Genomic DNA, 243,793 nt, shown 5'->3' with positions numbered 1-243,793 from the left:
GTGTGAACAATGCTGCCTCTGTTAAGTGCTGCATTTTTGCCTTTACAGATGCAACCTTGAGATCTCAGCCATCCATGTTATCACTGGTTGAGAGGCTGTAAAGAATCAGGAGGCCACGAAGAAGCAAAGAGGACATGCTGCATAAAGTCATGAGGCACTCCCTTAATGAAAATTAAAAAGTGCAGGAGTGGCGGGAGAGTGAAAGGAGGGTCTGCCAGCAGAATGTGGGTCGCTAGCATCAAAGCACAGAGCGGCTGATAAGCATCATGGAGTGCCAAGCGGACTCGATCCAGGAGCTCGTAGCCATGCAGGTGGAGCACTATCGTGTTTCCCAAGCAGTTGTGTTTCTTTTCATTAAATGGATTTTTTTTTGCTTTGAAAATGTTCTTTATTATTGCATAATGTAAAAGATACCTTGGCCTAGGAAAGCAACAGGCACTGCAAGTCAGTGTATCATACGTAGCAAACACAGATTCCTACTAACATTGGAACCACTACACTACACTTCACTCCCGTGCAGGGCACCAGACATTACTGGTGGCTTTCAGCCTCAAATTGCTCCCTCAAGGCATCCCTAATCCTTGCAGCCCCGTGCTGAGCCCCTGTAATAACCCTGCTCTCTGGCTGTTCAAATTTAGCCTCCTGGTGTTGAACCTCCGAGTTCCATGCCTGAGTGAATCTTTCACCCTTCCCTTCACAAATGTTATGGAGGGTACAGCACATGGATATAACCGCGGGGATGCTGTTATTGGCCAGGTCCAGCTTTCCATACAGAGAATGCCAGCGGCCCTTTAAATGGCCCAAAGCACACTCCACAGTCATTCTGCACCGGCTCAGCCTGTTGTTGAACCGGTCCTTGCTGCTGTCAAGGCTCCCTGTGTAGGGTTTCATGAGCCACCGCATTAAAGGGTAAGCGGGATCTCCAAGGATCACAATAGGCATTTCGATTTCCCTACGGCGATCTTCTGGTTTGGGGAAAAAAGTCCCGGCTTGCAGCTTCCTTGCAGTGTTCCGAAAGATGCATGCGTCATGCACCTTTCCAGACCAGCCTGCATTAATGTCAATGAAACGCCCACGGTGATCCACAAGCTCCTGGAGAACCATAGAGAAATACCCCTTCCGATTAACGTACTCAGAGGCGAGGTGGGCTGGTGCCAGAATTGGAATATGCGTTCCATCTATCACCCCTCCGCAGTTAAGGAAACCCATTTGTGCAAAGCCGGCCACAATGTCATGCACGTTACCCGGAGTCACGGTTCTTCTGAGCAGGATGCGATTAATAGCCCTGCAAACTTGCATCAACACAATTCCAATGGTCAACTTCCCCCCCTCCAAACTGGTTAGCAACCGATCGGTAGCTGTCTGGAGTTCCCAGCTTCCAGATTGCAATAGCCACCCGCTTTTCCACCATCAGGGCAGCTCTTAATCTCGTGTCCTTACACCACAGGGTGGGGGCGAGCTCTTCACACAGTCCTGTGAAAGTGGCTTTTCTCATCCGAAAGTTCTGCAGCCACTGCTCGTCATCCCAGACTTCCATGATGATGTGATCCCACCACTCAGTACTTGTTTCCCAAGCCCAAAAGTGCCGTTCCACGGTGGTGAGCAGGTCCATGAATGCCACAAGCAATCTCGTGTCGTATGCGTTACTCGTGTCGATATCATTGGAGTCCTCACTGTCACTTTGGATCTTAAGGAGTAACTCGACTGACAAATGTGATGTGCTGGCGAGACTTGTCAGCATATTCCTCAGCAGTTTGAGCTCCATTCCTGCGGACCCAAAGGGAAGACAGCGCGCGCAATACAAAAAACGTTGAAAGATGGCGCCAATTGTGGACGGAAGCAGAGGGATTGCTGGGATGCAAACCGATGTATCACAGGGCATTGGAACAGGACCCAGAATGTCCCATTACCCTTGCATCCTCCCCACAAGCCACAGTGCCAGAATGGGAAGAGGTGCTCTGTGGAATAGCTGCCCACAATGCACCGCTCCCAATGCCACTGCAAGTGCTGCAAATGTGGACATGCCAGTGCGCTTGCAGCTGTCAGTGTGGACAGACTGCAGCGCTTTCCCTACTGCGCTCTACGAAGGCTGGTTTAACTCAAAGCGCTCTACATTCTCAAGTGGAGACATGCCCTGAGTAAGTGACTTGCCCAAAATCACACAGAAGACTGTGGCAAAGCAGGGACTTCAAACCAGGTCTAACAAATCCTTGGCTAGCATGCTAACAACTGAAGCATCCTTCCTCTCTATTCTAGGTTTCCTCTGTTAGGGAATGGAATTCTCAGTGGAGGAACAGAATGAGTTTCCTGCATGAGATCAGCCACCAGGCTTAATAGCTTTCCTAGCAAAGTGTGCATTAACTGAGGTCCATCTGGCATCCACTTCCCGATTTCTGAGTTGTACACTATGGTTTTTATCAGTGGTGCACCCAACTGCCCAAGCAATAATGTAGATTATTAAAAATGCCTCTCTTTTTCTAAATGTGATTGCTTGGTTTGTACACTTGGAGCCATTGATTCCCACTTTGACAAGAAAAGTGGCATTTTCATGTAAATGTTCAGTGTACTGTATTTCACATAGTAGCAAGTTACATTATTGAAGCACATTTTATGGTATACATTGCAAACAGTGTGTACATCTGCAGTGATTTAATGACATGCCATTTATTTAAAATGAGGTGGGAACAATTCGTTGCCATAGAATAAATGAATGTTGAAGATAACACATTTTCTTTTCTGGTAAATCTGCACTGCAGACTTAAGTTTTGAAGGAGAACACAAAAATCACTTCAATAGATATATCATAAATTATAAAGGGAAGGGTAAACACCTTTAAAATCCCTCCTGGCCAGAGGAAAAACCCTTTCACGTGTAAAGGGTTAAGAAGCTAGGATAACGTCGCTGGCATCTGACCAAAATGACCAATGAGGAGACAAGATACTTTCAAAAGCTGGGGGGAGGGAGAAACAAAGCCTCTCTCTCTGTCTGTGTGATGCCTTTGCTGGGGACAGAACAGGAATGGGGTCTTAGAACTTAGTAAATAATCTAGCTAGAGATGTGTTAGATTCTGTTTGTTTAAATGGCTGAGGAAATAAGCTGTGCTGAATGGAATGGATATTCCTGTTTTTGTGTCTTTTTGTAACTTAAGGTTTTGCCTAGAGGGATTCTCTATATTTTGAATCTAATTACCCTCTAAGGTATTGACCGTCCTGATTTTACAGAGGTGATTCTTTTTACTTTTTCTTCTATTAAAATTCTTCTTTTAAGAAACTGAATGCTTTTGCATTGTTCTTAAGATCCAAGGGTTTGGGTCTGTCTTCACCTATGCAAATTGGTGAGGATTTTTGTCAAACCTTCCCCAGGAAAGGGGGTGTAAGATTTGGGGGGGAGAGCCGTTTCCAAACCGACTCTTTCCTAATAATATAATACCGGTTAGACATTTGATGGTGGCAGTGAAAGTCCAAGGGCAAAAGGTAAAATAGTTTGTACCTTGGGGAAGTTTTAACCTAAGCTGGTAAAAATAAGTTTTGGAGGTTTTCATGCAGGTTCCCACATCTGTACGCTAGAGTTCAGAGTGGGGAAGGAACCCTGACAAGATACAAAGGTAACATGGTTATAGTTCAGTGTGAAAAACTGTAATGTAATACAGTATTATTCTTAGAGAGAGAAATGAAAAGTGTCCATTAACTTACTGGGCCAAATCCATCCAGCCTTCGGTTCTGTTGACTTCAGCAGGGCTGCATTTGCCACAACAGTGTCATTGCTGCTTTTTTTTTTTTTTTTCTTCAGGGGCGGGGAGGTGATGATGTTTATTTCAGAGAATTATTAGAGCAGCTTTTTAAAATCAAGTAAATGATCTTCCCTTTTTTTCAATTAACCTTGACAAACTGCTGGGCTTCAAGTCGTGCTGTGAAATCTCTTCATTGAAGTAGGAAACACAATTTGGGATTATTTCTTAAATTTCCACAGTGCCTGACTGCTGTTCAAAGGCGCTCAGATACCATGATGGTAAGTACAGTGAGAAGTCTAAGATATGAGAACTGAGAAAGTCAGGAGTCCTTGTCCTAAGGAGCTTCCAATCTGACGGCCAGATCCTTCAAACGCTTAAACAGGTGAGCAGTTACTCGATGGGTAGACCCACTCAAATCAATGGAGCTATTTACATGAGTAGAGTGACTCGTAACTATGTACAGGATCATGTCCTAGGTGCTCAAATATTGTATTTGTTAATATACTGTACAAATTTTGCCACATGTTGCATTTCTCTCTCACACACCCACCATCCTTTCCAATCAAAGAGCTACTCAGCTGGATGGGTATGTTGGCTCTATGATATTCTGATTTTTAAAAACAAACTACACCCCACAACGGTGCCATGATTTCTCTGTGGGGTTTTGCCAATGGTATATTTGACGGTGGGTGCTAAATATGACCAGAGGGATTAAGCTCCTTTTTATCTATACAAGCAAACAGTGCAGTGCACATGGTGTTTTGCTACTTAAAAAAAAAAAAAAAAAAAAAAAAAAGCAGCCCTCTACACAGGAACTGCCTGGATTAATTAGCCTGCCTCTGCCAATGCTCTTGATACTGCTGTTGCAAGTGAAGACTCAGACACTGAAGCTACTCAGGAAATGTCTCTGCCTGCTTCATTAATGCACAGACTGCCTTCTTGCCATTCTATAACTGCCTCTTAAAAGCACACAGTGTGCCAGCATGTCGGTGTTTGTTCAGCCTGCACCTGAGGTGCTGAGCAACCTCAACTCATGTGTAAGCCAAGGAGGTTGATGCTCAGCACCATGCAGGATCAAGCCTCTTACTTTTAAATAATGCTACGTTCTCCTCCTTCATAAGACAAGTCACACATAAAAAGGCAGTCTCACATTCTTGGATTTGTGCCAGTCTCTGCCAAATGTGACCTGGCCTAAGGGGGATTCCCTTGAATGTTTTCTACCGTGGGAATAAGAGAAGCGCTAAGCTATGCTCCCCTGTATCAATACACTGAAACTCAGAGTTGGCTATAATGTAACTTTTAACTGACTATAAATGTGCCAAAAAAATCCCACTTCACAACTGACATTAAGCAAGCAGGACTCTGAGCGGCTTTTAAAGTATTTTGGGCATGATCAGGAGAGTGCTTAAGTCCTACCACCCCTATTATGAAATTTGGGATGTACAATATCTCCCAGGAGTGTATCATTACAAACTAAACCATGCCAAAGTTCTCTGAGGATTATCCAAATAAAATTAAAATATGCTCTGGATTTTAGGAGACATTATAAAAATGGTTCTACACTCTAGTCCATTCAATATCAATAATCTCATCAAATAAGCTAAATATTTAACTAGATGCAAAAAGACTTATCTAGTGGGGAGTTTCCATCTGGGTCTGAAATTCACAGCTGTCTCATTGCTCTGGCTTGGGCCTGGACCAAAACCCAGCTCCAAACAACCTAAAATGTTGGGAAAGTTCACATCATAGTCCAGTCTTGGCCCATCTTTACAAAGCAAAGTCAATATCATTGGTTTGTAGGAATAAGCTTCTCTCACTCCAACTGGCAGTTTCTTTGTAATACATTATGAAGTCCTAATTCAAGGTGTGTCCAAGAACTTCACTCCACTCGTTGGGACTTGCATCTTGCCTGGTTATATTTATCAACAATTTAGAAGGTGAATTGAAAGGGGCTACTTCCCAACCTCTTCTGCGCAGGGGGAAGATAAAAAGGGAGAAAAGCAGATTCCAGAAAAATCAGAGAAGAGGAAGAATATTAAAATACCCAGGGTTAAATCCTGGCTCTGTTGAGGTCCAGAACAAAATTCTCATTGACTTTAATGGAGCCAGGATGTCCCCAAAGTAAAGGATTGTTACAGCCATGTCAGTCAGAACTTCCTTACAGAACATATGACTCCAGAGGAAGTTACCAACTCACAGGTCTCTAGTTGCATCTCATCCAGCTAGGGGGCTAGTTGTTGAAATTTGAAATGGAGGAAGAACACATACTGGCCAGATGTGAAATGGGCACTGAGGCCCAGATCCTCAAAGGTATTTTAGACACCTAACTCCCACAAACCAAGAACAATAGGTATTCAGCTGCCCAAGTGGCATGCTGGGGTCCAGGCTGTAGATGGTCTTTGAAAACATCTACAGCATCCGGCCCCTCAGGCAAGTTCGCACAAAACAGCCAGTGGGGAGGAGGATACCCTCCCTCATGATATTTAGCCTAGTCGTTAGGGAACTCACCTGGGATGTGAGAGACCCCTCAAGTCCTTTCTCCTCCTGATATTAACATTAGTGAGACCTCATAGTGAAAACATGAGACTAAGGCTATGTCTAAACTACAGAGTTAAGTCGACTTTAGTTACACCACCATTCATCTGCTGCTGTAATTAAACCACATTTGCATGTCCACACAACATGCCTTGTGACGGCAGAGTGCATCCACAGTCGGTGCTCATGCATCGACAGAGAGAGCAGTGCACTGTGGACAGCTATTCCCCTGTGCAACTCACCCCCTCCCCCCATCTGCCACTGGTGTTGTGGGAAGGGATTGCAGTCCCTCACGGGGGTGGGCTCAATGTCCCAGTTTTCTCCATCGGATCATTCCATGGGCTTCCAACAACGTTTCATGCTGCTTTTCAACAGCCTCTGTAACCTGTTCACCCGCCATCTCTGTCTGAAAGCATGGATCCTGCACTGCTCTCCAGTCTTGTGATAAGCATTATGAACACAACCAGGCTGATCTTGTGGTATTTCATGAGCTGACAATCTGATAATGACATCATGGTGTCTGCCCTGCTGTGTGCCATGGACAGAAACAATTCAAGATTGCTGTTGACATTCACGGAGCAGCTGCCCATGGTGGACTGTCATTACTGGGCTCGGGAAACAAGCACTGTGTGGTGGGATGACATCATGCTGCAGGTATAGGATGATGAGCAGTGGCTGCAGAACTTTCCTGGGACTGTGTGAGGAGCTTGCCCTTGCACTCCAGCTCAAGAACACCAAAATGAGAGCTGCCATAACAGTGGAGAAGCAAGTGGCAAATGCTGTATGGAAGCTGGCAATTCCAGACTGCTACCGATTGATCCTGCAGTGGAGCAATAGATGGCATGCATATCCCCGTTTTGGCCCCAGACCACTTTGTGATGGAGTACATCAACAGAAAGGACTACTTTTCTATGGTATTGCAAGCTCTGGTGGAGCACCAGGGTTGTTTCACTGACATCAACACAGGGTGGTCTGGGAAGGTACATGATGCATGCATCTTCAGGAACACTGCCCTATACAGAAAGTTGCAAGCAGGGACTTTCTCTCCAGACCAGAAGATTCCAATTGGGGATGTGGAAATGCCAATAGGGATCCTTGGAGACCCAGCCTACCCCTTGCTCCCATGGCTCATGAAGCCTTATACAGGCAACTTTAACTGCAGCAAGGAGCACTTCAACAACAGCCTGAGCAGGTGCAGAATGATTTTTAAATGTGCCTTTAGATGCTTAAAGGGTTGCTGGCACTGCCTTTTTGCAGGTTAGATCTCAATGAGGAAAATATTCCCATGGTCATAGCAGACTGCTGTGCTCTGCATAACATTTGTGAATCTGAGGGGGAGAAGTTTCCACAGGGGTGAAGCATTGAGGTGGATCAGCTGGCTGCTGCCTTTGAGCAGCCAGATACCAGGGCTGTTAGAGGGGCTTAACAGGTTGTTATTCAAATCAGGGAGACTTTAAAGGAGTATTTTGACAATGAGCCCCAGTAATATGGGTTTATGTAATTAATTGAGCCCGGCATTGTTTTCTTGCACTGTAGTATAAACCTTGTAATGATTGCTGTCTGTGCTTTAATTTTACAATGTAAATGTCCCCATTGCCATTGTGTATGTATGTCAGCAGCAACCACTGTATGTAGGGGACAAATAAAGATTCCTTCTCTTTCTATAAGTACATTTTTATTCAACATTGCTGCAAACATTTGTGTGTTCTGCAAGAAACATTTAAACTATGAGCAGATTTTCAAATGAGGCTCTCACAGCTGGGTGTATGTCCAGCTGTCGTGAAATATATCCCTCAGGGTGGAGTGCCTGGGCTACTATTACACAAGGCTCCCACCACCTGCTGCTCCCTGTATCCCTCCTCTCCTCCTTTCCCCACCCCGAAATCCCCCACTGCTCACCCTCTCAGCATCCCTCCTCTCTTCTATCCCCCTCCATGCGGGGGCGTAGAGGTGAGGAGCGACGCAGCAAGTGGTGGGTGAGGGGTCTCACGGGGGTCGGGGGGGTGAAGAGGGATGCAGCGAACGGCAGGCGACCTTGCAGGGGGGAAGGGACACGGTGGGCAGGCAGGGTCTTGTGGAGACGGGGGTGGAGGAGAGGAGGGACGCAGCAAGTGGTGGGGACCTCCATAGACGGGGGCTGGAGTGGAGGAGAGGAGGGACTCGCCTGGCAGCAGCGGGCTATGCGGGCCTCGGGAAGGGGCAGAACAGGGAGGGGAAGAGGCAGAGCGCAGGTGGGGCCACTACAGCCCAGCTGTCTGGCAGTGGGGTGGCAGCGGCTGCACCGGGGCAGGCTTAGCCTTCTCTGCCCTGTTATAGGAAAAGACCCCATATTTTCAATGAGACCCTTAAACCTATCTGCTAGGCAAGGGGAAAAGAAAAACAGAGCCCAGAAATAACTTGGGAAATATAAATAAAGCCATTACATAATGTACAAAAAAGTGGAGAAAAAATTACAGCTTTAAAATCCCATCAAGATGCCTCTGTTGCTCTACACAGCTGTGAACTCTTGGACATCGGAGTAGTCCCATTGACTTCAATGGAAATACTTCTGCCTGTGTTTGCAGGACTGGGCTGAAGGGCGGGATCCAAAGCCCACTGCATTCAAATCTCACTGGGGCAGATGCTGTACTGTAACAGACTCACACAGCTGCTACTCTGAAACCTGTAACTTCTATATATCTGTACAGCACCTAGCACACTTTGGGTTGCTATGGACCAATTATTTATTATTAATTATGTAGATATTAAGATCTTTGGGGGCAGAAACTGTCTTTTTGTTCAGTGTTTGACTGATGCCTAGCCCAACTGGATCATGATCTATGGCTAGGGTACCTAAGAGCTACAATAATACATGATTGATTAATAACAATAAGCAGTAGGAGATCTCTCTTTACTTTTTGTGATGGACACATTGAGTGGTACATTTCTACAGATCATTGTCAGATGCATGACAGGACACTGCCACAAACCTTCCAGTTAAACTGTAAAAGCTACATTGTGCTTTCCTGTGCTCATGTGAATTTTGAAGACCGAATCTGACCCTAATTGAGCCCTGTGGAACTCTGCACACAGCTTTTTATAGACCATATGCCTCAAAGACTAAGCTACAATACTGTGGAAGACTGACCTGTTCAGGTGGCAAAACATTGGAATGCACGACAATAGTCTTACAAACATTCGGTTCATCAGTCCTACTGTTTGTGACCATTTTGGGTGCCAGTCTGAGCAGTTTTGAAATTATTAGCAGTCTAAATAATATCATTTTGCACACTAATTCAAAGTGTGAGGCTCTGGCGAAAAGAAAGAGTGAGGCAAATTAAAGTAAATTCTCTCAAATGTTTTAGCGGAATGGTTTTATTTTCTTAGTGATGACGAGGAGCACTACACTTGAGCTGATTCAAGTAAGGGCAAGAAACGAAGGTGTAGGTCTTTTGAGCAGTCACAGCCACATGAGTTTGGTCACATCATCTCCCCACCCCCTTCCACGCTATACATATTTCAAATTTGCCATTAAACTGGCAAAGTGATTTCTAAAACAACCCAGGCCTGCAGCAGCTAAGATTGGACTGCAAGTTAAAAATGAGGTATAGCGGCAGAGCTGTGTAGGAAACCACACAAGTCTCTCATTTTCGTGGGCAGTAAATTCACTCAGATTTTCAAAAAACCCAAAACCACAGCTCTGCTTTTCACAGTTTATAAATATTCACAACCCCATTCAGGCATGGGACCTGTTTTTAATTTTGAAAACTGAATTAAAAAAGATGACTTGCTGGTCCTTTATGGTCTGAAGAGTAAAAACAACATGGTGATGCTTCTGTAACAAGGTAAACATGTAAACATGGTGAGAACAGAGTATTATTACTCTTATTGCTGCAGTGTTGACTGCTTTTTATTATAATAGTTCCCAGATTAATGCATCTTATCTGCAACACGTGGGGAATATACAAACTGGCAGAGCTGTAATAATTTCTTTTGAAAGCCCAGGGTTGGGTGAATGGGCACAAGTGTAAATAAAATAACTCGGAAAAAATAAAGCTGGCTCTGGATCAGACTTAAATAATAGCATGCCAAAACATCAAATGAAAGATAGGAGCTCTCTACATTAAAAATAATACCCTACGTAAAAATGATGCTTTATGAAGTAAAATCAGAATTTCTGCTATTATGCATATTTTTTGCTTGAAATAAAATGCTGTTTGTGAAGGTAGGACAAGGTGGATGAGGTAATATCTTTTATTGGACCAACTTCTGTTGGTGAGAGAGACATGCTTTCGAACTTACACAGAGCTCTTCCTCAGGTTTGTGAGGGTGTGCATTTTGTATAACACTTATTTGTTTGTATAACACTAACATTCCACTAGGACAGGGTGAGCAAACTATGGGCTGTGGGCTAGATCCGGCCTGCTAGCCCTTTTAAGACGGTCCTTGAGCTCCTGGAGCTTGCCCCCCTGCAGCGCTGCGGCGCTCCAGCCGGGAAGCAGGGTCAGGTGCTGCTCCACGTGGCTCCCGGAAGCCGCAGCATGATCCCCCATCTCCAGGGTCAAGCAGGGTCATGGCCACGCAACGCAGCTCCTAGAAGCCGCGGCATGGTCCCCCTCCAGCTCCTACGTGTTCCAATGGCCCTGCTCCAATGGCCCCCTCCGGCTCTCCAATGGGAGCTGCAGGGGTGGTGCCTGTGGACAGGGCAGCTTGGAGAGCCGCCCGGCCGTGCCTCCACGTAGGAGCCAGAGAAGGGACATGCTGCTGCTTCCGGGAGCCGGAGAAGGGACGTGCTGCTGTTTGAGGTAAGCGCTGCCCAGAGCCTGCATCTCTGAGTCTCCCCCCGCACCCCAACCCCCTGCCCCAGCCATGATCCCTCTCCCACCCTCTGAACCCCTCGATCCCAGCCCGGAGCACCTTCCTACACCCCAAACCCCTCAGCCCCACCTGAGCCCACACGCTCAGCCGGAGCCCTCACCCCCCCCCTGCACCCCACTTCCCAGCCCAGAGACCCCTCCCACACCCTGAACTCCTCATTTCTGGCCCCAGCCCAGAGCCCGCACCTCCAATCAGAGCCCTCACTCCCTCCTGCACCCCAACCCCAATTTTGTGAGCATTCATGGCCCACCATACAATTTCTATTCTCAGATGTGGTCCTTGGGCCAAAAAGTTTGCCCACCCCTGCACTAGGAGCATAACCGGCAGATATGAAGACAAAGGCCAAGCTCCAAAGAACTCACAATCTAACCCGCCATCGTACAGAACAAGGTGGGAAGGGGATATGATCAGCAGTGAGATTCAAGGGTGAAGTAAAGCACATGTCTTTCTACTTCCATAATTGCATGTGTGTACATAGAAATATCTTTTTCAGTCGACTGAGAAAGACTAGTCATAGAATAATTTCACTGTAGGCAGAAGGTTTGCTAGAACGGAAACACCACTTTGCTCATTACAAGACAATGAAACAACTGTGCACTTTCAATCCACAGCACTGTAACCTAGAGTTGCCCTTTTTGTGAGTAGGAGAGGCCCAGTGTAGTCATTGTGCCAGTGGGGTCAAAAATATTAGTAAACTATGTTGCAAGATTGCTTAGAGTGAAAAACAATCTGCTTTCAACACTCATCTTCATACTATCATATATTGTCATCTTGAATTGCATCAAAATATAATGCTACGGTAATCTGCCACTGGCTACAATAAAATATGATAAAGCATCAATATATCGTCTGGTCCTATCGATCTATTTGCATGCTGCAATGCTACTTCATCATATTGTGTCAACATACAGTGATGCAGTGTCACATGATTCATGGGCCTTTGTCATGCCAAAAACATAGCTAATCCCAGAAAATTATGCCAACCTACTAAGTGGTTCCTGATTTAGAAATCCACTGATAGAGTATTAGATAGAGGGATGGGTTTGTGGCGTGTGTACCACTGCCCTCTACTGGATGGAATTAGAACTTCTCAACTGTGTGTAATAACTTTGGATGGGCTATTACCAGCAGGAGAGTGAGTTTGTGGGGGGGGCGGAGGGTGAGAAAACCTGGATTTGTGCTGGAAATGGCCCAACTTGATGATCACTTTAGATAAGCTATTACCAGCAGGACAGTGGGGTGGGAGGAGGTATTGTTTCATGATCTCTGTGTGTATATAATGTCTGCTGCAGTTTCCATGGTATGCATCTGATGAAGTGAGCTGTAGCTCACGAAAGCTCATGCTCAAATAAATTGGTTAGTCGCTAAGGTGCCACAAGTACTCCTTTTCTTTTTGCGAAGACAGACTAACACGGCTGTTACTCTGAAACCTGTAATAAACCTGTTACTACAAAGAATTAATGGAGATTTTCCACTAGCACAAGTGCTACGGGCCTGTACTTTTGGATCAGGAACCAGCCGGAATTTACCCTTGTGTTAGAAAAAGTGTAGAAAGTCAGTGTTGGAAGCACAGTGATGAGTAGGGAGACCCAGATCCACAAAGGTACTTAGACGGCTGAGTCCAAATTTTAGGCTTCACTGCCATCCACAAAATTCCTTCTTGGCTGCCACCTAACCCTGTAGGTGCCTAAACTTATTTGGCACCTGAATTCCTCCCTCTGGGCATGTGCACTGCTGCCTCATATGCTCAGACACCTATGTCCTGCCTAAGTCCCAGACGGGGGAAAATAGGTGTTTGCCTGCCTATCCAGTAGGCAGCCTCTGAGCACTCCTACAGGATCAGGTCCCATTCAAAATCTGGCAAAGGGAGGAGGTGGCACTGGTGCCCACCTTGTAACTGTGAAGATGCTGTAATAAAAAGTAACTATTGAAATGGTTTGCTATTGTGTACTTAACAGTTTAAAATACTTAATTTAAAAAAATTGTTTGTTTTGTATTATACAATGTATTTGCAGGAGGCTCCTAGTAGTGTGTTTGAGATACTGATACAAAACTGATACATGCAGTTTCACTGAAAGACTCTACCTGTGTAAGTTCCAAAGGGTCAGACCTCAAGTTAATAAATATATATTTCTGGAAAACAAGCCCTATATTTAAAGGTGTAACAAATCCAGGACAACTGTGATGAGGTTAAAAGCTGTCATCATCCAATGGATGTTTGATGGGCCATATTTGCGATGACTGTGGTTGGTTTTAGCTCCCCTATTCCAAACTCACCACTGTGCTTTGCACTAATTGGAAGACTCAGTAGAGGTCAAAACCTGCACGGACCATGGAGACTGAACTACATTGAACCGAGATGCATTCCAATCATGTTCCCTGCATGGGGGTTCCACTCTGGTGAAAAACACTGCTGCAGCTCAGCTACCTCAGACTTCACATCTGGAAATTGCAGTGCCATTAGACCCCCCTGTATTCGGTGCACAGCTGGGAAACGACATTGCACCTAATAAAGTAGCTACACTGTATTCTACACAGGACTGTCCTGACATACCCTCTTTCTGTGCAATGGACTCTTGGAGGGCTGCCTAAGGACTCTACCCCTTTAAAAGCTCCTGTAGCCAACAATCACGCGGTGCTGTTAGACTCCTCCACCGCTACTCCTTCTTTGCGGCTCTGTAGTCCCCTGACAAGGGTGGCAACGTTGGTCAACCAGGCTAACGGCTGCGAAGAAAACTACAAATCCCATCGAAAGCTGCGAAACGAGATGACATAACCGACCGCTCCCGGCTGGGCCGCGCAATGCACGCCGGGAGTTGTAGTCCTATCCCCTCCTGCTGATAGGATGCGGTGCCGAAGTGGCGGCGGATTACGACTGCATTTCCCGGTGTGCTGCGCGGCGCGGGTTCCCGTCAGCGCAAGGGGGAGCCCCCCGACGTAAAGGGGGATCACTTTCCCCTTGTGTCCGCCATATTGGACGGTAACTCTGGTCAGCGGCGCTGGGGCCAAGGGAGTCCCCGTTACAGTGACAGTTCGTGCCCCCCTGCTCCTCGGTGCCCGGGGCGGCCTGTGCCCCGCCCTTACCCGCTCCCCCCTCCGGGCGCTGACGGCGGCTCCGACCTCCTCGCTGCCCCCTCGCTGCCCGGGTGTCAGACACGATGAGTCCGGCCGACGCCAAGCGAGGAGCCAAGCGCAGAAAGAACAAGCGGGGCGGCGGCCTCGGCAGTACCGGCGGCCCCGGACCCGGCGGCGGCGGCGGGGCGGGAGGCCTGAGCAAGAGCGGGGCCGCCTCGGCATCGGCCGCCCTGCGGGCTCCAGCCCAGGCGGTGGCTGCCACGCCGAGCGTGGTGGGCGGCCTGCTGACAGCGCCGGCAACGGCCACCGGCAACGGAGCCCTGAGCGGCGGCGCTGGAGGGGCCGGGGCGGGACATGGCGAGGTGAGGGGGGGGGGCGCGCTGCGTGGGGAGGCCTGGCCGCACCCACCCCCTCTCCGGGAGCAGGGGCCGCCGCCCCTGGGTGGGGAGGCGGGGAGCCTGTAGCGGGGTCCGCTCTGCGGCCGCAGTGACAGGCGTCCCGCGGCAGCGGAGCCCCGCGCACGCCCGCCCGCCCGCGGGAGGAAGCCTGGGGGAGCTGGGCAGTCATCCGCGGTGGCGGGGAGAGCCCCCTTTTGGCCCGTTCGCAGCCCCCCAGCAGCAGGGAGGCCCGGGGTGTTGCCTGCCCCCCCACCCTTGCAGCGGGGATGCAGGGCTGGGCACTGTTCCCCCCCCTTCCCCCCACAGGGGCAGGGCGCTGCAGCCTGATCCAGGCAGCGTGGTGGTGGGGAGTCTCGGGGAGCATCCCGTGCCAGGCATCCCATCTTTCTGCGCCCCCAGGGCTTGTGCTGAACCTTGTGGGAGGAGGAGTGAAAGAAGAGGTTTGAGCCTTTGACCCCTAGGGCACAGGCTCTCTCCTTAAAGTGACGTTCCCTTTTCTCCGAAAATATTTTCATTGAAAAGTTGCATGTTTGTTAGTAGTGGGTTTGCAGGCTTGTCTGTTGAGCTGTTGAAACCGTTTGGGCATGTTTGCTCAGTTTTACTAGTTGCACTTCAGTGAGGTTTATGGTAAGCATCTCATATTGTGCAGTGATACTTGTCTTAGGTGACTGACTGAGGTTCAAGCAAAAATCAGTTACAGTATTGATTTTTTTTTTTTTAGAGATGCTCTGTTGTCATAACTAGCAAGACAGCAACTGAGGTTGACCTTTTTTCACCACTTTTTCTTTAAAGGTTGAACAGATTTTTGTTGAGAAGTGCACTAAGGTTAGATTTAGGTGCTCCACTTACAGGGTGGTTAACTGTTGGCAATGTCCTTACTTGCAAGTTTCAGTGTATACCTCATTTGGCACCTTCATCTTCCTTCTCCATAAGGAAATTGTCAGATACCTGGGGGAAGAAAGAAGAAATGGTTTCTGTGGTGTGAGAGGGATCCAAAATACTTAATGATGTAACCAACTGGATTTTAGTTCTGTGTGTGGTCTTATCTCCTGTTTGTTTTGCTAGGGCAATGAGAATTCATCAGTGATAAATATAAACTTGTTTTATTTATAAATACAGTAACCTGGCCTTCCCTCCTCAAAGCCCCCCACCCAGCATCAGCTGCAACTTAGTTATGACAACCACGAAGCTATCCTGCTAATGCAGTATTTATGTCAAACATAATTTCCATTTGGGACAATAGGTGCTAACATAACTTGTTAGTCTCTAAGGTGCCACAAGTACTCCTTTTTTTTTTTTAAACATAACTTGTGAATATCTAGAAGAGGTATGGATTTTACTGCTACATTGGGAGGAGGCCGTAAAACTCTACTGTTATCCCAGAAAATATCTAGTGAGAGGCTGAAGTTCAAGTTAAAAATCTGTATAACACTTTAATAGAATGCAGGTGCTTTGGGGACAGGGTCTGCCTACTACAATGTCTAGTGCAATGGCGCCCCAATGTTGGTTGATTCCTAAGCACTGTGGTAATACATGTGATTGACATGCCAGGGGAAAATGGAGCGAACATAATACACAATATGGTAGATGGAAGTGATTCAGCCAGTGAAGGGGTTTACTGTCCCTGATAACTTGGGTTGTCTATAGATTGTGTGTCCGCGATAAGCAGAGTCCAGAAAAATATTCTGCGAGTGGCTTTCTTAAGATGGTTACTGACTAGCAGATCTCTTGCAAAAGCTCATCCACGAGGACAGAATGGGCTGGTAAACATTCCACTTAAGCGCTGCCTTTAGATTTTAGACTTAGCAGTTGTCATTTATCTGTCTCACTTCTAAGATAGACCACCATCTCTTTGAAATTTATACAGTATTTAAATAATTGTGAAAACACTTTCAGGTGTTACTGTTTGCCCTTGTTCATAGTAGAGAACTTAAAAAAAAATTTTCTGCCCTTAAATGAGAGAGTACTGTATTATACAAGTCATTATTTTGTAAGTCAGTTCCACATATAACAATTTATTTTACTTTTATACTTTTAAATATACTCACAGGTTATCAACTGTTTCCATGTTTTCACAACATTTGATGAACAGTATGTTACGAACGATTCTGCAAGCTGGTTGGCAAATATCAATTGGACCAACTAGTTAAGTTGGAAGTAAATTCATGAGACTGGATTTATATATACAAGGTAGCAAACATTACAATTGGTTTTATAATGGGAGTAAACAGATAATCCACTATGCCATGTTACTGAAAGCCACATATACTTAATACTACATTTGAACACTGATAGATGTGGATTGGCTCACTTGCCTCATGTCATATACACTGATGTTTTTCTTGACACGATAAATATTTTTTGATTGTGGTAATGCAACAAAATTGCCAATACTTTGTCATTTAATGCCACAGTTGTTTCAAGCATATAAGCTCAAATAATTTGTCATTTTCTAAATGTTGCTTGTGCTCCAGAATGTAATACTCTAAATAGTTAACCACTCTGACAGTCAATAGTACAGGTTCAAGACAAGATTTGTGATCTTCATTCACTGGGGTGATGGCTTACCATGTGTTTGCTTTCCTTCTCCTCACAACCCAGAAGCTCTGTGTACTTTTCACGAATGACCTGTAAAAATCAGGTGCATTATTTATGTTGGCTGCATGAAAAGAAAATGGCATGCTAGTATCTCTACTGTCATAATCAGATTTGCGTTACTTTCATCTTGTACAAAATGTTGCTAAGTGTCTGTGAGGTGGTATGAAAAATCAAAAGCCATTGTTCTAATTTACAAACTTTAATGGCTTCTGATCGCTCATAATATATATTTTAAAATCCTGTTACTGTTGACTGCTTAGCTGGGACTGCACCCCAGAATATAATGTAGTCAAGTTGCTAGCCCACTAATACTGCTCTGTGTCAGTTGTATCCCCCTCATGTTGGAAAGACTGTTTTTATGTTGCTGAACTATGGCACTCCCTCCCATTAGAGTTCTATTAGCGTGAACTCCCATTAGAACACATCATTAAATTTAACCTACACTTTAGAAATTTTTTTTAAGGAATGACCTCTTGTATCCTACATATTTGTTACGTGCAAATCAGTTGCTAATTATCTGGTGATATATTGATAAAAGATGTTTTATAAGCAAAGTTGGATTGAGTTTTAAAATACATAAAATTTTATACTTCCAATTAAAAAGCCCTTTTCTTAATTTTCAAATTCTAGCTATGATTTTCATAGCTAATGAACATCATAATTAAATTGAGATTTTTATGGTTCTTAGCCTAAGATTCTCATTTCCCTGAGTTTCTGCATTAAATATATGCTAAATCTTGTCCTGTGATGCAAGCAATTCTTTTTTAAAAAAAGATCATGTTGGAGGTTACTCTTTTGGCCCTATGTACGTACTTGAAAACATCAGAATTCCTGTTTTACAAATAATATTGTGCAAGTGTTCTACAGAAACTAAAGATGCTTTCCTTGGTGTTCCTCTAGTAAGGAAACTTGTTGGTGACACTAGTTTAACTGGAATTGGAAGCTACACAATTTAGGCTTGTGGGGTAGGATCATAAGACTTTACATATATCTTTGTAATGATAAAATAATGGCTACTGGGAATAGTGTTGTGGGATGGAGAATCAAGTGTCACATTAAAAATAGAATAATTTATGATCTGAAGTTTGAGCATATAGACCAGACATTTTTAAATTAAATATCTCATTTATCAGTGAAAAGAAAAGTGAGCGTTTTTAAAAAAGTGTGATTATACTGTGTTCTGTGATGATGAAATATTAAGATTTCGATTAATGGTTGAAATTTTGATTGAATCTGTGGGATATATTTGGAGTTGCTTTTTATTGTTCACTGCATAATACAGGATTCTGTGGTGCAGAAAAAAGTTGTAAAGTTGGCTTTGTGTGATAGCTTGCCTAGGTAGTTGGGTGTGAAGAACTGCTTGTCTATGACTGACCTGTTCCAGTAGACCTTACTACAGGTCTGAGTGAATTTGTGTGCTTTAACTAGAATGAACAATTTAGTAAGCCAAAGAGGGGAGAAATTGCTATCTATCTTAGAATTATTGTCTGTAGATAACGTGTACTAATGTGATCAATCTTTGTACAATTAAAAACCTTCTGACACAGACTAACTTAAAATATTTTACCAAAACTCTGTTAGATGTACTTCATTTACCTTTCTCTCATTATCAAAGGTATTGATGGATCCCCCTCCAGAATAGGCTGGTTCCTCTAATTTGATTCATTCAGCAACTGCAATCCAGTGCCCATGACATGATTACTTTCATGGTAGTGATATTGCATGCATTGGATTGTGGCATTACTGAATGATTCAAACAGGCAGAGGAAACTGATTACAGAAGAGGCAGTTTCTATTCTTATTGAAATCTAAATTTTAGCTAACACTTTTCCTTTTGTTCTGTCACTTTTTTCTTTTCTTTGTGTAAGGGTATATATTATTTTTGACCAACTTTATCTCGTATAAAGTAGACACTTTCCTATTAAAACATATAAGTATATTGGGTATTGAGACACTTCTGTAGTAGTTCACTTGTGCGCTTAACTGCAGGCACTACATTTTTATTTTGTTATTTAAATGCAGACTGTCCCTGCCCTAAAGATCTGACAGTCTGATAATAGTAGATACATTAAACAGAGTGGAATCATTAGAGTGGGTTTTTATAGCTTACATAGTTAAATAGACTTGTGAAGTTAGAAACAAAATCCGCTGTAGTTTAAATTATTTTTAACTCTCCGATCACTTAAAATTTCAAAACAAACTTAATGTCCCCTTTATACTGACATAAGAACAAAGACCAAAGGTCCATCTAGCCCAGTATCATGTCTTCCAACAGTGGTCAATGTCAGGTGCCCCAGAGGGAATGAACAGAACAGGTAATCATCAAGTGATCCATTCCCTGTCTGTCGTTCCCAGCTTCTGGCAAAAGTAGCTTTTGCTTTATTTGTTCCTTGGGCTAATTGAGATACACTCTTCCCGTGTCTCAGATTTATCTGATAAAAGGGTATGTATATATGACGTTGATGGATCTCAAATCCAGGTCTGTTGGCTGCATTTTTTCCTATTATACATGTGTTAATGTGAGCAGATATCCAGAGTAATCAGACTTGAACTGCTACATTAAACATCCAAACAGCTTGTCTAGAACAAATATTAATACGGTTGAAGTTTCACATGCGTCAGATTCTGGCTTAGCTATATCATCAGATATTTCATATAACTAAGGTATCCTATGGCTTGAAACATACAGTCAGAGGGAACATTTGTCTTTCCTTGTTGGACTTAAAAATTTTGAGAGAAAACTTAAAAACCTAATTTTAGCTACCTTCAAATATACAATGCAGCTGCCCCCAAAACTCCATTGTTTGCAAAAACTTAAATCCTATTGTAGGTCACTACATAATGATTAGATGCAAATTCACGTGAAAAAATAGTTTCTGAAAAATGAATGGGTGCAGATAGAGAGCAAGGTAAGGTATTATCCAAATCTCAGTCTAATCACAGTATAAACTAATAAGGTTGAATTTTGAACCTTTATTTTTGTTTGTGATTTTTTTTTTTGATTGATGCACTCTTTTACCTTTCCTTTGGTAACTTGGAGGAGGAATTGGGCCCTCTTATCTTTTCAATCTACAGGTAGAAGCAACCCATAGCAGTTTACAAGGAAAATGTTGGGTCCCTAAGGTAGGGGTTCTCAAACTTCATTGCACCACAACCCCCTTCTGACAACAAAAGTTACTACACGACCCCAGGAGCGGGGACCGAAGCCTGAGCTAATTTGATTCATTCCGAAGATAGTTTTAAGAGAAATGGCTTAAAAAGTTTGTTTCTACCTCATTAGAAAGACTGAAATGTAACAGAATGGGCATTTCCACACTATCATGAGGCCCAATTCAATACAGAACACTAGTGCTTTTATTTTTTAAAAAACATTGGTCCCTAAATTAGTGGTCAGTCTAAAGTAATATTCGTATCAGTTTCAGAGTAACAGCTGTGTTAGTCTGTATTCACAAAAAGAAAAGGAGTACTTGTGGCACCTTAGAGACTAACCAATTTATTAGAGCATAAGCTTTCGTGAGCTACAGCTCACTTCCTCAGATGCCTGATGACTGATAGAATAATGTTTTGAATTTTATGTATCTCGTTTACTCTAAATATTTAACCAATTTCAGACTCAGTATATTGGTCAAATATATATGTAACAGGACTGTTTGTCCTGTACTGAAACTTAGTGCGTTCTTTTTTGGTTGAAGAGAAATCAGGATCCTGAGACTCCCAGTGCCCAAGGCAAATGGGAAGAGGCCAATGCTCCAAGTCAGCAAGATTGACAGGCAGGCAGGCCAGTGGGGGAGTCGAGCCCGGGACCCATCCCCCATGTGAGCTGGGACTGCCAGTGGCAAAGTAGAGCAGAGCTAAGGAGAGTTAAGCAGCCAGAGTTGAGCTGGGGGCAAAGCAGCAACAGTAGCACTGAGGCAGAGCTGGAGCAGCACAGATCAGTTGCTCCGATGGTGAGCCAGGGTTGAGCTACAGCAGGGAGATGCAGGGCCAGAGCAGGGGAGCAGATGCCAGCTATGCCACAAGTAACACTGGAGTGAAGCACAGTGAGTGGCAGGAGGGAGCGAGGTGGGGCCTTTATCAGAGAGGGCTGAGCAGAGGGAGACCTGTCAGACATGAGGGCCTTGCAGACTGGACTGGGGGACGGGACATGAAACTGACAGCAGGGCCAATACTGGGGAGAAGGGTCCTGCCACCTGGAGCCTCAGGGCGTGCCGCCACCACCAGAGCCAGTACCGGGTTTACAATGGCACTGGGACCACACTGAAAAGGGGTCCCAGTGGGTCAACAGTGTGTCATGTGAGTCAACAGTATGCCTTGTTGCCAAGAAGGCTAACGGCATTTTGGGGTGTAAAAGTAGGAGCATTGCCAGCAGATGGAGCGATGTGATCGTTCCCCTCTATTCGGCATTGGTGGGGCCTCCTCTGGAGTGCTGTGTCCAGTTTGGGACCCCACCCTACAAGAAGGATATGGAAAGTTTGAAAAGTTGCGGAGGGCAACAAAAATGATTAGGGGGCTGGAGCACATGATTTATGAGGAGAGGCTGAGGGAACTGGGATTGTTTAGCCTGCAGAAGAGAAAAATGAGGGGCTGCTTTCAACTACCTGAAAGGGGGTTCCAAAGAGGATGGATCTAGACTGTTCTCAGTGGTAGCAGATGACAGAACGAGGAGTAATGGTCTCAAGTTGCAGTGGGGGAGGTTTAGGTTGGATATTAGGAAAAATTTTTCACTAGGAGGGTGGTGAAACACTGGAATGCATTACCTAGGGAGGTGGTGGAATCTCCTTCCTTAGATATTTTTAAGGTCAGGCTTGACAAAGCCCTGGCTGGGATGATTTAGTTGGGGATTGGTCTTTCGTCAACTTATCCAAAAAGTGTACTCATGGCATCTTTGTAAGACATGTAGCATGCATTTGTTTTTTGTTTTTTTTTTAAAGTGGAGAATGATAATTCTGGGTCCACTTTAAAACTAAAATTCCATTGATATCTTTTTTAAAATTTTGAAATAAAAAGTTTGCTAACTTAGTTCACTCCTTGTAAAAAGCCTCCAATTTTACTCTATTTTTCTGAAGTTAAGTTATGATAGTACAATCATGGGCACTTCCATGAAATCTTGCTGTTGCTAAAATCTTTTTCCTGAAGCCAGTGAAATAAGATGGGGAGGGAGTATAGATGAAGAGGTAACATGGAGTATGATTGAACTTCAAGAACTGTCTTCAAGTGCAGTATTCTGCACAATAGAGGTCCTTTAATATATAATGATCCATTGAACTAAGCTGTGATAGCTTTGTAAAACAGTTAATTTTAAAATACTTCAGAATAGTAAAGAACAAAGAAAACAAACATTTGTTAGATAATTCTATTCATTCACAAGGTACGAAATTCATAGTATTTCAGAACTGAGATCTTTGTTCTTCATTACATTTCAGATCCCTTTGGAGGGAAGGAAGGGGCATTACTCGTCTAAATTATTGAAATGTTAAATAAATAACTTGTTGCTTGTCACAGTGTGTCAGTTTTGTTCAGTTTTTCATTTTTAGAATCAATAACCATTATTTTTCACTGGAGATTAGTACTGAAATTCATATTCTTCTAAGAAGTGTACCTGATTTAGAAGGATGAAGTAAACTATTCATTACAAGTACTTTAAGCTGACTTATCTGAACAGCCCTTGTCTACAGAAAGTGAAATTTTGTCTTTTTCTGCTAGATTAATGAGATCTAATGGCCGGACCTGCAGAAGCTAGAGAAAGTCACAGTAGAAATAAGTGTCAGGTTTTTTTAAAAGTGAGGATAATAACCATTAGTATAAAGTTTTCCTGGGTCATCGCTTCTGCAGAATCAGTGTTTTTATATATATATACACACACACACACACTATCAGCAGCATGGGATGTTAAAATTAAATATTATATATACATATTAAATACACATACCCTTAATACTGTATGATTGCTAAATGTGACTAGAATGTAAATGGATCCAATTGTGGTCTGCCAGAGTTTGCAGACAGATGGCTCTAGTGTTGTGGTAGCTGGCGGTAGCTTTCCAAGCTATAACAGACTGAGAACTGACACAATTGTTTTCACTGCTTCTCTTGAAAACCCTGGGGTGGCTGCCTTTAAATTAGTTCTAAGTCAACTCAGATTTTTGGAAAATCTGTAAGCAACAGCAGATGCGAGCACACTGAAACTGTTCATTGGAAAGCATAACTCACAAACAGGTTGGGGAAAGGATTGAATGTTGGGCACATCACTCCACAGCATCCATAAGTGGGTTGTGGAGGGGGGTATTGTAGCAGAAACCCCACTCACAGTTGCAATACATAGGAGACTTCACGGAGGGGGGAACACAGAATGCTCTTGTGTTCTGGCAACCCGGGGTAGTGGGAGGGGCTTCAAAGGCAAGATGGAGCCACTGATCAGGTTCCAGGGACAGCACCCTGGCAGGAATTAATTGTAACAGAGTCCCTTTTCCCAGCAGCTGATTACTTTTCCCTGGATGAATGGGGCAGGGGGAGAGGTTACATCTTCTGTATATTATGTTTGATTTAGTCTCCTGGCTGTTTGGAGTCCGGTAAAATTTCCAAGCCCCGTCTGAGGGACTGTGTAGGTGACTGAGTATGGGGGTGGAATGGGCAGGTGAGGAAGGAGTGATGGACTAAATTGAAGAGACTCTGGGGGCAGACTAAATAGGCTATGTACCTTGATGTAGGGAGAGAGATAATTGGAGAGGGGGATGAGAATGAAAAGAGGAAACACTAACAAACCAGGAAAAGATGGATAATAATCAAAGATGATGAGATGATAGAGAGTTGATGAAACAGGAAGGGAAAGAATCTAAACAAAAGTAAAGTTTTTTTAAAAAAAATTTATATTGAAATGTGACTGACAGTATTATACAGTTAAATACTTGATTCCTTTATTACTGGGGATATGACCTGAGGGACAAGGGTGCATGTGTCATGGCATTACAGGTATTCTTTTACCTTGGCTAGTAAGATTAGCCTTTGGGTTCATAGGTGTTAAATGTTTTAAACCCTGTTATTATCTACCTCTCAGTGCCTCTGTATTATAACTAATCACAGCCATTCACTTGATAAAACTAATACAGATCCAAAATGGGTGGACGGAGTCTATTATATCATAGTCTCTGAAGAATTTTCTTTTAGTGTGAATTATGAGTTTTCATAATCTGTGCATTTCATTATTGGGATTTAGCATTCCATTACAAATAACTATTTTTTTATTTATTTGAAAATATTCAGTGTTAATGTGACATTCTGCAAAGTGTTCTGAGTCTACATTGACTTATGTTCCATTTAAAACCTCATCCTGTCAGAATGCATCTATGGCAGCACAGTGCAAATGAGAAGAGGTGGCATTGCCAGCTTTGGAATGCATACTGTCTTCAACCACTTGTTATCTTTGATGCTTTTTTGAGGCGAGGAAACTGGTGTCAAGTAGCTTTATGCTGAGGTGGTTTCTGAGCCAATAAATAAACTATAGCTGTTGTGAACTTTCACTTCTCTTACACATCAAGAACTAAGTGTTATTGCACTTAAATGGGGCACTAGTTTTTATTTGAAAATTAGATCTGCTTCATTTCCTACTTAACCAGTATGCAGAAGTAGTAGTTTTAACTCCCAAAGGTAAGCACATAAAAAGCTCTGAGGATGGCGCTAGAATCAGACAGTTGTGTGAAAACATAAACTATTTAAAAACTATCGTTTTTCTCCAGTTTTTAATTATCTTGATCCAAAAAATTAAGTGTGGATAGCCCCACCTGACTAAAATGCTTTGAGTAAATGATCTTTTTTGAGCATTTTTTATGCCTTTTATGGCTGTTAAGACAAAATATGGAAACAGAATTTTGGCACAGTAGTGTAGGTATTTAAATACTAAACTGAACAATTTAAATGACTCAAACTTTTTAGAGCTGGGGTTAGAAGGATGTGTGAAGCTTTGTGATTTTAATTAGAATGCTACCATTAAGTGTGAATTTCTGGACTTCTGTCACTGATGGAAAATTGTTATACTTAATTTTCTTTAAGAATGTATTATCATGGCATGCGTATGTGTGTAGTACATACTCTTCTGTATTCATGTAAATTTTCATTTTTGGGGTAGGAAATCACTGAAATAAAATACATTTGAGTTCTTATTAAGCAAAGGTTATGAAGTGGCTACCTGAAGCTAATGTAGTTCCTTGCTAGTCTTGCTCATTCAGTTTCATTTGTAGTATTTAGCAGCCTTTGGAAACAGAATACTTGCCTTATACAACATCCATCTTGCCACCAGCTTTTTAACCATGTCTGGACTACCATACTGCTTTGTCAGCCTTTAGTATTTATAACTTCTGTAAAGTTCGCATCCAAGTGATTGCTTAGCTTTTCTGAACTGAACTACTCCAGGCTGTTGATCCTCAGTAAGCTGCTGCCACATCAGGTCATAAGTTAATGGTTTTGTTTGGAGTTCATTGTAAGTGCTCCATGATCTTGTTGTAAGATAGCAGCGACTTGTGTAGATATAGGTAGATTGCTGCAGAAGAAAGATGTCTCATGGTGGAAGCACAAGTCTTCTTCAATTTGACTTACTGTAATATAAATCAGTTTTGAAGTTTTATTGTGTGGATGTGTGGGAAATAAAGGACTTCTTCACTTCTGAATGGGTGACGGGATGGATCACTTAATGATTCCCTGTTCTGTTCATTCCCTATGGGGCATCTGGCATTGGCCACTGTTGGAAGACAGGATACTGGGCAGATGGACCTTTGGTCTGACCTAGTATGGTCGTTCTTATGTTCTTAGAAGCTTAGGCGCCGATTCCTTGGGTGCTCTGGGGCTGGATCACCTGTGGGGAAAATTTAGTGAGCGCTCTGCACCCACAGTCAGCCAATCTCCCCTCCCCTCACCGCCGCCCTCTCCTCCCCTGAGCATGCCGTGTCCCCTCTCCTCCGCTTACCTCCCAGCGCTTCCCACCCGGCTGCCACCAGACAGTTGTTTGGCAGCTCTGGGATGGGGTGGAAGAGAAGCAGGAACATGGCGTGCTCAGGGTGGGGATTTGGGGAAGGGGTTGGAATGGGGGCAGGGCTTCATGGAAGGAGTGGAGTCAGGGCGGGGCTGGGGGCAGATGGGGTTGAGCACCCACTGGTGGGAGCAGAAGGTGGTGTCTATGCTTAGAAGATGCATTCTCTCTTCCCAGTCCCCAAGATTCTCCTTGTTGCTGCGGTTGTATGTGTGGTTGTCTTTATTCTGTGTTCTCCTCTCCCCTGGGCTGTTGTGCAGGTTTATCTCCATTACCCTATCCCTTTCCCTAACTTCAGTTTGAGGAGTCCTCTTAGTGAAGTAGCATTCATGTCTTCCTCTACTTCTGCTCATAACTATTCCAAGCAAGAGTAGAGGGAAACGGACTGATTTTTGTCGGTTTCATTGTTATCCACAGGGTTTTGAATAGCTGTGGTGAAAATGAACCTACTGATTATTACCCTACTGATACTCAAAACTTTCCCAAGTTATATTAGGCACTGGAGCTGTCTGCAGACTTAGGAAAACAAAAATATATCAGGTATACTTAGCTTTCCAAATGTGAACCATCAGCACAATCATAAGAGTTGGAAATTTTTAAAAAATGAAAACTTAGATTCTGCAGAAGTTGGTGACACTCTCAAGGAGACGTATCACTTTTTTGGGGGTAGAGAGGGTTTTTTCAAACCATGAATTTTGATTCAGTATTGAGAACTGGCTACCATACTTATTTCAAGTTCATGACTACAGAATATTATAAACTTTCTGTGGTGCAACTGTTACACCTCTTTCTCCCCCTGCCCCCAGGTAACCTAGTCCCAAAAGAATAGGTAACATAAACAAAGATGAGTTATCTATTGTATTACATATTTATATTTTGGGGGACACAGTTTCATTGGTTGCATAGTTCAGAGTTTTGTGATCCGCTGAGATGATAAACAGTAATATTCCAGGATTTCAAAATTCTAACCTTTTACTTTAGTGACAACTATGGAATAGGTTTTTAGGTCTCTTCCATCTTATCACGACTTTTTAACATGGCTGAAATTGCCTCATAGCAGTAGTGAATAGGAGCGTTCTTGGTTTATGCTTCCAGACCTATTTCTTTTTCGTCAGAGGAAAATATTAGATCACCTGTTCTTCAGCAGCTTGTTGAAACACAACTGGTAACCACCCAGTGAAGATGTGTTCCTGAAATACCTCTGGGTGCAGGTTCCCAAGAAGAAGGGGAAAAAATAAAACCCCGCATTTTTTAAAAAAGCGGTTGTCACAATTACAAGAAATCTACCCCTACCCCACCCAAAAGACTCACAACTCAGAGTGATTGGTTTGGCAATGTTCATGCTTCATCACGTGAAGCAGCCACATTTACATTCATGTAACTTCTGATTCAGTGGAGATCCACTGTCTTAGACGGCAGAGTCACATGTTAGAGACTTCAAATTCAGTAGCACAAAGCCTTAAACATCCAAAAATTGAGAGCTAAAATTATTTTGCAGCTAGACTGAGTAGATCTGTGGAGAAGGGAAAAGGAGAGGGAAGTAGAGCTGCCCAGTGAGATGTCTTGCTGCTGATCCCAGTTTCCCAATCCAATGTCTAGCCTGCTTGCCTCATTCCTTTTCCTGTGTTCACTAACAATTAAGCCTTTGTTTGGGAACAAGGAACTGGGATATGTAATTGGCGTGGGAACGACAACGTAGTGGGGGGCCATGGAGACAGCAGCGATTCTACTGCCCAGACCTGTTTCCTCCTTTGCCCTTCCTGACATAGATTAGAATGAACCCATGGCCCCCAGCTCCCTGCCCATTTCTCTCTCTCTAATATTGATAATGTCAGTGTGGTTAAATATCTGCTTTGACACCTATTTAGTAAAAACCTAGAAAATTCTCCTGCAAGATGTCACTAATTTGTACTATAGTATATTTACCTGACAGTAAATTTGACTCGTAACTGCACATTCTTTAGTGCAGTCACCAGAACTGCCAGTTCTGTCAACATTCACAACTACACTAATCTCAACTTGCATACCTTGCTATTTGAACCACATAATAGCCAAGCAGTCAAACTCAATTGTAGTCTAAAATAACCACCCACAAGCAGAATTCGCCACAATTACATTTAAATGCCCAACCTTAACTCTGGCCTTGGATAGAGTAAGATAGAGATGTTGTGGTAAAAACTTAATATTCTCTGTACATAAACGTCTATTCTGAGGTTTCACTGATTCATAGCTTAAGGTCAAACGGGACAATCATGTCTGACTTGTGTATCATAGGCCATTAATTTTCACTCTTTTCCCCTGGTATTATAGCATCATAGAAATGCAGGGCTGGAAGGGATCTCATCTAGTCTCATTCTCCCCTGCCTCCCAATGCTGAGGCAGGATAAAGTATACCTAGACCATTCCTGATGTGGGTTTGTCTAACCCAGGGCTCCCCGTCTGCCCTGGCCCTGTGCCCCGCCTCTCCTGGAAGCAGCTGCAACATGTCCCTGCGACCCCTGGGGGAGGGAGGCAGAGGGCTCCATGCACTGCCCTTGCCTGTGGGTACCTCCCCCGAACCTCCCATTGGCCACGGTTCCCTGTTCCCAGCCAATTGGGACTGAGGGGGGGCAGAGCCTGCAGGCAAGGGCAGCGCACGGAGCCCTCTGTCCCACCTCTCCCCCAGGGGCTGCAGGGATGTGGTGCTGGCTGCTTCTGGGAGTGGCGCGGGGCCGATGGTGCCATTGGGGGTGGCAATCCCATGGGCCAGATCCAAAGCCCTGTTGGGCTGGATCCGGCCCTTGGGTCGTAATTTGCCCACCCCTGGTCTAACCTGGTCTTAACTTTCAGTGATGGGGATTCCACAGCCGCCTTTGCAAGTTTATTCCAGTACTATAGCTAGATTTTCGGGGAAAAAATTTAATCTAAATCTCGCTTGCTGCAGATTAAGCCCATTACTACTTTTCCTACCTTCAGTAGACCTGGAGAGCAGTTGATCACTGTCCTCTTTATAAGAGCCCTTAACATACCTGAAGACTTATCAGATCTCCCCTTCAGTCTACTTTTTCAAGACTAAACATGCCCAGTTTTAAGCTTTCCTCATACCTCTGGGTTTCTTAACCTTTTGTCATATTGGTTGCTTTTCTCTGGACTCTCTCCAATTTGTCCACATCTTTTTAAGTATTATGCCCAGAACTGGACACAGTACTCCAGCGGAGGCCTCACCAGTGCATAGCAGAGAGAGACAGTTCTCTCCCATGTCTTATATATGATGTTCCTATTAAAACACCCTACAATATTATTTTTGCAGCTGCTTCACCTTGTAGATGTAATCAACTTATGATTAACTATAACCCCCAGCTCCTTTTCTACAGTACTACCACCTAGCCAGTTATTCCCCATTTTGTAGTTGTGCTTTTGATTTTTTTCCCTCTTCCTAATTGTAGTACATTGCACTTTACTGAATTTCATTTTGTTGATTTCAGACCAATTATCCAATTTGTCAGTCATTTTGAAGGTAATCATTTTGACTGGTAATCCCGTCTTCCAGAGTGCTTGCAACCCCTCTTAACTTGATGTAATCACAGATTTTATAACCACACTCTTCACTCCTATTATCCAAGTGATTGATTAAAACATTGAATGGTACTGGTCCCAGGACAGACTCCTGTGTGATCTGACTAGATACATCATCCCAATTTGACAGCAAACCATTGATACCTTTTCTTTGAATATGGTCTTTTAACTGGTTGTGCATCCACTTTGGAGTAATTTCATCTAGTCTGTATCTCCATAGTTTGCTTTTGAGAATGTCATGTGGGACTGGATCAAAAGGCTTTCTAAAATCAAGATCACATCTCCTGCTTTCCCCAGCCACTAGGCCAGTAACTCTGTCAAAGAAAGAAATTGGGTTGGTCTGGCATGATTTGTTTTTGACAAATAAATGTTTACTATGCCTTATAACGCTATTATTCTCTAGACTGTGGTAAATTGTTTATAATTTGTTCCAGTATCTTTCCAGATATCAAAGTTAGACAGACTGGTCTGTAATTCCCCAGGTCTTCTTTGTTCCCATTTTTAAAGATAGATGCTATGTTTGCCCTTCTTCATGTGTTCTTGAAAATAATCTCAGATGGTTCAGAGATCGCTTCTGCTAGTTTAAGTACCCTAGGATGAATTTTATTAGGCCCGTCTTGCTTGATTGCATCTAACTTGTCTAAATATTCTTTAACCTGTTCTTTTCCTATTCTGGCTTGTATTCCTTCCCCCTTGTCATTAATAGTAATTAGTGAAGACTGAAACAAAGTAGACATTGAACATCTCAGCCTTATTAATGTCATTTGCGGTTACCTCACATTACCCAATAAGTAGTGAATCTACACTTTTCTTTGTCTTTTGCTGATAATGTATTTATGGAACCTCTTCTGTACATAGGGGTTTCCCTATGTACATAACCAAAGTGCTCTCCATACCTCCCTCCATCCCCGCCTAACCCATGAATGAATGAAAAGCAGATGCCAGCTCTACCTCTGTTTGTTTGTAGCTGTAATTCTTCTTATACCAGTAAAACAATGAACTAGATACCTTTGTCTTGTTAAATTGGGGGTGGGTCAGGTGCCGTCTCTAAACGTTGTAAAGGAAAATGCATGCAGAAACGTACTTAAGTTCCCTTCCCCTTCATCAGGCTCATCTGCACTCGTTTGGCAGGACTGGCTAGACACTGGTGGAGTCTCAATCACGTCCTGGCTCATAGCCTGGCTAGAGTCCCCTGGTGCACTCCTTGCATGCACCTTCCCCCGCCATTTCCTTGTCACTGTTCATGGCAAGGGTCTCTGTCTTGGGCTCCTCCAAGATGTCCACATTGGTCTGTGGGTTGCTGGTGGGATCTTCGTCAACTATGGCAGAGCGGCACCAGATCTATTATTGACCTCCTTCATGCAGTACTGATTCCCATCATATCTCTTTGCCTGCATGCCTCCTGTGCAATTTTCTTGTAGATGCTGATTTTTCTACAGCTGGTCTGTAGCTGTGGTTGCACAGCCTGTCCTGTGCCTGTGGGGAAAGAGATCCAGTATATCCTGTCTCCTCCAGGCAGGAGTATGTCTAGTGCATGAAGCCAGCATGGTCAGTTGCTCACAACATGGGTGAGCTGCTAGATGTGGTTGCCAAGATGGACAATCAGGAAAAGGCATTTCAAAAAACATGTGAAGAGCTTCAAAAGGGGTGGTGGCTTCCAGTCTCTGTAACCCCTGGGTGGTGAAGTTTAAAACTGACCAGAGTGGTCACAATTGCAGGGAGTGTGGGGCCTTGTGGGACTGCTGCTGGAGGACTGTTGATACACAGGTCAACATGCAATCCAAGTGTCTACGCATGCCGTCCAAGTGTCTATACTTGGACTGTATAAACCTCAGTAGGTCGACCATGATTCTGTGCCATTTGGAGAGGTGCTTTTACTGCGTAGCTATAACGGGGAGTCTTACGTCAGCTGGAGACAAACTTAGGTGTGGATACACATACACAAATAAGTCAATGCAAGGTGATTTGTGGGACCTAACTTTGTAGGGTAGTCCCTTAAATTGTCATTGGGCATCTGAGTTGACATCTTAGAGCTATTTTTAGGCTTGCCGCAGACTTGCATAGACAACTGTACATCAGTTACTCTGTGCTCCCATTTTTTTTAGGTTTTCTTCAAACTGCTAGAGACTTCCTTTCTTTGTGGATGGTTTTTATTGTTTATTATTTTTTATTTTTTTATTTAAATGAAAGCATGCTGGCTTTTCCAAGGTAACAAATCAGTTTAGCCAGCCAATAGATTAAAGAAACAGAAAAGCACTTTCATTCTCAAGGAACATATCTCAACCCTCCCTGAAAACTCTTATCAAACACATAAAATAATTAACTTGATTACTTACTGATCTGTCTACTTTTGTAAGTAAAATACCTCCTTCTGTTTTTATGGCTTCATAATTTTAACTCCTGGTTCCACTTTGGGAGACCTCAGACATGTAGCTTCTTATTTCATATGTCTCACCATAACTTCTGGCAAAAATCTTCTTTTCTTGGAAGAGGGACTTAGGGATCTGCCTTAGTCTGAGATCCCTTAGTCAGAGAGTTTTCAATTACCCCATTCTCTAATAACTGTAGCCTACATTTTCTCCTACCTCAGCATCTGAAAATTAGGCAGAATGGAATACTTTCCTTTTGTCTTGCCTTATACTCTGTTACACAAGTCCTTTACGTGCTCTTCAAGTCTTGGTGGGAACTTTGTGATTTGGATGGGTTTTTTTATATTCAGGCAACTCAAGTTACAATCCAACGCACTTATCTCCCTAGTGGTTAAAATGGTTTGGCGGGCAGGGTCTTTTCTGCAGCTTATTATAATTAATATTTGGAGTTCTGTCTCAGTAGTTTAAAAAGTCTGTTTTGAGCTGTCTTATCTGGCTTTGTCTAAGGTGGGTAAGTGGGTCAATATATTTAGTTGGAGTAGGCCTTTTTTTTTTTTTTAAACTAGTGGATTTCTCTTATTACAGGGATGTTATGTATGTGTACAAGCTATTAAATTGAGAATAGTACAGTTCCATAGTTAAGTATTTGAGTCAGAAAGTGATACTTTAAAGTTGTATACATAATTTTTCTTCCTCTTATGCTGCATATGCATTGTTAATTCATATAATTTTTTCTTCTAGTGGAGATACCTAGTATCTTGTAACTTCATTTTTGCTCACTTACGTTATTTTCATTGTAAGTACAGTAGAATCTCAAAGATATGAACACCAGAGTTACGGACTGACCGATCAACTGGACACCTGGTAAAACTGGAAGTAACCAATCAGCCATAGCAGAGCCAAAATTTAAAAAAAAAAAAAGCAAATACTGTACTGTGCCTACATTGCATCTTAAAAGTAGGCACGTCTGGGCTGCTTGTCCCCACCCACTGACTAGGGAGCTTAGATGCTACTGAAGCCTGGCCTGGAGTGTCAGCTGCTGGCTCTGGAGCCTGAACTGCACTTTGTTTAGAGTTACAAACATTTCAGAGTTATGGACAACCTCCATTCCCGAGGTGTCCGTAACTGAGGTTCTACTGTACATCTGACAGACTTTGTATAGAAGTCACCTTCTTTAATGAATGTATTTTTATAATTTTAGTCCCTTGGTCTGTAAAACACATAGGAAAATATTTAAAGCACATGCCTGAATAGGGACACTTACCTGAACTGGATGTCTGTTAGCAGCCATGTAACATTTACTTACTTTTTCCTGGCAGTGCAGTCTGTCTTCACTCTTAGCCACAAGTTAAGGAAGCCTATATGCTATAAGATTTAAATTATTCTATTACTCTATGTATTATCAAATCAGTATAAGTGTAGGTCAGTATTTCATACACATGACTGTTGTGCAGTAATGCACAGTACTATAAGATGCGGCAGATGTGTTTAAGGTTGTGTGTGTGGGAAAGGGGGGAATATTGAATTGCTTAGCTAGACCAATGCATGTTCACAAGAAGGCATAATTAAGGTTGTTTAGTTAACTTTCTAACTCAGTTAGTTCTTGGCTTTTGAATTCTTTTTTAAGCTTTCCTCACTCTCTTAATGTAGTTTAATGTGATTTCCTAGACTTAAAAAATACCCTTAGAAGCTGTCCACCTGTGCTGTTTATAATATTTTACATAATCTATTCTCGGAATGATTTTTAGTTTTGCTAAACTATACTGGTACAATTTTTCGTATTTATTTAAAATTCAGCCTGAACTGAAAACATTAACAAAAATCATCTTCATCTGCATCTAATGTGCAGACACTAACAAGGCTCCCGTTCCCCAACCCACAAAGCATTAATTTCACAGGTTAGTGAAGTTTTCAAATGGCATTGCTGCAGCAGTGGTAGTGAGAGAATAAAATGTTGCAGGATGAAGTGTTTCAATCATTACAAAAATTAAACAGTAAATTTGGAATCAAAATTTCATTTAAAGTTCATGAAGTCTTAATTTATACAGGATTAAAAAACTTTCAGTAACTTTCTAAATATGATTAGACTACTGGTGTAACAGCTCTGAAGCAGTTTTGTTAGAGAACTAGCAAGGTTGGGAGCACACTAATGAGATGGTTTGGGGTCTTTTTGTAACCGACATACTTGTTTAAATATCTCTGGGGAAATATCTGTTTTTTTAACTAGATGTAAAATCTGCCCCAGTGAAGGTAAAAATGTGATCTGTAAATGTATTAGTGGCTACATACTGCTAATAGACTGCTGCTAGGTGACATCTGACTACTTCCCAAAGGGCTTAAGTGAGTTACCTCCTCAGCACTCCCAGGCCCCACCACCTCATATCTGTGTAACTGAGAGGCTCTCTCTCCCTGGCATTTTCCTTCTTTTACTTTCAGGTTAGGTAATCCTTCATTGCCTGGTGCCAGAGTTTGCGTTTTCTTGAGGCAACATTTCCTCTGTCACCAATGAACATGTATTTCCTGCAGGCTAAACATGCTGGAGAGAGTATGGCCATGTATACTGTTTACACTACAATAGATGGAGTGTGCACTGGCATGACAGCCCTGATCCTGGCATATTCAAATACGTCACACAAGGTATACATTTATATAGTAGCCGTGTCAGCATCTTGCTACAGTTACCGTAGTTGTTTCACTGGATGGTCCAGTGGTAAGAACACTAGCCTGAGCCCTGTGAGATCTGGATTCAATTCCTGGTCTCCCACAAACATCCTGTGAGACCTGGGGAAAGTCACACTGGATGTTTGAGGCAGAGCAGGAATTGCATATGACTCCATTCCCCATCTGTAAAATAGATATAATGGAACTTCCTGACCTTACGGGGTTGGTATGAGGATAAGTACATTAAAGATTGTAGAGCACTCAGATGCTATTGTGAGGGGGTGGCCATAAAAGCACCATCGATAGCTATCCTAGATGTAGAAAATAACTGCTGTATATTGGTTATCATTGTGATAACCAAAAGTGAATTTTTAGTGGCAATTGATGGAGCCATGTTTAACACTTTTTCTGACATCCAGAAGTGCGATTAAATTCTTCACTAATTTTCATTTGTCCCTTTCACCCACTGAACTTCCTTTCGTTATTTCAAACAAAGTCAGATTGGCTGCTTTTGAAAGTAATGTAGTTGTGGATGATGATGGTTTGGCTGGTAGGTGGTTAAGATAGACTTTCCACTGGTCTTCTCTAGATACAAGGGTATAATTTCCCGACAAGAGCCCTCATCTTTCCTGAACTCTGTGCTGCCTTTTTTTTAGCAAAGAATTAGAGAGCTGCTGTTGTTTCAGATCACTCTCCATAGGATAGGTCGTCTCTTTTTGTTCAGGCTTTATATTTTCATTTTCTCTGTTCAGAAGCTTAGGGTTTCGTGTATGTGATTGTTTTTTTTTAAATTGTTGGAACTTTCTCTTTCCACACACCATATGGAGTAGGTGGGTCATTACAAAACCTAAACTTAATTTCCCCAATACTAATTTCTCCCTACTGTTGTTCTCACTTTCTTGTCAACTGTCTGTAATGGGCCACTCTCTTATCACTTCAAAAGAGATTTCTCCTCCCTTGGTATCCTGCTGTTAATTGATTTAGCTCATTAGACTGACCTAACACTTGGTAAAGCAACCCATATCCTTTCATGTATTTATACCTGCTCCTGTATCTTTTACTCCATACATCTGATGAAGTGGGTTCTAGCTCATGAAAGCTTATGCCCAAATAAATTTGTTACTCTCTCTAAGGTGCCACAAGGACTCCTCGTTTTTTTGCTGATACAGACTAACACAGCTACCACTGAAACCTTTATCAATTTTTGCTGCTCAGGCTATTGAGCTAATGACCTAAATTATTTCCTTGAATCATAGTTGTGGGAACCTGGGAGGCAGTGACCATGAGATGGTCGAGTTCAGGATCCTGACACAAGGAAGAAAGGAGAGCAGCAGAATACAGACCCTGGACTTCAGAAAAGCAGACTTTGACAAACTCAGGGAACTGATGGGCAGGATCCCCTGGGAGAATAACATGAGGGGGAAAGGAGTCCAGGAGAGCTGGCTGTATTTTAAAGAATCCTTATGGAGGTTACAGGGACAAACCATCCCGATGTGTAGAAAGAATAGTAAATATGGCAGGCGACCAGCTTGGCTTAACAGTGAAATCCTTGCTGATCTTAAACACAAAAAAGAAGCTTACAAGAAGTGGAAGATTAGACAAATGACCAGGGATGAGTATAAAAATATTGCTCGGGCATGCAGGAGTGAAATCAGGAAGGCCAAATCACACCTGGAGTTGCAGCTAGCAAGAGATGTTAAGAGTAACAAGAAGGGTTTCTTCAGGTATGTTAGCAAGAAGAAGAAAGTCAAGGAAAATGTGGGCCCCTTACTAAATGAGGGAAGCAACCTAGTGACAGAGGATGTGGAAAAAGCTAATGTACTCAATGCTTTTTTTGCCTCTGTCTTCACGAACAAGGTCAGCTCCCAGACTACTGCACTGGACAGCACAGCATGGGGAGGAGGTGGCCAGCCCTCTGTGGAGAAAGAAGTTGTTTGGGACTATTTAGAAAAGCTGGACGACCACAAGTCCATGGGGCCGGATGTGCTGCATTGGAGAGTGCTAAAGGAATTGGCAGATGTGATTGCAGAGTTATTGGCCATTATCTTTGAAAACTCATGGCGATCTGGGGAGGTCCTGGATGACTGGAAAAAGGCTAATGTAGTGCCCATCTTTAAAAAAGGGAAGGAGGATGATCCTGGGAACTACAGGCCAGTCAGCCTCCCGTCAGTCCCTGGAAAAAGTCATGAAGCAGGTCCTCAAGGAATCAATTCTGAAGCACTTAGAGGAGAGGAAAGTGATCAGGAAAAGTCAGCATGGATTCACCAAGGGAAAGTCATGCCTGACTAATCTAATTGCCTTCTATGACGAGATAACTGGCTCTATGGATGAGGGGAAAGCAGTGGACGTGGTGTTCCTTGACTTTAGCAAAGCTTTTGACACAGTCTCCCACAGTATTCTTGCCAGCAAGTTATGGAAGTATGGGCTGGATGAATGGACGATAAGGTGGATAGGAAGCTGGCTAGATTGTCAGGCTCAATGGGTAGTGATCAATGGCTCCATGTCTAGTTGGCAGCCGGTATCAAGTGGAGTGCCCCAAGGGTCGGTCCTGGGGCCGCTTTTGTTCAATATCTTCATAAATGATATGGAGGATGGTGTGGATTGCACCCTCAGCAAGTTTTGCAGATGACACTAAACAGGGAGGAGAGGTAGATACGCTGGAGGGTAGGGATAGGATACAGAGGGCCCTAGACAAATTGGACGATTGGGCCAAAAGAAATCGGAGGTTAAACAAGGACAAGTGCAGGGTCCTGCACTTAGGATGGAAGAATCCCATGCACCGCTACAGACTAGGGACCGAATGGCTAGGCAGCAGTTCTGCAGAAAAGGACCTAGGGGTTACAATGGGCGAGAAGCTGGATATGAGTCAACAGTGTGCCGTTGTTGCCAAGAAGGCCAATGGCATTTTGGGGTGTATAACTAGGGGCATTGTCAGCAGATCGAGGGACATGATCATTCCCCTCTCTTCGACATTGGTGAGGCTTCATCTGGAGTACTGTGTCCAGTTTTGGGCCCCACACTACAAGAAGGATGTGGAAAAATTGGAAAATGTCCAGCAGAGGGCAACAAAAATGATTAGGGGACTGGAACACGTGAGTTATGAGGAGAGGCAGAGGGAACTGGGATTGTTTAGTCTGTGGAAAAGAAGAATGAGGGAGGATTTGGTAGCTGCTTTCAACTACCTGAAAGGGGGGTTCCAAAGAAGATGGATCTAGACTGTTCTCAGTGGTAGCAGATGACAGAATGAGGAGTAATGGTCTCAAGTTGCAGTGGGGGAGGTTTAGGTTGGATATTAAGAAAACCTTTTTCACTAGGAGGGTGGTGAAACACTGGAATGCGTTAACTAGGGAGGTCGTGGAATCTCCTTCCTTAGAGGTTTTTAAAGTCAGGCTTGACCAAGCCCTGGCTGGGATGATTTAGTTGGGGATCGGCCCTGTTTTGAGCAGGGGGTTGGACTAGATGACCTCCTGAGGTCCCTTCCAACCCTGATATTCTGTGATGGTTTAGATAATACTTAGTCCTGCCTTGAGTGCAGGGGACTGGACTAAAAGACCTCTGGAGGTCCATTCCAGTTCTATGATTCTAAGATATAAGGAATTGTTGACTTCCCTGAAAAGCATGGTTTCTTCACAAGAGATGGTCCTTAAACAGATTTGTCTCTTTCACAGCTTAATTCTTGTGGATTGATTGTTAACATTAATGCTTGGAATGAAACCTAGTCACCCTGGCACACTTCAAAATAATTAATAAATAAATTGACACTTCTTGCAATTTATATTGCTTTAAGTTTCTGCTGAAATCTTAGTGTTTTGTTTTGTAGCAGATTTCACTGACTCTTAGGAACTCTGAAATCCCTTATATAGATCAAGGAACTTTGTCATTTTATGAGATGCCTTTAGCACTCTGTCTTTTGATTGACTGTAGTCATACTTATAACATTAGCAACCAGTAAATATTCTTTTTGGGGTTTTTTTGTTTTGTTTTGCTAGTTTCTACGCTATAGTAGTGAGACACTGACGAGTATGTGTTAGCAGAAATAACTCTGCCTTCTGTTCATCGCCATCTGAGGTGAGCAATTATCACCCAGAAATGCACACCTATAGTGTCGCCTTTCTTAATTAAAACATCTACTAGTTCTCAGTCTGTTTTTTGTGGACACTTTTTTTTTACCAATAACCTACAAACAGTTTTCCAGAGCTCTTTATTTAAATATGAAGGACAAAGACCATTATTGCAACAACCAAGTATTATTGCACTACTTTGTCAACAAACTATGATAATACATGGGAGAGCTGAAGCTCTAGTTTTGATTGCCACTGCTGAAAAATTTATTTTGGGATGTTGGCCCTTCAAGGGATGCAGTCTTAAATGGGCCCCAAATTTAAATGTTCTAAAGACTTCTATATTACTGAAGAGCAAAAGAAATGTACTCACTAAAATCAAAATAAAAGACAAAGTTAAATGTTTTTAAAACTGGTTTAAGTGGTTAGAAACTATGAACCTGGCTTCACTGATTTTTTTCATTGTGCAAGCTGAGAGAACTATAAAAAAACAATGTTGTGACAAACTGGATTTCTTAGGCCTTGCACCTTTCATAATATAGGGTGTAATTGTAAAGAGATCTTCCTGTGTTCTTAACATGATTTTTTTAATATGCATCCCTACAGTTGGGCAGTTTTATGGCAGCAGTACCTCTATAAGACTTAAAAGCTTTCAGGAGCATTGCATATTAAATAATTAAATAACTGCTTATCTAACCTGAGGGCTTTAATCTGTCAACCCTCTTTTAACGCGTATGTGACATCATTAGGGGTAATGGGTGACATGAGGAGTTGTCCCTCCAGAACACAGATTAATCAACGCCTTTTTTATGTAACCTGGTTTATGCATATAGCTCACTGTCTTGTTGGGATTGTGGCATTTTCATGGGTGATTTTTAAAACAAGTATGATGCTGAATTCTTGAAAAAACTGACTTGCCCAATGAGCAGGAAGCTTTCCCAGACTGTTTTCTGCGGAGTCTAAACATTCATTTAAAACCTTCATATTTGTTATGGAATTTGGAACATTATTTTTAGAATGCCCAGCATGTGAGCCAGTGCTATGTCCTAAGTCTTCCAAGTCATAGATTTCAAGGCAAGAAGGAACCAGTATGATCATCTAGTCCAGTGGTGGGCAGCCTGAGGCTGGTGGGCCATGAGACAGTTTGTTTACATTGACTGTCCGCAGGCGTGGCCGCAGTTTGCCGCTCTCGGCTAATGGGAACTTTGGGACGCAGTGGCCAGCACGTCCCTGCAGCCTGCACCACTTCCCACAGCTCCCATTGGCTGGGAATGGCAAACCAGGGCCACTGTATAGCTTCAGCCCAGAGTTTGTTTGCATGGATACTATTGAGAACCCTGAAAGCAGAAGTGAAATCTATTCAGTTCCATTCTACTTGTGCTTCAGAATACTGAGTTGCAGCAGAGTTAGGCACTAGAGCTAGTAGCTGGGGAGAAACACTAAAAAAATAAAGCCTAGAGAAAGGGTAGAATATTGGTGCTGATTTCCTGTAAGCATTGTAACGTCCAGGGCCGTCATTACCCATATGTAAAGAACGCAGCTGTATAGGGCACCAGCAAATTTGGGTCACCAAATTTCGTGGTGCCCTGCGCAGCTCTGTGTTGCTCCAGCCCCTGCTCCGGATCTTCCCCAAAGCCCGTGCCTCTGCCCCACCCCAGCCCTGTCTCCACTCCCCTGAAGATTGCAGCCAGGCCCGACCCTGCACTCATCGCATGGTAAGTGGAGGGACCTGGCCCCAGCCTGCTCCACTCCCCTGGCTCCCAGCCATGCCACCGGCAAGTGCTGGGGGGCGGTTTGCCCCCTCCCCCTGAGCCGGGGAGCAGAGCAGCCTGAGGCCCCAGGCCTCTGTGGTCATGAGCCGGGGGGTGGGGGGGGAGGGAACTGGCCTCAGGCCTCCGTGTTGGGGCATGTTGGGCCCCAGGCCTCCGTGGGGGGGAGCAGGGAGGGGCTGGCCCCAGGTGTCCGTGGGGGACGGGGGCTGGCCACTTCCTGCAGGAAGTGGAGTGACCCAGCCCCAGCCTGCTCTGCTCCCTTGGCTCCCAGGCTTCGGGGGAGGGGGGAACTGCCCCCCAGCACTCGCCAGCAGTGTAGCTGGGAGTCGGGAGCTAGGGATGGTCCTGGTAACATCTGTGATGCTTTAAGCTGCATCTGTGGAAGATCAGATGTACAGCAGAGTACCTGTGGCATATTATTGGTACCAGAGTCCACAAGGTGACTTTACTACTTCTGGTGGTCTCAAGTGGATACTGAAGGTGGCTGTAAGTAGATGAAGAGAATCGATTGGGGACAGGGTGGAACCTTGTTACTTGGTAGGTAGGGACCCTTACTGAAGAGTAGTAGTTCAGACTAGTGCTGTCCTATGGATTCTGTTGGAAAAAGATGATTGAAGGTAATATACTGTTATCATATTTAATTAGTAACACAGCACTCATGGTGGAACAGTGTGAGCACTGAGAGCAGGCCTCTGGTTGTCAGGACTTCCTTTTTGCGCTTTTTCAGGGATATTTACTAGGCTTGCTACTCTGAAAGGAGACATTGAGTTGTTATGGTAGTGGACACAGTTGTTCAGTGTTGTCTCATCCATCCAAGAGGATGCATGGGTTTGTTGTAGGTTTTGTCTTAAATTTTCCTGAGAGGTTTTCAGGACCTCTGAAACCATGTGTGACTTGTGCTAATCTTCAGTCAGGCTGGTAAATGTCAACAGGACCAGTTGTAGATAGTGAAGTCCCTGTAGATAAAAACCCAATAAATTTCTTATTTCTAATCCAAAAATTTAAATTTCTGTTTGTACCATTCTGCAAAGTGTTAGTTAGAACTGAAGATTTAGTTCTGAAAGAAGGTTAGAGTGGAGAGAGCTCAGCCTCAAAGTAGAACTCTAATACGGTTGGTTTAAAAAGCATAGGTGGTGTAGCAAGTGGCATAAATAAAACATTCTGATTAATGGGTTCATCCGATATCTGATTTAAATCTTGTCTTTATCACAGAAAGAGGGAAAGACTCCTCTATTGTCTTAACATTTTTTTAAAAAGCTTGCTGGATATTGGTTTTACTACTTTAGTCAGAGGGAAAACAACTTTGAAATCTATTAATCCTGTGTGATATTTAGAATATCAAAATAAGCCCATATGTGGTAGTCTTACGTAATTTTCACCAGCCTGAATTTACACTTGATAGCATAACCTTTCCTCAGGGTGTGCTACCTGTCCTAATGCTATTTGATGGCAACATACTCAACTCTAACTTTTATAACTTTCTTATATCAGAACATTCATTGATTGAATAGCACACATTTTCCTCTTTTCCCAATATAGTACTCACCTCAGCACAGTGTTCGTTCATAAAGAATATATGCACTCTTAGCTACTTAAGAGTGAAATAGGCTGTTCTGATACGACTAACAGATAGGAGTCCAGTGGCCCCGCATAGTTTTTGTGGATACAGACTAACACAGCTACCCCTCTGATATGACTAACTCTGCTATTTGGCTACTGTCGCCTTAAACACTCTTTCCATAAATAGTTTTGCATTTTTTGTAATAATGTAGTACTGTTAATATTTGTAAAAAAGCTTTGCTCCAACTTTCTTAAATGTCTGTCTTCCATTGAAAAGATTTTGGAAATTGAAAGATTAACTTACAATTTTCATACAGCAGTAGACAAATGTGTAAGTTACAAAACCAAACTCTTCTATAGAACTGTTCTGGAGCTTAGTAATGAGAATGTCAGATTAAGAAGGCCTGTCTGCAAGTTTTCTATTCTCCTGTACTTCCACCAAACATGGATAAGTCACTCACTTTTCATTTTCTGGCACATCTATTTGATTCAGCATTGTTTTATCATTTTAAAATGAGCTAAGATAGAATTTCAGAATCTGTAACTTGGTGGTCAACTCACTGAAGCTCTGATAAAATCACCCGTTCATTATCGTTGATAGCAGTCAGCAAATTATGACCCATGTCTAACCTTGTATGTGCAGAATTTACTTCCCCCACAGATTTCTTTGCTTCCCTGCAGAAAAATGACTGACGGGAAAGCAAAGAGAAGCCACAAGAGCGGTCATGCGACCCTTTCCAGCGGTATGTTTTGGGGGCCCAGGGCAGCCAGCAGAGATGTAAATCACTGTGGGGCAAGAGGCAGAACTAGGGAAGACCCAGCTGATGGTTCCTACCCTGCACTGGGCTCAGCTGCTAGTCCGGGCCGACCAAAGACCCACCCGCAAATTTCTACCTCGGCTGAACGAAGCTCTGCAAAATCCCTTCTCCCCCTCACCCCAGCTTCTTGCACCTGTCGCTCCTGAGCTGCAGGGGGAGGGATCCCTATAGAGGGAGCTGTTCCCCCATCTGCCCAACCCCTCTGCATCCAGATCCCCTCATACCCAGACCCTGCCACTGAGCCTCACCTCCCACACTCAGAAACACGCCCCCTTTCCGATGAGTTCCACTCCCCATGTACCTGGACCACCCCAACAAGCCCCACTGAGCCCCAACCAGCTGCATCTGGACTCTCCACTGACACCCTACACCCATACCCCCCTGCCAAGTTCTCTCTCCCACACCCAACCCCTGCCACTGAGCTCCAACCACCTTCACCTGGACCCCCCTAGAGTCCCATTACTGTTGCACCCAGAGCTCCCCAACAAGCACCTGTGCATCCAGATCCCACCCAGCACCCAGATCCCCCACTGAGCTGCTCACACCCAGATTGCCCCACACAGAAGCCTCTTAACCTACACCTGGACCCCACACTTGAATCGTGCCTTGCTGAGCCTGCCTGCCCACACATGGTGCACCTGTCACAGAGGGGCTAGGCCCTGGTGTGTTTCTGGGGGAGACTCCGTTCTTGCACTGTGTCAGGGTTGGTTGCAGCCTCACTACTGAGTCCATGTCCCCGGAGGAGCTGCACAGTGGTCTCCTACCTTTGTGCAGTCAGTGGCCTGTGCTCCCCAATGCCGTGCTGGAGCCTCCACATTTATTTGTCAAATAAAATTCACAGAATTTTAAAATTTTGTGTGCAGAATTTTTATTATTATTTTTTTTGGCACAGAATGCCCTCAGGAGTAATGTATGTATAAATGCCAATTACCGAGTTAGTGTTCTCCAAATCCTGCAAGCTAGATTGTTACAAGCACATTGGTTGTAGTAGGGACTATCATTCTTTTATGTTCTATGTATATTGAGATTATACTATTGAATAGTTTATCCCATAACTGTGCTCTAGAAGCTAAATTTTAACAAGAAAAAGGTTAAAAGAATGCCCACTTAATCATGCTACTAAACTTGTTACAGATAGCATTAACTAATGGAAAAAGGGAAATTGTCTTTATTCCTATTTTGTACTTTTGATAGCACTTCCTGTGCACTTCGTTTCACTCTTTCCCCTCTTGTTGGGGAGTGCCTCTGTGGGCAGGCTGGCAGTACTGCCTAGTGATGGATGTCCAGGGCCGCTTTGCCTAGCTGCTGCAGTTCGTGAGAGTGTGTCCCAGCAGCCAGAGTCAAGGGCCACTCTGCCTAGCGGCTACAGTCCCCAGAGGGGGGGTAGGAAACCCAGGTCCATCCTACTCCACTGGGTTCCGACCCAGGGCCCTTCAAAGCAGTAGGACGTATACATGGCCTAAAATCCATTACCCTTACTCCCTCTCCGTGGATCACTTCTTCTTACCTGTTTCCTGTACCTCCGTTGATGTCACAGTTCAGTCTTCCTACCTTCTTCCTAGGTTCATCTCTGGAGCTCCTTCCCCTGGCAACAGCAAGTCGTTGCCCTCTGCTCCAGAAGATTGGCTAGATAGACTCAGTCCCAGCAGCTTCTTGGCAGGAGGCTGCTGCACCCAACTGCTCTCCTCCTCAGTCAGCTCAGACTGAGCTGACCTGCTCCCTTTTGAATGCTCCTGCCCCTGGGAGCATGCCAAGCAGAGACGAGGGGGTGTGGCTTCCTGTGTCTAGAGCAGCTCCTTAACCTTCGCCTCACCAGTGCAGGATTGTGACAGGGTGTATTACCTCCTCATGTGAATCTTTCTCACAACAGAGAAGAATTTTCAAATAGGTAAATCTGATTGAAAAACTAGTGAGGGACTCCTCCTTCACCAATGTAAAACCCTGCTGGGCTTTTGATATTTCAGAGGGGATGCAGAGCTTTCTTCCCCCTCCTTTTTTGGGCAAGCAACCACCTGAATGCCAAAAACTTAAGCTACCACACCTTCATGGGTGTCAAGCTTCACTTGCTCCGATTCAGCTGTTAGAGCCTCCAGATTTCCTGAGACAACTAATGCAGTTCTTCATTGTAAATACAAAAATCAGCAATACACTGAAAAAAATAAAATTTTTGACCTTGTCCAATTAAACTTCATGTCAAAATAGAGATTGCCTGTCCCCCGCTACTGTTTGAATTGGACTAGGGGACGGACAGTGCTGAATAATTTAAGTCTGTTAAGCCATATGGTCGTTGGGCCTTGTCAGTGTCACTAATAGCCTGTAACAGTAGAGTTTAACATTATCAGGGTATTGTGAAATCACTAACCTTTGCAGCATCTCTTGTGAGTAAGGCATTGAGCCACTTTTTTTACTGGTAGGAGGGAGAAGAGTTAGTAGAAATCTTTATTCAAGGCCATCCAGTGAGTAGGCATCATTGGTCAGAAATTCCTAGTTCTGTTGATGTGCAGGAATAATAGACTCTAGCTCATACTGTAAGTCCATGGTCTCTGTGGCTAGCAGGAGTAAAAGAATATTCTGTTCACTTAAGTGACCAGATCTGATACAAATACATGCTTCTCTTAAGTAAGAGGTGTCGTATTTAGTTAGCTCCTTATCATACTAATCTCACTTAATGTTACATAGTGCAGTGAGGGAAACAAAAAGGGATAAACAGAAATGGGAAAAGGGGACAGGGGGCTGATGAAAATAAAGTGAAGACCTGTCTGAAATCTCAGAGGGTGGGCAATACCCAAACAAAGAGAAGGGAATGGGGATAAGTCTCCTTCCTCTCCCCCAGTAAAAACCCACTGAAAAGAATTGACATTTGAAAGTTCCCCTCTCACCCTCCCTGCAGTGCACTTTGTTTCTCTCACAAATGAATTGAAATCTTGTTCTTAGATAATTTCATAACCAGATCATCCTCTTTCTTGAGTGTTGTCATTGACTTGTTGTGTCCTATTTTCACTTTATTTGGGTTTGGTGACATATAGTGTCACTTGTGGCTTATCAGGCAATGCTTAGTTCAGTGTGTATGGAGAGGAGGGTGGAAAATAACTTCTGGTTAAACTTGAGACTACGGGCTTAATGCAGGTATTACTGGATGAAATTCTGTGGCCTGTGTTATGCAGATTGGCCTAGATGATCCAAGTAGTTCCTTCTGCCCTTAAAATATATTATCTAATTTCAAAATGTTTTTCTGAGGGGAAGAATTTTGCTTAGCTAATATGTGAAAACCTATTTTTCTAAGCTATATTATGCAGAACCTCCAAAAAGGTGAAACTTTTGTAAATTAAGATGATAAAAATACAAAAACGAGAACAGTTAATGAAAGGCCTACATGAACCCAGAAACTTGAGCAAACAGGCAATCATATTTTTGGTCCTTATATCCATTTCACTGGGTGACTTTGCTCTATATTTGGGGTTTGAATTGCATTTGTAATAGATCCATTCAGTTCCTACTCATACTGCTGTACTTTGAAATGTCCACATTATTAACTCCTGTATCTGGAGAATTTTATCACAAGGGGAAGAAATGTCTCTGTCAAGTCCTCTCGAAAAAGGCTTGTAATGCTATAGATATAGGCTCAATTGTGGTGGTAGCAAGTGCCATTCTCTCTAAGATGCAGTAAAAAACAAAAAATACTTAGCTGTTATAATCAGTCTACTCTTGTTGTTTTCTAGGTTTCATTAAATGGTACCCAGTTTACAGTCAGTTCCGTTGGATCAGAGTTCACAGGTGTTTCTCAGGTAGGTACAGTCAAGTTTGGTTGGTCAATAGTCATTGAACGATTTATTTATGGAAGAAGTACTGAAGTGCAAATATGCGGCGGAGACCTCATTAATATAGGTTTTAGGGCTTGACTCTGTTCGCTGAAGTCCATGGTAGCCCTGGTCTACCCTAAAAAGTTATACCGACCAAGCTCCCGTTGTAGACAGTGCTATGTTGAGGGGAGGGTTCTGTCCCCTCTTGGGGAGATGGAGTACCTACGTCAACAGGAGAAGCTCTCCTGTTAGCATAGGTAGCGTCTTCACCAAGCACTACAGCGGTGCAGCTGCACTAGTGCAGCACTGTAAGGATAAACTACCTTGATGCTGAATCAAATACTAAAGTATTACAAACCCTAACAGAATTTTTATTTTCATGAAACAATGTAAAAAAATTCCTGGAAGATTTATATCCCAAATAGCAATGTGCTTATGAAACTCACTAAATGGTTTTGTTGTGCAAGCTAACAAAGTACAAAAATGACAGTATGAATGTTGAAAAGTAAACTAGATTTTAAAACAATTATTGAGCTAATAATCTTTGAGGTGGAAACATGGATAGGGAAAACTTTAAATTATTATCTCGACTTTAGCGTCATGTTAATTTTGTTCTGAAGACAAAAAGAGAATTCTTGGAAACAAACTTAAATAGATATTCCATTTAAGTAATGCTGACATTTCTGTTCTTCCAAATTTGTTAACAAATAAAATTATAAGCAAACTTCTATGGACATCAGATACTCTTCCTCATTGAAGGCTATGGCAGGTTTTGAAATTTGATTAGCAAAGTGCAAACTTTTTCCCCCCCAAGTGTACACTTTTTACCTCGAAAATGTGAAATGTACAGGTGTATGGATCTAGATTAAAGTTCATGTAATTGAAAAAGAGCTCAACTGTTATTGTGGATGCTTTCACATACAAGTATGCATGCACTCTCCACCTTTTGGGCTGCGAGAAAGCATGAGAGATTTCAGCCTCATGTTTCTGAGAAAGTTGCAAAGATATGAAAGTAGGGGTTTAGAATTGATTGATTTGCTTCAAGATATGTTTGAGACTAGTTGCAATTTTACTGTGGCAGAAGTAACAGGAAGTTGGCATCTCGGATTGCCCATAGTCAAGATGGTAAAGGTTAATTTTGTTAGAATACAAAATAGTTTAGAAACTACCACTGCGTATAATTCGCCCCACCTCTCTTTCTGAATATCAAGTGATGTTTCTTGTTTTATGAACCAAATGTTTGTAGTTCAACGTTTAAAACTGTGCTGTAAATATAAACAAAGGGAATCTTCTAGATGGCCAGCCTTTGAAATCATTGTTCCTGCTGTTTGTGGTGGTGGTTCTCCTTTAAATAGTACTGACTAGTTTTATTTTTCCTTGTACTACAATGCAACAATCTAGACTGAATCTACAAATCCTTGTATAGGAAGGTTGGAGGCCAGCTTCCCTGACATTAACCTATTTAAAAGGTTGAAGGTCAGGATGTGTTGATACATACCTTTTAATTATTGTTTGAGATCATTACACTTCTGTCTTCCTTTCTGGGGGCAAGAAACCCTGCTGCTGCTGCTGTCCATAAGGATCTACTGGTAAATAGCTCTACACAGATCCTCATGGCAGCAGCAGGGAGACAGCCTGACTTCTGAAAAAAATAATCTTGAACAAGGAGATGAGCAGCCAGGCCACCTGCTGCAAGCTTTTCAGACTGGTTCCAAGTATCCGCAAGACCCAACTGTTGCATGAAGGGGTGGGTCCAGGAACAGCCCTCCTAGAAAGAGTGTCTGACTAACTTTGCTGCGTTTGAAATCTGTTGTTTGACTGCGCAGAGCCAATGAAGGGACAAGCCAAGCCTAGCTCATAAGGAGACACAAAGGGGGCCTCTTCACTCTCAAAAGTCCCTCCAGTGGGAGTTTGCATGAGAACAATGCTTTTCTCCTTTTCCCCTAATGCAACTTACTATGGCAGGAAGTGGTGAGGTGTCTGCAGCTTGCAGGTAGGATCAAGAGGAGTCAGATGACCTTGTGGACAATTTCACAGGTAGTGAAAAAAGCTGGCTGAACACCTTAGGACAGTGGTGGGTAACCTGTGGGCCACATGTGGCCCATCAGGGTAATCTGATTGCAGGCCACAAGACATTTTGCTGACGTTGACCGTCTGCAGGCATGGCCCCCCGCAACTCCCAGTGGCCGCAGTTTGCTGTTCCTGCAATCAGATTACCCTGATGGCCCACAGGTTGCCCACCACAGGTTGCCCACCACAGGTTGCCCACCACAGGTTGCCCTTAGGACCTTCTACTTCCTGGAGAAAGTTTGTGGGTAGGTGGAGAGGATTGATGGAACATGACTATCTGAAATCACTGTGTTCTTATGAAGGTTTGGGCTTGTTAAGTCTTCCTTCACACCCACCTTCCAGAATGGCTTTAGGAAGCTTTTGATGCTAGTCTCAGCTCTGTGAATCTTCTGTTCCTGGCATTTGGGCTGCCTGATGCTGCAGTGAGGAAAATACAGGCAGATTCTCTTCAGATGGCAGCATTGGGGATGGAGGTTGTTGCTGCAGTGAGGAAGAGAGTAGGGTTAGTGGAACACAAATAAGATTGGACTACATCTTGATATGATCCTCTTGTTGTGCCGAAGTGAGTGTCAGAGATCCAGCTGTACTCTAATGTTGCAAACTTTCAACATGTTTCCAAAACAGTACTGGCTATTTGTTAATGCTGAAGTGTTGTATTTGGCGATGTGTGTTTTTTTTTAAAAAATACAAACACCTAAGGGCATTGGGAATCCCTAGTGCTTCCATGCTTTGAAGAAAGGCTTTGAAATTTGGTAGGGGATGGCCTTTATGTCAGAGATGTGCCCCTTGATCTTCCCTGGAAACACCACCCAAATCTCATTCAGTTATAAGCTTTTGAAAAATCTGAAATTACACGAGCTCAGTAGTGACTTGTTACAGTTTGGCAGCTGAATTCTTTGAAGATTTTATCTGCACCAACCCAGGGCTGCAGGGGATGAGCAGGACTATCCCTGTAGTTGTTACACTCAATGTCGCAGGCTGCTGTGGTGCCAGGAACTAGAACTGAAAGCAGGGAATGTCTGTCTCTCTCTCTCTCTCTCTCTCCAGTACTATGGGTGCCAGAGAGAGTAGATTTAGCCAAGCCGTTTGCGGGGAGACTGAGACTGGAAGCAGTGGTGCTGGGACTGATTATGAAGACTGGGAGGCGGGCAGAAACCAGCTGCTAGGGGGAGACTAAGATCAGACAGATAGCCAGTGAGGGAAGACTGGGTTTGGCTGGGCAAAGAGTGGGGAAGAGGAAGATAGACTGGGAGCTTAAGATGGGGGTGGTGCAGGGAAATGGGAGCAAGTGGGAAAATGGCAGTTGGATGAGGAGACTGGGACTGGGTGCTGGGGAGAATGGATGGCTGAGAGTCAGTGGGGTAGGAAAGGAAGACTAGCACGGACTCGATGGGCAGAAGAAGTCAGGCTTGTGAGGAAACAGGGCCTGAAGGGTGTGTGACCGCTAGAGAACACTCCCTTCCATAATCTTGACTAGAACCCAAAATTCCTGAGTGTCCTTATTCCTCCACTGTCATGAGTTCTCAGTGTGAGGCTGTGTCCAAAAGGGCTAATGTGATCCTTGGTTGCATAAACTGGAATCTTGAGTGGGAGTAGGGAGGTTTTACCTCTGTATTTGGCATTGATGTGCCTGCTGCTAAAATACTGTCTCCAGTTCTGGTGTCCACAATCCAAAAAAGGATGTTGACTAATAGGAGAGGATTCAGAGAACCACCATGAGAATGATCAAAGGATTAGAAAACATGTCTTATAGTGACACTCTAGGAATTCAATCTATTTAGTTTTATAGAGAGCAAGTTAAGGAATGACTTGATCACAGTCTGAGTATCTAGATGGGGAACAAATACTAAGCTCTTCAATCTAGCAGAGACCGGTATAATAAGATCTAATGGCTGGAAGTTTAAGCTCAACAAATTCAAAATTGAAATAAGGCACACATTTTGAACAGTCAGGGTAACTAATCAGTAGAACAGTTTTTGCCAGGGGTCCTAGTGGATTCTCCATCACTGATTTTTTTTTTTTTTTTGATCAAGATTGGATGTTTTTTCTAAAAGATACGCTCTAGGAATTTATTTTAGGAAAGTTCTATGGCCTGTGTTGTATAGGAGGTCAGGTTAGATTATCACAATGGCCCCTTCTGATCTTGGAATCTATGACCAGATAGGTAAGGGAATTGATGCTTGACTCTATAGACTGCAGCTTTGAACAATCAGTGCTCAATTTATTGGGCCTTTCTGATACTGACACATTATATACACCATTTTTGGATAGTGCACAGTAAGCATTTTATTGCTGGAAACTTGTTCCTTTTTACATCCACTGTCCAGAGGAGGGTCTGGAGGAAAGGAATAGCTTTAAAATGCTAAGATGACTTCATTCCAAAGCAGTTTGGGGCCCTCTTGTAAGCCACTTCAGATTTGCAAAAGCTAAATCCAGTCTTTATAGCCAAGTTAGTTAAGTGTTTGGGCCACAGCTGATGCTGAAGGAGCAGCTGGGCCTGTAGCAGACAGAAGGGAAGGAAGTCTAAGGAGCCATTCTATTTTCCTAATTTCTTTCCCTTTTAATACAAAAAACAATAAACATTGAAACTAGTGAAAGGAGTTCAATTTTTCCCTTCTATTTTAACTTCTACTTTGAATCATTTAATAGTAGAAAGCTATAGTGCATTCCTCCAAAAGTAAATTTTTATTTAAATGAAATGTGTAATTATGAAGCCTTATTCATAATAGCAATAAGACCTTCCAGGTTCTATGTTAATAGGATATTCAGCATTGGGGTTTCAATGCACCCAAAGCATGCATCAAGTATTAACACAGACTTTGTTGCTCCTACTGAATACTTTGTAGAATAAGAAATGTAAAGATGACTTTTTTTGTCCGTTAAGCATGGAAGTAACCAGATGTGTCTATTCAAATATTTGTTTGTAGACTCCATTTACTTTTGGCTTGGGTCAAAGGGCACCATATACAACAGGCGAGCATTGTCTTCTTTGTAGAAGTGAACGGAAAGACACCTTGCTTTCAGAGAGCGGGATTAAAAATTCTAGCAAAACAGCACTTTCTACATCTCCAAAAGCAAATAGTATGCTGCATCTTCCACTGTGGGTGTGTCCAGACTGTCGACGAACAGTCGAGAAGGAGGAGAGGCATGCCACGCTAGAGCAATCTCTTGTGGTAAGTTTCAGTGTATGAGTTGACTAAATTGAGATGATACCATGATGGACTACACGCTTGCTTTTTTTTTTTTTTAAATCCCTATAATGTATTCATTTGCCAGGGAGTTTTTTTCTAGAAATGAAACTGAATGTGTCACATGGTTCCCTAGCTTTGAAAATGAGTCTCTTAAGAACGTTTTGGGCCATAAGATAGAATTCAGTCTTGGATCCTTTTAATTGATTTTTGTTAAGCCCTTTCAACTTTTCTTTTCTACTCTTTGCCTTTTCCCTCAATTTTATTCTTTTTACCTTCTTCCATTCCTTTTTGTATGATCCTTTCCCCCAACTCTTACCTTGTTTTGTCCACTTATGCTGATCTTTGACTGTTTTGCCACCCATCTGTTCTTCAGGCTTCTCCTTTCTTTCTTCCTCTCAGGTTACTATCTTTCATTGCTACTTTTCTTCGGGTCTCTGTTTTTATCCATTCTGCTCACTTTAGAGAGGCTATTAAACATATGCCTCTTTGTAGGGTATGCAGCCAACGAACACTTGTGCCATCTGCAGACTCTCAAATTCAGTATACTAATTTGAGACTCAAGTTTGAATTCTTAAATTTTAACAACTTTTAAATTGAATTTTCCTTTTTTAAATGGTAGCTCATGTACACCAAGTAATACAGAAACAATGCATATATACCATGGAGAAAATATACTAGGACAGAGGCTTTCAATCTGTGGTCCATGGATCCCCGACGGTCCACAGACTATCTTAAGATTTCCAAAATGGGTCTGGACCTCCATTTGGCATTTTTTTTAAGGGTCTGTAAATGAAAAGAGGACGAAAAAGCATTCTGAGCAAAATTCTGCTAGATCATAGAATAGAGTTTTTATTAAAGTCCCATATTTTAGATTAGGATGGAATTCTGTAACACTTCCAACTAGCTTGATATTGAAGGACCAAGGGGCATCTATTGATAAATCAACAAGCCAGTTTTAGAACGGTGATCTGTTTTATACAAAAGGAATCTAATTCAGCTATAATGTGAGTTTTAAGTTAATAAGCTAGGCATAAGCATATTTTACCCATATTAACCATAAACAATGTTTGATGTACTTCTCATCTCATTAGCCAACTTTTAATGATAATTACCATAGACAGGCCATCTTCAGAGAGGAGGTAGCTTAATTCTAGACCTCTCCTAAAAGTTGCAGAAAACAGTGGGTTCAAAGGACAGTCTTGGCCAAGTCACAAGGCCTAGGCATTTCTTCTAAATTCAGCTTGGAAAGGAATGAGGAAGAACAAACAGTGAGCCAGACACCAGGAACACCAAATTTTGAAGAATGATAACAAAGAAGTTGAAAGCAATTGTATCAAACTACAAGTAAGTCAGGTGAAACAAAAATATATAAGCCCCTAGATTTAGCAACCATTACACTTGTCATGCTGTCTGCAGTGGCTCATAACTGTGAGTGCCACCTTCAGGGTAGAATGTCAAAAAGCTGGGGAGAAACCTCAAACTGGTTGAATTTTCTATAATTAGCTGTTACTGACTTGGTGACAAGTGTGTGAACTCCTAAAGCACTATAACAGTTTTACCATGGAGTCACAGAGAGTCCCCTTGGGCATTCCAGTCCATCTTGCAAACCAGGCAAGCTGGACGATGTGATAAATGGTCATGTTACACCCAAAATCCCAATAATATTCAGGTTACTTCCAATCCCAAAGGACCAGTCACTTACCCCAAGTCAATTGTACTCAGACCTCAAACCAAAGACAATGCCTGTAGCCAATACTGTAATAAACTAGCTAAAGATTTATTAACAAAGGAAGGAAATGAGTTATTTGCAAGGTTAGAACAGGAAACACACACACAAATGAAGTCCAGTGGCACTTCAAAGACTAACAGATTTATTTGGGCATAAGCATTCATGGGTAAAAAAAACCCACTTCTTCAGATGCATGGAGTGAAAATTACAGATACAGGCATAAATATACTGACACATGAAGAGAAGGGAGTTACCTTACAAGTGGAGAACCAGTGTTGACAAGGCTAATTCAGTCAGGGTGGATGTGGTCCACTCCCAATAATGAATGAGGAGGTGTCAATACCAAGAGAGGGAAAACTGCTTTTGTAGTGAGCCAGCCACTCCCAGTCCCTATTTGAGCTCAAATTAATGGTGTTAAATTTGCAAATGAATTTTAGCTCTGCAGTTTCTCTTTGAAGTTTGTGTTTGACGTTTTTGTTGTTGAAGTATGGCTACTTTTAAATCCGTTATTGACTGTCCAGGCAGACTGAAGTGTTCTCCTACTGGCTTTTGTATGTTACCATTTCTGATGTCTGATTTGTGTCCATTCATTCTTTTACGTAGAGACTGTCCGGTTTGGCCAATGTACGTGGCAGAGGGGCATTGCTGGCACATGATGGCATGTTTCACATTCGTAGATGTGCAAGTGAATGAGCCCCGGATGGTGTGGCTGATTGGGCCGGGTCCCGTGATGGTGTCACTAGAGTAGATATGGGGATAGAGTAGGCAATAGGGTTTGTTCCAGAAATTGGTTCCTGGGTTGGTGTGGTGTGTAATTGCTGGTGAGTATTTGCTTCAGGTTGGGGGGCTGTCTGTAAGCGAGGACTGGCCTGCCTCCCAAGGTCTGCGAGAGTGAGGGATTGTTTTCCAGGATAGATTGTAGTTCGTTGATGATATGCTTGAGAGGTTTTAACTGGGGGCTGTAGGTGATGGCCAGTGGTGTTCTGTTACTTTCCTTGTTGGGCCTGTCCTCTAGTAGGTGACTTCTGGGTACCCGTCTTGTTGTCGGTCTGTTTCCTTATTTCCCCGGGTGGGTATTGTAGTTTTAAGAATGCTTGATGAAGATCTTGTAGGTGTTTGTCTCTGTCAAGGTTCCTCCCCCACTCTGAACTCTAGGGTACAGATGTGGGGACCTGCATGAAAACCTCCTAAGCTTACTTTGACCAGCTTAGGTTAAAACTTCCCCAAGGTCCAAATTAATTTTATCCTTTGTCCTTGGAATAACCACTGCCACCCCCAAACTCTAACTGGGTTTACTGGGAAATGTAGTTTGGACACGTCTTTCCCCCAAAAATCCTCCCAACCCTTGCACCCCACTTCGTGGGAGAGGTTTGGTAAAAATCCTCACCAATTTGCATAGGTGACCACAGACCCAAACCCTTGGATCTGAGAACAATGAAAAAGCATTCAGTTTTCTTACAAGAAGACTTTTAATAGAAATAGAAGTAAATAGAAGTAAAGGAATCACCCCTGTAAAATCAGGATGGTAGGTACCTTACAGGGTAATTAGATTCAAAACATAGAGAATCCCTCTAGGCAAAACCTTAAGTTACAAAAAAGACACACAGACAGAAATAGTCATTCTATTCAGCACAGTTCTTTTCTCAGCCATTTAAAGAAATCATAATCTAACACATACCTAGCTAGATTACTTACTAAAAGTTCTAAGACTCCATTCCTGGTCTATCCCCGACAAAAGCAGCATACGAACAGACACACAGACCCTTTGTTTCTCTCCCTCCTCCCAGCTTTTGAAAGTATCTTGTCTCCTCATTGGTCGTTTTGGTCAGGTGCCAGCGAGGTTACCTTTAGCTTCTTAACCCTTTACAGGTGAGAGGATTTTTCCTCTGGCCAGGAGGGATTTTAAAGGGGTTTACCCTTCCCTTTATATTTATGACAGTCTCTGAGGGATTGGAGCAAATGCGGTTGTATCTTAGGGCTTGGCTGTAGACAATGGATCGTGTGATGTGTCCTGGATGGAAGCTGGAGACATGTAGGTAAGTATAGCGGTCAGTAAGTTTCTGGTGTAGTGTGGTGTTTGTGACCATCGCTTATTAGCACTGTAGTGTCTAGGAAGTGGATCTTTTGTGGGGACTGGTCCAGGCTGAGGTTGATGGTGGGGTAGAAATTGTTGAAGTCCAGGTGGAATTCTTCAAGGGCCTCCTTCCCGTGGGTCCATATGATGAAGATGTCATCAATGTAGCGCAAGTAGAGGAGGGGTGTTAGGGGACGACAGCTGTGGATACAGACTAACACGGCTACCCCTCTGATACTTGACACACAAATGAGTTAGTCTTAGATATAAAAGGTAATATAAGCTTCCATAATAAACAGCTCTATACTTCCTATAGGGCTGACCCATGCCAAGCATCACGGGGATCTCTTGCTTATGTTCAGGAATCTTTGCTCCTCAGAGTCTAGGCAGCATGAAGAGACCAGTTTCTCCTTGTCAGGATTTTTATGCTCCCCTCACCACAAAATCCAATCTGATTGGATGAGTTCATGTGTCGGTCCCTCTTTCCTGGAGGGGATCAGGAATACAATCACCAAAGTCTCTGTCCACTGATTTGCCTTCAGTGGGCCTTTTTGTGTGCATGGTGAATACTTTACCTTAATTAATACCTGCTGAATACCTGCTTTTCCTGTTTGGTGAGTTACACAATTATAGAGATTTACAATGCAAACACTCAATATAACTTTGTATCATGAGATACAGATACTATAAACGGGAGTAATATATGTAGCATTGTACAAGCATTCCATAAAGCATAAATACAAACACATTCTTATAACACTATCTATTTTAACTATACTAACCCCACACATAAGCCAGACTGGTTTCCAACTGCATTTATCAGTGTTCAGTGAGGCTCTGGGCCTTTGTGCCTGCCAGCATCACAGCAATGTTAAAAATGCATTTTAAAGGTAAGTGATTAAAGGAGCGTCTCAGAGTTGTCTGAATTTAACTTGAATTGATAACTTTTTAATTGAGTTTTTCATCAAACAAACTGTAGAAGGTGGCTAACAACTCCAGACTTAGGGTACTTCTACAGTACGAAATTATTTCAAAATTATTCTATTCTAATTTTCGGAAGCTATTTTATACATTCGGTCTTCTGTGTCCCCACTAAAGCACGTGAATTCAGTGGATTGCGTCCACAGTACCAAGGCTAGCATCGACTGTCTGAGTGGTGCACTGTGGGTAGCTATCCCACAGTTCCTGTAGTCCCCACCGCCCACTGGAATTCTGGGTTAAGCTTCCAGTGCAAGATGTGGCAAAAACATTCTCGTGGGTGTTTCTGGGTGTGTGTCGTCAGAAAGCTATGGCAGACAATCATTTCGCGCCTCTTTGGCATGCAGACGCCATACTGCTTTCGGCAGACTGTGCACCGCTGCTCTCCTGCTACTATGAATCCACCTCTCATTTCCTCTCATCTTCCTATGTAATCTGTACTATCTACTTTTTCTCTTCCTCATTGAACGCTTCCGCTGCCAACTCTGCTCGGCCATCGTGAACTGAGCAGCACAGCTTCCGCCGCCAACTCTGCTCTCCCGCTATTGCCACACTTCCGAGCTTCTCCATGTTGTCTGTCCTGGGCTCCCACCTCCGTGAAAGCCACAGAATTCAACCATTTTCAGCCTTAGTTCGGCTACTGTGAACCAAACAGCACAGCTTCTGCTGCCACTCTGCTGTCCTACGTTTTGCGCCCTTTTTCCAGAATTACCCATGCAGGCACCATAGCCATGGAGCCTGATCAGATCTCCGCTGCAGTTTTGACCATTGGAAATACCTCGCGCATTATCCAGCAGTATGTGCAGTACCTGCAAAACCGGGCGAGGAAGTGACGACAGCGCGATTACGATAGTGATGAGGACACGGACGGCACGGCATATGGCGATTGGGAGATCATGGTGGTATTGGGCCAGGTTGATGCTGTGCAACGCCGATTCTGGGCCCGGGAAACAAGCACAGATTGGTGGGACCACACAGTGTTGCAGGTATGGGATGATTCCCAGTGGCTGAGAAACTTTCGTGTGCGTAGGGCCACTTTCGTGGAACTTGGATTTGCTGTCCCCTGCCCTGAAGCACAAAGACACCAAAATGAGAGCAGCCCTCACAGTTGAGAAGCGAGTGGCCATAGCTCTGTGGAAGCTTGCAACGCCCAACAGCCACCGGTCAGTCAGGAATCAGTTTGGAGTGGGGAAATGGACTGTCGGGGCTGCTGTGCTGCAACTCAATCATTGACCAGCTGCTATCAAGGGTAGTGACTTTGGGAAATATGGAGACCATTGAGGATGGCTTTAATGCGCTGGGGTTCCCTAACTGCGGCGGGGCAATAGACGGAACGCATATCCCTATCTTGGCTCCGGAACACCGGAGCGGCCAGTACATAAACCGCAAGGGGTACTTTTCCATGGTGCTGCAAGCACTGGTGGATCGCAAGGGACATTTCACCGACATCAACGTGGGATGGCCAGGAAAGGTGCATGATGCTTGCTTCTTCAGGAGCTCTGGTCTGTTTGAACACGTGCAGGAAGGGACTTACTTCCCAGACCAGAAAATTACTGTTGGGGATGTTGAAATGCCTATAGTTATCCTCGGGGACCCAGCCTACCCCTTAATGCCATGGCTCATGAAGCCGTACACAGGCACCCTGGACAGTAGTAAGGAGCAGTTCAACTCTATGCTGAGCAAATGCAGAATGGTGGTTGAATGTGGCTTTGGGCGTTTGAAAGCGCGCTGGTGCAGTTTACTGACTCGGTTAGATCTCAGCACAACCAGTATTCCAATTGTAATTGCTGCTTGTTGTGTGCTCCCCAATATCTGCGAGAGTTAGGGGGAGACATTTATGGCGGGGTGGGAGGTTGAAGCAACTCTCCTGGTGGCCAGTTTTGCACAGCCAGACAACAGGGATATTAGAAGAGCAAAGCAGGGCCTGCTGCCCATCAGAGAAGCTTTGAAAGCCAGTTTCATGAGAGTTGTGTGTTTCTCTTAGTTACCCGTCCCCTCTATATATATGTGTGTGTGTATGTATATGTATATATGTATATGTGTGTATATATATATGGAAATAAAGTCACAATTGTTTAAAAAAAGTTCTTCATTATTTGTTGCACAAAACCTTGAGAGAAATAAGAAGCTAGACGGGGGGAGAGGGGGGTATTGGGTTAGGGGGGTGGAGGAGGAGGGAAGGAGAAATCCAGAAATCAAATAAAAATTTACGATATGCCAGTTTTCTACTACTTGTGCAGTCCTCTGGGGTTGACTGCGTGGGTCCCCGTAGCCTCTGTCCCCCCTCCCCCCACGTGTTCTTGGGCGTCTGGGTGAGGAGGCTGTGGAACTTGGGGAGGAGGGAGGGCAGTTATTCAGGGCCTGCAGTGGCAGTCTGTGGTCTTGCTGTCTTTCCCACATTAGATCCACCATACAGCAGAGCATGTCAGTTTGCTCCCCCATGAGCTTGACCATAGCATCCTGCCTGTTCTCATTGCGCATGTCCCTCATGTAACGCTTTACGCGACTCCACAATTGTTTCCCTCCATGCATTCAACTGGGCCCTATCAGTGCAGGAGGACTGCATGAGCTCGGCAAACATGTCGTCCCGAGTTTTTTTTCTGCTTTCTAATCTGGACCAGCCTCTGGGACAGAGTAGATAGGGGCTGCGCTGAAACATTTGCACCTGCTGCAGGAGGAGAAAAAGGGAAGGTAGTATTTTAAGATACATTTTTAGAGAACAAAGGGGAAACTGTTTCTCAGTGAAACAGGCAATTCATAGTATACAGCACATGTTCTTTCTGTACAAGGTCGCATTTTGCCTCTTCTACTGAAGTGCCTGCCACTTTGGTGTGAGTAAGCCATCACATGTGGCCAGGCAACAGAATTCAGCTTTCAGGCAGCCTGTGGGCACTCTGGGATGGTCGCTTCGCACAACAACCTGCCCCCCACACACCCACCCATTGTGGGGCTCCGATGAGGCTCTGAGCAGGGATGCGCCCTTTAAACTAAACGCAGACAGCCCAGCGTGGCTGGGTTTCCCCCCAACATGTGGCTCCAATCAAGCTCTCACTCACCAGAAGTGCCTTCTCCAGGGTCATGGTCCAGGAGCATGCCTTGGGAGTGGGGGGAAGCTATTGGCTGCAGCGTTCAGAATAGTTCCTGGCTAGGGGGGAAAACTGATTCCTCACTTACCGCCTGTGCACTGTCCTCTTCGTCCTCCAAAAACTCATCCTCCTCGCTCGGTGCTACCTCTTCCTTGCAGGTGTCCACGGACAGTGGTGGGCTAGTGGTGTCGTCACCCCCCCATATTGCATGCAGCTCACAGTAGAAGCAACACGTATGGTGCTGTGACCCAGAGCACCCGTTCACCTCCCTGGTTTTTTGGTATGCTTGCCTGAGCTTCTTGATTTTTATACAACACTGTTCTGTGTCCGTGGAGTAGCCTCTTTCCGTCATGGCACTGGAGACTTTAGCGTACGTATTTGCGTTCCTTTTTTTTGGGGGGGGGAATGTAGTTCTGCCATAACACATTCGTCTCCCCAACATGCGATGAGATCCAGTACCTCCCGTTCGGACCATGCTGGAGCTCGTCTGCAAATCCGGGACTGCATGGTCTCTTGAGATGGGGGACTCAGCATGGTTGTCTGTGATGATGGACTGTGCTGATGGTGACCAAAGAGGAAATTCAAAAGTTCCCGGGGCTTTTACTGCCTACCTGGCTAGTGCATCAGAGTTGAGTGTTGTCCAGAGCAATCACTATTGGCCTCTGGGAGCTATCCCAGAATGCTCCCTTTTGTTGAATTGCGTCCACAGTACCTGTAACCCGGAACTGCGATCTTGATTTTAGCGCTACTCCACTTTCTGAGGTGGAGTACAGAAATTGGAGTAAAGAGCCCTTTAAATCGGAAAAACTCGTTTGGACGGAACCAGTTTTATTTCGAGGTAACTTGGCTAATTCTGAAATAACCGCATACTGTAGACCAGGCCTTAGATATATCAGTCAGCGTGGGCTGGAATGTAGATGACCTCTTACAGCAGGCCCATGGTCACACTACTAACTGTTATTACCAAGCACCCGAAAACAGCATCTTTCCAACAGCACTGTCTGTAGAGTAACATCTAGTTATTGGAAACAGCAACATTTTATGCATTTAGCTAGGTTATCAAACTATAGAAAATGAGCTACAAGCTGTCAAATCCAAACCATAGATTAAATAGGTTACATGATTAATTCCAAAACACATTCTAATTAAATTTCTATCTAGCACTTTACATAAAAACCTAAGTGGCCATACTGGGTCAGACCAAAGGTTCATCTAGCCCAGTATCCTGTCTGCCAACAGTGGCCAATGCCAGATGCTCCAGAGGGAATGAACAGAACAGGTAATCGTCAAGTGATCCATGCCCTGTCTTCCATTCCCAGCTTCTGGCAAACAGGCTAGGGACATTATCCCTGCCCATCCTGGCTAATACCCATTGATGGACCTATCCTCCATGAATTTATCTAGTTCTTTTTTTAACCCTGTTCTAGTCTTGGCCTTCACAACATTCTCTGGCAAGGAGTTCCACAGGTTGACTGTGCGTTTTGTGAAAAAATATTTCTTTTTGTTTGTTTTAAACCTGAGGCCTATTAATTTCATTTGGTGGCCCCTAGTCCTTGTGTAATGAGAGTAAATAACACTTATTTATTTTTTTCTCGACACCAGTCATGATTTTATAGACATCTATCATATCCCCCCTTAGTCATCTCTTTTCCCAGCTGAAAAGTCACAGTTTTATTAAGCTCTCCTCATATGACAGCCGTTCCATACCCCTAATAATATTTGTTACCCTTTTCTGAACCTTTTCCAATTCTAATATATATTTTTTGAGGTGGGGCAACCACATCTGCATGCAGTATTCAAGATGTGCGCATACCATGGATTTATACAGAGGCAATATATTTTCTGTCTTATTATCTGTCCCTTAATGATTTCCAACACGCTGTTCGCTTTTTCGACTGCCGCTGCACGTTGAGTGGATGTTTTCAGAGAACTATCCACAATGACTCCTAGATCTTTCTTGAGTGGTCACAGCTAATTTAGACCCCATCATTTTATATGTATAGTTGGGATTATGTTTTCCAATGTGCATTACTTTGCATTTACAGCTTGTTGTAAAATATTATTTATATTCATGAGGATGTTAATAATCAACATATTTTAGGGTTAGTAGAAAAGAAATTGTTATTCCCACCTCTGGATTTCCTTGTTTGTCAATTCTTGTGCTTGTTTCTTAAACCATAAGCTCTTCAAGAAAGGGAGTGCCTTTAGTTTTGTGTTGTACAGTGTCAGCACTAAGGACTTGTCTACGCTTATAGTGCTGCAGTTGTGCTGCTGTAGTGCTTAGTGAAGATGCTACTTATGCTGATATGAGATCTTCTCCCGTTAGCATAGGTACTTCACCTCCCCGAGAGATGGTAGCTGTGTCGATGGGAGAAACTCTTCTGTTGACATAGTACTGTCTACACCGTGAGTTCAGTTGGCATATCTGTGTTGCTCAGGAGGGCTGGATATCCACACCCAAGAGCAACGTAGTTATACCAACATAAGTTTGTAGTTTAGAACAGGGCTGTATAAATAAGCTTTGAAGTAAAGTTAATTCTAGTTATTAAAGCTTTGCCTGCTTGTCTAAGGTTCATGTTTGTCTGTTTTGTAAGGTACGTTTTTTGTTTTTTTTTTTTTTTTTTTTTTTTTTTTTTAAACAGAGCCAAGATTTCCTTTTGCACATGCCTCTTGGAAACAGTGGATCACAGCAGGAATCTGTAGGAGGAGGGAGAATAACTGTTGGAGCACAGACAGTACCCTCTGCAGATCTCAGTAATTCCTCTCCTTCTGACGTAGCGTGTAACTGTGAGGCCTGTAATGAGCGCAGGTGAGGCTTGCTGCAAACTTGAGGCTGCAATCAGTAAACTTGGTAATATTGCAACTTATTCTGCTCTCATTTTGCTTATTTAAATAATTTTTGTAATTCAGTGGTAATTCTACTTTTTAATTGGTTTTCTAATCTAATTTAGTTGGTGGATAGGCACTCTGTTTTTACTGAAGTGCATCTTTGAAATAATGTGGTGGTACAATAACCTTAGTTTGTATGCTATGTTAACCTTTCTCGCATTGTTGCAGAGAAATTTCAGCAGAGACTGAACGTGAATCTCAGCAGCTTCAAAATTACTGGTCAGAAGTAAGATACATGGTCCGATGTGTATATCGCCAAGCTGGGACCCCATTGGCAGATGATCAAGACCAATCCCTGGTACCAGATAAAGAGGGAATGAAGGAGTTGGTAGATAGGTATAAAAAATTTTTATAGAATTTTCTTATGTAGATTAGAATTGTTCCTCCAGTTTAAAGGGTCTTTATTATGAAGCTGCAAATAATTCAGAATCACTGATTTCTTTAGTAGAAGTGTATTTACCCCCACTTAATCTGTGGCCATACTTGTTAAAATCATGAATCTCTTACGTGTCCAAATATTCAGAATTTGTCATTAGAATGAGGAATCAGAGCAATTTTAACCAAAACTCCTGCATAAATATGTTGAACATTGGCTTGAATGTATCATGAAATTATTAAACTCTGACATACTAGTCGGTAAGAGGGCTATTGATGCATAAATTATGCATATCTCCTAAAAATTCATCTCTTCAAAAGAATATGAGAAGTTAATATTAAGTGCTGACGTACTACTCTCAGATGACATTTCCATACATTAGACTTTGTCCTTATTTAGTGCATTGGATTAGAACGAACAGTGGTGGATTCTTATAACCCTGATGACAGCTAAAATATTACATAATTAAAAAAAAAAAGAAATTAGTACATACCAGTGGATTATTACAGTAGGAAAATTGAGATTTGTAGACACTTAAAAATTAGTTGCATATTTGGAATGGGAATCCTTTTAGTATGATGTAGAGAAGATTAGCTTAATGTGATCACTGAATATTCATGCTATTGAAGATAATATAACAATCTGAATGTCTTTAAACTTCCCCAGTATATTGGGTAACTATCTTAATTTCTTAACCTCGCTGGAAATGCGAATCCAAGAATAGCCTACTAGTGTCCTGAACGTTTAAAATATTAGTGGGTCAGCTCTCCTGGTACCTGGATGACAATAGCACTATGAGTAAGAGCTTCTGGCTGGAACTAAGGGCTTGTCTTCACTACTGCTGCAATCAATGCAGCAGGAATCGATTTAGCGGGTCTAGTGAAGACCCGCTAAATCAACAGTAGAGCGCTCTCCGGTCAACCCCAGTACTCCAGCTCTCTGAGAAGAGTAAGCGAAGTCGATCGGAGAGCATCTCCTGTTGATACAGCACAGTGAAGACACTGCGGTAGGTCGACCTACTGATGTCGACTCAAGCTATGTTCACGTAGCTGGAGTAGCGTAATTTAGGTTGACTTACCCCGGTAGTGAAGACAACGCCTAAATTCTGGCAAGATAAGTGTGATGGTGGGTAGAGAGAAATGTTTTGAAGGACTTTATCATCAATTGATACCATCCTGGGAGTGTTCAAATATCATGCAGTCTGTCTCATTCTGGAATCATAATTGCTCTGGGATTCCCAAATGATCTTTGACTATAATTGGCTGGTCAAGAGACTTCGGCTTTTACTGTTAGTTATAGCTTGCCATGATGATCCACTTGCTCATCATTCTTAATCTGTCAGTGTTTTGTTGTATCAGACTTGCTGTCAAACAATGGATTGCTGTTTCAATATCTGCTTCTATTGTGTGAGCCTATCCACTGGGTTTGAACACATTTTGTTCAATTATATTGCAAGAAAATACCACTATTAGTCTTGACTTGTTTGTCAAATACTTAATAAAAACATACATTTCAGATTTTAAACTAGAGAATGTGAAAGGTGGTGTAGTTGTGACTCACTATTTTTTTCTTTGATTAAATATGCATTATATGTGTGTTTATATAAATTTTCTTTTTAGCAGAGGACATTTAGGAATTTCAGGATGTACTATGTGACATTTCTAATGTAACTGCAGATGTTACTTCCATAAGTTTATTTTACATTTGAGGCATAGGGGTGGGGAACTAGTATTTAAAGTGGAATTATGGTTCTCAATCTGAAAGAGTTGGAAACCACTGTTCAAAACTATGATGATGCCCTAGAACTACATTATCTATATTCCCCTCTTTTTGGGACTGCTCTTAACCTTTGGCAGTGTGAGAGACAGAAGATGAGACTCAAATCTCAGGTTTTCCATAAGCCAAGTATATTGTAGTGTGAGCCCAGTAATAATCTTTTTATAGCACTGTACAAAAGCTAACTATTCAAAATGTTCGACAACATATTAGATGTAGGTATGGTAGGTAAGCATATTACCCCACTTTGTAAACACAGGAGAGGGTAGCTAAATTGCCAGAGTCCATGCAATGAGCTGAGTAGAGCCAGATTTAGGATTCAGGAATTCCTGTCTCATTGCTGCATGCTCAATCTGAGAGACCAGGATGCTGCTTAGCTAGATCTGCCTATCTTGAATACATGTATAGCCCCAATTACCATAGTTTCTGAGTACCTCATAATGTAGTTATCCTCACAAGTTAGAGAAGTACTGTTATCTTTTATCCATTTGAGGCACAGAGAGACTAAGTGGCTTGCCCAAGGTTACACAAGAAATCTGTTGCAGAGCAGGGAATCTGGACCCAGGTCTCAAAGTCCTAGGTTAGTTCCCTAACCCCTCGACCATCCTTCCTCTAGAATAATGCTCACGGTCTCCTAAATATTCCTAGGAGAGTAAACACTATTTTGATTGTCAATTTTTGGTCACAATTATTATTCCAAACATGCAGGCTTTGTGAAAGAGATCCTTATCAGCTTTATCAACGGTTGGAACAGCAAGCTAGAGAATATGTGCTTGAAATGAAGGTTCGTCTACTCAGGCACTTGTCGCTGGGATCTAAAGTTGCATCAACATTATCAATACCAGGCCCACCGCAGGCACATCAGTTCATCTCACTCCTTCTTGAGGAATACAGTGCACTCTGTCAGGCAGCATGCACAATCAGCACCTTTCTTGTCACTCTGGTAAGATACAAAAAATATTCCTGTGTGCTGTTGATCTATAGAGATAATACAAATTTGTTAAAAATATGTGCTGTGAGTTCTTTCACAGTTCTTTTGCAGATTGCAGAGTATACGCTTTTGTGTGTTTGGATGGGAGAGTGGGGAATACACTTAACTGTTTTGTTAAGGATGTCCCAGGCTAGATTTCAAAATGAGGACATAGAAGTTAAGTCACAAATGGGTGAAATTGCCAAAACTGTCCATTTGCGAGGGGCAGGGTAAGCTGCTACATCATCTGAATGATCAAGAGGAAGCTATTAAACAAGTACTGCAAATGGTTAATGGGACTGACTAGTTTCAAAACAAAACTTTTGAGTCGTCTGTTCAATATTGAAATATTTGGTGTTGCCATATTTTGAATTATTTTATTTTACGCAGCCCCATATCTAGGATGGGTAGAATATTACACTAGTCAGCTTCAGTGATGTCTTAAGAAAAGTATTATGAAAGCTTTAATGCCCTTTCAGCTACATTAATTCAGATATTCTGATTCTACATATTTTCTTTTCTCTTCCCTGATCATCAAAGATGCTTGCTTGAGAAGACTATCTCTTGCATAGGAATTAATCTGCTCCTGTTACTTATTACAACCAAAGTCGTCATCCTCTTCGATATAATCCTTTGCTACTAACCAATTCTGTTGTCACACTTCAGGTTATGTTGACAGGTAGAGAGCAAGCAGCAGGCAAAGGTCTACCAGAAGAGAAGAGAAATACAGAAAATATAAGTAGTAGAAACAGTTATTTCTAATGTTTTTTCACTTTGCTTTGCTTTGAGGACTTCAGTCTTTACAGCCTTTTTGTTATGCTGTACTCCCTTATTTCTTTTCATACTATGTACATGCTGAAGACTGCAACGGGAATATTGACAGAGTAAAGTTTGGTTTTGCTGTAGATGGGCTGGAGAGGTGTGGGACAGAGTTGTAGAAAGGAATGAAATGGGCAGTAAGTAGTGGTAGACAAAAGGGAAGAAATATAGAAGGGGATGGTGTTCAGACCTCTTGGGTGATTTTAAAAAAAAATGGTGGTGAAGAAAAGTTTCTCAAAGAGAAAAGGAGATGCATAGAATTAAATATTCAAAGAAACACAATTTATTGGTGTTCAGATATACAAAAGTATATGATAGTTGACTGTTTCCTACCCTCCTTGGTCTGAGCTCGCTATTTTCTCATCTTCTTTCCCTACCCTTAGACATGATGCACTTTTATTAGAAATAATTCATTACCTCCCATTCATTAGCATATTCCTGTAGTAAAGTCTTAAAATTTCTCTCTTGAGAGGATGGTTCTTAAGGTTACTGAGTTGCTTTACTGTTTAGAAACATACTTGACTTCAGAACAGATTTATTGCAGTATGAAAATTAAATTGATGCAACTGAAACTAGACAGTTTTTATTTTCCTCTCTGAGAATCCACTAATTTTGTACACTTTGTTGTCAAGAAGATATAGCTAATCATAAATTTGTTTTCATGTTTAGCCACTCCTTTCCTCCTTTTTCTGGTCTCTACTGTGGACCAGTAGTAGTGAAGTCGACATGTGTAAGAGATCAAATTGACAGGAAATGCTTAGCATGGACTTGAACTCTCCAACATAGCAGTTTTTGCCCTACTTAAGTGGAAAGGGTACCCCATTCTCCAAAGAGTTTGAGTGGATATGGTATTTCTATACTAACCCCTTCCTTATGTGTGATTGGTTCAGCAGTTCAGTCAGTATTGAGAACAGCCATTGTTCCGCTAATAGGCTTCAGCATTCAGAAATTGAACTAAAGCTGTAGTAGGAACATAGGATATTGTTCCTGTGGTGGCTTTTTATATAGATTTCTTGGATTGCTACATGGCCTTTTCCTTAAGCACGCTAATATTTAGAGCTTGGAAACTAAGATTTAACTGCAGAGAAAAAGCGTAAGGAAGTGGTCTCATTTAGCATTTTCAGTGCACGTGAATGCATTTTGTTAAGACTCTACTGCACTGTTTGAGATCAAGAGAAATCCTTTTAGCCTCAAACACACACGAGTGGCTAGATCATCATACTGTAAACTTTGTAATTCAGTCTTCCACTTGGCTAAGGTCCAACCTTTGTGTGTAGCCTGCAGTATGATGGCAGGAAGAGCCTTGAACCTCCATCCATGTGCACTTAATTTCTTAGTGAAATTATGACTGATTTTCCTTCCTTTCAAAGGAGTCCAGCTCTTTGGAGAGGTTCAAGAACAAGCATTAAAGCCTTTTTGCCCCACCAGGGGATGAGACACCATACCAAGATCAAGATGGAGAGACTGTGGTCAGTACAGAAAAGTCCCTCAATCCCCAATTTAGCAGTCTAAAAGAAAAACTTGCCTGATACTTTTTGTAGGCAGTACAGAACCTGATCAACTGAACTAGGGATGTAAGCCTTCTAAAGAAGTTTTCAGTTTTGTTCTTCTCAGACCTATGGAACCTACCAGAAGGCTCACTTGTTTTCAGGATAATCGGGCTAAACTTTAAGTTTTATTAGTAATGTGTAGGAACTAAAATCTTTTAAATCATTCATCATCCAAAGCAAGGGAGTACATTGCTTCATTGCACACCTCAGGAGTGGAGAGGCTATAATTATGTACAGATGAGTGTTTTCCATTGTTTTCTTCGAGCAGTGCTAGCCGGACTAGAAGTGCTTGATACTGAGGTCTGACTTGGAATACATAACTCCTATCAAAGTTTGAGATCTATAAAATAAGATGACTCTCTCCCATGTGATGCTTGTATTACTGATTACTCAGAGTCATAGTGCAGGGGATTCACTTGCTGGTGTGACAGCCAGAATGCCTTTGTTTAATTTTGCTGAGTGTGGGGTCTGATGACAAAAAACAGACACTCGTGTTTGTTCCATAAATTAAACACTTGCTGAATTGATAGTTAGGGGATCTCTCATAGGTGGTCCGTTGTTCAGCTGTCAAAACTGAATTACTATAACCATAGATGTTAACTCTTCTGTTTTAGAAGTACCTCAAGGTTGGAAATGGGTACATGGTTGATAATCCAGAAACCAAGATGCACATTTAGTATGCTAGCCAGATGAGTAAATAGATTATTGCTTGTTTGAAGAAGAACATTTCTGAGTAACCATACTTAGAAAGGACAACTTTTTCAGTTTTTTAGTTAAACTGTGTGGGAAAAGCAGAACGCTCTAGGAGAGAGGTATTGCCTGCTATACATGGTAAAGAAGAATCTAACATTGATCAGGGATGATAGCCAGAAACTTTCCAGGGGTTTTGATGTGCTAAGATGATACACTTGATGTCTATTGAGAGAGAAATTGAACTGTGAATTTGTGGAAGGCCTTTCAACAAGATAGTACCTTCTTCTGATTTCCCAACCTCCCCCCCCCCCCCCCCCGGACTATTCAGAAAGCTGAGAAAAGAAGCTAGAGTGACTTTCAGAAGTCAGTGAAGGTCCTGATTCATAGATCAGTGGCAAAATAATATATTTTATGATTGTTAATGTTAAAACTTGCTAAGGTCTAAGCTGAATAACCCATCTTCTGGGCTGGTGGGTTTAAAAGGTTACTAGCTAAAGAAATTTTCTTTCTGGCATCTGAAGAGTTCTTTTAGAAATATGTTAGATTTATAGAAAATTTAAATATTTTTAATAGGAAAATGAACACTTGAAGAAATTTCAGGTGACTTGGGAATTGCACAATAAGCATCTATTTGAAAATCTGGTATTTTCTGAGCCACTTCTGCAGAACAGCTTGCCAACACTGGTGTCACAGCTAAGGTAAAGTGTCTTTCAATATATCTGTATACACACACATTAAGTAAAGAGAATAATAGATTACATAGTATCTGTAACAAAATAGTTAGATACTTTTGATAAGACTAATGGTAAAACTATTCATTCCTTTTTTTTTTTTAAAGGATTAGATTCTGATTTATTTTTTTTCACTAAGCAAACCACTGAAATACCTCTTCACATTCCTCACAAACTACTTTAAGATGAGGTGTGATGAAAACATCTGTTCAGTTGGTGCACTTGTATGTAAATTGGGTTTTTCTTTTAATTACTGCATGTTTGTTTAGAATCTTTAGCTGGTCTGCTACTGTAGGTACACTGAAAAACACAAACCTTACAAATGTAGAGCTCAATCCTGCAAAGGTTCACCCCTGAGGATGGTACATATTACCATGATTGGATCCAAGAGTGGCTTCACAGTATATCCCTGGTGGTAAGTGTTAGCAGAATTAGGCTCTCATAAGCAACCCTCAGATAATATCTTTAGCAGTGGCCTACATGCCACTATCCTAAACACACACCAAAAAACATAAAACAAATTAATGGTCATAATATATTATTAAACAAAAGCAATCAAATGGACAAAACCCTATTAAACACAGGTTTTTAAAACATTGCTGCTGCTCCTCTGAGTTTTGCTTTCATAGAGACCTTTAAAAATGAGTTACTTTCTTAGTCTGTGCACCTGTTGTTTGTATGTGAAATTGCTGGTGCACTATAGGAAATGCAGTAGCGCGTTTGAATAATAGTTTTGATAGATTTGTAAACGGATCATGTGTTTTGACCCAAATAAGTTAGGAATATTTGCGATCTGTCTTGGATCCCATACAATTGAAAGATTAAACTCTCTCTATTTAGTAACTGTTGCCCTACATTTGTCTTAAACAAATAAATTTGTTGTAAATGTGTAAATGCCAAGTATTTTATTTCAGAGTAGCAGCCGTGTTAGTCTGTATCTGCTGAAAGAAAAGGAGGACTTGTGGCACCTTAGAGACTAACAAATTTATTCGAGCATAAGCTTTCGTGAGCTACAGCCGATGAAGTGAGCTGTAGCTCACGAAAGCTTATGCTCAAAATAAATTTGTTAGTCTCTAAGGTGCCACAAGTCCTCCTTTTCTTTTTAAGTATTTTATTATAACTTCTGATTTTATACAGGTATAAATACTGCAGTATTGCCAACGGAAAATGTTAGATCATGAGTTGGCTTCAGAAATGGAAATTTTGAAAAAATGTGTTTTGAGAGTTTTATTTGCCTTTTGGTTTTTGAACCAGTGTAGGGTTCATTGGGGTTAAATTATCATGTTCTTCTCTATAGTCGTGAAGGCTAGAAACTTGCTATTTTGTATAAGAAGGGTAACGTTGTCCAGAGTTGTCATTACTTCAGGAGCGAGGGCATTAAGAAAAAAAATTAATTTTGTGAGTCTCATGATAAAATCATGAGAATTGGCAACACTGATTGCTGGTAGAATTTTAAGCACCATTGAGCATTCCATGTAGTTAACTTATATTCTTAATGCATTTTTATGTTTTCATGATTTTTGGTATGTAGAAAGTATTGTCCTAAAAAAGCTGTAGCTGAGGTTTCCATAAAAAATAAACAACTTGAGATCTTGGGTGAAATGGAGTTAGTGGCTTTTGTTTAACAGTGGGCAATAGTTGTCTGCATTCACTTTGTTCTTAGTTATTTTAGGTTCCATTGCTGCCAGATGGTGGTAGGCAGTATTGCATAGCAGTTAGAATAGAGAACTAGGTATGAAGTCCTGGCCCCATTAAAGTCAATGGCAAAACTCTGTGAACCTGATTGTGACCAGGATTTCATCTTATGAGATGAGATGCCTGGTTCTGACAATAACTTTTTGAGAAGCTCTCGGCAAGTCACTTAACCTCTTTGCCTTAGTTCACCAATTGGTAAAATGGGGATAATACTTGACTGAGTGGCATGGCTTGGTTTATATTTGGAGGAACTCAAAGACCTTTGTAATGAAATGCACGTTAGAAGTGTGTAACGTACTATAATCTCTACCTTACTTGGTTCTGAGACCAAGGTTCAGGATGCTGACTTGGTAGTTTGCGGATGCTTGCACTGATGTTTTATGGCAGACCTCAAAGAAACAAGCAGTATAAAACTGCTGATTCCACAGTAGTAGGGGATCAGGAAAGCCTCTGTCTTCCATTCCTGAAAATTCCTCTTTTGAGGGAGAAGTCTCTTTTAACCTACCAGTCTGAGAACAAATGCTGCCTCTAGTGGGTAGGATGTGAGTTTACTCATGAGGGAATTCTGTGCCAAAAAAAAAAAAATCTGCACACACTATTTTAAAATTCTCCAAAATTCTGCAAATTTTATTTGTCAATAAATAAATGCAGAGGCTCCAGCATGGCAGTGGGGAGCACAGGCCACTGACTGCACAGAGGTGGGAGATCACCCTGCAGGCCTCCCCCCTCTCTCCCTGGACATGGACTCAGCAGTGAAGCTGCACCTGATCCTGACACAGCGCAAGGGCCAGGCCAGCCCCAGAAACACCCGGGGCCTTGCCCCTTTATGCCAAGTACACTAGATGTAGGGAGGCAGGTTCAGCCCAGCAGGATCCAAGTGTGGAGCAACTTAATGTGGAGAGATCCAGATGTGGGGTAATTGCCCCACACAGAACCCAATCTGTGTTTGGGCAGCTTTGTGGGGGGATCTGGATGAACAGGGGCTCATGGGTGGTGTGGGGGAGAGGTTCTGGATGCAGAGACAATGGGACTATGCGGGGAGGTGGGGGTCCAGGTGAAGGTAGTTGGAGTTCTGCAGGGGGGTCTGGGTGTGGAGGGCTCAACTGGAGGGGGCAGTCCAGGTTCTGGCTTTGTGTGTTGCAGATCTGGGTGCTTGCTTGGTGGTGCTCAGTGGGATGGGGATCTGGGTTTGTGGGGGCTTGTCAGTGTGGTCCAGGTGGAGGGGGGTGAGTGGAGGAGGGTAGTTTGGGTGAAGGGGTGGGGTCCGGATGCAGAGGATGAGGCTTGTTAGGGTGTGGGTTCAGGGTTCTGGGTTTAGGGCGTGAGGTTTGGTGGGGTGATCTGGGTATGAGGCAGGTCTGGATGCACAGGGGTTGGGTGGACGAGGGAAGCAGCTACCTGTAGAGTTAACCCTCCCGTATGGCTGAGGAGCGAAGGGAGCAGTGGTGCAGAGCTTCTGTAGCCGGAGAGGTTTCTGGGGGTGAGTCTGACACAGCCCTGGCCGCTCCTTGTACAGGAGAAGCAAGTCCCATCCTCCCCAGCCCAGCTGGGACAAGCAAGGTAGGAGCCAGTGGCTGAGGCATCCCCAGCCCTGCCGCACCTTCCCCCAGTGATTTACCTCTCCACTAGCTGCTCCGGGCACCTGAGACAAAGCACGTGTGCCGCTGGGGAGCGGCAGCATGACTTCTTGTGGCTTCCCTTTGCTTCCCAGTCAGAAAGTCATTTTGCTGTGGGGAAGCAAAAAAGTCGCGGGGGACATGAATTCTATCATGTGCAGTGGCACAAAATTCCCCCAGGGGTACGAGTTACTGTGTGTAACCTAGTTATGCAATAGCTTGATTTCATGTCTGTTTCCCCAAATGGAGGCCCAACAGCCCTAGCTATTAAATAATTAGTGTCATCCTTAATCATTATGCTGATTAACGCTTCACCAGACCAGGGTTTGTCTTTGCTATCCAGCCCTTTGGTAGATGGTCATCTCTACTTAACACGTATGTGGTTCAGGAAGATAAGTATATCAAGCAATAAAGCTGGGTGAATAAGTATGGCTCAGTTGCGATGACCCTAGGTTTGCTTCTTTCTTACTCACAATTATTGCTTACACGGGTTACAGAACATAAAGAGTGAGCTGTTGTCAGACCTTTATGCTTAAAAATACAAATAAACACGTTTTGGGGAACTAGTGGCCAAATAGCTTCTGTGTCAGTTACTGTAGTTACATTAAACGCCTAAAGCCATTTTTTTGGATCCTAAAACTATTTTAAGATTTAGTTGGGGTTGGCCCTGCTTTGAGCAGGGGTTTGGACTAGAAGACCTCCTGAGGTGTCTTTCAACCATAACCTTCTGTGATTCTAAGTGGTGGTGTATATCAGAAAGGTTAGTGGACATCAGTGAATCATTTTGATTATTAGGTGGATGCCTCTGCTTCTATTTCATACTCTAATAATTGCTATTTAAACTTTTAGGCTTGGAACAACACATGATTCCTGTAGTGAAGATATGTATAGTACCTTGCTACAAAGGTATCATCAATTGGAACAGGAGATGTGTCAAGTGGCTGAAGCCTGGCTTGAATGCCAGAAAAAAATAGATGATTATGTAGATGAACAGGTAAGGACCGTGTAAGCTATTGCCTGCCTTGCAGTAAATGTAAAACATACAAAGTTATATATTGCATACATATTAATTCTTAGATGTACTCCAAAAATTATGACCTTTAGTCAAGGTGGTATAACAGGTGCTGATAAAAATGAATTATTACTTAGTCTGAATTCCTATAGCATGCACCGATGTATCGTGTATTTTAATTACTACTTTTGGATAAGAAACCATAGTCTTTAAGATGAGTTTTGTTAATTAAAAACTTAATCCCCATGTTTTATGTACATTGTCAATAAAGTTACTCATTTCTGCTTAGTTAACAACTACTACAATCCACTTTGGGATGTTGCAAGTAAGTCTGTTAGCAGTCTTTGTTAATGTCTTGCATAAAATCTTTGAGGATAGCTTCAAAGTATCTGAAGAACATTCTTGTTGCCAAACTCTGCCACCTGTATAGCCTGCATGCTCTAATCCTAGGTATACTAAAAGTGAAAAATCACCATAAAGAAATCACTTTTCTTTGTTAAAGAAAAGTAGGCACAGCAAATAATGAACATTTGCTATTGTTTATAAGAATCAGACAGAAGTAACGGCTGCTACTCTGAAACCTGTCTTCACAGTAGTTGTCTATCTGATTTTACCTTATTTGAATTTCCTTGTAATATTCATGTACTAACAATGAATACAAATGGTTAAAGGCTGTGTTGCATCTTTGCTTTACAAAGTATAATTATAGGCATCACAAGAGAAGCTCTTGAGGGGGAACAGTGAAACCCATTTTTGCATATGTAAATGACAGTGTCTCTTCTAAAATTTACAGTCTTTCTGGGGCTTGAGAGGTGTAGGTCTTTGCAGGCTCAATTTGTAAGCAGGAAATAAGCACATGTTATAGTAGCCATCATCTGATATAAAGTGTTGAGCATGTGTCTGAGTGCAGACTTTGACCAGTCTCCTGCTACAGAGAAAATGCTACAGAGTTACACTGTAGTTTTGGGAACTATCCAATAGGTTGTGTAATGGAAACAGGAAGCATTCTGGACTCCAGATTTTTTCGGGGGGGCGGGGGGGAGGACCACCAATAGATGAGCCTCCTAGGAAAGAGTGGATTTTTTTCTTCTTTAAAAGAGCAGTTTATAAACAAGCCATTGCCTGCTTCAAATGGTCCTGCCATTGGGAGCATGAGTGAATGATGAGAAGATCAGTACACTGACATCACAGTCAGAGAGAACTTTGCTAACACAAGAGGCTGAGACAACGAAACTGCTGAATTGCCACCAATTATTTAGCTGTATAAAAGGAGCAAGAACCAAAAGAGAACTCCAGTAAGTGAAAACAAGCCCTTTCTTAGGGTAAAATGAGCTCTTTTTAAAATAAAAAGCTGTGATTGGGCAGAAGCTATTCTATGCTTTTATAGTTTTTGAATATATGGCGTGTTCAGAGTCCATATGTAAGGAATATCTGAGGGGAGAGGCATCACTGAGATGGTCTCTGGGAGGCAAGGCAGAAGAAATTTTGTCAATAAGGCCATTGCTCCTGTTGAAGATGCACAGAGCGCAAAAAAAAAATTTTTTTAAATCAAGAAATCTTACAAAAATTTTTCTATGCTGCAACTAGACTTTGCACCGTTGTCATCTTGGATACGTTGGTGAGAATGGTCAGAAATAGAGTTAAAGGTTTGAAACAGTCTCCCTGTAGCATGTGTACAACTTTTTTAAAATAACACTAGGAAAAATAAGAAATGTGCGTTGCCGTTGAGAAATTTAAACTGAACCAAAGTATCTAAAATCCACACTGGAGAGACAAATGCTACCTACTGTTAAGGCCTCATAGAATTTGTAGGCATGAGAAAAGCTCGGCAAACTCTTTATACAACATCTTCCAATATCTTTGTGAACAAAAACCTCTTGACAGATGTACTCAGGGTATTATACAAGCAAAGTACAATACAGGTAAAGAGTCACTAGTTAAATAATGTGAAATCAAAATAGTTTAAAAAAACCAAACAGATCTCATGTAAATAAAAGAATGTAGGGGAAACAGTGATTAAAGTAGGAGACAATTTAATTAAAAAAAAAAAAGTGGGGTGGCAGATGCAGAGAACAAGTTCCTGACACCCTAGGCGTCACTACAGCAAAAATATCCATCACCTTCTGACTTAAAGTGCAGCATTGGAAAAGTGGGCCTGTCAAAGCAGTTACTCCTTAGGAAAATGCTAACATAGACCATCTCAAATATGTCCAGGTTTCTTCCCACAAATGGATTTTAAGATGATCCTGTTGACTTCTAAAGTTAATCTGTTATGCTATCAGCAGCTAGTATAAAGAATATTTAAAAGTCCTAAAAAGGAATTACAGCCTGTGATCCACATTTATTTAATGAAGTAACATTATTCTGGAAGCGGAGCTTCTTTTTCTTTAATGATTAAATTCTCACAGAAACACTAAAAATCAGGCTATTATGGTATGAATAATTTGCATAATGAAGCCACTGAAGTATTCAAAGGCTAATGACTCTGAAGTAGCCTTTATGCCATTGCTTCAATAACATGAATATGAGAATGTCTGGTAGTACTAGTGCTAATGTGCATTTGTCATACTTTGCAGTCTTTATACATTTGAAAGATCATATTAGTTTGTGAGAGTTCCCATACTTAAAGGCCTAGATTTTGTCTTTAAGACCACAGCCCTTGTGTAGAGAGGAGTACGGAATCTAATCATGCCAGGAATAACACTGGAGAAATTATACCTGCCTGAGGCACAATCACACTGAGGCTTCTGCTTGCATATGAGGTCGTGTTGGTCTGCTCAATTCTGTATGCCAGCCCTGCTCCACAGGCTGGTGCAAAGTGAAGGGGACAGAATAATGACCGCACTCCCTTCCCACCCGTCTTCACTAGCTTGCTCCCATGGAGAGGAAAAATATAGCAATTGTTGTGAGATGCACGGGTGAGTAGGGAAGGCTTCTTGCTTGTCCCTCCACTCCTGTGTGCCTAAGTGAGGGCATCACTGTTTTGGGAAAAACTGAGAATACGGTATAAGTGAAATTACCTCTCAAATTAGTAGAGATTAAATGCATCCACTATGGTGGTGTGGTTGCTGTGTAGATCAACCATTCACATTTGTACAGTGCTTTACACCCACATTTGTACAGTGCTTTACAAGGTAGGTGAATAAATATTTTTTTAGGTGCCTAGATTTAGCAGTGATAGGCGCTACTTGAAGGGATGGATAAGTAGGTAGAATAACTGATACAGAAATTAAGTGACTGCCCATGTCCTCAAAACAGTCAGTAGCAGAGCCAGGAATAGCTCTTGAGCATTCTGTATTGCCATAAATCAGGAACATTTTAATCCCTCTGAGAAGTGGTACAAAGGAGGGTCCATAAGTGTTCATGCTTACTATTACTTTTAACCATTTAAAAACATTACGTGACTTACAGTATTGCTTTTAGTGTAAATTAACATAATTCCCTTGCTGTGAAGGGAATTCAAAATTGAATAGTAGTAATCCAAATTACATTTGATTTTTCTGATTCAGCATTAGAGAGCAAAATCATGCCAAGTAACATTCAAATTCAAGTCTTGAGGTGTAGTGGGTATAGTTCAACATAGTATTTCCAGAGTGAAACAATATTCCTATTGTAAGTGGTAATCTTTTAAACTCATGTTCATGTTTGAATTCTATGTTCATTCCTTGAAATATGAATTTAAGGTAGTACTACAAACTGAGGGTTACAACATGAGCTAATCCTAGTAAGTTCTGGCTCATTTGCTGCAAATTTTGTTCCATAAATATATAACCTCTGAAAGGTTTTGAATTTCTAGTACTTATATGCTAAATAACTAGGTAAGTGTTGAAAGAAACCTGGATAGGTGCTTTCCCTTACCTGTTGAACCAGTTCTTTCAAAATGATTTGGGAAACAGATGGAGAAACTCCATTTTTGTACTTCAATGTTAAAAAAAAATTTACTGAATGTAGTATTGTATGCGCGCTGGTCTCAGGATACTACAGAGAAGGTGTGTGAAGTATTAGTCAGATAAAAGAGAACTTCTGTTGCTGAGAGACAAGCTTTCAAGTGTACAGAGAGCTCTTCTTCAGGTCTGGGCACTCTCTCACCAACAGAAGGTGGTCCAGTAAAAGATGATATCTCACCCACCTTGTGTCTCAAAAATTTACAGATTTTTCTTTTTTTGTTTTATGTTTGTAGCATTGTTTGTTAACTCTAAAAAGTGTACTCTTCAAAGACAAAATGTAATCTGATTTTAATAGTGCTTTTCCAGTAACGTGCCCCATGGTGCTCTATAATTAAAAAGAAGTATCTTGCTGAGTTAGCTAAACCATAGGCAAGAAATACATTTTAACCTCAATCTTAAACACTAACAATCTAGACCATTACATTTGAATGGTTATAATTTTAAACTTGATCTTTTCTTTTTATATAATCTTACAAAAAAGAACAGTCCAGCTTCAGTAACCAATGTTCTTCTATGATTGAACGAAGAGCTCTAGGTCTGTGGAACACCACAAGACTTGCTCTTGACCTTGAGCGTGTATCTGAGACTTGCCATAAGTCCTGTATTGCGAGATCTTCACATTGATCAGGAGATGAGATATTGGGTATCTGATGCAGAACACTTTAAATTTTATCAACACTTTGTATATAGTATACAGTTGAACTTAATGTCAGTGTAAAGACTTAACTGTGGTGGGGAGGGTACAAGGGGGGGAAGATTGCCAAATGATTTTACATTTGCTTTAGAGTTTAAATACAGTGGCCTTGCTAATGAAATAAGAACAGCACTTGGATAAGATAAATTCTGTCTTTTTAATATAACTTGAATAACTTAACTTTGTTTTTAATTACACAAAATTCTTGTGAGTTTTTTCTGAAATAAACATGGACAGGATAAATAAAATAAAATGTGACGGTGGCATAACAAATACAGTGTAGTGTTTTCATGTTTAAACCAATGAATCTCCCTGTATTCTATTTTAGATGGCAATGAAAACAAAACAGCGCATGCTAAAAGAAGACTGGGAATTTTTTAAACAGAGGCGTTTTATTGAAGAGCAGGTAGGATTATGGTGTTTTAGCAATTTATATTAGGTAGTTTGAATATTTTCTGTATGCTATGAGAGACAGACACTTGCAGCTGAAAGAGTAATCTGTATATTATACTAACCATATGTGTTCTAATTCTTCAACCCTATGCTTAGAGCACACTTGGATAAATGGGAGTTAAGCACAGATCAGCTACAGAATTGGGCCCCCATGTTTTTTCTAAACTTTAAGGGTAATTGAGTTTGTTCCTACATGTTAGTCCCTTTGTGTATATCCATAAAAGGCGTGTAACTGCTGAAGTGAGAGAACTGTGTTGTGATCTAATAAAAATAATATACAAAACTCCAGTTATAACTGGATTAGAGAGATTGACTTAGCCTTGTGATTTCTTTAATATGGAAATACATTGTCTTTGAGCTAATGTATTTTGAATGCCAGGTGTTTACTGCTTCTAACTTTAAACTTTTGTAGGTATAAATGTTTTTGACTTTGGGTATTGTGATAGATGATCAAAAGGATACTTTTATCAAGTTATTACTTGCATTATAATTGTCTTTTTAAGTTGAGCATTATAAAAGGAAAGGATATTTTTTTGCCATTAGTTATGCTATAAACTGGTTAAAATTTTAGTGAACATATACTTGCAATACTAAACCACTGCCTTACAATTTACTTTAGTTAAATAACAAGAAAGCACTAGCTGGTGAGAACAACTTCACAGACACAATGAGGCATATGTTGTCGTCACGTTTGAGCATGCCTGACTGTCCCAACTGTAATTATAGAAGAAGGTGAGCTGATGTTTTTAATGAGTTCATAATAAAACATTAATCTCTTGGGTTAGAGAAAAGAGGATATCAAATATTGTAACTGGCACAGTGCATTTAATAAAATTGAATGCAACTTCAAACGATACCTTTTTAGAAATCTGTGACACTGATAAGTTTTATTACTATCTTAATTCTTGAGCAGATGTACTTGTGATGACTGCAGCCTTTCACACATTTTAACATGTGGCATCATGGATTCACCAATAACAGATGACATCCATATTAACCAGTTACCACTACAAATTGATTCTGCTCCGGATTATCTGTCTGAGATCCGCCCACCTAGTATGTCTTCAGCAAGCTCAGAATCAGGTTCCAGTTCTCCTATCACAATTCAGCAGCACCCAAGACTCATCCTTACAGATAATGGCTCTGCACCAACTTTGTGAGTGCTGTTTTTATTGCAAATTTTGGAATCCTAATGAAATTGAGAGAACTATGGAAGACAAGTTACGGAAAGTTTGATAGTCATTTAAAGTGAAACTGTCATTGTTTAAAGATTTAACACTTATATTTGCAGTAGTACTTAGCCACATTGGGGAACTTACTCCGAGAGGTATCAACTGCCTGAATTCATTACAATGAAGTGGTAATTCTTGAATATATGTCTTAATTTTATGCCTCCAAATGGCTGTACATTCAGGAGTTCAGGGAGACATCCACCACAGAACCCTGCATACACGTTTAGCCACTGGCAGTGGTAAGGATAAACTTTCTGGATGGTGACCTGCTAGCTAGATGACTTCCTGTTGTTCCACACATTTTTTTCACATCATCTGAGATCTTGCTTTAGACATCTACCCTAAGTGAAATCAGGGTGGATTGATTTGAATCACTGATTTTGATCATCATGTAAATCAGCAAGCAGGAAATCTTGGTTTAAATCATTGTTTTAAATCTTGTTTTGCATTTGTACTTTTTAGGTATTTTTCCAAAGAAAATTTGAATGAGTGGTTGGTAACCATTAAAACGCGTTGGTTTGCCTTTATGCTGTATATCTTGCTGCTTTTGCATACCAAAAGGTTATGCTGTGTCTATACACATTACTTTCATTGAGATTCTTAATTTTATATGAGGATGTGAGGGAGATTCCCAAACCTGAGCCAGTCTTTTTAGGTGACAAATCTGAGGAACTGTCCCAGATTGAGATGTCATTAGAGGAGGTTTTGGAACGAATTGATGAACTAAACAGTAATAAGTCACTAATGTGACGCCAATTTCTAAAAAGGGCTCCAGAGGTGACCCTGGCAATTACAGGCCAGTAAACCTGACTTCAGTGCTGGGTAAACTGGTTGAAACTATAGTAAAGAACAAAATTGTTAGACACATAGATGAACATAATTTGTTGGGGGAAGAGTCAACATGGTTTTTGTAAAGGGAAATCATGCTTCACCAATCTACTAGAATTCTTTGAGGGTCAACAAGCATGTGGACGAGGGATCTAGTGGATATACTGTATTTAGATTTTCAGAAAGCCTTTGACAAGGTTCTTCACCAAAGGCTCTGAAGCAAAGTAAGCAGTCATGGGATAAGAGGGAAGGTTCTCTCATGGATTGGTAACTGGTTAAAAGATAGGAAACAAAGGGTAGGAAAAAAATACAGTTTTCAGAACGGAGAGAGGTAAATAGTGGTGTCCCCCAGGGGTCTGTACTGAGTCCAGTCCTATTCAACATATTCATAAATGATTTGGAAAAAGAAGTAAACCGTGAGGTTGCAAATTTTGCCGATGATACAAAACTATTCAAGATAGTTAAGTCCCAGGCAGACTGCCAAGAGCTACAAAAAGTTCTCTCAAAACTGGGTGACTGGGCAACAAAATGGCAGGTGAAATTTCATGTTGATCAATGCAAAGTAATGTACATTGGAAAACATAGTCCCAACTATACGTATAAAATGATGGGGTCTAAATTAGCTGTGACCACTCAAGAAAGAGATCTTGGAGTCACTGTGGATTGTTCTCTGAAAACATCCACTCAGTGTGCAGCGGCAGTCAAAAAAGCGAACAGAATGTTGGGAAACATTAGGAAAGGGATAGCTAATAAGAAAATATCATCATATTGCTTCTATATAAATCCATGGCACACCACATCCTGAATACTGCTTGCAGATGTGGTCATCCCATCTCAAAAAAGATGTATTGGTATTGGAAAAGGTTCAGAAACGGGCAACAGAAATGATTAGGGGTATGGAATGGCTGCCATATGAGTAGAGATTAATAAGACTTGGACTTTTCATCTTAGAAAAGACACGACTAAGGGGGGATATGATTGAGGTCTATAAAACCATGAGAAAAGGAAGTATTTTTTCACACAGCGCAGTCAACCTGTGGAACTCCTTGCCAGAGAATGTTGTGAAGGCCAAGACTATAACAGGGTTCAAAAAAGAACTAGGTAAATTCATGGAGGATAGGTCCATCAATGGCTATTAGCCAGGTTGGGCAGGGATGGTGTTTGCCAGAAGCTGGGAATGGGCAACAGGGGATGGATCATTTGATGATTTTCTGTTCTGTTGATTCCCTCTGGGGCACCTGGCATTGGCCACCTGTTGGAAGACAGGATACTGGGCTAGATGGATCTTTGGTCTGACCCAGTATGGCCATTCTTATGTTCTGTATGTTATGTTAAAAATGGTGAGTAATGTATTATTTATGAGATAAAATATTTACTTGTGATTTGTGCCAAGGTTGAGTGGGAATTCAGATGTAATAAAAAATGTACAAAAGCAGCATTTAAAGGTTGGTTTTTAATTAATCTACCTTAAAATCTGTGTGATATATAAGAAAACTTATAAAAACAGGTTTTGAGTTTTAAAACTAACTGATTATTAAACAAAGGGAGTATTATCTGTAGTTAGTGAATTAAACCGATTGTTCCTGGTCACCATGTCCTTCAAGATTTTAGAAGTAGCAGACCTCGTCCTCCTACATCTACTTTTTGTTCCTAGGTTGGAAGAGGAAAACAAGCTTTCCTGCTTTTTTCAACTCTCAGTTGACTTGTTAACTTTGATCTAGTCATTGAACTGAATTAGTTAAATAAACTGAAATGAAGAAAATATTCTCTTTGCACCTACAGAAGAAGCTAGTGCTCTCAAAAGGTGGCTTAGCATTTCAACAATGTCTGGTTCCAGGTGCTTCACCAGTTCAGTGATTTGACTTCCTTTAAAACTTTGGCAGGAAACATGTATTGCGTAGTGTTTTGGGTGTGGGTTATTTTTTTTGTTTTTGTTTTTTACTTATTCTAATCTATTAAAATGATTTAGATTAAGACCTTAACATAAACTATCATAAATTCAAATTTAACTTTAAATATAAAAATCTGATTTAAACTAGAAAAATCTGATTTTTAAAGTTTTCTTTTAAAATTGGTTTTAATCCTCTGTGAATGAAATATTGTTACACGTGCACCACATGTCTAAGGAATACAACCTTACCTGTCACGTACTAACCAGAGATGACTCAGACAATCATAACTGGTGTTTTTCTGGTTTGCCTTACAAAGAATCATAGAATCCTAGAATATCAGAGTTGGAAGGGACCTCTGGAGGTCATCTAGTCCAACCCCCTGCCAAGAGCAGAACCAATCCCAATTAAATCATCCCACCCAGGGCTTTGTCAAGCCTGACCTTAAAAGCTTCTAAGGAAGGGGATTCCACCACCTCTCTAGGTAACGCATTCCAGTGTTTCACCACCCTCCTAGTGAAAAAGTTTTTTTCCTAATATCCAACCTAAATCTCCCCCACTGCAACTTGAGACCATTATTCCTTGTCCTGTCATCTGCTGTCACTGAGAATAATCTAGATCCATCCTCTTTGGATCCACCTTTCAGGTAGTTAAAAGCAGCTATCAAATCCCCCCTCATTCTTCTCTTCCATAGACTAAACAATCCCAGTTCCCTCAGCCTCTCCTCATAAGTAATGTGTTCCAGACCCCTAATCATTTTTGTTGCCCTTCACTGGATTCTCTCCAATTTTTCCACATCCTTCTTGTAGTGTGGGGCCCAAAACTGGACACAGTACTCCAGATGAGGCCTCACCAATGTCGAATAGAGGGGAACGATCACGTCCCTCATTCTGCTGGCAATGCCCCTAGTTATACACCCCAAAATGCCATTGGCCTTCTTGGCAACAAGGGCACACTGTTGACTCATATCCAGCTTCTCATCCAGTGTAATCCCTAGGTCCTTCTCTGCAGAACTGCTGCCTAGCCACTCGGTCCCTAGTCTGTAACGGTGCATTGGATTCTTCCGTCCTAAGTGCAGGACTCTGCCCTTGTCCTTGTTGAACCTCATCAGATTTCTTTTGGCCCAATCCTCTAATTTGTCTAGGGCCCTTTGTATCCTATCCCTACCCTCCAGCGTATCTACCACTCCTCCCAGTTCAGTGTCATCCACAAACTTGCTGAGGGTGCAATCCACACCATCCTCCAGATCATTAATGAAGATATTGAACAAAACCGGCCCCAGGACCGACCCTTGGGGCACTCCGCTAGATACCGGCTGCCAACTAGACATGGAGCCATTGATCACTACCCGTTGAGCCCGACAATCTAGCCAACTTTCTACCCACCTTGTAGTGCATCCATCCAGCCCATACTTCTTTAACTTGCTGGCAAGAATACTGTGAGAGATCATGTCAAAAGTTTTGCTAAAGTCAAGGAATAACACGTCCACTGCTTTCCCTTCATCCACAGAACCAGTTATCTCATCATAGAAGGCAATTAGATTAGTCAAGCATGACTTTCCCTTGGTGAATCCATGCTGACTGTTCCTGATCACTTTCCTCTCCTCTAAGTGCTTCAGAATTGATTCCTTGAGGACATGCTCCATGATTTTTCCGGGGACTGAGGGGAGGCTGACTGGCCTATAGTTCTCAGGATCTTCCTTCTTCCCTTTTTTTAAAGATGGGCACTACATTAGCCTTTTTCCAGTCGTCCAGGACCTCCCCCGATCGCCATGAGTTTTCAAAGATAATGGCCAATGGCTCTGCAATCACATCTGCCAATTCCTTTAGCACTCTCCGATGTAATGCATCCAGCCCCATGGATTTGTGCACGTCCAGTTTTTCTAAATAGTCCCGAACCACTTCTTCCTTCACAGAGGGCTGGCCACCTCCTCCCCATGCTGTGCTGCCCAGCGCAGCAGTCTGGGAGCTGACCTTGTTCGTGAAGACAAAGGCAAAAAAAGCATTGAGTACATTAGCTTTTTCCACATCCTCTGTCACTAGGTTGCCTCCCTCATTCAGTAAGGGGCCCACACTTTCCTTGACTTTCTTCTTGTTGCCAACATACCTGAAGAAACCCTTCTTGTTACTCTTAACATCTCTTGCTAGCTGCAACTCCAGGTGTGATTTTAGCCTTCCTGATTTCACTCCTGCATGCCCGAGCAATATTTTTATAGTCTTCCCTGGTCATTTGTCCGATCTTCCACTTCTTGTAAGTCTCTTTTTTGTGTTTAAGATCAGCAAGGATTTCACTGTTAAGCCAAGCTGGTCGCCTGCCATATTTACTATTCTTTCTACACGTCGGGATGGTTTGTCCCTGTAACCTCAATAAGGATTCTTTAAAATACAGCCAGCTCTCCTGGACTCCTTTCCCCCTCATGTTATTCTCCCAGGGGATCCTGCCCATCAGTTCCCGGAGGGAGTCAAAGTCTGCTTTTCTGAAGTCCAGGTCCGTATTCTGCTGCTCTCCTTTCTTCCCAGTGTCAGGATCCTGAACTCGACCATCTCATGGTCACTGCCTCCCAGGTTCCCATCCACTTTTGCTTCCCCTAGTAATTCTTCTTGTGAGCAGCAGGTCAAGAAGAGCTCTGCCCCAGTTGGTTCCTCCAGCACTTGCACCAGGAAATTGAACCCCTACACTTTCCAAAAACTTCCTGGATCGTCTGTGCACCGCTGTATTGCTCTCCCAGCAGATATCATGATGATTGAAGTCGCCCATGAGAAACAGGGCGTGCGATCTAGTAGCTTCTGGTAGTTGGCAGAAGAAAGCCTCGTCCACTTCATCCCCCTGGTCCGGTGGTCAACAGCAGACTCCCACCACGACATCACCCTTGTTGCTCACGCTTCTAAACTTAATCCAGAGACTCTCGGGTTTTTCTGTAGTTTCATATTTGAGCTCTGAGCAGTCATACTGCTCCCTTACATACAGTGCAACTCCCCCACCTTTTCTGACCTCCCTGTCCTTTCTGAACAGTTTATACCCATCCATGACAGTATTCCAGTCATGTGAGTTATCCCACCAAGTCTCTGTTATTCCAATCACATTATAATTCCCTGACTTTGCCAGGACCTCCAGTTCTCCCTGCTTGTTTCCCAGGCTTTGTGCATTTGTATATAGGCACTTGAGAGAACCTGCTGATCGCTCCTCATTCTCAGTATGAGGCAGGAGCCCTCCCCCTCACACGCTCCTGCTTGTGCTTCCTCCCAGTATCCCGCTTCCCCACCTGCCTCAGGGCTTTGGTCTCCTTCCCCCACTGAACCTAGTTTAAAGCCCTCCTCACTAGGTTAGCCAGCCTGCTCGCGAAGATGCTCTCTTCGTTAAGTGGAGCCCGTCTCTGCCTAGCACTCCTCCTTCTTGGAACACCTTCTCAGGGTCAAAGAATCCAAAGCCTTCTCTCCTACAGCACCTGCGTAGCCATTCATTGACTTCCACAATTCAATGATCCCTACCCCGGCCTTTTCCTTCCACGGGGAAGATGGACGAGAACACCACTTGCGCCTCATACTCCTTTAACCTCCTTCCCAGAGCCACGTAGTCTGCAGTGATCTGCTCAAGGTCATTCTTGGCAGTATCATTGGTTCCCACGTGGAAAAGCAGGAACGGGTAGCGGTCCGAGGGCTTGATGAGTCTCGGCAGTCTCTCCGTCACATCGCGAATCTTAGCCCCTGGCAAGCAGCAGGCTTCTCTGTTTTTTCCTGGTCAGGACGGCAGGTAGATGACTCAGTCCCCCTGAGGAGAGAGTCCCCAACCACCACCACCCGTCTCCTTTTCTTGGGAGTGGTGGTCGTGGGACCCCCAACCTCAGGACAGTGCATCTCATGCCTTTCAACTGGCGGAGTCGTCTTCTGCTCCCTTCTCCCAGACGTATCATCTGGGCCACTCCCCGCAATGGTACCTGGGGAGAGAACATGAAAACGGTTACTTACTTGTCTCTGCGTTGCTGGTACATGGACGTTCCCCCTTCTTCTGGAGGTCACATGTTGCCAAATTTCTTCACCGTCCTTCTGTCCCCGCTGCGCAGCCTGCTCTGAATCTTCAGAACCTTGTGCCCGTAGAAGCATATCCTGACATCTGTCCAGGAAATCTTCAGATTCTCTTATGCAACACAGGGTCGATATCTGTTGCTCCAGACCTTGAACCTTCTCTTCCAGTATGGAGACCAGCTTGCACTTTGTACACACAAAGTCGCTTCTGTCCTGTGGAAGAAAGACAAACATGGCACATCCAGTGCAGGTCACAACAGCTGAACACTCCCCATCCATATTACCGTCCTACTACGAGCTTCCTCAGGAGATGCAGTAATTACTCAGAGAAGCTGTCAGGGTGCAAGCCTCAGTGGGCTTACCCCAGGCGAACTCCCAGGCAAACTCCTGCTGTTTGCTGCTCTGCTGTTCCCCACTGCTCAGCTGGTTAGCGGAGCGCTGGCTTTTTTAGACAGCCAGGCTCACCTGAAACAAAACACTCCCAACTCCCGCCCTTTTCAGCCAACCGATCAAGCACTCGCTCAAACTTTCAAGCAATGATTGAGCAACGATAAACCTGAATATAAGAACTGCTTAATGATATTTTTTTTTGGCTATCTAGTGTGAGAACAGGACACTTTTTTTGAAAGGTTAGTCACCTGATTACAAGTAACTGACTTCTGAAATCTTCTATCAAGACTGTTGAGTTGACATTAATTAAGACTCCTAGCAAAGATTCATGTGCAGTGAAAAAAGTTCTTCTCTCATCTCCTTCTAATAATCATAGTGATTTTAGAAACTGAGGCATTTGATATTGCTTCCTGACCCTTCCCCAAAACCAGAAAGGGGTAGAAATGATTTTAAAATTGTGGGAGTGGATTGAATTTTTTATTCCCGACCCATCAAGCCTTCTTAGCAACTATCTAACTACTACACCCTGTTACAGTATGTGGCACATCAACAACAGTGAAGAACATTTAAGTTGATTCTGCTATGGTGATCAGTAGTGAAATAGCTAACCTCGGTATTTTAGGGAGTTGTCATTAAGATTCAACGTTAACATTTTATTGAAGTGAATGGGAATAGCACAAATATGTCAGTTATTGTTTCAAGCTAATATCACTTCATTGATTTCTACCTGGGTCTCATTTCAAATTTTCTCTTTGCATTTATTATTGCTAGACTTACTGCTTTATGTTCAAGAATCTATGCTTTCATTATAATCTTGTGCAAAGTTTATTGAAAAGGGCATTTATATGGCCATTTATGCAGTGGCGCAGTTGCATTATACTCAGTGTTTCTGATCACTGTAATTATTTTTCTGTTTGAAGCAGTTAAAGTGCCGTTCAGCTTGTTTGTTTATTTTGACACACATTTAAATCAGCATGTTTCCAAAACAACTAGCATTGTGCAAGTATTTCAATTTTCCTATCTACTTAAATACTAGCATCTATATCTCTCTCTGTTTGCTGTGTTGATACTAGCCTAATGCCTAAATGAGACCAAAACAGTTGTTTGGGTAGTTCTATGATGTTGCACTGTGGTGTTATGAAAAACATCAGTAGGTTTTCTTCTCCTGTATTTAAATTATCTGTCTTCTAGTTCTTCATCTTCGTAAAATTTTCAAAGATGAGGGTGGGCTTTTGTAATATTATGGATCTGCTTTTGCCAATATTTTACTATATTATCTCAGAAGTTCTTAAGCTAACTTCAGTTCTCCAAGAATGAAGATCAATAATATTAACTGTCTTCTGAGATACTAATTTAAACCGCACTTACTGAAGGCAGTATTATCTACAGACAGACACTAGTTCACTCTTCCTTCAGGGGAGGATCATTCTGTTTCTCAAATTAGGGCCTAAATAATCTCTTAGGTATTTCTATCCCTGTGGCACATGTGACGTATGCCTAATGGTACTGTACTGTAATTAAATCTCAGCAAAAGTCTTACTGGAATGCAAAAGGACATAATAATACACTTAAAGAGCTCTTTATATGTTTGAGTGCTATACAGATATTACTGCAACACCCTCGTGAGGTAGGTAACTAAGCTTGCATACTTTGTTCAGTTGTGGCAGGAAAAATTTCTAGTCCCCTATTCAGGAATTGTATGAATAGGCACTATAAAAAGGCCTGAAGGATGAATGCTTTTTTTTTTATTTTTTAAACATAGCTAAGCTAATATAGTGTGGTATCCAAGAATGCGTTATTAGGGGGAAATTTTAAAATGAATGATCATTAATCAAAAAATGAGATTGTTATACTTAGTAATTCATGTAGGGAATTCTGGCTTAACATGTCAGTGCTTGAAATATTTTAAACTTTTACAGTTCATACATTTTCTACCAATAAACTCATTGAAATAAGGCTTTTGTCTCATCAGAGCAAAGCTGGATTTACCCTTCATTGTGTTTTGGCATGGTGGAGTTACTGGATTTCTTGATGGCACAGTATTAGGGAAAAATTACACATAAAAATACTAGAAAATCTTTTTAGCCCAGGCTTTCTGGTGAGGAGTTAAGCTAGTACCTTAAACAGGCTAGATGGTAGGTAGTTAGCAAGTCTGTTTTAAAAAACAGCTATCTTTTAACTATTTCGAAGCAGATCAATTTAAATTGAAATACAAATTATGTATCTAAATTTTATTTCATTCCAATGTTTTGTAACTGCTTTCACAGTGGCTTAGGTTACTAATCATCATCATCATCATTTATGTAAACCTCTCTTTCCGCAGTGGTAGTGATGATGAAGATGTTGCACCATTATCAGCAAAATTTACTGATATCTATCCATTGAATAACTATGATGATGCAGAGGTCGTAGCCAACATGAATGGAATCCATAGCGAATTAAATGGTGGAGGGGAAAACATGGCATTGAAAGATGAGGTATATGGCACTTTACATAAATTTTGTCTTTAATCTGTCAAATGAAATAATCATTGGAGACTAGTTTCTTTCTTTTTTTTTTTTTTTTAAACTATGGATTTTCAGTCTCCTCAGGTGAGCAGTACTAGCAGCAGTTCTTCAGAAGCAGATGATGAAGAAGCAGATGGGGAAAGCAGTGGTGAACCACCAGGGACTCAGAAGGAGGAAATAAGTCTAGGAAAAAGAACATTAAGGAAAGATGAGGCCAAAATGGATAGTCCACCCCCATCTTATCCGAGTCAGCAGGTATAGCTCACTGAAGTCTTATATCCATTGTAAGTTACCTTTAAAATCTTGACTATTTGAGAATGAGTGAAAATAGTTTAATTAGAAGGTAAGTTGCAGATATAGGGAATCTTTTGATCTCTTAAGCTGTCATTATGAGACTTAAATTATTTTCACAACTGAATATATAACCGTTAGAAATCTAGTGTTGGCTGGCCTTCTTGAAACTGAAATCTGAGACCTTTTGTAAGGAGTTGTACTCTTTGCTGCTGCTGTCTTAAAAAGACTGCTTCCTGGTTGAAATAGTACTTCAGTCAGCATGAACTTAAACTGTTGAACTTATAACAGAAATCCAGGATGAACTTACTGTTCTGAGCTTGAATGGTGAAAAACTTTTAGTTAAGTGATGGACAGTGATTTTTTCCCCATTGTTGAAGTAATTAATGAATATTTCAATAATTGATCTAAAACTGATTTGCAAATGTAGGGGAGTCTAGGATAGTTCAGTGCTTCATACTTTCTTTATATAGATGTCTTGCATGTAGATCTGTTGTGACTCAATATTTTATTGGATTGCTGATCTGTTTACTAAAAATTCCCAAATATCATACTTGGCTCTCTGCTCAGTGTGTATTAGTTTCTATTTTAATGAGTAAATAAAAAAAATTAGTCAGTTATGTGTGAGCTAATTTTTTTAAAAGACAGTTGCTACAAATCCAAGGGAACCTGTATGTACTATTGATTAAAAACAACCATTATACTTTATTATAAATCTGCTTGCTTGCATTCATAATGCCATATTCTGACTGGATCATTTCCAGACTGGTAATCAAGCTTTTTAATAGCTTGATTGTGGAACAAAATCAGTTGCCTTCGTTAATTCCTTCCAAGCAAGAACCAAACCGCGCTCATGCTTTTGTAGCCCTGACCACAGGAACCACCATAAAAATGCTTTGAATAGCTTTACGTTGCCTTTGCTACAACTCTGGACCTGTGAACCCTGATGAATATTAACTTTGGTTTTAAACCTGTATAAATGTGTAAATTGCTCCTTACCCATTCTCCTTCATTATACAAGACTAAACAATATTTAGACTTGCTGTTTTATGACATTTAAAAGAAATAAAACTATCTGAATTCCTTGTCTGACAAAATGAGGAGAGCAACTTTTCATTCCTTACAGGCTGACCAAGGTCCAAATACTTGTGAATGCCATGTTTGCAAACAGGAAGCTTCAGGTCTGACTGCTTCAGCGCTCGCAGCCGGACGCCTTCCTGCTGGCCATCAGTTTGTGAACCCAGAAAAACCTGCACATCCTGCACTTCACCTTTACCCCCATATACATGGACATGTACCATTGCATACTATTCCTCATCTGCCTCGTCCACTTATCCACCCTACCTTATATACAGCTTCCCCCTTTACACACAATAAGGTAAGTGTGACTAAAAAAATGCTTTCTAATTTCAGGAAAACAATTGTAAATTTGTGTGCATTACAGTAATTTAACTTAAGGCCTTATTGGCACATTACATTTACTTTTTTCCTAATTTATAAAGGTAATCTACTCATACATTCTGTAAAAGGGAAATCTGAAGTTGAGAATACCCCAGTTTTGATGGAATTTGGCCATCACTGGATTAGCAGTTGCTATCGTAAGGCTAATCTTGGTAAAGATTTTGTCAGTTTCTTATCAATTGGAGTAGATGTAGGGACAAGAAAAAAGTCTTTAAAAGATCAGTGTTACATTTAGTGTAATATGGCTGTGCTAAATTTTAAATTTGTATATATTTGAGGTCAAAAGTTAATAGAAGAAAGGCAGCTGTTGTTCCTTTTCAACATTACTGTCCTGGATTTGGGTCAAAATGGTAATACTGTGAATAAGGTCAAGTGTAGAGGACTACTTGTTCAAGGTTTTTGTGCTTTTAGGAGAGAGTAAATTCAGCAAAGCACTTCTGCAAAAGAGCATGGTTAACTAGCAAGATAAGGCTATTATAATCCATGTTCATCTGGAGATGTTCAGGCACTCTGACACTTCAGTGAGTGGGGCCAGATAATTGCCTGGTTAGTTTTTCAGAAGTTGCTCTGATTTAAATTTTTGAGGGTTTTTTTGCACTTAATGAAGACTGTCAGATAAGACTGAAACAAAAATGTGATTCACCTTTGCAGTACAGGTCTGCTCTGAAAAGGGATTCTAAAAATTAGCTCTGTGGAGTTCCACATCATTTTATTCAAAATCAATTAGTTAATTTTTCATGTATAAAGTATTCTAATCAGCCCCATAAACTCAGTCTGAGCTTTGAGTGGTGCCAAACAGGGCTGGGTGGGGCAGGGAGGGAAGATTCCTTGTGCTCTCATGCATAATTACCTCTGAAATGAAAGGTTAGTGGGATTGTGTAAGTAGTGTGGAAGGCTGAACTTAGCCTGTGTCATGCTGTCTGGAGTGGCTCACAATTGTGACTGTCTATCTCAGGGCACACTGTCAGAAAACAGGGCAGACACCCCATGCTGGTGTTGTGTTCTATAATTAGATTTCACAAAGGCAATAACAAATGTGAACTTCTGAATCACTATACTAGTCTTACCATATTAGGTCACAGATAGTCCCCTTAGGCCCTCCAGTCTACCTTGCCACCTAGACAAACTGGACTTTGTGATTAAACCAAAAATCACAATACACTCAAGTTGCTTCCAATGCCAAGAGACCAGTCACTTACTCCCAATCAATTGGTATTCTAGATCTGACACCAAAGACCACTCTGGTAGCCAATTGTATAGTAAACTAACTAACGGTTTATTAGCTAAGAGAAGGAAGTGAGAGTTATTGAGAGATTAAAGCATGAGTCAGTTTGTAATTCCAAATGGTGGTAGTGATGATATAACTTGCCAGTTTCCCCAAAGTCTTTTCAGCATTCTTAAATTGTCTCTGGGGAGCTCCGTGTTGCATCTGATACACTTCCCTGTAAGAGGTCAAAACAGTCCAAACATACAGGATCTTTGCCCGAATCCATACTTATAGCTTCTTTCACAGAAAACAAGCTGACTTTGTTACTACCCACGTAGGCTTTTCATTTGATGACCAATAGTGAGGAATGCATTTTGAGTCTTTGACCGCCGATCATCTCACACAATAACCACTTGCTTTGAAATTAGCACTTTTCTGTTAAAATTCATCATTACCATTCCACAAGGCTTCTTTCTCGTTTGATTGATTATTTAGTTATAGGAGCATACACAATGTAAATGTTGGGTACTATATTATAACAGATACAAATAAGTGAAAACAATGCATGTAACATCCCATTAGTTTTCATGAAGTTTAAACACCAAATACACTCTTGTACATCTAAGAATCACTTTGATCTATATTAATATACAAATGAATTGGCCTGGGTCTCTGGCATGAGCTGGCACCTGGTCTGCCAGCGTAACAAGCTGAATCGCTTTTACTGTCAGTTATATGTGAGAGGGGGGGAAAAACACCGCTTCAGTTTCAATTTCCAAGTTGTATATGCAGAGCTGGCAATTGGAAAACTACAAATCTTTATTTGAAAATGGAGCAGACTTTATATGGAGTCAGTGACTCAGAAAATTTGGGACCCTGCAGTGCTACTTTTAGAGTGTAACTCTCCAGATTAGAGGAAACTTGCACTCACATATCTTAGTCTGATTCAGATGGAGGCTTTAATGTCTGGTCCAAAGTGAATTAAATGTGTATTTCTGTGATGAAAACAAAGATAGTTGGAATGCAAAATCTTAGTGTATCGTACAAAAAAGATCACAGAACACATCAATTGGTGTATATATTCAGATGAAAGCAAACTATACTGGTAACATCTGTAAAAGAGGTGTGAAGTGAGTATATAAAAGCTTCAGGGATAAGAAGTAAGGAAAATAAGTCAGAGTAAGGTTTAATTGGTTTTGGACTTTTTGACAGTAGGTTAGGCAGAAAGGGGGTTCTAAAATAGGGTTTTAGTATTGAGAAGGAGCTGAATAGGCACAGAGGAAAAGCTATTGCAGATAGTGGGGATGCATAAAGGAGTTTGTATTAGTCATTGGAGAGACAGCAGGAAGAGAGGGAGTAGGATGGGAAATAAGTCAGTGGAACAGGAAGTCTGAGCTGGTCGTCGTCATGGGGAGATCGACGCTGCTGCAATCGATGCAGCAGGGGTCAATGTAGCAGATCTAGTGAAGACCTGCGAAATCTACAGTAGAGCACTCTCCGGTCAAGCCTGGTACTCCACCTCTCTGAGAGGAGTAAGGGAAGTCAACCGGAGAGCGTCTCCCATCGATGCAATGCAGTGAAGACACAAGGGTAAATCGACCTAAGCTACATCATAGGTGGAGTAGCGTAATTTAGGTCTACTTATCCCGGTAGTGAAGACACAGCCCCCTGAGAGAAACTTTGGAGATTGTACAGGAAACTTTTGTGACTGGCTTTCTCTTTACTTTTGAAAGCGTTAAAGATTTGAGGAGAGGATATGGTGTGTGACCAGATACAAGTAAGCCTTTGTATAAACTGGAAGATATGAAATTAACAAAGATTATAGGAAAGAGGTTATTTCTCAAAAGAGAGAGATGATCTTTTGGTTAAGGCACTGCACTGAAGATAAGGTTTGGGTTAAATTCCCAGCTTTGATACATTTCTTATGTGAACCTGGGCAAGTTGTTAAATCTGCCACATTTCTGCATCTGTGTTTAGAAAAAAGATGGGGGGCAGGAGGAATAATAATAAAAGGGGGAGAGGCAGTAAAACTTCCCTACTTTACAGGGTTGTTGTGAGACTAAATTCATGAACGATTGTCGTGCTTATGATAATGAGACACACATTGGTATGTGTGGGTTTTGGGGAGATTACATTTGTATTACAGTAGTTCTACAGGCGTCATCCACGTCACATCCCTTTGGGAAGTGCTCACCAGGCACAGTAAATCAGAGCTTGTAATCTTTAATTCAGAGGTTTAAGAGGTTGGTGAAACTGGAGGAGAAGCGGGAACAGTGAAAAGTGTATGAACATGTCTTTTCATAGGCTAACTTTGTGCCTAGTTAGTAGGTGAGAGGTTTTTTGTTCCTGCAGACAAGTAGATCTGTAGAAGTGATCTGATCTTGCCAACTTCCTAGTCATCATCAGCTGATAGTGTTCTGTAACCATCCCAGTAAAAATGAGTTGGAAAGAGGACAGGATAGTGCTTTGTGGTTTTTTTTGTTTTGTGTTCTGTTTTGTTTTGTTTTGTTTTTGAAGGAGTCTATTCATACACAAGGTGTGGCATGAAAGAAAGCATGCTGGGTGCCTGTGGAATAAGTGGGCTTAGTTGGCTAGCATCTTTGCCAAAGAAGTGGGGAGTTGCAGATGCAGTACTGAGAGCATATTAAAAAGGGGGGCTAAATTGTGAAGACCCTTCTCAACTATGAGTGGTATTTACCTTAGCTGTTAGAAAAGTTATTGGACACGGCCAGTGATTTCAGTGTTAATATGCAGATTTCCAGTTGTATATATCTTTCCATCCCATTAATTTTGGAAGAATAAAACTGAAACACTTTTTCTAGGCTTGCTTAAAGGCCATGGTACTCAGAGGGCTTGTACAACACACTCAAACTTCATCCCTAATATTGAAAACTGAAATTACAAAATTTAAACCAGAAGAAATCCAGAACCTACTTCCATGCAACTAAAGGAGGATGCTATGTGCTTTTGACTTAATAATTCTAGGAACAAAATAGTTTACACATTTCATAGATTCCAGTTGTTAAAAAAATACTGTTAAAACTCCTGTTGAGATGACAAGAGTAGAAGATTTAGAGTACTAGAGAGAATCTATTTAGAAACACATCTGTTTAGACTAGAATATATACTTTATTTCTCTTTCTCCTGTGCTTATTTACCAACTGATATTTTCATAATCCCCTGATCCCCTGTTGTGGTAATGATTATATTGTCACAGAGGATTGTTTTCTGGTGGATAATAGGTAGTTAAAAATAATGAGTCCTTAAAGGTTCAGCTTTTATGCAAATATAATTTTTAATAAAAAGTTAAGACCAACAGAAACTCAATATGCACACAACTTTTTACAAGAGGAAAATTTTTCTGTCAGCTGGTTGTTCAAGAGCTGTATATAAGTGTGTGTATGTATGTATGTGTATATAGATATAGCAGTTAAGGTACGACCCACATATATTCCTATATAAATATAAACAAACCTGCCATAATTGTTACTTCAGGAGCAAACTTCTATTAGTTTTTAGTTTACATAATTTCTTACAGGATCATAACACTTTATTATAATGACTTGAATATTGCTGTTGGAATAACTGTGTAGGCAGACAGATTATTAATTAGAAAATACTCTTATAATTTTTGTAGGCATTACCGCCAGCACCGGTTCAGAATCATACAAACAAGCATCAGGTATTCAATGCATCGCTCCAAGATCATATTTATCCAAGCTGTTTTGGGAGCACTCCCGACTGGAATAGCTCGAAATTTATAAGTCTTTGGGAAACAGAAATGATGAATGACAAGAACTGGAATCCAGCTACATTTTTGCCTGACACACTTCCTGGTGAGGGTTTGTTATAATTTCGCACTGGATAGCGATGAAAACTACATTATGAAACTGAATATGGCACTTTCTGGCAGTGGTACATTTCATTGTCATTTTTGAGAGAGCAGTTCTGGTAAAGATTTGCATAGACAGGGAGTCATGGTAGCTATAATGGCTGAAAACATGAAAGTAAAAACTCTTTAATCTCATTGCAGGGGCAAAAGCAAAAAGAAACTGCTTCTCTTGGCCTCTGGTATAGAGAGAGATTTATAGAGATGCTTGTATCTTCAGATTCGTGCAGCTACAGAAAGATGTGGGTTTAGAGAGATACTTATAAGGAAGGGATAAGAAGTAAAAATCCTGAGTCTCCTGTCACAAGATCTTGATCTTGTTTCATAAAATTATAGGAGCACTGCTAGACTAACGCCACCACAACTGCCACAGATTCCTTCCTCTTGCCACTGTGATGGGAGAAAAGCTAGAAGAACCCAGAGTGGATGACTTAGATGCAAAACAAGCTTCAGAATATTTTCATGTTACATTATGTTGTAGAATTACTTCCTTAGATCTGTGAATTTATTTGACTTATCATACAAAGGAACAATTTATAGATCAGTTGCCACTATAGGATCAGGTATTTAGGGGCTTGTCCAAATTTGAATGTGTATAGGTATGTTTCATGTGAGTTCAGTATGTCTTGCTTCATTAAACTAGTAAGTCTGAGGGAATTCTAATTGGCATTTGGATACCGAAAAGTCTGTGCTGCTTTGCAGCAACATTCTTGAAATCTAAAATACTGTTAAGGTGAGAGAGAACAGCGGAAACTCAACCAGTAAAATAGTACCTTATAGTATACTAAAATAGTACAGTATACATGTACCTTACTTCTCTTGTTTTCATTACAAATATTGCATTTTTTTGCAAGACTTCCTTCTGTTGTAAAACATGACTCACTGAAAAACTGTCTTGTTCTGAGACTTTATTTTGCTTTTTGTTCTGATTGTCTCTTGTCTGGCCTGTTTCTAATTTGTACCCAGCTACTATAGTAGCATTAAAAAACTAACAAAATACTCCATCCAGGTCACTAGTGGAAAACAAGTGAGAGTAATCTCCGTTATGGAAAGTCACACCCCAAAAAACACCAGCACAAACTGGCACTTGGAGTCGCCAATAACTAAGTAAGCATTAAGGCTACATTTTCTTCTCACTCTGATTGAGGTGGTATGCTGTCAGTGCCTGTTGTGTTATATGGCTAAACTGGGCATTAGACTCCAGAGCTGTCAATCTTACACATTTCACAAGTGTAAATTCACTTAAAAAAATTAAAAGGTTGAACAGATATGTACAGTAATGCAGTATGCTGCTTATTACCTCTACTGATCTTTAAGAACACTTTTCAAATTTTAGTTTATATGACAAATTGGCCTGAGAATTTAAATTTAGTTACACTTACATAGACTAACATTCAGTGAGAACATATTTACTTCAGTAGTCCTACCAGGCCAGTAATAACATACATAGCTAGATATAGAAGTAAACATCAGAGTTCAGCAAATTAGAACATGCTTAAATCTGGCCAAGTGCCATAAACACAATTCTTGTAATTCTAGAAGTCTTAATTTCTGTATGTTTCACTTGAAGGGAGTGATCTATTAGCACCAGCACTCTCAGAAATAAGACCTGAAGCACTTCCTACTACATCTAGCAGTGAAGCAACAGCAGTTACAGATAGCAAAGACAAAAAAAACGCTGCAAAGAAGAAATGTCTGTACAATTTCCAGGATGCCTTTATGGAAGCTAATAAAGTTGTCATGGCAACCTCTTCTGCCACTTCTTCTGTCTCTTGCACAGCTACTACAGTGCAGTCAAGCAGCAACCAGTTTAAAGTATCATCTAAGAGACCTTCATCAATAGGTAAGAACTATAATGCATGCGAAGTAACTTGAAGTCAGTTCCTAAATTAATGAGCCACAAAGGTTTTAAGGTATTATTATTCATATTATGTATTTAAATGGTTTAAACAGCTTCTTTTACTCAAAACTGAGCTATTACTCTGGAACTATATTTTTTCTGTACTCTCTTAATTTTAGGACTCTTAAGTCCTTTTGGGTTAGGGTTGGTTTGGCCAAAATGTTGGTGTGTAAAAAGGGAAAATACATTTTAAAAATATATTCTTTAAATATGCTTGAATATCTTAATTGCTTAGTTTGTGACTAAAAAGATCACTTACCTTATTTTTAAAGGTTTCGGAGTAGCAGCCATGTTAGTCTGTATCCACAAAAAGAAAAGGAGTACTTGTGGCACCTGAGAGGCTAACAAATTTATCTGAGCATAAGCTTTCGTGAGCTACAGCTCACTTCATCGGATGCATACTGTGGAGGTGTATTTTCCACTGCCTGCATCCAGTGAAGTGAGCTGTAGCTCACGAAAGCTTATGCTCAGATAAATTTGTTAGCCTCTAAGGTGCCACAAGTACTCCTTTTCTTTTTGCTGATTTTTAAAGAGCTAGAAGTCAAGAATAGCTGGTTCAAGCTAGTGGAGATTTGTTACTTCATTTTTTGAAGGAAATTAACCTTTTCTTTTTTTTTTCTTTTTTTTCTTTTTTTCCAAATTTAGGAGAAGTCTTCCACAATATCAATAAAGAGGACCATAGACATTCTGCACCAGTTGCACCACGAAATAGCCCTACTAGTTTAGCATCCCTTCCTTCACTCTCTCCTGCTGCACTGTCTCCAGCCGCTACACCCCATATCCCAAATCTTGCTGCTCCATCTTTCCCCAAAACTGCTGCAACAGCCCCTGGATTTGTGGATCCACATTCAGGTCTTTGTCCCTCCACAGTTGCACCCCCAACTTCAACCACAAACAGCTCCGTAAGTGCGCCACCAAGTGTCTGCAGGTGAGTTTACTTTGTTCATACTTAAATTGGCATTAAAAATAGTAACAAACATGCAAAATAAATGTTCACTGTTGCAGCACCACTTTGTACACCATTATAACGTGAGAGGGAGTCTTGTCCATTTGATAGATGAGCAGGACACCTGAGTTCTGTTCCCTGGTTTGCCACTCACTAGCCGTGTGACTTTGCACAAGTCACATCAAGTGTGGTGTTACTCTCAGGAAAGTGTGGCCATGGTGTTTCTGGGGTTGCATTTTTTTTGTCACATGCAGAATCACACTTGTTCAGCTTATAAGTAAAAAGACATGTTTTCTCACTGTGTGCGCTAAAATGGGATGGAAAAGTCAAACTGTGCTTTCTGGTTCATTCATCATTCAAGTGACAACATACTTTTTGTTAGTTTAGTCAGCAGACTTCATAGATTCATAGATATTAAGGTCAGAAGGGACCATTATGATCATCTAGTCTGACCTCCTGCACAATGCAAGCCACTGAATCTTACCTACCCGCTCCTGCAATAAACCTCTCACCTATGTCTGAGTTATTGAAGTCCTCAAATCATGGTTTAAAGACTTGACTTGGAGACCATACAAGGAGCATACTTCATGTGAAAGCTACCATATTTAAACAGTGTTTTGACCATAACTGTGCTTGCAACTTCTCTGAGTATCAGTTCCCCATTTGTAAAATGAATGTAATAACTAACCTTTTTTGTGATACTTAAAATTTTAAAGATCTTTGAAAGCATTGGATGAATTGAGTACAGGACGTTATGGCAGAGTGATTTCATAGTGACACTGATTCTCTAGTGTCTGAAGAGCAGGAATGTCCTAAAGGCAAAGCAGCTGACTCATTCTTCTGAGTACTCTGACTTGTAGTACTGTGTTGATGGTTGCTATGGAGGAGATGGGAGGCCACAGCCGTAGTTATGATGGGGGATCTTGAGAACCAAGCAGAGTGATAGCTATCCACTTGAATTACTTTTCAAAAAGTTAGCTTTGTAACATCTGGCTAGCTTTGTATTACTGCTGTTTGAACTAGAGGAAATTATTGAAATATAAAAATGATTCTTTGCAATAAAAAGAGAAATGTTTCTTTGAGCGTAGGTTACCTAGTCTAGTGCAATAGAACCCAAATTTCTGTTAGCACCACTAGGTGCTGCTGCAATGCGAATAATATTAGGATGTGTAGGAAATGGGATGGAGAAAAAGACAGAAAATATCATGCTGTTATGTGAATCAATTGTACATCCTCACTGGAAAAACTTTGTTCAGTTCCGTTATCCTGTCTAAAAAGGATATAGTTCAAGTAGAGGGGGTTCAGAGACAGGTGAAGAGAATGGGGAGAGACATGGGAAAAATTCAGTATGAAGAGATAGTGAAAAGACTGGCACTGTTCACCTTGTGAAGAGATAAATAAACATAGAACATGTAGAACATGCACTACATTTTACAGTTTCTCATAATGAGACATTAATTATAAGTACTTTTTTCACACTATGCATGGTTACCTTATGGGACTGACTTTTGCTATCTTTGGGGACAATAGCTTAGCAGAAATCAAAAAGGATTGGGCACTTACATGAATTACGTGCATGTGCAAAGTTATAAGCATGAAGGTTATTTTAAATATGTAAGGATATAAATCAACCTGTGTTTCTTGGTGAATAAACTTTCCCTGGGCTAAACTATTTTATAACTGCCTCCTGCAGAACTTTACACCTTCCTCTGAGGCACCTGATACTGGACTAGTTGGATCACTGTCTGCTCCTTGTTTTCAGATGATCTTGAGAGTCTTGTTTGTAGTAAAGAGTTTGGACATCTGTAGAAGCAAGGGGGGAAACAAGGAGGAGAGCAAATACTGTGTGACCAACCAGCTCTACTGACCACCAGTGATCCATAGATCACAGTTTGTAAATCACTTTGTTTTAACAAATGAAAATAACTGGTTTCCAGATTCTGAATACAAGTATACCTTTTAGACCAGGATGGATTTCTCTAAACAGTGATTCTCCCATTTACTCATTCAGTGGACCGCTTCATGAGCATTTCATGGAGCCATCTTCCCTTTAAAATACCCTAGTCTCATTGCTTGGTTTTGAACATACAGGTCTGCAGACTGCTAGAATAGGTTTTGAGGTGATGCACGTCCCACAGTTTGAGAACTGCTGCTTCTGATTCACATACATATCTCTCTATATATACATATAATATGTTTCTTTTTTGTTATATTGTAATAAACCCTCTGTTTTCTTTAATACAGTGATCCTGACTGTGAGGGCCATCGCTGTGAGAACAGTAATACGTATGATCATCAACAGTATGATGGAGAGGAGAGCCAAGATGAAGACAGCTGTTCAGAGCATAGCTCTAGTACCTCAACATCCACAAATCAGAAAGAAGGAAAATACTGTGACTGTTGCTACTGTGAGTTCTTCGGTCATGGAGGTGTAAGTTTTGTTTAATTATTTTAATAAGAGTAACTGTTTTCAAGTGTGCCATCATCTGCTGCTTGTTATGTTATCTAATTGGCTGTAACTGTTTAGTGGCAGAAATAGTAAAAATAAATGACTGTAAATTCCTTTTTTCATTTTTAACTGTAAATTTTAATCTGGTATCTTATAATAAGCTTACTGCAAAGATAGGAGTTTTGTAGATAGAAAATGCATTCTAAAGCCTTTTCTAAGAAGCACTAAAAATAAGCTAGTGACAATAAAACTATTTCACAGCTAGATTTCCAGCACTGTGTGATCTTAGGCAAATTATTTAACCTCTGTTATATTTGTGAAATAGGGTGATTGTACTCTAGCCACCTTTGTAGTACACTAAGAACAGAGAAATAATAGAAAGGGATGGAGCTAGAGAGATCAATATAAGAGTAGAAAATAAAACGTAAACTGGGAAATTTGTGTATCTAGTATGAGCAAAGCTTAAAACCCCGTGTTTTTAAATTAAATTTAAAAAGTTTCCTAATTCTTAGTATTACAAATATACTTACAATTCTGAAAAATAATTCACTAATAAGAAAAGTACACTGAAACAGTGACTTGACCAACTTAAAAGGCGTTTTGTAGTCATAACAAAGCTTTAATACTTATTAATTGGCTATGGGATCTCTCCTTTTGTCTGCTTTTCTTCAGTGCTGAGGATTTGACTCAAGCCTGTTTAAGTCAATGGGAATCTGAAGACTTAAGTGCATACTCCTTGCATAAGCAGCAAATATGAACATTTTAAATGTTCTGTTTAATTGCAGTTTTTATAAATTGAAATAGATACTTTTTATGTGGCAATCTATTTTAGGGTTTTACACAGCCATCCATTACCATAGTAGCTAATGATCTTCCATGTAAAATCTGTAATAATAAAGCACCTAGTAGACTTCATGGAGTCTCTGGCGCTTTTCCCATTTTGGGGTAAAAACTGTGCTTATGGGGATTAAAATAAAATCAGCCAATACTACCTACATTGTATAGCAGTAAAGACAATTCAAAGTGACAACCAACCTAGCTGACTGGATTGGGCTACAGTTTTAGCCCAAAGTCAAACAAACAACTGCATGAAAGTCGTGGTGGCTTATTTTTTTTCCCTGCCACTAAATATTTACATGGAAAACAGTGGCAGCAACTCCTTACTCCTTTTTCAACTTACATTTGATAAACTGTCAACAACCATAACTAAGTCCTGACCTACCACTGGAAACTCCTCTGCTGGCATTTGGTCTCCCTCTACCGCCCCACCCACCTGCAAGATGAAAATAAACAGCTCTGGCTAATGAGACAGCCAAAAATCTGTTGTGATACTGTTGTCTGTTGCATACGTATTGCATGTGCACACAACTGGCATTGGGGGTCGGTATTTTTTATGCACTATCTGAAACTTCATATTGCAAAATTCTAAGCAGCACTGTGAAACTTTCAAGCCATTTTTTTTCTCTTATGGCCATTAGCCACCAGCTGCACCAACCAGTAGAAATTATGCAGAAATGAGGGAAAAACTTCGCTTACGTTTGACAAAGAGGAAAGAGGAGCAGCCGAAGAAACCAGACCAGATTTCTGAAAGAGAGAGTGTAGTTGACCATCGAAAAGTGGAAGACTTGCTACAATTCATAAACAGCTCTGAGACCAAACCAGTAAGCAGCTCTCGGGCAGCCAAGCGAGCGAGACATAAGCAAAGAAAGGTAAGAAACAGACCCATATTTGTCACAAATTATCTAACTTGAATTTATAAAGGCATTGTGTGTCTAGGTATTTGTGTGAAATTTTCCATAGGCATCATTTTAAATGGCACACTACTGATTGAATGTGCATTACTGATTTTAAACTGGCATTGATGTACTCTGTAGCATACAGGTATATAACACAGCTGGTTTAGTCTGGTGAGTATATTCATGGTGCTGTTTTGAAAGCTACCTGAGATTTTTTGCTCTCAGAGGATTTACCAGTATATCATAGCCCTTTTTTTTTTTTTTTTTTTTTTGTGGCAAGTAAATTACATATTAGAACTGCACATCATCAAAGGGGGTATTTCTTAGTGTCAGAATTTCAGGATCTTTAATGCACTCCAGGGTGGTTACCCAAAGTGACACAGTAATAATGGGTGGATGTCAAAATCTAGCATTCTTCACCAGGACATCAGTCAGCTCCATTAAAATGTTCCTTCAACCATGTAGCATAGGAGCAGTATGTCTGTGCTGATGTGGAGGAGAGTCAAGGTTTGTAAGTTATTTGGTCTCTACTGTGGTCTAAGTGGAATAAAAGACAGGTTGAGTGAAGAGCCATGGTCTCCCTGGTTGGCTGGAGGGTAAATATTCATAGAATCATAGAATATCAGGGTTGGAAGAGACCTCAGGAGGTCATCTAGTCCAACCCTCTGCTCAAAGCAGGACCAACCCCAACTAATTCATCAACTAAATAAATATTGGGTCAGGGAGAAGTGGCAAGTTGCAGTATGACGTCTGAACTTAACTAGCTTTCAAATGTCAGTTGGCAAAAAAAGAGAAAATATATGGAATTATGTCCTTCAAAAATTGTGACGATTTGGTTGTGAGGGGATGCAGGAAAATAGTTAAATTTTTGTCTTTTGTTGAGCTGATATCTTCACACACCAACTTCAGGATATACAGGAAAAGGTTCAAAATAAGGCTTAAGTTACTGTGTGTGTTTGAAATCTGGAAAATAAATTTTATAAGCTCCCTAAGTATTCCACATTTTAGGTGATACTTTACTTTGCACATTTGGATTTTTGTAGTTTGGGGTATTTTGTGGGGGGGCCAAAGTTGTGTTTTAACATAGGCCATACTAATGAAAAACAGACTATTTTTTTCGCAAAAAGAAAAGGAATACTTGTGGCACCTTAGAGACTAACAAATTTATTTGAGCATAAGCTTTCGTGAGCTACAGCTCACTTCATCGGATGTTCACGAAAGCTTATGCTCAGATAAATTTGTTAGTCTCTAAGGTACCACAAATACTCCTTTTCTTTTTGCAGATACAGACTAACGTGGCTGCTACTCTGAAAACTATTTTTTTCGTAAGTCCCAAAGTTAACAAGTAGTTTTTCTTTAAACTGCATGTTTTTAACATTGTCCATTAATTCATTTTAAAAACACAAATTATGCAAATACAGTGCTGTGTACTCAGAAGAAAAGAATTGGAAGATTTTATAGGATTTTTTTTTAAGAACCCTCCCCCACCCCCCCAAAACTTGCTAATCTCTTAAAAGGAATGGGTCACATATAAGCGCTTCCAAAAATTCACAAAATTTTTGCGAGATCTGGCTGTCAACTAGCAAATGGCATTGCGCAAAAAGCTACTGCTCGTAATTTAATTAAGAGGGGTAAGCAAACTTAGCACAATAAAACCTTGATTATTTTCAGTTATAACTGGGAAAACCCATTGTGAATTAGTAATCAAGTAAACCATTTTTAAAAATTAATAATGAATGACTTTCCTTTTATTTTTTACAACTTTAGTGTTCATTTGTTTCATAATGTACAAGTAAAAAGGACTGTGATTCTCATATAGTGTTACTGGATAACATTATTTTTACTGGTGGTTGTTAAAATTTAAACTACTGTGGAATTTTCCAATGAAGAGCATATTTTCCTATCAATTTGTCAAATGTTCAGTAGAATACTAGACTTTTAATATTGTAAAAACAATACTGAAAAAAGGGTGTGATCAACTTTAGTTATATGCCTAATACCTTTATCTGGGTGCATTCATTGGATTTTCAGAATAAGGGCCTGTTTGTGGTCAGGAATAACACTGTCATGTTTCTTGTATCATATTTACACCTATTAGTACTATATATGAACACCCAGCCTTTATCCACCCCAGCGACCTATTCTTGCTTGTGATAATATTCTGAAGGATATACAGTTGTGCACTCAGTTAAATATTGCCTCTTTAATGTTACAAAAATGGGCTGAAAAATGCTTTTTTCCTGCTTTCTATTGAGCACAATACAAGTTATTGTAAATGGAAAATGTGCTATAGCTTCATGGACAATATCTGTAGGTAGCTGCTAAGTGTGTTCGTTTTAAATTGCTTACCCATTCTAATACTATTCTTGAGGGGTACATTTATGTTTCATACTGTGACTTCTAAAATACCTTAACACATCCTTGTAACATGGAATGTTTAGGAATTAGCTACTGAGATGAAGATCTTTTCCCAAATGTCTAGTTCTTAGAATCTTTGTCATCCTTTATTTAATAAACTGCTGCTTTTGTAGCTAGAAGAAAAGGCTCGTCTTGAAGCAGAAGCCAAAGAGAGGGAGCATCATCAGTTGATTGAAGAGCAGAGACGGCGGGAAGAGGAGGAGGAAGAAAGACTAAAACAGGAGCTGCAACGACTTCAAGAACTTCAGCAGTTACAGGCTGTAAAGAAAAAGAAAAAAGACAGAACAAGTAAAGACTGTGAGAAGATGGAAATGCTTACTCGAGACTGCCAGGCAGTGAAGGAATCAATCCCAAAAACACCCGAAGACATTCAGAATGGCATATTTGAGCAATCAGAAAAGGTAGAAACCTCATCTAGTTCACTGTCTAGGCATGTAAATCATGTGGCACAGAGGCCAATTCCTGAGATGATCTGTGAACTATCTGATCCCACAAACACTAGAGACTCAAAGTTGCTTTTCCAGAAAGAGATGAATGTGAAACAGCATGAGCCCCTGTCTTTTCTCTTTGATATAATGCATCATCATAAAGAAGGTAATAGTAAACAAAAACTAAAGCAAATAAACAAACCCTGTGCTGAACAAGTGAAAAAGCCTGCTGAATCCCCCAAAGCAACAGAGATTCAATCTAAGACCAGAAACCAAATAGAATCCAAAGTGAAAGAAGCAGAGCTCCCACAGCTTGCAGAGCCGAAAAAAGAGGAGAAAAAAACAAGCAGTAATAATAACAAAAAGCAGCTGAATCACGTAAAGGAAGAGAAAACACCTGTAGTGAGTGAATCCCCTTCTCCAAGTGAGCAGCAACAAAACAATAAACTGATACTCGCAGAATCTCCTCAGCCAAAAGGCAAGAACAAGAAAAACAAGAAGAAGAAGGGAGACAAAGTCAACAATTCCATAGGTAAGTGCATAACTAAGAATTTTTCATATAGATTCGTTTCAAAATTTTGGGACAGCTCTCCAATCACCCATATCCGTGTAAATTGGGAGTAACTCACTGATGTTAAACGTGTGAGAGGAGAATCAGATCTCCTTCATCTGTTGAGTCAATCACTAAAATGACATTTTTAGTTAATTCTGCTATTTTTCTGTGCTCTTAGCATTGATGTTTAATCTGATGTTCAGTATTAATAATAGAGATGCAAATAGCTAACCAGTATGGAATATTAATAAGTATGGAAAAACATGTAAGAGAACATTACAACTAGTAGTGTTTTGTATCCTTTCCATACACTTTGAGTCAGCTAAACAATAAGATACAGGTAGCATCTCTTTCATAAGGCCTATATGAAGTGACAGACTTGAAATATAATTACTTGATATTTTGATGACAAAACCCATTTTGGAGAAACTCTTTAACTAGTTTTCAAAGCATGTTTTTAAAATTAATCTCTATTGTGATAGTAGGATTGAATCAGTAGGAATATAGAGTCTAAAATGCGTCACTCTCACATCACATGGTAAATCAAAGAGCACAGGATTTTGCAGACAGTGAAGAGTTATACATATATAGATTGTTTTTAACTAAAATCATTCTCCATAGAACATCTTCTCTGTACAGGAAAGGTGATTACAAAGCAAATTCAGTATTTCATTTTATTCCACTACAAACAGTTTCACTATGCATTCACAATGAGTAAATATACTGTGAAGTAACATAATTGAATGTGAAAGTTTGCCATCCAAATAACACACATCAGATAAGAATTGCTTCATACAGTTATTTTATGCATTTTTCCATGCTAAGAAGTTATTAATAGTAAGGCATGTCTCTATATTTCTCACACAAGGTGGAAAGATGTAGAATTCTTTTCATAAAGTGATTTTAGCACTTCTGAAAATGCACAGATTAACCAGGTTACTTTAATTTCCCTTTCTCACCTCAGAACAGGCATATCATGAGCAGGTGCAGTCCAGGCTTCCCCACAGTGCCCTGCCAACATGCTACCCTGAATACCACCTCCACGTGCTAGCATAGTTCAGAATGTGTCTATTTAGCCATTGATGAGACTACGAATTTAGTGATATGGACACTTGTCGACTTGGACTGAGAATATCAACTAATTTTCCATAAATCACCAAATAGCTGTGTGATAGCAGTGCTTGAACGAAGCCTCTATGGCATAATGGCACTTAATTTTAGTATTTTGTATTTCATCCCTGCAGCTCCCTTTAGTATTCTGCAGATTTAGAATTGAGAACCTTGGAGGGTGGTGTGGGCTATGTTCCAGCACTTTTACAAAACTGAATTATTGTAAGTTTCATTACCAGAGCACAGAACAAATGCATGGTGGTCATGAGTGCTGGATGGGGAGCCCAGGTTTGTTTTCAGTGGTTTTATGCTGGGATTGAATGAAACTACTTCAGATCTCTCTCAAATTCTTCCCATTCCTTGACCCTTCCCTGCACATCTAGTTGTAGTTTGTTGGGTTTTGTTTTTTCTTCACATTGTCCTCCCTACCCCAACTCCTTTATTTCCCACTCTCCTGTGCATACTATCCTTCTCAATATGCAGAGGAGAATCATAGACCATGGCACCTCTCTTCTTCCTCCTAGTTCCAGATATATTTGGTGGGAATTAATGATCACTACTGGTGAGGAACTGAAAGGTGTGGAAGGTTCTATAATAGAGCTGGGTGAATAAGTGAATTTTTTTGCTTCAGCCAGCCAAGTGAAAAATCAGGAAACATTTGGTTGGTTCCAGAAACGTTTGTGCATGTCCAAGACAAGTGCCCTAACCATTGGACTAAGTTGTGTGTCTGTAAGCTTTAGTCCAGTGGTTAGGGCACTTTCCTGGGACACCCAGCTTTGAATCCCCATCCTGGAGCAGGAATGTCAGCTCAGATATCTCTCCTCCCAGGCAGGCATCCTAACCATTAATCTACAAGGTCTTCTGGGGTGGGCTGTTCTCAGTCTCTCCTCCCTTGAAGCTATTCTACTTTGTGTACTTAAGTATTTATTTGGCCAAAGACAGAGTGACTGTGACTCTGTAGCCTCGTGATAAAGGCTCTGCCCTGGGAGGTAGGAGACATGGATTCAAATCTTCATGCTGCCTAATTGAGCACAGTGGGGTCTGGGTCCGGGTCCTGGTCCTGGACTAGGGCACCTAGGTGCTGTGATCATACAAATAATAAATAAGGAAAGTATCAGAGGGGTAGCTGTGTTAGTCTGTACCCACAAAAACAATGAGAAATCTGGTGGCACCTTAAAGACTAACCGATTTATTTGGACATAAGCTGTCATGGGTAAAAAACCCACTTCTTCAGATGCATGGGATTCTCCAGTTAGCTTTTATACAAACACAGGCTTGTTCAAAGTAGATTTAAAACAGGGACACTTTAATTTTGCACATTTTTGTAGCAGCTTCAAAAGTTGCTCTAAAAAGGAAGAGACTGGAGTAAGTTAACCATGAAAGCCCTTAGGTACCCCAGGATTCTCCAGAGTGCCAAACCCAGTAGCATCTGTAGAGACGAGTTTCATGTAATTTAACTAGCCTTCGAAGTTTACCCTTCTGTGAACCAGAAAGCCCTGTAAATACATAGCATCTCTCCTGTACTCTCATTCTGCGTGGTTTCATCATAAGAAGGAACTATTACATTATCCTACAATAAAATGATGCTTTGTTAAATGAGAAGGGATCCCTCACTGGAAGCAGCACTAGCTTCTTCCCTCAAGTTTGTCTACTGATTTTCATATTCACTTTCTACGACAATGGAGCTTGCCTATCCTTCTTCCAATTATCTCCATTTTAAAATTCACCTTTTAAGTTGAAATTATCTTTTCACCCTTCCTAATTTCATCTCATCTCCATTTTAAGGCCTGAATTGGGAGCATGTGGAATATTACAATTAGTGAACTCTTGCTTGTCTTGCTTGGTGACCACATGTTGTTCCAAATACAGTTTACAGATTTACTATTCAGTAGCTCAGAGCACCTGCTGATTATCATAGAATTATCAAAATGTAGGGCTGGAGGGGACCTCGAGAGGCTGCGTAGTCCAGGCCCCTGCACTGAGGCAGGACCAAATATGCTTTGGCCATCCCTGGCAGGTGTGTGTTTAACCTGTTCTTAAAAACCTCCAGTGACAGTACACCAAGATTTTGTAGGCATCACGACAGAGTTTTAAGGTGGGATTAGAAGGAGGAGGATGAGAGAGCATTCTTCTCAGTCCTTTTGACGGCCAGTTGTCTTGGAAGGTACAGCACAAGGATCTGTGCTAACAAGAAGACTGTAAAGGCGGCTGCTGCTGCTGTTAGTTTTTAGCATATTTACTTAGATTACATGGAGAGAGACTTTTTAGAAAAGCAAAATTAAATTGTAAAATAAAGCCATTGTATATACCCAATTCCTGTAGAAACAACTTTATAGTCAACAACAGTAGTCTCCAATTATGGTTAAGATACAATTAAATCTGGCAGGGTAGACTGGACCAAATTCTTTTAATGCCCTCTAAATCATGTTCTAAGAAAGCATATGCCATAGCATGGTTGTATAAGAAATGAAACATGTTTTTGTCCTAATGAATCTTCTCTCTGGCTGATTCAGAGGAACAATTTGAATTCATATATCCTTTCTCCCTGTTGAATATCTTACTCATTAAGCTGTAGAGTTATTCTCTCTCTAAGGCCCAGTGAATATTTAAATATCTATACAAAGAGAAACTGCTTCAGCAGGAGAGATTGTGGGGAACCCACTCTAGAATAGCTATAGTTAGTATGCTCAGCTGGGAGATCTGAGTTGAAGTCTCTGCTCCATTTGTGTATTCAAACCTGGGTTTCCCATATGCCTTAAGCACTGGGCTAAATGGCACACGTGCACATTCATGACGCTAATTAGGCTAAATTCAGGAAATAGTTTTCAGTTGACCAAAACAGCAGTGTGGTTTTTGCGGGGGGCGGGGGAGGTGAAGTATTCATCTGAAAAATTTTGTGCAGCTCTAGTCTGTACCCTGGGTGGGAAGGGACAGGAAGGGGAGGGCAGCCTCTGCATCGTATTAGCTATTTCTGTTGTTTTTCTCCTTAGATCAAGTACTACTTCCTTTTTAAATGTAAAATCACTTTCAGAAAAAGTAATTGGACATGGGCCCTGTTTTACAAAGCAGTAATTTTATTCTGTAATTATTCTTTGAAGAACCTGGACTAGTGCAGAACAAATGAGGCATCCTTTAATATTATTACAAGTATTCAGAAGCGATACCCTGATGTGCTCTTATTCTGGATTCAGCCATCCATTTCAGCACTATGAATCTCCAATTACTCATGGGCTTTGTTTAGACTGGGAGTTCTTGGTCATGTTGTTCCAAAGTTAATTGATTGCCGATTAACTGGAGTTAACTAATATAGTTTTAGTGCTACACTATGTGTTCCATAAGCACTCGTTCCAGATCATGCTTCAGCAGAGTGTAAACTGAACCATGACCAGGAACAAATGATTGTGGAGTGGGATAGATAATAAGATGGTAACTAACATAATACTGCTGTATAAATCCATGGTAATCCAACACCTTGAATGCTTTGTGCAGTTCTGGTTGTCCCATCTCAAAAAAGATACATTAAAAATGGAAAAGATACAGGGAAGGGCAGCAAAAAATGATTAAGGGTACAGAACAGCTTCCATATGAGAAGATATTAAAAAGATTGGGACTGTTCAGCTTGGAAAAGAAACAACTAAAGGGGGCTATGATAGAGGTCTATAAAATGATGAATGGTGTAGAGAAAGTGGATAAGGAAGTGTTATTTACCACTTCGCATAATACAAGAACCAGCGGTCACCTGATTGAAATTAATAGGCAGCAGGTTTAAAACAAACAAAAGGAAGTACTTCATCACACAACACCTGTGGAACTCATTGCTGGGGGATGATGTGAAGGCCAAAAGTATAACTGGGTTCAAAAAAGGAATTAGATACGTTCATGGAGGATAGGTCCATCAAAGACTATTAGACAGGCTAGTTAGGATGCAGTCCCATGTTCCCTAAGCTTCTGATGACCAGAAGCTGGGATCAGATGTCGGAGATGGATCACTTGATAATTGCCGTATTCTGTTCATTCCCTTTGAAGCATCTGGTATTAGCCACTGTTGGAAGACAGGATACTGAGCTAGATTGATCATTGGTCTGACCCAGTATGGCCATTCTTATGTTTAGATTAGCATTCAAATCACGTTCGTTAACTTGCGTTACAACCTGACCAAAAACTAGTCTAGACAAAGCCGTAATGAATTGTGGTTTTTTAAGCATTCCATCCTGGGCCAGCACTATTCTTTATATATCCTAAATAGGTCCTGAGGTCAGACTATGTTTAAGTATGGATGTTAATCATGGTAAAAGCACAGATGATCACAATCATAGCTATATCATTATTCTGGTTACATTGTGGACAGGGCCAGACACTATGACCCAGGGCCAGTATTATCAGTACTGCAAAAAACCAACTCCAAAAGTATTTTTAAATGCAAACGTGAATTAGGTATTTGCAAAAATTGCCTCTCAGGTGTTTAGATTCATCAGAGGGTGATGAGGCTAGCAAGTTCAGGACAGCCAATTATTGTATATTTTTCACTCCGAGTAACCCTTGCTGGCTGAGCAGCTCTTCAGTTTTCCAGTCTGTTCTGTAACTGAACTCTCTCTTGCATGGGCCAGTCCTGTGGAATGTTTTGTAATCAATATGAAGAGTAAATCTGCTGCTGATTCCTTTGTCTTTACTTTTGGAAATAAATTGTTTAGTTTTTTAAGCCTTCAGTCAAAAGAGGTATACAAAGGCCAAGCAGTCCTCGGAGACCTCACTTCAGTCTGTCCAAATTTTGTTTTTCTTCTAGAGTAAAACAGCCAACTGAAACTCATTTGATGTATCTTTCCATTTTGCAGATGATGTGTTTCTGCCCAAAGACATTGACCTAGACAGTGTAGAAATGGATGAGACAGAACGGGAAGTGGAGTATTTTAAAAGGTAAATAAAAGTGCTGTCAACCCTGCATGTACGCCTGTTGTGTTGCTTAATATATGTGACCAAAATGAAAATAATTAACTCTTTTTGCATAAAAGCATGTGCTTTTACTAGGACTGTCTTAAATCACCAGTCACTGCTGACACAATCTGGTTACACAATGAGCTTCAAAGCTATAGCTTTATGGGTAGAAATTATAGTCATGTGGCCTTAGCACAGAATATGGAGAACCGGACAAGAGCCAATAATATGTATTTGCCATACTGGAACAGACATTTATCCATGTCATCTGCTCTTCTACCTCCATCACTGACATTACTTATTACTTTGGAGGAAGACTAAACTTTCCCACAATGCACTTAGCTATCTGTTCAGTGCTGTCTGTTTAGTTTTTTAAACTGTTGATCACCATGGTATCTGAACACTTCGTACAATTTCTTCTGAACTCTGGCAAGTTGTCTACTTACACCAAGAAGACACATTTAATGGGCTTTATTTTCTATCATTTTTTTTAAAAATTGTTTCAGAGGTTTCCTTCATAGATATAATCAGTCAGAATTCATAGAAAATCCAGTTACAAATATTGTTATACAGTTTGCCAGTACTCTTTACAATTTCTAGCAATGAATTGTACTACAGCAATGAATGGTACAGGCTGACTAGGAGTTGTGTAACTGGTACTTTTTACTGCCTCTGTAATGTAGTTAGTGTCACTTTATCCACATTTTGGAATTTCTCTAGCAAGTTGCCTTTAAATCTCCTCCATTCCAGGTTAAATAAAAGCTTAGTACGTGCAGGGTAACTTTTGCCTTGCCCCTCTCACTCTGTTCCCTCTCTTCCGTGGACTTTAATTCTTAGGCCTGATTTACTCCTAAAACTTCAGTCAACCTAGCTACATCATGCCCTGAGCCCTGTAGTTAAGTAGACCTAATACCCACTGTAGGTTGACCAGGTCAACAGAAAGGTCTTCGGTTGACCTACCTACCACTGCTGAGGGGTGGTATCAACAGAAAACCCCCTTCCATCAATGCAAGAAGCTTCTGTAATATGGTGGTACAGCATCACAGCCATAGCAGTGTAGATGTACTTTTAGTGAAAGCAATTTAGCACACCAAAGAGGAACTAGATACTACTTTTTGTGAGTGTGTTCTCTTGAGGCTTACATGTAACTACCACAGATGCTAAGAATTGCACAATCACACTCAATAGAGAATATAGCTTGCCGTTGATACAGGACACAAATACACGTTAACAATCGTTAGAATACGTGCTTACCTGTTCTATTGAGTTGTTCTTGAAACATTGTCTTATTCATGAACTATATGTCCAATGAAACTAGGTAGATATTTTTTTGTTTTGAACTTTTATCCAGACAAATGGACTATTGTCTTTGTCCTAGTTATAGCCACTTCCTGGATACTTTCTCATGGCATTCATTTGTGTCTGAAACATAGCTTTTAAAAGTACAGATTCACTACAGTCAGGAGAGGACCACTGTATAGGAGTAATGGTGTCCTGAATACAGATGATATGTAAAGCAGAGGCACTGACAACTTAAGTTCATTAATTAGTCTATCCTGGGGGGGTGTTCTATTTTTACCAAAAAAAAAAAGTGTTGGCTCAGTGTCTAGGCAGATTCCAGTTTGGATAATAACATTTTCTTTGCCTTAGTACTTCCTATTCTTTGTTGAATGCAGTAGTCTTCACTATATCTCTTAAACGTTAGTGTTACTGCGGACTGTTAAAATGGTTGGTATATTCCACACCAGGGGTAGTTACATTTCAGTGGTGGGTGAAGTGTTTCCTCTGTGTGTGATTTTTACAGTGTTTTATGGTCCACTGGGATTAAAGATGCTATTTAAATGCAAACTAATATTTGTACCTTTTTGCTGGTAAACAGTGTAACGGTTTCACTTTATCGTTTGCTTGTTTTGTTTACAGATTCTGCTTGGACTCTGCCAGGCAGACAAGGCAGAGACTTTCCATCAACTGGTCCAATTTTAGCTTGAAAAAAACCACCTTTGCTGCTCATTGAAATGACACAGTTTGGGGAGGGAACCCTGCAGGAATCAATGAAAGACAACTCCACTTATCTGTCCTGCTGTGCTGAGAGCTTATCTGGTCTTGAGCCAGTGCTGCCTTGCCTTGTCCCCAGTGCTGTGTGGATCTGCACTGAACCCCTTGGCCTGATAGTTCTTGCAGACTGAGAAATTGCCACTTTCTACCTGAATTTGTTAGCTTGTGTGCTTGTAGTCTGTGAGTGAGACTTACTTGATTGTAGCTGTATGCTGTTGGAGTTGGAACAATAGCTTTTTTTCCAACTCCTTCTGATTGCCTTGGCCTCAGAGACTTTAAACCTGCTTCCTAGGCTTGGGTGGAGGCCAAAATCTTATTTTGCATCATCTGCAGTGGCTCCTGTCACTTCTGCATCTAGCTATGTTTTGTCATTCTGACTCCTGACAAAGGAATGGACCTAGTCAGTTGCGCTTTCATCTGCTCCAGAACTCTCCTGACACGGTTTCATGGAAAAGAGGCTCTCATGGGACAAGCATTTCCTCAGTTCTTTCACAATCTACTGTTAAAGAGTGTACAAGTTACGCTATTTGTGTTTTGATTTTTTCCTGACTTGTAGCCAGCTTGTGTAAGAATACTTGCAGAATGAGAACGTTTAAAAAAGAACAATACTCACACTATCAAATCTGTTATAGAGAGTATAATTGTATTAACACTGAAGCCTAACTGGCTACTTTTTTAACATATTGTTAAGTAATATTAAAATCATGTCTTTCTTTTTGAAAGATGGAATACATTAGTATGGCAGAAGGCTTGTGTCTTGCTTATTTCTGCTTGGGGACAGGGAGTGGAGGAACAGAAAGGGACTGGTGAGTAAGCTCTAGACTCTTCAAAATGTCTGTGAACAATTGTATTGAACCCATCCAATAGCAGTATGCACACTATCTGCTGTAAGTATGGTGTACTCTTGCGAATGCTGGAATTCATACCATGGATTATACTCTGATAAGCACTCTGATACCTCTCTTTCAATAGATATTATGTGAGGAGAGAAACTACATAAAGCTTTAATACCACTGTAGAAAATACGGTACATGGTATGGTTTCCATGCTACCACAATACAAATGTTAAATAACAATAGTACAGGTCACCAATGCCTTTTCTAGCTTGAAGGAATAACTCAAGGTTCTGATTTGATTAAAGATACTGTTATGTAAATTTAGTGCTTATGAAAGTGGCTATGGCATGATAGCTCTAGAGACTGAAATCTTCTCTTTGTCTGTAGATGAGACACAGCACAGATAGAAACAGTACAGGCTTTCCACTCTTGCTCAGCCATTATATCTCACCTTATCCTCGAGGGACTGCTTTATTGAAATGAAGACGCTCCTCATGCACACCCAGTACCTGGTTTCTCTATTAACTCTACAAACAATTCTACTAATTAATGCCAATTATTTTGGATAACTGATGGGCCATGCATGGAAAGTAGAAATCAGACTCAAACAGCAGTCAAATGGGAACAGCTTTTGGTCTGTGCCAGACTGGGCTAAATTTTACCCAGTTATGTAAAAATGAAAGGATTCTTGTCCTCATCAGCTCTTTGTGCTATATAATGCACTAAAGAATACCATTGATTTCAACCCACCATTGTAAAGATTGGCTATCAGTGTGAAATCTAAGCTCTTCAGTACCAAGGTATAACACAGGGTGGCATTGTGGATCACAACTACTTGAAATTTAAGTTTTGAATGATTTATTCAGCAGCGAACTATTAGTGTTAAATGGAATGTCTGCATCCTATCATGTGAACAGGTAATGTTCGAGATTCCAAATACTATGCAATTTTCTTCTCTTCCCTCTTCCCCACCAATAGGTGTGCTTTTAAGGGGGCAAATGTTGGGTTTTCTAAAATCTATTTAAAATACATGTAAGTCACTTCCTACACTTAGAATGTTTTAATAAAAATTACCTTTCCTCCCCATGTATTTAACATGGTGCACTCAATAAGCTGTTTATATAACATGATTTCCTTTTCTCTGTTTTGAAAATATTCATTTTATAAGACTTAACAAAAAGACTTGCCCCACACTTGAATTGTTATATGTAACTTTCATTCTTAGAAGTTGGTACCTCAATGTTCTTCACAGCTGACCAGAATATACAGATAAAGCTTATTCAGTTCCAGCCACTCCATGGAAAGCATGGAAGAATAAGTCTGAATGGATCATCTATTGCTCCTGTCTGATGAGAATTTACAGGCAAGTCGCTCCTCCACCCTACCCCCACTTCATAATTGTTTCAGTAAGGACAATCAGAGGTGTGGACAGGGCTAGGATCCAGGAACCCAGTACTAATCCTTGCTCTAATAGTTAATTTTTCTATGATCTTGGGCAAATCACTTAACCTCTCAGTCTGTTACCCTGTCTGTAAAATGGGTATGATAATACTTTCCAAGCATACAATAAGGCTTCATTTAGGTAATGTTTGAAAAGTTCTGTGAAGATGCAAAGTGGTATCTAAACACTGAGCATTATTATTAAGGTTTGTAAAACACAATATTATTGCCTGAAACATCATTGTCTTTGCTCAGAAATACAAATTTTCTGGCTTGATACATAAATATATTTAGGTCTGTTTTCTTTAACCTAAATGTAACTAATTTAAAAGTTTTCTAACATAATTGCAGTGCATGCAAAATGCAGTTTTGCATCCAGTCTGCTGTGGGGAGGCTCTCTTTTTTTTTAACTGTATTTCTTACATCATTGTCTGTCAGACTCTGTCTGTATTAGGGGTGTTTTTCAAACAATTTCCCGCTGTTGCTCATGCCAGTTCAGTGCTACCAATATTAGCAGCTTTGAAAGCCATAATGTAGACAGGCTTCCAGCTGCCACTGCTGTTCTAAGCACTGCCATCTAGCCTCCTCAGAATGGATCTAACCTGTCGTTCTTGGCCTGTCCACATGATGGCTCTTAGCACTGCTAACAGCAATTATGGTAAATTTATTAACAAGGTTGGGAAATTCTTGAAACGTTTCCCAAGTGCAGACAGGAGTTATGAACAGGGGAGTCCAAACCATAGGGGTACAGAATTGTTCAGGCCTTCATTACTCCCTAGATCCAAATAGGGTTAAATGTGGATGTTCTAAGCCTGCATCCACACTAGCAGTGATCATTAGTGACAGTCAGGGCTGGATTAATGCAGGGGCATTAGGGACTGCAGCCTGGGCCCTTGGATTTTGAGGATACCCCAAAAATATGAATCAATTACTTCATTGTTCTTCAGCTGGCAGCCTGCAGTCCAGTTCTGACTTGTGAGGGGCTTCTGTTTGGCCCACTGCTGGGTATCTGCTCTCCTTTCATGCCTCCTGGGAAGCAGCAGCCAATCACAACTGCTCCACAAGCTGCTGAGCTCAGTCCCCCTTCCCTCAGGAGCTTAGCCTCTACTCTCACAGGAAGGGAGAAGCCGTCCCTCCTCACAGGAGAGGAGGACAAAACAGAAAGAGCCCTGCAGCTCCACACCCTCTTCCCTTCTCCCCTCCAGTGAGCAGGAATGGCTTCTCTCCACTCCCTCCCTCTCTGTTATGCCCAACCTGGGAAGGGAGAAGGGGGGTAAAGAACCCCTGGCGGGGGCCATGCTGCAGCCCAGTAGAAAGCAAAGCCCCTTGGTCCTAGTGATTGCCTTTTGGCCTGCCAAGGTTTGGACATTTACATTTTCTGGAAGGCCAGATAAGGCATTGAATACCACTGCTATAAATGCTATAGGTTATTAGGTAATTAAAGCCATAGCATCACTGTGAATTACTACCAATTATGTGCCTAAATAAAAATGGTTTTATGCATTGTAATTAGGGCTGTCAATTAATCACAGTTAACTCAATTAACAAACAATTAACTCAAAACAAATTTGATTAAAAAAATCACGATTAATCGCAGTTTTAATCGCTCTGTTAAACAATAGAATACCAATTGAAATTTATTATAAATATATTTGGATGGTTTTTTCTACCTTTTTAAATATATTGATTGCAATTACAACACAGAATACAAAGTGTACAGTGCTCACTTTATATTTTTATCACAAATATTTGCACTGTAAAAAGATAAACAAAAGAAATAGTATTTTTCAGTTCACCTCATCCAAATGCAGTCTCTTTATCATGAAAGTTCAACTTACAAATGTATATTTTTTGTTGCATAACTGCACACAAAAACAAAACAATGTAAAACTTTAGAGCCTGCAGGTCCACTCAGTCCTACTTCTTGTTCAGCCAATTGCTAAGACAAACAAGTTTCGTTTACGGGAGATAATGATGACCACTTCTTATTTACAATGTCACCTTAAAGTGAGAACAGGCATTCGCATGGCACTTTTGCAGCAAGCGTTGCAAGTTATTTACGTGCCCGATATCCTAAACATTTGTATGCCCCTTTATGCTTCGACCGTTATTCCAGGGGACATGGTTCCATGCCGATGATGCTTGTTAAAAAAACAAACAAAAAAAAAGTTAATTAAATTTGTGACTCAACTCCTTGAGGCTGAATTGTAGGTCTCCTGCTCTGTGGTTTTAGCTGCATTCTGCCATATATTTTGTGTTCTGGCAGTCTCTGACGACCCAGTACATGTTGTTCAATTTAAGAATACTTTCACTACAGACTTGGCAAAATGAAAAGAAGGTACCAATGGTGAGATTTCTAAGGGCAAATCTACACGATAGCGGTACATTGGCGCAGCTTCACCGATGCAGCTGTGCTGCTGTAGCACGTTTGGTGAAGACACGCTATGCTGACGGGAGAGCACTCTACCATCAGCATAATTACTCCACCTCTGCGAGAGGCAGAAGCTATGTCGGTGGGACAGCGTCACTGTAAGTTGCATCGCTCAAGGGGGTGACTTTTTCACACTGCTGTGTAACGTACATTGACTTAAGCGGTAGTGCAAACCAGCACTTAAAATAGCTACAGCACTCGACCCAAGGTTTAAGAATCTGAAGCGCCGTCCAAAATCTGAGAGGAACTAGATGTGGAACGTGCTGTCAGAAGTCTTAAAAGAGCAACCCTCTGATGCGGAAACTACAGAACCCGAACCACCAAAAAAAGAAAATCAACCTTCTGCTGGTGGCCTCTGACTCAGGTGATGAAAATGAAGGTGCATGAGCCCGCACTGCTTTGGATCATTATTGAGTAGAACCTGGCAGCATGGAAGCATGTCCTCCAGAATGGTGGTCAAAGCGTGAAGGGGCATATGAATATTTAGCATATTTTGCAACACTGGCTACAACAGTGCCATGCGAATACCAGTTCTCACTTTCAGGTGGCATTGTAAATAAAAAGAGGGCAGCATTATCGCCCCTAAATGTAAACGAACTTGTTTGTCTTAACGTTTGGCTGAACAAGAAGTAGGACTGAGTGGGCTTGTAAATTGCACTTTCACGATAGAGATCACACTACAGTGCTTAAAAGAAATAGAATTTTCAATTCACCTCATTCCTTTTTTAGAGTGCAAACATTTGTAATAAATATAAAGTGAGCACTGTACCATTTATATTCTGTGCTGGAATTGAAAATCCGTATATTTGAAAATGTAGAAATTATCCAAAAATATTTAAATAAATAGTATTCTATTATTGTTCAACAGTGCAATTAAACCTGTGATTAATTGTGATTAACTTTTTTAATCATTTGACAGACCTAATTGTAACTCTTTCAGCTTTACAATTGGTATCTCAGATTTAAAATCTGGAACTGAAATAATCAAGGTCATTTAACAATAAAATATTTGACATCAGGCATGCGTGTTGGTAAAATAGTAAAGGGAAGGAACTGAGTATGCAAAGAGGAGGCGGCAAAACTATAACAACTCATCAAACTTAATCCAGCCCTGCTGAACATGGCAATGGTGAAAGCAGTAGTCTAGCCTGGACGCCAAAGATTTTTTTTTTATAACCTATTCAGCAGTGTCTTCAGTACAGCCACCTTTGCTGATAACACCTGTGGTAAACATTTTAGATCTTAAATTTGCTGATGTAAATGAGACCTACCACAGTGAGGACCCAAATCTCAATGTAACCCATTTTGACGACTTTCCAGTTGTAACACCAATCTCTTGTTGTGTTCATTGTTGAAGTTAGCATTATTTGCTCTAATCTGGATAGCGGCTTTATAAAAACACTTCAGTATATCACTATCTGTATTTCAGTGAAGCAAAGACAACCCTCTTTGCATCTTATTAGGTCTTTATTCATTTTAAAGTGGGCTCCTTCATATTAGAATACACAAATTAAACCCTTAAATATTACTAGTATAACTTTTATTTTGGTAGTCTCTTACAATTTCAAATATATCTCAGCACTAATTAAGTTGTGCAATTTGTAATTATAGGAACCCCACACATACAATAAGTACGCACATAATGCACGTCTGAACAGGGTGAGGCAGCATGGAGAGTACAGTATAGCTTTTTTGACTGCCTTATTTTGCATTTACACCTTCAGAAAAATCTAAGTTTAAAGATTAAGTCAATTGATAGGCCTCATACTTTAAAGGGAAACTTTCTATATTAAAAATTGTATTACAAGTAAGTGCTAATGATCGGAATCCCAGTTAGGATTATCTGCAATTCAGGAACATTCCTGTCCTGTCCTGAACATTCCTGTCCATTCTCCCCCTCCCCTCCAAAATCAAATTTTTTTTTTCTAAAATACCAATTTTCCAAATTTTACATGTTTCCAGAGCTGTCAGAATAGATGGCTTGTATTTGTTACCTTTTATCTTAATTCCTTATGTCTTAACACACAAGACTAAAAATGTTAGGTAAATTGATGTCACTATGCTGTGTTTTACTTTGGGTGTATGACTCTCTTTTGGGGGATGAAACTAGACTGGTCAGTTGTAACCTCTTCAACCATTCTCACTTTGGTCTTGTCCACACTTGGTAATAGCCAGCTCACACGTCAGAGATGAGTTATCTGCAGAAATGCACAGGCTCTTAATGTGTAGACAAGGGCATGCAGGATCTTATACCAATTGAATTAGTCCCATTTACTTCAGGAACACTGCTGAATTAGGGTTATTCCGAAGTGTAGACATGTCTCCATTTCTATGGACTACCACAGGTTCTGTTTGTAGTAGGTGGTGATGGTTACGCATTGTTCTGTGCCGATCCCTGTGGTGTCTGGATGCCATTGCATAAACTTGAAAAAACTTCAGTTCCTTCTCAGGAAAGGAATAAAACTCCTCCTCTCCCCACAGGCTAAAGCCAGTTATTTCAGAAGTTTCGCATTTCAGTAGTTTATTTCCTAGAACATGCAGCTAGACCTATTTCACAACTTGTTTCTAGGCGAAGGCAGATGAGCCAGTCCTTGTACCACACCTTAAGAATGACATGACTCAGGCTCAGGCTATCCCCATCTGTGACAAATTCCATAGGTAAGAGCCTCATAAGTGTTTCCATGTCAAATGCCGCTGCTCTGGTGGTGTGTAGTTTCAGAGGTGATCTGATAGCCCCTAGCACATTTAGGGTATGTCTACATTGCAGTGTAAGTCCAGGCTTTGAACTCGGGCTCAAGCCTAACTCCGGCTTCCATCTATACACAAATCATCCTAAGGACCACATGGGGGTGGAGTGTCTGAGGCTAAGTCAAGCTGGAGCCCAGGGTTCAAACCCTATTGCTTTGCAGTGAGTCAGCCCCACTGGACTTATGCTCTGGAAGTCCCCCAAAAATATCCCACAGCCCTATGGGCTGACTTTATTTGTCCTCCGGACAGTCAAGTTTTCCCACACTACACCACGAACAAAGGACTAGAAGGGCCACATTTTGGGATGGCGCTAGGAAGGCTGGGTTATTGGTGGTTGGACTTAAGCCTACATAATTCTGTGTAGATGGTGGAGCCCCAGGTTGGAACCCAGGGTTCAATAATTCATAACTTGGGGGTTACAAATGAGTGTAGATGCTCAAGCCCTAGGTTAACAAACCTGGGGTCAGCTAACTCGAGTTCTACTAACCCTGAGTTTACATAACATTACCTTAGGCTATGTTTACCCTGCAATTAGACCCCTGCAGCTGCTCTGTGCCAGCTGACTTGGGGTCCCGGAGCTTGGGTAAAGGGGCTGTTTAATTGCAGTGTAGCCATTCAGGCAGTTGTGAGACCCTCCAACCTTGCATGGTCCTAGAGCATTTGTGCCAATTTAAATGAACAATGTCAACTTTCATTTTTCTTAAACTGAATAACTTTTTTAAAATATAGTGTTCTGATAGAGCCCCTTTAATAGGATGGTCTGGATTGTTTTGGGGTTGTTTTTCTTAAACCTTCTAAAAAGTTGTGGTTTGTGTCTGTTTTTTTGTTGTCTGTCTTTTCCCTGTTTACCCTACTGTGTGTTAAAACTTTTTGCATGGACCTAAGAACAACATCAACCCTTTTGGGCTCCCTTTTTCTCCATCTTCCTCTTCCCTCTCGTTTCTCTGTACACACCTGCCTATGCCTCTTCATATTTAATTTCAGCTTTGCTGCTGCTTTTACCAATAAACCTCTTCTTGTAGAGTGCACATGTGACCTTCCTGCAGTTCTGTGCCTGAGAGATGGCTTCCTGTTTGGGCACAAGCCAGGAAGCACAGCTAGCATCAATGAAATGGTGACATGGAATCTACCCAAATTGCTGAATAAATGCACCAAGTAAACAAACTGGTAAAAAATTTAAGGCAAAATACACCTTTTCTGCAATCAGATTCCATTGTAATAATTGTATAGGGTTTCTAGTTGCAATAGTAGATACAACATACTTGGGGAAACATAACTTACAGGTTGGCAATCTCCCCTTTTAATCAGTGCTATTTAGAGGATGCGTATACCTTGACTTGCTGCTCTACAGATCACTGGTTTTCCTGGCTGGTTTCATTGACTTCTTTTAATTTAATAAAAATCTTTTTCAATTTGTGGGTTTAAAAAAAAACCACAACTTTTTTGCAGTCTAATTTAGGGTCGGTGCTCCTTGGCACTGCCCCTTTCAACAAGATAGAATTTCAAAGTAGAGCTCATTGTCATACATTCATTTGGCAACGTTGTCTAACCAGTAGGCTATAAATGCAGTAAACACTCCTCAGCCTTTACCCTTCTATTTAAATCTTTATTCTGTTTCCTCAGGTACTACAGAGGTGGGTGTGAGAAACAAAATCTGCACAGATGGATGGATCTATCAATGCAGGCTACTGGGCAATCTTTCCCTGGAGCTGCCAAAAGACTGTAGGCAACTAGTGATAAGAGTTGAAGTTTTCATCAGCTTGTGTTTTCTTAACCAGCATCAATCTCTGTTCTGCTTCCACTAGAAGCATCCAGAGCGAAATTGTTGTATATTTTAAGTCCTACTGTAAATCTAAATAACAAGCTAATTCATTGCTTTTAGTTAGTGGCAGAGACCGATAGAGGAAGGACTGGTCTTATGTACAGCAGTTTTATTTGTGGCCCTGTTTTCATCATCTTGAAAGATAATGTATTTTCTTGCTTGCTTCTTTGCCTCCTTCTCCAGCCCCCATCAGTTGAAAGCTCAAGCTTGTGCCAAACCTTCTCTGAGGAAGGTCTTTAAATTCTTCTTTGGTTATGTCCCCTTTTCTTCCACCCTTGGAATCCTGCCTGCTTTAATGGCTTACACCCTTTGATTTACTGGCCCATGTAATGTATTGCATGCTCAAAGAGTGGTGTCAACTATGAAATCCAAAACTGCCATTGAATTCCATAGGGCCAGGATTTCACCCCTAGTTTCCGCTCACCACATCTAACAAAGTCTAACCTTCATTTCTAGTATCATCCATACATGTGGCTTCCCACCTATGAAAAATGGGAAGTTGTAGGCATACACAATGCCATACGTTTTTCCTCTCCCAGGTCAATGCATTGAACAATAAAACAAAAAATCCACACTAGTGCAGCTTCTACCTTATCTACAGTTTATATCTCTGTAGTTACCTAAGATAAGTATGTTCTCTGAGTCAGGTAGGTCACCCAACCAGTTTACACTGGCTTGATTCTTGGAAGACGTGGGTTCCGTTCTGCACCTCAGTCCTGACTTGCTAGCTCCATTTTGATTTCTGTTAAGCAGAGAGACTGCCAGCTCAAACCAAAGGTGTAATTGTTTTTTGGTGTGTCCAAACAGTGAGGATGAGGCTGTCCAAATTCATTTTCAATTGTGACCAAACAGAATTTGAATCTAGGACTTCAATGTTGAGGCTTGTGTGTCATAATCCACTAAAACACATAAATGGTCGGAAATCTGCTGCTGTTTTAATAGACCTTGTGTTGCAGGCCACCTTTTAGGGCTCTTCTGTTGAAGCTCTCTAACATTCTGGGAATAACCTCATGAGACTGTCCTTGCTTGCCTGACTATAATCTGAGATCATGCCTTCAGTTCTGAGTAAACGAAGGGTAGGATTCTAGGAGTAACAATCTCCCAAGCATGTTTCACTGCCAGAACCTGTTTGACTGGAAGCTTCTCACTGTTAATTGGAAATATGTCAGAAGTATCTTTTACCCCAGGCTCACCCATTTCCAAAAGAAATAGCAAGAGCAAGGTCTGTCAATGCCAGATATTTTGGTCTTCAAACATCTCCACCTGCGCTCTCAATCCTCGTGTCTTTGCAAGGTGTGCGTGTGTGTAACTAAAATGTGTAGATAGGGCTACGGCATAAGAATCAAGTTAATATCTATATCTATCATATTAGAATGCATCCCTAAGAAAATTCTCATTAATTTGATTCACTGAAAGAATCTTATAGTGAAGGGACTTTCAACCTTTCTATATTGCAACCCCGTGTTAATCAGGAAAAAAATATATGGATATTCCCTCTTCCTCCTCCCTTCCCCAATCGAGCCATAAAGAAAAGAAGGGTGATCAGAGCCCCTGAAACATGTTTGAGACCCACCCTCCCAGAACTATGATCCATCAGCTAGAGTATTTGCACTATGCTCCTGGCCCTACTGTCTGTCTGCCTTACAATTTCTAAAAAGAAACACACATTTTCTCTTCTCTGCAGTTCTAGGAAGAGAAAGTTTGAGAATTATTATTTTTGGAAAGCCTTTTCAGTACTGTTGCACAGTGGTGTGATTGTATTGCGTAAAATATGGATGTTACTTTGTTGGCTGCTGTGAAGTTAAAGATTCACTGTGCTCTTTTTTTTTTCCCCCATATCACTTAAAATGATTATTTAAACAATTTAAGTGATTTATATTTTACTGGAAGTTGAGGAGAGGAACTGTTTGAACACCACTTCCTGAAGCATCCTGTCATCTCTGTGATTGCTCTTAATTACTGGGCTTCATGGATGAGGGGCTGTCTTTGTTACTTGCGTAAGGCTGAATGTATTGTCTGCCCTTAAGATATTTTCAGTTTGACCATGTGTATGGTATTCTGGGGTTCTCTCTTTAATCAAAGCTCTCTCTCCCTTTCTCCAGGACATGCAAAATTAAGTAAAGGCTTTAAACTGTAATTCCATGAAGAGCCAACTGTTGAGCGACTGTATCTAGTGTAAAGAGTGGCTATTATGGTGATGGGGCTATAGAAATATCTCAATGGATGAGTGGTCTAAAGATGAGAACCACGAAGGAAAGTAAGAGGTACACGGCATAAGATGTTACCTCATCAAAATTTCACTTTTGTTGCACATTCTCACACTAGACAAGGAAAGGAGGCATTGTTTAATAGTAAGCATGCTAGTCTTTGAACTCAGTACGGTATCCTGTTGCTGAAAGTCCCAATATACCATCTTTCAACCTCTCCGGGCTGTTTACGCATTTGTAAAATGGTAGCAATAAGGGGTGGTAAGAATAATTGGAGGTTAAGTGCTTTGAGCTCCTCTGCTGTATTTGCATTGGGAATTTTTTTGATCCTTATGTGGTTCCAAACGTTGTGGAATCCTGTGTGTTAAACTGCTGCTGAGGAAGTAATGCTGTACTCATGAGTCTGAGTTGTCCTTAGCCTTTAACAGATCTGCAGGAGGAAAGATTAAAGTGAAGCAGAACTACTGACTGGCTGCTCTAAGCAAGTGTACTCTTACCTCATAAGAAATGTTGTTCCTTTCCAAGTGTTGCTCAAGTTCAGTTCATTTGAAGAACCAGAGTTTGGAGTCATAGTGATTGCGTGTTGGGGTTTTTTGGTTTTTTTTTTTTTTTTAAATCCATGATTACTCCAGAAAATTGTGCCATGTTAATCCATGTTAATAACTGGGCAATCCAAACTGGTCATGGATGAGCCATCACAAATGCAGATGTGTTAGTGTGTTGTCCTAAATGGTCTGGTATCTTTCATTTTTGATTGAATTAGTCTTGCTGTGGTGATTCTGATTCATGATCAATTTTGGTATGTTTAGAAGCAAACAAGTGTATTAAAAATAAGTGCCTGTTTAAGACAATTGCACTGCATCATAGGTTTAAGGGGTTTTTCACCTGGAGTGCAGAAGAATTCTTGAGTCTACAGAAATTCTCCAGTATGTCATAGGGAAACGTGTACTGGACCTGTTCTGCTTGATCTAAAAATCTATGTTGGCCATAGAGAGCTAAACTGATCCACTCTGACCTGACTTCTAGCTGATAACAGTTAGGCTGTGAATGCTGAGTTGACAGTGGGAGATGGCACAGAAAGAGTGTTCTGAGTAAGGAAAACATTTTAAAGTAGAAAACAGATCAGGCTGAGAAAGAATTAAGGGACAAAAAGAATGAGTGGTAGATTTCCTGAACAAGGGAAGAAATTAAAGTAAGACCTGTCTAATTTTCCTTCAGGGCAGGAACCAGCTTCTCATTGTGTGTACAGTGCCTAGCACAAATAGCCCTGATGTCCGATGTGGGCCTCTAGGCCAGTGTTTTTCAAAGTTCAGATCACGACCCAGTACTGGATTGCAGCATATAAGGTACTGGGTCGCCTTGCTCAGCACCCAGGGACCCTAGCGGCTCTGGTTAGCACCACTGACCAGGATGTTAAAAGTCCCATCAGCGGTGCTGCCCAGCTAAGGCAGGCTAGTGCCTACCTGCTCTGACACCTGCGCTGGGCCCCAGAAGCAGCCAGCAGCAGGTCCGGCTTCTAGGCAGGGGGGTCACGGAGCTCCGCATGCTGCCCAAGCACCAGTTCTGCACTCTCATTGGTGGGTTCCCTGCTGGTGAGAGCCGCACAGAGCCGCTTGCACACTTCCGCCTAGGAGCCAGACCTGCTGCTGTCTGGTTCCGGGATGCAGCACTTGTCTGTGGCGCCAGGACAGGCAGGAAGCCTGCCTTAGCACCCCTGCTGTGACGCTAACCGGAAGCCACTGGAGGCAAGTCCGTGCCCCAGCCCTAAGCCTCCTCCAAACCTGGAGCCCCTCCTGCACCCCAAATCCCTCATCCCTGGCCCCACCGCAGAGCCTGCACCTCCCAGCCCCAGCCCGCAGCCCACACCCCAATCCTCTGCCCCAGCCCTGAGCCCCTCCTACTCCAAACCCCTCATCCCCAGCTCCGTTGGGTCACAGGCATCAACAATTTTCTTCAACTGGGTCCCCTGGAAAAAAGTTTGAAAACCACTGCTAGGCGCTACCACAATATATATCAATAGAGTGCCCACAGCATTGGAGCTCAGCGATGTGCTTAACGTACTCAATAGGTGTGTAGTGATTTTGCCTATTAAAGACAGCTCAGTATCTTTGAATTTCGCATCTCTCTAATTAGCTCTTGATAGTCTAAAATTACTCAAAAATTTACAGGGAGAAAAGGAAAACTCTTCAATGAAGTTGTTCAGTGTCTTTCAGTGGAGAGTGTGATGTTCTTTCCAGCTGGACACAGGAGTTGCAAATCAAACTTCTGTATTTGTAGCCTGGAAATGGAGAATAGATTTCACAGATGAAGACACCAGCTTATGCATAGCTTATATCTGCTCGTTGCAAACACACTTTGTTGTTGTTGTTGCTTAAATGAGTTTCAAATGCCTTGAGAATTGGGTAGTTCTGAGGTGAAGGAAAACTGGGAGAGGCTGCAAGGTCTGGAGCAAACATCTCCAACAGCTTTGCTGTAAATGGAAGAAAATATCTTATTCTTTTCTTTTTAAGCCTGCTTCATGTCATCTGAAATGCTGTCTTTGCTGTTTATCTTAGCTCTATGCGTGACTGTTGCTTTTTGACACAACACGTCTCTTGCACAGCACTGCATGTTTCTATATGCCTTGCAGTGTGTGAGTGTTAAGGATGGCTGAGCTTGAAAGAAACCTCAGATCAAGACATCCCTGCAGTCTAGACCATAGTTTTCAATCTGCCAAAGGCCCCCCCACACACACTCTTATTCATGCAGGAAATTTAAAAGACAAAACTAAGTGACTCTTCAACTGAAAGAAGTGTCTACAGGGGTTTGTCCTAACTAACTAAACCAGTTTAATTAAACTGCTGAATGTTTTGTGTAGTCAAGACCTGGGAATGCCCTGCTGCCTATTCCCTCCCACTTACACCAAAAGGATGCTTGTGATAACCGCAACTGGTGAGCTACCATATGGGGAAGAGAGGCAGCCTTGCAAGCAGCTGGGACCTAAATATTTAGCTTGCATTCTGCAGACTGTTTATCTTGCTGTGATTCTACTTAATTGCTCAATTCCTTGTAAAAAAAAAAAAAAAAAAAAAATGTGTGTTAAAAAAATTGGGCAATCCTTATGCATACTCCAGATTTGTTTTCAAAACTAGTGCTTTCATTTCCCCCTTTCAGGCACCATAACAATATTTGGTTGTAGATGAGCTAAGAAATTCTGAATGTTACTATAACACTGAGTCACCCAAGCAAAGATTAACCAAATAAGGAAACAATGCAGTGGATTGAGAAATTTTGGAAGCCATCATATTTTGACATTTTTGTTTTAAAAAAAAAAATCTAGAGCTATATTCAGTATAATATGGAATGTGTTGTTTTCTGTCAATACCCACTAATCAATGCAGCATAAACAAAACTGTATAAACAAAAACATGCCCATTACCAAGTTTTAGATCGTAGAATCATATGGACATTATGCTTTAATATGTGCACAGATTTGGATGCCACTTAAAATGCCAATGATCTGAAAATGTGGTTTTTTACCTGTAATGAAATGTGGTATAATTTCCTGTTTCTTTTTTTCCCCCTTTCAGTTGCAATTTTTGATGGAGGCAGTGACCAAAAAAAAAAAAAAATCAATCAATGGAGTCAGTTCCTGTTTATACTCCTTTTTTTGGTTGGTTTTTTTGTTTTTTTTTTAAGTTTTCATTTGTATTCATTTTCATGTTCTCAGAGTAGCAGTGGCAGAGTTTCAAACACTGCGGGGGGTAATATAGGGGATGCTGATTTGTTTCAAAGCTGCTGTCTTTGGATTTTTAATTGTGGAAACGTTTTGTACTAGTCTGAAGTTCTCTAAAATCATGTTTTTACCAACGTATTTTTAAACTTTGAGTCAAATGTAAGTTCACTCTGTGTTCCTTTAAGTTCGTCTGTTATGCCTGAATCAAAATCATGCTATGTTATTCCACTTCAGAAGATGCATTCCAAAAATTAGATTGAGGGGACTGAGTCTGATGCTCAAATTGCCATTTTTTAAATTAGAATGGCATTAAAATGTTGATTTATAAAAGATTTTGCATGAGACTCTTTGGTGCAATGGAAAGGGTTCAGGTGTCTCTTATTTATACAGTATCATAACCATGCCGAACAAATATAACACTGTCCCTGCACAGAGGTACTTGTAGTCTAAATTTGGCTATTAATTGGTGATTATACAAGAAATGATGAAAACTGGAGGAGAACTGGGGCAAATGGAAACAGGGTGGAGGCTTCTAACAGTTTGTTGAGACTTCTGAGTCCAGCTTGTTAGTGTTTTTAACAATTTATTTTATTGTATAAATTTGTAGCAGCTGTTGAAGAAATAAGATTTTTCTACACTCTGAAGTTGCTCCTCAGCCTTACTGAGGAGTATGTTTTACTCCCTTAGTGACTCTGACTTACCAGTTTCTTAATTTCTCACATAATGTGTTGCTTTTTGTTCTCTTTAAAATGTTTCTGGTTCATGCGTGTGGGTGTGCTCTCTTCCCAGTCTCAGGTCTCAGCTCAGCAGTTACTCACTAATAGCAGCATTGTCATAATGAAGCTTGTTAATTATTTATATTATGGTAGCAAGCCCCACACTGATATCAAGGTCCCATTCTAATAGACACTATCCAATTTCTGTCCCAAATCGTTTACAGTCTAAATATATAAGAAAAGAAATATTATCACCCCCATTTTACGGAGGAACCTTGAGGCCCAGAGATTAAGGTCCCAAGGTCACACTGGAAGTCTGAAGCAGAAGTGGGGAATTGAACTCAGATTTCCTGAATCTCAGTCCAATACCTTAAAATCAAGACCAGCCTTCTCTAACATTAATTTATGAATTATTACTGGATGAAAACCGCCAGAGTTCACATGGTGAGTTTCGTTTTGTTTCACAATCATTTTACTCTAACTTCTTCTTTCTGTTTACTCCCACTCCAGTGTCCAAAAAAAATGGAAATATTCTTTTTGTTTTGTGCCAGAGTCCATGCCAAGAATTTTCCAAAAGCACCTGTGTAGCAGATTGGAAATGTAAATAGTAATATTTTCTGAGGCTTCACAACACCAGTAGGGCTTGGGATTTAACTGATTATATTAGAATTTCAAGTATTAAACTATTATCTCAGACCTGTTTTAAACCACCACCACAGCTAGGTGACTTTGGGGCACACTTTGACACTTATGTGGGATAAAGCAGATGAAATGGCCTGTTGCTTGCCACATTCTGTTGTGAGCCCATCAAATCCTGCAAACTGAGCTGGATCAGAACCAAGTAAATCCTAGATGCTGCAGTAAGTAGTCTTAGTTCAGCAGAAGGAGCTCTTTCCTCTGAGACCATTCTAAACTAATGCCCCAGAAGGGTAGGATGCCGTGTGCTGTTACACCTGCAGTCATTCAGATGAACCGTAAAGGTCCTTACCAGGCTGGTCTGTCATGGCAACTTTTTCATAAAGATAGAGGCGTTAACCTCACTGTTGTGGCCAAACTACAATCCAAAACATTAATGCTCTGCAGTTTCCTACGGATGCAGTTCACCTTCACTTCTGCTCATAAATGACTCTGTAATGTTGCTGAGTTGATACTGTCAAACTGCTGCTGCTTTCCATCCCACAGGTGACTGCAGTTCACTGGGGGAGTAGGAAGTGTGAACCTCTGGGGAACGCTTAGTCACCAGTGTTCGGAAAGTAATATGAGAGTCTCGTCCAAAAGGTGCTGTGAATGTGCAGTATTACTGGTAATTATTAAGTGGATAGATGAAAAATTGTAATGTTAACTAAAGTTTGAGATCCGTGTTATGTACCACCTGATGGAGCATCACCAACCTCTGCAAGGAGAGATGATTTGACTGGCCTACAGGCTTTAACTCTTTCAAGAGTGAAAAGACACAGGATTTAATGTGGTTTAGGTTTGACATAAATGTTATCCCCACCACTGATTATCAACTGTATAGAATGACACTCATTTTCACTCACTAGATATGTGACTTCCAGGAAGGCACGTGATTTATTTTATATACCTTAGTGCCTCTGTCAGCTTAGAAACTGAGCATGTCCCGCCGAGGCAGCAGTCTTGTACAGCACCAGTCTGAATGATAAAGAGGCTTTCATTCGTAGCGGGTGTGCTGCTTTGCATGAACCACATTTTTTGCACAATTTCTTTATTTTCCAATGTCCTAACTTTTGGAAATGAGAGGAAAAAAGCATCCCTGGAAGAAGCCTTTGCACTGCCTCCTCTTAATTTTTTTCCTTCTGTAGATAAGTTGTCTTGTTAGTGCCTATCAAAATTTTGCTGTGGTTTCACCTATGCATTCAAATTGCATGCACTTAAAGAACTGACTGTAATACAGTCATGCTGTACCAGATTCCTGCAAGAATGTAATGCTTCTAATTGAGTAAAAATGACTCCTTAAAATCCAGTTGCCTCATTTGCACTGGAGATAAAGATGTGGTGTTTGTCTCCCTGTTTCAGCCCCAGAGAGGACTTGCCAGGATTGCAAGTTGTAATTTTTCCATTAAGGAGACCTGAGAAGGACCAAAGGACCCTACCTAGGCACTTATACACTCGCCTTCAAGGTGTCTAGAGATCATTCACCAGTTTCATTTTTGGACTGAGCCACTAAAATGCCTTTACTCTGGTTCTTGCCATTGGTGACTCTCAAGGCTAGTCTGAAAAGGAAAATGCCTCTCCAGGCTGAGTGTCATCGTCATTGTGGAAGTTCAGGAGGCTTGTGAGGAGGAGGTCCAGCATTTCTACTGGGCCCCGTTTCTACTTTTCTTAATCTCAGCTCTGCTCCTCCACGGCTTCCTATTTATTGCGACATAGCCTATAGAAGAGACAGAATGTTGACTGCCAATGAGTCACAGTGCTGCAGGTCCAGAGGCTCCCTCACAATCAGAAAGCAGCATATGCAACATCCCCTAATTTAAATAGTCTGAGCAGCCCTCCGAGTCATCTATGTGGCCCCTTGCTCCACCACACACCAGCTGGCATCATTCCTTTGAGAAACTCTAACAGGAAACAGATGGATTTACAGATGAATTATCCGCACTAAACTGAACAGCTGCATTTGCCAGAAGAGAAATCTCTATTGTTTTCAGGCCGCCGTTAAGCTGGTATTGCAATCTAGGGCTGTTCAAACCAAACTAAAGGCAACTGACTAGTAACGGAAAAGTGAATTTAAAATCCATTGAATTCCTAAAGCCCTCCGCTACAGAGATTCAGATGGGCAGGAATGAGAGCACAGAGGGAAATGAGTACTGTGTGTGATACATACAAGATGAGGAAGGGTGGAGGTGGAGGAAAGATTTAAAGGTTAATCTTTAATTAAAGATTATGCCATGTGATGAAACATCTAGGGAGTACATCCAACCAAAACTGGCAACCCTAATGGGATCTTATTTCTCATTGGCCCTGTTTAGACAGGAAAATGAGGTGTTTAGCATATGTTAGCTAAAACATATTAGTTAACACGTATATCCCCATTCAGCACCTAGCGTATGCTAAAGGCTAGTCTACGCTGGCTTGTGTGGTCACGGCAGAGCGCTGGGAGAGAGCTTTCCCAGCGCTCTTAAAAAAACAAAAAAAAAAAACCAAAAAAAAAAAACACCCCACCTCCACGAGGGGCATAGCACTGTCTACACTGGCACTTTACAGTGCTGAAACTTGCTGCACTCAGGGGTGTGTGTTTTCACACCCCTGAGCGAGAAAGTTGCAGCGCTGTAAATTGCCAGTGTAGACAAGCCCTAAAATAGGGCTAGTTTAAAAACACCACATTCTCGGAATAGACAAGATCTGAGAGTGTTGCACAATCCCATGAGATTGTTGCCAGCTTGAAGAGGTGGGGGAACTGTTTCCTAGACAACTTTGTAAACACTCAGCATGATGTTTAAAATCATACAATATCCGGGTTGGAAGGGACCTCAGGAGGTCATCTAGTCCAACCCCCTGCTCAAAGCAGGACTAATCCCCAATTTTTGCCCCAGATCCCTAAATGGCCCCCTCAAGGATTGAACTCACAACCCTAGGTTTAGCAGGCCAATGCTCAAACCACTGAGCTATCCCATGTTTAGAGGAAAGCTTTCGCTACAAAGACTATCTAAATCACTAGACTTGGTCATTAGGTGGCCATATCACCAAACAACATAGCTTCCCTTTCAAATTTTGGACCTGACTCAATCCTGCATGACTCACTCCACTTTCGCTCCTCAGAGAGACAATCTTGTCCCTTGTCTACACCACACATGGGAACCAGGTTGCAACACTCTTGTTCCGTAGACTGATTACAAATATGACTCCAATGTGTAGTTTGGGATTGGACCTTAATGGTGGCAGCAGTTTTTTGTAAAAATGGTCGAGGTCCTGTTCACTACAAACTGGAACCAATTTTGTAACTGAGGCCAGGAACTACAAATATATATTTCCTGACATGCTATATTTGGACAAGCCCACATGCACCTCTTTAAAACACACTTCCCCTCCAGTACTCTCCTGTCTTCCTCTTGGGATACTGGCTGCTCTGCAACAGCCATATGAGAAGCACCAGTTGGCAAAGATGATTATGAATTATGAAGCTCCTATCTCAATGAAGGGGTTTGGTGACACCATAAACTCAAAACCCAAACTCATGGTGATTAGTTTTGGCATTTCTAGAGCCCATGGAAGAAATTTCAGTACTGTGTGTCAGCAACTCTTTTTTATTTATTTTGAACATTGTGATATTTGGTGTTTTTCTAAAATACCCAGCTGCTGCAATCAGGAGATTGCCTCAGATTCCATCTTCCATTTAAAAAAAAACTAGTAAGTGTCTAGTCCTCATGGCTGCAGATAAAAGCTTGAAAACATGAAGCAAGTGCACCCTTCAGAATCCAGAAAACAAATTAAAAGAATCCCAAATTATTTAATTTATTTTAAAAAATCTGACTTTTGGGGCCTGCCTCCTGATTTTTAAAGCTTGGAATTGCTAATAGAGCTGAGTGAAATTTTTCAAACAAAATTTATTTCACCAGAAAATGCAGATCCATTGTCTACAGCCAAGCTCTACGATACAACCGCATTTGCTCCAACTCCTCAGACAGAGACAAACACCTACAAGATCTCTATCAAGCATTCTTACAACTACAATACCCACCTGCGGAAGTGAAGAAACAGATTGACAGAGCCAGAAGAGTACCCAGAAGTCACCTACTCCAGGACAGGCCCAACAAAGAAAATAACAGAACGCCACTAGCCATCACCTTCAGCCCCCAACTAAAACCTCTCCAACGCATCATCAAGGATCTACAACCTATCCTGAAGGACAACCCATCACTCTCCCAGATCTTGGGAGACAGGCCAGTCCTTGCTTACAGACAGCCCCCCAACCTGAAGCAAATACTCACCAGCAACCACACACCACACAACTGAACCACTAACCCAGGAACCTATCCTTGCAACAAAGCCCGTTGCCAACTGTGTCCACATATCTATTCAGGGGACACCATCCTAGGGCCTAATCACATCAGCCACACTATCAGAGGCTCGTTCACCTGCACATCTACCAATGTGACATATGCCATCATGTGCCAGCAATGCCCCTCTGCCATGTACATTGGTCAAACTGGACAGTCTCTATGTAAAAGAATAAATGGACACAAATCAGACGTCAAGAATTATAACATTCAAAAACCAGTTGGAGAACACTTCAATCTCTTTGGTCACTCGATTACAGACCTAAAAGTGGCAATACTTCAACAAAAAAACTTCAAAAACAAACTCCAACGGGAGACTGCTGAATTGGAATTAATTTGCGAACTGGATACAATTAACTTAGGCTTGAATAGAGACTGGGAGTAGATGGGTCATTACACAAAGTAAAACTATTTCCCTATGTTTATTCCCCCCTCGACCCTCCACTGTTCCTCAGACGTTCTTGTCAACTGCTGGAAATGGCCCACCTTGATTATCATTACGAAAGGTTCCCCCGCTCCCCTTGCTGGTAATAGCTCACCTTACCAGAGTACTCTGCTTACAGTGTGTATGGTGACACCCATTGTTTCATGTTCTGTGTGTATATAAATCTCCCCACTGTATTTTCCACTTTTATGCATCCAATGAAGTGAGCTGTAGCTCACGAAAGCTTATGCTCAAATAAATTTGTTAGTCTCTAAGGTGCCACAAGGACTCCTTTTCATTTCACACATCTGTGTCAAATTAGCCAAATTAATTTTGTTTTAAAAAAAATTCTGGAAAAAATAAAAACATTTTAGTTTTGATACTAGAGAAATGAAACTTCAATTTGAAACAATCTTTTTTTTTTTTTTTAATTTTACTTTTAAAAGGTTATAAAAACTCAAACACAAAATTCAGGTTGGTTTGACCCAAATTTTATTTTATTTTTTCAGTTTGGTCAGCACACCAAAGTATCAGTTATTGCACAGCTCTAGTTGGCAATACTGCTTTAAAATGATTGTTTCAATCATATCCCACTGATCCTCCCTTCGTCTCTGCTGCATTCCCTTCCCTCCTGGCCTCCACTACCTTTCAAACAGCTCCTATTGCCTCCTCAGCTGCCTTCCCACACTGTGATAAAACTCTGGTTCCTATGTGCTTTTCGTTCCTCCTGCCATGGCGCAACCTATGCTGTTGCTGAGTCTTTCAGGGATCAGTTCTTTGTTGCTATTGCTGGAGTCTTTGTAGAATAGGCTGGAATGTTTTTATTATAAATACTTGTATTTCTATAGCACTTTTCCCCTAAAGATCTTAAAGCATTTTACACACACGAATGAATTAATCATCACCGTATTCCTGGGAGATGGGGAAACTGAGGCACAGAGGCTGTGATGTGCCAGAACTGAGACTAGAACCCATATCTTCTGACTGCCAGTACTCTGATCACCAGACCATACAGGCACTCACCATAGCTTAGCATTTTGAAGCCAGTTTTTAACCACGGGCTCCTTTAATAGCACATCCCAGTGCCACATCTGAATGGCTATATTAGCCCATAGGCAAATGCCCATTTTACGTAACCAGACAAAGTCCAGAACTGGAAGTTCTATCAAGGTTTGAAAATTAAGCACCTGTTTTATATTGCAGTTTTCACTGAGCATTCTTGTGCCAATGCTACTACTGGATAGATGGAGTACTAATGTGAGAGGGTACAAAGAAATCTTTAAATTGCCATGATTTATTGAGGGGAGGAGTCCTTTTTTTTTTTTTTTTTTTTAGAAAAAGTGCTTCTTACCTTCAATTTCAGCATGCTTGGTTGCATGCCGTTCCCTTTCTTGCTGCACGCAAGGCAGGTTACTTCGATTGAGGAAATATTCGATAAATGGCACTGGGATTTCCCTGACTTAAATTAGCCACTAACCTTAGAGTGTCACAAACAGCATCTACCAAAAGCCCCTGTTGAGTTTCCTGGTGTGCTTTAGTCTGTAGCTGTCACCAATCTGCATTTAATGCGTTAATGTTTTGGGGGAGGGCAGGAAGGGATGGTGTGACTGTTACCCCTAGTTCTGCACAGGTTGATTATTGCTTGAATGAGTGGACTTCCGGATTTAAAAGTAGAGGATGAATGGTCTCATACTTTCAATTTTATTATTGAGAGTACTTTAGTAGCAGAGTGTCAGCTGCAGCCCCATGCGAGTGCTGCCTAGACAATCATTTCCATTTCTTGAGAAAAAGTCCATCTGACGCACCAATGGGAAGTAAAAACTTTCAGTTTACTAAAAGTGAGCAACGGGGCGGATGTCCGTGCGCAGCTGAGAATGTTTGTCTTTCTGAGCACAGTCAGAGAGACTGAGACTTAGACTTTAAAGAGCTTCCATTCCCCAAAGGCACACACTGTTCCATCTCAGTTACCTTGTGTAGCAGCATTAGAAGTGAGCCTGTAGCTGCTAGTTCATTGTTATGGCAAACTTTAAAGTTAAGAATCTATGAAAAAAAGAAAGTTACTTCCTTTGTTTGCAAAGTAGGGATGGATTTTGATTGCCTGTGAGAAACAAGCCAATTAAGGATGTTCTCAGTGAAGGGGCCTCTGGGGAGAACCGATATTAAATAAATAACCCCCCTTGTGTTTTTATCCCTTTCCATGGCCTTCATGTGTTTGGGACAAGGTCAGTCTTTCTATCTTTATGGACAGAACCTGGCCCAGATGGGACATTATTGTAATACAAGTACTTTGGGAAGGTAGCCCAATGTGCCTAGATATTTTCACTTGTTTTAGACAACTCTTTCGGAGACTCTCTCCTACAAGAGTTGTTACTACTTTTGGGTTTGTCTAGTGGGATGTGCTGACATTTAAATGGCCGTATTGCATGAATATATCACATGACTATGCAGCAGGACATTCTGTGGGTCCATGGAAAAAGTTTTTCTGACCTGGTAGCATCCCACAAACCAGATTTGCAGGATGCTGGGATGACTCAGCAAAAATGAACAATACCACAAACAGCAGGGTTGATGGCACCCTGAAACAGTGTAGGGACCTGACATACAGAAATTATTTCACTCCTATTTTAATTCTAAATGTGTTCTATTAGCTATATAGGAATTTAACCCATGGACTTCGTATTTTTTGATACTTAGATTTTATAGGATTAAATATCATGGGTTCTAGTCTGGCAACAAGTTTGATCCTAGGCTATCTGTAACAGAGGGGAGCAGTGGTGTTAGAGGTGCAATCCTCTGGATTATGTCTATGCTACAGAAATTGGTATCTCATACCTGCAATCACCTAAGCTAGTGCTCAGAACATTACTCTGCTAATGTAAATGACATCAAGGAAGTCCGGGGCCTAATGAATGAAAGTGTTTTAACCACTCAGCCGAGGTATCGCGAAAGCTTATGCTCAAATAAATTGGTTAGTCTCTAAGGTGCCACAAGTCCTCCTTTTCTTTTTACAATAGGGTGCTGTGCTTGTGTACAATAGGGTGCACTCTCAGACACAGCGGTTTGTTCAGTGTAGTCACGTCTCTGGGTAAGATGATACATTGAGGTTCCTTTTACTGTCTAATGGTTCCTGAGGTGGAAATTTTAAAAGGGCTTTTAAAAGTGAGCTTGGAAATAATCCTGGGGCCCTGGCTACTGTTCCCTATAACACAGGTTCTGACAATTAGGTTCTTCCGTGAGCTCTTGCATGGAGTGTAAGAGCTGCTTCATTTTCTTTCACAGTCAGTGCATTATTATTCACTGTGCAGAGCACATTGAGGTATACTGAATTTGCAAGATGCTATTTTTTAATAACCCTTAACAGGGAGGCAGTATGGACAAAATGAGCACAGGGTTGGGAGAAGGGGAAGTCCTGAGTTCTGAGCCTGACTCTTCCACTGAAAACATCTGTGGCCTTACGCAAGTCACCACACCTCTCTGCCTCCATTCCTAATCTTTAAAATGGACATAATGCATCCCTACCTCGTGGTATAGTGATGGTCCTAGCTTGTCACTGCAAAACAGCAGCCAAGACCTGATGGTGTCACTTCTCCCAAATAGTCCCTCTGGAGGATAGGATGTTGACAGGGGCCGATGCATCAGGCAGCGTTCAAGTGTTTACCTAGGCTCACCCCAATCCTGTTTGGGGTCGGTCCTCAGTTTACAGTTGGTCATATTGTCACTACTCTTTGCCGCCCAACCTCTCTCTTGACTCACAGTACACCATTGTTTTTGTTAAAGGTCAATGCCTGGGGGGAGTTGTTCTGAAGGAACCAGGTTCTCCATGATCATTGGCATTTCCTGCCATTTTGTTAGTGAAATTTTGGGGTAAGGGATTTTCAGAGCCAAAGCTCTTTCTGGACTTGCACCTCTTGGGTGGTGGAATGTGTCTAGGGTGGGTCTTGGATCATGCACCTGTTTTTCATCTCTCCTTTTTACTGAAAGCATCCTGCCTCGCTGATTATGGCGCAATCCATACAATTCAATATAGTGACAGTGTGGGAGTCCATTTCAAAGTGATGATACTACACGATTATATGGTGAGGATTCATTAACATTTGATACACAGCTTTAAGTGTGTAAATGTGCTAATTGCTAGCTGATTACTATTTTAACACTTCCCATTTTTCATAGCAGAATTTTTGGCCTCATCACAATTTCTGATCAGTGTCCTTAAAAAGATTTCATATTCCCTTAAGGTCTTGCCATATTATAGGCCTGGGCATCAAGCAGCTGATCTCAGAGCTGTTGGAGAGGAGATGGAAGCTGGTGAAAGTTTGTTTTTCTCCCTGCCAATGTAGGGGAGCAGTATCTGCTGGTTTTCATACTTCCTCCTCCTCCTCCTTTTTGTCAGCTGGAGCAGTAGTTCTCAACCAGTGGTCCAGGGCCTCCTGGAGGGCCGCAAGTAGGTTTTAGAGGGTCCGCCAAGCAGGACCAGTGTTAGACTTGCTGGGGCCCAGAGCAGAAAAATGAAGTCCCACTGCATGGAGCTGAAGCCTGGGGCCCTGAGCCCCACCACCTGGGGCTGAAGCAGAAGCCTGAGCAACTTAGCTTCATGGTGTCTCCTGTGGAGTGGGGCCCTGGGCAATTGCCCTGCTTGCTATCCCTTAATGCCGGCTGTCATAAATATAAAGGGAAGGGTAACAACCTTCCTGTATACAGTACTATAAAATCCCTCCTAGCTAGAAGCACAATATCCTTTTACCTATAAAGGGTTAAGAAGCTCAGGTACCCTGGCTGGCACGTGACCAAAAGGACCAATAAGGGGACAAGATACTTTCAAAACTCGGGTGGGGGGGGGGGCTTTTGTCTGTCTGTTCTGTGTGCTTGCCGGAGAGAGATCCAACTTCATTAGAATTAGTAGTACTAGCAGGGAAATGTGTTAGTTTACTTTTGTTTTGGCTTGTGATTTTTCTCTGTGCTGAGAGGAAGGTGTATTCCTGGTTTTCTTTTTGTAACTTTAAAGGTTTTGCCCAGAGGAAAATCCTCTGTGTTTTAAATCTGATTGCCGTGTGAGATTAACGTCCCTTCTAATTTTACAGAGGTGCCTTTTGCCTTTTTTCTTTCTGTAAAGTTCTGTTTCTTTTAAGAGTCTGACTGATTTCTCTGTGGCCCTAAGACCCAGGGGTTTGGGTCTGTGATCACTTTGTAACCAATTAGTTAGGATATTATTCTCAAGCCTCCCCAGGAAAGGGGGGTGTAAGGGCTTTGGGGATATTTTGGGGGAATAGGAACTCCAAGTAGTCCTTTCCCTGATTCTTTGTTAAATCACTTGGTGGTGGCAGCGTACCCTCCAAGGGCAAAAAGTTTGTGCCTTGGGGAAGTTTTACCCTAAGCTGGTAGAAATAAGCTTAGAGGGTCTTTCATGCGGGTCCCCACATCTGTACCCTAGAGTTCAGAGTGGGGAGGGAACCCTGACACCAGCCCTGGCTTTTATATGCAGAAAATCAGTTGTTGTGGCACAGGTGGGCTGTGGAGTTTTTATAACATGTTTGGGGCAGCCTCAGAAAGAAAAAGGTTGAGAACTCCTGAGCTAGAAGATTGCTGTTCCCCCCTCTCCTACATCCTCATCTCTGCCCAGATACATTCAACTACTGTTATAAGAGAATTAATTTGTGGTCTCCAGAGATCTTCAGGTGAATTCCACCCAGGCTGTGGTGGCTCCTAGTGCATGCTTTAGAAAGGTTCCTCTTCACAGAGATGTAAGGCAACTATTTCGAGCTCCATGCACACTTCCTCTCAGCACTTCTGTTTAGATGTAGAAGCTGGGTTGAGTACTTGCTTTAGTAAAGCACAATTTCAGAGTAGCAGCCGTGTTAGTCTGTATTCGCAAAAAGAAAAGGAGTATTTGTGGCACCTTAGAGATTAACACATTTATTTGAGCATAAGCTTTCGTGAGCTACAGCTCACTTCATCTGATGCATACAGATGCTATAGCTCACGAAAGCTTATGCTCAAATAAATGTGTTAGTCTCTAAGGTGCCACAAGTACTCCTTTTCTTAAAGCACTGTCGTAATTCTTCTTTGACTATGGACTTGGCTTTCTCTGCGAGTTGGTGCTGTCTAGTCTTTAAGTATAGGTTTCTCTAGAAGCAATTCCAAAAACAAAAAACTAGCCAGTCATTGCAGTTAACTGGAAAAAGTTGACTCCAGAGTCACTCATGTTCCTTCTTCCCTTATCTGTGTAAACAGATGGTCAGAAACTGAGGTCTCCGTGCCATATAAAGCATTGTGAAGTTCCACATTTGTAATTGCTGCACACACATGTGTTCCCAATGGGACATAGGCATTACCACTGGTCACATTAGGCTTGCTTCAAGTGAGTCTACCCACCATGTGATTCTATGTGGTGCCCATCTCCAGCAGGGCAGTACTGGCGTGAAATGGTGGTGTAGCTACAACAGTGCAGATAAGCCCCCCTCCTACAATCCCACAGTACGTAAACAGCGTGTCTGGTTTACCTTCTGCACTCTGCTGCACAAACGTCAAGTTGGACAGCAGTCACTTATTTCTCCAAATAGACCTGCACATACCACCTGAGCTATTTTCACAGTGACCAACATAATCGTCTCCATCTGTGACCTAACAGATTGTAATGCCATCAGGTCAAGGAGGAGACCACCCTAGGAATTTGCTGTTAGCTGGTCTCAGGCCAATGTGCTAGGTATCCAGCAGAGAAGGGGAGGAGACCCAGAGGCAGCTGAACTTGGTCAACTAAATAGTCTGATGCATGACTGTGTGTCCAAGGAGCTGGCTGCAATGAACATCATCAGGAGCAGCAAACAGCACCTCAAGAAGATGAGACTAAGGGTCTGCTATAACCAGGCCTAGGACAGCAATAATCACCCCTGCTCCAAGTGGGAAATACGTTCATTTTATAATGACTTGAACCAAATCTGTGGGATTTGCTCCTACTAGATAGAATGGAAGCACTTTGTGGAATATCATGAAAGTTGCAGACGAGCTGGAAAAAAAAATCCTCCATGTAATTAAAGACTTTATCATAATGTAATATGCACATGGAGGCTGAATTAAGGTTGTGCAAGGACCTTTTGGCATGTCCAGACTTCCAAGTGCTAGACTTTGCAACCTTAATAAAGTTCTTTTAACATAGTTTATTTTGTGTAATATATTAATATTTTACACTTGCTTGTACCTTTCATAAAACACCTCATTCTGGGGGTAGACCAGTGTTCACTAGTTTTACAGATGGTAACTAAAGTTAAATGAATTGCCAAATATTACTCAGTGATGGAGCAGAAGGCCGCCTGTCACAATCCCATGCTCTAAACAAGCGGTTTTTAACCTCTTTTTATTTGCGGACCTCTTAAAAAATTTCAAATGGAAGTGTAGAAATCTTTGGAAATCTTACATAGTTTTGCGGACGCCCAGGTATCCATGGACCACAGGTTGGAAACCACTGCTCTAAACTAAGCTCCCTTCCTTCCTAAAGCAGAATCCGTTTTAGTGCCTGGCTAAAACAAGTAGCTGTACAACTACATGATGGAAATGTTCACAAAATGGTTACATATGCCTAATAACTAGCAGCTTCAGTTTTCATTTGCAAGTTTCGGCTACAGGACTCATTCATTCAGAAGTATTTTTTGCATATGCAAAAACCTCTTTTTCCATTTCTTCCATATTTATTACTTTGCATGAGATGGGGAGACTTTATAGGCTGTACTTTACAAGGTCACTACAATACAATTGCTTAAAAAAAGTATTTTTCTTGCCATTTGAATGCAAGACATCCAATGAGTTGGAATACAAATAAGCCCTACAAAGTGGGTTGCTTGGGTCAAAACATACAATGATTACGTCAGACCTCTTTGAAAAAGTTCTGAATTTATTTTTCCTCTTGCAGCTTTCTCCTCACCAACACTTTCAAACTATTTTTCCCCCTCAGGTTGTAATTATTGTAGGGAACAATATTGCATTGGCTACCAGGTGCACTTTGACCCAACAGATTTTCATCTCTAGTGTCTGACTCTGCTGCACATAGGGCAAAAAAAATGTAATAAACTGAACACGCTCTGGGCTGCCTTTAATTAAATCGCACAATTTTGTTGCTGACAAAGTTGAAGTTCAGCCCAATGGAAGCGTAGTCCAATGTTGTTTTTCTCCACTGGAAAACACAGTCAGGCAGTGACTTCTTGTGGAGGCGAAATCATTAGTTTGAGAGGGACCAATCTGGTAAAAATCCTTTTCCTCTTCAAATTAATCAGCCTTACACATAGCCCAATGTTAAGGGTCAAAACCAGTGACCTAGATTAACTGTTTTGCATTGTTTTTGTAAACTACACATTTCTCCATCACTCAGAATATTTTAGCTGGTACAGTCGTGTAGAGGTTACCTGGAAATCCTGGACGCTCCATCATCTCAGGCATTGGCACCTTGACAGCAGGATTGTCTGGCTACGTAGACTCCTTCCTCAGGCCCTACGCTACCAGCACTCCTAGCTATCTTCGAGACATGACTGATTCCTGAGAAAACTACAATCCATCGGTGATCTTCCTGAAAACGCCATCCTAGCCACTATGGATGTAGAAGCCCTCTACACCAACATTCCACACAAAGATGGACTACACGCTGTCAGGAACAGTATCCCCGATATGTCACGGCAAACCTGCTGGCTAAACTTTGTGACTTTGTCCTCACCCATAACTATTTCACCTTCAAATCAGTGGCACTGCTATGGGTATCCACATGGCCCCACAGTATGCCAACATTTTTATGGCTGACTTAGAACAACGCTTCCTCAGCTCTCGTCCCCTAATGCCCCTACTCTACTTGCGCTACATTGATGACATCTTCGTCATCTGGACCCATGGAATTCCACCATCAACCTCAGCCTGGACCAGTCCACACAAGAGATCCACTTCCTGGATGCTACAGTGCTAATAAGCAATGGTCACATAAACACCACCCTATACCGGAAACCTACTGACCCCTATACTTATCTACATGCCTCCAGCTTTCATCCAGACCACACCACACGATCCATTGTCTACAGCCAAGCTCTACGATACAACCGCATTTGCTCCAACCTGTTAGACAAACGCCTACAAGATCTCTATCAAGCGTTCTTACAACTACAATACCCACCTGCTGAAGTGAAGAAACAGATTGACAGAGCCAGAAGAGTACCCACAAGTTACCTACCACAGAACAGGCCCAACAAAGAAAACAGAACGCTACTAGCCGTCACCTTCAGCCCCCAACTAAAACCTCTTCAGCGCATCATCAAGGATTTAGGGGGGGGAGGGATAGCTCAGTGGTTTGAGCATTGGCCTGCTAAACCTAGGGTTGTGAGTTCAATCCTTGAGGGGGCCATTTAGGGAACTGGGGCAAAAATTGGGGATTGGTCCTGCTTTCAGGAGGGGGTTGGACTAGATGACCTCCTGAGGTCCCTTCCAATCCTGATATTCTAGGATTCTATCTACAACCTATCCTGAAGGACGACCCATCACTCTCACATATCTTGGGAGATGCTTACAGACAGCCCCCCAACCAGAAGCAAATACTCACCAGCAACCACACAACAAAAACACCAACCCAGGAACCTGTCCTTGCAACAAAGCCCGTTGCCAACTGTGTCCACATATCTATTCAGGGGACACCATCATAGGGCCTAATCACATCAGCCACACTATCCAAGGCTCGTTCACCTGCACATCTACCAATGTGAATATGCCGTCATGTGCCAGCAATGCCCCTCTGCCATGTACATTGGCCAAACTAGACAGTCTCTACACAAAAGAATAAATGGACACAAATCAGACTTCAAGAATTATAACATCCAAAAACCAGTTGGAGAACACTTCAATCTCTTTGGTCACTCGATTACAGACCTAAAAGTTGCAATTCTTCAACAAAAAAACTTCAAAAACTGGGAGTGGATGTGTCATTACACAAAGTAAAACTATTTCCCCATGTTTATTCCCCCACCCCACCCACACTGTTCCTCAGATGTTCTTGTCAACTGCTGGAAATGACCCACCTTGATTATCACTACAAAAGGGTTTTTTTCTTTCTCTTTTTTTCTCTCCTGCTGGTAATAGCTCACCTTATCTGGTCACTCTTGTTACAGTGTGTATGGTAACACCCATTGTTTCATGTTCTCTGTGTATATAAAATCTCCCTACTGTATTTTCTAGTGGCATGCATCCGATGAAGTGAGCTGTAGCTCACGAAAGCTTATGCTCAAATAAATTTGTTAGTCTCTAAGGTGCAACAAGTACTCCTTTTCTATTAGTCTACATTCAGACTCCTTTCTTGAACATGAGCCTTTCAGGCCCCAATTCTGCAGTTCCAAATACAGGATAGACCGTGCTGGCTTTAGCAACTCCCTACACCTCCTGGAACCCCAATACAATAGAAATTTGATAGCCCCTAGAATAAAGGCATTATTGACATAGGACTCCCTGATGACATGCTGCTTGGGTGACTTGCTCCTGAGGTAACCCCAGCTATCTCTAGGTAATTCCAATGCCCCCATTGTTATATTGTATCTACTGTCAGATAAGGGGATTCCCAGTCAGAACATATCCATATTCCCAACTAATCTGTCTTTGTTCCTGTCTGAGAGAGTTTTAAATTCTTTGGGTGAAATCCTGGCTCCATTATGGTTAATGGCAAAACCTCCATTTGGCTTCAGTGGAGCCAGGATTTCTACCTTTATGTCAACTCCTCACCTCCAGTGCAGCACATGCTCAGCTCGGGTTTCATGCTGCGCTCTGCTCTAAGCCTCTTGGCTCCTCTCGTCTCTCCTGATGAATATATGATAGATGCACAAAAAATGTGGATTCTGCTGTTTGAGGGTGGCTTTTTTGTGTATGTGGTTTCCTGTGGAGTCTGAGCTTGGGTTTTGCTTTAATGTCTCTTTTTTTCCGTTGTGAAACTCATATGTGCTGAAGCCCCAGCCTTGCAGGAAACCATCTTCAGCCAACTCTTAGCAGCACAGCGGTGACCTGCATCCCCCACCCCAAAAGAGCCTGAAAGATCATATAAGTGTAATTCTTAGAACTGTGACTTTTGAGGAATGTACATACTGAATATTAACCCCCTAGTATTTCCAGCGTGTCTGTGCAGCTCAGGCCAGCAATTCATTTGCTCTTGTACGGTGGTGCCCTTAAAAAAGAAAAAGGGGGAAAAAATTGTTTGGGCAATACTCCTACCCCTACCGCCCTTCATCTCGAAATCGATAGGACTACTTGTGCTTAAAGTTACATGCATGTTTTAAATAAATTGGTAAGATGAATGGTTGTATGTAGGTATTTTGTTTTTACAGGACTATACATTTCGGAGACTAGTTGGGACCATTTTGAGGCTGCCGTTAATTTCAAGAACGGAATATTATAAAACAACCAAATTGGTCTCGCCATGTCTTTCGGGAATTCCAAAGAAATTAATCTCAGGCAGGACTGTCTTGTCTGAGCTTTATATTAAAACACCACCACCACAATCCAGTTAAGCAAACCTACAGACCCAGGTTATTTTTCAATGTCTCCTTAGAGAATTAAGCCTAACACCAGCAAGAAAACTAACAAATTAAAGATAATCATATTTTTCTTGCACTGTAGGCCCTTATTTTTCCCCAGGATTGTATATGTTGATAACTCCATTAGAACATGAACACGTTTATCCAAAATATAGATTCATTAAAAATATAACACCAAATTGCATATTTCCAAACATATCAACTAAAAATAATTCACTCATAAGATTAATGGTCTTCCATCATATCCTTATGTAGGAATATGCAAAGTATCCTATTTTCTATTCAATTTCACTTTGTCACCAACACGTGGTTCTACCCCCCAGCTATGCCCAGTGGTCAGCTCTATTTTGTCCACCAATAGATAATGCTGTCAATTTCTGTAGTCTTTATGGTTGCATATTATCCCCAAGAAAAGATTCTCTGCCTTGAGTAGTAAAATAACGAACACAGCAGATACTCCAAAAAGCCAAATTCTAACAAAGCAAATTGAATTTCTTTTCGGTAACGGTTAACATAATACTTGTGTTTGTACAGTGCTTCTCTGGTTTAAAAATTCTAACTAATCCTCACAGCACCACTCTGAGAAGAGTAATGGTAATCGGAGCATGGGATTAGGAGCTCGGGAGTTTGGAGTTCTAATCCTGACTCTGCTCCTACTACAGTATTGTCCCCATTTAATTGTATGGAAAATGAATTAATATTTAGCTTGTGACCTTGTCCATATTCACTGATACAGCGTCAGGGTTAGAACACAGGACACTTGATTCCCAGTCCTGTGCCAAGTCCACTAGAATTGACCATCTTTCTGAAGCTTTGTTCTCTCTCACCCAGGTATAGGAACACAGAAATGATCCCAGTCCAATACAACAATAATCTATATAATTCTACTGTTGACCAAAATACTGATCAAAACTCTGTATATTGTGACAATATGAGAAACATGGCACAACACCAACGCAAGAGTCATCTCCTTTGCTGTCTGGATCAGCTTCCACGTATCTCTTTGCCTCATGGTCTCTTCAGGCCAAGCTCTGCTGTTTCATTATATGGGTATAAATCTAGTGTCTCTGATGCGCAGTTCTCCAGACTTGCACTGTTATGGAGGACCAAATTCAGCCCTTAATCTCTTTTCAGATCACACCAGAAATATTCTTTTCTCCTTTTCTGCATTTTATCTCCTCCTCCTATTTAATTCCATTGACTAGATTTAACTCTAAGGCTTTGAGGGAATATATTGACTTTATAATTATTTGATTGACTTAAATGGTCATAGGATCAGGCTTATAGTTTCTATGAAAGGTTATGTGTAAATTGAAGTTGTGTTGTAGTGGAGTCTTAAATTAATGGTCTTTTGTTTTCACTCCAATTGTTTTTCTGTGCCTTTGTTCACATTCTCTCTGAAATGGGACTTTTGCCAGTCTATGTACTGGGACAGAAGAGATCAGGGAGTTTCTTGCCCCTTAACTCTTGAATTTTTCTTTGTATTTCGCAATCTCTCTGCACTGTAGCAGTTGCCGTGGGGCACCTCACTTCTTGTCTGAAGGTTCCTTTTCCTAGCTACTGTTATGGGATGTTGGAATGTATGCTTTTGCTATGCCAATTCAAAGGGAAAATGGAGACAAGAGTAAGGCTAATATGGTTTAAAGACCAGCTGATTAGGTGAACTGGGGATTTTTCACTTCTGAATTAGTGGTTCAAACCCAGCCAGCCAGAAGGGTAGCAAAGTCCAATGCATTGCAATGAGTGGAAGCTGTCGCATGAGAGGCTGTTGAATGTCCATTGTGAAATGTGTTTGGGGATCACCCTTTGGTTCTCCATAGGCTTTATAGTCACCACTGAAACTGGCACTTCTGGCAGCCTTAGCAGAGGAAACATGGACTTGACTAGGAACAGAGACTAAACTATTCTCTCGCACCTACAAGTCAAGTGGCTTTTCCACATCAAGATTTTGGGGTGTGTTGGCAGGTCAATGGGTGGATGCCTGCTGAACTGTTGCCCATATGACACCTGCTCTCTGGATAAACAGAGAACTTCATTTCCCCGGGCTGTCAGGCCTGCATCTTCCACAAACCACATTCAAACACACTTCCCCCCCCCCCCCGATCCCCCTGCCCCAAACAAGGCAAAGGAGCTAGAAAATGAGTGGGGGATTTACTGTCAGCAGCCCAAGTGATGGGGCCTGACGCTCAGTGAGGACATAAAGACAGAACCAGAAGTCAGAAAAGCTCAACACCCCCACAAAATAGATGCTATTAATTAATGGGCCAGATTCTACTCTGTTTCACTGGTGTAAATCTGGAGTTACTGTTTTAAACTGGGGGGTTGGGGCACAGGGGAAGAGGGAAGCAGGTACTTAGAGGAAACATGGGGCAGCATGGGGTGGAAGGCTTGTTTGGAAAAGGGGGGTGGTGGTAAGGTAAACTTGGACGTTTGTTACAGGATCTTGGAGCAGTGTCCCCCCAATCCCCATTATTCCTTCCTGTTTCCGCCCTGTCCCATTTCAGCTTCTGTCCTACATGTTGTCGGTTTTCAGCCTCTGACCCCTTCATCTCTCTTGCTGCTGGACACTTGGGTTGTCACTACTCCCATCATGCCTTTAGATCCAGCACGGAGAGCAGTGAGAGAGGCAGGTTGGCTGCCTGCAATTCCTTTGCCATAGCATCCCCTAGGAAGAGAAACTGGAGGAAGAATCCCTGCAAGATGCATGACATACTAGCAGAGCTGTGTGGAGGTGTGGCAGGGCTATTAGACACATGAGCAAGAGACAAAATTCCTGACACTTGGTAGCTCGAACCACTGGTACAGACTGCTGTAGCTGGTTGGGGAAGAGGAAAGTCCTGAAAGAATTTGTCAAAACTGGCCACAGATTGTTGGCTGTCTGGTCACTGGGGCCAGCTCTACAGTTTTTGCTGCCCAAGCAGTGAAAAAAACTGCCTCTGTGGACAGCAAAAGGAAGCAGCTGCCACCGCGGCCGGAGGAACTGCCGCCCCTTTCTAACTCCTGCCCCAAGCACCTGCTTAGAACTCTGGTGCCTGGAGCCGGCCCTGCTGGTCACACAGTAAACTAGAAACAATTTACCTATAACAGTTGAAGTAATAAGTCACCAAAGTGGCTGCATTGTGCCGTGAGAGATTATTACATACTGTACAAGTTACAAAAACTACAGTAGCTACAACAGATGAGTTAAGGATGGACTTTCCACACTGACTGTGAATTGCTTTGGTTGTCCAGGCTTATGTCAGTCCCTTGGTGTTATTTCAACCTATTTTTTGTATCTATATTAAAGGAAAAAAGCCTAGCGGCTATCTGGCCGTAATCTGCTAACATGACATCAGTGGTTTTATCTACGGAATGATTTTGGTCAGTAACATTTCCTCATTTCTATCCAGAAAATGTGAAAAATCATCTTCTGTTTTTGACAGTCCAGCCAAAGGAGGTCAACACGTGATTATTATTATAGAATTAATGAATAAAATTAATTCTAATTTAAATTAATTCTAAATATTATTGATAGTCGGATGTGAATGCTAGGGAGCATATTTGATTTAATAATCCACCCTGGAGGCATTTGCAGGTCTGGACCTGATTCCGTAAAGTTCTGAGGACTTCCTGAAAAGTTCTAAGCATCCTCAGCCCCCTACTGATGTTGACATTACTTCTGCGGCTCTGAGCACTACATAAACACAAGGGAATAGAATTGTGGTGTTAAAGTGCATCTTGAGGATATTGACACCTGAAATTATTTGCTCAAGGATAACAGGAGAGGCAGTTTAGATCTGTGGTTAGACCACAGATCCCCAATCTGCTTCTGATGCACTGGGTGAATTTCACCAAGTCACTATGGCTTAGATTTTTAATGATATTTAGATGTTGCTGTGCTCAGCTTTGTATTGCCTAACAAATTTAGGAGTCCAAGTCTCATTTTCAGAAGGGAGTTAGGCACTTGGAAGCTAAAATCCTATTGATAGTTGATGGATTTAGATACCTAGGTGCCTAAATCATTTTCAGAAATGAGATTTAGGCTCCTAAATCAGTTAAGTGTTGCAAAGCTGAGCATAGCAGCACTTAAATATCTATGAAAATCTGGGCCAAAACCTCTGTGCCTCAGTTTTCTCATCTTTAGTGGTTAGAGAAATGGGTAAATTTCATTAAATACTTGGAGACCCTTGGATGAATATCATGATACAAAAGTTAAAGTTTTATATTACAGTTTCCTAGGTCACTTAAGACAAAATTAACTTCTTTGCAGAGGGCAAGTACTATTTAAGTCTCATTCAAGACCTACTTTGAAGGTGTACGTGGTGCATGGGCATTGTGCTGACCCTCTGCATGGGGTGAATTTCACCCTAATACTCTTGTTGAATTTCTGTGCTCCGAGTGAACCACAGAGAGGTCTGCAAACCTCTGGATCAAGTCATCATTAAACTGAACATAAAACAGTGAGGGTTTTTCCGGGGGGGTTTCCTACTGCAGAAAAGTTTGTGACCTGAAAGGTTTAAATATTTGTTGCACTATGAATGGCTAAGTGCCGTTCACCCCCTGAGAGACATAGTTAAGCCAACTTAATTTTCTAGTATAGACCAGGCTTTAGTGCTGTAGTGAGGAACAGCAAAGCTCTCCTCTTAGTTTTTGTCACAAATAAGTCTAATAATAAAAAAAAAAAAACAATATTTACTGTGACTGGGATCCCAGGGAGCCATGGTGAGGTTACTCAGGGTGAACTGCAAAGAATGGGGTAGACAACCCCCAAAGTTGGTGGATAGTCCAATACTTAGATTCACCAAGCCAGCACAAAACAGCTTCTATAATACCTTACGGGTTGCCCAGAAGCCAACAACACAGTTTTCTTAAAGCAACCCAGCCTTAGGCCTCCACCCAGACACCCAAGTGAAATGTGATGAGGATTACTGAAAATCTTATTCATCATATAAAAAAGTTCTATCAATCCCAAAAGATCGGACACATTACCTCCCAGATTAATGAATATTTCAGATCTTACCCAAATATATGCTTACAGCCAATTCTTATTAACTAAACTAAAATTTATTTTTTAAAAAAGAGAGAGTATTGGTTAAAAGATCAATATTCATACAGACATGAGTACAGTTCTGAGATCAGATTCATAGTAGAGATGGTGAACTTTGTAGTTGCAAAGAGTTCTTTCAGAATTAGTCCATAGGTTATAGTCCAATGTCCATATTCAGGGTGATCCAGGTGGGACTGGAGATCTGAGCCTTACGACTTAGGCGTCCCCTGCATGAAACATCAAGCAGATCTGAGATAAAAAGGATCAGGACCCAAGGGGTTTTTTTGCAGTTCCAAGCCTTCTCTTGACAGTTCAGAGTCCCTAGGCGAACAATTGGCAATCATGGAGACTTTGAAGTAGACCTATTTCCTAAGCATCACTGGTAATTAACTATAGACATTAACATAATAAGGCAATTGCCTGTTTTCCACCATTTGCAGGTGATTTGATATACATTTCAAAGAGGGATGAATACAGTAATATCACTGTGTTTACAGTTCATTTAAATGTTAAGATTTCCTTTTGATCTCTGAATTAACAGAATACAGCATAGACAGGGACTGTTTAATTACTTTGTTAACCTCTAACAATATATATGTAAACACACAAAAACACAAACATTATCTACCAATATGTCCCCAAAGGTTGAATCTGGGTCAATTAGCCTGCAAGCTGCTTAACCCTTTCTGGCCATGTGTCACATTACTGGGCTAGGGCTACTTGCAAAACTTCTTTCCAAGTAGGCTTAGTTGAGACACGTATTGAACACCACCATACGGGAAAGTATTTCCTTTAGGATGGTCTTTTACTGTCATTAAGGAGCGTAACACTGAGCTTTCTGTTTAATGTCGTTAAGTCTTTGTAATGCACTGCATATGATGAAATCAGGGAATTTCAGAAAATCCTAGAAAGGAAGTGAATATATTGTCTTCCTGCATGGCATGTCCAGAGGGCAAAAGTACCCTGGCAAAATGGGGGGGAATTCAGGTTCAAGTCACTGTGGGAAAGCACTTTCTAGAGAACTGGGTTACTTAGTACCTGGATTTTCAAGAGTAAAAGTTTTTTGGCTGTGAAATTCTACAGAATAAGTTCCAACGTACACGTACTTTTTGGGTGTGTTTTGGTGAAGGTTAAATATGAAACATATGCCATGTTATATAGAGTGGTTAACCAAAGGGAATTTCACTTTGGCTCAGAGATGGGAAACCACAGTCAGTCTCTCTCTTCCTGCAGGTTAACCAGTGGGCATTCGAAAAAAAACCTCCAGTGTTCTAAAAATGTAAGCCCAGAGTTCCTTTATTCCATTCATGGGTTTTGTAAAAGATCTGTCAGTGTGGGTGGCGTGGGCTGGCTCAGAAATACCAAGAATATTTTTAACTAACCTTTATCTTTTGCTAGAAACATCAGGATGTGTAATTGTCAGGCTGATTTCAAGAGCATCTACTATGGATGGCTTTAAGGTAAAGGACTTTTGACCCAAGGTATCTGCCCCAAATGCATTACTCCCCAATGTACATACATTGTGGGGTATAATATACCTTCCCTAAATATGCTTCCATTTTTAAAACAACAGGGCCAGGCTAGAATTGTCAGCTGCCTGACCCAATGTTACTGAATGGAATTAATCCAACAATCAAGAAATCTCCTGCAGGACAGGCAGGCTGAAGGTGAACTGCAAAGGAAAAAAAATGGTTTTGTGACCTGTTTTGCTTGTTTATAATGTATGGAAGGCCTTGGGAGGATTTTAAAGGAAGAAGAGAGTCGTTAGTTTGTTGGCTTTTTACCTTAGAAATGTCAGGCCAAGACTCCCTGGATTTTGAGGTAATCCTTTTGGAGAGAGACTGGTGAGGAGTAAGTGGATTGGGAATTCTCTCTGCCCTTAATGTAAAGGTCAGGGTTTTGATTCCTTAACAAATAACGCATTTTTTCCTAATAGTTATGTGAAATAGGTACCCTATATCCACAAAAACACACAAACGGAGATTGTTTCAATCTGAATAAACATAACATCCCCTCTCAGTTAATGGGATTTCACTTCTTTGGTAAAAAGAAAAGGAGTCCTTGTGGCACCTTAGAGACTAACCAATTTATTTGAGCATAAGCTTTCGTGAGCTACAGCTCACTTCATCGGATGCATTCAGTGGAAAATACAGTGGGGAGATTTATATATACACAGAACATGAAACAATGGGTGTTACCATACACAATGTAACAAGAGTGATCACTTAAGGTGAGCTATTACCAGCAGGAGAGCGGGGGGGGGGGGGGGGGCGGGGTTTGTAGTGATAATCAAGGTGGGCCATTTCCAGCAGTTGACAAGAACGTCTGAGGAACAGTGGGGGGTCGAGGGGGGGAATAAACATGGGGAAATAGTTTTACTTTGTGTAATGACCCATCCACTCCCAGTCTCTATTCAAGCCTAAGTTAATTGTATCCAGTTCGCAAATTAATTCCAATTCAGCAGTCTCTCGTTGAAATCTGTTTTTGAAGTTTTTTTGTTGAAGAATTGCAACTTTTAGGTCTGTAATCGAGTGACCAAAGAGATTGAAGTGTTCTCTGACTGGTTTTTGAATGTTATAATTCTTGACATCTGATTTGTGTCCATTTATTCTTTTACGCAGAGACTGTCCAGTTTGACCAATGTACATGGCAGAGGGGCATTGCTGGCACATGATGGCATATGTCACATGATGGCATATGTCACATTGGTAGATGTGCAGGTGAATGAGCCTCTGATAGTGTGGCTGATGTGATTAGGCCCTATGATGGTGTCCCCTGAACAGATATGTGGACACAGTTGGCATTGGGCTTTGTTGCAAGGATAGGTTCCTGGGTTAGTGGTTCTGGTGTGTGGTTACTGGTGAGTATTTGCTTCAGGTTGGGGGGCTGTATGTAAGCAAGGACTGGCCTGTCTCCCAAGATCTGTGAGAGTGATGGGTCGTTCATCAGGATAGGTTGTAAATCCTTGATGATGCGTTGGAGGGGTTTTAGTTGGGGGCTGAAGGTGATGGCTAGTGGCGTTCTGTTATTTTCTTTGTTGGGCCTGTCCTGTAGTAGGTATAACAGATGTTTGGTATCGCAGATGTCACAAACCTACCTGTACTCACCCACAAAGACCAGAATTTCTAATGTATGAAAACAAGCAGAAAAAGAAATTGATTTCAGGCCTTATTTATACAGCTTGAAGAAGCAAAAGATGGTGTCAACCCATTTTTTGTTCTGGGTAAACTACTTTTAAATGGCTCGGGCGATAATATTTTCTGAATGACCCATAAAAAATGCTCCTTCCAAAAATGCCAATTCAAGTCTTCGTGGAAGAAAACACTGGCAATGAGTAGCTGAAAGGGTATGGATTAATTTTTAAAGGTCTTGGCATGTTATTTAAGAAAGATAGTCAGATGGTTTTTAGGGTTATTAGATGCAATATGAGAAGTAATTGGTCCTTTCCCCCTATGACTTAATTATTTAAAAAGAGGAAAGGAAAATAAAGTTTAAAAGTCTCCACTGGAAATATTGAGTTCTTTTTTAAAACTAAAGGGAAACTCCAAAGTAATCGTACACGAGATTCTGGCCACTAGAGTCCACCTAATTACAAAAACCAAATCACTAAAATAAATAAATAAGCTGTCTTAAATCTAAGAGGAGGAACTAACAAGTAAACAGGAAACTGAAATTTTGACTGTTTAATGCTGTGCAGGACTTAAAGAATCAAAGTTTTTCATAATACTCCCAAAATGCAGGTCAAGAGGTAGACTGGAATATTGGGTGAAATGCTGGCCCTGTTGAAGTTTATGGGAGTTTTGCCATTGCCTTTTAGTGGGGCCCAGGTTTCACCTACAGTAATTCTTTTCTTTTTTCCCCCTCCCAAGAAAATAGAACATAGATGACTGTATAGAATGTGTTTACATTAGCAGTTTCAGTGATATGCATTGATGTATTTATATCGTGGCCCCAATCCTGCAACGTTTTTGCATGTGCCTAATTTAAGCATGAAGTCTATTGGGCTAACATGCAGAAGTGTTTGGAAGACAGGCATATAAATGTGTATATAAATAAAATTAAACATTCAGAAAAGCCTGGGGAATCAAAATTGAGGGAATTACTATGTTTGGAATTTGTAAATCAACTTTTAAACTAACCAGTTATTTAAAATTTTACAACAGCTTTGAAACTCACTGATTTCCAGTGTTTTCTACTGGGAAACCTAATTAATCCACTCTTTGCTCCCATCATCAAATGAGGTCTCTTCTGCGAACAATTAGCCCCTGAGATCCAGCAGGCTGACGTCACTGTATGAAAATGCTGAACCAAAACCAGGCATGTCTAAAGACTGGTGTCAGAGCTTTGTCTGAGTAAGGGTTACATAATTTGATTTCATTTATTAAAGACTTCTGTCTGCCACACTTGCACTCCCACAGTGGGTCCATTTGTGGAGTAATGGGTTATTCAAGACCTGTAATGGTGTTTGAAACAGTAGAAACAATTACTTGTCTGATGTAAGATTAGAACTACTTAGTGCTGGTTCTATCACTCCTGTTCCACTCTGTTCTTTCCTTTTGTGGTGTATTTTATTTTGTCCACTTTTTCCTTTGTGATCTTATTCTTTGTTTTTGTCAGGTTTTTTTACACTTACTGTCCCTTGCCATTTTTTACTTTTCTCTTCTTTCTCTGCCTCCCTTTCCCCTCTTTGCTCCCCGCTACCCCTTTTCTTTCCTATGCAGGCCCCTTCTTCTGCCTCTCTGATGTGTCTGTCTTCATATTTCCCCTTCATTCATCCACTGTACACAAACCACAGATCTGAAGCTGCCTTTGTAGCAACTCTAACTGAATTCTAAGTAATCTGTGAGCTTTGAAGCTGACCTTGGCTTCATTGCTGCTGAACAGACAGCATTGCATAATGAGTGCAAAGGAACTGGTATGTTCTGCCACATACTGACCTATTTTTACTAACCAAGTGGGTGTCAGAATAGCATGACTGCACAACTAAACTATGTGGCAGTATTCTGTAGTTTGCATTCACCACCCCAGTCTGTCCCACTCTGACATAACAGTGTGCTGACAGCATGACTGCCCCCTTATACTATTCATGTTTTATTTAGTTTTCAGCCCCTAGTGAGTTTCAAAGTAATGACCCCAACCAATATACTGTGGTGTTTAAGAGCTGCTTTGGAGCTGAACTCCCACATTGACAAGGCCTTCAAAATCTAGAAGTGGTGCTTGGGGACTGGACCACAGGGTAAAGAACCCAAATGCTCTGGACTTGAAAAGCTGGCCTGGTGATGTTACTTTTCCCTGCTGTTCCAGGTTGGCTAGAGCTGTATAAATAGGGCCCTACCTAATTCATGGCCATGAAAAATGCATCACGGACCATGAAATCTGGTATTTTGTGTGGTTTTACCCTATACTATACCAATTTTACGGGGAAGGAGACCGGAGTTTCTCAAATTGGGGGTCCTGACCCAAAAGGAACTTGCAGGGGAGTCCCAAGGTTATTTTAGGGGATTGTGGTATTGCCATCCTTAGTTCTGCGCTGCAGAGGTACACTTAAATCTAACCCAGGGGAGAGGATTTCCAGCCTTCTGGAGACAATCACTTTGTTCTCCTTTGCCATTGAACTTTGCTGCTGAACTGAGAAACCAATGAAAGCTTGAGGCAGCTCTGTCCCTGTTAAGTGTTTTGTAGAGGTTGCAAAGCCAGTGAAATCTCTTGTTTTATGTCTTTTTTTCTTTCATGTAATTAAGAATTTTAACTTGGCTTGCTCACGGAAGAAAACGGATGTGGAAAAATAGAGGACTTGGGCAAGTCACTTACTTTCTGCCTCTGTTTTCCACAGGGAGAGACTACTTTCCTCTTACCCATGTGATGGATTAATTACTCATTTGTAAAGGGCTTTGAAAGTTAAAAATGCTTAAAAGGTAAGTAGAAGTGTTGTGTCCTCTAAAATGTATCATCCAGGCCCCACACATCATTTAGGTGTGAGCTGCTTTATCCTCACTGCTCTTAAATGTCCGCCTATTGACTGCAGACAAGTTGGAACTTTTGGCTCCAGAATATAGTCAACTTCCTGATTCACAGTTTTGGCACCTTTTTCTTGTCTCTTTCATGAATTAGTAGAGAACCCATGATGACGAGCTAAATTTCTAAAACAAGACCCCTGCTATTTTTATTCTAAATTTCATGAAATTTGAGGCAAATAAGGAAGTTAAATTGCTAAGAGGCCCTGAATAGTGAGATGCTGTAAATCACTGATTTCACTGTACTGTGTTCTTGGAATGAAGGAACATCCAAAGCATGCAGATGTTTCACTAGTTAATGATGTAGCTCTCCTACCTGTACTTGGTAAAACAAAACATGTACTATATCATTTCCAAATACCAGGGTTGAAGAGTACACAAAAAGGAAAGAATCATAAGCCTTTAAGGGAATTCCTGGTAGACCAGGACATTATGTACCTGTCTGGAGTTAAATCATGCTTTAAATATTGTAGATCCAGTTGAGAAAGGTAAGTACTACAAAAAGCAAATATTTTTCTCAGATATTCGCTCAGGTTTTTTTACTAACCACTGGGCTATTAGGAGAAAAAAGGGACACCATTGCCCGCTCCATTGTGTGAATGGCGTTTTCAAATTTATTTTGCAAAACAGTTAAAAATGCCTGAAATCAGAACAAAAAAATTCATTTGACCCAAAACGATCTGTGTGCGTGTGATGTAAATAATGGGTGGTGTGTGGGTGTGTTTGAGAAAACAAAAAAATAATTTTGGATCAATTTGAAACTAACAATTTTTTTTTTTTTGTTCAGCCAGCGAAAATTGATTTGGCTGATTCTGGGCAGAAAATTGCCATCCTTTGGAGCTGGCTGGCACAGTGAGTAAATGTACTAGTTTTCTTTTCCAACACTGCTACTTGCTGTATAAATCCTGGCTTAGGTTGCAAGTGAAAATTCATTCATTGATCTCATTTTAGTTCTCAGTGAACATGTGTCAACATCACAAACCATTGAGTCCCATGAGAATTTAATTCTGAGAGAACACCCTCCCATCACTTCCTGACCACTGAAAATCACTAAAGTCAGCAGGCTTTCATAAACCTATTCCTCCTCAAGTAAAGCATTTACTTCTGAGAACATGCCAAATAGGTGCAGTTTAGATGAACAGCTAAAACTGACTCATGGTATTTTAGCAGCAGTGCTATCTGCCTCCCCTCACCACAATCAATGCCTCTTTAGTGCTTATCAAACACTGAACTGTGCATAGTGACAGGTTTCAGAGTGGTAACCGTGTTAGTCTGTATCAGCAAAAACGACGAGGAGTCCTTGTAAAGTGCCACAAGGACTCCTCGTTGAACTATGCATAGTATTTTAGCAGGAGCCCTACATATGCACACTTTATGGGGACCACAGTCACCACACCTGTGGTGTTGGTGATAATTATAAAGGGACTTAATTTAACGGTTTTGGTGCCAAGAAGAATGTTGACAAATTGGAGAGGGTTCAGAGAAGAGCTATGAGAATGCTAAAAGAATTAGAAAACATGTCTTATTTTGATAGGCTCAAGGAGCTCAATCTCTTTATCTTAACAAAGAGAAGGGCCTTGTGTTAGAAGGTCACAGTGGTCCCTTCTGGCCTTACAGTCTAAGAACTGGGACTCGGGATTTGGCATTTTTGTAAAAAATTCATGACATTATAGTAAACCTGCCATGCAGCAATTATTTCCACTCTTTTCTTTTCTCTCATTTCCCCACAGTTTAGTGGGGTGGTCTTTCTGGTCAGTTCTCTTTTGTAGTTTTGCCATCTCATTTTGTACTATGCACTATTGTTTGAAGAGCATGAATCACATTGAACCACACACAACCAGTGGGCGATAGAGAAAATCCCTTTAGTTTATAGTCAATGGTGCTATGTCTCCCCCACAATCCCCCCATTCAAAATGTTGTGAGAGTCCATTACTCTCAAAAACGAAGGGCTAAGAGCACTGACTAAGACCAGGCAGACATTCTGGAAGCTTTACCCACATAGCTCTGCTACCATGTCACAATCGTGACCTGCAAAATCTGCACTTCACTAGTCTGGGATGCAAACACCTAGAAATTCCACAGCGCAGCGGTTCCCACACATAAGCATATTTACAGTTTTTAATATTTTTTTATTCAGGCACTAAGGAAAAAAAGAAACCCAAAATCCCCCCACCCCCACTCAGCTTCCCCACTCCTCCTTGCTTTTGCTCTGCCAGCCCTGTTTCTTCCTGCAGCTGGCCCTTCTCTCCCTGTGGCTGGGTTACAATCACTCCCAGGCAGCTGGCTGTCCGCTGGCTGGCTCCAGCAACTTCCTTCATGTTTTCAGTCCAGATCCTGCTCCCCACACCGCTGCCTGCTGCCCAGGGGGAATGGGAAGCACTTCCAGGGCATGTGATGGGTGTGGACAGTTTGCTGACAGTCTGCTCACTGGCTCCAGCCACTTCTTCCATATTCCTCTTGCTACCCCACTCCAGCTGCCCAGGGGAAGTTCTGTTCTGTTCATTCACTCTGAAGCATGGGATCCTGGGCTAGATGACCCATTGTTCTGACCTGTATGGCCATTCTTATGAGAGCGAGGGGAGGGGAGGGGAGAAGAGCACCTCTAGGAAATGTGCGACCTACCTAGACCCTTCCTGCGACCCAGTGGTGGGTTGGGATCCACCATTTAGTTGACACTAAATTGGGAGGAGAGGTAGATACGCTGGAGGGTAGGGATAGGATACAGAGGGACCTAGACAAATTAGAGGGTTGGGCCAAAAGAAATCTGACTAGGTTCAACAAGGACAAGGGCAGAGTCCTGCACTTAGGACAGAAGAATCCCATGCACCGCTACAGACTAAGGACCGAATGGCTAGGTAGCAGTTCTGCAGAAAAGGACCTAGGGGTTACAGTGGATGACAAGCTGGATATGAGTCAACAGTGTGCCCTTGTTGCCAAGAAGGCCAATGGCATTTTGGGCTGTATAAGTAGGGGCATTGCCAGCAGATCGAGGGACATGATCGTTCCCCTCTATTCGACATTGGTGAGGCCTCATCTGGGGTACTGTGTCCAGTTTTGGGTCCCACACTACAAGAAGGATGTGAAAAAATTGGAAAATGTCCAGCAGAGGGCAACAAAAATGATTAGGAGACTGGAACATATGACTTATGAGGAGAGGCTGATGGAACTGGGATTGTTTAGTCTGTGGAAGAGAAGAATGAGGGGGGATTTGATAGCTGCTTTCAACTACCTGAAAGGGGGTTCCAAAGAGGATGGATCTATACTGTTCTCAGTGGTAGCAGATGACAGAACGAGGAGTAATCGTCTCAAGTTGCAGTGGGGGAGGTTTAGGTTGGATATTAGGAAAAAATTTTCACTAGGAGGGTGGTGAAGCACTGGAATGCGTTACCTAGGGAGGTGGTGGAATCTCCTTCCTTTGAGGTTTTTAAGATCAGGCTTGACAAAGCCCTGGCTGGGATAATTTAGCTGGGGATTGGTCCTGCTTTGAGTAGGGGGTTGGACTAGATGACCTCTTGAGGTCCCTTCCAACCCTAATATTCTATGATTAGGGAAATGCTGTCATAGGGCTCTGTTCAACCTGTGGAATTGTTTTGAAACCACAATCAACAGACTAAAATATAAGATGGGATAGGCTTGGAAGCCTGTGAAGTCTAGCCCAGCTATCTAACTAGTAGCAGTATCCCCTAATAACCATTCTGATAGTACAGTTCTACCACCACTTCCCAGAATCCCTACCCAAGCTGATTCAGTTCTTTTTGGAATTGCTGAAATACCTTATCTTGTGTGCTTTGTGTCCATGCTGATGTATCTCGTGTGTTAGCTAGGGATCTCATGACCTCTGTGACAACTAATGCACAATCTCAGGTGGTTTCCTACTCCACTCATACAGATGCATATACTCTGATTTTATATGTATGTGATGGGAATGGACACAAATTCATAAATACAGAATTTCCTAATAAGACCCTTTCTATTTCCCCTTTATATCTAACTTTATTATAGAGAGGTGGCAGAATGTCCATGCCACCATGTTGCAACCAACTTCCATTTTACAGCCTTATTTTAGCCTCCTTATAACTTTAATTTTGAAAATAGATTTGATTTGAAAATTGTTACATTTACTCTGAAGGCAATTTAATTTGAAGAAAATTCATCTGTCTATGCTTATTTATGAGTTACAGGTCACTACAAACTTTCCATGATCTGAAATTTTGACTTTTTTTGTCTAACTTTTCATTTTCATCAAGTACAAAAAATCTTATGAAAACATAACCTTATCTCTTATTCAAAATACGTTTTGAGATTACTTTAAAATATTGAGACAAAAATCAAATATTCACAATGATCTACATAAAACAGGCTGTCTATAATTCCCCAGGTTCTCTTTGTTTTCCTTTTAAAATATAGGTACTATGTTTGCCCTTCTCTAGTCCTCTGGGACCAGACCTATCCTTCAGGAGTTCTCAAAGATCATTCTAATGGTTCCAAGATTATTTCAGCTAGTTCCTTAGGATGAATTTAATCAGGACCTGCCAACTTGAATCCATCTAAATTATCTAAATATTTTATAACCTTTTCTTTCCCTATTTTGGCTTGTGTTCCTTCCCCCTTGTTCTTAATATTAATTGTGTTGAGAATATGGTCACCATTAACCTTTTTTGGGAAGACTGGAGCAAAATTGGCATTATGCAGCCTTCTTCATGTCATCAGTTGTTAGCTCTCCTTCCCCACTAAACAGAGAACCTACCCTTTATCTTTCTCATGCTCCTAATGTATTTAATTAACCTCTTCTTATTGCCTCATGTCCCTTGCTCAGTATAACTAATTTTATGCCTTAGCCTTTTAGATTTTGTTCCTACTTGCTTGTGCTTATTCTCTTTATCTCCTCCTCAACAATTCATTTATTTTCCATTTTTTTTTATGGGGTTCCTTTTTGATTTTCAGGTCAGTAAAGAGCTCATGATGGGGCCATATTGGACTCTTCTTATCCTTCCTATCTTTCCTTCACATTGGAACAGTTTGCAGTTGCGTGTTTAATATTGTCTCCTTGAGAAACTGCCAGCTCTCCTCAATTCCTTTATCCCCTTAGATTTTCTTCCCATTGGACTTTGCCTTCCAGTTCTTTGAGTTTGTTAAAGTCTGCCTTTTTTGAAGTCTATTGTCCTTATTCGGCTGCTTTCACTCCTTCCTTTCCTTGAAATCTATCACTTCATGATTGCTTTCTACCTTCAGATTCACAATCAATTCTTCCTTATTGGTCAGAATCAAGTCTAAAATGGCTGTCTCCTTGGTCACTTCCTCCTCTTTCTGCAGTAAAAAGTTGTCCCTGTACACTCCAAGAACTTACAGGAAATTTTGTGTTTTGCTGTATTACTGTTCCCACAGATGTCTGGGTAGTTAAAGTCCCCCATTACCACCAGGTCTTGTGTTTTGGATGTTTCTGTTTGTTCTAGAAATGCCTCGTCCACCTCCTCTTCCTGATTTGGTGGTCTGTGGTAGACCCCTAACATGTCATCCCATTTTATCTTACTCGGAGACTTTAAGCTGGTTCCCCTCTCATCTCCTTCTAGATCTTAGAACAAGACTATATATTCTTCTTGTATAATGCAACACCTCCCTTGTTTTCCTTGCCTGTCCTTCCTGAACAAGCTATACCTCTTTATGTACATGAATTTTGTAAGTGATGTGAAAGTCTTTACACGTAGGCATTGTAAGAGGTGTGATTTGTCGCTTAGCAACTTTAACTGGTTTTTGCAATAATCTTCTTGGTTTCAGAATACTTTCTGTTTCTACTGCTGCTCTTATTTTTTTTTTTTTTTTAGTGACATGTTACGGAATGGAGAAAACAAGGCTCAAAGAGATCAAGTGGCTTACCCTAATGTCATCCTGCACATCAGTGTCACACTTAAGAATACTGCCTAGACAAATGTTAATCCTCAGTCCTGCAGTCCTTAATCAGAACATCCATTGTCTTCCACTGGAGCTTTCTCTGAGTAAAAACTGGCTCCATGCCTATTTCATTTTTCTGAGTGGTTAAATTCCTATCAACAGGCCACAGTATTGCATCCAGTATTTTCCTTTGTTTTCATTGTGTGTTTAAAGGGCTTTTGTATTGTTTACATTCACTTTCTAAATTATCCTTCATGGTCATGGTTTCAGATCAGTAATTTAGGACCTTTGTTTTGCTTTATGATCCTCTTTATCTATTTTATACTTCGGACCTCTTATTTAGTTATCTTGGTTATCTTAGAAATAGTTTATCTTAGAAATCCAAAGTTACAAGCATGCACAGAAGTATACAGCTTTAGATCTCCTAAATCAGCCCTGTCTGGCTGTTAATCAGCTAGCTTGCTTTACAAGGATTCTGTTTTATTTTATTTTTCTTACTTTACAAGTTGACAAGGGTTTTCACCTTGCCTCCATTGGGATTTGAACCACTGACATAGCTTCACAAGTTGCAGACTTCTAGTGACTTGCATTGATGGAACTTACTCTGGCTTCAGCTTGGAGTACATTTTCTCAGTGTACCTACATAAGGGATTTGTTCTGGTGCAGCTTCATGTCTCAGTGTAGAAGGCCTTACTTTTAGCAAAGTTTAGCCTTAATACAGGAGCAATCTCCCAGAGGAAAAGTCTTATGACCTATGATATATGTCCCAAGGAATAGCACTAACTCTCTTTGACAAAGCTTCAGTCTCTATTATTTTGGGAATCAACATGCCCATTAATTAGGGACGGTACAAACTCCTGCAGAATGACCTGCAACCACTGAAACACTAAGAACTCTAATGATAATGGGGAGAGGAAAATATACATTCTGAAGTATAGCCTTTCACATTAAATGACACTTCATAGCTCTTCCCTGTTAAGATTAGAATCTTAATTTCATTCAACTGCTGAGTTAGCAATCTCTCTTGTTCTTTGAATCGCTTAATTGTTGAATTTTTATTTTTTATGAAGATGCATGTATGGAAATACACGCTTGTAAGAAATATAGAAGTTTGATGTACAGTAATATACTTTGAGTCAAGGCATGTATCTATGAATCAAGTATTTGAATGATGCAGGGTATATTATAGAATTGATAGCTGCCCTATAGCAAGGGTTGCTTCAAACGCCTATTTTCAAAGACTTATGTCTATTTAAAAGAGAGAGCTCTGGGCAGACTAGTCACACAAGAATATTTTGTAATTTATAAAATATGCGAAAAAAAATACCACTTCTGGATAGAGCTCTAGATCGTGGGTCTTCAGCTTCTCTGAAAATCACATCTTAGATGCCTCAAGATGGGCACGCAAAACTAGTGGCCATTTTGAAAATGTGGGTGCATATGACTTATCCAGGGCCATGCCAGAAGCCAGATTTGCCAATTTCCAGTCTTGTGCTAATCGTGCTACCTCAAATGGAGAGGTGCCCAGCAAAACAGCCGAGGAAACTAAATAGACACACTCCAAAATCTTTAGAAGTACCTGCCAGAACATTCCACTCAATTATACCAAGTTCAGCAGGCTGACAAGTGCAGTTTCTTCTTCGAGTGCTGTCCCTGTGGGTGCTCCACTCTAGGTGTTGGTGTGTCCCGGCACCATTGATTGGAGATTTTCGGTAGCAGTGCCTGGTCGGGACACAGGCGCTCAGTTCGTATCTCCCGTCTTGTTGGAATCTTCCTGAGCGCCTGCGTCCCGCACCCCCCTCAGTTCCTTCTCAACCGTCCCTGGCTGCAGACGGGACTCGGGGCAGTGCTACTTCTCTTCCCTGGTCTCTGTAGGAAAAAAGTAGCAAAGAATATAGAAATAGTTATTAGTTGCATCCCAGTTGTTTCCCTTCCTTTAGTGTGATTACATAGTTAGTTAGTTAGTTAGTTAGTTAGTTAGTTAGTTAGTTAGTTAGTTAGTTAGTTAGTTAGTTAGTTAGTTAGTTAGTTAAAAAAAACAAACAAAAAAAAAACCTTTTCGCTTCAGGCTTGTCTCCCGCTGAGACACTCTCCCCTGCCATTTCAAGTTCGCAATGCCAGGGGCTTCAGGATTCAAAAACTGTGTTTCCTGTCAGGACTCCATGCCACGGTCGGATGGGCACTCACATTGTGTGAAGTGCCTCGGGGAAACCCACATTCCCGCAAAGTGCCTCCATTGTATGAGCCTCAAGTCAAGGGCTCGGCGTGACAGGAACCTGCAGCTTAAAATGCTTCTGATGGAAAAATCCCTGCAGCCGCTTTCGGAGACGGGGAAAGTTAAACCCGCTCCTACGCGCTCCCCAGCCAGATCCGAGCCAGTGGGGAGCGTTGCTTCACCCCCTTTGGAGCAGAGGCAAGAAGCACAGCAGTTTCATAGGAGGGACTCTGACAAGGGTAAAGGGTCTCCCGCGAGATCCTTACCCTCTGTGCCGACCGTGCCACAGGCGGGCGCCTCAGCTCTTTCTAAAGCCTCAGTCGCAGCGACCGCAGAGGCAGGAACCCGACCTCCCGTACCGGGAAGGTCTCCGCGGCACCGAGCACCTCAGCGCTGAAAATAGCCACGGTGCCGGCTGCGCACTCTGCCCCAGTGCCGACAAGGACGTCCTCACCGACCCCCTCTGCGCTAAAAATAGCCACGGTGCCGGGAAGTACGTCGGCACTGAGCCTGCCTCCTGCCCCGGCACCAGCAGCGGACCCCCTGCAGGGCACCTCCAACAGACCCGTGGCACCGCTGACACTTTCACTTTCACTTCTTCTTCCTAACGCACTAGAGCAGTGGTTCTCAAACTAGGGCCGCCGCTTGTTCAGGAAAAGCCCCTGGGGGGCCGGGCCGGTTTGTTTACCTGCCACGGCCACAGGTTCGGCCGATCGTGGCTCCCACTGGCTGCAGTTGGCCGTTCCAGGCCAATGGGGGCTGCGGGAAGGGCGGCCAGCACATCCCTCAGCCCGCGCCACTTCCCGTAGCCCCCATTGGCCTGGAGCAGCAAACCGCAGCCAGTGGGAGCCGCAATCGGCCGAACCTGTGGCCGTGGCAGGTAAACAAACCGGTCCGGCCCGCCAGGGGCTTTCCCTGAACAAGCGGCGGCAGCCCTAGTTTGAGAACCACTGCGCTAGAGCACAGTCCAGGCTCAGCGCAGCCCAGGGAGGAGGAGCAACAGTTCCTCACTCAGAGTGACCTCTCGGTGCCACCTGAGCCTAACTCTCCGCTCCTGGATACGCAGGGCTCACTCTTCGAACAGCCGCTCTCATCACCTGAACTGGCCACCTTCACTGACAGCAAACCCGATATACAGCAGCAGGCGGAGTTCTCCCCACCTGCCTCTCCTCCTCCACTGGAACCTCTTCCACCTCAAGTTACAGTCCACAGCCACCTGCCTCAGTTTCCCTACTTCGCCCCCCTGTGGACAGCACCTGGGTTCTCCTACCCTATGCCTGTGCCAAGGGTACCACTCATCCTCAGACCTCTTCCACGAAACCACTACTTGCTTCTGTGCCTCAATCTCCAGCTCCATCCACTTCTAGAGTCCATGAACCCCCTCCGGAGAACATGAGCTACGAACCATATCCTGACTCACCGAACCCTAATTCTCCATCTGCTCCAGACGGAGCCCTCTCATCCCTCCATCCCCCTCCTCCACAGAACGTGGACAACTGTAAACATTTTCAAGAGGAAAGGAGTAAGTTTGGCACCTTAGAGACTAACCAATTTATTTGAGCATAAGCTTTCATGAGCTACAGCTCACTTCATCGGATGCGTTCAGTGGAAAATACAGTGGTGAGATTTGTATAGATAGAGAACTGGATACAATTAACTTAGGCTTGAATAAAGACTGGGAGTGGATGGGTCATTACACAAAGTAAAACTATTTTCCCATGTTTATTCCCCCCGCAACTCCCACTGTTCCTCAGACGTTCTTGTCAGCTGCTAGAAATGGCCCACCTTGGTTATCGCTACAAAAGGTTTTCCCCCTTCCTCCCTCCCCCGCTCTCCTACTGGTAATAGCTCACCTTAAGTGATCACTCTTGTTACAGTGTGTATGGTAACACCCATTGTTTCATGTTCTCTATGTATATAAATCTCCCCAGTGTATTTTCCACTGAATGCATCCGATGAAGTGAGCTGTAGCTCATGAAAGCTTATGCTCAAATAAATTTGTTAGTCTCTAAGGTGCCACAAGTACTCCTTTTCTTTTTGTGAATACAGACTAACACGGCTGCTATTCTGAAACCTGTCATTTTCAAGAGGGCGACACTCAGTCAAGACATCCCCCTAGAAGAGGTTCAGGAGACACTACCCACTCTCCTCAGAATCCTTCAACCCTCTGCACCCTCAAAGATCACACTCCCTATAAATGAAGCACTCCTGCAACCAGCTGACACACTCTGGCAAACTCCAGCTTCTTTATTACCTACCTGCAGAAAGGCCGAACGTAAATACTATGTTCCTGCTAAGGATGCTGACTTCCTATTTTCTCACCCACAACCAATCTCTATAGTCATGGTTGCAGTCGCACAAAGGACAAAACAGCCACAATATTGTCCCACCCCGCAAGACAAGGACCTTAAATGCCTTGATGTCTTGGGTCGCAAGGTTTACACGTCCTCCACTCTACAATTCAGGATTGCAAACTACTCTGCACTCCTCGCCAGCTATGACTTTGATAACTACAATAAATTTTTTGAATTTGCTTCCTACATTCCACAGGATAGGAGAGCGAACTTTAAATCAATTCTGAGCAAAGGGCCAATTGATTTCCAGAATGGCCCTACAAGCCTCTTTAGACATGGCAGACACAGCAGCCCGTACTACTGCAACTCCTGTGGTTATGTGCAGATCTTCATGGCTTTCTGCATCTGGCCTCCCTAAAGATCTGCAGACCAAAAAGGAGGACCTCCCTTTTGATAAAGACAAACTGTTTTCCAAAAAAAAAAATGAACTACTTCACACCATGAAAGATTCTAGAGTGACACTGTGCACCCTGGGTATTCACCCATCTTTTCCCAGGAGACCATACCAACCCTACCAAAGACCGCGCACACAACAATATTATCGGCCTCAACCCAAACCATATGACATAAATAGGAATCGCGCTAGACCCCCTAAGCGCAGACAAAATCAAGCTCAAGCAACCACCTCCCACACATCCGGGAATAAACAACAATTTTGAAATGTTGGTCAAGGGTCTGCGCGACCACACCTTGATTCTCCAGCCTACTTGCCCATTTGGCCATCACCTCCAGAGTTTCCAACATGCCTGGCAGCGTATTACATAGGATCGCTGGGTCCTCGAAGTAGTTCAGTCCGGTTATTCTATCCCGTTCATATCCTATTCTCCTACCCTTCCCCATCCCTCTTCAGGGACCCCTCTCACAAGCACCTACTTCACGTAGAAGTGGCTCACCTTCTCCAGCTAGGCGCAGTGGAACCTGTACCGACTCAACATCGAGGGAAAGGGTTCTACTCCCATTACTTCCTGACCCAGAAAAAGACCGGGGGATGGAGGCCTATACTAGATCTACTCCAACTGAACAAACTCATGATGATACAAAAATTCAAGATGGTCACACTGGGTACAATAATTCCTGCACTGGATCAAGGGGACTGGTTCACAGCCCTCAACCTACAGGATGCTTATTTTCATAATAATTCATCCAGCTCACAGACGCTTCCTATGATTCACAATCGGTAATGACATTTTTAATACAGAGTTCTTCCTTTCAGCCTCTCCACAGCACCGAGAGTCTTTTCCAAAACTCTAGCCGTGGTCGTGGCTCACCTCTACGAACATGGGATCACGCTTTTCCCCTACCTGGACGATTGCCTCATCAAGGGCAACTCCTATGGCGAGACACTTCAAGCTACCCGTTTCACCATCTCCCTCTTTCACAGCCTAGGCCTCCAAATAAATGTCCAAAAGTCCACCCTGACACATACACAACAGATCGAGTTCATCAGAGCTCATCTCGACTCAGTCCGGAGCAGAGCCTTGCTCCCATATCACAGATTCCTCGCTATCACACAGCTCATACGCAAGCTCTCTATTCGTCCCAGAACACAGGCAAGAATCTGTCTACAGCTCCTTGGTCACGTGGCAGCCACCACCTTCGTGGTCCAGTATGCCAGGCTACATGATGTCTTCAGGGCTGGCTCAATTCCAATTTCAAACCCAACAGACACACCTTAGGGACGCTGCAGACTCCTCCTCCCAATGTTCTAGCTTCCCTACACTGGTGGACAAGACCAGAAAACCTCTGCATGGAGGTTTCCTTTCAGCAATGATCCCCAACACTCATGCTCACCACGGGCGCTTCCCTACTCGGTTGGGGAGTGCATCTAGGGGGGCACAAGGCAGGTGGTCCTCATCAGAGACGCACCTACTCATAACTCATAGCTCAGAGCAGTGAGGTGAGCATGTCTTCACTTTCTTCCCCTCATAAAGAACAAATCTTTTCGGGTCTTAACAGACAACATAGCATGTATGTACTACATCAACAGACAAGGTGGAGGCCGATCACATTCCCTTTGCATGGAAACCATCTGACTATGGAATTGGTGCATACAACATCAAATTCAAATCATCACTTCCGACCTACCAGGCTGCCGACGCACTCAGCAAACACTTCTCAACAGAACACAAATGGGAACTGCATCCTGTAGTACTTCAACAGCTCTTCTCCCTCTGGGGTACCCCATCAATAGACCTCTTTGCCACAACCCAGAATCAAAAATGTCAGCTATTTTGCTCCAGAGCAGGACTCAGGACCGCATCCCTAGGAGACGCGTTCATCATCCTGTGGAACAACTCTCTTCTACGCCTTCCCACCAATCCCTCTGCTACACAGGGTTCTTCGGAAGATCATAGACGACAAGGCCTGGGTCATCCTTATGGCCCTGGCTTGGCCGAGACAGACGTGGTATCCTTACCTACTTCTCATGACTCCCGTCATCCATGGGCTCTCCCCAACAGGCCAGATCTCCTTTTCCAAGACAACGGATGGGTTCTTCACCCCCAGCTCCAAAAGCTCCCCCTGACAGCCTGGTTCCTTCATGGTTCCAAACCCATGAACTAGCCTGTTCCGAGCAAATCCGATACTTCCTCCTGCACAGTACAAAAGACTCCACTCTTAAAACTTACCTGCAGAAGTGGAAGCAATTCGCCCTCTGATGCTCACGTAATCACTTAATGCCCAATATGGTGACCCTCCCTAACATTCTAGACTACCTCCTGAAACTAAAACAGGATGGACTTTTGCTCAGCTCCATCAAAGTACACCTGGCAGCGCTTACCACCTTCCACAACCTGTTAAAAGGTTATTCACTCTTTACCCACCCCACCATAAAATGATTTCTGACGGGCCTGAAAATCTCTACCCTGAAATTTACCCAACGGCAGCTACATGGAATCTTCACCTCGTTCTTCATGCTCTCATGAAACCTCCATTCGAGCCCTTGGCTACCTCCTCTCTTCTCCATATGTAGCTTTTTTAGTTGCAATAACATCAGCAAGGAGAGTAGGTGAAATAAGCACCCTGATGACCCATTCTCCCTACACAATCTTCTCCAAAGACAAAGTCACTCTGAGACCACATCCTAAATTTCTCCCTAAGGTGGTATCCACCTTCCATCTTAACCAACTGATATACTTTGCCTACTTTTTATCCCAAACCTCACAAGACTCCACACGAGGCATCCCTGCATACTCTCAATGTCAGGCGAGCAATTGCCTTTTACTTAGACAGGACTAAGCCATTTCATAAATCTCCCATGATTCAGTCTCCATTACCGAAAGATGGAAAGGTACGGCTATCTCTAAACAATGTCTGTCCAAGTGGATCTCTGACTGCATCAGATCCTCTTGCCGTATTCAAAGTATTCAACTGCCCGAAGGCATTAGAAGTCATTCCACTCGAGCTATGTCGACATCCGATGCCTTCCTACATAACGTACCCATTTCTGACATTGTAAAGCGGCTACATGGTCATCTGAACACACGTTTGCCGAATACTATGCTATCACGCAAGATATCACGGCAGACACCATAGTAGGCCATACAGTACTCTCTACAGTACTCACTGACGCATCTCCAAAGTCCCACCAACCATAGTGGGAACTGCTACACATTCACCTAGAGTGGAGCACCCTAAGGGACAGCACTCGAAGAAGAAGGGGAAGTTACTCACCTTGCAGTAACTGAAGTTCTTCGAGATGTGTGTCCCTGTGGTTGCTCCGCTCCCCACCCTCCTCCCCTCTACTTTGGAGTACTAGTATAATCGCTCCATGGTAGAGACGGAACTGAGGGGGGTGCGGGATGCAGGCACTCAGGAAGTTTCCAATGAGACGGGAGATACCCACTGAGCGCCTGCATCCCGACCAGGCACGGCTACCGAAAATCTCTGATCAACAGCGCCGGGACACACCGACACCTAGAGTGGAGCACCCACAGGGACACACATCTCGAACTTCAGTTACTGTAAGGTGAGTAACTTCCCCTTCTCAGCACCCCTTAGCAATGAGTGACTACTCAGGATGAAGTGCTCTCTCTTGTCTGAGATTAAAAATATATGCGTAAATGTATAAAGAGAAACCCAAAGGGCATGTGACAGCTGTCAGACACTATCAAGAATCTTCAACTTGATAGGATGCTAAGAGATGAAGCTTCTAGGAGACCTTTGTATTGTTGAATATGCAAATATTAAGGCTGTCAATCACAGTTAACTCATGCGATTAACTCAAAAAAATTAATCATGATTAAAAAAAATGAATCTCAATTAATCACACTTATAACAATAGAATACCAATTGAAATGTATCAAATATTTGTGGATGTTTTACTACATTTTCAATATTGATTTCAATTACAACACAGAATACAAAGTGCACAGTGCTCACTTTATATTATTTTTTATTACAAATATATGCACTGTCAAAATGATAAACAAAAGAAATAGTATTTTTCAGTTCACCTCATACAAGTACTGAAGTACAATCTCTTTATTGTGAAAGTGTAACTTATAAATGCAGATTTTTTTTGATTACATAGCTGCACTCAAAAACAAAACAATGTAAAACTTTAGCACCTACAAGTTCACTCAGTCCCACTTCTTATTCTGCAAATTGCTAAGACAAACAAGTTTGTTTACATTGACGGGAGATAATGCTGCCTGCTTCTTATTTACAATGTCATCAAAAAGTGAGAGCAGGTATTTGCATGGCACTGTTGTAGCCAGCGTTGGAAGGTATTTACATGCCAGATCTGCTAAACATTCATATGCCCCTTCACGCTTCGGCCACCGTTCCAAAGGACATGCTTCCATGCTGATGATGCTCATTAAACAAATAATGCGTCAATTAAATTTGTGATTGTACTCCTTGGGGGAGAACTGTATGTTTCCTGCTCTGTTTTATCCACTTTCTGCCATATATTTCATGCTATAGCAGTCTCGGATGATGACTCAGCACATGTTGTTCATTTTAAGAACACTTTCACAGCAGATTGACAAAAACGCAAAGAAGGTACTGATGTGAGATTTCTAAAAATAGCTGCAACGTTCAATCCAAGGTTTAAGAATCTGAAGTGCAGTCCGAAATCTGAGGGGGACAAGGTGTGGAGCATGCTTTTAGAAGTCTTAAAAGAACAACACTCTGATGTGGAAACAACAGAACCCAAACCACCAAAAAAGAAAATCAACCTTCTGCTGGTGGCATTTGACTCAGATGATGAAAATGAACATGTCGGTTGGCACTCCTTTGGATTGTTATCGAGCAGAACACATCATCAGTATGGATGCATGTCCTCTGGAATGGTGGTTGAAGCATGGAGGGACACATGAATCTTTAGTGCATCTGGCATGTAAATATCTTCTGACGCCAGCTAAAACAGTGCCATGCAAAGGCCTGTTCTCACTTTCAGGTGACAGTGTAAACAAGAAGTGGGTAGCATTATCTCCTGCAAATTGTAACCAACCTTGTTTGTCTGAGGGATTGACTGACCAGCAAGTAGGACTGAGTGGACTTGTAGGCTCTAAAGTTTTACATTGTTTTACTTTCGAATAGAGGTTTTTTCGTACATAATTCTACATTTGTAAATTCAACTTTCATGATAGAGATATTGGACTACAGTACTTGTATGAGGTGAATTGCAAATACAACTTTTTTGGTTTTTACAGTGCAAATATTTGTAATCAAAAATAAATATAAAGTGGGCACTGTACACTTTGTATTCTGTGTTGTAATTGAAATTAATATATTTGAAAATGTAGTAAACATCCACAAATATTTCAAATAAATGGTATTCTATTGTTTTACAGCGCGATTAATCGCGCAATTTTTTTAATCATGCGATTAATCATGATTCATTTTTTTAATCGATTGACAGTCCTTGCAAATATAAAAAAATATCTGGTAATGAGAACCCAGCTGGAAAGTGAGGCATTTGCTGAGCTGGGTAGCAGAAGAGGTTCTGAAAGGGATTCTCTATCATTACTGTGATCAAGTCATATGATATTTACCATGTCACATTTTTCAAAGCACTCTGCCAACTTTATCTCTGTGAGGCAGGAAACTATTTTGACAAATGGTAGAAACTGAAGCACAGAGAGAAAGTGATTTGTTCATAGCCATGCAGTGTATGTATGTCAGAGGTAACCTAGGATTACAATTAATGAGTAGCCCAGCCCTAATGTAAGTCCACAAGGTCGTATTAACTTCTCAGTTTAGCTAATTATGACAAAAACCATTACATAATTGCACTAAATGGCCTAGTGGTAGGTAGAGGGGTAAGAGAAGTCACTTACTGATGTTAACGTGGTAAATAGAAAAGTGCAGACACACCCACATGCTTCTGCAAGTGCAAGTAGTCTCAACACTTAACATATGAAAAGGAGTACTTGTGGCACCTTAGAGACTAACCAATTTATCTGAGCATAAGCTTTCGTGAGCTACAGCTCACTTCATCGGATGCATACTGTGGAAACTGCAGAAGACATTATATACACAGAGACCATGAAACAATACCTCCTCCCACCCCACTCTCCTGCTGGTAATAGCTTATCCAAAGTGACCACTCTCCCTACAATGTGCATGATAATCAAGGTGGGCCATTTCCAGCACAAATCCAGGTTTTCTCACCCCCCCCCCCGCACACACACACAAACTCACTCTCCTGCTGGCAATAGCTCATCCAAATTGACCACTCTCCTTACAATGTGTATGATAATCCAGCATAAATCCAAGTTTAACCAGAACGTTCTGGTTAAACTTGGATTTATGCTGGAAATGGCCCACCTTGATTATCATACACATTGTAGGGAGAGTGATCACTTTAGATAAGCTATTACCAGCAGGAGAGTGGGGTGGGAGGAGGTATTGTTTCATGGTCTCTGTGTATATAATGCCTTCTGCAGTTTCCAAGGTATGCATCCGATGAAGTGAGCTGTAGCTCACGAAAGCTTATGCTCAAATAAATTGGTTAGTCTCTAAGGTGCCACAAGTACTCCTTTTCTTTTTGCGAAGACAGACTAACACGGCTGTTACTCTGAAACTTAACATATGAGTCCATGGAGTTGGAGGCTGTGGAGTGCAGAAGAGCATACGCACCTACTTTAAAAGCCAAGCCGAAGCCCAAACCACCTGCTTGGTAGACAGTCGTATAACAACTTAGAATCCCAAACAGGAAATCCTCAAAAAATCCAGAAAAAGCGAAAAAGGAGCTTAACCCCCTCCCCCCGCTTATTTACAAACATCATGGTCCCTTTGTCCAGATGCTGTGAGAACCACATGCATTGCTCTACAGCTATGCTTCTTCCCCAGCAAGGAAGCCATGTTTTTTGCTTCTCTTTACTGGATGTTACTAGCTACCTGCACCGCTAGCTATTTTTACCCCTAAAGCCCCTTCTCCCCCTCCCCGACCTTTTCTGCAAGCTTCCCACATGCACGGCTTCAAAATCAAAATCCCACAGTGACCCAAACAATAAGGAGTCCCCAGATTTAAAATCTGAAGGCTGCAACCTCTAATGTAGCTGTTTACTGCAGCTGAAATTGAAAGAGCCCTCAGCACAGCCAGGGGCACAAATGCAGCAACAGAAATGAATGCAAAGGCTGGGATAACTACCACACCTCACCTTCCTAAATTGCAAAAGCCACTTTTACGGTTTAAATATTTCCCAGTCAGTTACCACATAAAACTCAATTGCCACATACATTAATGCACATGAGAAAGTACAGCCCAGGCAGGAGAAGAGTTTTTACACTGTTTTGCAACACTGCAGCTTCAAACTTCCTCAGCTGTGCTAAGAGGAAGTGGTTTTACAGTTTTGTTGCCATTTCAGGGAGGATGAAGCTCCAGTAAACTTTCCCTGAGAGAGTCATCTGGGTACCATGAAGAAAAAATGACCATTTTGTTCATTATTTGTAAAGGAGATCCAGTTGCCCTAGAAAACTGAGGCCTAGAACAAGGGTTAGGATAAATGGTGGAGTTAATAGTGAAAGTGATAGTGAGGGAAGGCCAGTGAAATGCCACTTTACATGAGGAGTTGTGTATTGCAGACACTGTTACAGGTTACTGGTTAGTCTCAGAGTTGTAACTTTTGACATTCTGTGGGAGTTGCCTCTATTGCCATTTAATAGATGTGTAGGTACCAAACAGAATGAAGTCTAAAAGTCAATCACAGAATAAGTCACGGTCCTTTCTTGGTGTGATGATGTATATGTGCAAATCAACTTTTTCCACTGAAAGTTGTAGCTCACCCAAAAGCTGTCACTGTATGGCTGGTTAGGGGATTCCATGTTCAATTTTAGATGGGTGTATCTCGTGGGAGGGGGAAGCCTGCCTTCCCTCACTAGCCTTTTTTAGTCTAAGTTACAGACTTTAGCTTAATAAATGACTTGATGCAAATAATACTAGTTTTTAAATCCTTCCCTTGACCTTCAGTCAGTCCTGACTCCACCTCTCTTCCTTCAAATGCCTTTCAAAGAAATTCCACTTATTCTCCATTGAGACCTAGTCTGCGCTCGAGAATTGTACCATTGCAGCTTGCACAAGTGTAATGTGCAGATACACAGCACTATTGCATAGGTACCCTATTTCAGGTACACACAGTATAATGGATCGACATACAACATTTCCTGTCAGCATTGTGGGTCCTGTCGTGTTGCATCTCTCCCAGAATGCCCCACCCATCTCTGTGGATAATGTGTAACATCTATGGTACATGAGGAACATTTGTGCCTGTTCAGCTGCCTGCTTTGAATATCCCTGTCTTGCACGAGGGTCCGTAGCCCATCAAAAGGGCAGACTTTTCCTTGTGACACCTTCACGCTTGCAGAATCATAGTGGAGGGCTGCTAAGCCATCGCTAGTGTTTTGGAGTGTATTTTGATGCTGCCACCTGAAGGATGGGGGAAGTAAGAGGGTAAAGAACTTAAAATTAAACAATTGTTGAATAAATGAATGAAAATAATAAAACTAGTTTTTAACTGGGTTTCTCTGTTCTTATTTTGTTGGGGTTTTCTTTTGTCTTTTCTTTTCTCTTTAGCTAAACTAACAACTTCTTTTTTCTCTAGTGGTTCTTTTTAGGATCCAAGGCTGGAAGTGGTCAGCGGAGGATATTTGCCCAGGGGTGTCTATGCAGCCCAATGAGTGTCACCTACCCTCCCCCCCCCCACTTGTTGTACTAGGGCCCCTCTGGGATGGACTATCTCTCCAGTGGCCCACAGGGTAATAGGTGAATTTACTTGGGCACATGTCCTTAAAGTAATGGTCCAGGCCAGTTTTCTCTTTGCAGCTCTCAGGAGGGTAGAAAATACTGCTGAGTCTGTACCTCCATTTCTGGGGCAAGCCCTGATAAAGTAATTGTGTGTGTCAGTGCGTCCTTCTGCTAATTAAGCACTGGTTTTTGTCTTGTGTTTTGCAGTGAATCCCCAAGGAGCAACTAAAAACTCTTCCTATGTTTTTAAACCAGGCTAGTGCTCTGAGCTGTCAAAGTTGTTCCTGAAGGGTAGACCAGAACACTTTGGGACGGCCGTGCCCCCCGCACCCAAATAAATGTACTGGTGCAGCTGCCATGCCTGCATTTTCTGCCCACACAGGCACTGTGTGGGGTACAATAGCCGCTGGGTTTTCTCCGAACAAGTGCACACACAATGTGTTGTGAACACCTGTGCACTGTTAAGACATTATGTGTGGTTTTAAAGCTGTCATGCGGGGAGTTGCCAACATTTTGAATTGTAGACAAGCCTTTGGAGATAAAAGTGCCTCAGAACTGGTGCTGCAAGGGAATAGTGAGGTAACAGTCTGTATAACTCTATTACACCACCCTTCGTGCACTGCACCGCACCTTAACTTTTTGCTGAAATATAGGCTAGAGTTCTGTCTTTTCGGAAAGCATTAGCCAGTTAAACCTCAGGGCTTTTGTATGTAATACCCTGACCAAATACAGGTTAATAGTTCCCAGTCAACTTCCAAGGGAGAGTAAAACACACAATGCTTACATAAAACTTTATAACTAGTATAAAATGTGATAAATATTTGTAATACTATGAATAACTTTAAATAAAAGCTATTAGTGCTCCTTATACAGACTTCATCCCTTTGCTGCTGTTACATATATTCAACTATAAGTTCCAACATAACATCTACCCTCCTGTACTTTTGCACACACAAAAACCCATTGCTCTCTGATGTTCTTTCAGAGATGATTTCTTGGTTTTTATAGAATGGCCATGCTATGTAATGTGTGTCGCCTGGATTCTTCAGAGTTTGAGAAATGACAGCATCTCACTCCTTTCAAAATACTGCCAAACTTAGTCCTGCATCTAGCTGCTGAGTTAATTCCTGTGTTTACAATCTTCTTCCCCCTTCACCTCCCACAGGCTAAATGGTAACTGGGTGTGACCCACCAGGAAGATTGCCCACAGTGAAAACTTACTACACGGTTTCAGAAGCGGCTACTAGAAACTGTTACACTCACACCCTATTTCTGGATGTTTCTGGGCCCTTTTAGCTGAATTGTCTTGCCCTGCCCTCCACACGTGTGCAGAGATGATATTCCAGCTACCATCCATGTCCCCTTCCCACTGCTGCTTTGCCTTTCTTTTGGGCCAAATGCTGCAGTATAAAGCATGTGGGTTACATTGGCATCTGAGAATTGTCTGTGCCACTAACTCTTTGTTCAAGGCTGAAATTGGTGCGCGTGTGTGTGATAAAAGCATACGCTCTCGCGCACACAGACAACCACTACCTCCAGAAAGCAGATACTGATTTTTGATCATGACTGATAAAAACCCAGTCATTTAATATATAGTCAATAATGAAGCAAGGGAAAATTAAATGTCTGCCTACCGGACATGGTTGGTTATGTAATTATATAGTGATACACTGCTGTGTGCATATGGAGTGCGTATAATGCACAAATACACATACACTCAGCCTTCACATGTCAAGCTGAGTGACTATTTTGTGTCCAGGCTCTGCCTATTGTTGTTGTTTATTCCATGAACTGGGAATAGCAGCGTATAAATGTATTGTGCTAGGTCATCCAGACTGACTTAAATGATGGCTCCTGAATTCACTTAAAATAAAGGAGTCGTTTGTTTAGCTGGAGGAATATCTAAACTGTAGGGGAAAGGCTGTACCCATATGGACTGGAACACATTGGCCAAAACACTGTGTGTAGAGTCCTGCTCACAAAACATTCTTCTTTCCTCAAAGAGCTGTGATGGATTTTTTTATTATTATTATTATTATTGAATACAGAATTCAACACAATAGTGGGACTGTGTAATCAGGCTTGATGAGGGCTCTTCTCAAAGCTGACTCCTGCAAAGAAGTTTAATACCCTATGGTCATTTATATAGCTAAATTTTAAACAACCCCCTGCAAACTTATGTTGCCCTCAACACACATCCTCTGCTCTCCAAACCAACCACATGATCCTGTTCTCTTCACCCTCATTGCCCATCTCTTCTCCATGTGCAGTCATCTCTTCCTGCTTGTTCTCTTCTCAACTTAGACTTGATCCTGTAACTAACTGTGCAATAGGCTCAGTTTCAAAATTAAGAACTGTTTACAGGACATTAGTCCATAATGGGAGCTATTCTTCTAGATTAGTATTTTTTGCTAATTGAATTCTCAAGTTAACGTTAAAGTGGCTATGCTGGTCATTCAAAGTAAACTTTTTCACAGCCTATTTTAATGTACTTTCAGCATCAGCAAGCTATTAACATGATTTCATAGATTCCTTGTGTACGGGCCTTGTACTTGGTTCCATTATGTAGAGTAACAGCCCTCACCCCCCGATCCCCTCCTATGACTAAGAATATCCCTAACCAGCTTAATACTGGAAATTGGGTAAGTTTCTTTTTAAATATAAGAATGGTTCATTAGAGTAGTTTACCACAGTGGGGAATCAGTCATGATTTCATATACTTACAGTAAAAGATATATTTTTAAAACTTACCTTCCCCACCACCACAGATCAATACTACTTTCAACTACATGTTAAAAAAGTATGGCAAATATAAAACAAGACCGTATGCTTTAGCCACAAAAATGCAAGGCATCAGACAAACTACAGACATCTGCTTCAGTGCTTCTATAGTATCTCTCACACACAGTGTTCATCACACTAAGATTGGTACGATGCACATTCAGTACATGTACTTCTCCCTCCTAATTACAGACTTGTTAGCATAATACCCAGGGGATTTATACTCCTGGAGAGCTGCTGTACACCCAGCATTAAGCAAAACTTCCCCAAACATACCTAATCTAGGTACATCCCTACTGATGTACCTGAGCAAGGGAAAAGATGTCCTATTTAAAGAGACAAGCATATCCATCCCACCACCCTCTTTCTTTTGTACGGATTCCATCCATGATTTAAAAATGTAGTAAATCATGTTGTTGTGTCTTAACCTGCCTTTTCCTAGTAAGAACAGGAAGTACAAATCAGATGATCTCTACTCAAAATCTCACGTGCACTTCAGTCATGTCTGTGATATTTATAATAATTTGTGTCATGATAAAGCCCAAAGTCCCCAGGGAAACTCACTGTGCTAGGCAATGTGCATATATAATGAAAAGATGGTTTCTGCCCCAAGAATTTACTGTCTAAGTATATGACAGGCAACGGGTAGATACACCAAGTAGAAGGGGAAAAGCACAAAGTAGTGGTGAGACAGTTACAAACACCAGCTTGCCTAAAGTGATTTGAAAGCATCATGAAAGAGAGGATGGGATTTGAAAGATAACAATGTAGTGGTGGCTACTTAATCTAATTAATACTCTGTATTTAGCTAGCCCATTTCATCCAAAGATCTAAAAGCACAGGAAGGCCATGCAAATTGTCATAGTAACATGGTGCTAGAATTTAGTAGTACTTTGAATTCTCACATTAAATCATTGATCTTACAGTGAAGGATTTGTTACTTCCCCTTTCTGAAATGAGAACCCTTGCGGGTATGAGTGTAACAGTGTGGCAGGTTACTTGGAATTTCCCTTGCCTTTTTTTTTTTTTAAAACAGATCTATAGAAACCACAGGAAGTGGAAGTTGTTTAACAAAAAAGTACCATAAAACATAGGTAACTGATGCCTCTTGAATCACAAGTCTTATTCTTGTAGCAAGTTTTATTCTTCTTAGACACATCTGTAAATTTTGTGTACCAAGAGAGTTTGTTTCCCAAATCCCAGTGGGGGGAGTTAAATATACATGTGAAAGGAGAACTAAAAAACTTTTTAAACTTAGTTCCAGGGTGAATGTTGCTAATAACTAAACAGTACAGGATTGTGCTTTTTAGGACCTCTCTCCTGCAAGGCAATCCACATACTTAAGGGTAGTGAGGACTAGCCGGGCACCACCATGATGCTTTGTGGTCTGACACCCTCCATGGTCAGTGAGGTTAGTGCAGGGGTCGGCAACATTTCAGAAGTGGTGTGCCAAGTCTTTATTTATTCACTTTAATTTAAGGTTTTGCATACCAGTAATACATTGTAACGTTTTTTAGAAGGTCTCTCGCTATAAATCTATATATTATATAACTAAACTATTGTCGTATGTAAAGTAAACAAGGTTTTCAAAATGTTTAGGAAGCTTCATTTAAAATTAAATTAAAATGCTGCTCTTACGCCGCCGGCCCGCTCAGCCCGCTGCCAGCCTGGGGTTCCGTTCACCTAGGCCGGCAGCAGGCTAAGCAGGGCCTGCGGCTGGGACCCCGGCTGACAAGGGGCCAGAAGCCCAGACCGGTCGCGGGCTGAGCGGGGCTGGCAGCCGGAACCCCAGATCGGCAGTGGGCTGAGCAGCTCAGCCCGCTGTTGGTCTGGGGTTCCATCCGCCGGCTCCTGCCAGCCAGGGTCCCGGCTGCCAGCCCCGCTAAGCCAGCCGCCGGTCTGGGATCCCAGCCCTGCCTACATAGTGGGTACCTACCTTCTCCCTGGTACTAGCCCCTTCTCTTCCTCTCTCTCTGCACTGAGCTGAGGGTGGGAGTGCACTGAGTACAGGGCTGGGGGAGAAGGAGCAGGCTGGGAGTTGGAGTGTAGGGTCTGGCCAGGAACTAAACTGAGGGAGGGAGCCCAGGGTTGGGGTTTGGGTGGGGAGTGCTTACCTGGGCAGCTCCCATTTGGTGCAAAGGGTGCAGGAACACCCATTTGGTGCTTGGGGGGGGGGGGTGGAAGTGTGGGGGGTGCAAGAGTCAGGACATGGGATGTGAGGGGGCTGGGTATGTGGGGGGGGTGCAGGAGTCAGGGCAGACAGCTGGGGGCATGTGAGGGGGTGCAGGAATCAGGGCATGAGGTGGGGAGAGGCTGGGTATGTCTGGGGGTCAGGGGATCAGGGCAGAGGGCTGCACGTGAGTGAGGGGGGCGCGGGAGGTCAGGGATCAGGGCAGAGGGCTGGGCGTGCGTGAGGAGGGTGCGGGGGGGTCAGGGATCAGGGCAGAGGGCTGGGCGTGTGCAAGGGGGGCGCGGGGGGGTCAGGGAACAGGGCAGAGGGCTGGGCGTGAGCGAGGGGAGCGCGGGGGGGTCAGGGATCAGGGCAGAGGGCTGGGCGTGAGCGAGGGGGACGTGGGGGGGTCAGGGATCAGGGCAGAGGGCTGGGCGTGCGTGAGGGGGGCGCGGGGGGTCAGGGCAGAGGGCTGGACGTGCGTGAGGGGGGCGCGGGGGGGTCAGGGATAAGGGCAGAGGGCTGGGCGTGTGCGAGGGGGGCGGGGGGGGTCAGGGCAGAGGGCTGGGCGTGTGCGAGGGGGGCGCGGGGGGTCAGGGAACAGGGCAGAGAGCTGGGCGTGAGCGAGGGGAGCGCGGGGGGGTCAGGGATCAGGGCAGAGGGCTGGGCGTGAGCGAGGGGGACGTGGGGGGGTCAGGGATCAGGGCAGAGGGCTGGGCGTGCGTGAGGGGGGCGCGGGGGGTCAGGGCAGAGGGCTGGGCGTGTGCGAGGGGGGCGCGGGGGGATCAGGGCAGAGGGCTGGGCGTGTGCGAGGGGGCGCGGAGGGTCAGGGATCAGGGCAGAGGGCTGGGCGTGTGCGAGGGGGGCGCGGAGGGTCAGGGATCAGGGCAGAGGGCTGGGCGTGTGCGAGGGGGGCTCGGGGGGATCAGGGCAGAGGGCTGGGCGTGTGCGAGAGGGGCGCGGGGGGATCAGGGCAGAGGGCTGGGCGTGTGCGAGGGGGGCGCGGGGGGATCAGGGCAGAGGGCTGGGCGTGTGCGAGGGGGGCGCGGGGGGATCAGGGCAGAGGGCTGGGCGTGTGCGAGGGGGGCGCGGGGGGGTCAGGGCAGAGGGCTGGGCGTGTGCGAGGGGGCCGCGGGGGGATCAGGGCAGAGGGCTGGGCGTGTGCGAGGGGGGCGCGGGGGGGTCAGGGCAGAGGGCTGGGCGTGTGCGAGGGGGGCGCGGGGGGGTCAGGGCAGAGGGCTGGGCGTGTGCGAGGGGGGCGCGGGGGGGTCAGGGCAGAGGGCTGGGCGTGTGAGGGGGGGTCAGGGCAGAGGGCTGGGCGTGTGTGCCAGGGCAGAGGGCTGGGCGTGTGCGCAGGGGGGTCAGGGGTCAGGGATCAGGGCAGAGGGCTGGGCGTGTGCGAGGGGGCCGGGGGGGGTCAGGGCAGAGGGGTGGGCGTGTGAGGGGGCGCGGGGGGGTCACGGCAGAGAGCTGGGCGTGTGAGGGGGCATGGGGGGGTCAGGGCAGAGGGCTGGGCGTGTGCGAGGGGAGATCAGGGCAGAGGGCTGGGCGTGCGTGAGGGGGGTGCAGGGGGGTCAGGGCAGAGGGCTGGGCGTGCGTGAGGAGGGCGCGGGGGGGTCAGGGATCAGGGCAGAGGGCTGGGCGTGTGCAAGGGGGGCGCGGGGGGGTCAGGGAACAGGGCAGAGGGCTGGGCGTGAGCGAGGGGAGCGCGGGGGGGTCAGGGATCAGGGCAGAGGGCTGGGCGTGAGCGAGGGGGACGTGGGGGGGTCAGGGATCAGGGCAGAGGGCTGGGCGTGCGTGAGGGGGGCGCGGGGGGTCAGGGCAGAGGGCTGGACGTGCGTGAGGGGGGCGCGGGGGGGTCAGGGATAAGGGCAGAGGGCTGGGCGTGTGCGAGGGGGGCGGGGGGGGTCAGGGCAGAGGGCTGGGCGTGTGCGAGGGGGGCGCGGGGGGGTCAGGGAACAGGGCAGAGAGCTGGGCGTGAGCGAGGGGAGCACGGGGGGGTCAGGGATCAGGGCAGAGGGCTGGGCGTGAGCGAGGGGGACGTGGGGGGGTCAGGGATCAGGGCAGAGGGCTGGGCGTGCGTGAGGGGGGCGCGGGGGGTCAGGGCAGAGGGCTGGGCGTGTGCGAGGGGGCGCGGAGGGTCAGGGATCAGGGCAGAGGGCTGGGCGTGTGCGAGGGGGGCGCGGAGGGTCAGGGATCAGGGCAGAGGGCTGGGCGTGTGCGAGGGGGGCTCGGGGGGATCAGGGCAGAGGGCTGGGCGTGTGCGAGGGGGGCGCGGGGGGATCAGGGCAGAGGGCTGGGCGTGTGCGAGGGGGGCGCGGGGGGATCAGGGCAGAGGGCTGGGCGTGTGCGAGGGGGCCGCGGGGGGATCAGGGCAGAGGGCTGGGCGTGTGCGAGGGGGGCGCGGGGGGGTCAGGGCAGAGGGCTGGGCGTGTGCGAGGGGGGCGCGGGGGGGTCAGGGCAGAGGGCTGGGCGTGTGCGAGGGGGCGCGGAGGGTCAGGGATCAGGGCAGAGGGCTGGGCGTGTGCGAGGGGGGCGCGGGGGGGGTCAGGGCAGAGGGCAGGGCGTGTGCGAGGGGGGCGCGGGGGGGTCAGGGCAGAGGGCTGGGCGTGTGTGAGGGGGGCGCGGGGGGGTCAGGGCAGAGGGGGGGGCGCGGGGGGGTCAGGGCAGAGGGCTGGACGTGTGCGAGGGGGCGCGGAGGGTCAGGGATCAGGGCAGAGGGCTGGGCGTGTGCGAGGGGGGTGCGGGGGGGTCAGGGCAGAGGGCTGGGCGTGTGCGAGGGGGGCGCGGGGGGGTCAGGGATCAGGGCAGAGGGCTGGGCGTGTGCGAGGGGGGCGCGGGGGGGTCAGGGCAGAGGGCTGGGCGTGTGCGAGGGGGGCGCGGGGGGATCAGGGCAGAGGGCTGGGCGTGTGCGAGGGGGCGCGGAGGGTCAGGGATCAGGGCAGAGGGCTGTGCGTGTGCGAGGGGGGCGCGGGGGGATCAGGGCAGAGGGCTGGGCGTGAGCGAGGGGAGCGCGGGGGGGTCAGGGATCAGGGCAGAGGGCTGGGCGTGAGCGAGGGGGACGTGGGGGGGTCAGGGATCAGGGCAGAGGGCTGGGCGTGTGCGAGGGGGGCGTGGGGGGGTCAGGGCAGAAGGCTGGGTGTGAGCGAGGGGGGCGCGGAGGGTCAGGGATCAGGGCAGAGGGCTGGGCGTGTGCGAGGGGGCGCGGAGGGTCAGGGATCAGGGCAGAGGGCTGGGCGTGTGCGAGGGGGGCGCGGGGGGGTCAGGGCAGAGGGCTGGGCGTGTGCGAGGGGGCCGCGGGGGGATCAGGGCAGAGGGCTGGGCGTGTGCGAGGGGGGCGCGGGGGGGTCAGGGCAGAGGGCTGGGCGTGTGCGAGGGGGGTGCGGGGGGATCAGGGCAGAGGGCTGGGCGTGTGCGAGCGGGGCGCGGGGGGGTCAGGGCAGAGGGCTGGGCGTGTGTGAGGGGGGCGCGGGGGGGTCAGGGCAGAGGGCTGGGCGTATGTGAGGGGGCGCGGGGGGGTCAGGGCAGAGGGCTGGGCGTGTGTGAGGGGGGCGCGGGGGGGTCAGGGCAGAGGGCTGGGCGTGTGTGAGGGGGGCGCGGAGGGTCAGGGATCAGGGCAGAGGGCTGGGCGTGTGCGAGGGGGGCGCGGGGGGGTCAGGGATCAGGGCAGAGGGCTGGGTGTGAGCGAGGGGGGCGCGGGGGGGTCAGGGATCAGGGCAGAGGGCTGGGTGTGAGCGAGGGGGGCGCGGAGGGTCAGGGATCAGGGCAGAGGGCTGGGCGTGCATGAGGGGAGCGCGGGGGGGTCAGGGCAGAGGGCTGGGCGTGCATGAGGGGGACGCGGGGGGGTCAGGGCAGAGGGCTGGGCGTGTGCGAGGGGGGCGCGGGGGGGTCAGGGCAGAGGGCTGGGAGTGCGTGAGGGGGGCGCGGGGGGATCAGGGCAGAGGGCTGGGCGTGTGCGAGGGGGGCGCGGAGGGTCAGGGATCAGGGTAGAGGGCTGGGCGTGTGCGAGGGGGGCGCGGGGGGGTCAGGGATCAGGGCAGAGGGCTGGGTGTGAGCGAGGGGGGCGCGGAGGGTCAGGGATCAGGGCAGAGGGCTGGGTGTGAGCGAGGGGGGCGCGGAGGGTCAGGGATCAGGGCAGAGGGCTGGGCGTGAGCGAGGGGGACGTGGGGGGGTCAGGGATCAGGGCAGAGGGCTGGGCGTGTGCGAGGGGGGCGTGGGGGGGTCAGGGCAGAAGGCTGGGTGTGAGCGAGGGGGGCGCGGAGGGTCAGGGATCAGGGCAGAGGGCTGGGCGTGTGCGAGGGGGCGCGGAGGGTCAGGGATCAGGGCAGAGGGCTGGGCGTGTGCGAGGGGGGCGCGGGGGGGTCAGGGCAGAGGGCTGGGCGTGTGCGAGGGGGCCGCGGGGGGATCAGGGCAGAGGGCTGGGCGTGTGCGAGGGGGGTGCGGGGGGATCAGGGCAGAGGGCTGGGCGTGTGCGAGCGGGGCGCGGGGGGGTCAGGGCAGAGGGCTGGGCGTGTGTGAGGGGGGCGCGGGGGGGTCAGGGCAGAGGGCTGGGCGTATGTGAGGGGGCGCGGGGGGGTCAGGGCAGAGGGCTGGGCGTGTGTGAGGGGGGCGCGGGGGGGTCAGGGCAGAGGGCTGGGCGTGTGTGAGGGGGGCGCGGAGGGTCAGGGATCAGGGCAGAGGGCTGGGCGTGTGCGAGGGGGGCGCGGGGGGGTCAGGGATCAGGGCAGAGGGCTGGGTGTGAGCGAGGGGGGCGCGGGGGGGTCAGGGATCAGGGCAGAGGGCTGGGTGTGAGCGAGGGGGGCGCGGAGGGTCAGGGATCAGGGCAGAGGGCTGGGCGTGCATGAGGGGAGCGCGGGGGGGTCAGGGCAGAGGGCTGGGCGTGCATGAGGGGGACGCGGGGGGGTCAGGGCAGAGGGCTGGGCGTGTGCGAGGGGGGCGCGGGGGGGTCAGGGCAGAGGGCTGGGAGTGCGTGAGGGGGGCGCGGGGGGATCAGGGCAGAGGGCTGGGCGTGTGCGAGGGGGGCGCGGAGGGTCAGGGATCAGGGTAGAGGGCTGGGCGTGTGCGAGGGGGGCGCGGGGGGGTCAGGGATCAGGGCAGAGGGCTGGGTGTGAGCGAGGGGGGCGCGGAGGGTCAGGGATCAGGGCAGAGGGCTGGGTGTGAGCGAGGGGGGCGCGGAGGGTCAGGGATCAGGGCAGAGGGCTGGGCGTGCATGAGGGGGGCGCGGGGGGTCAGGGCAGAGGGCTGGGCGTGCGTGAGGGGGGCGCGGGGGGATCAGGGCAGAGGGCTGGGCGTGTGCGAGGGGGGCGCGGGGGGGTCAGGGAACAGGGCAGAGGGCTGGGCGTGAGCGAGGGGAGCGCGGGGGGGTCAGGGATCAGGGCAGAGGGCTGGGCGTGAGCGAGGGGGACGTGGGGGGGTCAGGGATCAGGGCAGAGGGCTGGGCGTGCGTGAGGGGGGCGCGGGGGGTCAGGGCAGAGGGCTGGGCGTGTGCGAGGGGGGTGCGGAGGGTCAGGGATCAGGGCAGAGGGCTGGGCGTGTGCGAGGGGGCGCGGAGGGTCAGGGATCAGGGCAGAGGGCTGGGCGTGTGCGAGGGGGGCGCGGGGGGGTCAGGGCAGAGGGCTGGGCGTGTGCGAGGGGGGCGCGGGGGGATCAGGGCAGAGGGCTGGGCGTGTGCGAGGAGGGCGAGGGGGGGTCAGGGCAGAGGGCTGGGCGTATGTGAGGGGCCGCGGGGGGATCAGGGCAGAGGGCTGGGCGTGTGCGAGGGGGGCGCGGGGGGATCAGGGCAGAGGGCTGGGCGTGTGCGAGGGGGGCGCGGGGGGGTCAGGGCAGAGGGCTGGGCGTGTGTGAGGGGGGCGCGGGGGGTCAGGGCAGAGGGCTGGGCGTGCGCGAGGGGGGCGCAGGGGGGTCAGGGCAGAGGGCTGGGCGTGCATGAGGGGGGCGCGGGGGGATCAGGGCAGAGGGCTGGGCATGTGTGAGGGGGGCGCGGAGGGTCAGGGATCAGGGCAGAGGGCTGGGTGTGAGCGAGGGGGGCGCGGAGGGTCAGGGATCAGGGCAGAGGGCTGGGCGTGCATGAGGGGGGCGCGGGGGGGTCAGGGCAGAGGGCTGGGCGTGCGCGAGGGGGGCGCGGGGGGTCAGGGCAGAGGGCTGGGCGTGTGCGAGGGGGGCGCGGGGGGTCAGGGCAGAGGGCTGGGCGTGTGCGAGGGGGGCGCGGAGAGATCAGGGCAGAGGGCTGGGCGTGTGCGAGGGGGGCGCGGGGGGATCAGGGCAGAGGGCTGGGCGTGTGCGAGGGGGGCGCGGGGGGATCAGGGCAGAGGGCTGGGCGTGTGCGAGGGGGGCGCGGGGGGATCAGGGCAGAGGGCTGGGCGTGTGCGAGGGGGGCGCGGGGGATCAGGGCAGAGGGCTGGGCGTGTGCGAGGGGGGCTGGCGCCTGGGACCCAGCAGGCAGCAGCGTGCCATTAAAAATCAGCTCGCGTGCCGTCTTTGGCACGTGTGCCGTCAGTTGCCGACCCCTGGGTTAGTGCAATGGCTAGTTCTTCACAATGCCCGTCCCTTTGCTGAAATCTGTCATTCCTAGGTTGAACATGAGCCAACTGCTCATCATCCAACTGTTGTGAAAGGAGAGTGGTGGGCTCTGTGACGTTGCACTCCATAATATTTTATGGAAATATGCTTATGAGTGTAAATATGATGTAACTGGAATATGCTTTATACAAAAGGTCTCTTGTAAGGTATCATTACAAAGCTTATGATCTACTGAGTGTGTTCATCCTAGTTGTATGTATCTATCATTCTCGTATCTGAAGCTAGAAATATAAAGTATAACTCTGAGGTACTACTGTAATTATGCAAAGTGTGGGCCATTGATGATGGTTTAGAATCTTGATGCTCCCATTGACTGGGACAATTGCTTGTAAATGGCTCTGTTTACTTGCAAGCCTTCCTGTGTTCATGTAAGGCAGCCCAGGAAGAATGGTGGAATCCATCTTAAATCTGGTGCTTTTCTATTTAGAAGGAGGGGTGGGGATCCAGAGAGAGACAAGATTCGCACCTTGTGCCAAAGCTATAAAAGGGGGTGGAAGAGAACAAAGGAGGGGCCCAGTCATGAGAGAGCCCCTGCTTTTCACCTAAGATGCCTGCTGGAACTAACAAGGACTGTACTGGGGAAAGGATTGGGCCCAGACTAGGAACGTGTGTAGTTTGTGGAAGAAGCTTATTGGAACATCTCTGAGGGCGAGATTTACCTGTATTCAGTTTCTTAATGTATTAGGCTTTGACTTGCTTTATTTTGCTTGGTGACTGACTTTGTTCTCTCTGTTATTACTTGAAACCACTTAAATCCTACTTTTTATACATAATAAAATCACTTGTGTTTATTAATTAGCCCAGAGTAAGTGATTAATACCTGGGGGAGCAAACAGCTCTGCATATCTCTCTATCAATGTTATAGAGGGAGGACAATTTATGAGTTTACCCTGTTTGTGCTTTATACAGAGTAAAACGGATTTATTTGGGGTTTGGATCCCATTGGGAGCGGGGTGTCTGGGTGCTGGAGATAGGTGACCCACTGAGCAGTTTTTGGTTAAAGTCTGCAGCTTTGGAGGTGTGGACCAGACCTGGGTCTGTGTTGCAGCAGGCTAGCGTGTCTGGCTCAACAAGGCAGGGTGCTGGAGTCCCAAGCTGACAGGGAAAACGGGCTCAGAGGTAACTTCAGCACATCAGGTGACAGTCCCAAGGGGGTCTCTGTGACCAAACACATCACAGGCTCATCCAGTTATTCAGATGTCATGGTGAGGACAAAGGCTGCATCAGTGAAGGAGTTGTGAAACCAAGAATTATTGGCATAGTGGAGGCATGGAAGTTTGTGGCGTGTCATGATTTCTCACCCTCAGGATGACAAGGAAAAGGTGCTTATCATAACTCTGGGATCTGTTTCAGAGTAACAGCCGTGTTAGTCTGTATTCGCAAAAAGAAAAGGAGTACTTGTGGTACCTTAGAGACTAACCAATTTATTAGAGCATGAGCTTTCGTGAGCTACAGCTCACTTCATCAGATGCATATCGTGGAAACTGCAGCAGACTTTATATATACACAGAGAATATGAACCAATACCTCCTCCCACCTCACTGTCCTGCTGGTAGTATGGGGGTGGGGGGGATGTGAGAAAACCTGGATTTGTGCAGGAAATAGCCCAACTTGATTATCATGCACATTGTGTAAAGAGTTGTCACTTTGGATGGGCTATCACCAGCAGGAGAGTGAATTTGTGTGGGGGGGTGGAGGGTGAGAAAACCTGGATTTGTGCTGGAAATGGCCCACCTGATGATCACTTTAGATAAGCTATTACCAGCAGGACAGTGGGGTGGGAGGAGGTATTGGTTCATATTCTCTGTGTATATATAAAGTCTGCTGCAGTTTCCACGATATGCATCCGATGAAGTGAGCTGTAGCTCACGAAAGCTTATGCTCTAATAAATTGGTTAGTCTCTAAGGTGCCACAAGTACTCCTTTTCTTTCTGGGATCTGTGTAATAGGAGTGAGAGGATCCAGTGTAGTCCTGCCGATTTCAGCCCATAAAATCTCACAAGTGTCATCAGCATCATACATTCTGTTATCAAAGCCTGATGAGAGATCTAGTGATATCAGCACATAAGTCGGGAGAAAGTCACCCCTCAGCACTGGCAGGATCATTCCTCTGCCATGCCTTGGTGTGAAGGATCTATGCTGTTACACTGTGCCCAATAGCTGTGCAAGGGGACAAGATGCACTGTGAAAGGCTGCCTGGAGGGTTTCCACCACTACTCCATGGTGATTAAAGTTAAAAGTGTGAATGTTCTAAAACAGCTTGTGTTCTAGCTTTAAAACAATCGGACATGGGCATTCTAGAATAATGCTTGTGCATGTTCTTGTGATAATTACCTGGATTGTATTAAGCTCTTCCTGAGCTGATGATTGCTGCACATTTCTTCTTTTGATGCATTCTTCCTCCTCCAAAGGTTTGTAGGAGCATAAATGTAAGACACCCCCCTCCCCCCACACACACACACTTACTTGTCCTACAACACTCTTCTGTTCAGTTACATGACGGGGAATAATCATGCAGCACCCAGCAATGGAAAACAAGACATTAAACAAGAAACAGGAACATCAACTGGAACATTCATTTCCTCTCCCTGTCTCCCCCCACCCTTTTTTTGTTTGTTTGTTTTTGTTTTTGAGTGGAACTATAGAAAGGCTCTTGACTGAGGACTTTATATGTTGCTTGCTTCTGTAATGACGCATCCACCTGTGGAGGTTTTGACGTTGCTCATATCCCCAAGCCCTGTGTTGGAGGGCCCAAGTTGAGATGGAATGGATGGCTGTCCAGGTAGACTGTAGAAGTCTGGGAGGAGGGGCAGAGTGGGCACCTTTGCTGCAGGAGTGACTGTGTGTGTGCTGTTGGGAGAAGAGATAGATTTGTCATGGGTGGAAGGGAGGGAGAAGACAGGCAATCAGAGCTCCCTTTCAAAGATTTATAATTAGGTTGACCAGATAGTAAGTGTGAAAAATCAGGGTGGGGGGTAATAGGTGCCTATATAAGAAAAAGCCCCCAAAATCGGGACTGTCCCTATAAAATCGGGATATCTGATCACCCTACTTTTAATTGGATTTATTGCGGCATAAGCCACCCCACTCCAGTATACCCTGTGGGCATAAAACAAATAACTGCCTGGAGTTGAGAAGGCTTTGCTATGGGAAGATTTTAATTCCATACTTATCCAGGATGGAGTTTTGCACACCTTTAACTGAAATATCCATTACTGGTCACTATCATGGACAGGACCCTCGTACAAAATGGACCAGTGTTCTGATTCCAGCAGGGCTTGAGAGTAAGAAGCTTTCACAGGTGAATATCATCAACTTCAGCAGAATCTAAGCTCTAAGAAAAAGACAATACCTCTTTCAGATGTTTATAACCTTCCACACGTAAACCAAGAGGATACTGATACAGTCCCGTCTTCAGGAGTCTACAGTGAGGCAGCTCCAGTGCTTCTATACCGGCTCATAGCTTTACCTACCTGCAGCAGAGTGAAAACTGAATGCCTTGTCAATTTTTCCCTTCTGCTATTCAGAATCCCTGGGAAAGCAGTGAAACAAAAATTGTCCAGGATACGCATTGTTAGTGCTTAGGAAAGCTATGAGAAGTAGGCACTGGAGGACCCACAGATGGAGGCAGGTTGAGAGAGAGATTCCTTCTCAAAGGCTACGTCGATATTGGTACATATACATCTGCCTGTGCTGAGGGACACCATCACACCCTCCACAGTTGCTGGAAAAACACAAGGAACTATTGGCACATACTTGTGGGGCTACAGCTTTGTGAGGGTTTTCTTCCCCTTAGCCATTTGTTCCACTGCACACCATAAACACATTTGTAGCCGGGCTCCTCCACTGGGTTGGGTTTTTGTGGAGGGTAGCATCCAAGGTGTAATGCAGGCATTGGGCAATGCTTCTGTCTCACTGTTCACACTTGTTTACAAACCTATTATGGGGAGTACTCCATCTCTGTGGTCTTATCTCTATTTGCTTGGAGGGGGCAGGGGTATGCAGCCATTTCTTTTAAACCACTCTGTCAGCCCCCCTAATTGCACTTAGTGGCTGATATGGAGCACTAATCCCTACTAAGATTGAAGGGATGGTAAAAATTTTATCTTCCAAGGGAGAAGAAGTTTTCCTCAGACAACCAAAGTGTTCAGTTCCCTTCACCTTCCTGAACCTAACCCCCACCCCCACTGTTTGTAAGGGGATGGTCATATGAAGTTGGGTGGGAGGAGAAGCACTGAAACTGTAATCTTGCAAGGGACCAAAGACAGCTGCTACTAACTGTAGACAAACTGTACGTTTTCTACAACTGTCCCATCTCCAACGAGAACCTTTCTAACCCGCCCCATCCCCTCACCTCCCCCCGCTTCTTGGCCCCGGGATCATCACTGCCTGGCTAATAGTGGTTCATCAGAAATCAAAACCATTGATTTATAGTATCAGAGGGGTAGCTGCGTTAGTCTGTAACAGCAGAAACAACGAGGAGTCCGGTGGCACCTTAAAAACTAACAGACTAATCTGTTAGTCTTTACGGTGCCACCGGACTCGTTTTTTTTATTGATTTATAGCTGTCTTGCTTCTGGACCATTTTGGGGTAGGATGGAGTGAGAAAAGTTGGAGGAGTGTGGTAAGGGGATAGGGTGTGACAGTGCTTCAGCAAGGCAGTTCAAACTCAGTGAACAGAGCAGTACATGGCATTTTATTCAGGGAGGAAAAGTCAGTGCACAGGGCTTCAAATGCCCTGGATCATTGTCATAAATATAAAGGGAAGGGTAAACACCTTTAAAATCCCTCCTGGCCAGAGGAAAAACCCTTTCACCTGTAAAGGGTTAAGAAGCTAGGATAACCTCGCTCGCACTTGACCAAAATGAGGAGACAAGATACTTTCAAAGTTGGAGGGGGAGAGAAACAAAGGCTCTCTCTGTCTGTGTGAGGTTTTTGCCAGGAACAGAACAGGAATGGAGTCTTAGAACTTAGTAAGTAATCTAGCTAGATATGCGTTAGATTCTGTTTTGTTTCAATGGCGGATAAAATAAGCTGTGTTGAATGGGATGGATATTCCTGTTTTTGTGTCTTTTTGTAACTTAAGGTTTTGCCTAGAGGGATTCTCTATATTTTGAATCTGATTACCCTGTAAGGTATTTACCATCCTGATTTTACAGAGGTGATTCTTTTACTTTTTCTTTAATTAAAATTCTTCTTTTAAGAACCTGATTGCTTTTTCATTGTTCTTAAAATCCAAGGGTTTGGGTCTGTGTTCACCTATGCAAATTGGTGAGGATTTTTTATCAAGCCTTCCCCAGGAAAGGGGGTGTAGGGTTTGGGGAGGATTCTGGGAGGGAAAGACGTTTCCAAGTGGGCTCTTTCCCTGTTATATATTTGTTAGACACTTGGTGGAGGCAGCAATAAAGTCCAAGGGCAAAAGGTAAAATAGTTTGTACCTTGGGGAAGTTTTAACCTAAGCTGGTAAAAATAAGCTTAGGGGGGTTTTCATGCAGGTCCCGACATCTGTACCCTAGAGTTCGGAGTGGGGAAGGAACCTTGACATGGTGGCAGAGGTGGGATTAACTTGAAATCATTTTGAGATCAATTTGAGATTTTTTGAACCAGAAGCACAGATTTTAAAAGGAATTTTTTTTTCCTTTGGGCTGCTGGAAAGCAGGTTTTAAGCTGAAAGCAGTTAGTTTTATTTTGTTTTTGGTTTGGTTTGTCTCTGCTTTGGGGCCAGAGCAGAGACAAAAGGGAATTGTCTTTTTTGAGCTGGAGTTTTCTCTACCTAAAGGCAGGGTAGTTAACCTCCTGCAGGGAAATTCACAAGTCTTCACAGACCTGAAGTATTTTTTTTTTTTTTTTTTACCTAAGAGCAATGAGAGGGATTTTCTGTCTATTTGCCTGGAGACAAAGGTGTTAGGGTTTTTTTTTTTTTTTTTTTAAGGATTTTTCTATAGGCTGACAATCACGATCAGAGGACATAGGTATCCAGTTACAGCACAGCAAAATTTTTACAAGCCAAGTTTTTTGTTTGTTTTATTTCTAACTCTCGGGTGTAAAGTTAGTTAAAAACAGAGAGGCAAACATGACAGAAACCAAGACACAACGCAAATTGGAGTTAACCAGACTGGAGGCAGCAAAAGAGGCAGAAAAAGCCCTAGAAGCTGCCCCCAGGAGAGCTATGGAGGTAGAAAAGAACCAAGAGGCTGTCCCCAGGAGAGCTATGGAGGTAGAAAAGAACCAAGAGGCTGCCCACAGGAGAGCTATGGAGACAAGGGACAAAGAACTGGAGGAGAAGGCAAAGGCTCAGCAGAATATACCAACAAACCCTAGCAATCCTTCTCCAGGTACCACTCCCCATCCCAGAAAGTTCCCCACCTACAAGGCAGGCGATGATACTGAGGCCTTCTTAGAAAACTTTGAAAGGGCCTGCCTTGGGTACAGCATCTCTATAGACCAATACATGGTAGAGCTGAGGCTGCAGCTCAGTGGACCTTTAGCTGAGGTGGCAGATGAAATGCCTAAGGAACACATGAACAAGTATGAACTGTTTAAAACCAAGGTGAGAGTCAGAATGGGGCTAACACCCGAGCATTCCTGTCGGAGGTTCAGAGCCCTAAGGTGGAAACCAGACATGTCATTTACCTGACATGCCTACCACATTGTGAAAAATTGGGATGCCTGGATATCAGGAGCAAGTGTTAAATCTCCAGAAGATTTGCCCTTCCTAATGCAAATGGAGCAGTTCTTAGAGGGTGTTCCTGAGGAAATAGAAAGATACATCCTAGATGGGAAGCCCAAAACTGTAATCGAGGTGGGGGAGATTGGAGCCAAATGGGTGGAGGTGGCAGAGAAGAAGAAAACTGGTCGTAGTTGGACCGGATACCAGAAGGGACAACCTTAGACCACACCCTGCTACCGGGGGCAGCCCAAGGCCCCAACTACCCCCCAAGGAACCCTCCAGCCACCTTATTGTCCCACCACACCGTCCTCCAGCAACCCACCTCGCCCCAGTGACCTGTCAGCTGGACGATGTTTTAAATGTAACAAGCCGGGGCATGTAAAGGCCAACTGCCCCAAGAACCCCAACAGATTACAGTTCATTGCACCGGAATCACCCCAGAGGTCCTTAAGCCCAGATACCTCTCAGATACTCTTGGAGCGGAGGGAAACTGTGAGTGTGGGCTTGAAGAAGGTCACCGTGTGGAGGGACATGGGAGCACAAGTGTCGGCTATCCATGCTTCCTTAGTGGACCCTAATTTAATCAACCCAGAGATCCAAGTGACAATTCAACCTTTCAAGTCAAACTCTTTCAATTTGCCTACAGCCAAGTTGCCTGTCCAGTACAAGGGCTGGTCAGGAATGTGGACTTTTGCAGTCTATGATGATTATTCCATCCCCATGCTGTTGGGGGAAGACTTGGCCAATCATGTGAAGCTAGCCATGAGGGTGGGAATGGTCACCTGCAGCCAAGCTAAACAAGCCGTCATGCCTAGTTCTGTTCTGGAAACTTCTACCAGAAGCCGGTCAGAGGTGATGGACCTGGACCCCATGCCAACGTCTGCAATGGCAGTAGTGGATCCCGTCCCAGAGACCCAGACAGAGTCAGTCCCAGAACTGGAACTGGCAGCAGCTGATAACCCTACAGAAGAGGCTCAGCCAGAGTCTGAACCCCAACATAGTGCACCAGTGGAAAGCGGTTCCCAGTCAACGGAAACAGCCCCATCACCTACATCGCTTTCAGAGGGACCAAGCCTAGGTCCACAATCCAATGAGGAACTGATGTCTCCAGCATCAAGGGAACAGTTCCAGACCAAACAGGAAGCAGATGAAAGCCTCCAAAGAGATTGGACGGCAGCCTGGATCAACCCAACGCCTCTCAGCTCTTCTAATCAATCCAGGTTTGTTGTAGAAAGAGGACTTTTATACAAGGAAACTCTTTCTGGTGGACACCAGGAAGACTGGCATCCTTAGAGGCAGTTGGTAGTTCCAACTAAGTACCGGGTCAAGCTCTTGAGCTTGGCCCACGATCATCCTAGTGGCCATGCTGGGGTGAACAGGACCAAAGACCATTTGCGGAGGTCATTCCACTGGGAGGGAATGGGCAAGGATGTTTCTACCTATGTCCAGTCTTGTGAGGTATGCCAAAGAGTGGGAAAACCCCAAGACCAGGTCAAAGCCCCTCTCCAGCCACTCCCCATCATTGAAGTTCCATTTCAGCGAGTAGCTGTGGATATTCTGGGTCCTTTTCTGAAAAAGACACCCAGAGGAAAGCAGTACATACTGACTTTCATGGATTTTGCCACCCGATAAGTGGAAGCAGTAGCTCTAAGCAACACCAGGGCTAAAAGTGTGTGCCAGGCACTAGCAGACATTTTTGCCAGGGTAGGTTGGCCCTCCGACATCCTCACAGATGCAGGAACTAATTTCCTACCAGGAACTATGGAAAGCCTTTGGGAAGCTCATGGGGTAAATCACTTGGTCGCAACTTCTTACCACCATCAAACAAATGGCATGGTGGAGAAGTTTAATGGAACTTTGGGGGCCATGATACATAAATTCGTAAATGAGCACTCCAATGATTGGGACCTAGTGTTGCAGCAGGTTCCTTTTTGCCTACAGAGCTGTACCACATCCCAGTTTAGGGTTTTCACCATTTGAACTTGTATATGGCCATGAGGTTAAGGGGCCATTCCAGTTGGTGAAGCAGCAATGGGAGGGATTTACACCTTCTCCAGGAACTAACATTCTGGACTTTGTAACCAACCTACAAAACACCCTCCGAACCTCTCTAGCCCTTGCTAAAGAAAACCTACAGGATGCTCAAAAAGAGCAAAAAGCCTGGTATGATAAACACGCCAGAGAGCGTTCCTTCAAAGTAGGGAACCAGGTCATGGTCTTAAAGGCGCTCCAGGCCCATAAAATGGAAGCATCGTGGGAAGGGCCATTCATGGTCCAGGAGCGCCTGGGAGCTGTTAATTATCTCGTAGCATTCCCCACCTCCAACCGAAAGCCTAAGGTGTACCATATTAATTCTCTAAAGCCCTTTTATTCCAGAGAATTAAAGGTTTGTCAGTTTACAACCCAGGGAGGAGATGACACCTTCAGGCCACTCAGCGTCTACTACAAAGGGAAAAGTGCTGGTGGCGTGGAAGAGGTGAACCTCTACATGGCCCTTGGGCATATGCAGCGACAGCAGATCAAGGAGCTGTGCACTCGCTACGTGCTGACGTTCTCAGCCACCCCAGGACTGACTGAACGGGCATACCACTCCATTGACACAGGTAATGCTCACCCAATTAAAGTCCAACCTTACCGGGTGTCTCCTCAAGCTAAAACTGCTATAGAACAGGAGATCCAGGATATGTTACAGATGGGGGTAATCCAACCCTCTGGCAGTGCATGGGCATCTCCAGTGGTTCTAGTTCCCAAACCAGATGGGCAGATACATTTTTGCGTGGACTACCATAAGCTAAATGCTGTAACTCGCCCAGACAACTATCCAATGCCACACATAGATGATCTATTAGAGAAACTGGGACGGGCCCAGTTCATCTCTACCTTGGACTTAACCAAGGGGTACTGGCAGGTACCGCTTGATGAATCCACCAAGGAAAGGTCAGCCTTCACCACACGTCGGGCTGTATGAATTTAATGTACTCCCTTTCGGGCTGCGGAATGCACCCGCCACCTTCCAAAGACTTGTAGATGGTCTCCTAGCGGGATTAGGAGAATATGCAGTCGCCTACCTTGACGATGTGGCCATATTTTCGGATTCCTAGGCAGAACACCTGGAACATCTACTAAAAGTCTTTGAGCGCATAAGGGAGGCAGGGCTAACTGTTAAGGCTAAGGAGTATCAAATAGGCCTAAACAGAATGACTTACGTTGGACACCAGGTGGATCAAGGAACTATCAACCCCCTACAGGCCAAAGTGGATGCTATCCAAAAGTGGCCTGTCCCAAAATCAAAGAAACAGGTTCAATCCTTCTTAGGCTTGGCAGTTTATTACAGGCAATACAGCCAAATCGCTGCCCCACTGACAGACCTAACCAAAAAGAAACAGCCAAATGCCGTTCAGTGGACCAAAGAGTGTCAGAAGGCCTTTAACCAGCTTAAAGCGACACTCATGTCTGACCCTGTACTAAGGGCCCCAGACTTTGACAAACCGTTCCTAGTAACCACAGACGCGTCCGAGTGTGGTGTGGGAGCAGTTTTAATGCAGGAAGGACCGGATCAAGAATTCCACCCTGTAGTGTTTCTCAGCAAGAAGCTGTCTGAGAGGGAAAGCAACTGGTCAGTCAGTGAAAAAGAATACCATTGTCTACGCTCTGGAAAAGCTACGCCCATATGTTTGGGGACGGCATTTCCACCTGCAAACCGACCATGCTGCGCTACAGTGGCTTCATACCACCTCGGGAAATAACAAAAGACTTATTCGGTGGAGTTTAGCTCTCCAAGATTTTGATTTTGACATCCAACACATCTCAGGAGCTTCTAACAAAGTGGCTGATGCACTCTCCCGTGAAAGTTTCCCAGAATCAACTGGTTAAAATCATCCTTGAGATGTGGAAAATATTGTTAGTCTTTATGTACTTCGTAGTATATTTAGAGGTACATGTGTCTTATTAACTCTGTTTTCTCCTAGAGCTCCAGGAAGAAATCACAGCCAGCATTTCACCCTATCTGTGATTTGGGGGGCGTGTCATCAATATAAAGGGAAGGGTAAACACCTTGAAAAACCCTTTCACCTGTAAAGGGTTAAGAAGCTAGGATAACCTCGCTGGCACCTGACCAAAATGACCAATGAGGAGACAAAATACTTTCAAAGCTGGAGAAACAAAGGCTCTCTCTGTCTGTGTGAGGCTTTTGCTGGGAACAGAACAGGAATGGAGTCTTAGAACTTAGTAAGTAATCTAGCTAGATATGCGTTAGATTCTGTTTTGTTTAAATGGCGGATAAAATAAGCTGTGCTGAATGGAATGTATATTCCTGTTTTTGTGTCTTTTTGTTAAGGTTTTGCCTAGAGGGATTCTCTATGTTTTGAATCTGACTGCCTGTAAGATTATCTTCCATTCTGATCTTAGAGTTGTTCTTATCTTTTTTTGTTCTTCTAATAAAGTTCTGTTTTTTAAGACTCTGGGGTTTTTGGGTCTTAAAAATCCAAGGCTGGTTTGTGTTTATCTTGTTTATTCTCAAGCCTCCCTAGGAAAGAGGGTGTGAGGGGCTTGGGGGAATATTAGGGGGGAGTAGGAACTCCAAGTAGTCCTTTCCCTGATACTTTGTTAAATCACTTGGTGGTGGCAGCGTTTACCTAATCCAAGGGCCAAGACTTTGTGCCTTGGGGAAGTTTTAACCTAAACTGGTAGAAATAAGTTTAGGGGGTCTTTCATGCGGGTCCCCACATCTGTATCCTAAAGTTCAAAGTGGGGAAGGAAACCTAACAGAGGCACTAGCCAAAATTGTTAGAGGCAGCAGTGAAATTAACAGAGGAGTAGGTGGAGGTGGACTTGCCACAGCAAGAGCTCCATACCCCGATGACCAAGGGTGAAGGAAAGAAGCTTGAAGACCCTTATGCAGCAAAGCCTAATATTATGGGGGCCAAACAAGGGTGCCCCAGCTCTAGTCTGGTACCTGTTCCTGGGCAAAGGACACATGAAGAAACTGCCCTTACATGAACTGTGGGTACACAGAGTTCTCTAGGTGGACAGATGTAAAAGGGGGACCAGGGATCAGGACGATTCGGATTAGAGGCTGCAGAATGACAAGGAGCATTGAAGATTCAGTGGCAGCTGTTCCCTTGTACAGAGCGCCTTGGTTAGGCTGCAGTGGTGACAGAAGGGAGCAGTGATGATGATCTATTGTATACATGGGGAAAAGATCACTTAAACTGTGACCATTATCCCCTTGGAAGTAGAAGGGACGTTTAGGTGGCAGCAAGTAGTGGTAGTAACCTAGTAGTGCCCTACTCAGTAATGTTAGGAACTGACTGGACCCCATTCCCCTTATGTAAAAAGGGTAGACAGTAGGGGAAGGTCTGTGTGAAAAGCTCATGCTGTCCATAGGCTTTCCAGGGAGTCCTCCAGGTCCAGTGTGTGACAACCCTAGACATAAGGAAACAAGCTCAGAAAGAGGTTTCACACTGGAAGACTTATGGGAGAGGGAGAGAAAAATGCAAGCAGCAGTGAAGCAGGGAATGATGGAGCAGGGATACCTAGAGGATAAGGAAGATGGAAGCTCAACTGATGCCCAGGAGAAATAATCCCTGTACAAGACACAGGGTAAAGAACCAGTTGGAAGAAGAGGGAGAGAAAAAGAGGAGGGTCCTGACATGGAAGCCTTCGTGGGCAAACCCACCCTGCCAGTCCCAAACCAGGGGCAAGGTAAGTCAGAGGAGGAGAGAGATCTTGAAATTGTGGCCCGAGAGAGACAATTCAGGTAGACTTGTCGGAAGTGACTGGTGCAATGACCTATGCCTAGGGCCCTTTGTTTTCTGTTTTTATTTTAGTTAATTTTTCCTGGGAATTTATTGGTGGTGGGGTAGTAATAAGAGGTGAAAATTGGTGGAAAAAATATTAATTTTTCTCGATAAATAATCAGGGTTTATTTTGGTGGACGGAAGGACAAGAAAAAAGTATTTGGTAGATTTATGCTTTGATCAATTTAATTCAGTGGGGTTTGCTGCAGAACTAAAACAGAACTCAAAACACGTATTGTTTTCTTAAACTCAGATATCTCTGATCTCCAAATAAAACTTTTCATTTGAATAAGTTTACAGTTGTAGACTGATCTATTAGTCTATAAATATTTTCATTTAACAATCACTGCCATTGCAGCAGCCTGAAGAAGGCTGCAGGCCTAGCTGAGGCCAATTATACACTTTCTTTTGGAAGGATTGTGAGCACCTGGGTGGCAATCCCTGGTCTAACAAGGTAATTGGGAGAATATAAGGGCAGATCAAGAGGAAGCTCACAGGGTAAGCCCAGGCTGAGGAGTGAGGGCTGCAGGGAAACCTGTGCTTTCTGTAAGCCCACAGTGCATGGTATTACTATGTAAGAGAATAAATACATACCTTGGTGAAAGAAACAGCCCAGTGTGTGTTTGACTGTGAAACCACCTCACTGACTGGGTAGTGACAGGGGGGGCCCTGCACCAGCATCTCATGTGAACAGAGTCTCCTTCCCTTCAGTCTCTTATCACTAGTGGTCTACTTAGGAGATACCTAGTATTTCCAAGTGCTGCAATGGGCACATGACAGCAGTTAATAGGATGGGGGAGGGAAGGAGAGAGACAGGACCAGGGGGATAAGTATACTACAGAAAGGAGAAAATGTCAGAAAAGCTGGACCCTGACTTGTTAAAGGAAATGGGGATGAAAAGGGAGGAATGAAGTGAAGCTAGGATAAGTGATATGCAAAGTATACACTATACAGTACAGAGTGTTGTTCCTTTAATTTAGAGACAGCATGGTGGTGCAGGGTTTTTCACCTACTCACTTCGACTCCAGATTTGTCATGGTGAGGTACATTTTTTCCAAGCCTGAGCTGTATGTATCTGTTAGGTACTTATATGGCCCCCACTGCCACAGTAGTTGAGCACCTCACATTCTTTACTATTTATTCTCAAGAGCCCTGTGAGGTAGGGAAGTGCTATTTTCCCTCTTTTACAGATAGGAAGCTGAAGCACAGAGGAGGTAAGTAACTTGTGCAAGTTCCTCAGTCTGTGGCATGGCAGGAATTGAACTTGGGAGACAACCTAGTTCCTAAACTAGCACCTTATCCCCAGGCTCATCCTTCCTCTCAGTGCAATAACTTAGCACTTACTATTTGAAAATAGTATGTGATAAGGAATCTATTTCATGTAACAGCAGCTTATGTCTAAAGTAATGTGGCAACTCTTATTTGAAGCTGTAACAGTCAGCCAGAAATTGAGTCCAGCTGCATTTAGACTCTTTTTCACTGAAATATTACTAACCCCATAAAGCAACTACACCACCATTTTATTATAAAAATAACTGACAAATTTTAAATTTGTATACAATCTGTATTCACATATTTACAGTCACTTTCTAGCACAGAAGAAAAAAATAAATATAATCCCCATGCAATGTGTTTCAGTGCAAAAAGAGGGTTTTGATCAGAGTAACTAGTATCTTAACGTTTTCCTCACATTCAATGCAAGTGATTTATAAAAGCTCTGTCAGACAGACATGACTGATTTCATTCTAAGACTCAAGGTAGTGGCAAATGAGATGCCTCTATTCAACTGTACCCCAGAGACGGCAGAGTGAAGCTTTTTTCCCTCCTACCTTACCACTTTTGCCACTCTTCTCTATATGGCTATATCTATGAAAAGGAAGGTATACAGATTTCAAATCCAGTTACAATCTCTGTACTTGTGGCAATCTGAATATTTATAGAGAATCATAGACTTTTGCTTGTAAATCTGTCTGTGCTCTGAGCCCATCCACAACTTTTGTGCTCTTCAGAACTTTTGGCTTGCAGCAGATTTGCATTTGTTAACACTCCAACAAATGTGAGTGTAATTTGTATATTTCCATTCTTTGCAAAATGGCTGGATTTATGTTGAAGTCTCTTGTGCAGTCCAACAGGTGGTGGAATGAAGTAAGAGGTAGACGTTTCTTATCCTGTTGGTTCCTAACATCCCACATTATGGCCATTTAAAATGAATTATTTCATTTTTTTTGCCCTTACTTATTGTAGATTAGTAACCAATTAACTTTTCAGTAAGATGTCCTCAAATTAGAGAGATTCAATGCTGAAACTAAACACTGAATTTATGCTTAGATAAGTCAGTCCAAACATCCACACTGGATGATAAATATTAAAAATATAACCAACATTAATTGGTACTGTAGTATACATCTCAAAGTGCTGTTTTCTCAGTATCAAGTAGTGGTTGATTTGATATTTGATTGCACTTCTCAGGTCAGATTATTGACAACATTCAGCAACATGTCTGAGAAATTCATCACTGAGTTCATCATTGAAGAACCTCATGCAATGAGGACACTGAAGTTCACCCTGTCCTCTTCTCTCTGATCCTGAACTCCCACTGTCTGTGCGTGTAGCAGCTTGTTCAGATTGTGAACCTGTTCTCCTCACGCCTGACTGGACTTGGCTGTTGCCCAGTAGATGTTCAACATTTGTCTGTACATACACACGATGATTTTGGTTCCCAGTGTGAACTCTAACATGACCAGCTGTCTCTCTTGATTCCTAGGAAATTAAAATCATTTAAAAAAAAAATCAGTATCAAAAATCCAATTTTGAGCCCAAAAGGGTTAATCTAAAATGCTAGTAATGATATTTTGATAAGGCGGACCAAAGCCAATGCATACTTCACATAAAGATTTTTAGCTGAAACTCAAAGCAATCAGAGCCAGCAACTGAAAGTTGATTAAGTTCCAAACAATCATAAAACCTACATAAAATAAGTGATTGGGAGTCAAGTATAGCATGTGCAACAAATAACTGAAATTAAAAAAACAAGCGAGTTCTACCTATTCCCTGTTTGTACTGAACTGGTACAGTGTCTAAATCCATGAGAAGAAATACTATTTCCAGTTCTGCTGATTCAACGCAGAAGGGACACTGGGACTAATAGGAAGCGTTATATAAATAGAAGACAACTCCTAATTCCTCTAGAACTGAAGTTCTGAAATACAGGTATGGGATTTTTAGCAGTTACAACTTTGACACCTCTGAATTTAAGATATTGAACAAATCTGTCCATGATTTATTGGTATGTTTTGGAGTTATTCTTGTTTCCTTGGGGTGCGTCTGATTTTCAGCTTGAGTTTCCCTTATTAATGAAAACAACTTGGTTTAATATCTTGCCTTTCTAGATTTCTTTACCTGTCTCCTGATTAGCTGGTGCTGTAGACATGAAACTTCTGCCTGAAGCTCCTGTATTTTACTTTGTGCACGCTCTCGATCCGCTCTTTCAGATGTGAAATCATCCTTGTAAACAAGGACCTGAAAATGAATCATTGAAATATTTTAGCCATTTACTGAGAGTGGTGAGGTAGCAGAGGTCATAGTTGGTAAAAGAATTATACATTCTCCCATCTCTAATATTTAAATTAATACTCCGTAACATTGGTTCAGAATGCAGGTATTCTTTTCTACAGTATGTCTGCACTTAACTAGATATATGGAATTTACAAAAATCCTGATATTTTGTGTTGGAGGAAAATAAAGCTATCACAGAATTCCTCCAGTACTGCATTTTACTTGAACTTGTGTGTGCGCCCCTTTGTACTGTTGCCACCTTTGCAATCGGTACAGCCACCCTATGTCCAAGTGCCAAATCAGAAAAATCAACTGTTTAAAAAAAGTGAAAAATTCAGTGAACTTGTTTTCCCATCTTTTTCTGAGAAAATCTTAATTCCTAAATCAAGCAATTCTGATCGAAGAGTAGATTTAATGACCTGTTGCTCCAGCATTTGTACAAGTTCACTATCTCCATCTCTAGCCTTCTTCGCATCCTCTAACTCTCGCTTTACTTTAATGCATTCATTCATTTTTTCTTCCAGTAATTTGTTCAACCGAGAAATCTCCTTCTGCATCAGCTCTGAATTTCTTTTCAGTGGTATAATGCCTTGCTGTTGTTCGGGTTGAGACTTCAGTTCTTTCAGCTGCAGGTGGAGTCGTTTCACATATTCTTCTCTACTAGCATCATATGCCTGCCATTTTGTATTTAAGTCTTCCACCTGAGAAAGCAACAGAAAAGTCAAAAATAAAGTTATACACCTTAAAACAAAGTGTTGCAAGCAAAAACTTTCAGAGAAGGATTAAGGTGAGTGGTGTTAATGTGGTGTTAGGGCAGAAACAGAATTCTTAAACACGTTGCATTCTGACACTATTTCTTTGAGTCAATGGGGCAGCTAGGCTATGTATTGAGGATTTGTATTTGCCAAGGGAACAAAGATTACATGCTAGCTAATATTTTTTATGGAGACTATTCAGGGTCTGCATAAAGGTACCATTAGGGTTAAATTAAATTAGGGTTTGTTAGTGGGAATTTACTGTAGTTCAAAATGTATAATCAAATCCTATTCTACAAACTAAAAATGTACTTACATGAAACACTTTTTGTTGTAACTTCCGATTTTCCTCCTGTAGCTGGCAAATAATTGTTTGGAGTGAAGTTTTATTCTCTGAAAATTGTAGCTGTCAGACAAAGTAAGTGTTACTTTGATTAAAAAAACCGCACAAACCTGGAAGACATTCACAGCTTTATTTTAAAAATAGCACAAACATCCTCCATTTTTCTTCCCTAAGCTATTCAAACATGTTTTTAGATTAGCTCATTGTAAGATCAGTTGTTGGTAAACGTTTTTTAAGCAAAGAAATTAAATTTGCTTTAATGTAAGGGAGAATAGCCCACCTGAAAAACCATAAAACAACCAGCAGCCACAAACACTCATTCATTTTGGCTTGCTATGACTTTAAGCAAATGAGAACAAAAAATAATAAAGCTGCTTGATGAATTTTTGACCAGAAGTTTTAAACTTTTGATTTAATTACATGCCTTTGGACTTTAAGAAATGTCATCTGTTAAAAAAAAAACCCAAAAAACCCAAAGTACATGAGTAAAAAAACATTTTTGAAAAAAAATTCCCTAGAATGAACTAGGAATCATATCTGAATTTCTCTTTGACAGGGAAGTCCCCACTGTACAAGGTAAGCTAGTTATTAGACTGAAAACTTATTACTTAGAGATGGATATTTCAGTTACACATAAAACATCACATTGCTGAAAATTTCAAGTCCCATTAAACAATCTGCTTTTCTTTCCATCTAAGTCAGCCTCTGTCTATTCACGCAGTAATATTTTACATAACAAGATCATCTTTCATCCCAAAGGCTCCCAATGCACTTTACAAATTTAAACTCTGCACAGGGATCACTGAAACTCGCAGCTCTTTTAAAAGATCCAGTAACAGCAGCTCAGGACAAGAAATGAGCAGTACTTTCATCTGCTTTAAACTTCAAGAAGAATCTTCATGAACAAAATTAACGGAATGTCACCACAGTATCTGGTTTTAATACCCTATTTCTTATGGGGGTTATAATATCTTAAATTATCAAGAGTTGCCAACTCATGATACTGTCATGAAACAACAGTTGTTGTTTAAGTAGTTCCTCATTTTGGGAACAGTAGGGTTTCTCTTGCAAATTTTTACCATTATTTAATACTGCCATCTCCCAAGGCTTTCAATGAAACTGAAGTCAGCCACCCACCAGTGAGGTGCGGATTCTTGGTAGGTATTTCTTGGCTATCACCGTAGTATCTACGCACCTGCCAAACACTAAGGCATTTACCTGAACAAGGCTTTGTGGCAGGGAAATTATATTATCTCCACTTTAGGTAGAAAATAAGTCATAAATGAAATAATTTGTCCACAGCCACATAGAAGTCTGACAGAGCAAGGAATTGGATGCATTTCCTGGTTCCCTGGCCAGTGTTTTAATCCTTCCCCGAGAGAGGAATCTTCTTCCATAACCTAACAGCAAGAGTAAGGCTTACATTGTGTGTGCAGGGATGAATTTTGAATTGAAAATGATCACACACACTAAGGCTCAACAAATCAGAAAAAAAAAAAGCAAATTCTTTTAAAATCTTATGATATTTAAGCCAACTTGACTTTTGTGGTCCAAGGACACATCTACCCTGCAATTAGACACCTGCAGCTGGCCAATGGCAGCTGACCTGGGCTCACAGAGCAGAGTAAGCAATAGCGGCCTCTAGAGCTCTGAGATCCTTCCATCTTGCAACCTCCAGCTCAAGCCCAAACAAACAGCCCTTTAGCGTGCACCCCATGAGTGTCAGCTGGCATGGGCCTGCCACAGGTGCTTAATTGCACAGACCAGTGGTTCTCAAACTCTGGGTCAGGACCCCAAAGTGGGTTGCGATCCAATTGTAATGGGGTCACCACGGCTGGCGTTAGACTTGCTGGGGACTGGGGCTGAAGTCAAAGCCCAAGTCCCACTGCCCAGGACTGAAGCCAAAGCCCTACAGCTTCAGCCCTGGGTGGCAGGGCTCAGGTTACAGGCCCCCGACCTGGGGCTGAAGCCCTTGGGCTTCGGCTTCCCCGCCCAGGACAATGCGGCTCAAGCTTTGGCTTCCCTCCACAGGGCAGTGGGGCTCGAGCTTAGCGTGCACGCGCACACACACACACCCCTTGTAGTAATTTTTGTTATCAGAAGTGGGTTGTGGTGCAAGGAAGTTTGAGAACCCCTGGCATAGACATACCCCAAGGGCCTCATTTTTGTCTCTCGTCAAAGGGATGTCACCCCCAACAGCACAGCACCCTCTAGTGCTCCGCTCTAGCCGCCACTGGTTTACTGAATAATGTGTGTAAATATATAATATTCATACTTTGGGAAAGAATGCTTATGGCACCTCCTACCAAAAGAGGCTCTGACTACTAGAGATAGATGAGGGATGGCCAAGATGTACATGACATGATCAAAACCAGCTCCATCTCTCAATGAATACCAACAGTTAAGGTTTTGTGAGAAGATTCTCCTTTTCTCTTCACTGTAGCTGAAGTGATTGGGGAAAGTAAGAAATAACTTAGAGCTATTGTATTAACAGTTGCTTACAATGTAACATCCCTCCCTCCAAATTATTCACACTGACAGAAAATGTATTAAGTGTACCTGATTGGATCTTTCCATAGGAATATGCTCCTCCAAATGCCCTCTGTCTTTTCTCTTTTCTTCTAGACATTTTGCCAGCTGCTGACACATTTCTGCTGTGGATGCCAATTTACGTTGAAGTTGGTGAGTTTCATCGGTGAGTGAACGACATAGTACTTCACTTGTAGCCTGGACTCTCTCTCTCTCTGCCAAGCTTCTCTGGAGTCGTAAGATTTCTCTCTCTCTTTCATACTGTGGCTGGTTTATTATCTGCTGTATATCTCTGTCTTTGTCTTCTAACTGCCGATCCAGCTTCTGCACTTCCTAGATATTGGGGGTAAAGTTGATATATTTGAGAACATAAAATGAACTCAAAAGCCAAGAGATTTATAAAAGTGAATTTTCTCATCATTGTTTAAGAATAACTTAAGTCCACTCTTCAGGAATGTCATTAGTACCATATGTTACCACCATTAAATAAGACCACTCATATAAAGTCACTTTTCATCAAATTTCTTGAATGTGGTGTTGGTCTACAATGTCTTTTCCAGTTTTCATTTTACATTTTCATGAACATATGCTTATGCACATATCCTAGGTCAGAAAATAGTTGGTATGCAGAAAAGGACTTGCCAATACATTATCAACTGCAGATTGTTTCCAACCTCTTACTTGATATTTCAGGACAATCACTCCAGACTTTTTAAAAAAAAATATATAATTGGGGCAGTTATCCCACTTTCTCAAAAACATACTTATACAAGGATGCAATTTTATGCACTATAACTTAAGCTTCTGATGCAGGCAGCATAGCCAGCTTGTAGTGTCCTGACCACTTTTAGGGTGCAATGAAAGACCTCTGTTTGGCTTTTCTACTCCAGTGTCCCAAATTATAAGGTGGTAGAAAATAATTTCCTTAAACTATTAGGGACCATAAATTTCATCAAAGCAAATAGTATGCCTGATTCTGAGAGACAGCAAAGATAGTATCACTCTACATAGTAACTTGATCAGGAACAAACAGTAATGACAGAGAAACAAACCCCACACAGGTTTCAGAGTAACAGCCGTGTTAGTCTGTCTTTGCAAAAAGAAAAGGAGTACTTGTGGCACCTTAGAGACTAACCAATTTATTTGAGCATGAGCTTTCGTGAGCTACAGCTCACTTCATCGGATGCATACCGTGGAAACTGCAGCAGACTTTATATACACACAGAGAATATGAAACAATACCTCCTCCCACCCCACTGTCCTGCTGGTAATAGCTTATCTAAAGTGATCATCAGGTTGGGCCATTTCCAGCACAAATCCAGGTTTTCTCACCCTCCACCCCCCACACAAATTCACTCTCCTGCTGGTGAAACCCCACACAGAATGCGTAACTCTATCCTGGGGTGGTTATACCTGCCTCACAAATATCTGAGGGATCTGCATTTTCTTAACTTTGGCAATGCTTGTATATCTTGTTGTACCAATAAAGTTTCATGGAATTGGAAGCTCTGTAACATTACCTCGCTTAACAAATGGAAGCCCCTCTGTGAATGGTTTGATGGGACTGGGATTTGTTGGGGTCTAGACGGCAGCCAATCTCTGGCATCATCATGTACTCAAATTGTAAATGAAATTTGGAGTATATTAACACTGACCCAGTGACTTCTATTGTTCCCATTTAAACTGTTAGGGGGTGAAAGAGATTGGAGGACAACAGCTGTAAAGAAAGCATATGAAACATAGCTCCCCCAGAGTCTTTTAGTTTGTCTATATGGTATTTTGGAGCAAGCAGGAGTGAGCCTCCCAGCCCAGATGTGGGCCATGGGGGTGGAAATCAGGCTAGTGCTCTAAAAAAAAAAAACAGCTGCCTAGACAGTGCTTTCAAGTTGCAAGGCAGGCTCTGAAGCCTAGGGAGTGGTGTGGGCTTGGCTTCATTTCAGAGCCCAAGCCACAACTTCAAAGTGCCCTCTATGCAGCTATTTTTAAAGTGCTGGTACAAGCCCTGCTACCGGTGGACCTGGGCTGGGAGGTTCACTCCCACACACAGTACAGACATGCCCACAAGTTGCCCTGGATCCCAGGGTAGACAGGAGGTTATGGAGGCAAAAGCCACAGTCCATCTTGCAAAATCTGTCCCGTTTTTTGGAGGTGAAGGGGTGGGGAAGGTTGTAATGCAATATCCTTGCCAGTTCCTCAGGAGATCAAATCTTGGTCCTCCAATGGAAGAATACAATAGAAAAGCAGAGCATAAACTAAGTTTCCAAGCCCCCTGCGTAAAAACCTGTATAAGGGCATTATCTTGACCTTTAGCTTGTCAACAGTGACACTGGGTTACCTCGGGAGAGCCTCATAATAAATTGTGTTTAAAATGTTCATTTCTAAAAATCAAAACTTATATTGACTAGTGCAGTTTTAAAGCTGCAACAGAAAGTGCTTATTTTAAATGTTAACTACAGTAATTAGAAAATGAAATGCTGCCATGTACTTACTGTAGACTGGTGCCTTTGAGCACTTAAGAGAAAGGATACACTGTTTGGGATTCAGAACAAACCCACAACTATATCAAACCCAATACGGATACTGAATGTTTTAAAAGGATTTGACAGGCTTAAAAATCCATTTGAAGAACAAAAGGCTACTTCTAGCTATGCTTTGTTGGCTGGTATTGCACTTCCTGGGTAGTTTATGGCATAAGACATTAATCAACCTGCCTCACAAGGTAGTCAAACAGCGGAGTGCTGACAGAGGTGTAAATACCTCGACACATCCCAAGCTGCGCACTGTATAAAACAGTGAGATCATGTTTTATTACAAGTCTCAAAGCCTGAACCGGTCTAAAGAGAAGTGTTCCATTTGAGAAACATTCTTGTACCCGCATTATGTCAAGAGATTACTTTGTCACAAGACTACTTGTTTCAGTTTCCAATATTTTCTCATTTGGAACTCCCCTCACAGACACCAGACTGCTTCATTACAAAGAGAAAGATTTTAAGCAATTTAATTTCAATAAACAAACAGTAAAAACACTTCTTCCAGAGTTAGAAAGATGTTTTTAACTAGAAAGGAGGAAAATTGAGATCCCCCCCGAATTGCCAACTAGTTGCAATGGTTACAACTGAAATGCTAGGTCTGGTGTACAGATGTGCTGATGAACAGTTCAAGAAGCAGATACACAAAGGGGAAAAAGGGAAGAACTAAAAAATCCCATTTAAATGCCTTTTAATCAAGAAATATTGGCACTGTGGATTTTTGTTATGGAGTGAAAAAATAATTGCTTGCAATAAATTTATTTTAGCTCATCTTTTCCAATAATCTCTTCCACTCTACTTGTGCAAACTAGTGAGATTATATAAAGATGTATACTAGCTAGTGTGCTAGCTGTAAATCTCATCCTGATAGCATGAAAAATACCATTTAGATTACATTTAAAAATGCCAGTAGATTTCATAGTCTCTGCAACTACTTTTTAATTAACATGTTCCCACAATTCAATCACTGCCCTGAAGTGCATGGTGATTATACTTTGGTTATAATAAATAGTGCTATCTTGAAAGTATTTGAAGACAACAGGTTACCTAGTGGTTGCAGAGGGTTTGGCAAACTTGACTTCTGGGCTCTAACCAAGCCTCTTCACCAGCTTGCTGCGACACCTTGGACAAGTCACCTAAACCAAATTTTCCATACTAGAGCATCTAAAGTTAGGGTCCTAAATCAATATTTAGGCATCTAAATTAGTGACCTAAACTAAGGGGTTTATTTATTTATTTTTTTTTTTAATACCACACATCATCATGGCACCCCAGCCCCTTTCAAATAGGGTGTTTAGCTTTAGGTACTAATGGTTGAAAATCCTACCCTTCTCTTAAAAAAAAAAAAGGCTTAAAATAACACTTTTTCGTATTAAGTGGGGTTAAATGCTGTCCTGGCTCACAAGAGTGCAACTTTTTGAAGACAGACTCGAGCTCAGCCCTTTGCAAAGCACTGCCAGGGGAAGGCACTCTTCTCTGTAAATACAAGTGCTATTTTGGTACATCTGTGTTTTTACCTGGGTCAAAGTTTCAACCTTCTGCGCTGAAATTCTCTCGCTGTCTTTAAGCTGCTGCTTCATTTGGCCAACCTGATCTATTAAACTTTCCACTAGAGATTTTGCAGGTCCAACAAACTTTCCCCCAGCTGGCGGCGGCTGTTGCTCCTCTTCCTGTGCGGCTCCCAACTGGGCAGCCTGGTACTTGGCCACGCTCGCCCTCAGCTCCCCGATCATCGCCTCCTTGGCGGAGAGCTGCAGTTGAAGGTGCTTCAGCTGCTGCCCGGCCTCATGATACAGGCTGCAGAGGGCTTTGTAGCGGGGCGCTTTGCTCTTTAAGCTCTTGTTCTCCAGGTGCAGCGCCTCCACGGTCTCCTCCAGCTGCCTGCACCGGGCTACCAGCGGGTCCGTGCTGCTGTCCTCGTTCACCGAGCACATGGCGGGGGAAAGAGAGCGCCGACCACCCCGCGGCCCCGTCTCTTCCTCCAGCGCGGTGAGCCAGAACCCCGCCAGCTGCATAGAAATCCACGCGGGGCCAGGCGAGGGGCCGCGCGGCTGTCCGTGCCGCTCCCTTCAGCCTTCTCCTCGCCGCCGCCCGGGAGCAGAGACGAGCCTTTCGGCGCTGGCTGGGCCCGGCCCCCACGCCTCTTATCGGCCAGGCGGGCGGCCAGCGGCTGCTCGGCGCCGCCAGCGGGGAGGGGCCGCCCGCGGGGGGCGGGGCCCACAGCCCCGCGCGGGAGGAGGGGAACCCCCGGGCGGGGGAAGGGAGCGGAGCGAGCCCCGGCGGGGGAGGGGAGGGGAGGGGCGGGCTGAGCTGTGTCGCGGGGATCCCGCGCGGGGCTCTGGGAGCCGGGGGGAGGGGGCAGCCCGGGCTTGCGTAAGGCCCGCGGTGTCCCAGCCGGAGCTGCCCCCGGGAATTTCCTGGCGGGGCTTCCCGGCAGCAGGCGCTAGGCGGCAGCTCCCGGCCGCTCCCCGGGGACCGCTCAGCAGCCAGGCGGCGCCTCTTTCCGGCTCCGGCCTGGGGCGCAGGCGCGAGGGCGGGGCGAGTCTGCGCCGGCGCAGTGAGCGTGGCTGGGGGAGGGGGCAGCGCTCTCGGGGCTGCGCTCGTGCCCTGCCCGCGCGGGGCGGCCGGGGCTGGCTGTGCCCCGCCAGGGGGTGCTGGCCTTCGGGGACGGCGACCCTGGCCCCGCGGGAGACCGCGGCGTTGCCAGTATTCCGGGAGGTTGTACCACGTGACATAATCCATGCCCATTAGTCTTTCCTGCCCGGAGGCTCCAGGACAATCCTGGAGGGTTGGCAATCCCAGGGGAGCGTAGCCCTGTGGGGACCCGCAGTGTGCCCTGGACAGTGGCTGACACGGTGCCCCTTGGCTAGGACAGAGTACAGTGGGAGAGGGGGCGAGGCGATAGCTCAGTGGTTTCAGCATTGGCCTGATAAACCCAGGGTTGTGAGCTCGATCCTTGAGGGGGCCATTTGGGATCTGCGGCAAAAATTGGGGATTGGTCCTGCTTCGAGCAGGGGGTTGGACTAGATGACCTCCTGAGGTCCCTTCCAACCCTGATATTCTATGAGTCTATGATTCTATGTGTGAGTGTTTACTGACCCGCCCAGGCACGGTGACATGACAACTGTCTTCGGAAAGAATTGAGGACGCCAGGAGCTTGATGAAATGGCTCATCCACATGCACAAATTGCACCACTGTAACTGTACCGGTGCATCAGTGGGCCTGCTACCGGAATCAGCCTCGATCGCCCTGAAAGCAATCCGGGAGATTTTAATAGGCTGCTAAAAGTCCGGTGGGCGGGCCTAAGCAGGCTCCCTACCTGCCCTGGTATGTGATTGGCATGTCCCTCTGGCTCCTAGGCGCAGGGGTGGCCAGGGGGGTCTCTGCGTTCTGCCCCTGCCCTAAGTGCCGACTCCGCAGCCAATGGGTGTTCCCAGCCAATGGGAGCTGCAGGGGCAGTGCCTGCAGGCAGCGGCAGCACGCATTGCTGCCTGGCTGCCCTGAGCCTAGGAGCCAGACATGCTGGCTCCTTTCAGGAGCCTCTCAAGGTAAGTGCCTGGCCAGAGCCTGCACGCCTCATCCCCTCCCGCATCCCAGCTCCCTGCCCCAGCCATGAGCCCCCTTCCACACTCAAACTCCCAGAGCTCGCACCCTGCACCACCTCCTGCACCCTGCCACAACCCAGAGCCCCCTCCCACAATCTGAATCCCTTCCCCAGCCTGTTGAAAGTGAGTGAGGGTAGGGGAGAGCGAGCTGCAGAGGGAGGGAGGGAGGGAGAGAGAGAGAGGGCCTCAGAGAAGGGGCAGGGCAAGGGTGTTGGTGTTTGTGCGATTAGAAAGTTGGCAACCTTAGCCCAAACCTTTAAACTGTGCCCCCATCCCCTTAGCAGGCACTAGTCGTCCATGACAGGAGCCCCTAGCTCCACTGTAGGGCAGAAGCCCCGAACTGCCCCACTTCTGGTAGGCAAAGAATGGGGGGACGTGGGAGATTCTGCGATCCACACTTTAACTGTAAAAGAGCCACATGTGGCTGGTGAGCCACAGTTTGGCTACCCCATAGCTTATTCCCCTTCCTGTCTGGGAATAGCCATACAAGATGTAGGTAGGGCACCTTTAGATCAGTATAAATATGCCCCTGCTCAGGGGCTGCTTGATAGAACATCAGTTCAAATTAAAAAATCCACACTTTTAACTGAAATAGTTATGCCAATAAACAAACTGTATGGACCAGGTCTGATAAATCTAATGCAAGCCAAAAAAGCAGCCTATCTAGTCCTTTGTCAAACACCGAGAAACTCCAACCTTAACCGTAAAGCCATGACTGCATGGCTCCATAATCCTGACAATGTGCCAGATTATCACTGACCTCTTTGTGAGTCTAAAGCTATGGCTACACTAGAGAGCTTACAGTGGCACCACTGCACTAGTGCAACTGTGCCGCTGTAACCTCTCTAGTGTAGCCGCTCTAGGCCAACGGGAGAGAGCTCTTCCATCAATCCACCCCCAACGAGCAGCAGGAGAAGCTGTCCACACCAGCGCTTAGGTCAGTGTAATTTATGTCACTCTGTGGGTGGCTTATTCACACCCCTGAGCAACATAAGTTATATTGACATAAGCGGTAGTGTAGACATATCCTCAGTAAAATCAGACTAACAGCCTTGGCATTTGGCCCTGTGAAAAGGGACATACGGGATTTAAGTTAGTCATTATATGAAAACAGAATCGCATCATTCAATTGCCTCAAAGAATGACAGGAAGGAGCTTGGGCTTCATTAGAAAAGTGGTGTTTAAAAATACTTTATTGGCACAACTAGCTATACAAGTATTGCCAACATGTAAGGTCACAGAAGACATTCTGTAACTAGTAGATACTGTATACCAAGCATTTGCCCAAAACACAGCATTACAGTGTGTCTGATATTTAATTCACTTTGTCCAAGGGAAACTATTCAATACCATTGAGAATATCACTACTGCATTATGATCAGGGACAATGAAAAATTATGGGAATGAAAAGTCGAGGTAATTGAAAATTCTTCTTCAAGTCGTGTCCCTGTGAGTGCTCCATTCTGGGTGCACTCTCGCCTCCTCCACCTTTCCCTGGAAATTTCTTATTGCAGTATCTGTTTGGCCCAGGCATGCATTACTCAGTCTTGTGCTCTGTGCTGTTGCTATATAGCACTGTTTGGCTTCATTTCCTGCTCAGCCTGAGACAGAGTCTTAGCAGTTGTCCACATTGAGTTTTACCTCAATTCTGTCCCCTAAGCTCTTTTAGTAGTTATGACAGATTTCAGAGTAACAGCTGTGTTAGTCTGTCTTTGCAAAAAGAAAAGGAGTACTTGTGGCATCTTAGAGACTAACCAATTTATTTGAGCATGAGCTTTCGTGAGCTACAGCTCACTTCATCGGATGCATACCCTGGAAACTGCAGTAGACATTATATACACACAGAGACCATGAAACAATACCCCCTCCCACCCCACTGTCCTGCTGGTAATAGCTTATCTAAAGTGATCATCAAGTTGAGCCATTTCCAGCACAAATCCAGGTTTCCTCACCCTCCGCCCCCCCACCCCCCACACAAACTCACTCTCCTGCTGGTAATAGCCCATCCAAAGTGACCACTCTCTTCACAATGTGTATGATAATCAAGGTGGGCCATTTTCTGCACAAATCCAGGTTCTCTCACCCCCTCACCCCCCTCCAAAAACCACACACACAAACTCACTCTCCTGCTGGTCATAGCTCATCCAAAGTGACCACTCTCCATACAATGTGCATGGTAATCAAGGTGGGTCATTTCCAGCACAGATCCAGGCTTTCTCACCCACTCCCCCCCCCGGGAACACACACACACACACACACATAAACTCACTCTCCTGCTGGCAATAGCTCATCCAAACTGACCACTCTCCAAGTTTAAATCCAAGTTTAACCAGAACCCCGCAACCTGAAGCAAATACTCACCAACAACCACATACCACACAACAGAACCACTAGCCCAGGAACCTATCCTTGCAACAAAGCCCGTTGCCAACTGTGCCCACATATCTATTCAGGGGACACCATCACAGGGCCTAATAACATCAGCCACACTATCAGAGGCTCGTTCACCTGCACATCCACCAATGTGATATATGCCATCATGTGCCAGCAATGCCCCTCTGCCATGTACATTGGTCAAACTGGACAGTCTCTACGTAAAAGAATAAATGGACACAAATCAGATGTCAAGAATTATAACATTCATAAACCAGTCGGAGAACACTTCAATCTCTCTGGTCACGCAATCACCTACATGAAGGTCACTATCTTACAACAAAAAAACTTCAAATCCAGACTCCAGCGAGAAACTGCTGAATTGGAATTCATTTGCAAATTGGATACTATTAATTTAGGCTTAAATAGAGACTTGGAGTGGCTAAGTCATTATGCAAGGTAGCCTATTTCCCCTTGCTTTTTCCTACCCCCCCGCACCCCAGACGTTCTGGTTAAACTTGGATTTAAACTTGGAGAGTGGTCAGTTTGGATGAGCTATTGCCAGCAGGAGAGTGAGTTTATGTGTGTGTGTGTGTGTGTTCCTGGGGGGGGTGGGGGGTGAGAAAGCCTGGATCTGTGCTGGAAATGACCCACCTTGATTACCATGCACATTGTAGGGAGAGTGGTCACTTTGGATGAGCTATGACCAGCAGGAGAGTGAGTTTGTGTGTGTATGGGGGTGGGGGGGGGTGAGAAAACCTGGATTTATGCTGGAAATGGCCCACCTTGATTATCATGCACCTTGTAGGGAGAGTGGTCACTTTGGATAAGCTATTACCAGCAGGAGATTGAGTTTGTGTTTGTGGTTTTTGGAGGGGGGTGAGGGGGTGAGAGAACCTGGATTTGTGCAGAAAATGGCCCACCTTGATTATCATACACATTGTGAAGAGAGTGGTCACTTTGGATGGGCTATTACCAGCAGGAGAGTGAGTTTGTGTGGGGGGTGGGGGGGCGGAGGGTGAGGAAACCTGGATTTGTGCTGGAAATGGCCCAACTTGATGATCACTTTAGATAAACTATTACCAGCAGGACAGTGGGGTGGGAGGGGGTATTGTTCCATGGTCTCTGTGTGTATATAATGTCTACTGCAGTTTCCAGGGTATGCATCCAATGAAGTGAGCTGTAGCTCACGAAAGCTCATGCTCAAATAAATTGGTTAGTCTCTAAGGTGCCACAAGTACTCCTTTTCTTTTAGTAGTTAGTTTATTATACTTGTTCTTAATAGTAGTTGGTACTTAGTAGTAGTTTAGTTTAAAACAAAAATTAACCTCCCCCCAACTTTTTATTTATAGTCTTTTTAGATAGTTTCTCCCCTGGGAGTTTTACTTTATTGGGAGGGTGTGCCTGGTTCTCCCAGTTTCTAACGTCTGTCATGCTGCAATCCCAATGAGTGACGGACACTGTTGCCTTGGAGAATCTCATATTTCCCAAAAGTGCAACTTCTGTCTGGCATTAAAATCTAGAGCCAGAAAAAAGAGGGAGATCAAATTTCAACTCCTCATGATGGAGAGCTCACTGCACCTGGCCTATGATCCAGGCCGGGAGATCCTCCCCAGCCCCACCGTATGCCAGTCTCCAAGTAAGTCAGCTACCTGTATCATCTCCAAGGCTCACTCCCCAAAGACCCAAGATTCCTCTCATAAGACTTCCAAACACCGTACCACAAGTTCTCCTAGTAGAAGGTTGCTGGTGGAAGTTGAGGTTGCCGGTGACTCCAGCCACTTCAGCTCCCATTGGTCTCTGACCTGGTACCCATGAGGCTGCTGATTCCTTAGGTACTGAGGGCTCTGTTAAGCCTGGAGACCCCCAACATTTTGGGCTCTGATAGACCATTGGTACCAACAGGGAAGCGAGGCAGCAGAAGAGATCTACTTCTTCAGACTCAGTACCAAAAAAAGACCACTTGGTCGCCATCTGGACTCCCCTCAGGGCATTTGAGATTCATAGTACCGTCAGCTCTCTCTGCTACCATTACTTTGGCTCAAGCTATGGACATGGCTATGGACACAGGTGCCCGAACTGTGGCCCCACCTCCCTACACCGTGCAGCCCCTTTGCCCTGAGCCCCCGCCCCTTCCCCCCAAGGCCCCACCCTCATGCTGCCCCTTCCCCACAAGATCCTGCCCCTGCACTGCCTCTTCCCCTAAGGCCCCACTCCGCCCCCACCTCTTCCCCCTAAGACCTCTCCCACTCACTCCTCTCCGCCCCCACTCCCCATCACTCACCCTTATGGCCGGTAAAATGTGTGGGGTACCATGGCCCCCTGGACCCTCTGTTCCAGCACCCCTGAACACGGAAAATATTTTTGGTAAAAACTTGGGGTATTGTCATAATGTGATCTTGTCTTTGAAAAATATTATGAAAGGGGGGTATGCCATAAGGGCCCCTATTTCCCCAACTCGTTGAGCTGACATGATGGCTACCAGAAACACTGTTTTCATTGACAAATGTAGGAGTGAGCAGGTAGCCATCGGTTCAAACAGAGATCTTGTAAGATGTTTAAGAACCAGCTTGAGGTCCCAAACTGGAGTAGGATGTTTGACTAGTGGAAACAGCCCCCGAGGAACCTCATCATTGTTGGATGAACGAATACAGAATAACCTTCTACTGGAGAATGGAAATCCATGATGGCTTCCAGGTGGATGCTAAAAACTCAGCGACAGCCCCAAGTTTTTTAGTGCTAGAATGTAGTCCAATATGTCTGACAGCAAAATAAAGTTGTCAGTGGAATGTGTTTGAGGTCACACAAGCAAGCAAATCTTGCCCATTTTTGTAAGTAAGTGTAATGCGTACATGCTTTTCTGCTGTATAATAGCACTCTTTTTACTTCCTCTGAACAGGTAATTTCTAATCCCGTGAACGATCGACTGTTAGGGGGCTTATTCCTTCACCCACTTACTTCCCTGGTCCTTCTCGCATGAACAGAGAGCAACAATACCCGAAGTCCAAAGGTGCAAACAATTCGATGTTTATTGGGGTGAACTTCCAGCAAGCATGATTCCAGTTTCCTTCCTTAGTATCCTCCTTCCCAGCTCTGACACCACAGAGCCTTACACCTGTGTCCCTGTTCCCATTCCTACCCTTAGCCAAACATGATTCCAACTTCCTTACTCCCATTCCCTGTTCCCATTTCCCCCTTTAGCAAAACATGATTCCAATTTTCTTACCCCCATTCCCTGTTCCCATCTCACACACCCACATGCCCATGCCCATGCCCATGCCCACCCCCACCCACACCCACACCCAGTCACTTCCTCATTGACTACAGATTATATAGTAAAACTTGAGTTCTGCTTAGCTATACCTTAACCAATCATTTTCCTGAAATTTAACTAACCAATCCTAACATATTGTAACATGATTATGTAACCAATTACATCCCACCACCTCAATTAGTTTACACCCAGCAAAATTAATTATACAGCAGACAGGAACAATCACAGAACCAGACAGAGATTATACAGACAAACAACAGCAAAGTGGGAACTATAATGACAAAACAATACAGAAGTGAGGATTTCACATCCCAGCTATTGATAAGTGAGTTCTTGCCAGACAGGATGCTATCAAACTAAGTTTCCTTTTACATTTTCTAGGCACTTCCCTTTCTCTGGAGGTGATAGGAATACAATCCTGTCCTGATAGTGCCTAACAGCCCAATAGCACCTTATTTCAATGTGACTAGTTTGGAATGTGAGGATGTGACCGTTCGCTTCCCAGCTTATGGCTGCCTCTGCTGCTTAGCCTAAGGCCTGAGCCTAAGCACAGGGCCACAAACTGTCACAATAAGAGAAGGCCCTTACACTGGCAGACAGTGGTTTTGATTCTCTCTTTTATACCTCTATCACTAGCCAAGTGATAAGAATACACCTAAATTCTTAGAGTATAGGCCTTTACAGACAGGCCTGAATATCTATATCCTAACATCGACCAGCCATGCTTTGAGGCAAAGAACTCCAATCTTGGGATGAAGGATCTTCCCACATTCCTGGGAGAGAAGATGAGGAGCTACCTGGAGAGTGATTGGTACATGAATGGCCAGCTGTATCAAGTAAGGAAACAATGTTTGTCTAGGCTGGGTTGGGACTATTAGAATAACTCTGGCTTTGTCCTTTTTTATTTTGAGTAGGACTTTGGATATTAGAGGAGTCGAGGGGAACACATACAGTAGACCTGATGACCACTGAAGGTGGAAGGCATCCCCCAAGGATCAGTGGCTCAGCCTGCCTCTGGAGCAGAACTGGGCTCATTTCTTGTTTACCGTTGTGGAGAACAGGTGTATTTGAGGGTGCCCCATTGCCAGAATATGTGATGAAGTATGATGGGATTTATCTCCCACTCATGGTCTTGAGAGAAGTGCGTGCTGAATGTGTCTGCCATCACATTCTGAACTACTGGGAGGTAAGCTGCTGTGATGATGATCTGATTGTGTATGCATCAGTTCCAAAGTTTGACAGCCTTGGCTCAAAGGGCAGGGAGTCTTGCCCCTCCTTGCTGGTTGATATAGGACATGCATGACATGTTGTCCATCATGACCTTTATGTGTTTGCCCCTGATTACTGGTACAAACTGGAGACATGCATATTTGACTTCCCTGAGTCACAGGAGGGGATATGCAGAGTGGTTTCCTGAGGCGTCCACCTGCCCTGGGCCCTGTGGGTGTCCAGATGTGCTCCCCATCTTAACAGAGATTGTTATGATAACTGCTGGGGGAGGGCAAGTGAAAGGGATTCCTGCACAAATGTTGTGAAGGTATTTCCATCAGTTTAGAGATTCCTTTATGAAAGTGAGTATGGAAAGTAGTGAAGTTAGACTGTGTCTGTTTGCTGAATAAACAGTCCTGAACCACTGTTGAAGTCATTGCATTCACAATCTTGCATGGTCTATAACGAAAGAATTAGCTGCTATATGTCCCAACAGCTGAAGACAGTTCTTCACTGGGGCTTGAGGGCTGATCTGGATTAGGTTGACTGTGTTGGACAGGGCCATGAATCTGTGCATTGGGAGGCAGGCTTTTGCTGCTACTGAATCAAGATGAGCTCCTACGAATTCTGACTTTTTCAGAGGGTCCTCGTGGATTTTTGAATGTTCAGTTGCAGGCCCAATTTGAGATAGAGGTCTGTGGCTTTGCAAGTTGCCCGTGAAGTTAAGCCCAGGGAGCAACCTTTCAGAAGCCAATTGGCTAGGTAAGGGAACACTAGTATTCTTTTCCTGCAGAGCTGTACCACTACTCTGACATGACCTTTGAAACTGATGATAGGCCAAATTATGATTGGCAGATAATAGGTCAAAAGGGCCCTCCCTGTACTGAAAATGGGCCTGAGAGTAAAACCTAGGTATCTTTTTTGTGGGACGGGTGGATCACTATATGGAAATAGGCATCCTGAAGATTGAGGGCTGTGAATCAGTCCCCTTGGTCCAGTGACGGAATGATTGCTCTAAGTGCCACCTTTTTGAATTTTTGTGCCTTTACAAAGGTGTTGCATAACCTTAAATCTAGGAGGGGTCTCCAACTGCCACTCTTTTTTTGGAACTAGGAAATATCTGGAATAAAACTCCTTCCCTCTGTGCTGCATGGGACCTGGTTCTATAGCACCCAGGAGTAGAAAAGAGTCCATTTCCTGTTGTAGCAGAGTCTCGTGTGAGGCATCCCTGAAGAGGGACAGGGAAGGGGGCTTGTCAGGTAGAAGAGAAGTGAAGTGGATGGAGTACCCTGTGGAGATAATCTCCAAAACTCACTTGTCCGTAGCGATGAACTCCCAAACCTGCCAGAAGTGGTAAAGGTGGTTGTCGAAGGGAGGAAGGCAGGTAAAACGTTGCAGATGGTATGAAAGTGTTTGGCAGCTCAGAACCTGGACCACCCCATCAAAATTAGTGCTTCAAGGTGGAGGTTGGGAGGTTGAGGGTTGGGAGGTAAGTGGTTTTCTCATCTGGAACCTCTGTCCCATATGTTGACGGTTCATATGACCTGGGCAAACTTGAGAATTGGGTGGGCTGGGATCTCTGCACTGTCTGGGGCCTGCTAATCTTTCTCTTTTGGGTAGATGTATAGATCCCCAGAGAACATAAAGTGGCCCTGGAGCCCTTTAACTTGTGCAGAGTTTCACCCGTGCTGTCAGCAGTCAATTTAGTGACATCAAACGGAAGGTCTTCAGCCATATTCTGGACCTCCTTTGGAAATTCTGAGAGCTGAAGCCAGGAGGCCTTGCTCAGACCTTCTGCTGTAGAAATCTAATGAGTGGCAGTATCAGCAGTATCGAGAGAAGCCTGCAGAGAAGTTCAGTTGAGCAGTTGGCTTTCTGCAGTAATTGCCTGGAATTGCGTTGTGTTCTGCTGGTAGATGTTCAGTAAAGGAGTTCAGCTCGGTATAATTTGTGTGGTTGTGCTTTGCCATTAATGTCTGATAGCTGGTTATTCTGAATTGTAAAGTAACTGACAAATATGATTTTTTACCAAACAGATTAAGGCACTTATGATCATTATCATAGGGTGTAGATTTAGTGGGGTGCTGCCTTCCACGTTCGTTAACCACTTCAGCCACCAAAGAGGAGAGGGATAAGAACATAAGAATTCTGAATCCTCAGAGAGGACACAATATTTTTTGTCCACTCTCTTGCAAGTAGGCAGAATTGAGGCCAGGATGTGCCAGATAATCTTTGCAGGGTCCAGGCATGCCTCAATAACAGGTAGAGACATGCAGGCAGATGAAGCTATATTGAGGATGTCAATCAATTTATGATGTGGTTCTTGAACCTCCTCAAAAGGGATCTGCAAAGAATCCATGAGCCTCTTGATAAGGTCCTGGAACTGTTTAAAATCTGTGGAGGTGCCCATTAACCAGACCCTACAAGTTGGGAGTTGCCTCCTGCTGGGAGTTGTTGGACTGTTTCCATCTGATAAGATCTGTTCACCAGGGCCCAACGGCCTCTCCCAGTAGCCGCAGCCCCCCACGCCACCCCACCCCTGCGCCATGCCACCCCCCGAGGGCCAGAGCTTGCGCTGCCCATTCCCCCCCCCATATCAAGCCTGGAGCGGCGAACCACGGCCAGTGGGAGCTGCGATCGGCCGAACCTGTGGACGTGGCAGGTAAACAAACTGGCCCGACCCTCCAGGGGCTTTCCCTGAACAAGCGGCGGACTGGCTTTGAGAGCCACTGCGCTAGAGTCTTGTCTATAGTCTTTCACTCAACCTGGTAATAATTCATGTGAAAATTACAAACTGCTGTGCCTTCACTAGGATTTTACCCAAGTTAGCTAATTCTAGTTAAGAGCGCTCCTTTTATTTCTAATGAAGCCACAGTATACGTTGTCATGTTTTTTAACTGTCCCTCTCTAATTTGCAAGCTCTTCTACTGTGAAGGCAGTCTTCACAATGTAAGCCTGTTGTAGGTAAACAAAAGTGGTGCCAAGGTGACATTTTTTTCAGTTGCTACCAATGTGAGAAGACTGGGAATTTAAATGGAAAAATTCAAAGAATTAAAAGAACAAGGAAATCCCCAATCTCTCTGTAGCCCAGTTAAGGTGATGGAGAAGTTGGTGGCAAAGACTATTGTGCTTAATATTAGCATGTAAATGACCGAATTTAAGGAGCATGCTAATAAAATTTGCAGATCAGACCGAACTGGAAGGTGTTGTCAATGCTAGTGAAGACAAAGAGGTTTAGAAGAGGAAAATAGGTTTAGAAAAATAGGTCAGAAATAAAAAATGGGGTTCAGCAGTAGCAAATATGAGATATATCTGGAAAAATCCAAACCACTGGAAGGGCTGAGTGTGGATAACAAATTAGATAAGAGTTTGCTTAGATAAGTATGATATACCATATGTAATCTGGGACTGCACATTGGAGAGGCAGCACAAAATGGAGTTGAGGATGATGGTCCCTCTTTACAAACTGTAATAAGGCCACTCCTAAAATGCTTCATTTAGTCCTAGAGACATCAGTACTAGAAACATAAATCAACTGGAAGGAATTCAAAGGAAAGCAACACAGGCTTATAAATATAAAAGATGGTTTCACTTGTATAAATACATGATGGAAAAACCTGGAAAATTCCAGAGTACTAGAAACATATTCTGTGTCTCATTACAATGGAGAGTAAATCATTTGAAAATATAACTATATTAAAACTACAATTAGCAATCAAACGGGAAGCTACTATCTTGACAATTTCAGAATTCATAGTAGGACTCAGGCTTGATCTACACTGCAGGGTTAGTTGTGTCAAACTTGCTGCGGAAGTGTCTTCACGTAAATTTGAATCCCACCAGTGTAAGTGCTTCTTTATGCTGATTTAGTAACACCAATTCCCCGAGTGCCACAGAGTCACGGTCAATGTAATTAGGTCGATGTAATGTCAGTGTAGACACTATGTTGCTTATGTTGACTGTTAACTGACTTTCAGGAGCCATCTCACAACACCCCACACTGACAATACAATCAATACAAGCACTGTTGGTGAGGATGTGCACCGCTAACACAAGGAGCCAAACGTGCACCCACATAAGCAATTTAATAATCACAGTGGCTGGATGCAGACGTAACTTAGGTTGACATAATTTTGTAGTGTAGACATGGCCTCAGAATCAGCTTTCCCACTAGAAAGCAGTGGAGAACTGGAGAGAGTCAGTGTTTTTGTAAGGTGAGTTCAGCAATTTAAAAAAAATGTAAACAGTTGTTAAACTAATTGTTAAGTCATTAAATTTTACAAGAAAATCTTGACCCATATTCTGGAGTTCTTAGCGTGAGTTTTGCCTGTGTAAAGACTGTGGAATTTGGCCCTTAAAAACTACATTACAGCAACACTGAAACTTTCCAGTTCCTAGTAGGAGAGAGCTAGTGTTTTCAGTCCTAGAGCTGATCCTGCAAATCTTTATGTGCATGAGTAGTCTGGTCTTCCTAGTAATGTGACTCTGATGTAAGCACCTCCATTTAGAATGTATTCCGTTTTCATTTCAGTAGACCAGATCACTTTTAAAAAAAAATGCAGAAAGACCCAGATAGATCACTGCTTATCCTTCAAAACTAAGCAATTTTGAAAAGCCCCTACTCAAACGGTAACATACTGTTCATTACGAAGATTCAAGTTAGGGCCTTGACATTTACAGCAGCATTGCACAAGATTAGAGTTTTTACCCTGAGATGGGCCTCAGAGTCTCTGGAATGGATTACTTATTTAAACATTTGTTTCTGTGTCAGTGAATTGACAGTGTGATTGGGTCATCTTCAGCCTCATAAAAATATGCTGTTTCATTTGCTGCAGTGTCCTAGGATAAAACATGTGACTGTGGTGGGCAGTTTCATTTTTTCCTCAAGGGAAGGTGCCTGTCAGTTCCGATATGCTTCTTTACTTCCCCACTTTCATAGATCCGACATTGTACCAAAAGGGCCAAATCTGAACTCCTGCTCTCCCTGACCTAATCTGTAAAGGCAGAGCCCTCTCCCTATAAATCTCTGCTTATGACCATCTGCGTCTATACCTACAACAAATCAGCCAATTAATAATAGGATGGAGTAAGCCAGCATTTACTTTATCTATTTAGATTATAAAAAAGGAAGTTTTGCAAATCCTTGCTGAATAGGGGCCTAAATGAGCATGGATAATGAACTAACCACTCAAGGCCAGAGGACTTTCCCTCCGGGTCAAGTTTAAGACTAACTAGTGAGAATGATTCTACTGCTGCTGTTCCTGCTATCTCCAGGGCCAGCTCTAGGCACCAGCGTTCCAAGCAGGTGCTTGGGGTGGCAGTTCGAAAGGGGTGGCAGTTTCTCTGGCCACGGCGGCAAATTGGCGGCAGCTTCTTCTTTTTGCCGGCCGCGGCAGCAGTCTTTTTCACTGCTTGGGGCAGCAAAAACTGTAGAGCCGGCCCTGGCTATCTCTGTGCACTTTAAAAAAAATGATACGCAACCTAAGAACCATAATATTTTCGATATTCCACTGCTTGTGTAGGATTCCTTTATTTGGAATAAAATGTCATGAAGATGTTCAAAATCAAATACTGGATCTCATAATTAAAAAAAAAACCCTAATGATTACCTACAGAATGACTTCTTCATTTGTTCCCTTTCTAATTACAGCACTGTGAGTGAAAACCCACAGTTCTTACTCAAGGAAATACTTCAAAAGAAATTTGGCCTGAGTAAGGATTTGGGCTGAGTAAGGACCCTGTATGTTTCTGAGAATGCCCTTGGATGACTATTTCCTTTGTGTTAAGTCTAGCATGCAGAGCTATGAGGACACTGCTCCTGGAGAATTAGTCAGCATGTATCTGTTACTCTGCCTGTGTTTCCTGGATTTCTCTAAGCTTATCAGATGCTTTTCATGATGTATCATTCATGAGCTGCTGTATTGCACATTTCTGCTTTTTTCAGTTTTATGTAATGAAATGCTGACATTGGTAGTGTAATTCTGAATAGCAAGTAATTGCATGACCATCAGTCACTCTCCACTATGCTCTCCATTATAGGGTGAAACACCCTTTTTTTTCTTCAACTGCTGGTCCCTAGGTATAGTCCCCTGTGGGTATGCAAGCACTATATATATAGTAAATAGTTTAGAATTTTTACTCTATCGTTTTTAGCTAAGTTTTATAGTGCCATAGCTTTCCAATCCCAGGGAATTTTCCCCCTTACTCCTCCCCCCACAGTACCCTGTTAGGGGGATTGGACTATTCCCAGAATGCCAGGCTTCAAAACCTGTGTTTCTTGCCCACGCTTCCTCTTGGCCAGCAATGACCATTGACATTGCCTGTGCTACCGTGAGGAAGCCCACATTACGGCAATGTGCAGTATCTGCTGCTCTTTACCCAGTTCCACCCATGTGGTGTGGGAGTTTTGACTCAAAAAGCACCGCATGAAGAAGGCAATGAGGCCACACCCAAACACAGACCAGGGAACAATCCCCCGTACATGAGACTGTCTCAAGGAGTGTGCCTCCTGCCATGAGGTCTGAATTAGGAACAAGAGAATCTACTCACTGGCCCCTCACCTTGTTGGGATCTTGTCAGAAAGGCAGAGAACCATAGGTGCTAGAACAATTTGTATAGTGAGAGTGCTGAAAGCCATTGAACAAAACTATAAACCCTGCATATGATGGAAACCACTTAAAACCAAGGGGTGCTGCCGCACGCACAGCACCCCTAGCTCCAACACCTATACAGGGAACAGTCTCAGAAATACAAGAGCAGATTCTCCTCTAAGTCCACTTCAAAGAAGTCAGATCTGACCCTGCCTAATCAAGCAAATCTTCCTGCTCAGTCCATGAGGGTTTATAACATCCTAAGTCTCAGGGCCGTGACAAGAAACCCCACAAATCTAGGATTCCATTGGTATTGGACTGTGCACCAATACACAATGATACCTCCAGTACCAGTTAAACCCAAATACCAGGAACCGATGGCACTGACAGAAGGCAACCATGAAGAGCTTCAACCACCAACAGTTCCAGCACTGCCTTGCCCGACAGTGGCGCAAAATTTAACTGCTCTGGCTCTGTTGATTCAGGAGGACAGGACCCCTTTTGCTCCAGCCAGAACAGACTTGGGCTACATCAGAGGATGTTTTTGCTCTCCCTGATCCCCAATCTCCATTGCTATCAGGTTCTTCCTTCATCAGAGAGATTCTGACTTCACCAAGATATGCAAGTTATGAGGAGTCAGTCCCCCATTTCATCTGCCAGCCAAGGTTTCCCTCTGGTGGAGCTGTCAATACTGCTGATAGCCAATTCTGGATCTTTCTCGGTGAACTCTGAACCACCTGAGGAACAGATGTCTCCTACTCCAAAGGATATCTACCTAGACAGGGACCTGCACCCATCTGTAACCAACCTCCACCTCAACACTTGGAACCGAAGGTTCCATAGGGACCTCCACAATCCCCTTTGATCCTTCTTACAGGCCATACTGGGGACCATGGAGCCCATACAGCCATCCTACAGGGTCAGTGCAATCCTCCAGGGATTCATTCCACCCCTCCCCTGCAAGAGGGCAACAAGAGCTTCCTCTGACCCCATACAAGAGGAAGGTTATGAGCCAGATCCAGAGGTTCTGCTGGTACTGACAAAATTATCCTCATGATCTTTGGATGACGAGGCCATTCCAATATCTCCTTTCTCCCTAGATGACCATAAGCAGTTCCAGAAACTCTTGTGCAGGGTTGCAGAGAAGTTCCAGATCTCCCTAGAGCAGTGTTTCCCAAATTTGGGACACTGCTTGTCCAAGGAAAGCCCCTGGCGGGCCGGGCTGGTTTGTTTACTTGCCGCGACCGCAGGTTTGGCCAATCGCGGTTCACACTGGCCGCGGTTCGCTGCTCCAGGCCAATGGGGTACGTCCCTCAGCCTGCGCCGCTTCCTGCCGTACGTCCCTCGGCCCGCGCCGCTTCCCCATTGGCCTGCAGCAGCGAACCGCAGCCAGTGGGAGCCGCGATTGGCCGAACCTGAGGACGCGGCAGGTAAACAAACCAGCCCGGCCCGCCAGGGGCTTTCCCTGAACAAGCGGCATCCCAAGTTTGGGAAACATTGCCCTAGAGGGATCCACAGTATAAACTTTTGGGCATCGTACAGCCTTCCAGGACCACCCAAATAGTGCTTCCTGTTAGCAAAGCCATTCTGGAACCAGTTAGAGCAGTCTGGCATACTCCAACCACATGCACCTCTATCCCTAAGACAGCAAAGAAATGCTACTTTGTCTCAGCCAAAAGGGTGGCATTTCTTTTCTGTTATCCTGCACCAAATGCTCCAGTTGTCCAAGTTGCCACAGAGAGATTTAGACAGCAACATCTTAAATCTACTCTGGTTGACAAGGAAACTAAGCACTTAGAATTGTTGAGAAGGAAAGGTCTTCACATCTACTAGCCTTCAGTTCAGGATAGCCAATTACCAAGCGCTGTTGGCTAAGTATGATTCCAAGTTCACAGACTTCATCAACAAGCTTCCGCAACAAGATATAGCTCAATTACAGGCTCTTGTTGAAGAATACACATTGGTCACCAGACCGCTCTTCAATTGGTAGATGCAGCAGATACATCATCAAGGTCAATGGTAACAGCCATTCTGATATGCTGCGAATCATAGCTTCAAGCTTTAGGGTTTCCCAAGGAGGTGCAGTACACCATGGAGGACCTGCCCTTCCATGAAGTCCATCTTTTCAACCAAAAGTCAGATGAGTCCTTACATACTCTAAAGGACCCCAAGGCCATCCTCCACGCCCTGGGAATATATACACCTTCCCCAAAGAGAAAATTTGTACAAGCCTAGGAAGATGGATCAACAATTGTGCCATCACCAACCTTATGAGCCACCCCGTAAGAGATAGAGTTCAAAAGTCCCATTTCCCTGCACCTTCTAGTTATCATGTCAATTCCAGCCCCCCAACTAAATGATATTTTTGATGGGAGTTCGAGAGCTGCAAACCACCAATGATGACATCATCAACCCATTCCCACATATCATTTGGGTGTCGTCTAGCACTCTTTTCCCACAACTGGAGTGCAATAACAACAGACCAATGGATATTAGACATCATCCATTCTGGCTATGGAATCAATTTCACTTCCCTGCTCCCTCCAAACCCCATCCCTGCCCTTTCTCAAAGGATATTCTCATGAGGAGACTCTCAAACAAGAAGTAGAATCCCTCCTCCTGAAGGAAGCAATAGAGCGAGTACCTCTTCAGTACCAGGAGAAGGGTTTTTACTCAGCATACTTCCGAGTACCAAAAAGGAAAGCAGGTGGAGACCCCTCCTTGATCTCTGCCAGCTCAACCACTTTATTTGCAAGCTGAAATTTTGCAGGGACACATTGGCATCTATAATCCTATCCCTGGAAAAAGACATTTGGATTAAAGGTCTTAATATGAAGGATGCGTACTGTGACAAAGTTCCTCCTCTGTCTTGGTGGGTTCTGTGCTTTCTGGCAAATTTGCTCACCTCAGAGGTTTACATCAGTCCTCAGTTTGGCTCCTTTTGCCAGTGGCACAAACCATTCACTCGGCTAACCTCATCGCTGGCCAGCATGGGGAAAAGGAGGAGAACAATCCCCGCAGTCTCTGCTGGACCACCTAATGGGTCGGGGGACAGGCCAGAGACCTTCCCCTCTGGCAGGGCCCACAGTCCAGATCAACTCCTCTTATATCAAATAGGGAGTTGGGAGGATGGGGGGAACCCGGGCCCACCCTCTACTCCGGGTCCCAGCCCAGGGCCCTGTGGATTGCAGCTGTCTATGATGTCTCCTGTAACAGCTGCGTGACAGCTACAACTCCCTGGGCTATTTCCCCATGACCTCCTCGCAACACCTTCTTTGTCCTCACCACCAGTCATTCCTCGTGATGTCTGATAACGCTTGTACTTCTCAGTCCTCCAGCAGGACACCTACTTACTCTCAGCTTCTTGCACGCCTCTTGCTCCCAGCTCCTCGCATGCACCTTACTAACTGAAGTGAGGTCCTTTTTAAACCAGGTGCCCTGATTAGCCTGCCTGTCTTAGTTGATTCTAGCAGCTTCTTAATTGTCTCCAGGTGTCCTAATTAGCTTGTCTGCCTTAATTGGTTCCAGCAAGTTCCTGATTGTTCTGGAACTGCTCCTGTTACCTTACCCAGGGAAAAGGGACCTGCTTAACCTGAGGCTAATATATCTGCCTTCTATCACTCTCCTGTAGCCATCTGGCCCGACCCTGTCACAGCACTTTCATGTGGACATTCACCCTGCTTATAGACATTTTCTCAGGTTCATAGTGGGCCTCTACCATTTTAAATACAGAGTGCACCCAATTGCCCTTGCAACTGCTCCCTGGGTTTCTACCAAAGTCTTTCTAGTCATAGTAGCCTATGTCAGGCTATATCATCGTCTTCCCCTATCTCAGCAACTGGTTTCTGAGACACATCAGGAAGCCTACAAGTTGACTTTGTTAATGCTTCAGCTCCCGTCTTCCCTAGGGGTCAGCATAAACTTACAAAAGTATGTCCTCACTCCAACATAGATATTAGACTTCATCAGCTCAGTGCTAGATTCACTCATGACAAGAGCTTAGTTACCAATGGGCAGACCAACTTGATGATCACTTTAGATAAGCTATTACCAGCAGGACAGTGGGGTGGGAGGAGGTATTGTTTCATATTCTCTGTGGGTATATAAAGTCTGCTGCAGTTTCCACCGTATGCATCCGATGAAGAGAGCTGTAGCTCACGAAAGCTCATGCTCAAATAAATTGGTTAGTCTCTAAGGTGCCACAAGTACTCCTTTTCTTTTTCCTCATGAATCAGGTTATGCGCAACCCTTGAACACCAATCAGAATATGTCTTTTTCTTCTTGAACATATGGCTTCATGTATTTATGTTATGCTGTTTGCATAACTCCACGTTCATTGCCTGCAGGCATGGCTTCAAACAGTGTACTCACCAAACAAACAGTCCGTGAACATCATAGTAACGATTCCCACCAAGGTAATGTTATCTCGACTGCAGTGGAAAAATCCCCTTTAAGTATGTGTCCTTTGTCCCTCATCAGACAGGACAATCATTATAGATGCCTCGCTCCTAAGCTGTGAAACCCACATGGACAACCATATAGCACAAGGCAGTTGGACACCCTGGCAGGCCAGCATGTACATCAATGTTCTGGAATTACTGGCAGTCTGAGAACTTGAAAAGCCTTTCTTCAATTCATCCAATGTCACCAGGAACTCATAATGTTGGACAATATGACAACCATCTATTACACCAAATAAGGAGGAGCATGATCTGTTCCCCTGTTTGGAGAAGTGGTCACCCTGTGGAACTGGATAATCAACATTCAGTCTTTTCCCAACCTCCTAACCCAGGAGAAGTGCAGAATCAACGATCCCAACCACCAAGCACTCCATCTCAAGGCTTCTGTTTTGGAGGGAATCACATCTAGAATGGTCATGCTCTGAAGCCGTACAAAACATCCTCACTAATAGCAGAAAAGATTTAATCAGGAAATGCTATTTAGCCAAGGGGAAGCATTCCTCCATCTAGGCACAGCAAAACTTGCATTTCCAGAGTCAGTAGATATTCTTCTTATTTTAGACCATCTTCTCTCTCTCAAAATGGCTGGTTTCTCTAACAATTCTTTAGGGGTCCACCTGGCAGCAATCAGTGTGAATCACCCACCTTCACATGGATGCTCCAATTTTCACTTATCCACTGAGTAGCAGTTTCTGGAAAGGTTCTAATCAGAACCTTTCTGCCAGTAAGGAATCCTGTTCCTCAATTGGACTTAAGCCTTGTTCTTTTGGAACTCACTAAGCTTCCGTTTGAACCACTGGTTACCCATTCCATGTCTCTCCTACTTATGAAAGTTGCATTTCTTTTGGCCTCACCTCAGCTAGAAGGCTAGATGAACTCAGAACACTGATTGAGGATCTGCCTTACACCATATTCCATATAGACAAAGTCTCATTACATTTATGTCCAAAGTTCACCTCCAGAATAGTTCTGGAGTTTTACCTGAACCAGTAATGCATTTACCTATATTTTTTCTGCAACTAAATGCATTTGAAGAGGAGAGGAGACTTCAGTCCCTCAGCATGCAAATAGTCTTAGCCTTTCACCTACAAAGGACAAAGCCAATCAGAAAATTACCAGATTGTTTATCGCTACAGCAGAAAGAGTCCAAGGTCAGGCTATATAATCCCAGAGGATCTCTACATGGATCTTGAGTTGTATCTTATTCTGCTATCAACTGTCACACCTTTTTCCCCTCCTGGGGTGAAGGCTCATTCTACAAGAGCACAAGTGACTTCAATGGCATTGCTTCAAGAAGTATCCCTACTTGACATTTACAAAGCAGCTACAAGGAGTCCCATCTGTACATGTGCGAGATATTATGCTTTACTGCTGGATTCCTCTGCTGATGAATCCTTTGGGACAGTGGTCCTTTGAGCAGCCCAGCCGCCTGCATCCTTGCACCCTCCCCCTACTTGAGTACTGCTTGTCAGTCACCCACAGTGTAATAGACATAGACACTAGCACTTGAAGAGAAAGCTACTTACCTCATGGTATTTGGAAGTTCTTCAAGATATGTGGTCTTTATATACCTTACTTCCTTCCTCTCTGCTTCAGATCTTACCTGGATTTGCAGTAGAGAAGGAACTGGAGAGGTGGTCGATCTGCTCCACCCTTTATGTTGGAAGCCTGAGGAGAGTGAGGGTGCATGTGTGGACCAAGAGACACTGCTGTCAAGAATGCTCCAACTCCAGGCACTCCGGAGTGTCTGTGTATCCACAGTGGAGTACAGATAGGGACTACTGTGACATAGCAGAGCACAATCCAGAATAATGAGTAGCGGTTTCATCTCTGCCCTACAACCTGGAGTGCCCATTACAATGCCTTGCTGCTGTAGCCTCCGACCTGGACTGCTCACAAACAGCCACAGCATGTAAGTCACTTCCAGCTCTGTTGCGTGTGTGTTCTGCAACCAGTCAGCCAGCCACACCTTGGCTCTCACCAGCCTTGGTTATACTGCAGGGTGACTCCAACATAGCCCCAGTCCCCGATTTCCCCCTAGAAATGTATGTCCCATACTGCCCAGCCCTCTCCTGGAAAATACAAATATATTAAGTCTGTTATTCCTTTAAGGGAATAATATGCCATCCTATTTTTTTAAATAGTTATCCAGACACTTCAACTTAAACACAATGAATTAGATAAAACAATAAAACAAGTTTATTAACTACAAAGAGAGACATTTTAAGTGAATGCAAATAATGAGACATAAAAGTCAGAAATGGTTACAAGAAAAAAAAACGATAAAATGCTTACTGGTGCCTAACTTAACAAATTATATTAGATTCAAAGCAAAGTTTTCTCACCACATGCTTTCAACTGACCAGACTCTCAGGTCAAGATCCCCTACCCCCAAGTCCAATGGCTGTTTTCCTGTGTCTGCTTAGGTGCAATGCCAGAGACAGACAGGGAGAGAGAGGAGGGGTGTCTTGGGATGTCTGCCCCTTCTTTTTATAGTCCTGTCCCCCCTTTGAGAAGCATTTCCAGCTGGGAGAAAAGCGCCAGGCAGTCTGTGTGGAAGGAAACTCTATACTGTTTCTGCAGTAGGGTTTTGTTTACACTGGCATGTTCATTGTTAAAACTTCTGTCACTCAGGGGTGTGAAAAAACACCCCCCTGAACAACAACAGTTTTAATGATGAAAAGCACTGGTGTGGACAGCACTTCGGCAGCAGGAGCCGCACTCCCAACGACAAAGCTACTGCCTCCTCATTGGAGGTGGTTTTATTTTGTCTCTGGGAGAGATCTCTCCCCACGATAAAGAGCGGCTACCTTACAACAGCACAGTTGCAGTGGCTCAGGCATGCTTTTGTAAGGTTCACAGTGTAGACATAGCCTAAGATGTAGATTTTTGCCCCTGCCCCCTTTCCTGCCAAAGAATGGCCACTTACCAAGTAATGGTCCATCAGCATTTTTTACACCTGGCTGAGACATCAGCTTGCCCTTTGTCTCTGAGGAACTGGTTCGGCCGCTCTCCAGACTTACCTAGAAAACATAATTTTAGTCATGATCTCATCTTATGTTTTTAACTTCACATATAACACTGCTATGTACATTTTTCCATGATAGTATTGATCAGCAAATTATACGTTTTGAAATGATACCTCACAAGGCATACCTTGTACAAACATTATTGCAATAGTGTGGAGAGTGTGAACCCAGGGGTATATTCTGTCACAACCATGCGTCTCAAAGAACCTCCAGTTACCATATGGTAAGTAACTTTCTAATTTGGCCATGTCTTTTTTGCCTCAACTCAAAATCTGAACTAGAGATCACTATAGCCCCTTTGTGATGACTATGATGTGCAGCAGGGTGTCAAAGGGACACAGGTCAAATTTAGCACCAAAATAGGTTTTGTAAAAAACCCAACTGTTTTCCAAATCTGACCAATGGAAATGTTACCATGAAATTAAAAGATCAAATAAAAGTTATTTTTAAATAATAAACATTCCCCTGCAATGTTTGCCACCCAAATAGTGCAGCAGTGTCATAATACATGAGAAATAGAAAGTGATTGACTAGAAACAGAGTGATACTAGCTAGTTTATTTTAACTGGGGAAAATGGGGAAAACTAAATAGCATAGTATGTAAACTGATATTTTTAATCTTTTAATAATCTAAGGTATTATCTGTAGATTAGGCAAGGAATATTTTGGAAATATATTGTGAACAGATTCTAATTTCACACCTGTGTAAATCAGGAATAACTCCACTGAAGTCGGTCACATCTGTGTAACCCCAATGTACGTGATGTTAGAATAAGGCCCATGATTTTTAAAGTTCATTTTTTTCCTGAATTGTGACTGTAAAAATAGCGATGTGGAGTTCCATGTGTGATCAGGATTACATTCCAAATATGCTCTATTTGCAAGTACAAAATGTTTTTCTAACTACAAGACCTACAAATTCATCCTGAGTTCAGAAAGTCAAGCTGGATTCTTTCTGAGCTGCATATCATCACCAGTAATAAATGTTCTACAGGCCAAATTATGCCCTCATTGATACTTGTACAACTTCATTGCCTGGCTTTGATTTGCACAGGTGTAACTGGTTGGAATGTAGTAAGCAATCCTGTTGACACTATGCCATGAAGAATGAACTCCAGCTCAAAACTCCCTTTAGCTGTTGGCTCTGCAGTACAAACAGAAGTAAAAAGCAGTAAAATCTTGTTTTTATCACTGAAGTCAGTACTTATGACTCTGAATACCGACAGGGATCAGATCTGTTGAATTCAGAAGGTGCCACTTTTCAAAACAGAATTGCACATTTAATGCAACAGTGTGCTTTTAATGCTGAACAATGGCATCATAAACTTGTCCCATTACCCACACATTAATTATAAGCTCTGAGTGGCCATAACCAGACAGTTTTGTTTAAAACCGTTTTAATGACTGAGGAAAGGGATAGTCACCAGGATTCCAATTATTTTATAAATGGCTAGATCAGATATTCAAATAGTTTTCTTACAATTGAAACATGGAACGCTTTCAGAGATAAGTTTGTGGTCATGTAGGGTTACTGGAACCTGATGAGCTCATCTTTCTTGTGTGTTTCTACGTTCCATTTTCCCCCACACACACCTTGTGTACGTTCTGCTTTTGACCTGAACACACTTCCTTCACCCTGGTATTCACTTTACACAATTGATAATAAATCTGAATTAAAATTTGTGCCCCAAACAAGACACAAAAATAGTAAGTCTAGTAAGGAAAAAATATAAAGTAGAGTTTGTATTCATCTCCTTGACTTGAAGAAAACTAATTTACAAATGACTACTCTGACTTCGAGCCATCAGATAGAGACCTGTAAGAGTACTCAGAAAAATGCAATTGACCCTATGATTTAGAAGATTGACTACAAAATGAATTTCCTGGGCATACCAGGCGTTTCAGGAGAAACAATGTTTGGAATAGACTTTCTGCATGTAAATCACAAATTGGGGTGTAGCAACCATCTGGTACTAGATGATGAAATAGTTGTTGGAAATGTGACTCTTGCAGGAATGCTGGGAGGAATTAGATAAATGGAACCAAAAACTGGAATAATTGACAACACTTTCTAGTCAGCACCCACAACCTTCCACTGCAAAAGCAGGAGCAAAAATCATGTAGCGCCTTGATTCAATGCCCAGTTTTAGTGCAGGAAAGAAACCTGACACCAGTCCCACTTTGGAGATAAGAAGCATTCCAGCTTTCCAGGCCTCTTTGTAGCAGAAATCCCACCAAAAAGGGTTCTATAAGTAATACATTAGTACCAGTAAGTTCCAAAGGAGAGTTCCGAGTTCAAGTCATTAATGTGTCAGACAAAAGTGTCACCCTTTTTAAGAATCTCTAGTTTGGGCATGTTGGAGCTGTGTGTGAGGTATTGGGGCATGTGTCTTTAAGAGCTGGGCTTCCTAGACAGAGAGGCTGGGTGGGATGCTTTGCAGCTGTTATAGTTATGTACAGCCATTTAAAACTGGACACTGAATAAAGCAGATCTCTTGCAAATCCTCTAAGCAGTGATCTTTGAACATTACATGATACAGGAGTAAAAAGAAACTAAGACAAATGCCATGAGTGGAAGAATTGAGCAGTTAAAAGCCCCATCATGACTGAAACTCTCTGGAAACGTGGAAAACTACTCATCATCTTCATCGTAGCAAATTCCAAAGAGGCATAGCTTCCTTGCACATACAGCATAAGATGGCTTGCCCTCTGGCAAGGTGCATAAGGTGACCTGGTCATATAGTCTGTTTATTCCATCACTGGCAATCGTAGGGTGCCAGTGAAGCTTTTGACTCCCGCATGTGATTGCCGGATGTGTAGCTTGGTGTCCTGTCCAGACCGGTTAATACTGAGCTGGTTGTAAACTGGAGCTGGAGGCTGCTTGATGGTAATGGCCATGGATTTAGTGTTATCGAAATTAATAACCAGACCAATGTGTGCTGCTTCTTGCCCAACCAGATCAGCCATCAGCTGCAGAGAGTCAGCAACCTGACCCCACAAGGCGATGTCATTGGCATATTCAAAATATCAAAGCAGAATGGTGTTTGGCTTAGTGCCTCCTCAAGCTTATCCATCAACCAATCAATGCTGCTATTGAATAAAGATGGTGACAGAGCACAGCCTTATCAAGCTCCCGCAGATAGGAGATAGGAATCCATGCCCTATATCTACCATTCATTCAAACACAGCTTTCTGTTCATTATAGAGCTCTTTGGTCAATGCCACTATCTTCTCAGGGGCACAGAGTCACCTCATCAGATCCCACAAACTTGCTCAGTGCTGAGTCAAAGGCATGATGGGTCTATATAAATCCATGTTATGCCTACATCTTGAATACTGCATGAAGATGTGGTCACTCCATCTCTAAAAAAATTATTTTGAGATGGAGTGACCACATCTTCATGCAGTATTCAAGATGTAGGCGTAACATGGATTTATATAGACCCATCGTGCCTTTGACTCAGCACTGAGCAAGTTTGTGGGATCTGATGAGGTGACTCAGTGTCTCTGGGAAGATAGTGGCATTGACCAAAGAGCACTTATTGGAATTGGAAAAGGGCAACAAAAATTATTAGGGGTATGGAACAGCTTTCATATGAGGAGAAATTAATAAGACTGTGACTTTTCAGCTTGGAGAAAAAGATGACGAAGGAGGTGTGACGGGTTGGATCACAGAAAACCCCTGGGGGTTGCCAACTGATGTGCTAAGACTACTTCTGCTCCTGCTTTCCTGCCCTGTTAGCTTAGGACTTCAGTGCCCTACCTGGTTTGAGCCAGACCCGCTAGCCTGCTGCAAACCCAGTCCCAGGTCTGAACCATGTCCCCTAACAGCTGTAGGCTTAACTGAAAGCAGCTTACAGAAGTGTTCCTGTCTTTAACACTCAGGTGCCCAACTCCCAATGGGGTCCAAACCCTAAATAAATCCGTTTTACCCTGTATAAAGCTTATACAGGGAAAACTCATGAATTGTTCGCCTTTTATAACACTGATAGAGAGATGTGCACAGCTGTTTGCCCTCCCAAGTATTAATACATACTCTGGGTTAATTAATAAGTAAAAAGTGATTTTATTAAATACAGAAAGTAGGATTTAAGTGGTTCCAAGTAGTAACAGACAGAACAAAGTGAATTACCAAGCAAAATAAAATAAAACATGAAAATCTATGTCTAATAAAACTGAATACAGATTAAAACCTCACCAGTTCCAGTAAGCTCTCTCTTTTACAGACTAGTCTCCTTCTAGTCTGGGTCCAGCAATCACTCACACCCCTTGTAGTTACTGTCCTTTGTTCCAGTTTCTTTCAGGTATCTTTGGGGGTGGAGTGGCTCTCTCTTTAGCCAGCTGAAGACAAATAGAGGGGTTTCCCAGGGGTTTAAATGGACTTTCTTCTGTGGGTGGAGACTCTCTCCTATGCAAAGTCCAGCTCCAGAATGGAGTTTTGGAGTCACCTGGGCAAGTCACATGTCCATGCATGACTGAGTTCCTTACCAGCCAAGCCACATTCCTGGGAAAGCCCAGATGTGGAATGGCCTCTCCAAGTTCATTGTTGGTTTAAGGGCTTCTTGATTGGGCACTTACTGAGAATAGTCTTTTCTCAGGAAGCTGACCAACTGCATCACTAAAACCTACTCAGAGTCAAACAAGTATGCAGCCAATATTCATAATTCCGAATACAAAAATGATACATGCATACAAATAGGATTAATAGATTCAGTAGATAATAACCTTTACAGAGATATGTTACATGGCATATGTAGCATAAAACACACTCTAGTTATGTCATATATACATTCATAAGTATATTTCCATAAAGCCTTATGGGGGGCACTGTCACAGGGGGGATATGATAGAGGTCTATACAATCATGACTGGTGTGGAGAAAATAAATAAGGAAGTGTTCTTTACTTATAACACAAGAACTAGTGATCACCAAATGAAACTAATCGGCAGCAGATTTAAAACAAAGAAAAGGAATTATTTCTTCACACAATGCGCAGTCAACTTGTGGAACTCTTTGCCAGAGGATTTTGTGAAGACCAAGACTATAACAGGGTTCAAAAAAGAACTAGATAAATTCATGGAGGATAGGTCCATCAATGGCTATTAGCTAGGATGGGCAGGGATGATGTCCCTAAGCTCTGTTTGCCAGAAGCTGAGAATGGACAGGAGATGGATCACTTGATGAAGACCTGTTCTGTTCATTCTCTCTGAAGCACCTGGCATTGGCCAGTCGGAAGACAGGATATTGGGCTAGATGGACCTTTGGTCTGACCCAGTATGGCCATTCTTATGTTCTTATATTATAAAAAGTGTTGTTCGTGGCTTATTTAAATTCATCCATTTTCTCAAAAAGTTTTCTCAGGTAAAGTTCTGGTAGACAGTGGAATGACCAGACCTAAAGCCACACTGAGTATCCCGACCTTTCCTATGAAGTGCATCATTGCACTTCATGACATTAACATGGAAGTAAAGCCTTTTCCTGGGGCCAACAACAGTGTAATACCTCTATGGTTGCTACATTCAGCCTTATCACTCTTTTTGCACAGAGGCAAAATAACCCCCATCTTCCAGTTATTGGGGACATTAGAGGCTACAGGAAGACCCAGAATTAATCCTCGACAAAGCGATTAGAGTTTGCCAAACAAAGGAAGTCACCCAGTCCAGAATAAAGCTTTTCGAGGGTGGATGGTGCTGTGACACTGTAGACATGAAAAGAATCCAAAATAATACAAGAAAAGAAACCTGCGGCAGAAAGGCATGCAGAGCTCAAAGTCCAAGTCCAGCAAAAATAGCACATGAAGCTGCACATGCTGTGGCAACCAACACAAGCCAGGACAATGCCCAGGATATGCGAAGAAAGAAGAACGAAATGCAATGGATTATATCACTTCGCAAAAGTTTGCAAGCAGAGTGTGCACAGCATGGACAAAGAGGTTGCCCTGCAGTCATATGAGGTTGTCACCTCAGACAGAGAGATACTATGGAGGAATAGGTTTCAGAGTAGCAACCGTGTTAGTCTGTGTCTGCAAAAAAGAAAAGGAGGACTGTTGGCACCGTAGAGACTAACAAATTTATTTGATCGTAAGCTTTCATGAGCTACAGCTCACTTCATCAGATGCATTCAGTGGAAAATACAGTGGGGAGATTTATATACACAGAGAACATTTCACATTTGGGGACAACGTATACCTTCAAATCAGCGGCACTGCCATGGGTACCCGCATGGCCCCACAGTATGCCAACATTTTTATGGCTGACTTAGAACAACGCTTCCTCAGCTCTTGTCCCCTAATGCCCATACTCTACTTGCGCTACATTGATGACATCTTCATCATCTGGACCCATGGAAAAGAAGCCCTTGAGGAATTCCATGATGATTTCAACAATTTCCATCCCACCATCAACCTCAGCCTGGACCAGTGCACACAAGAGATCCACTTCCTGGACACTACGGTGCTTTTTTTGCCTCTGTCTTCACGAACAAGGTCAGCTCCCAGACTACTGCACTGGGCAGCACAGCATGGGGAGGAGGTGACCAGCCCTCTGTGGAGAAAGAAGTGGT

At 43.2% G+C, this 243,793-nt stretch overlaps 2 protein-coding genes across 7 annotated transcripts; one reads left to right on the top strand and one right to left on the bottom strand.

Moving 5' to 3' along the window:
• The first annotated feature begins 14,050 nt into the window (after positions 1-14,050).
• On the top strand, positions 14,051-127,145 carry FAM193A (family with sequence similarity 193 member A). Of its 6 annotated transcripts, XR_012158742.1 has the most exons (24): positions 14,051-14,559; positions 46,728-46,793; positions 51,806-52,051; positions 62,579-62,745; positions 62,994-63,161; positions 65,686-65,920; positions 69,583-69,707; positions 73,901-74,045; positions 79,033-79,110; positions 79,777-79,889; positions 80,071-80,313; positions 89,842-89,995; positions 90,101-90,280; positions 91,443-91,694; positions 96,622-96,820; positions 98,444-98,716; positions 99,419-99,701; positions 101,964-102,150; positions 103,647-103,877; positions 106,436-107,282; positions 113,246-113,327; positions 115,266-116,206; positions 117,462-117,599; positions 124,479-127,140. XR_012158742.1 is itself a non-coding variant. In XM_073342713.1 (22 exons), the coding sequence occupies exons 1-22, from the start codon at positions 14,281-14,283 to the stop codon at positions 115,357-115,359; spliced, it is 4,647 nt and encodes a 1,548-aa protein (XP_073198814.1). In that variant the 5' UTR covers positions 14,051-14,280; the 3' UTR covers positions 115,360-117,814. The 6 variants fall into 6 exon arrangements, 1 of the variants encoding a protein (XP_073198814.1); XR_012158741.1 differs by having other exon boundaries at positions 115,266-117,599; positions 124,479-127,145; XR_012158743.1 differs by having other exon boundaries at positions 14,055-14,559; positions 98,654-98,716; positions 115,266-117,599; positions 124,479-127,144.
• A 77,334-nt stretch (positions 127,146-204,479) lies between these two features.
• On the bottom strand, positions 204,480-215,196 carry TNIP2 (TNFAIP3 interacting protein 2). The gene is made up of 6 exons (XM_073342712.1): positions 214,208-215,196; positions 210,193-210,495; positions 207,607-207,696; positions 206,955-207,236; positions 206,380-206,499; positions 204,480-205,740 (listed from the first exon to the last, which is right to left on the bottom strand). Exons 1-6 carry the CDS (start codon positions 214,703-214,705, stop codon positions 205,456-205,458), a joined length of 1,578 nt encoding a protein of 525 aa, XP_073198813.1. The 5' UTR covers positions 214,706-215,196; the 3' UTR covers positions 204,480-205,455.
• Positions 215,197-243,793: the final 28,597 nt, after the last annotated feature.

Source organism: Lepidochelys kempii, chromosome 4 (genome assembly GCF_965140265.1).
Source record: "Lepidochelys kempii isolate rLepKem1 chromosome 4, rLepKem1.hap2, whole genome shotgun sequence".
In the NCBI taxonomy this organism is placed as follows: domain Eukaryota; kingdom Metazoa; phylum Chordata; order Testudines; family Cheloniidae; genus Lepidochelys; species Lepidochelys kempii.
This window is presented reverse-complemented; position numbering and strand designations above follow the sequence as displayed.

Bases quoted from the DNA above. Each gene is read 5' to 3' on its own strand.
- FAM193A (XM_073342713.1), top strand. From the start codon at position 14,281: ATGAGTCCGGCCGACGCCAAGCGAGGAGCCAAGCGCAGAAAGAACAAG. The intron at 99,702-101,963 runs GTGAGTTTACTT...TCTTTAATACAG, and splicing joins GCGCCACCAAGTGTCTGCAG to TGATCCTGACTGTGAGGGCC. The intron at 113,328-115,265 runs GTAAATAAAAGT...TTTTGTTTACAG, and splicing joins GAAGTGGAGTATTTTAAAAG to ATTCTGCTTGGACTCTGCCA.
- TNIP2 (XM_073342712.1), bottom strand. From the start codon at position 214,705: ATGCAGCTGGCGGGGTTCTGGCTCACCGCGCTGGAGGAAGAGACGGGG. The intron at 210,496-214,207 runs GTAAAAACACAG...CCCAATATCTAG, and splicing joins AGGTTGAAACTTTGACCCAG to GAAGTGCAGAAGCTGGATCG. The intron at 207,697-210,192 runs GTACACTTAATA...TTTGTCTGACAG, and splicing joins CTATGGAAAGATCCAATCAG to CTACAATTTTCAGAGAATAA.